Raw genomic sequence first — 248,831 nt, forward strand, 5'->3', positions numbered from 1 at the left:
TTTTTAGGTCTTCCCCTGCCGTGTTGGTCTCCCCCATGTTTTGTGGGTTCTCTATAGTTTGTGATGGTGGTGTTGCCGTTCTCACTGGTGAGAAACCTGTTCTCCGTATCTCCTGTAGTTCTGCGATTAAGTCGCTGATCTGCTTTCTTAGCTGCCTATTCTCCTTTCTTATGTTGTTGATTTCTGCTCTTAGGCTTTCGTTTTCTGCCTTGGTGTCTGTTGTGTTGTTTTCCTCGTGCGGAGCAAAAAGTATTTTGGGAGAGCCGCCTCCCCAGCTTACCTTAACTCCGCCGCTTTTCTTCTGCTGCGTTTGCTGCTGGCTGGCCGTGGTCTGGCTCGCCTCGCCTCGTCCCCGGCTCCGGTCCCGGCTGCGGCTGTTGCTGCGTCCCCTGGACTCGCTTCCGTAGTCAGGTTGTTTCTCCTGGTCCTCGTTCCGGAACCAGCGTGGTCGTCGTCCTCCATTTCTGCCTTGGCTGCGGCCGCGTTGCTGCTGACCCCAGGCTCGTAGCTCTCCGAATGATTTTAGTCGCTGTGTGCATTCCCTTGCTCCTGTGACGTGGGAGCCCTTGCACACGAGGCACTTCGGTACGCATTGGTGTTGCGTCTCCGGATTTGCTTGGCCGCATTGCCTGCACGCCTTGCTTTCCGGGTTTGGGCATACATCTGCTCGATGCCCTTGCTGGTAGCAGTTGTAGCATATCTGCCTCGTTGGTCTATATGGGTGGCACCACATCTCTCCCCCGTAGAGCAGGACTTGCTTGGGAAGGATTGGGCCGCTGAAGGTAATGACTGCTGTGCTGGATCTCCCTAGCATTCGTGCCGCCAAAATCTTCACTCCGTGCGTTCTTGTCCTTAGGTTGGCCTTTAATTCTTCTTCTGGGGTTCCCGGGTGTACCCCGTGGATGACTCCCCGTAGCGTTCCCTCCGGCGCCGCCACGTGTGCCGTGACTTGGTAGCTTCTTCCACCGAAGTTGAGCTGCGCTATGTTTCTGACTTGTTTGGCTGTCTCTTCCTTATTCGTGCTGACGATTATGATGTTTGAGCCGTTGCGCAGCCGGATTATAAGGTCTTCTGCCTTGCATCCATGCCCGGTGGCTGCAACCACCGCTCGCGCCACTTGGTGTGTTTGCAGCTCTCGCACTGCTAGTCCCTTTGGCCTCAGGATCACCTTTAAATCTTCTTTCGGTAGGGGAGGGAGTCTCCTCTTCGGCGCTCCTTCCCTCTCGCCTTGCTTGGTTGTGCTTTGTTAGTCGCCTGTGCTTTTCCCTCCGCTTGAGGGGCTCGGATCCCCCGTCACGTGGCCTGCCGTCGCTTCCTGGCTCTTCCGTATTTTCTTGTGCCGCCGTTGCGACATGGCTACTGTCCAGTCTGAGTCCGAATCGTATTTGCGACTCGCCTGCGCTGTTTTTGTTAGGGTGCTGCCTCCCGGGATTTGGGTGTTCACCGTCGGGCCCTGTACGTGGGATCCCCCGGCGGTGGCGTCTCGTTGGTCGTCCTCCATTCTTTCTTGGGTCTCCATAATTCGGTTTGCCAAAAATTCATGTCTGGCATGGATGTCTTGCGTCTGGGCCATCTTTCCGCTGCCTCCGTCGCCTGCCGAGGTCGAGGAGTCCGCGGAAGTCACCGCCCGTGAAGCCTAGTCGCTAGGCCTAGCGTTGGCTTAGCTCATGCATCCACGCGGTTGATCTTCAAGACCGGATAAATCCAAAAATATTAGAACATCCTTTCTATTAGGCGTTCAGTAGGTCCTGGGACAAGGCGACGAGGGCACGTTGCAGCTGCAGATCCAGGGAGGCGAGCCAGATGGGCCACGGTGGGGGTGGGGGGAAAAGGTAGGCGGGGGACTGGAAGGCTGCGTGGCATTGTGTAGGCAGCGTTCTATGTCTGCATTTGTGTGTGGACAGTTTGGGCACTGAGGTGTGGAAGTGTACCGGTATAAAGTCTGCTGGTGTATGTAGGAGATCAAGGACGAGAAAAAATGAAAATTGGTTTTGAGGAAAGGAAACGACGGAATAACTACTGTCTCACAGAACTCGGTGAACACCCGAACCGCGCCGTAAGGGAAGGAATAAAGGAAGGTGTGAGTGAAGGAGAAAAAATGGCTGAGGCTTATCTAAGGTTAAGCCTACTCAGATGCGAAGCATATTGATGGCTAGACTTCGTAATATATGGCTTTCCTTGGTTGAATACTTGGTCATTTTAATACAACCACTAGAAGTGTAGCAAGGATTGAGCACGCCGCTTAGCCAGGCGTTCATCCCGCTCTTCATCGGTCTCTGTGGCACGCTGAAGCTTCCGCTTCTCGTTCAAATCAGCCCTGCTTCTAGGCGGCATCCCAACACCTGGCCGCCTCGCAGTAGTAGTAGTAGTAGTAAAAACATCTATTTTTTTTTCAAAAGGAAGAGTTAGGGAGTAGGGGGATGGGGATAGATAGATGTGGAGCTACAGTGGTCGGTCTTCCCTAGTCCAGGATACCGTTGGCCTCCGCCGCTGCCTTGGCCCTCGTCACCAGCATAAGCTGAGTGCTCGGGTCGGAGTCAGCCAGGAGGGCCTCCCACTGCTCTAGACTAGGGCTATTTACCTTCGGTAGTAAAGGGCTTTTTTCGCAGCCCCAGGTGGCGTGGTACGTTGTGGCGTAGCCCCCACACCACACGCACTCTTTCGCGTATCTGTTCGGCCACATTTTGTGATACATGGCTCTGCTTGGGTAGGTGTCTGTTTGTAGTCGTCTGAGCGTGGTGGCCTGCTCTCTGTCGAGGATATCCGCCGGAGCCGAGTACTTCTTGCGCGCTCCCAACAACGCCTTCATTGCCTCCCCGTAAGATTCTGGCGTGCTGAAGGGTTCCACCGGCAAACCCGCCCTCCGGTTCGTGAACCCTCGGACAACGGTGTCTGCCATGAGATTTCCCTCAACCCCAGTGTCAGGGACCCAAATGATGGTGTGTTGAATGTTTGTGTTGTTTGATCCATGTCTGTGTTGGTTTTGTTCGAAGAGGATACTCGCGGCTTTTCGGCCGATCCTTCCATCTCTGTACGCCCTTGCTGCAGCCTGAGAATCCGTGGCTATCCAGTAACCCAGTCCCTGCCGGTTGGCTTCAGTCAGGGCTAGAGCTATGGCGATCTCTTCCGCTGCTTGTGTTGTCCTTGTGCGCACTGATGCACCAGTAACTATATTCCCATTGGCGTTCACTACTGCTACCGCCCTAGCGTTTTCCTTCGTTCTGTACTTGGACGCGTCAACATACAGAACCATCTGTTTCTTCTTTAGGAACCTGTCCAACTCCAATGATCTCGCCCCCCGTCTTCCTTCGTGGTTCTTCGGGTCCATGTTTCTGGGCACTGGTTTAACCAAGAAAGTGCTCCTAATTTGGCTGTCAATGTCTGTCTTGTCTTCGCCCTCGTCTTCTGCCGGGTATCCTAGCTTGATCAGTAGTGCTCGGCCAGCGGCTGTTCTTTTAAGTCTTTCCATTTGAAATCTGAGCATGGTTTCGCTGTGCTCCTCAGAGGTGCCGTACACCCCCATGTTCATCAGCTTCTCTGTCGAGGCGCAGGTCATGACGCCTAAGGCTTGCTTATACGCCCTTCTGATGCATGTTTCCATTTTGTTCTTTTCCCCTTTGTTAGGTTGTAGGTACGGAAGCGCGTACGTCATCCTCGGTATGATGAGCGCAGAAGTGATCCGTAACGCATCTCGCTCCTTCACCCCTTTTCTCTTTTTCGTAATCCGGCTTAACATCCTGCATATCTGTTTCGTGGAGTGTTCCAAGAGCTGGATGGTATGGTCCCGTTTGCCTTTCTCCTGCAGCCACATTCTCAAGATGCGAAGCTTATTTGTCCTTCTTACGGGTTGTCCATCTATCTCTAATTCTATCGTTCCCCTGTCCTCTTTATTTTTGTGAAGTCTAATAAATTCTGATTTTTCTGGGGAGCACTGCATCCCGCTAATTAAAGCAAATTGACCGATCTCATCCGCCGCTCTTTGCAGTATTTCTTGCTTGTTGACTGAGTTACTGGATAGCGACGGATTCTCAGGCTGCAGCAAGGGCATACAGAGATGGAAGGATCGGCCGAAAAGCCGCGAGTATCCTCTTCGAACAAAAACAACACAGACATGGATCAAACAACACAAGCATTCAACACACCATCATTTGGGTCCCTGACACTGGGGTTGAGGGAAATCTCATGGCAGACACCGTTGTCCGAGGGTTCACGAACCGGAGGGCGGGTTTGCCGGTCGAACCCTTCAGCACGCCAGAATCTTACGGGGAGGCAATGAAGGCGTTGTTGGGAGCGCGCAAGAAGTACTCGGCTCCGGCGGATATCCTCGACAGAGAGCAGGCCACCACGCTCAGACGACTACAAACAGACACCTACCCAAGCAGAGCCATGTATCACAAAATGTGGCCGAACAGATACGCGAAAGAGTGCGTGTGGTGTGGGGGCTACGCCACAACGTACCACGCCACCTGGGGCTGCGAAAAAAGCCCTTTACTACCAAAGGTAAATAGCCCTAGTCTAGAGCAGTGGGAGGCCCTCCTGGCTGACTCCGACCCGAGCACACAGCTTATGCTGGTGACGAGGGCCAAGGCAGCGGCGGAGGCCAACGGGATCCTGGACTAGGGAATACCGACCACTGAAGCTCCACATCTATCTATCCCCATCCCCCTACTCCCTAACTCTTCCTTTTGAAAAAAAAAAAAAAAATAAATGTTTTCACTACTACTACTCCCGTCGATCCTTTTGTCGTCCACACTGTGATGTCGTCCGCATAAACTGAATGTTCTACATCTTTGATGTTTTTCAGTCTCCTAGTTAATCCAATCATTGCTATGTTAAAGAGCAAAGGTGAGATGATGGATCCTTGTGGCGTCCCTCTGTTTGGCGTCGTCTTCTTTTCTGACCTAATGTTGTTGATGCCGATCGTTGCTGTTCTGTTAGACAGGAAGGCCTTTACGTATGCGAAGATCCTTTCCCCACAGTTTGTTGCCGAGAGTTCTGTGAGAATGGCATTGTGGCCGATGTTGTCGAAGGCCCCCTTGAGGTCTACGGCCAAGATTACGCCTTCTCGAGTGCCCGATATTTGTTTTAGTACCGTGTCTCTTAACTGGAGCATCACGTCTTGCGTGGAGAGCCCCGTTCTGAACCCGAACATGGTATCCGGAAACAGACCGTTGTCCTCCATGTAAATGCTCAATCTAGTCTTGACCACTTTCTCGTATAGTTTACCGAGGCATGAAGTTAGTGAAATGGGCCTAAGGTTCTCCAAACTGGGTGTTTTCCCTGGTTTAGGTATCACGATAATCTCAGCGTGTTTCCACTCCGCCGGGACTGTGCCCCTTTCCCAGTGCTCGTTGATTAGTCCAGTCAGGCTTTCGATTTGGTCATCACTGAGGTTTCTGATCATTGCATTTGTTACTTGATCTTTTCCCGGTGTTGTGTTCCTTGTGAATGACCTGGCAGCCGCGTATACCTCGTAGTCTTTTATCGGTTCATCCAGCTTCGAGTTCCTTGTCCCTGAATATACCATGGTGCAGGGTGGCACTTGCGTGCTTCCGACGTACCTGGACCAAAGAAAATCTGTAATCTGGGCGTCCGTTCCCTGAAAATTGTGCGTGATACGTTCTATCGTTTTGCTGTTTTCTCTTTTCGATTTTGTCGGGTCTATGAGGTGCCTGAGCAGCGCCCATGTTTTAGCGCTACCCAAGTTGCCGTTTAGTTCATTGCAAATTTGGTGCCAATTATCTCTAAGTAAGTTTGCAGTGTGGTCTTCTATCTCCTTATTGATCTGAGCTATTCTGAGTCTCAATTTCCTGTTATGTTTTTGTTTCTTCCATCTTTTCGTCAGTCCCCTACGAGCCTCCCAAAGATGTAGCAATCGTTTATCCGCACGTGGAAATTCATCGGTGACCTCTAGCTCTGTAGTATTGTCTCTGTGGGCCTCCCGTAGTCGTTTGGTCCACTTTTCGATGTCCGTTATCGCAGTTCGTCCGGCTTCATTCTCCAACTGTTCACGGAATTTTTTCCAATCTGTGATTTTTGTCTTTCTCTGGATTGTGCTGAACCTTGTAAGTTTAATTTGCGTTTGAATTACGTAGTGGTCACTTCCGAACTGCTCCCCGGTGTTAGACCATTCGTAGTCTAGGATATTTCCTATGATGGTCAAATCAGGGCTAGTGTCTCTTGAAACGCTGTTTCCGACCCTAGTAGGGTATCTGCTATCGGTAACGATTTCCAGCCCGTGCGTGTCCACTCCATCTAGGATGGTTTTTCCTTTCTTTGTATTCATCTTGTAGCCCCACTCTTTGTGCGGAGCATTGAAATCTCCTACAATCACAAGGTGGTTTTGTTTTACCAGGCCGATCACCGCTCTAATGATTTCTCTGAAGTCATGTCTCTTCTTGCGAGGTGGTGAATATATGTTAAGTACGAATAGGCTCTTCTCCCCGCGCTTCTTAGGTATTACCTCTATTAAAAGGTGTTCTATATCTTCTTCTGGTGTCGTGTGCTTGTGCGTAGTGACCCCCTTCTGACATAAAATGGCCACTTTTTTAAATCTTTCATCTACTATGGTGTCGTAGCCGACTATCTTCGGTGAAGTGTTAGTTTCTTGCAGCGCTATTACAGTGGGAGGGTGTTTATGCTGCATTACATGTATGTTGAAATCGGTTTTTTTTTCCGAAATCCTCTACAGTTCCATTGCCATATTGTAAATTTTTCTTCTGCGTTAGCCATGATGTGACACTACTGCTGCGCCGCGAAGATCTTCGCGCTTTCGTTTAGGTCGACCTGTTCCGGTGCTCTCTTGTTTTGTCTCTCGTAAGTGCCCGGAGAGCTGTTATTGTTGTTGTGACTGAGAGAAGGATGAAAAGGAAATTGCACGGGCCTGCTACTGGCTCGAGCCAAGCCACCACCGCTGCCACGTGCAGATAGAGGAGAGTTAAAAGATCAGAGGAAGGAGAGAGAGGAAAGGAAAGACGCGCGTCGCAGCAACAACTGCGTCCGCCGGAGCGGGCGCTGCTGAAAAAACAGATAAGCGGCCGAAGCCGCGCTCGCCGAAGCGAGAACAGATACATGCCCGGAGAGTGTTGTTGTTGTGACTGAGAGAAGGATGAAGAGGAAATTGCACGGGCCTGCTACTGGCTGAGACGCTGAGGGCGCGCGAAGGGAGAAGACGGGCGCACATCGGCTCCTATTCTGATCGCTCCTTATTGCGGTCTGTCAACTCGGACCCCACGAATCTTGGCACCATCGTCTCCGCGAAGATCAGCGGCACAAGTGGGCCCCACTTCCATCAAGGTGGGCCCATTTTTGACGAAATTCTGAGATTTTGAAGCTTTCGCCCACCGCCGCGGCGCTAAGCCTAACGGCGGCGGGGCGTTCGCCGGCGTTCGCCAGCCCCGGCTGGGGATTCCCCGGCGATGGCGGCTCCAAATACGGTGACCGGCTATGATCCGCTGTCCATGCAAGTCGTACGCATGGAAACCGTTCAACCCGAGGACCTTCCAACATCGGAAGATGACTATTTGGCAGATATGGTCAAAATCTGGAGACGCCGGCAGAAGACGAACGCTCCCAAGCCAACTGGAGCCGCCGCCCAGCACCAGGCGGCAGTTCGGTCCCCGCACGCTTCGCAAGGAAGTGTCGGTGGCGCGGCCTTGAAGGGTGCAACTTGCAAACCCCAGTGGCGGCCGCAGCAGACGCCGCGCATTGGACGCGACGACCTCATCGTGGTGCTCAAGCCACGCGAGACGCTGGATCTGAAGGCCACCTTCGCTCCAGGTGAAGCCGGAGTTGCCGTGCGCAACATCATACGGGACTGTGGAGAGGTGCAACTCTCTGTATGGCCCGTGTGGGACCAAAATGTGCTGGTGTGTGGCGTGAACTCTGTGCCAGCCGCTGAGAAGCTCCTCGGCGATGTCACGCTGACGGTCGGCGACCGCCAGCTTCTGTTTCGCGGGCACGCCAAGGCTTCTGGCGAGGTCTGCAAGGGAGTGATCAACGTTCACCCCGGCGAAACGTCGGCCTCCCTCAAGCAGAAGCTGGAGTGGAGACACGGAGAAATACTTTCTGTGCGCAAGCTGGGCGGCACCGCCATCGCAGTGGTCACCTTTCAAGGGAAGAAGGTACCCCGCCAAATCTTCTGCAGCGACCAGGGCATTCCTGTGCGACTGTACAAGAAGACGATCCCCGCCTGTCATCGATGCGGCACGGTGGGGCACCGGGCTGACATCTGCCCGCGGCCGCAGTCGGGACGCTGCGGCCTCTGCGGCTCTCAGGTGGCCACCACACCCGAGGGCATACCACAACATGAGTGCACCCCCCGATGTCTGCTGTGCGCGGGTGCCCACTTCACCGGTGCTGCCGGCTGCGTCGGCAAGTACCGGAAACCGATCAAGCCGGGACCATCACGGAGTCAAAGCAAGCGGAAGTCGGCTCAGAAGCAAGCTCCGCCCACCAATGCCAAGGACAGCAAGTCCACTTCTGCGCCGGGCAAGTCCGGTCATGTCAAGACGGCTGTGAAGTCCGGGACCCAGGCGAGGTCGCCGAACTTCAGCGCTGGGGATTTCCCGCCTCTAGCGACCGCCCAAAACAAGGTGAGCGATTGGGCTAGGGCTGCCTCCGGGCCTCTTTCTCCCTCCCTCTCCCCTACGGAAGCCGCCCTACAGAGGCAAAATGTTGAACTTAGGCGCCAAACAGAATTCCTAGTGCGGAAAATTCAGGAGCTGGAGGCTAAGTTAGAGGGACGTAAAGAACCTCACGCTGGTCCTTCCGAGCCTATAGAACTAGCCGAGCCGGAGGACCGAGATGAGAATGCCTCGGTCGCATCTGGGCTGACAAGCGTGTCGCAGCAGTCGGCCAGCACAGTGGTTGGTAGGCTGCCAATGGTGGAGAGCCGCCTGTACAACCTGGAGAGCGAAATTGATGCTCTGCCAGGTAAAATCATGGAAGCGGTCCGGGGCTCCATTCAGCAACTTCTTCAGGCCGAATTGGCAAAAATCATGCCTGCTATAGTGGCACAGGTTACTGAGACAGCTCTCTCTGTCGTTCAGGACCAAATTGAAGCTCAACTCAGTCAAAGCCGCTCCCGCTCGCGGTCTCCGCGACCAGACCTCCGCAGGCGGAAGGTGGTCCTTCGCCAGGCCACAGGCTCACTAGAAAACATTCCGGCCGCTCTCTCTCCGGACGTGCTGGTGCCTCTGCCTGAGGCCCCATCACCTTCGGGGGTGGGACCTGGCCCCCAAAATTAAATAATCACGTTCACGATGGCTAGCCGACCCCAGCGGAAAGCCAACAACAATTCGGAGCAATTCGAGATCATACAGTGGAACTGCAGGGGTCTACGGAGCTGGAAAAAACGGTCACACCTCCAGCTCTACCTGCAGTCTCTCGGTACCGCACCGGCGCTCCTAGCTCTTCAGGAACCCGGCGCAGATGCTAAATTCACAGGGTATAGCTCGTTTCAAGGCGGTCCTACAACGTGCATCCTGGTGAACAAAGCGTACACCGCAGTCCCAGTAGACCTCGAACTGGAGACTGAACAGGAATACAGTATGGTCAAGGTCCTGCCGCTCAAGCGCCGCGACCCATCAATACATGTCCTTAACATTTACTGCCCCCCGCATAAGCCGCGCGTGACCTTCAACGAAATCTTCTACCGCGCGCTCAAATCGGCTGACAAGGAACCTCTAGTGATCGTTGGGGACTTCAATGCTCCAAGCCTACATTGGGGCTACCACTTTGAGAAGGCCAGAGGACGCAAGCTGGCGGAGCTCATCTCCACACTTCGTCTTACACTCCTCACGGATCCGTGTTGTCCCACACGTGTGGGCAACTCGGTTACGCGAGACACATGCCCTGACCTGACTCTCGTTACGAACACCAGAGACGCTACCTGGGAGAACCTGGGAGAGACTCTTGGTAGCGATCACTGCCTTCTCCGGGTCACTCTTCTGGCGAAGGCGGCTCGCAAAAAGTGGGGCCACACTAAATTGACCGATTGGCATAAGTTTCGAACAAAAGAGATACCTCCCGTGCTCTTATCCGGCGGATATGCGGAGTGGGCAAAGCAATTAGACGCAATACAAAGACAACACGTCACGACACTTCAGACCACTGAAGAGATCCCTGCAGTGGACAATCACCTCCTGCACTTGTGGGAGGCTCGCCGGAGTCTTACCAAACGGTGGAAGAAGCAAAAGCTGAATCGCAAACTTAAAGCTCGCATTGTCGACCTCACGGAGCAGGCTGCGGCGTATGCTGCCCAGCTCACCGATTCAAACTGGATAGAGAAGTGTAATTCGGCAGCGCGTCAGATGAGCTCGAGAGGAACATGGCGCTTCTTTCGCAGTCTCATCGACCCCACTCAAACGAGAGGGGAGACGCAAAGACAGCTCCGGCGGGCTTTGCACGGGTACCAAGGTACGACGGCTCAACTCGCGGACACCCTGTGCGACAGATATCTCTGCCGCATAGAGGACCCAGTTGGGCCCGAGTACGAGTACGCGGGAAAGCCGAATCCCGACATTGATGCCCCTTTTGAGTTACACGACCTTAAGGCGGCTTTAGCTAAAATGCGGCGAGGTACGGCTCCGGGTCGGGATCGCATAACAGTCAATCTGTTGGCCAACCTCCCAGATTCGGCCTACCTCCACCTGCTAGGGTACATTAACCAGATTTGGGACGGGCGTCCACTCCCTCCCGAATGGAAGACCTCCTTGGTCACTTTCATCCCTAAGCCAGGCAAGCCAGTGAATACCGACAACCTGAGGCCCATCTCACTAACCTCTTGTGTGGGCAAGCTTATGGAGACGATGGTTAGGGATCGCCTCTCTCCACACATAGAGACCAAGGGCCTCTTTGCAGACACTATGTTCGGGTTCCGACCGCATATGTCTGCGCAGGACGTCCTCCTCCAGTTACACCGCTACATAATACGACCCACTGCCATGCGCCACAACGACAAGGCCATCCTTGCCCTTGATCTTAAGGGGGCCTTTGACAACGTTCGTCATAGCAGCATCTTGGCTAACTTGAGTACCACTGATTGTGGGCGCAAGGCATTCATATATGTAAGAGACTTTCTCTCCAAGCGTCAGGCCTTCCTCAAGATTGAGGATGACGAATACGGACCATACACGATGGGTACACGGGGTACACCCCAAGGGGCGGTCTTGTCGCCACTTCTTTTCAACATTGCCATGATGCAGCTTCCCCACCAATTGGCCCGGGTGGAAGGCATTCATCACGCACTATACGCGGACGACATAACAATTTGGACTACCGAAGGGAGCCTTGGGGAAATGGAGGACCGCCTTCAGCGGGCCGCCACCATAACCGACAGCTACGCTATCGGCTGTGGTCTCCAATGTGCTCCCGCAAAATCGGAACTTCTGCACATCAGATCCGATCCTAAGGACAACACGAGTTTGCAAATCTCTCTGACGGGAGGCCCCATCAAAGAGGTCGGGGAGCTCCGCATACTAGGTCTGTTCATCCATAACAGGCTCAGCCCGGAATCCACTATTGCAAAACTCAAGCGCGTAGGCGAACAGGTCGGACGCATGATCCATCGCGTTTCTAACAAGCGCGGCGGGTTGCGAGGCAGGGACGCGCTTCGGCTCGCCCATGCCTTCGTGACCAGCAGGATCCTCTACTCCGCTCCCTACCTTCGCACTACGAAACAACAAGAAATAAGAATCGACACCATCGTTAGAAAGGCTACAAAGCGAGCACTGGGCCTCCCAGTGGCCACCTCCAATGCTAAGTTGTCGGCGTTGGGGGTGATCAACTCCTACCAGGAGTTACGAGAGGCCCACCTCGTGAACCAATATACGCGACTCTCGCAGACGGCATCCGGGCGCCGCCTGCTAGACCGCTTGCACATCCAACACGAGTGCACTCCAGAGGAGACGTGTCGGATTCCGGAGCTATGGCGTCACAAGCTCTGGGTCCCTCCACTCCCGCGCAGCATGGACACACATACACACGAAGGCAGACGAGAGGCGCGCGCTCGGGCCCTCGAACACCAACACGGATCCAAACAGGGTGTATACTACGTTGACGTGGCAGGGCCGTCGCCCAATGGATTCTACACGGCCGCAGTAGTTCACCAGGATCAATGCGTTAACGGGCTCTCCTTTCGAGCTCGAAATTCAGCACAGGCTGAGGAAGTAGCCATTGCGCTTGCCGCCTCGGACTTGAATTCGAAGGTAATCGTGACAGATTCGCGTCGAGCCTGTCAACACTACCTGGCTGGCGAGATTTCACCTTTAGCCTGGAGTATATTAAAGCGCGCAGTGAGGGAATCGGACCCTTCGCCCAAACGCATAGTTTGGACTCCAGGCCATCAGGGCGTTAGAGGTAATGAGGCTGCGGACGCGGCTGCCCGAGCGCTTACCTACCGGGCACCTCACCCAGGCTCTTCCGGCTCGGAGATTGTGCAACCGCTTCTGCGGTTCAGAGAAATTCTGGACGACTATTGCGAACGCCATCGTCTTTTCCCGGTCCCTGCTAAGGGCCTGAGTAAAGCTGATGAGCGAACTCTGAGGCGCTTGCAGACCAACACTCTGTTGTGTCCTGCAATAGTGAAACATTTCGACCCCAAAATTGATGGGCGCTGCCCTCACTGTGGGGAAGTTTCCGATACCTTCCACATGGTTTGGGCCTGTCAAAAGAATCGTTCCCTTCCCCCCAATCCTTCCCCTTCCCGAGAGGCATGGGAGGCAGCCCTGCTCAACTGCTCGGGGCTGGAGTCTCAAAGGGCTCTAGTCCAACGGGCGCGAGTAGCGGCCTCGTCCAGCGGGGTCCCGGACTAAGGACTCCACCTATGTAAAGGGCCATTTTTGGCCTGCAAACTCTCCTGTTGTTTATTAAAAAGTTTTCACCACCTACTGGCTCTAGCCAACCCACCACCGCTGCCACGTGCAGATAGAGGAGAGTTAAAAGATCAGAGGAAAGAGAAAAAGGAAAGAAAAGACGCGCGTCGCAGCAACAACTGCGTCCGCCGGAGCGGACGCTGCTCAAAAAGAAGCGGCCGAAGCCGCGCTCGCCGAAGCGAGAACAGTTGTTGTTGTTGCTGTGACTGAGAGAAGGATGAAAAGGAAATTGCACGGGCCTGCTACTGGCTCTAGCCAAGCCACCACCGCTGCCAACGTGCAGATAGAGGAGAGGTAAGAGATCAGAGGAAAGAGAAAAAGGCAAGAAAAGACGCGCGTCGCAGCAACAACTGCGTCCGCCGGAGCGGACGCTGCTGAAAAAATCAGATAAGCGGCCGAAGCCGCGCTCGCCGAAGCGAGGTCAGATACTCATCCTTAGGTTGCGAGAACAGAGCGAGGCAAGCCAATACCTCCTAGAAAGACTTGAGGCCTGCGCGCTGCGCGAGTGACGTCACATCCTGTAGGCGGATGGCCGCGTCGCTCGCGCAACGCAGGACGTTTTCCGCGCGCCGCTTCCCGCACAAGCCGGTTTTTCTCCCGCGGACAGGCTGCTGTGCCGTCCCGCAGAGCGATGGGTCCGGGCGCTATTTTTCACGTGCCGCTGTCCAGAACAGCCAATGGGGTCCGACCGTTAGTCGCTCTCTATCAACCGCTGTATTAAGCGCGAGTGCGACCGCTTTACAAGCGTACAAAAAGATAGGCGTGCGCTCATTTATAAAGAAAGGAAGAGTCTGCTGTGAAATAACTAGGGGCCTGGTCAGCTGCAGTGCACTTTTTAGAGAAGTAAGATTGACAAACTACTCTAGGTGAGTGAATAACTGATACAAAACGCGAGGAGAATTCTGCAGTGCAGTTGTTTCGCTTCGCTGGCTTCGGCTTTAGCGGCGTGCGTCACGTGAATTCGGGATGATGGAGGCAACAGCAACTCGATCGTCACCTTCACGCAAACTGTGTAATGGTGCCTATTGCAGCTTTCTACAATTACTGCTCCCATGGGGATGTTTATTGTTTGCTGAATATTCAAGAATGAGGCAAAATTTAGTCGTCAACCAAAAGACAAATTTCGGTTTATTGGTCATGGGCATGCAAAGGCGCTATAAATAAATATAAGAGAACATAATATACATGTTGTTTAGAAGAATGTTTGCTGCTGAATGCAGCAATAGGTCCATGACTTGTTCAGGTCTGTGGCCATTTAGGCATGTGTCAAAGTCTTCACATTCTGGTAAAACCTCTGTTGTTAAGCATATCAGAGCCGTTCGCTGGTCTTCTAACTTGAAGAACTTAAGGCAGTGTTCTTTAGACAGAAGTTGTTCTATCACTGCATGCGCATACATCACAGCATTTACAACAACTGGTGCTGGAAAACAAAGGCCACCTCTATTAAGGGCGTCGATGAGGCTATTTTCTTCATGGGATTCCTCCATGTTCCTTGCCACTACAAGGTTTCTTTTGCATTCTTCACATTTCAGTGCCTTACAAGCAGCATGAGCGCAATACCCAGCTACATATGTAATCACTGGGATTTTTGAAGACAAAGCATCTAGGTCAGAATCTGTGACTTCAATGCTGAAGGCTTTATCAAAGTTCTGCTTTTGTCGTGTCCTCGGTTGAGGGAGCCTGAGTTCTTCAGTTGGTAGAACTGGCAGCGAATTTTGCAAACGAAGTTTTGCCTCGCACTCGTACACCTGTCGAATAGAAACATGGAGAGAGAGAGAGAGAAAACTTTTATTGCTCTTTCAAGAGATTCGCGGAGATGAAGACTTCTTGGTCGTCCTGCTTGGGCGCTGGCGACTTGAGTCTTCGAGCAAGGGTGGGCCCTCAGTCCAGGGCTCCACTGAGTCGTGCCGCTTCAACAGCGTGCTGTACCAAGGCCCTCTGGACCTCGAGCTCGCTGCTGGAGAGACAGCTCTCCCATTGCTCCTCACTCGGTGTTTGATAATTGTGGAATGCTATGTTTCTTTCGCACTCCCAGGTAATGTGATAGAGTGTAGGTGTACCGCCGCACCAGGGACAGTCTGATCTGAATTGCGTTGGTGACATTTTGCTGTATATGTACAGGTTAGGAAAAGTGTTCGTCTGTAGCCTACGCCATCCTACAGCCTCTTCCCTAGTCAGTGCTCTGTGTGGTGGTGGATACCTCAATCTAGTTCCCCTATAAAGTTGTAGGGTCTCTGCGTAGCCTCCCTCGCACGTGAGTAGCCGTAACTCCGGGGCGTCCGATAAGCCTGCTCGGTAAGTGAGCCCTCGAGCCAGGCTGTCCGCCCTTTCGTTTCCTGCTACGCCTGCGTGAGCTGGCACCCAGATGATATGCTGTATAGGCGTTTTTCCAGCGGAAGCTGCCGCCTCGCCGATGATCCTAAGGGCGATGCCGCTAATGTTGCCCTTCGTATAACTCTTGCATGTTTCTTTCGAGTCCGTTAGAATGTTCAGGGAGCGGCCTCTTCTATAGCCTTCGGCTACCGCCAGCGCGACGGCAATCTCTTCGGCCTCCGCTATCCCCGACACTCCCACTGAAGCGCAGGAGGTCATTTCCCCTGTACCATTGACTACCACTACAGCGGCTGTGCGCTTCTCTACGCTTGCGTACATAGAAGCGTCCGTATATAGTGTGTTTTCGGATCGGCCTAGCCTTTTGTCCATCTGCTCGGCCCTAGCCCTCCGCCTCTCCTCGTGTAAGTTGGGATCCATGTTTTTAGGCAATGGCCCTACATTGAAAGTCCTTCTGAGGTCGTCTGGTACTTCTGTGTATCTGTCAGCCAGACCACCGGTGTTCCGACCCAACCTCTTCAGGAGCGCCCTTCCTGTGGGGGAGCCTCTGAGTCTACATGGAACTGGCCGCCCGCAAGTTGTCTGTATTGACCGAACTTCGCCTCAAGTGGGTCGGTCTGAACCTTTCCTAGAAGCACGTAGTGCATCTTAAGCTCCTCAAGGCAGTAGCGAGAGAATTCCATAAGCCCACAGGACGTAAGACGCAAGGCACTAATCGTTTCACGAGTGAAAACGCCATTGTCAAAACGTAGTGCAATCCATATGTCTAACCAGTCCGCGAACTTCTCAAGAAATTGGATTCTTTCGTCATTTTCCATTCCTTTCACTGGCTCTTGAAAAGGGTCACGTTTTTGGAAGCCCTTCGAAGGTGTTTTGACATTGACCACTGACCACCAGCGAACGATAATGTTGATAAAGTTCGCAGTTTCTGCTGCTCTGTCAATTTCATTGGCATGTACCAGAAGCCCTTCTGCAGTAAATTGATTGAATACTTGCAGTGCGATCTTGACATTTTGCCGCTCTAACTTTGACGGATTCAGAGCTTTAGAGGTTAACTGGTGCCCATACTTCAGCAAACACCCTTCTTCCAGTTTGTGTAATCTTCGCAGAGCTTCAAACGAAGCCCACATGATGCGACCACTGTCAATTGTATAACTAGTGATCTCAAACTTCGGGTAATAGAAATTGGTGCCGTGATTTTTTTGGTTTATCCAGTTATTTCGCACACATTTCAAGAGGTGGACTGTGTCAATAATGTAAAACAGGGGTCTCGTAGGGTCACAGGGATGAGGATACACAAACTGCAGCTTTGGAGGACTACAGAAGATCGACATTGTCTTTCTATTAATAGCATTGTTGTCAGTAACAACACATACTACTTTGTATCCGTGCGACTCTAAACCAGTCACCACTTTTTGGGTGATGCTATGCAACATAGCAGCATCAATGGTTTTAACAGGAAGGATGTGAGCGACTTCTTTGAAAGACGAAGCCAAACTTTGTACCATAAAAACATGGGCCGTCGTGGCAGCGTCAGACGAGTTAAAGGCAGTTCCGCAAACATTGCCACCTTTATAATCGAAGAATGGTTTCAAGTGAATTTCATCAATCATCAAAGTCACTATGCGCTCGTAAGGCTGGAGACACTTCACACGCTTCTTCATGTAAGACAAAAAATTTTCATCTTCCTCTACTTGCGGCGACAGCTCACATGACGCACAAAGCTTTCTGATAGTTGCAGGGTGAGGAAGTGCAATAACACCTGCGTGTCGCAGGAATTTGTAAGCGTGTGGCGATATTGTAAAGAGCAGACTAGCAATAACCATCAAATGTGGTGAATACCTGGGCATTTTCGTAGTGATTATTTCCAGCTGTTCTTTCAGCGCTTTAAGGACACTTCGAGTTTCCACTGGTAGCTGCTGTTTCAAAACATGGAGGAGGGTTTCGATAGCTTTTACCACATCCTCAGAAATAATACACTGTGTTTCAAAACTTGACAAATTCTCTAGAATTTCTACGATGCATCTGATATCCGAAACTTTACTGGGGACAGGACAGTTATTTACTTTTGTAAGTTTGACCTTCTGATGGCACACAGTTATGTCCATACTGTCACTGATCACAACAGAAGCTTCAATGCTTGGCATGGTGCGTCCGGTTATCAACAGGAACATTACACTTGTTGAGGTATGCACTACTGACCACTTCTCTGGCAAAGAGGGTCCCTGCATACATGCCTTCAGCTCCGTTATTGTCTGGAACTGATATCTGCCAGCTTCCGTCGTATATGACGACAATGAGTCCGCCAATGCCTTTGCAAGGTGGGAGGACTCCAGTCGCTGCCGTCGATCGTGTGGCTCCTCTCTTGTTTTGGAACATTGTGGTGTGGACAGGTACGATGGGCAGTCCTTGAATATTGAAGGCACAGCGCTAGGGTCCAGTCGTGGCACCGGCAAAGTGGTCTCGATAACCTTTCCAGTCCTTGGGTCATGATAGACTGTTTTTTTTTTTAATAAAGCTCTCATGGAAGTGCAGCGCACAGACCTGCAAAAACGAAAACGGGACTGTACCACAAAAAGATATCACAGTATCTCCGAAAGGACATTAATTATGTATACGTGCTCAAGGTATTTTTGGTATTGGCAGATTCTTTCCTGATGCAAGCACAGGCTGAACGAACACTTTTCGCAGAAAACACATGGTATGACGCGTCTGTCGAAATTCCTGCCGACGCGTCTATCGACACTCCTGCCGACGCGTCTGTCGACACTTCTGCCGACGCGTCTGTCGAAATTCCTGCCGACGCGCCTGTCGACACTCCTGCCGATGCGTCTGCCGACGCGTCTGTCGAAATTCCTGCCGACGCGTCTGTCGAAATTACTGCCGACGCGTCTGTCGACACTCCTGCCGACGCGTCTGTCGAAATTCCTGCCGACGCGCCTGTCGACACTCCTGCCGATGCGTCTGCCGACGCGTCTGTCGAAATTCCTGCCGACGCGTCTGTCGACACTCCTGCCGACGCGTCTGTCGACACTTCTGCCGACGCGTCTGTCGAAATTCCTGCCGACGCGTCTGTCGACACTCCTGCCGACGCGTCTGTCGACACTTCTGCCGACGCGTCTGTCGAAATTCCTGCCGGCGCGTCTGTCGAAATTCCTGCCGACGCGTCTGTCGAAATTCCTGCAGACGCGTCTGTCGACATTTCTGCCGACGCGTCTGTCACAATTCCTGCCGACGCGTCTGTCGAAATTCCTGCCGATGCGTCTGTCGATACTCCTGCCGATGCGTCTGTCGACACTCCTGCAGACGCGCAACTAACGATAGTATGAGGTATTAAAGGCTTTCGCCTTAATATGAACACGAAAGAATTCTAGGCCTAACGCTCAATATGCTCGCACTGACAATGAACTTTGCGCAGCGTAAAAGCGGGCATGAAGGTACACAACAAGCTAATTAAAGCAGTTCTTACCCTTGAAGAAGCTGTAACTTGGTAGTCCTTGCGTGGTATTGCACGCAGCCACTTGTGCCGCTGGGCATCGTCCTTCGGAAATGAGAAGACTTGAATTTTCGAGTCTTCGTCGTAGTTTCCCCGGCATTTCGGCACACAGCACTTGTAAGGCATGCTGATAGCCGCACTTCACTCCTTGACAACCACCACGCGCGCCGATCATGCGCAGGAACGCGCACCCAGTGCCGAAACACAGAACAACACCAGAACGATGCACGCAACGGCAGGCTTCCTGCCGCTGGTCCGCGCGCCGACTGCGGGGTTCGTCGGTTCGTTTCGTGCGCGCGCGCCTCCCGACCCTCGAAGAGGCGATCGCCTACCGGAAATGACGTTGCTCACGTGACATTTGGGAGCGCGCAGGCCTCAAGTCTTTCTAGGAGGTATTGGGCAAGCTCAGCTTTATACCGCTGCTGTAGCGTCACGTGGTCAGCTGCAGCGCCTCTGATGTGGAGGAACGCTGGCTCCATGCCGCCAGAGCAGACGTGTTCACATCGGCTCTGTCACTGCTAACCAATTACGCAGTGCTAATTGCCTCGAAACAAAGTTTTCCTTGCACCAATGTGTCCGTGAAGGCGAGCGGCATCGACCGATACCAGCTGACCCTATACTCCTTTTCATACATCATGTGCAACGCTGTCAAGGCTACGGAAATAGTCCGCAAGAAAAAAATAATGAAATTGTATCCCTCCGCGCTCGTTTCGTGGCCGAGTTGTCTAAGGCGGCGCTTTGGGACGACTAGGAACTTCGGCGGCGTCGGTTCGAATCCACCTCGATACTTGTTTTTTTTTTTGCAGCATTTCACGTACGTAGGTTGCAATCCACCTCGCGACATTTTTTTAAATTAGGAATTTGTAGTTGACGCCAACTGATATCATTTTTTGCTCACAATATCTTCAATACCGCAAAGGCGCTCCGCCTTGTATTTTGCGACGGCACGCGGAGACACTCCCGTATCCTCGCTAACAACATTCACAATATCCCGGACGGATTTCTGCGGGAAACGGGCTCTATTCCGAGCATACACGTTTAAAATGACTTGCTTCGCGTGTCTGGACATCTTCGAAGTGCAAATCTTCGAAAAAAGCCGCTCCGGAGAGGTGGTCGAGGTCAATGCGTTGGACGCCATTTTCTGAAAACGAGATGCGCAGCACGGAGAGCACAGCTGGCAGGGTTGCGGGTCGGCGAAAACGCGACACGAACAAAAACGACAAACGAAACATATAAATCTACTGATTTCGATCTTTTCCCTCTAAAAAAAAGCTGTTCTTTACCAAATTGATGTCAAACGTAATATATATTAAGCTTGCAGACAAAGCAATTATTATTTCCGCTCGTCACGAGCATGCACTATTTTTTATCGCGGATGCAGGGAGCGTAAACAAGAGCTGTAGCTTTGACAGTGCTGCACCTGATGTATGAAACGGAGTATAGAGGTGCGTTTTTCTTTGCCAAATTTTGTGACTTTTTCTACCGCTGCCGCGTGATAGAGTGCTAGGCCTAAGCTTGTCCCGCGGACGCTAGGCCCAGCACCGTCGCACCGGTCGCCGCCTGCCGCACTCCTCGGCGGCGGCCGAGATGGAGGCGTCCGTTACGACAAGGGAGGCGTCCGCTACGTCTACAATGATCGTGGACAACCAAATGTGCGTTCAAGTTCAACCGTACTCATCGGCGGCGTCCGAGATGGAGGCGTCCGTTACGACGAGGGAGGCGTCCGCTACGTCTACAATGATCGTGGACAACCAAATGTGCGTTCAAGTTCAAGGCAAAGAGATATCACCAGAGGAATACCACAACGATGCCGGATGGACGCTCGCGGGGGAACGCATGTCGAGGCTGCGCCAGCGTACCCCCGACGGCGGCAAGCCTGACGGACCCGGCGGGAGTCAAACAAGCCCGAAATTTAAATTCCACAAGAACGTCAGAGCCTCGGCCATCAAGGCAGCACGCATGCCAGCCATGCCACTGGAAGAGAGCAAGATAGTCGTTAGACCCAGAGGGGGACTGGACATCGCCAAGACCGGCACCACCACCGTCGCTGCGGCCATACTCGCCGCGGCCAAGATCAAGAGCGAGGAAAGCGCCGCGGACACCATCTGCCCCAGCACGCAACAGAACATCATGGTCGTCAGTACACCGAACGAAGACAACGCGGCTAGGTACGCTAAAATCCAGGAAATCTATATTCAAGACAACTCCTACGAAGTCAGCGCATATCGCACGGCTCCTCACGACACCGTAAAGGGCGTCATCAGAGGCATCCCCATCGATGCGAGCGCCGACGAGATAGATAGGAACATCGTCAACGAGAGAAACCCGCTAGCAGTGGGCGCAAAGAGGATCGGCAGCACGACCACCGCGATCGTGGTGTTCCAGGGACCCAAGGTACCGAACTTCGTCCGATACGGAGTCACCCTGATACCGTGCCGCCTCTACAGGAAACAGATCGACGTTTGCAAGCAGTGCGGCCGAGTGGGACACCGAAAGGACGTGTGCCCGACCCTCAATATCAAGACGTGCCTGGCCTGCGGACTCGCCAACCCCAAAGAAGACCATCGCTGTACCCCTAAATGTAAGCTGTGCGGGGACGAACACCCGACCGGAGACCGAACATGCAAGGCGAAATACAAGATCCCCTACGTAGTGCGCAAGCGACAATGGGAGCGCCGACAGGCCGAACGCCAGCTGCTGTCGGAGAGCGATTTCCCGCCACTCGACAAGCCGCCAGCTGCGGGAAAGTCAAGGACTCCATCAGAGAACCGCGCGCCAAATTCCAGAGACAGCAGCTGCAAGAGAAGCCTCAGTAGGAAAAGGTCACTATCACGTGAGCGAGTCAGCTGGGCTGACGCAGCTAAAGGGAACAATATAAGGAACGCGCATAAAATCACCGAAGCCACGAAGAAAGACGATATAAACAAGATGCGAGAAGCCAACGAGACATTAAGACAAGAGAACGCGGCGCTGCGCACGACCATCAACAGCCTCACGAGAGAGATCGCCGAGATCCGTAAGTTGCTGCTATGCAACAACGAGCCTCCACAGAGACTCACGCCAAGCACAAGCACGACCGACGAAACAACCACGAACACCCAGGAGACAGCCGTAGAGGAACCGGCACCTAAGAAGCGAGCCGTCGAGGCCACGCGCAAGCAAACAGAGAACAATCGAATCGACAACCCCGAGGCCAAATTCGAAGCGGCGTTCACCAAACTCGAACAATTAATCACGGCGAACATCGCAGCAGTGACAGCAATGAAACAAACAATGGAGACCTACCAAGCCGAGAACACGAACAGATTCGCCTACATCGAAAGGACCCTACAGCCGATAGTGAGCCACCCGACGTTTGCGCCCCTCTTCGCGCACCATCCACCCAACCAGGGAACCGCGTACACACCAACGCAACCATGGCTGCCAATGCAACAACAGCAGCAGCCGTAACAGCGTGGCAGTGGAACTGTCGCGGCCACGGAAGGAAGAAGGCAGTCATCCAACAGCACATCGCACATGCCGCGCGCAAACCAGACGTGATCCTATTACAAGAAACACTCACCGACGCACCGTCCCTGCCCGGCTACAGAGTGCACAAGGGCCAGCCCGACGGGAGAGGCCTGTGCACCCTGGTCAGGAAAGGACTCACGTTCGTTGAGCACGAGCTGCAAAGCAATATCAAGATCGAGCACACACTCACCGAAATCATCCCGGGCAAGAAGAGAAAAGGAAGCATTTTTCTGCTCAACATATACAGCAACCCGTCGCAGAGAAAACAGGGATTCAAAACAATACTACACAGAGCCAGCACCGCGGCAGGCCGCAACACGCTAATCGTCTGCGGCGACTTCAACGCGATGAACCCAGCCTGGGGCTACAACAAGTACACAGCAAAGGGCCGCGACCTGTACCAAGACGCCATGGAACTCGACTTCACCCTCATCACGGACCCGGCGCACCCGACGAGAATCGGTAACTCTGTGTCCCGGGACACCACTCCGGACCTCACGTTCGTCAAGAACGACGTCCGGGGAGCGATCACCTGGCGAAACACGGGAACCGACCTCGGCAGCGACCACACCATCGTGGAAATCAGCATACCGGAACACAACGACACCAGCATCAAAACACACAGATGGGTAGACTGGGATGCCTTCCGAGACGCCAGAAGCCAGAAGACAGACGCTGACGGCGAGATCGAAGACATAGAGACGTGGACGGCCGAAATCACCAAGAGCGTACGCGACGCGACCAAAGAAATTGAAACGGACGCTGCGATTGATAAAGTAGACAGCCGGCTAGCGCATCTCATCGAAGCCAAGCAGTCAATACTCAGTCGCTGGAAGAACCAACGGCTCAACCGCAGACTCAGAAAGAAGGTGGCGGAGGTCAACCGAGCGATCGAGGAGCACTGCCGCGCTCTATGCACGCAACAGTGGATCGAGATCTGCAACGCGACAGACGGGCAGATGCATAGCGGGAAGACGTGGAACCTGCTGCGGCACCTGCTCGACGAAACCAAGACCAAGTCGCACCAAAGGGACAGACTCGCCAAGCTCATACATCGGGCTGTCTCGGTACAGGGCGCCGATGCAGTCACCAGGCGCATCAATGACAAATACCTGCCCACTACGCCCACCGAACAACACGCGCCGTACGGCGGCCTACCCAACGCGAAGCTCGATCGTGACATCGACGTCGAGGAGGTCCGCGCGGCCCTGCACGCCCTCAACAGCCGGTCGGCAGCTGGCCCGGACCTCGTCACGAACAAGGCGCTCAAGAACCTCGACGACAGCTCGATTGAGAACCTCGCAAAATACTTCAACAAGTGCTGGAGGGCGGCCGCGCTACCAAAGCAGTGGAAGACAGCCTAGACTATCCTGATACCCAAGCCGGGGAAGCCACCGGACACGGACAACCTTCGGCCCATCTCGCTCACGTCCTGCGTAGGCAAGGTGCTGGAGCACGTCCTGCTCAACAGGTGGCAAGACTACCTGGAACGAGAAGGGCTGTATCCGGCCACGGTGATCGGCTTTAGACAGCACCTCAGCACGCAGGACGCGATGCTGCAGCTCAAATACCAAATCATAGACAATGGCGGCAGCGCCCGCGACAACAAGGCAATCCTGGGTCTCGACCTAAAGAGCGCCTTTGATAATGTGAAACACTCGGCGATTCTGTCCCAAGTCTCTAAGCTCAACATGGGCGAAAGATCCTACAACTACATCAAGGACTTCCTCACGGACAGGACCGCCCAGCTACGAGCAGGCTACCTACAAACGCAAGAGAAGAAGCTCGGGAGCACCGGCACACCGCAGGGATCGGTCATTTCGCCGATGCTGTTCAACCTGGTAATGATCGGAGTGGCCGAGAAGCTCGCGGACATCGAAGACGTCAGGCACACCATCTACGCGGACGATATCACACTGTGGGTGACCGGCGGCAGCGACGCCCACATCGAGGGCGCTCTGCAAGCCGCCGTCGACGCGATAGAAGACCACCTGGAAGGCACCGGCTTGAGATGTTCGCCGAGCAAATCGGAGCTCCTCATACTCCCACCTACCAACAATGGCAGATGCAAGACCAGACAACGCGAATGCGAAAAAATCAGAATCGTAACCAAATCCGGCAACGTGATCCCCGAGGTCAGCAAAATCAGGATCCTAGGCATGGTCATCGAAAAGCATGGAAGAAACGGCGAAACCATCGCCCGTCTCACGGCAAAAGCGGCCAACGCTATGCGACTCCTCAAAAGAGTCACTTCCCGGAAGGCTGGCATAAGAGAGGAGAGCCTAATCAGGCTCGTCCAATCCTTCGTCATCAGCCACGTCGCGTACGTTGCAGCCTACCATAGATGGCTGCAACACGAACGCAACAAAATTAATGTAATCATCAGGAGAGCGTACAAGGCGGCGCTGGGCCTGTTCGAGTCCACGAGCACGACCCGCCTCCTACAACTCGGGATCCACAACACGCTCGAAGAAATAGCCGAAGCGCAACGGACCTCTCAACTGGAGCGGCTGTCCACGACCAAAGCCGGGAGGAAGATACTGGACGACCTGGGAATAGGACACTCGAACGACGCGGAGACAAAGCTCCCCGTCCCCGAAGAGGTCCGACGCCAGGCCAGAATCGACCCCATACCCAAGAACATGAACCCCGAGTAGAAGAGCGGCGAGGGCCAAGGCTCTCATCGACCTGCACGCCAACGACGAGCACGCGCGGTACGTGGACGCGGCCGAATACCAACGGAACGCCTTCGCAGCGGTCGTCATAGAGGCGTCGACCGGCGCCACGAGGACGGCAGCGAGCGTGAGAGGCGCCGGAGCGGAACAAGCGGAGGAGGTGGCCATCGCCCTGGCCATCGCCGACGCAGACTGCTACACGGTGCTGAGTGACTCGAGACAGGCGGTGCGAAACTTCGCCGAAGGCCAAGTCTGCAGGGAGGCCGAGCGCGTACTACGAGCGACTAAACTGCAAGACCGAAGAGTAAGAATCAAGTGGTTTCCGGCGCACGCGGGCGACGCGTCGGAACGCAGTGCGAACCACAATGAGACGGCACACGCAGCGGCGCGAGCGCTAACCAACCGCGCCCCGGCAACACACCGTCCGACGTGGTTCGGAGCCAAGGACCGCATGACCGACTACAGCGAAATCACGAAGGCCTACCGCCTGGCTCGCAGGACTCTCCCACCCCCGCACCCGAGGCTGAGTCGAGCGGAGGCGGTACTACTGAGACAGCTCCAGACCGGATCGCTACCGAGCCCGGGACTGATGCATCGCATGTACCCCGAGACCTACCCGACCGATACGTGTAGAGTCTGCCGGAGGGAGCCGGCAGATCAGACGCACATCTTGTGGGACTGCATCAGAAATCCAAAGGAAGCAAGATCAGGAACAATCCCGCCGCGGCTGGAGGCAGCAGCGAAGAGCAACGACCATGACCAACAGCTATGGGCCGTCCAGCAGGTCCTCGGGGCGCTCGAAAGGCAGGGACCCAGCGAGCCAGCAACGGCGAGCGGAGACCCGCGCCGAGTAACGGCAGCCTCGTAGACGACGTAGGCCCTCGTCGGGGCGCGCGAGCGCCCAACTGCAGGCACAAATAAAGTTTACTCCAATCCAATCCAATCTGATGTGGAGCCTCCACCGCCGCGGCCGACCGCGCGAGCCGGCAGCCCATCTCTCCTCTGCTGTGACGTCATGTTGTCACGTGTCAGCCGCCGCGCCTCTGATGTGGAGCCTCCACCGCCGCGGCCGACCGCGCGAGCCGGCAGCCCATCTCCTCTGCTGTGACGTCATGTTGTGACGTGGTGCGTGGTCACGCTAAAGATCAATGGTAGCTCCACCGCCGCGCTCGACGGGCTGTAGTGTAGCTTGTGGGGTTGAAAATGGGGGAGATAAATCCGTTCTCCCCGTTTAAGCGCGGCTGACACAGTTCAAAGCCGCGCGGACCCCACCCCGTGGTCGCGTACGCTACCGAGCGCACGGCGACCACGGCGGGCCTTGCTCTGCGGGAACAAAGGAACGACACACTGGCTGACACAAACAAGGCATTTATTGCTATAACAACAATAACGCCAGCTAGCAACAAAATACACTGAGGAATCGAGGATGTCCGACTCACCAGCAAGGTTACGAGCGAACGTTCGCCCACACTAGGGCAAAGGGATAAACTCCGAGGCCGAGCGCGACGGGCTCGGCGGGAGCAAGTTCCAACCAAGAGGCGCCCGTCGACGAAGAGCGGAGCGGCGCGCGGAAACGTCCGCTTGCGATCCCGATCCCAAGGAGAAGAGAGCCAGCTATCCCTCGCGCGCGCGCAGCAAAACTATGGTAGACACCATAGCAAAACGCCATCCGTGGCGCTGGTGTCGCTACGACGCGAGCGCCCTCCCCTGTTAGTTAAAGTAACCAAAACTGAGAAGAGCGCGTTTCGGAGGAGCTAGCTACAGTAGGGGGTGCAATGCGGGAAAGTGAACGCAGGGGACGAAGGCGTCCCCACAAGCTCTAGTAATATGCTTCGCATAAAAGAGGTGCCGTAGCAGCGGATGTCTCTGGAATAATTTCGACCACCTGGGGATCTTGAGGAGGAGGGCCAGGATGCGAATCTTGGAGACTAGGGGAATGGAGTGGTTCCCTAGCGTGAGTGAGATGGGAAGGTTGGCGGTGCCGCGCGGACTGGGGCGGTAGAGGAAGAGTTCAGATTTGGAAGGGGAGCAGGCTAGGCCGCGCGCGCGAACGTACGAGTCGACGATGTTGAGGGCCGACTGTAGGTTGTGTTCTATATCGGCATCACTGCCTCAATTGGCCCAGACAGTGATGTCGTCATCATAGGAGCTGAAATGTCAGGGACTTGGGCGAGTTGAAGAGGCTATGTTGAAGAGAGGAGACAGCACAGCACCCTAAGGCATTCCCCGCGCTCCAAGTGAGACACCGGGGAGCCGGTGGTCGCCCAGGGTGTGTGTGTCTGTGAGTTCGGAGAAATCGCGGTCGTATTGGCGTCGGCTCCAGACGCGAGCCTTCTTTAGCCCGTCGAGACTAGCACACATGTATCCAACACAATGCAACGCTACTTGCAAACAATGCGGCGAGATAGCCGGATATGACCGCATTTTATGAAGCTGCAAAAAGGCGCCGCCACCGGCGGACCTACTACCAGTCCCTTCTCTAGAGCGGTGGGAGGCTATACTGGCCAGCTCAGACCCGTTGACGCAAGTCCGGGCCACTGAGTGGGCTCACAAGGTCGCCAAGAGCCATGGGCTCGAAGCCTCCTAGTATAATGCCCACTAGGGCTCAGTGCTGACAATAAACGTTTTCCAATCCAAATGTATATCTGCGGGCCTACGCCGAGCGTGTGGAGGCCGTCTAGGACGGCTGTGGGAATAACGTTGCCGAAAGCTTTTGTTAGGTCCACGCCGAGGATGGCCTTGGTGTCGCCCGCGGGGGAGTCAAGGATGCGGTGTTTGAGTTGTAGAAAGACGTCCTGGGTGGATAAGCCCAGGTGGAAACCAAACATGCACGAAGGCATGAGGCTGTTCTCCAGATACCAGCTGAGCCGGGTCTGGAGATCGTGCTACATGAACTTGCTCACACACGACGTAAGGGAAATGGGACGGAGGTTAGCGAGGAGAAGTGGTTTGCCGGATTTGTGAATAAAGACTACCTTGGCGTCTTTACACAGAGGTGGGAGGGCGCCGCGCAGCCAGCCTGCAGTCGGTTAGGGCTTTGACGGAGGGGGAATCGAGATTGCGGAGTGCCTTGGTGTATACACACCGTCGGGGCCGGGAGCTGAGGACGTGTTGAGGCGCTGAAGTTCTGGCCTGACTTCCGCCTCGGTGATGGGTCTGGGTATACTCCCCTTCCTGTCAACAACGTGACCAACATGCCACTCTATTCCACATACTCTGGGCTTGCCCTCGGGACTCCCCTCGAGATTTGCAGCTCTCGAATCCAGACCAGTGAGAGGCCGCATTGCTCAGTTCCGACTCGGACACACAGATCCGGGTTGTGACAAGAGCCCTAGAAGTCGCCGAACGCAACGGGCTCATGGCCACTTGATGGGGCTATAACCCCAGCCATCCGCTACTTTTGTCGGCGGAAATAAAGTTTATCCTCCTCCTCCTGGTCGAGGAGGCCGCAGGGAGAGCCTGTGTAGTCAGGGTGGTCTACGGCGGGATATGCAGGGAAGTAGACCTATCACGAAGCTCCTCAAGGAGGCCTTGGATGTGTGTATACTCTTGCTCAGCAACCGAGCGCCCTAACCACTGAGCCACCGCGGCGAGTAAATCGCAAAGCGGCGTCCATTCTCCAAAGTACATGAAAAATGATAACTGGTCACCAGGAAAGGAAATACCCAGCAGCTGTCTCGCTTCTCGGTAGACACCTCAACCACACCGTGAGTGGTGAGAGTGAAAGAAATGCAAATTCTGGAATTTTACTTCTAGAAGGAACACGTGGGGTTTGATGGACGCCGTAGTGGAGAGCTCCGGATTAATTTAGGTCACCCGAGGTGCACTTAAAAACTGGTTTTAGAGGAAAAGAAATGGGGCAGTAATTGCCTCACAGCCACGACGTCGATTTTTCTAGAACGTCGGAGTCGTTTCTATGCGATGTTGACGGAGAGCGTAGCCTTGCGTGCGCTAAGACATGTCCCCCTCCTCTTCACTCGCACGTCGGCGGCGGCGCCAGAACCTTCGAGATGCTCATCGAGGCGACTCCCGGCTTTTGACCAATGAGGACGCGCGGCCGGCGCGAGAAGGAAAAGGAGACTGCATGGCCGACATTGCGTGTGTGTGCGCGCCTACTTTGGCGCGTAGAACAAACAGACGCGGACCAAGCCTATAAAAGAAGGGCGCTGACCGCTGTCAGTTTAGTCTGAAGCTTCGGGGAAGCGCGCCCCCATGACTCCTGGGAGAACACCACTCGCCCAGCCACGGACCAAGGAGGCAACGTGCGCCAGTCTGCGGGACGGTATCGCCGTGGACCTCTGGTCGTCGGACTGTCGCAGTGCCCGGTGAACAAATTGTGTTTTGTTTGTTTGCCTCTCACCTGTTAAGTACAATATGTCCTTTGTATTGTATTCTCTCTCAAGTTTAACTTTGCATGAGTTGCATCGTTTTGTTAATCACTTTGTATGTGTTTGTACTAGTGACTGTGAAATCCTCTGTATCGTCTCATTGCTGTATTAACTTTGTTTTGTTTGTGAACCTTTGGCTCGACCCATTCTCTGGCTTGCGACCGGCGAAAGTTGGGCACCAAACGACCAAAAACCTCTTGTCACTTGGTAGCTGGTCTCCGCTGAGCTTGCCACGTTGAGTCGAGGGCATCTCCTTTGAGTCCGAGACCCCTACCCCCACACGCTCTAAGGGTGTCTGGGAGCTCCACGCTGAAAGTGCGTCGAGTTGGGTGACAGCAGCCGCCAACCGTACAAACCCAAGCACCGTCGCAAGCAGGCAACGAGAATTTCGCCAAGTTTAAAGCAGAGATTCGGCAAACGATGCAGCAGATGATGCACCAAGTGCAGTTACAAGTCACAGAGCTCCGGAGCAGTATCCCCAAGCAGAAGTCTACCGAGAACATTAGAGAAAAGGAATACCAACACCCCGCGCTGGCAGCCCTCGCCAAGACATCCGCAAACAACACCGAAGCTTAAACATGGCCAGTAAAACTTTAAGCAAGCAATAAACCTTCGATATCTGGCAATGGAGCTGCAGTGGCTACCGTAAGAAGAAGGGCCTCCTCCAACAATACATTCACACACAACAAACACCGCCCGACATCATAGCGCTTCAAGAGACGGGCACCACAACGACGCTCGAAGGATACACGTGCTACGAGACTCAAGAGAAAGGAAGAACGGCAACCCTAGTCGGCAAGACACTCATCGCCATAGGCCACGACAGGATAGCCGACACCGACGTAGAGCACGTGATAGTAGAAATTATATCAAAGAGGAAAAGAGAGAGGGGCACTATCTTTATTGTGAATACATGCAGCCCCCCGAAACAGAGGAAGGCAAAATTCTACGAGCTTTTCCACGGCGCACGCAAACTTAGCGAAAGACAACACGCTAATCATACTAGGAGACTTTAACGCCATGGACAAGGGCTGGGGATACCAAACAGCACACCTAAAAGATAGAACGCTAACGGAGGCAGCAGAGAACACCGACTGCAACCTCCTCACAGACCCAGACACTCCAACCAGAATAGGAAACAGCGATAGTACCAACACCTGCCCTGACCTCACGTTCATACGAGGAGTGGAACAAGCAGCGTGGGAGAACATGTTAGAGAACCTGGGTAGTGACCATACTCAAGACGCAAGTAACCTCAGGCTCAAGCGTCACCTGGGATCGGCGAAAATCACGGACTGGAGCGCTTTTCGGGAGGCATGCGATGGGAATCTCGCCGAGAACGGGATCCAATCGGTAGAAGGGTGGGGAAACATGCTCAAGGAAAAACAGCGCAAGTACACCAAAGAAATCGCGCGAACGACGCAGACACCCGAGGTAGACGCCAGGCTGCCCAAGCTGTGGGAAGCTAGACGCGGGCTCACTAAGAGGTGGAAGCAACAAAAGTACAACAGGAAGCTAAAGCTTAAGATCGCAGAAGTCACAGCGAAAGCAGAGGAGTACGCGGCGCAAATGGCAAGGCAAAATTGGCAGCAATTCAGCGCCTCCGTCAGCAGAACTTTGAGCACAGCGAGGACGTGGCATATCCTCTAGGCTCTGATAGATCCGACCAAGACCAAGGCAGAAAACAACAAAGCCATCTACCGGTTAATCCACCAGTTAGAGGGACCAGACTCAGAACTCCTGGAGAAAGTACGCGTTAAGTGCTTCGGGGACACAAACCCAGCAGCTTACGCAGAGCGCTACCGGGGAAGAGAAAACGATACCGTGGACAGACCCAACACGCGAGAAGAGGTCTACGCAGCGATTCGAAACAGAACCAGAAACATGGCCGCGTGGGCAGATAAGATCAATAACGCACTCATCCGCAACCTCAGTGATGATAGTCGCAGAATTAACCGACTTTCCCAACAAACACTGGGAAGCGGAGACCGTCCCCGAGGAATCGAAGCATGCGGAGGTAGTCATGATTCCTAAACCGGGCAAGAAACTGCAAATTGAGAGCCTCAGACCGATCTCGCTCACATCGTGCCTGGGAAAACTGTACGAACGAGTGGTGACGCTGAGACTACAACAGTACATGGAGGACAACGAACTGTCCCCACAGCATGTTCGGCTTCAGAGCAAAACTACCGACCCAAGATGTACTGCTTCAAATCAAAGTAGTAGTACTCGGGAACGTCCCCAAGAACGGAGAGAACATAATAATGGCATTGGACATAAAGGGGGCTTTTGACAATGTAAGCCACGAGGCTATCCTCACGGGCATGAACGACCTGAACTGCGGGAGGAGAGTCTACGGCTACATCAAAGCCTTCCTCTCAGACAGAACGGCAACGATTGGCCTGGGAGAGCTCTGATCAGAGAAGTTCCTTACTCCAAACAAAGGGACGCCTCAAGAGTCGGTCATCTCCCCCACGCTTTTCAACATAGCCATGATTGGCTTGGCAAAACAGTTAAAAGAAATCGACGGCATACACCATGCCATGTATGCCGACGACATCACCATCTGGGTCAGCACAGGTTCGCTCAGAGAGAAAGAAGAGAAATTACGAGAGGGGGCCACCTGCGTAGAGGATTACGTCAGAGCAAGAGGGCTAGCATGCTCCACTGAGAAGTCCGAGCTCTTGAGAGTTTGGAGAGGAAAGCAAAACCGCGCAGTCCCCACTAGCGACGACTTAAAGCTCAACGTCTACTTCGAGGGGAAGCCGATACCAGAAAAGACGCTCATCGGTATCCTGGGGATGTGGATGCAGTCAAACTAATGCTGCACCCGCACCCTTGTCCTACTCAAGGCATCCACTCTACAAGTGGCCCTCATGATCACGCGCATCTCGCACAGACGCCACGGCATGCGAGAGAAGGACACACTCAAGCTGGTCAGAAGCCTGGTAGTCAGCCGAGTGGCATAAAGCCTCCCCTACTACAATCCCATCCAGAGTGAGGTACAGCAGGCGGACGCGATTCTATGCAAAGCTTACAAAACCGCACTCCACCTTCCCCACAACACTTCAACCGAAAAGCTCCTAGCCTTAGGACTACACAACACCTTCGAGGAATTGAGAGAGGCGCAACTAGTCTCCGCACTGCGCAGACTACAGCAGACCCCATCTGGCAGGGAGCTCCTGAATAAACTGGGCCACGCCGATCAACTTCAAGAGATACAGAGGACAGAAACAATTCCGGGCGAGTATCGCAACACACTAAAAGTAACACCCATACCCAGGAACATGGATCCCAACCTACACAAAGCACGCAGAGAGGCCAGGGCCGAATACCTCCAAAAGACACTAGCACCCCAAGGAACGACGGTATATGTGGACGCAGGCACATACACCAGATCAGCGGGGCAACGCGGTAACAACGGTGATTGATTCGACCCTACGCGAGATCACCAGCGCATCACTACAAGACTGTACGACAGTCGAGACTGAGGAAGCGGCCGTGGCTCTAGCGGCAGCGGAGGGCTATCGGTCTAAACGGTCTCTAACAATCCTTACAGACTCACAAACGCGTGCCGCAACTACCTAAGCGGCAGAATAGGGCACAGAGCGCTCCGCATACTTTGCTCCGGAGACCACATAACACAACGACAACCGAACGAAGAACCAATCGGGCATACGATAGTATGAACGCCGGGACATACGGGAGTAACAGGGAACCAAGAGGCGGACAGGATAGCTCGAAGGTACACTTATTACCGAGCATCCAACGTAGGCGACCTCGAGGGGACCGAACCTGTGCCCCAAGATTATTCGGCGATACTAGATTACTACAAGGGCTGCAGAAAGCGGTATCCACCACCGCACAACTCCCTTAGCAGAGAGAACTCTGTCGCGTGGAGGCAGCTACAAACGGGCTCGTACCCGAACCTAAATGTACCCAGCAAAATGTATCGCACACAATACAATGACAAATGTCCCTGGTGCCAACAAACACCCTCGCTGTACCACATAACGTGGGCATGCCAGAAGATAGACGTGGTACCCGTTGTACCAAACCCGAGTGCGGAGCAATGGGAGGTAGTGCTCTCCAGCGATCGCCGGGTCGACCAAGAAGGTCTGATTCGGCGAGCACAACTGGCAGCAGCATCCAGCGGAGCCCTGGACTAAGGGCAACCGACCGTTGTACAAGATGGACGAAGCCATCTGAAGACCGCAGAAGACCAGCGAATGCAGAGCTCAATAAAGTTTTTCATTCACTCACTCACTCTGTCACCTGAGGGTTCTTTAACTTGCACGGACATCGCACAGCAGAGACGTGTTTCAACGCGGTAGCGTTAGAGCGTAAGTTCGGAATAAAAGCTGAGCGCGTTGACACATTAATTCAGGATTGGTCGAGAGGGTTGTGACGTCACACGCTGTAGAATGCAAATGGTTTTGGGGGTTTAACGTTCCAAAGCGACTCGGGCTATGATGGACGCCGCAGTGAAGGGCTCCGGTAATTTCGACCACCTGGAGTTCTGTAGCGTGCACTGACATCGCGCAGTACACAGGCCTCTAGAACTTCGCCTCCATCGAAATTCGACCTCCGCGGCCGGGATCGATACCAGCGTCTTTCGGGTCAGCTGCCGAGTGCCATACCCACTGAGCCACAGCGGCGACTCAGATAGGATAGTGCTCTCGTCACTGGGCTTCGAAGCCACGACGGCGCGCACCGATCAGCTGGCCACTGCACGAGCACTATGCCATCGCGCAGTGGCCAGCTGATCGGTTCGCGGCGCCGCGGCTTCGAAACCCAGTCAGGTCAACATTTATTTGTGGACCCCCAAAGTAAGAGACGCCACAAGATTCTTGGTTGCGTTTGACCCCGTGAAGGGCTTCCGCACTAAAAAGCAGCAAATTTAACATTTCGCCTCCATCTAAACGCGCCCGGGATTTGATTCCGCGTCCTCTCGACGTTCGGCTCCCAAGACACAGGTGCAGACAGAATATAAAAGGTACCGTATTTTCCGGTGTACAAGACGCACCCTTGTATAAGACGCACCCGCCATATATGCAGGCTATCATTGAAAAAACTGGTATATAAGACGCACCCGTGTATAAGACGCACCCCAATTTACCCAGTTAGGCTAGTGAGGCTTATTTAAACATGCTTATGCGACCATCGCAAAATGCACCGTACGTGTGAGAAGTTCTTAAGCAACGCTAAGTGATCGAATAAGGCAACACTCACGCCATACCGGCCCACGTTATAGCACAAAAGAAAAAAAAGCGAAAGAACTCTCTTTATGTCCATAACAATTTCTTTTTACATAAAACCTTCAAAGTCTTCATCTTCGGACGCGCTATCGAAAAGGCAACACGGCTGAAGCATTCTCTTCGCACTACGTACTTGCAAAAGGCGACTAAAAAAAAAGTCGGCTTCTCTTCTCTTGTCTTGACAATGGCGAGAAGCGCGACTGTCGCCATCTTTTGGCATTTCACATCGCCTTTGCTTGGGGCCTCCGAAACGGCTGCGTGTTTAAGATCCCGGAAGTGGTCAACCCCGCCGTTTCATGATAAAGTTCACCTAAAAAAGTTGCGCACGGCGGTCCCCGTAATGAAGTATTAACCATGTTAAAACCGCGTTATTGGTAGTAATATTTTTTCGGTGAAAAAAGCTTGAACATGAACCTGAGTAATTTTTGAACTCGCAAAAAAAAAACGGAAAATTCGCATATAAGACGCACCCTTGTATAGGACGCACCAGCAAGATTTTTGAAAAAAACCCGCGTCTTATACACCGGAAAATACGGTACACATTATCCTTGTAACCGATTTTGCTAGATGGCTGTTGGCAGTTACGGGACGTGGCATATGGATGCTGACATAGTGATCACTGGTACGATACCTCATCCGCCGCGGTGGCTCAGTGGTTACGGCGCTCGGCTGCTGACCCGAAAGACGCGGGTTCGATCCCGGCCGCGGCGGCTGAATTTCGATGGAGGCGAAATTCCAGAGGCCCGTGTACTGTGCAATGTCAGTGCACGTTAAAGAACCCCAGGTGGTCGAAATTTCCGGAGCCCTCCACTACGGCGTCCCTCATAGCCTGAGTTGCTTCGGGACGTTAAACCCCGATAAACCAAACCAATACCTCATAAATACACAATATTTCCTTTCTGCTAGGACACACGTGACTGCGCTTAAAACAGACTAGCGTGCTCCGTTAGCTTCTGTCCACAGCTGTACATGCGAGCAAGCGAGGTTCTCGGATATTTTTGAAAACGCCTTTCAGAAACTAATGTCCGACGAAATAGCAACGGTACGAGTATCCACAACCCCTCCCTGCACGTTCGGATAGGACAGCTTATTTAACGTTACCACGTCTTCCTTTCTACGGCAGTAGCTGCGCGAGCGACTTTCACCAGGGCTTACCGCACATCGTCGGCGCCTTCGTAGCCGCGACCTGAAATTCCAGTGTTCTCTTCCCAGCAGTGCGGTTAAGGTAGGGTTGCTGAGCGCAGCCAGGGATGAGGAGGGAATTCGTTTTATCTGTTGTTAAAGGGCAACTCCGGCGATTTTTCAGCCATTTTAAGTTAATGGCTGTTTTGTGTTCCTAAGAACCTCCTGTAATGTGTGCTATAGAAGGTTTTCAAAAGCAACCGTAAAATAATTTTTAAACAGCAAAAAACGCAAAACTCGAAACCGAAACCGCGAAACCGAAACCGAGGAGGTGCCTTCGTGCGGTATTGACTGTGACGTCACGAGCGGGTTCGCCGCGCTGTGATGGATGGATGGAAAAACTTTATTTTCGTCAGAGAGCATGTGTGGACGATTCCGTGTTAGATGGCCATCAACCCGTGGCTGACGGCGACCTGGGTGGCCCACTCCACGGCCCTGGTCTGGACGACCGGGTCAGAGCTGGCCAGCACGGCCTCCCACTGCTCGAGGGAAGGATCACGCATAATGTCCGCCGGTGGCGGTGCTATGCTACAGCTCCATAATACGTGGTCATAGGTTGCCAATTCGTGACACCATTTGCACTCCGGCTGAATGTCCGGGTAGATTTTGCTCAACACGTATGGGTTGAAGAAACATCTGGTCTGCAATCGGCGCCAGACGCATTCCTGCGCCTTCACCAATTGCTTGTCCGGGGGTGGGTAAATCCTCCGGTTAAGTCTGAAATGAGTAGTAATGTCATGAAAGGATACCAGCCCATCTCTCGTGGACCTTCCCGGGACGTCCGGCTCACCTACTCGGCTGACGAAACCTCGAGCATTCATGTGAGCCGTCTCGTTCCCAGGGTTCCCAGAGTGTGCAGGTACCCAGACAATTTCCGCCTCTGTAATCCCTCGCTCCGTGGTCCGATTCAACAACCGCGCCGCTGTGACAGATATTCTGCCCCTCGCCAAATTTCGGATGGCTGTTTTTGAATCGCTGAAGATCAGGTCAGCATTACTACTAGTCATAGCTAGTGCTATTGCCGCTTCCTCTGCAGTTTCTGGGGAGCGGGTTTTGACTGATCCAGAGGCGATCAAGTGGCCCCGCCCGTCCACCACCGCAATTGCAAATGCATCCTTGTTCTTATACTCGGCGACATCTACATAGACTGCCCCGTTGTACTTCCCGTACTTAGCATGTAAAGCTTTGGCTCTTGCCTTCCTGCGGTCCTCGTGATGTATTGGATGCATGTTCTTGGGCAAAGGTTTTATGTACAAGCCCTTGTGCATTTCCCGCCTCACCTGAATTTTCGTGTCACCGGCTGGAACGTCAACTCCAATGCCGATCCTTTCCAATATGTCCCTCCCTGCTTTTGTTTTTGAAAGCCTACCGAGCTGCATAACCAAGTGCGCCTCCCGTAGTTCTTCTAGGGTGTTGTGCACCCCTAATCCCAGCAGCCTTTCGGTAGACGCATTCTGAGGCAACCCAAGGGCCGCTTTATACGCCTGCCTAATCATAGCCTCCACCTTTCCTTTTTCCGCCGCGTCCAGCTTCAAATAAGGCGTCGCATACACTATTCTACTGAGCACAAATGCCTGCACTAGCTTACACAAGTCTTTTTCCTTAACACCTCTCTTACGATTGGCGATTCTCCTGATTAGCCGCACGGTAGCATTGACCGTATTTTTAAGCCTTTGCAATGACTCGCTATTCTTCCTGTTAGTCTGCAGATACATACCCAGGATCCTGATCGTTTGGACCTCAGCGACCGGTACTCCCCCCACTCTCACCTCTAAAGGTGGTGGCGGCACATAGTGCCTCGCATGTATCCCTCTTGGTTTATCCCTCAGCACAAAAAGCTCGGACTTGGGCTGAGAACACGAGAGTCCTGCTTCCCCTGCTAGCTCCTCCACAATATCCACCGCCTGTTGTAGAGTTTCTTCCAACTGTGCGTCACTGCCTCTTGTTACCCATAGAGTAATGTCATCCGCATAAAATGTATGTTTAAGTCCCGATATCCCTTGCAGCCTGGGTGGTATCTTGATCAGGGCGAGATTAAATAGGAAGGGCGATAATACCGACCCTTGCGGTGTCCCCCTGCCCCCCAATGGGAAGGGATCCGATTTCATTTCTCCGACTACAATCTCCGCAGTCCTACCCTCCAGAAACGATCTGATGTACCGGAAGGTTCTACCCCCCGGTCCTATGTCCGATAGGTTCCTCAATATTGCCTCATGGGTAACATTGTCAAAGGCCTTAGTGAGGTCGAGCCCCAAGATAGCCTTGGTGCCCGTGCCGTACCCAGGATCAACCACGTCTGTTTTGAGCTGTAACATGACATCCTGCGTCGATAAATTAGCCCTGAAGCCAATCATTGTTTCAGGTATCAACTCATTGTCCTCTACATAACCCTGAAGCCTGTTCAGGACTACATGCTCCATCAATTTGGCCAAGCACGACGTTAGCGAGATGGGACGCAGATTCTCAATGCAGAGCTTCTTCCCTGCTTTAGGAATAAATGTAATCCTAGCATGCTTCCACTCTGGCGGAATCTCCCCGGCCGCCCAAAATTTATTCATTAAATTCGTGAGTGCCCCCACTGACTTGAAATCCAGGTTCCTCAGCATTTTATTAGTAACCCCGTCCGGACCCGCTGCTGACGTGGTACGAAGCTGGCCCATTTCCCCGAAGATATCACAACTACCCTGAGCCGCGCTGTCGACATGACTGAAAGCGCGGAGGACAGCTTTTCCGAGACCAGCGAGTCTTTAGAAGACGACTCATTCGACGATTTTGGACTGGACGAGTCGCTTTTCAGGTATGATCCACCGCCGCCCGAGCCAGCCGAGTCACACCACAGGCCGCGTCACCTGCAGCACGGAGGCGGTCTGAACTCGGAGAAGTGATTACTTGAGTCATTTCTCGTGCATGCATTTGTGACAGAGTCGTCAGAACAAAAGTTAATGAGATGCTCCCGCCGACAGCTGTTCGTGTGGCCAGCGCCGGCCGACCCAGCCTGACGAAAGAATCTGCTGCCGGAACTTTGCCGCGGTGCACAACGTCCTTACAGGGGCATGCATCACCAACAGTCCTCTCTTTGCGAAGCTTTGTCTCGACGGCGAGCTATTGGAAGTGAGTTCACGCCAACTACAGTTCTAAAATCCAACATACCGCTTTTGACTTCTTGACGGCCGCGCTTCGTTCAGCTGGCCGCTGCTATAGACGGTTGTACTAGAATAACGTTGGCACAGAATATGCCTTCAAGCGCCAGTTGAACGAAGCCTTAGCGAGTCCAAAGCTCTCTTTGAAGTACACGCTGTCTTCATAGCAATCTGGCACGAAATGTTCTGAGCACAAGCGGGAATGCTTCCTCGGAGACCAGTTTACACGGCGGACAGCTCTCACCAACTTGTCGCGAAGGTTCTTATCGCTAGGAAACCTACGCTAGATCACGCCCGTTGTCACAGATCAAGAATTTGTGCACCCCACAGCACAACAGAAGTTGCCGTGACCCATCACTCTGGCGTACACAACACATCAGGCACGTTGAGATGGCGCGAAATTGCACAGGTGGTCGAAATAATTCGGGAGAGCTCCACTACGGACCTCTTTCTTCCTTTCTTCTTTCACTCCTCCCTTACGTCTCGGTTCGGGTGTCCATTACTGCGTCATTTACTTTCCTCAAAACGAATTTTCAGTTTTCCCCTGCACTGCCAGCGCCAGCGCGCGCCCGACCAGCTTGACACGCCGCCCCGCCAGTGACGTCACAGAACAGGGTGGCCTGTAGAAGTTGCTCGATCAGTGGTTGCCGCTCGCGTCGAGGAGCGCTTTCTTTCAAAATTCGCTTGCGGAAAAACTACGCCGGTTTCAGATGCGAAATTTTACATGAGGCATCAGACTGTCATAAAGAATACATACTTAAAATTTCATTTCAATCGATGCTCATCGAAAAATCGCCGGAGTTGCCCTTTAAGGGGGGGGGGGGGGGGGGGGTATGTATGGTATCGGGGCAGAGGAAACATGAAGACGAACTGAAGCTCGCCTGCATTGATATTACCGCATTGCGACGGCAAATATGCTACTTCCACCGAAAACAGTTTTTATAAGCTAGAAAAGGTAAAAAAAATGAAATACACGTGTCGCCGAGCAAACCTGTGAGTCGAGGCAGTTTTTGTGATGATCCCAGAGCCTAAGCTACACCACCATTCGCTTCCAAACGGTGATCACAGAGTCACTGCGTTGCGGAAGCAACACTACGCTAGGTGTGAGCGATTTCGCGGAGCCCCGGAGGGCCCCAACTGCGCATGCGCGAGTGACGTCAGAGCGGCGCGCAGCCGCCGACTCATCCGCTGTACCTTCGCTACAGTGCTCTAGAACAGGGGTTCTCAAACTTTTTAGAGCGCAGCTCTTTGGCGTCCGTTCCTGGGTTTCGCGTCGTCGTCGACCTCGTAACCAGCTCCGCCCCCCTTTCATCCCCCCCGCGCTAGCAGCGACCGACTGATACCGCTGGATGCCGCCGCTAGAGAGTCAAGATAACGTGACTGCATAGAACACCGTCGCCGCCATGCAGAAAGAGGAAGAAAGGGTCCCCCCCCCCCCCCCCTGTCGGCCTCGTAACCAGCTCCGCCCCCCTTTCATCCCCCCAGCGCTAGCAGCGACCGACTGATACCGCTGGATGCCGCTGACGCCGCTAGAGAGTCAAGATAACGTGACTGCATAGAACACCGTCGCCGCCATGCAGAAAGAGGAGGAAAGGGTCCCCCCCCCCCCCCCCCCCTGTTCTTGTGTGGCGGATAGGGTGCTCTTCAGTTGCCGACGCGCCGGTTATTTCACGTAGGCCCCGGCACGTCGACGAATACGTGACCACCTTCCCAAGGCTAGACCTGGTTCTTAGCGCTGCGGAAGCGAGGGTATCATATTGTTTGTGTCGGCATCGGCGGCGTTGTCCCTGAAACCAACTCCGCAGCTGGGGTTGACTCACTATCGAAAAGGTGAAACAGCTTATTTGCTGCGCTCAAATTTCGCATTAGGAAGTAACGTAATCGTCGGTAATTTTTGCTTGGAGGAACCCCAAAAGCCTCCAATAAGTTCAATAAGTTCCCCCCCCCCCCCCCCCCCCGCTTTCACTTACCAGCAATGTTGTCGAGTGCATTTTTGCAAAGAGAGAGTTGCAAAAGTTAAATGTTTATTGCACCGATTAATACAAATACTAATGTGATGGGTGGTACTGCTTCCCTTTTGAGAGCAAGTCAAAGCGTGGCTCAGCAGCACTCAGAGCCAGTCTCATATCAGCTGCCGGGTCAGGGCCAGTGAGGGTTCTCGCGGAACACAAGAAGACAGCCCGCGGAACCCCCGTGTTCCGCGGAACCCAGTTTGAGAACCCCTGCTCTAGAATATTCTAGAGCACTGTACCTCCGCTACGCGGGTGACCGAGGTGCCGCCGCCGCTGCGATTGCCGCGCCGTTGCTTCCGCAATTCTACTCGGGATGGCCGCTGGTCAAACCACTGCCAATTTTTTTTTTTGGCCTGACGTCGGTAGCTTGAATCTTGCGGCCAGAATATTTTTAAATATTTCTCTCAGCAATAAATGCATCTTTTTTCTTCGCTATCGGACAAACGTCAGCTAAGCCAGAAAGAGGCCTGGTTTTGATTTCGATGCAGCTGTTCTGTCGACATTGGCTCTTTGCATCCAGGGGAGGCAGCAAAGGAGGCAAGCGTGCTCTTGTGTTATAGCCCCTTCTTTTATATCCCACCCCACATATCTGGTGGTCGTTGTTTGAATAAAATAACTCCACCACATAAAAAGGCCTCGGGACCCATTGTATTCGCCTCCTTATACACAACACCGTTACCTCTTTAAAGCACGACACTCCCACATTACACGAATGCCCCTTCAACTTTCTCCAAGAAAACCTACCATAACCCCCTCCTGTGGCAAAAATCCCTTCCCTCCCCACCCCATGATAGCCTCCTTCCAGAGCTCGCATAGGTGAGGCCCATGGTATCACATGACCACGCAGAGCACGCTCTGTCGACTGACCCGCTGCCTAGCATTATCTTCGCCTTGCAGGTCCGAGGTCTCGGTTCCAACATGCCACATTGTCGCCTTCTGCCCCCGGAAAGCTCTCATCCGCTACAGGTCGGGAATAGAAGTTTACCAGTATCCCTCAAGAGGAAAGTATATAGCAGGTGCATTTTGCCAGTACTTTCCTATGTAGCAGAAAAAGGGAGGTTAATGAAAGGGGTTCAACCTAAATTGAGGACAATGCAGCGAGCTGTGGTAAGGAAAATGATAGATCTAACACCAAGAGACAGGAAGAGAGTAAAGTGGTCAGGGAATAAATGTGGTTTAATGATATTCTAGTCGAAATCAAAAAGGAGAATTAGGTATCGGCAGGCATGTAATGCAAAGGAAAGATAACCGATCGTCGTTGAAGGCAACAAGGTGCATTCCAAGAGAAGGCAAGCATAGCATGATGCGGCAGAAGGTTAGGTGGGCAAGTGAGACTAGGAAGTTTGCAGGTGAAAGTGGCTGCAGCTGGCACAGGACAGTGTTAATTGGAGGGACATGGGAGAAAGGCATTTGTCCAGCAGTGAACATAGTGATGATCGTTATGACGCCCATTGCTGTCAAGAACCAGCTGCACACTTGTCACCTTCCCAGTCCGTCTTTGCGTCGTTTAGCAAGTAGCCAATAGAAGTAGTTCCCGCGGCACATGAGGAACAGGTAGCGTTACCCAAAGTAGATGGATTTGCAATTCACGACACGAATTTGGGCTAGCCGGTGTTGATTCTTCTTGAAGTAAGGGCGGGGAGAGATCTTCGATTTTTCGCCTGCTCCTTTTCCTTCTCTCTTCCCAGAGAGTGCGTTGTGTTGCATGAATGTTCATGACCATGGATGCGAGTATTCGTGAGCATGCATTTTACCAGCAAATTTTAGTCTTGAGGCAGTGGTACGCCCCCACTTCTCTTGCCTTGTCCCTCTTTCACGCATCTTGTTCACCATGCATGAGAAAGGTTGAACAAAGAGCAACTTGCTAAGAAACGCTGGTCATTGTTTCAATGGGGAGAGCTCATGTCGTCGGCCATGTCATCCTCAGCAGCCGTTTTGTTGGCAGGTTATGAAGATGCCACAAGGTCACATGATCTTAGTGACCCACCTGCCTCCTAGTCTGCTCTCCGGGCACCACTTGCCAGCTTCATGCTCGTGATTATTTCGCTCACAACACCGATGCTGGATTTTCTGCGTAACAGGGCCTTTAACGCTGCCGCGTTACAATCTATTACCACCATTAACTCAACAGGGCAGCACGGGCTACATGCAGGTGCTGTGTTAAGCCCTTACTGGCAGCCTACTGTGTTTAAGTTATCTTCAAAGAAACGAAAACCACAAAAACAATACCCTCAAGAATGTTTCAACCAATACGCGGTTCCACTAATACAACATAGTAAAGATGATGACCACAGCAAGACTTCTGAACAATCTGCGATGTCATCACGTTTATTTCAACTTCCTATAGAAACAAACCATCTACACTGTGTTACCATTGAAGTGCCTGACATGGACCCAACTGAGCACCAGCACAGCAAGTATCTACAACACAAGTGCCACATGGCTACAGCGTGTAACACCACCAAAACAGTCAGTCCTCATGTACAGGCCACCTGACTTACGCAACCCATGAGAACGTGCAGCGGGGTATAGTGGACAAGCACTTGAGCATGTATGCGTGCTGCAAGCACTCCATTATGCACCAGCATTACTCTGCTTATGCGTATGTGCACCAGTCAGTGCAACTAGGTGCAGCTCTGTCCATTGTCAGCTTCTGAAGAATCTGAATAGAAATATGCATAGAGAGCCATTGCCGTGAATTCAATGCGCCACTGATAAACTCATTAAAGACCACGCTAGTGGTGCTGTAGCTTGATACTGTTAGTGCAATTTGCCTATGGACACCAGTAAACCTTCCCGAGAACATTCCCATGGGTGTGAGAATGTTCTAAGCTGACAGCCGCTTAACAGTTAGTACATGTGCAGTTGGTGGGCTACCTCCAGCCTACGAGCTCACATACCTCATATCAAGAGGATTCATAGCTTTCATTGGAGGCAGATATACTTGTGCTAAGAGACAGCTGCCTTCCATTCAAATGCGCAGACTACGCATGACAAGCAACCACCAGAGAATGTCAACATAATAATAGAGCATGTTCCGGAGCAACCGTTGGCAGAGTGTAGAAGTGGTACAGAAAAACAGCATCTCCTTTATTCTCATGCACAATGTTCCGAATGTATGGCACACAAACGTTACACTCATAGCCGTGTAGAATACTGTTGCAAGCTTGTGTTTCACTTTCTTCAGAGTGGAGGTAGAAGTTACCTTGAACAACCTTAGACTACTGGCAAGATTGGAAGGCAGCAATCCTGCACCACAAACTGCATTAGCACACGCTGTTCATGCCTAGGTTACAAGTGCACTGTGAAGACTCGGCGCATGTGCTCTGAACGCTATTACCTCAAGCAGTTTGCATTTTCATTTGTGCCTGTGCTATTTCTTTCCTCCTGCATGTTGCTGCTTGTTCATACTCTCAGCATAATTAGAGCCTACTGTGATACACAATTATTCAGGCACCTGGGAGTCAAGTTTATGAAATGTGAATGTATCCCTGCCTTCTAGCACTTCAAAGGCAGTGAATGTACCATACTTACTCAAATGCAACATTACTTAACTGATCATAAATCTGAAGCCTTTTGTCACCTTCAACACGCCTTTAATCTGCTAGGTGCCCTCATGCATTTGAGCAACCCTGCTCTCCTGTCACTTTTGAGACCAAGTTATCATGCTTTCAACCACATGGACTTGAAGTGGATGGATAAAACAACTCTCCCTCTATGCTACAGCCCCCCAAAAAATACCCCTGCCCAAGTTCGAACTAACCAGGAAAAGCCAGTGGCACCCAAACAGCGAGTTTCACAAAAACAGTTTCATATGAACGATGGTGTTAACCAGCCTAAAAGGTGTATTTACATCTTGAACAGTTACAGCAGCTGCTGCTGCTGACCCATACTCTTGGTGCAACTGTGAGATGAACTAGAAGGGGACAAAGGTAAACAAAACAAACACATCCCTGCAGTCTGTCTATCAAACACACGAGAACATTAAAAAAAAAAAATGTGCGGACAATGTTGCATTCAAAAATGCCTCGATGACCGAAGCAGTGCGGGCAAATGTGTGGCGGCCAGTTCTTTTGAGATGCACACCTTCACCCTTGCACCTTCCGCGAAGAGCCGCTGTCATTCATTGCCGCTGCTATCCGCTTGCACGAGGCCTTTACCTACTGGAGTCACAAGGAGAACAAGCGAGGCCAGTAATTAGCATGCGCTGCGAGCTGTACCAATGTCACGCATGTGCTCTCAATGCTCACTCAAACTAACAATGTCTTTAAACCTCGAGCAGCAACAAAACACCGTAAAAACTCGTGTATAATACAAAGTTTTTTCCCCAAGATTTTAGCATGTCAAATTTCAACCTTGTATTATACAATCAAACCTCGATATAACGAACACGCATATAACAAATTATTGAATATATCGAACTCTTCCGAAATATTTTTATCAAACACATGTATTTTTAACTTCCTATAGCGAACGCGGTTCGGCATAAAACGGATATAACGAACTTCGCGACGCCAAGCACTACCTCAGGAGGCAAGCTTCGTTGCACTACAAGTGTGTTAGGCGGCGCAGCAACCGTTCCGGACTACCTCGCAGGCGCCGACAGCGCCACAGATGCCACGTTGGCAGTGAGAGTTGACAGCCAAAGAAATCGTTCGCATCTACCAAACGCTGACAGCGCCACTTCAGCAGCGGCGCGATGGAATGTTGCTTTTGTCCTTTTGCGTTTTAGTGTTAGCCGTGCGTGGTCGTCGTGGCGTTTTGTGGAGGCTGCGTCGGTGGCCATGTCGAGTGTGGCGCGCGGGCGTGCGTAGTGCTGTGATGGCGGTGAACGCGAAAAGAAGAGCAGCGCTGACGTTAAAGACCAAGCTCGAGATTATTCAGCGTGTGGAGAACGGCGAAAAGAAGTGCGTTCTTGCGGACTTATTTGGCATCCCAAGGAGCACTTTGAGTACAATTTTGAAGAAGAAAGATGCCATAAAGACACAAGCACAAAAGGCCACACGGACAAGTGCACAGCGTCTTTGGCCCCCTGCGTTCAGCGACGTGGAGAAGGTGCTCTACAAATGGTTTTTGGATATCAGAGCTCGAAACATACCGGTTTCGGGACCGATGCTTCAACAAAAAGCAAAAGACTTTGCCTGTATCCTTAATGCTGAAAACTTCGTCGCCAGCTCCGGATGGCTGCAAAGGTTCAAGGCACGCTATGACATCGTAGGCAAAACGATCTCTGGCGAAAGTGAGACGGTTAACTGCGAGAGCATCTAAAAGTGGTTGGAAGAGGAATGGCCACAAATCTTTGCAAAATATCAGCCCAAGGACATCTTTAATGCGGACGAAACGGGCCTATTGTGGCAAATGCTACCCAGGCATACCCTTGACGCGCGTGGAGAGCCGTGCCATGGCGGGAAGCAAGGAAAGGCCCGGATCACTGTTTTGCTTGCCGCCAACATGGACGGCACTGTGAAGCTGGGACCCTTCGTCATCGGAAGATTTAAAACCCCAAGATGCATGAAAGGGTGCCGCAAACTCCCCGTAGAGTATGCTTCCAACAAGAAATGTTGGATGACGCGTGAATTTTTCGCGAAGTGGCTACAAGCTTGGGACTGCGAGCTTGAGCGCGAGGGTCACAAAGTGTGCGTCCTGGTTGATGACTGTACCGCACACAACACAGATGTCGCATTCAATAACATTGAAGTCCGCTTTCTTCCGCCTAACTCTACGGCCAAGCTGCAGCCTTTAGATCAAGGCGTCATCAGGGCCTTCAAGGCAGTTTAAAAGAGGAGACTGATTGACACTCTTCTCGTGAGGCTTCGTATGAAGCAGGACTTAAAGATCGACTTGCTGGGAGCAATCCAGATGCTCAAAGCGGCATGGGACAACGTGAAAGGCGAAACGATTGCCAACTGCTTTCAGCACGCAGGTTTTGTTCCGGCGGAGGCCCGTGCATCAAGTGACGATGGTGACGATCCCGACAAAGCAGAAGTAGAGCTCCGCGAGCTCGATGAGGCCTGGAAAGATTTTTCGCGTCTTGTTGGTGACATGCCCGCAACAATGACTATTGATGACTTTGCAGGCGGCGACGATATCGCAGCGACCACGGCTGTACTGACGGATGTCGAAATCGCTGCGGAAGTCTCTGAACATCCCGCAGACAAAGCTCAGGCTGACCCCGCAGACGATGAGAACATTCCGAGTTCACAAGAAGCACTTGGTGCCTTGGTTTACTGCGCCACCACTGCAGTGCTACTGAGGGCAGTGCGTTTGCCCTTGTTGAGTGTTTGCAAACTGTGGAACAGGGCGTGATACGGAACGCGATCAACACAAAAAAGCAGGCCGCGATAACGCAGTTCTTTGCGCCTAAATAAATGGACATGACCCAAGTAAGCACCCTCCAAGTTGCTGTGTCTTCTTTGATTGAATTTTGCTGCTCTTGCATGTATTTTGTACGAAATTTTATATTACGAATTATTGATATAGCGAACTATTTTCCGATTTTTTTAACTGTTCGTTATAACGAGGTTTCACTGTATATGGATTCAAACAATTTTCAGCCAAAATCTGCACTTCTGGTTTTGTTATCAAGGGCCATCACCATTATGCTTCCAGCAAGAGGAGGTGCTATCTAGCAGTGGCGAAGGTCAGTAGGTTTGATTTCGATGTTCACTACACTTACCTGGCCTTTCAACACCCAGGACGATCGCATCTCACGTGGAATCGGGACCGCAAAAGCATAACTCGACTGCTTTTAAAAGGAAAGTAACCGTAGCTGCCGAAAGCATCCACACCGCATCAAGCGCTGCGACATGGTCTCGATTATGTTGGGAGAGCCTGCACTCACTACCGCCGGACATGGGCCTCTCTAGACATGCTGTGCAGCTGGATCGCAGACGCTTGGGCCAGCGTTACCTAGGAGCTCGCCGGTTGTGATTTCAAGAAATGTGCAATACTGAACGCACTTCACGGTACCGAAGACGTGTTTCTATGGAAAGATACCTCTCACAAGCACTGCTCGAAATACAATGCACCTGACAATGATCACTAAAACTTCGACTACAGACACTTCCGAAGCATGCATGCCTGCATGCCCACACATATTCCGGAACACAATGCCGGAACACAATGCAGTGACTGAGCAAGTTGATTTGCTCTCCTCGGAAAGAATTGCAGAGCCCCTTTAAGGAGTGCTGATTTAGAGCATCACGGTGCATTTTAGACCAGAGAAACTGAGCACAGCCAAATGGGACAAATACAAAGCCACGTCAGAACACTAACTTGCTTTGAAATAAGACTTATGAAAGAAGCCAACAGTGATAACTCTTGTTTGAAAGTGAACAGCTGTTCCGTTGTGTCCCTTTCTTTGGCGACAAAGCTGTGCTCAGTTGTCCTGGTCCAAAGTTGTGCTAGTTCTTAGCCTGGCTTGCAGCATTATGTAGATCTGCACCTCATACAGTTGCCAAAGGCAATAATGAAGCAGTGCATGCACGTGCTTTCTCTCCACACTACTGCCACTGAGTGGGCTTGGCTAGTCCTGCTGCCACACAGCTGCAGATTGTCGTTCATTAGCTACAACGCGGCACAACGAAGTCGCAGAAACTAAAGGCAACCGTACATCTTTGTGAGAGGCTGAGACTGTTTGGATGCAGCGAGCGAGAGAAGTACAGATACAGTTCTGAGCTCTGCACTCAAGAAGACTAACTATTCTGGCCAAGTGAACACCAAAGCCACTGCCAACCCCCGTCATACCCAGCTACAAGGTACAATTCGCGGCTGAACTGTTACATTCGTTCACAAAAGCTGGTTTACAGTAGGCACCAATCGGCAGTCAAAACATGCACTCAGTTTTGATCAAAAACAGCACTGTTTAAACCGTGAGAACAACCCAGATAAGGGTGCCCCCATTATACATGAAAAGAAAATGAAAGCTGGGTGCCCATTCCAACACATCAGTCCCCTTTGTAGCCTTCAGCACTGCTAAATACTACACATGTACAGCCTTTCGATGAAGGAGGTTAGTCAACAAAGACTGCATGGACTGACCTGAAATAAAGCAGTACAAACCTGATGCCCTGACAAAAGTTTTGCTCAAAGCGCATACCTCTTTTCTTCCCCATATTTACATGCACAGTGGCTGTCCTACGACATCGTAGCAGAAAGCTTCGCTACCAACGACCAGGTAACGGCTGCATGCTTCGCTTACCGTGGCGGCTGTCCTGGACTCATGGGTGGCATCATGCCAGGTGGCGCACCACCAGAGACTGCCGCACTTGGTCCCAGCAAAATCTGGTTGGCAAGAGAGATCACAACACTGTTGAGCCTACACACAGGCACACACAAATGCGATGAGGCACAGCCCATGTAAAAAGTTTAAGAGGCCTGGGAAGCTGTGTAGTGTGGCAATGTAATGTTCATTGAAGACCAAAACATCGAAGAGGGGAGAACCAGAGTTCTTCCCTTCAATAGATCTGGAACGCTGGGGATGCATAATGAGCCACACAGCATGGCTTAGAAGCACCTCCCCCCCTTACCTCAGGGCTCAAAACTTTTGACAAAGTAGAATGTGCAGATCTCAGAAATACAAAGGACACAGAGGAGAAATGGAAGTTGGCGTGTGTCGATAGCGTACCTTTGGCCACCATGGTGGCTTAATAGCTATGTCGCTTGGCTACTGACCCGAAAGAAAAAAATGGTTTCCAGGAAAGGAAATGACGCAGTAACTGTCTCACTTGTTGCTGTGGTTACCCGAGCCGCGCCATAAGGGAAGGGATAAAGGAGGGAGTGAAAAAAGAAAGAGATGCCCTAGTGGAGGAGGCACACCAGCATTCCTCTCTCTCTTCACATTACGATCCAAACTGTGCTACATTTAGCACAAGCTACTACCGTATTTACACGATTGTAAGTCGACTCGAATGTAAGTCGACCCCCCCACATCACAATTGTGAAAAAAAAAAAAAAACTTGAGGTCATTTAAACTTGGCCTTTATTAGTAGAACTAGAACGCGACAGTACTATCCTGTGGCCTCCGCCGATCACCAGCCGCTATCGGCTGCCGCACGCGGGAGTGCCCGTGGGCACATTTCAAAACAAAAATGTCTTAGTCACTGGGCTACTCGTCCACACTTGCGCCATCGTCCTCGCTATCGCTGCCGTCGTCATGTCGTCATCGCTGCTGCAGTCCCACAGCTCGTTGTTCTAACATCGTCATGCAGTGAAATCCTGCACTTCGCAAAAAGCCACATCATGACATCGCGAGGAACAGCTGAAAATTTTGCCTCGTTGTAGCTGCCACTCCTGTATCACTCAGTGCGAAGGTCGAACTTGCGGCCCGGCGCGCAGTTCGTTTCTTCGGCATAAAGAATGACAGACATCTTGAATGTAGCCGCGAACGAGCGCCTGTCGCTTATCAGACCTGGAGCACAAATAACGAATGACGAAGCACTACATTAAAAACTTGTGAAACGCGGCCGGCAGTAGTCGAATGCGTCAGAGCCAGAGAGAAATTACGCGCGAGCGGCGTCGGCTCTTCCGTCGGCTACCGACACTCCCTGCTGCCGCTGCGGTTCGGAGGGGGGTGCCGCCACAATTGGAACAGCAGCCCTTCCATCAACTACCGACGCTCCCTTCGGCGCCGAGTGCGCGGTTGAAAGTAAACAAAAAAAAAATAAGAGTAGAACTATAGAGGCTAGAAGGTTTGACTAGTGTCGTGAGCAGGCGCCCTCGCCAGCCGCCGCGCCGAAACCTGTTTCGATGCTAGCGTAGGTGGCGCTGTTCGCGGCAGGCGAGTTAGGCGAGCCGAGAAGACCGATGCCGCCGCCGCAGCTCCCCGTGTCGCTCGTCGAGTGAAAGGGCGTCTTTCTCGTGCGTTTCTGCTTCGCTCACTTCGCCCCTGATTGCCTGGCATGTTTGTGCGCAGCGATTCAACAATGACAACGCATTTAATGCGTGTCTACTTAGCCTTCCAGCAGTTCAGTGATGAGGTTTTGAAAGGACTTTTTTTTTTTACAAGGATAAGCTAGACAAAATTTTCCGTATTTGTGAAGCCCTTGGAACGCTTGATATTTGTCATGACATCAAGGGTGCCCTCCAAAGGGCTTCGCCCAGAGTCAGCAAGTGCGAGCTTTCTAGAAGAATTTCTAGCCTTTTTGAATGAATGGGAACGGCACGCCGCTCAGCACGGCGATGTATTTCTCAGTGCAGGGACTGCCCTCGTACTTCGTGTGACGCTGAAAAGCACACTGTCACTTGTGAATTATGCGACGTGTCATCACTATAAAATACAAATATCTCCTGACAGCTAATTTGAGCCAAGACAAATTAGAGAATTTATGGAATTGTAAGACAATCATGCTGGAATGACCACCCCTCTCCAGAGCAGTTTTTGCTTACAGTAAATAACCTTGCCTTCTACAACAAAGTCGCCAAGGGATGGAAATTCCCCAGCTGAGGTCGTGAGTTCTCTTCTGCAGCAGGAAAGAAAAGGTGGCAGAGATAAGCCTCTCTTGGACGGGGTAAATCTCGCACATGCTTCAGCAGTGCTGCAAGAGCAGGACAGCATGTTTGACCATAATGGCTGCAGTGTAGAAAAGAAAAGCGACAGCCGATTCATTTTTTATATGTCACTGGCTGCGTTGTCAGGAAATCACTGAAAATATTACTATATGCCCCGCGCATGTGCATCTGCCTTGGCTATTTTGCCCCTACAGGCTGATAAAAATGAGAATGCCTCACTGACGAGGCAGGCTGACCATGGAGGTCTCTTGAACGCTTCAAAACGCATTGAAGTGTTAATAACTACACTAGAAAATGCATTCAGTGCCTTTTTCAGCAGAAACGATCGAGCTGCATGCTTGTAGCATGATGTCTTTTTTCATTTTCTACAAGGGCATGAACTCCAAGAAGTTGGCTGCAGCGAGCACTCCCGCACTCTTACAAGGGATGTGATTAAGTTATATGTATTGACGAGGTGGCATTTTTTTTACTAAGGTAATGAGCAAAGATAAGGCGTCCAATCGCGAGAAGCAAAATCTGCTCAAACTGAGGCGGTGCCAGTGAAACTGCATCAGTGAAATGTTCCTGTAAACAAACATTGCGTTAATGTGTTCTGTTCCCTTATTTATGTGATTACATTATCGCATTTAGGGCTGTAACGACCATCCGCGAGTGGTGCCTTCCACACGTGAGGCTCGAATTTCGCTCGGTCGTTATACGAGACAAGCTCAATCTCTTAATTGGATGACGAGCCTTTCTTGCTTTTGCGCATGTCGTGTTGTGCTCGTTCCTTTCCCTTCGTCGCTGTCTTCTTGCGCAGCTTTTCTTTGTTTCTTTTTCCGCGAAAATGGGTCAACCAAAGCATAAAAAAACAAAAATATAACTGCTCGCGGCTTCAACACTCTGTGTCCACCTGAAGCAGTAGCTTCGAAAGTGGTTTGCTGAGAATACCGCTGCTGACCGACGCCGCATGCACCGCAGAACATATATCGACACTCGTATTATGTTTTATGCTTTCGCCGGACGAATATCGCAGCCGTTACAGCGAGATGCGCGCAGCGAAGCGCGTTTCCCGGCATTGCTGCCGAGCGCGCGCGCAACACACCTGCTAGCGGCAGCGCCATCTGTGAGCCGTCATTGCAAATCATTTCCTCTCCGCTGGCGCGTTCACGACACTAGTCAAACCTTCTAGCCTCTATAGTAGAACGTGAAGGCGTTATCGGGCTGCCGCCGCTTATCAGCATACGCAATCTGCGGCCACGTGTCGGGAGTGGGTTGGTGCTGGTTTGCTGCTTATCAACAGCCACCATCAGCGGGCCGCCTCGCGCGGGGCGGGGGTGCCGGTTCTGCGCGTTGACATAGCTGCTCAAGGCAAGAACGATGCGACGGAGCCGCGCAGCAAAAAATGCAACCACGCTTGTCTCGTTTGCCTCGCCTTTATTTATAGTGCGATGCTTTGGTTTCGATTGTAAGTCGACCCCCCCACTTCGGATTTTCAAATTTTGAAAAATGGGTCGACTTACAATCGTGTAAATACGGTATACAAACTGAGTCACATTTTAAACTGTTTCAATAGTAACACAGATGATGGAAAGCTGATTTACATTTACTGTACTGATTGGTCAGTGGAGTAATACAACACCCTAATAAGGGAGTAATTACTCCCTGACATCCACCCAAGTGCAGCCATATGGCTACAAAGGAAAGCTTTCCTCTGTAGCTAAGATATGCAGAGAACTTTTTCACTCCCTTAATACAAATCTACTCCACCTTAGGGTTCCCCTAAAACATTCGATCAACAGTGTCCCACTTCGAGTTGTTGATCAATTCGCTCTCGCCCTACCATAAGCTAGCCATCCCGGTTAGCTCAGTCGGTAGAGCGACTGCTCCGGTGAAGCGGTGGTCCCAGGTTCGAACCCCAAACCGGGATGAATTTTTCTTTGACTACGAAGTTTCTGAGAAAGCTGTTTAGCTTTCCTTTGTAGTCATATGGCTGAGCTCGGCTGACCCTAAACATTTGACCAATACAACACCCTTTCGGGCCCACTGTTACCAACTGCCACTTTTTGTTAAAACGTTGTATCCTATTATAGTAGAAAGCACACGGACAAACTGCAGGAATAGCACAACCAGTACAACAACGAGATGCCCTCTGGCTTGCATAACCCCAAATATGCAGATCCAAGCAAATCGGTCTGCATTCTTATGTCAGTGTTTACTATCTCCTCATCAGTTCATGTTCTCGTAGCTGCATGGTGCACCATTGTAGTTTCTGGTTGTCGCCCGGTCGTTTCAGGTTAGCTTGTCCCCAACAGTGCATTCCCAAGGCAGAGACTGCAATTCTTCCCAATCATGTTAAGTTACTCGTTTGTATTATGTAGCTTAGCAGCAGCATGCAAATGTTGCCTTGCTGCCAGCTTCACTCAGTGACTGCAGCACAACGGCTCTGAAGAGCGCCTGCGCTTGTAAATGTGCCTACTGCGTGCATAGACAACCGACACCCCCAGTAGCACCGACAGTTTTCTCAGCTATGTGCCATTCATCATATAAACGAAGGAGCTAAGAGGAAAGCCGTGTGTATCGCTGTAGTGTCACACTCCACAAACTGTGTAACACTCCCTTATATGAACCCCCCCCCCCCTCTGCTAAAGGTCAAATGAGAGTGTCCCCCCAGTGACAAGAGACAGCGGCGGGTGTCCTCACCTGTCGCTGTTGCTGCCGGTTCATCTCCTCCATTTGTAGCCGCTCCAGCTCGAAGATGACGGGCGCAAAGAGGATGGCCGACGAGGCGAAGATCACCCACAGGGCCGAGCGGCCAAAGCCGTACAGGCCCTGGACCGAGCCCATTGAGAAGTGGAGCAGGTCGCAGGCCCCCTTGCGCACCTTGGGGTGGAACATCTCGGTCAGACCCCACAGCCGCTCGGACAGCGTCTCGTCCAGGTCCTGTCAGTCGGGTGACGCAACGAGAAGGAAAATAAGTCAATGCATCCTTTGGTCAGGGTGGATGTTTAGGCGAGTTGGTTGCTCACGATGAAAAACTGTAGCCCTCGAGACAAGGACACAACGAAGACGACAACACATGCACTAGCTTTCAACTGAATCTTCATTCAATGCACAAACAGTTTTTAAGTACTGCAAGAGCATCAAAACTTCGTCCCACAAGCCTATCACACACATTTCACATTTTGTTCGAGCCATCAAGAAAAACCACCTCTTTCTCTGATAGAGATACAGACGGGATGCTTACACACTTACCTTCCAGGTTTTTTTTATTCATCTCGCTTCAATAATCTCCCATGTTAACTGTTTCCTGCTTTTGTTAATCACCTGGCATTCACCGAACTTCGGCATGTGTATATCTGGTTTACATTCCTCACAGTGTTCTGAAAGATTGCCTTTTCCAAGGCTATTCCCTGACACTCACATAACCTCACTCACACACGTGCTAATTTAAGTGAAGCAAAAAGGTTTGGTTTATGGGGGTTGAACGTCCCAAAGTGACTCAGGCTATGAGGGACGCCGTAGTGGAGGGCTCTGGAAATTTCGACCACCTGGTGTTCTTTAATGAGCACTGACATTGCACAGTAGACGGGCCTCCAGAATTTCACCTGCATAGAAATTCGATCGCCGTGGCCGGGATCGAACCAGCGTCTTTAAGGGTCAGCCGCCGGCCACCATAACCACTGAGCCACCGTGGCGGCTTTGAAGCAAAAAAGAGCGCACTCCTGAGTGAGGGCGCTGACCTGACTGTATGAAGGGTATGAAGCACACTACGTGGGAGACTCCCCAGAATTACTACGAGCACCTGAACTAAACCATGACATACAATGTAATCCTAGTATTAACTGAGACAGAAGCCTCCAGAACGCATGAGCCACAACTAAAAACTAACTTCCTTATACATTGGTGGAACTACACCACACTTTTGGGATGAAAGTCGCACTCTCGAGCTTTAATGTGTGGTAGCGAAATCAGCCAACCGTTGGAGAACTTAAATCCGATACTCCAAAATCACTTTTCGCACGTAATGGGGACTTTTGTCCCCGACAGTACACGGGCGTTTGTGAACATCACACCCACTGTCAGAGCTGCTCAAAACAAGCAAAACAAAGGAGGGAAGGGGGGGGGGGGGGGGGGGGTGATGCTTGTGTCAGTGAGACATCAGTTTCATTGCATCAGAACACCAAAGTTGGTCAACTGCATCCAGCAGATCAAGTAGTAAAAATAATGATTTTTACTAACTACACCTGAGCCTTGAGTTATCGAGGCCTGCTATGGTGGAGGGCTATGGGTTAATCCCAACTGCTTGGGGATGATTGATGCGCACCAAAATGTCACTACAACGAACAGGGCTTTCACATTTCACCATCACTCAAAATCCACAAGCCTGGACCAAACCTTCAGATTTCACACTAGTTAGAAATACCACAAGCACTGAACCATAGTTGGTAACACAGGTAAGTAGTCTTAAAGGTTTATTTATCTATAAAACAAGGTTCTGGCTTCAGAGTAACCGAGTGGACCGGATCTGGCCTGTTTATGCAGGACTAAGAAAGAAGCATGTACTCTGCACGCAAATGAAATGAAAGTGATAATATGCGCTGTTGAAGAAGGCAATCCAAAATGCTGAAGGAAGCCTGCTATTCATAACCAACACTAAACTACTAACTCTCCACAAGACAGTAGTTGACATCCAGGGTAGCAAAGTACCTACAGAAGCACACCTTCCTAGCTACAGGGCAGCTTACTCTATCTGTTGGCAGAAACTTGGTTTCAGTCTCCTTGCAGTTAGGGAACTTGTAACCTGAGACAGCCAGACATTTGTGAAATACATCAGACGCGTATATGGATGGTCGAGATGCCGATAGCCTGACAGGTGAAAGCCGCCGCGGTGGCTCAGTGGTTATCGTGCTCGGCTGCTGACCCAAAAGACATAGGTTGAATCCCGGCCACAGTGGTTGTATATCGATGGAGGCGAAATACTAGAGTCGTGTGTACTGTGCGATGTCTGTGAACGTTACAGAACATCAGGTGGTCCAAAATTATCCAGAGCCCTACAGCGTCGCTCTTAGCCAGGGTTACTTTGGGACACTGATCTCCACAATCCAATCCTTACTGATTAAATTTGTTTATTAGACATTCATTACACACTTTATCAGCACCAGGTGTAGTGAGGACTTTTTAACAGCAGTCAGTAATGTGAGCAATCATAGAAAACAGCACTTAAGACTCATAAGTGCTCTAATATGCAAAGTATTCCTATCTGGAAGCCGAAGCATACATTTAAAATGAGAAAAGCTTCCTAGGGTATCTTCCTATGCAAATTCACAGTTAAAACTGCGTACTTCACATCACATTAGTCAGCCGGATAGAATTACATTTCACTTAACAGATATGGCACATCAGGAAATATCAGTTCCATGCAGTATGCACAATTACCACATGCTCCTCGTTTTTCCAAGGCCACACACGAGCTATGAGCAGGCATCAAAGGAGAAGCTTGCATTCACAGCAGTGGCCGTTGCAATAAACTTTGAGGCCGCTCCATAATGCAGCCCCATGATAAGACTCATTAGGAAAACTGGCACGAACCAGATACTCATCTCGTAAAAACAAGCAAGTCAGTACAGTCTAGCGTAAACACTCTTTCTTGGCGCACCACCATGAAGCTCAGGTGCCAAATCTTGCGCCAATGAATTCACTAGCCGCCACTACAGATTATTCGTGATAAGAGCAGTCTACCTTATTGGCACGCACCCCTACCATCCGCGTACGCGTCCCCCGTGTTTCACAAATGCCAGGCGGTCTCAGGCTACAAGATAAAAGAACGTCAGTGTAATGCTGCTTTCGCATACAGACTTTCCGTATCTCCATCGAAGTGCTTTAACGTTGCGACTACTAATTCGTTCTACCTCCTTTGCTGTATTACGGAAAAATTACCTATTCGCTTTCGTCAGATTATCATGCTGAGACAGGCAAATGAGCTTGAGGACGCTTTTCCGCATGACGGTCACATAGCGGTTATGAAAGCCGGTCGGATATATGCGAGTCGCTCATGCATGCACCTGTTACAAAACTACCGGTCGTCACGGTGACATGTATGGTAGTGCTTCGTGAAGCCTTTAGATGACGCATTAGGTACGCGTCCAGTGATTTACAGAGACGGGCGTAAAATTTCTGGCAAGCGGGGTATTAACCACGGATAATGAGACCGTAGCACGTAGAAGCGGCGTGCCGCCAAAGGGTCGTAACTTACCAAATCGTCATCATCGACGCTGGGCCCGCCCTCAGTCGTGCTGCTCGTCGACGGCGCGGCGACATCCAGGTCCCGCTTGGACATTTTTGGCGACGTTTCGCGACTCTCCGGCAAACTCGTGGCGTCTATCCCGCTGTCCCCTTCGTCCGCTGGCATGCCCTCCGCCGACCCGGTCCGGCGAACGCACTGCGCTCTTTATGAGGGTCAAAGTTCGAGGACTGTCGAAGGTCGTGCAATCTGCCGGCTACGACCCGGTGTCCACAGGTCTAGCAACGGTCAGGAACTCGCAAACGGTGTTAGGACTACGCACACCGCCGCCAACACGCGTTTCGCTCTCGGTGTCCGCAGCAAGCACGCGGACCAAACGGAAAAGATGCAAGCCAAGCCAAGACGCGTCGAAGCCGAGCTGAGCCGGCCGAGTCGACGAAAACGAAACCATCAAAACCACGACACTCGCTACCTTTGCAATCAGTTGCAAATTAAGGAATTTGAAATAACGCACTCACAAACGGAACAATAAATGCAAGAGTACGGAACATCAGAGCCTCTACGCGTACGGGGCGATCTGGGTGACTGGACGCAACAATATTTTCTACGAAATCCAGGGAAGCAAATGTTTGGTGTCATTTTGGCAGCCGCACCGGCTTGACAAGTTTCTGAAATACTTTCTTAGCGCGGAAATCAAAGTATCGTTCACCAGACACAAGCGTGATCGAAGTGAACGTGAAACGCTCACGAGTAGCGGCCAAAATAAACAACGTCATAGTGAACAGCCCGACAAAAAACCGCATCAGCAGCTTCCCAGCTGGCCTGATCCCGCGCGCTTTTTACACCCTAAACCGTGCACGAACACGTGTGAATTATGCGAACGCCGGAATCGCGCCGAAACCACGCCGAGCGTAATGAGCGTTCGAAAATCCCGGCGCGGCGTCCTGACCGAGCTTCCGCAACACAGCTGGAATGCTGCAGCGCCGGAGACGGGCGCGAGCAAAGAAGAGAAACCTTGTCCCCTTTCGCAGGAGCGGTTGGCAGCTGCTCGTCACGGGGGTCCTGATATTGCTCCCCTCGAGTGGTGCGCGCGCATGTCTCAAGTGCTTCTCGCGAACGATCAGCGGGCGTAGATACGCGAAGACTGCTGTATAGGTTCCGCGCTTTGCTCTCAGGCTCTCGCGCTCCGAGCCCGTAGTCTCGATCATGGCGTCGGAAGCGGCGTCGGAGTATCCGAGCGTGTCCGAGCTCGCGGCGCGAGCGGCGGACAAGTTTCGCGAGGAGTTCGGCTGCCAGCCCACTCATTACGGATGCGCGCCGGGTCGCGTCAACCTGATCGGCGAGCACGTTGACTACTGCGACGGCTTGGTCCTGCCATGCGTGAGTGAATTAACACGCACGCACTTGCTGCTGAAAGGATTGCTCATTTTTATGTGCGTGCCTGTGTATGAGTTCAATAAATACTCTCTCTTCGGATGGGCGCGCACTGCGCGCGGTTTGGGTCAGTGCTCATCCTGAGACACAAATAATTAAAGCCAACTCATATGAGCTGTTAATGATATGTTTCTCATTACCTGTTTAACGTGGTTTTCGCTCCAAATCATGAGCACAATTAGTCCAAGGAATCTATTGGCTGTATTAACTTATGTGGTGTCATTCTTAAAGTGTGTATGTCTGCATATATAGTATATCACATATATTACCAGCTGCATTTTAGCTTTTTACTGCACGTACCTCTCATTCGGGCATAATTCTCTAGTACAACATGTGCCATGACCCAAAAGAGATAAACACTGTAGCATTGATATCAGTCAAACCTCGTCATAACAAAACGGTTTATAGTGAAATAAATTAATGGATATAATGAAAGAAGAATAATTCCCCTTGTAAGCTCGGTCAACACGAAAATACGGCTATAACAAATTAATCACCGGGCCCCTTCAACTTCGTTGTAACGAGGTTCAACTGTATTTCAGTTCTCTCATCCACAGTTCTCTCATCCAAGCTCTCTCATCCACAATATACTTCCATTACTATCAAGCACCAATGACAAATGGGCGTTTCACAATTTTGCTCTCAGTAAAGAGCGTATTGCTGCAATGAACTCTTTAAGTATGTAGTGATGTCATCCATGTGCTATGCTGATGGTAACTTCTATTTAATATCTTGCTTTCGCCCCTTGTAGAAATGTTATCTTTTATCATTCACAGGCGTTTTTGCTTCTGTCATAGCCTTAATACATTTAACTTCTGAAATACAAATAGTGACCAGCTCAGCTGCTCCATCACAAGTTGTCAAGTTTCTCTTTCATAGCTTTGTGAATGGTACTACTACAATGCTTTTTCTTTCAGTTGGTTTAATTTGGTTTGAGTTGATTGAATTGTGCTGTGCAAGGCAAATTCAGCCATCTTGAGTATGCATTATTCAAATACAATGTGCTCAATAGGTTGGAGCGGATTTCCTGCAATGAAATAATTGGAATTATTAGTAATTACAGTTATTATTAAAACTGTTGCTGCATGGCTGTGCTCGGGTGGATGTTGATTTCAGTCTTTTTTCTTTCTTGCCATGTGCTTTCACATTATCTGCAGACTCTGCCGATGTACACTGTGCTTGTTGGGTCCGCTGTTGAAGGAAGCACCATCTGCAACGTGCGCAGCCTAAACTACCCCGAGCCGGCGAGCTTTTCACTGCCGTCGGAAGGGCAACCCCTGAAGCCTGGCGAGCCGTCGTGGAGCAACTATGTCCGGGGTGTTGTTGCTCACTTTCCTGGTGCGTTGAAGGAACCCTGAAGACCATCTCTCACATCGCGTATTTGTTTCAGAGGCAGGAAAAGGCACAGCGCAAAAAAGACATGACTAAAGAAGCGGACAGACACAGGTGCTGACTTGCGACTGATGATTTTTATTGCTATGATGGCGCAATAAATAGAAGAACCTAGCTAAGCACAATAAACACGTGGCATTGCATCACTCATTGAGTGCATCAACAAAACAGGAAGAAAGAACGAAGGCAATAAAAATCATAGCAATAAGAATCATAAATCGTTAAAGTCAGTGCCTGTGTCTGTCCGCTTCTTAAGTCGTGTCTTTTTTGCGCTGTGCCTTTTTCTGCGAAATGTACCGACTAGCCCAGACAAGTACCCTCTTGGAATACGTTTCCAGAGGGTAGACTTCAAAGTGTCTGAACCACCTTCACTATGCTTCATGAGCATTGAGATGCATTCTTTCATAACAAATGTGCCTTAATTGAAGTCACTTGTGTTCCTTTTGCGCTCAACAAACTGCTGGTATCATGTATCAGAGTAGAAACCTTGGTGCCCGAGATTTTGGTGTAAGAGAAGTGGTTTGTTTGGTTCAGCGTGGTTATGTTAGCTTAGCTAAGGGTGAGGTCAGCTAGTCGTGCCGGTATACTACATCCGGCATAACGATTATGACATTATGCATATGGTTCATAAAAACAGTGATATGTTACTGCCAGATTTTTTTTTATTTCTTATTTTGTACTCAACTGCTTTGGGGCACAGCTCAGTGTCACCATGACTGAAATTCACCTTTATTAGCCCCCTTTTCACGACTAGTTCGACGAGATGCCAAAGATATGCCATAAATTTCGCGGCACTAACAGCTCACAGCAGCTCAGCTGGCATTGGTATCACTTTAGTTACAGCGTGGTTATACTCTGCACGGAGCACTTGTTTCTATGGCATTGGAAGGCCACAATCAGTACGCCCATTGAATGCTACACCTAGCAGCCAGCTGAAAGCCCCTTGAATTGAAAGAACATCTGCGGACAACGAAAGCAATGCCTGGAATAGAAGAGTCACTGAATCTTTTGCTCTTCATTGAGCTGAATTGTATATCTTTGTACCTGTTGTACGAGACTGAAACACATGCACTATGTTGTTCTGCGAGGAGAGACTTCCTAATATTTTTCTCTACATGGCCCAGTTCTGTTAGGGTTGTATGATGTTATATAGTGGTTGATATAATGGTATTTTTCATCATATACATTAGTTCGTATGGGATGGTAATGATGCAATGGTAAAAGAAGAAAAGCTGGATTGATCTAATATATTCATTGCCCGAACATTGTATGCTTCATGAACCAGCAGCATCAAATGAAATGCAACAGCACAAAAATATCATCTGCTGAAAAGGAAACACAGAAGTGACTTTTTAACAAACACTTCCAAAGTAAAGTCTTTACATGTTGAAGTGCAAATGAACTACGCTGCTATTCAGCCTCCCTCAACTAAGGTCTTCTCGTTTTTGTGGTTACATCTCAGTTTTCTTATTTGCGTTCCATTTGCTGCTGGCAGTTCATCGAAATGTGTGCCTCTGGTCCCCCTGTTGCCAGTGCCGCTTTGTGACGGTGTGTGTTGTGTCCAGGGCCGATACGGAGTGGCTTCAATGCGGTGGTGGTCAGCTCAGTGCCCCCGGGAGCAGGCCTGTCCAGCTCTGCTGCTCTGGAGGTGGCCACGTTCAGCTTTCTCAGGGCTCTGCTGGAACCACAGCAACTGGAGTAAGGAGGCAGCACATGTGTCTGCAGCTGTGCAAAGCATAATTTTTTATCCATGGCAATTGGATCAAAAAACGCTCCAGATTTATACAACTGGTACTATAGGACACTTTGTAAGTTGTCTGAGGTGGTGGTGTAGTTTTTGTGCAGGTGGGATTAGCCTTACAGTGGGTCCGTCAGTCATTGTTTCACCTGTGTCACTTAAGAAAATGGAAAAGTTCTGCCCACCATGGTCCCATAAGGCAAGAGTCCCCTAAAGGCTAATGGCTTAGGTGTCTTTGTTTTTTGGATATTTTAAAATAAAACTCTTGTAGCACATACTCAGAGAGACTAATTTACATAATCGGAGCACTAGTTGCATGCAGTATAAATAGCTGGTTGCAGGATGTGGAGTAGCTGCTCACTGCCCATTGTTATGAATAGCTGCACTATGTTTTATTGGTTAGTAAACTGGTAGAACTTTCAGCAGCCAACATCAAAGCCCTGTCATGAGGAAGAATGTTTCACAGTTAAGTCACAGTGTCCACAAGGGAAAGCCAAACCACACTGTGCACAAGGTTAAAGACAAGTGCTCGTTATCAGAATGAAGCAGCAAACTGTTCCAGTGTGATAAACACTGTTATCTGCCTTCATAGCATCATAATTTAATTTAGGTTATCATCATTTCTGAACACATATTCAGTACTGCAACAACTGCAGCTACTTCTGCTTTTTCTCATAACCAAGGTGCTTGCCGACTTTTCCTTGCAGCTTCTCTTCTTAAAGACTGGGGGTTTATATGCAAGTCTCGCATTCTTGAACATGCACCCAGAAGGGCTGCACTGAGCACACGTACGCATTTGTTGATAAAGACACTCGGCCACAAACTCATGTGCATGTACGACCAGGGGGGTTGTGTGACAAAACGTTATGGTTACCTGAGGTGTTCCAATTAACGGGGGTTTTTTATCTTAGTTTCATAGCTACATAAGCCTGGTCCCTGTTGCCCCTGTTGCTGTCCGATCATTGCAAATGGCACTGGACAAGGCTAATTGAAGATAAATGGAACAGGCCTCTGTCTTCTGGTGGGCATCAGTGGACATAAGCTTTAGGCAACTTCCAGAAACAGCTCTTTTATGGCAGCTTGTGGCAGCTTTTAATGCTGTTGCCTTAAAAGCTACCACAACGTTAAAAGCTGCCCCAGCTGTTAAAAGCCATTCCCCAGAAAATCTCTCGGCGTTGTGAGCAAAAAGTTGCGAGCATGGCTCGGGCAGGTGGTGCCCAGAGAGCAGCCTAGGAGGCAGGTGGGCCACCTAGGTCATGTGACCATGCGGTGTCATCACAACCTGCCGGACGGAAAATGAGTAAACTGCCCTCCGTGGCAGGTGACAGTTTATTTAGTGACTGATCCTGTGGAAGAGCAACCTGGGCCGCACAAGGCCCACCGCTGGGAGCACCTGCCACCCCAGGGTAGTGGAAGATCGCTAAACACCGGTGCAGCACTGCGCCAGAAGGGGTATGAGGACTCCCAGGGGTCTACGGATGTGAAGTAGAGGATGACCGTGCACATATCTTGGAATTAACCCATTACACTATTACATCATACCCTTAAGGCAAGGCTTAAGTGTCCCCTCAAATTTCTTCGCAACTTGTGACACCCTTTGGAGAATGTTAGAAAATTTGTCTGCTATACAGAAAACTGGTTGGGCGTCAACTGCTCATACAAAGTGGCATGCACATCCTTTGCCAGGTGCAGCTGTTACTTGCACCTGGCGCTGACACAAGCTGTGCATGCACAGCTGCCTTTCCGTAGATAAGCGGTGCAAGTGCTGGGAGTTTGTTTTCAGCCGATGGAGCACGGGAGAGGGCGGGAGAGGAGAGGTGCACGAGGCACTCATTTGCGGTGCAGCCCTGTGGAAAAAATTACAGCCGATTTAGCTTTCTAGGCTAAATGCAAAGTGTGTGCACTAGCATGCTGCGGTTCATTTCGCTTTCGGTTTGAATCTAGAGTTCCAAGGTCAGGCTTTCAGACAAAGATCGGTGAAGTCGGTGATTAGGGATCTTAGTGGCAGCAGACTATAAAATTTTGGACTGGGTAACACACCTTAGGAGGGCACGGCGATAGCGATGAGTTCTGGATCCATTGCACACAGATGGAAGTTGATGAAGATGATGACATGCAACGCAGAGCGTGAGAGAGTGGCAGTTAAACACGAGGGGTGATCGGCTGCAGCGATACCATAGTGGTCTCATGCAGTGGCCAGCAAAAATGTTCTCTTTGCTCCGTCTCAGGCTCAAAACCCAGGCGTGGTGCAGTCGCGTTCATATTTATTTTATTTTTTGCAAATCCAGCGTGCTTCGAAATTTTTTTTTTTTAAACTGGAAGCGCTAGGGCTAGCACACTAAAAAAAAGACGGCAGAATCCTGGAAATACTCTTGACAATCCGTATTTTTCTTCTATGAAAGAATATGTAATCAATATAGTTTGCTGTTAGGTCAGTTGTTGCATTGCCAGTACTCCAGAAGGTACCAGTGAAACATAAGAACCCGGACTCGTGCTCCGCATGCCTGCATCCTTGTGTGTCACAGCTGGCGCCTTCCGATGTTCCGATACGGAACCAAGAGAGTCGGATGCACAGGTTTTAGTACAAGGACGATTTTTTTATTTTGCTGAGTAACCATGTGTTTATTGCATATATGCGCTCTTCCGTCGCATTCAGCTATTTTCCCAGTGTTACACGAGTGATTAATTTCCCACACCTGCTTCCTTGGGTCACTGCTGGTCCAACCACAGACAGACCCTCTCGACACCAGCAGCTGCCTCGGGTGGTCCTGTATGAGAACAAAGTCATGGCTGCTTTACACAGATCTGTGCAGTTTTGTCAGCCTTGCTAATAGCTGTGATGATGTAATCACATATCTCTGTATATACACGTCAAAGACTAGCTTCGGCCACCCCCTTAGCGCATTTTGAGAGCAAGACACTCTCAGGGGCCCTTGAACTGGGTGCTTGGCTGGAGACCTGGAAAGCTCTCTAAGCAACATGGCCACTGCTTTCATTTCTTGCGCAACGCAGATCTCAACTCACGGTTGAGACCAGGCGCACTGCTGACGTGTCTGTATATATCCTCTTGTCTCTTCTGCTCACACGTCGCTCACTGTGACCCTCTTTCTTCTTTCCCTTCCTCAGTGCACAGTAGCATTGATGGTATTTTATGAAAAACACGTTCCTTTCCACCCCAAAAACTTCTTAGGAGAGAATGTAATGGTAGACTTATTGTGAGTTGTTAGATTTTTGAAAGAAGGAAATGTCATCAGCAAACTGTAAACCTTTAAAAAGTTGTCCGTCAGCACAAAAGTGAGACCTTTCCAACCCTGTGTTTGGCGCATGATAGCCTTCAGCTGCTTATGCTCCACAAAAGCTAATACACCAACCAACCAGAACAGCCCAAGTATACATAGTGTCTTGTTGTGCAACCCCTGGAGGTCCCTACATAGAATACACCAGGTCTGTATAATGCTGTACGACCTCTGTGGTCCCTATATGCACCTGAGAGAGTGGCCACAGATCTGTGGTGGCGACCATACTGCTACCACGTTTCCCTGCTCTTAACACCTGCGCACCATCTAAGTTGCAGTCACTAGATGGCGCCACAGTATGTTATGCTTCTCGGGCGCTACGCTAGCCACTCCCAACTAAAACTGCTGTTGTGAGGACGGGCAGCAGAGTGCGTAAGGTGCGCCTATAGCATGGGCAAAGCTTTTGCGGACCCACAGCTAATACTGTCTAATTTCACCATAGAGAGCATTTCACAAAGTGACGTCCGCCATTTGCCTGCCGCCGTTGGCTGAGCTTTGGCTTGGCTTGGACTCGTGGTGGATTGCAGTGATCAACACGTTATTGAAATGAGGATTAAGATTTTAAAATCGGTTTCCATTCGCAAAGCAATACTTCTGGCAACGTATTAAAGCATACATCGAAATTTTTGTAGCCTGTACTCTCTTTCCATTGCAACTGCCATCATTTGCAAATGACATTAGTTTTGGCCGTGTAGCAGTGCGTAGAAAAAATGACATTAAGTTGAACAAATGTCATTCGATGAGAATGACATTAAAATTGCCATGTGGCAGGGGTATTAATCACACTTCAACCTAAGTGGCACACTGTTCTTAACCTCACTGTCCCGTTTGAACCCCTGCCACCTGAACCCCATTTCCTTGCCCTCAGCATCCCCTCGGTCTCTCAGCAGCTCTATGCATTGCATGTTCTGCCGAACTCAGTTTCCTCCTCTTAAGTTTCATTCAGCTGGGATTCAATCTCGGTGTGCATTCTTCTCCAGTGATGAGCACCAGGCCCCGCTGTGCTGCCAGAAAGCGGAGCACGAGTTTGCTGGGGTGCCCTGTGGCATCATGGACCAGATGGCCGCCTACTGGAGCAAGCCAGGCCATGCCTTGCTCCTCGACTGCCGGTGAGTGTGCCGAACTGCTGAAAATTTCGAGGAGGCACTTTGGTGATCTAAAGTGCGGTGAGACATAAAGCCTTTCCCACAACGCTCTTCAACGTCCTTACGCTAGACAAAAATTAATGTGGGACCATAAAAAGAACGAAAAATAAAGTGTCCCTGCCCGTGCCACTAAGTATAACAGGCTTATCTCTTACGCTAGACAAAGAATAGGTTGGGGCAACCGAAAAGGAAATAAAAATAATAAGCCCCTTGCCTGCACCACGCTAGACAAAGAATAGGTTGGGGCAACCAAAAAGGAAATAAAGGAGAACTGCATATGCAGTGGCAGGAAATCAGCATAGCATAGTGGTTAGCACGCTCGGATGGGTGGCGCCATCTGTTCTAAACGCTACAAATAACAAATGTCTTATGTAACGGACGGACAAATGGATGGACAGAGTTATGGCCATGAGTATGAGCCATTAAAGGCTTTCGCGTTAATAGAGTCAGTAGTTTTACACACAGTTTTTGGATCATAAGCCCAAGTTGATAGGCCCTTTGTGCCTTCCTCGTCTTGCTCATAAGGAACAAGGGTGTGGGGGGATATGCAGAAGTTGCAACATACATGGGATGTGTGTCGGGTATGTGCCAACTAGTGTGCAGCCTCTCTTCGCACAGCTGTGAGTAGGTGCATGAACTGCAAAAACAAAAAAAAAACCAACTGTATGACTTGTCTTCTTTCCCCACAGTAACAGCTCTATCAAGGAGCTTACCATGCCATCATTGCCAGCTGAAGTACGTCTGTCATAGCCAAAAGTTCAGTGATACCACCTGGGACCATTGAATGTGACCACCATATGTTATATGCCCAGCGAGAATGTGTTCCACTCGCTCCAAAAGCTGTCAGAGGTGTGTGTGTGTGTGTGTGTTGGGGGGGGGGGGGGGGGGAGGAATTTATGTGCACACAACAGTCCAGCAATAGCATGTGCCTTGTGCCAGGGGTGCTTTTTGGATAGGTCTTTAGCGATCGTGAGGAAACTAAATAATGTTCTCAGGACTACAAAAGAGAGAACGAGAGGAATAGAGAAAAAAAACAAAGGGGCAGAATAAGTGCCATCATGTCAAGTATTTACAGCCAGTTGTTTTTTTTTTTTTTACAGCTGCAACACCTTCCTATACGCAGCTGAGAAACAGATCTTAGGCAGTTTGATGTACAGTGTTAATCTTTTAACATTAATTGATTAAAGAATGTGGTGGCACATCAGTACTTTTATTGGCTTCAACAAAAACAAAAATTTGGAATGCCCACATTGGGCTAATCCACCTTTTTCACATGGCTGCTCTGTGCATGACCGCCTCTTTTACTCCAGATTCACTGGTTGAGAACAAAACTGCCAGCTCTTACAGCGCATGCGCAGTTTATATCAGTGACAGGTGCATGCGACAGATGGCACCAGCCGTCAAGTACACAACTGTCACTTCACAGGCACAGTTGGCTCCTTGTGGAACTGCATCATGTCAGCTTCTCCCACGTGCGTTTGCTTTCAAGCAGTAGCGGACGAATTTTCACCACTCCCCAGAGGGCGCCACGTCTTGTGAAAAAGGTCGATTTACCTTAGTAACTTAAGATAAGTCAGATTTTGAAACGAAGTACCGTAATTTCTGGCATAAAGTCCATGGGCCATACGTTTTAAAGTTGAATGTTTGTGCTTTGTGGACTATATACCGGGTGTTTTTTTTTTTTTTTGAAGGTCCAAAAAAATTTAAAAAAAAAGGCAAATTGCTTTAGATTTATTTTAGCACTGGGCCTATACTGGAGGCTACGCCGCCGCGGTGGCTCAGTGGCTATGGTGCTCGGCTACTGACCCGAAAGACGTGGGTTCGATCCCGGCCGCGGCGGCTGGAATTTCTTTGGAGGAGAAATTCTAGAGGCCCGTGTACTGTGCGATGTCAGTGCACGTTAAAGAACCCCAGGTGGTCGAAATTTCCGGAGCCCTCCACTACGCCGTCTCTCATAGCCTTAGTCGCTTTGGGACGTTAAACCCCATAAACCAATACTGGAGGCTACGGCGGGCGCCAGGCAAGAGGAAAACTGCTTTAATTAGTTCGCTGATTAACTAAATATGTTAATTAATTTTTCTAATTTTTGTTTTAGGGGATATGTTGTATTCACAGAATTGGAGATCGTCCTTTAAGCAGTCCAACCGAGAAAAAACAATTTTAAATAAAAATTTTTCACGCACGTTACGAGGCGCGAAAGTCACCCTGGTAGGCATCTTCACACCGTAACGCAGCAGCGGGAGCGCCTCTGACGTAGTTCACTCCGCCCTGCGCTTTGCGTCACGCGTCCCGGACTGGCGGCCTGCGCTATCACTGCTTATCTCGCTTTGCTCCGCGGCCTCACGGAATGCCGCGCTGGAACAAAAACGCATTGACACAAAGTGCAGGGCGGAGCGAGCTACGTCACAGGCGCTCACAGACGCTGTGTTACAGTGTGAAGCTGCCCACCAGGGTGACTTTTTCTCGCTTCATTACGCGCGCAAAAAATTTTTTCATGAAAATCTTTTTTTCTTGGCTAGACTGTTTGGAAGACGATCTCCAATTCTGCTGATACAACATATCCCCTAAAATAAAAATTATAAAAGTTAATTAACATATTCAGTTAATCAGTGAACTAATTAAAGTAGTTTGCCTCTTATGTGGTGTCCGCCGTAGCCCTCCATGTCCGCCGTAGCCCTCCGTATAGCCCCAGTGCTAAAATAAATCTAAAGGAATGTACCTTCCGTTAAAAATTTTGGACCTTCTAAAAAAAACACCCGGTATAGGTGCAGACTATACAGCAATTTTCTTTTTAAATATCGCTGAACATGGCATGAAATTCCCAATGTATATTCTATTACGAGCTTTTGTGATACTTGCGCAGTGTGTGCACATATGTTTTTATACCCAGTTTGTTCCTGCAGGCTATATACCGGGCGCGGACTATCTCATAAAAAAAAAACAAGTTTTTAAATTTTCAGCCAAAATTGAGCTCTGTGGATTGCACATACCTGCCGCGGTGGCTCAGTGGTTAAAGCGCTCGTCTACTGAGCCGGAGTAACTGGATTCGAACCCAAACACGCCGGCCACGTTTCGATGGAAGCAAAACGCAAAAGGCGTCTGTGTGCTGTGCGATGTCAGTGCACATTAAAAATCCCAAAGTGGTCGAAAATTATTCCGGAGACCTCCACCTTAGTGCCGCTACAGCACCTTTCTTCTTTCACTCCCACCTTCCTCCCTTCCCTTGCCTGGTTCAGGTGTCCACCGAGATATGCAAGACAGATACTGCACCATTTCCTTTCCTCAAAAACCAATTTACCAATTGCACACCGGATGGGGACTGTACACCGAAAATTACATTAATTCAGGTGCTATTTCAGTCAGTAGAATTACTCATGAACCTGCCCAGCGCATTTCCTTAACAAATGTGTTTTTAAAGTGACATTTTTTCAGAGGGGGGGGAGAATGTTCTTTCATTCTTACTGCCATTTTGTACTCTTCCCTTTTCATGCAGGTCCCTAGCCTTTGAGCATGTGCCCCTCAACCTACCCTCTGTAGTGATCCTGGTGACTGACTCTCAAGTGAAACACGCCCTCACTGGCGGTGAATACGCCCAGCGCCGTGGGAACTGTCAGGCTGCCAGCACGATCCTTGGCAAGAGCCTGAGGGACGCTTCACTCGAAGATCTCCGCAGTAAGTTGAGCTGCTACTGCTGCCGGGAATTCTCAATGCCTTCTTTACCTGAGCAATTATTAGACCGCAAAAACAGGGCGCATGCCGATTTTCAGCATAAACTTAATCGATGAATCGATCTGTCCTGTTTCTTGAGATTATAAAAGGAATTCCAATGCTTCGAGTGGGAAGGAAACCCGAAGTTGAGAACCGCTTCAGAAATTTAGAGGAACTCTTAGGTTAAAATTTTTTTTGTAACGTCTCACTCTTGCACTTGTATAGGCCCCCAGAAGTATTTTTCCAAGCCTGTTTATGCTTAGTTGCAGCTTGATCGTGTAAAACTAGACTAGGGAGGTAGCTAGTAAAACTGGATCATGTAAAAATAGACTAGGGAAGTAGCTAGTAAAACTGAAGTGTTTGAATGCCTCTTCTCTTTCGTGTAAGTGTACGACAATGGAACAAGTTGCTGTCAGATGTCGCACTGATCCTGTCAAACGAGGTAGTTTCTAGGTCATTACGATACCTTGTATAAAATGATTACTGTTGTAATGTACAATAATGTACCAGTTATATGTTCCGATACATGCACCTGTTATGTTACTGGCATTGGCATCGTATTTTAATTCTATATCTGCCCCCTTCCCACTGTAATGCCTACACACTAATATATAAATAATACTAGTTAAACTAACATCACGGGCATTCATAAAGCCACATGGAGTTCACACATGCATGAGCACAAACAAAAGAAAAAACATTGAGCTTTGCGCCTACTGTCATCATATGCATATGCTGCGAACCGTCCAATTCGTGCAGTGTTTCCATCAAAATGTGGCCGACAAAAAGAAAAAAAAAACTAAATCTTGTGCATGGCAATAAGCGTGAAGCTGGTGGGGTCCACTGTGACATTGCATAATTACAGTGAACTCTTGCAATTCAAATTTGAAGAATCCCATAACCTGCTTGAATTATGCGGAGTTTGAATTATAGGGAGCCTTTTCGTCTACTCAGTGTCAGCGTAACCAAACTGGCAGTTCAAATAAATGGAGTTCATGTTAGGCAGGTTCAAATTAGCGACACTCTAGTGTAATTTATTTATTTATTCAATTCTATCCGTGGTCCTTTAGCACAGAGGTTCTCAACCTTTCTAGCCTCAGGGGAACCCCGCATCTTGACTGTATTCCCTTCCTGCTTTAAGATGCACGCAAAAAACTGCATCCACTTGCACACAGGCCCTCAGGAAGATGTACAGATTTGATAATAATCCCTAGCTGCATAATGAAACAGGGTAGCATAGGAAATTACAATATGATCAGCCAGTCGTTAGTCCCAAGATAAATTCCCTTAAGGGGGGACACTGGTCTTGAAAAAAAAATTGTTATTAATGAAGTCACAGTTACGAAGGAATGTGTATTTTTGTGTGCTGATTCTAAATATGTCATTTAATTTCTTGTAAAACAATTCCTTGAGCACTTATGCACTTTTTATGCTAGTATTTTGTGGAGAGTTTTGAAGAAAATTTGCTGCGGGAAATTCGCTGAAATGTATGCCATTGGGTTCTCTTGACACCAAGGAATACAATAAGGGTGAAATTGTCTTCCTGCCTATCATAGAACTTAAGTTATAGAGTTTTGAAGTTGTCGCTTCAGAAATGAGAAGGAAAGTGTGTATTCCTGTTTCTGAAGTGGCAGCTTCAGTACCCTATAACTCAAGTTCTATGAGAACCAGGATGATAATTTTACCCTTATTGTATTCCTTGGTATCAAGAGAATCAAATGGCATACATTTCAGCGAGTTTCCTGCAGCAAATTTTCTTCAGAACTCTCCACAAAATACTTGCATAAAAATTGCATAAGTGCTCAAGGAATTGTTTTACATGAAATTAAATGACATATCTAGAATCAACGCACAAAAATACCTGTGCCCTGAAAATTTCACAACTATGACTAAATTAATAAAAGTTTCTTTTCAAGACCTGTGTCCCCCCTTTATGGAGAGGAGGGGGTTGAGGCACGCACAAATCGAGGTGCTCAGTGAACCCATGGGTGTCACAAAGCTCAGTTTAAGAACCTTTGTGTCAGGACACATGCGGGGAAATGACGTTACATGTATGAGCAAGCATTTCAGTTCCCCTCTTGGCATAGCACGTGTTTGCGAGTGTTTTTTACAGCCCACCCTGTGCACCCTGTGCAGATCGCCGAGAGCTGCTGACGTCGGAGCAGTATCGGCGAGCGCGGCACGTGGTGTCGGAGATCCAGCGCACGGCCCAGGCAGCCGAGCTTCTCCACAGCGGAGACCTCCGAGGCCTGGGCGAACTCATGAACGCGAGCCACACATCTCTCAGGTGCCATTCCTTTTGCCGCCTAGCATCCGTGTCCACTATACAACAGCTGTATCTTACCGGTACTCACCTATGGGGCAGAAACGTGGAGAGCAACGAAAAGGGTTCAGCTGAAGTTAAGGACAACGCCGCGAACTACGGAAAGGAAAATGATAGGTGTAACGTTAAGAGATCGGAAGAGGACGGAGTGGGGGAGAGGACAAACGCGGGTTAATGACATCCTAGTCAAAATCAAGAGGAAGAAATGGGCCTGGGCAGGGCATGTAATGCGAAGGCAAGATAACCGCTGGTCCTCAAGGGTAACGGAGTGGATTCCAAGAGAAGGCTAGCGTAGCAGGGGGCGGCAGAAAGTTAGGTGGGCGGATGAGATTAAGAAGTTTGCGGGGATACGGTGGCCGCAGCTGGCGAAGGACAGGGTTAATTGGAAAGACATGGGAGAGGCCTTTGCCCTGCAGTGGACGTAGTCAAGCTGAAGATGATGATGATGATCCGTGTCCACTTTATTCTGGTCACTGCCATAACCATTAGCAGCAGGGTTGAAGGGAGATTCAGGACATCCTGAGAACACGACTTGCTATAGATAGATTATTTCCACAATTAATGACAAAGACGCTACTTTCCCCAAAAACAGAGCTTTTACAAGCTGGCAAAGGCCAACAAACGAAGCCAGCGGCAGCCATTTTCATGAGCAAACTACGGTGCGACGTTAATGCTTCTTTGCTTGTTGCGGATCTCTGAGGCCAGGCTATGCGGTCATTCTCTTCCAAATAGTGATCACGGAGTCCGTTTTGTTACTGATGTTCTCAACTTTAACTGAGTGGTGCAATAAATGCATTCTTTTCTGCCGGAGAAACTCCAGCATACCTGGCCAGAAACAACTGCAGAATTGAATTCTGCAATATACAAAAAATTAGATGGTGTTGCAATCAGTGTTGCTTTTCAAGTCCAATTCAGGATGTGGGCCTGTCCCAGTGAGCCCTTTGTTGTTCTTATGCTGCGCCGTAATTATTGTGTGTGCATTCAACCATTAAGCTTGCTCTGGAGTGGTCTATACTAGAGGTCGCCTGTCTTGATCGATTCATGCCTGCACTTCACCAAGTTTGTCACAGACCATAGTAGCCATCCTTTCAACAAACTTTACTTCTAAGAACTACGATAAAAATACAGACGTCTCAATTTTCGTCTTTCTTGGCAGCATGGTCATGCCAACTTTTCGCAGTAAGAATTATCTTTTAGGTACAGAATACCATTATCTCCAGCAGTAAGTCCATAACTACTGCAACTGGCAGAATGGCCATCATTACTGAGATGGCACCCCCAATGACTGATGGAAGCAATACAAAAAACACCTTCCACTGCTGCAAGAACAATATTATATGTACTACATACTCTAAGACAGGTCTTCATTGCTTTTTTCAAAAGATGGTTGATAGCCCCCTCCATCCTGTGAAGTTTGGTGAATCAAAAATCATGCCACTGATTTCTTTTAGTGCCATGGGCGCTCTAAGAAAAGCTTAGTCAGCGATAATTGCTCCTCTTGTCATTCGCATGTACTGTGTATTGTATCTCTTTTTGCTTATAAGCATTGCCGCTGTACTGTTACCAAGTGCATGGGGGCTTGCGGCTCTGTCATGCTGTCGTTTGTGACAGCTTTTACTGCCAGCCTCCAGTGTCGACCGTGTACTCTACAACACAAATAAAGGCATTATTATTATCATTATTATTATAACTGGTGAGTTTGCAAGTGAACAATAACACTGTGCCTAGCTCAGTCTGTAAGCTTTACAGAGACAAGAGGTGATGACAGTGCCTGCAAATGGAAAAAATTGAAAATTGGTTTTCGAAGGGAGTAAAATGGCGCAGCATCTGTCTCACATAGCTCGGTGGACACCCGAACCGCGCCATAAGGCAAGGGAGAAAGGAGAGCGTGAAAGGAGAAAGAGGTGCTGTAGTGGAGGTTGCCGGAATAATATCGACCACCTGGGGATCTTGAACGTGCACATACATCGCACAGCACACGGGCGCCTTTTGCATTTTTTTTTTCTGCAAATGCATGCAGGGATGACTTTGAGGTGTCCTGCCCCGAGCTGGATCAACTCGTGGAGCTGAGTCTCGGGTCGGGCGCGTATGGTTCTCGATTAACGGGAGCCGGATTTGGTGGATGCACTGTCACGTTGGTCGAGGAGCACAACCTGCCAGCTCTGATGGCCAACATTGAGGTATGTGAAGGCTTGCCACTAACCAGGACACAAGATTCCTTCAGCATGAACATGGTGTCAACAGGTTATCGGAGAGACTTCGAAAGGACACCGTGGACAAATTAAAGTTCGCCTGTGTCAATTACCATGTTCCGGACAGCAAGTATGCTACTTTCTCAAAATAAAACCTTTGAAGGATAGAAAAAGGCCAAAAAACAGTATAGGTAAGGTAAAGTAGGTAAAGCTCCTAGTTTTCTGTGCCAAAAAATTTCAAATTCCACGAACTGAGAATGAAATCGGATTTGGATTGGAAAACATTTATTCACCGGCAAAAAGTGGTTCATGGTGAGTTCTTGGTCGCGCTAGATGGCCGTCAGCCCGTGGCTTACGGCGACATCGTTGGCTCGCTCCACTGCCCACAGTTGGATCTCCGGGTCGGAGCTGAGCAGCACAGCTTCCCACTGCTCGGAAGTTAGGAGCTGAATTAGGTCCGGGGGAGGTGGATCCTCTGGACATTTCCACAGGATGTGGTCTAGTGTGGCTCTGTCGCCGCACTTGTTACATTGGGGGGAGTATTGACCGGGGTACATGAGCGAAAGTACCGCCAGGTTGGGGTGGGAATGGGTTCGCAAGCGATGCCAGGTGGTCTCCTGGGTCTTTGTGAGTGAGTTATGCGGTGGAGGGAAGATGCGTCTTTCGAGGCGAAAGTGGTGTGTTATGTCGTGAATGAAAAATCGCGAAATTCTATGGGAGGCACCAAATAATGCTTTGGAATGCACTTCATGTTATATTCAGAATGAAGCTATGGAGACGGTGGCTATGGATTAGGAAAGAAGGTGGTATGGATCGCTGAGAGAGAGAAGGCACTGAAAGAGTTGAGAGAAGTCGGGAATGCAAACAAGGGCAAATGAGCACAGGGTTGGGAAAACTCGAAACACCAAGTAGTGGCAGCAGATGATGCTCTGTGGCAGGCTGTGTGCATTGAAGTATTGGAGGCTTGGCTTCACTTGATTGTAGTGCTGGCTCATAAATAACTTCCTGCTGCCTCCTATTTCAGCATGTCGTCAAAGTTTGCTTTGGGGAGGGGGTCGTCCTCCATGGTTGGCCTGAACAGTTTGAGATTTGCATTGTATTTGTAACACTTCTGAAATTCTCCTGAGTTCTTAAACTGCCCCTTGCATTACATTTGTGCAAATAAGGCATATTAGCAATGTTGCTACCGTTACTACTGATGCATCAGTAGTAACTGATTTTGCCCTTAACAAAAATAGCACCAAGAAAGAAAAAGTGGCTGCGAACACACCATTCCGCAGTAAATGCTTAGATCCGCAATTGTGATTTTAAATCCTTAACAGGTGTCACCGTCAGTGGCCAATTTTGCAAGTAAACCACATGTACTTGGTTTTTTTTTGTCATGGATTTCACAGGCTAGGCGACACTATCATCCACTTAAAAGCCATGATCATGGAGTCCATTTCAGTGTAGGTGTCAGAAGCTTAAAGAGTGGTGGGAAAACTTTTAAACGCAATTTCCTCAGGAATAAATGCGTCTTCTACAGCCAGACAAACATCAACATTGTCAGAAAGCCACAGAATCAATTTTTGCTATTAACTTTTACTATTAACATTAAACTCCTGTGATTGGATGCAGTTGTCCTCATTGTCTCTTTAATGGGCTCGCAAGGTGCTTTTGAAAGTGGCCATACATCTGTGCATTGCATATAGTAAAAGCTATCAGCATTCGCGCCATGTTCCAAGTCCTCGGAGGTGAGCTGGCAATTTGCAAATAATTTTAAAAAATTCCCATTACCACACCTAGCGGCAACATTTGCTACCCATTTATCGCGTGAATCCTGCCATACAACGTCATATGGCTAGCGTGATGTCAGTCATGAAGGGGCTGTCATTGTGTCGCCATGAAATGTCCCGCCCTCTAACTGCAAAAAAAAAAAAGGAACTGCAACAACGCTGGTGGATGGAGACAAAGGAGGTATGTGGGGGGGTCACAGCCGGTTTGCACGTGGCGGCTTGTTGCTCCCCCCGTCTTGATGGGGGGTGACGGGTTTGTCGGTGGAGTGCAATCCAAGCCTGAGCTTTTTTTTTTTTTCTTCTCACTTGCTCCAGTGTACAAGTTGAGAGAGAAAAAGCCTGTGGGTCGGTTTTAATTGCCAACCTCCCTGGTGCTATACAAGCTGCATTGTGTGACCTGCCATGGTGCTGTCGTATAGCATAAGACAGCGGTTCTCGTACTGGATTCCTTGCAGTGCTTTCAGAGTTCACCAAGCACATAATCCATGCTTGCCACGGCCCTCGCCTTTCCTTTACCCACTCTTATTTTGGGACTGACCACACTGTAATCGCTTACACGCGGCCAGTCATTATTTATTGAGTTGGCCTTGTTTTTGTTTTTGAGGAACCGCGCATCTGCATATGGCTTCTTGCATGCATGTTGAGCTGAATTGGATGAAAGTCAACAAAGGCAAGGTTCCTCAGTACTTTTGAAAGCAATTGAGGTTCTCCAAGGCTACAAAGATTGAGAGAACACTTCGAGCTACAGACCACTGCCATTCTTTATTGATATTGCGTGATTCTAACATGGCCAAATCCCGGTAAGCCTTTTGGGATCACGAGTGTAGCTCACCTGACTGGCGTGATATTCTGTGGCTGCTTATGATTACCATCACAGCACTGGGAATTGGCCTTGACCTGCTGTCAAAATGCAATGCTTGGATGAAGCACCACCAAGGCATCTCCGATAAGCAACTATAATATATGAGTGAGGGTGTACATCATGCTCACACTCAGAATTTCAGACTCTTGACGTGCTATTTGCATTGCAGTGAAGGAGCAAGGTGCGCTTGCTACTCAAAAAACATATATGAGTGCACACGTCTCTCTTCTTTAGTTGCTAGCAGATTCCGTTGTTGCATAATGTTTTTTATATGCATTAAATCATCCATACGATTCTTTTCCGTCTAGTGGTGACTGTATACAGTAAAATCTAGTTAACTAAAAAATCCGGACAATTCAAACTGCCGGCACGGCCCCAGCCAATGCTTGTGACTGTACTCTGTTTCATACATAGCAGGCAACGCTGCCAAAGCTAGCGTGCCTGTACGCGCACGCTAAGTCCACATGCAAAAAGTAGTTCGCCACACAACCAAAGCGAACTCAACCATATTTAGTAGCCAGAAATCTTAAGTGCAGTGACTGGCACCTCCGGGACTTCTTTTTACCTCTTGCAACAGTTTCGTCCTGCAACTCGTCGAGATTACGAGAAGCAAAAGGTACACATGGCGGTGTGATACGCGGCTGGTAGGGCGAATCGCTCCTACTCAATCCTCGCCCAAAAAGTAGTTCACACTCCGTGAAAATTATGGCCAAAGAGCCCGAACACTGAGCGCCTCACTGCTTCGACCGTCATTTTCAGTGCTACCACATCCTTTTATACAGCTCTTTGTATTAGTCCAAACAATGACCGGAGTTTCGAGAAGAACGAATGATACGTGGCGGAGTAATATGGTTTTGCGGATGCACTACATTAGCAACCTCCGCAGCGTCACCTGGTATGTATGAAACAGAGTATAACTTCATTGTGAAGGGCTAACAGACCTTGCCATGCCAGACATGCCAGCATTTAATCTGATCTCTGTCCCCACTTCTCGCATTTTAAGCTTGCAAAAAAGAAAACTTTAAAAAATTGAAACTGAAATATGCATGAAAATTGCCATGCTGCCTGTGCATTGAAACACTAGCACCAATACTGTCCAACAATGTGTGTGACTGTGAGACGCGTTCTCGTGGAGTATCTTATAAGCATAAGCTGGCCCCGAAGTCTGCAATAGGTGTGCACAGGGTAGTTTCCACACTGAAGCAGCAATACTCAGTTTAATCCAGCATTGCTCCCATCTCTTTCTCTCATGCTTACATCGCGCCATCCTGCTCATATTCCAGAAAAACTACAAAGGACAAGCCCGGTTTTACATCTGCAAACCATCGGGCGGTGCATCCTACGGTGCCATGGAGAGTTTGACGAAGCTCATGGATAAATGAAACACATGGGGCATCCTCACGACAGGTCAGCCCATCTGTTCAGCTGTTCCGAAAAAGACGACAGACTCCGGCTGTTTTGATACCTGCTTCTGCGCTACACTTCGGTGCATGAATAAAATTATTTGTACAGTGCGGCAAACACTGCATTCTCGCTTCTCACCATGCAGCTTGCACTACGCATCAAGCCGATGCAAGATATTTAGATTGGTCTTCTCGATTCTAATACCCATGCCATACGGACAGATTTAATGCCATTAAGTGCTTACTGCCTTAAGTTTTAATGGCATTCGTGCAGTGCCACACGCATAAATTTAATGCCATTTAGCCTTACTGCTATTCGCGACCTACTGAGTTCGCCACAACTCATTTGCCCGTGCACCCTCGTTCCCACTCCACACGCAGAAAAGCATGAGTAAGAACTTCCTAACGAGCAGCAAATGGTTAATTCGTAACTTTGCCAGATGAAGCATCTAATCTATGCCGTGTTTTCAATGCGAAGAGCGCCATTTTAACCAGCCTTTTTGACAGGTACTACTCAACTTGTGTGCTGACATGCAAGTTTATGGCTACTTTTTCGACTTGTAAAGCAAGAACAGCTGTATTTTCTGGAAAATCGTTTTTACATTACATTTGAACAACAACAACAACATTGCTCATCAGCAATGTTTATATTCAGATGAAACTTTTGACTACATTGCAAGCGTTATCGTCATCGTCACTTTCGATAATGGCATTAAATGTGGATGTGTAGCACCAACTCCGAAAATAATGGCATTAACAAACTTAAGGCCTTAAAGGGATACTGAACCAAACTTTTGGAGCTGCTCTTTTGCATGTAAACAAGAACTTGACTGCTAAAATTGATAAATATGACAAGCATTTTAGCGAAAAAGGCGGATAACACGCTTTTTTTCGCGATTTATTGCCATATCGTTGCACCTGGTGGCCGCTTGTGGAAGCTGCGACTAGACGTCATAACACCCGCGCGCCCACCGTTCCCGCAGAAGCACGATTGCCATCGCTACTAGCGGCTTTTCCATGTCTGTCGTCTGCTCACGGCGTACACAGATATGTCAAAATGTTAATCGATGCTGTCTACATATCATAACCATATGCACGCTTACGTCCGCTAAATGCAGGTACTTTTTCCTGACCTTGTGCCATTTCTAGCATTCTCGCTTTTAAAACAGAAGCGCGACGATGTTCAGACTAGTGGCGCCATCCGGTGGTTAGGAGGGGAAGCATTGTTGTCAACAAACCGACACCCCTCTTAGCCTAAAGGGGGCAGAATCGTCGCTCTAAATAAAAAATAAAGCAAATTTATTACTCGTAAGTTTTCTTATGTGCAACAGGAGATGAAGCGAAAGACTGGTGGCCCATTTATGGCCAGTGAACGCGCTGAAGAAGCCAGTAACAACGACGCAACCAGTCCGAAGCGACGTTTCATGCATCGAAGGGCGCCGCCATATTTGTCGCCGCGGGAGGGTGCCATGACGTCACGCTTTCCACCTCGCGCCGAGCGGGAGGGCTTGACGCGCGCTCATGAAACATCGAAAATAAAACCATCGGCTGAAAAATATGCACAGTGACGACTAGATTTCAGTGTAATCACATTCCGAGAATCTATATTCAGCCTTTTTGTTCAATTTTCAGATTTTGCTTCAGTATCCCTTTAAGCATTTACTGCCATTTCTTGTGCGCGTTGGCACGGGTATAAGAAGTTCACTTGGCAGTTCAGAATCACAGTAACACAATTATAAAACGTCAAGCCCAGTATTCCACAGTAAAAGGACGAACATGCCAACAATCCCATTCGAAACTCTCAGCACAAGCCACTCAGCGCTCTTTCTTCTAAGCATGGCATTTAAAAAATGAAAACCATCACTTGTTTATAATACTGACCCCTCATAGATGCTATAGGTAAGAAATTGATCTGGTTATTCATCCCAATCTCCTGCACGGTTTGAATTAGTTACACACTTCTGAGCAGCTTTTAAATTGTTGGAGAAGACATTGGAGAAGGGCCCCAAAAGTTAACCTGTCACCAAGAAGCAAAGGCAAGCACGGAATGGACAATTAGTAATGACCTCTTTACATTGTGGTGGGAAAACTTTCATGGCTTTGTGCAATATCTTCCACTTGTGCAACACAATTTGTATCGATGAAACATCATGCTAAACTCCCACGCAGCAGCGTACAAGCTGTGTTTTGCCTAGTCACACTACTGCCCAATAAAGTTACTTGCTTTTCTAACAAGCTTCTGTGTTCCTGGCAGATGCCTTAACCAAACTCCTACTTTATTCCAACATTTTCAACACTGCTGTCCTTTTCCACGTTCTCTTCCAATTGCACTTTTATTAATGAATGAAAGCCAAGAACACAGCTCACAGTTGTTCATAGCAAAAAAAAATTCCGCTTCCTGTAAATGAAAGGAGTCAACAAGCACTGATTGAAATTGCAATGCACAGGCAAAGCACAGCTGAATTACTACACCTTAACAAAAGTGCCTTCCAATGGGCTGACGGCGTTTGTCTACGCATCTAGATACCCACTCTGCAATAAAAGTGCCTTTATACTTCACTTCCAGCAAGATGAAGTCTCTCTTGGAGACTTCTGTGACCTCCTCTTGAAACCGTTTTCCAGTCTGGTGCACATTACTTCAGACACAAAACATGCACTCTATGCAGCTCATGCTCAGCAAGGCAAAGCCTTCAGCAAGAGATTGCTACATGCACATGAAACTAAGTTACAAAGTGACGAAGCATTATGTAAGGGGGTAGAGAAGGCAAATTTTTTTTGTACCACTTTTTTTTTGTAATGAATTACGATGTAGAATCCAAGAGTACCCTGTAATGATTTGACCAGTTGATTTAAGGGGGGGAAGCTGGTCTTAGAAAAAAAAAATTTTTGTTAACGAAGTCACAATAATGGAATTATCAAGAAACATGTATTTTTGCGTGCTGATTCCAAATATATAATTTAATTTTATGTAAAACAAGTCCTTGTGCACTTGTATAATATGGTATGTAACTTTTTGCCGAGAGCTTTCGATAAATTTTGCTGCAGGAAACTTGCTAGGACACATGCCATTGCTCGTCCTGACATCAAAATATGCAATATGGGCAAAATGATTATCCTGCCTATCACAGAAGTTGAGTTTACAGGCTTTTGAATTTGCCACTACACAAACGGAAAGAAAGTGATGATTTCAAAATCCTATAACTCACCTTCTATAACAGACAGGATGATAGCTTTACCCTTATTGCATAGCTTGGTGTCAAGAGAAACCAATGGCATGCAATCTAACAAGTTCCTCGTTGTAGAATTTCTTTCAAACTCCCGGCAAAAGTTACCTAACATATTGCATAAGTGCACAAGGACTTGTTATACATTAAATTAAACTACATATTTGGAATCAGTATGCAAAAATGCATGTTCCCTGAAGATTTCATTGCTGTGACTTCATTAGTAAAAATTTATTTCTATAAAGACCCTCTTCCCCCCTTAAGAACCAGAATAGTGGCCACATCACACGTAACACTGAGGTCACGCAAGGTATACAGAAGCGAATACAACATACTGATGCTTACTCTTTCAACTAAACCCATTGTTTCCAGTGTACTACAAGCAGTTGTCCTATGATGATGACATCATCATCAGCAGCAGCCAAACAGCACCCACAGCAGTTAAAAAAGGGTCTGTCCCATATCCCTGCAATTAACCATGTCCTATGATAGGTGCAGTCACCTTGTTCCCTCAAACTTCTCAATCCCATCTGCCTGCCAGACTCCGACAGCCTCTATGCTATGCTTCAACTTCCCTCTACGCAATGTGATGAGAAAATTTTGATGTTTCAAAAACGGAATATTCGGATTAAATAGACTCTAGAGCACCTACCTGCAAAGTTTCAAGTTCTCAGCCAACCTCTAACTACTACAAAATAGATATATTTGACACCTCCAAAGTGCCAAGTTCAGAGCGAAATGCGGCAGCACTTTGTGCCCTTTGCTTCCCGCAACCACATGCCCAATGGCTGCCATCATGTTCTTATCAGAAAGCTGGATCCCTTCCATACATCCTGGTATTATTACCTATTGAGAAATCCTCCTGTAATGTCCGCATTTCGCAGTTTTCTGAGGCCTCTGCCTTCCAATGGCTGGCGCGTGCATTTAAAATGAGATTCTCTCAGCTTTGCTTTGTTGCCAACATGACTAGCCTGACGGACGTTTTCGTTAAATTTTTATACGATGATAAATCTCAATAAGAACATAAATAGCATAGCTCTGCATGGCAGCTCCTTGGCTACAGCTCCATTTCTATCGGAACCAAAAAAAGATTGCTGGAAAGTGCCTTAAGGACCCGTAAGAAATTGGCTAACTAGGCTTGTTATTTTTCCATAATATGAGAACTAATTGAAATATACCAAAACTAATTATAGTTTTGAAAACAGGAGGAAAGGATACACACACACGTCTAATATAATTAAAACGTCTCTAATGAAAAATATTTCAAGACCCGCGTCTCCCCTAAAATGGTAGCTCCGCGGCTTTTTCAAGGCTACCATATTCTAAAGAAACTTTTTGTAATCTAGGTTCCTTTCTCATTCCCGATTACTTTCAGGAAGTTTGGCAGCCATGCGACGCTTCATTCTGACACGTACAGAATTCAGTTTGCAGTTTCCACGCTCTTACTTAAGAGTTCTACATGTGGCATTGGAATTCTGGCGCCGCGAACTCCTCCTCCATGCTGCACTAACAGAATTTTGAGGCTTGTATTGGGTCATCTGTTATTTTACGATAGGACTCATTGTTCTCAGTGGCTACTTAACCATTCAACGCACATACATGTACAATGTTTGCAACGTCATCCCATGAGATCGTTGCTTGTCGTGGACAGCTTTGGTTCATCGTTTTTGCCGTTTTCAAATGGTTCCACTCAGTACTTAGAAAAACAGATTACTGTGGTGGAGAGAGGGGACTCTACGCACTGTGACGCGTCGATAAAAGGAAAATGTTCAAAGAACCATAAGATTTGCCTACTTCAATGACCAGCGGTTATCTTGCCTTCGCATTACCTGCCCTGCCCAAGCCCATTTCTACTTCTTGATTTCAACTAGGGTGCCATAAACATGCATTTGTTCTCTGACCCACTCTGCCCTCTTCTCTAAATGTTGCACCTATAGGTTTCCTTTCCACAGCTTGCCAAGAGTCAACTTAAGCTGAACACCTCTTTGTTAGCCTCCATGTTTCTGCCCCATAGGCGAGTACCTGTAACATACAGCTGTTACATACTTTTTTCTCAAGAGTAAAGTGCCATCCATGATCTGAGAGAACCTTCCAAATGTGCTCCACATTCTCGTTTTTCTAGTTGTCACATTCATGGCCCGGATCGGCGGCCACTGCCTGCCCCATGCAGTACATGTATTCCCGTGCATCTGCAAACACTACCATCCCATTTACAACCTTACCCATAACCTAGCTTGGCTAATGACAGTGTTAACAAAACATCCAGAAATTCTTTCTATACATGCAAGTACTACTATCAGTACTACTCGCATATCTGCATGCTGAATGGCACAACTCTCTCCTGCCTTCTCTTTGAAATATTTGGGTGTCCACACTTCCAGTGATCTCAATAGGCTTTCACACCTTAGAGACTTCTCGCTAAGCTAACCATACGCGGTGACAGTGGTTATGGTGCTTGGCTGCTGACCTGAAAGACGCAGGTTCGATCCCGGCCGCGGCGGTTGAATTTCTTTGGAGGAGAAATTCTAGAGGCCCGTGTACTGTGCGATGTCAGTGCACGTTGAAGAACCAGGTGGTCGAAATTTCCAGAGACCTTCACTACGGCATCTCTCATAGCCTCAGTCGCTTTGGGACGTTAAACCCCAATAAACCAAACCAAACCATACCCTTTGCTTCCTTCATTTCAACCTAGCTACCGTACCTTCCATAAACCAACCATACTCCATCTTACAAGTCATTTGCAATGCTGCAAGGGCTGTGGTAATCTTAGCCAATCAGAATGGTGTGAGCTGCAGAACATGTTCCTCCGTTTCCCCACACACCATGACTGGTGGCTCCATCTCTGGGAATGAAAGAGCTGCTGCGCGCAGGAGACTCTGCCGACACTACGTTTAAGAATGGAGGCTCACCATTTATCAGCAAGCCTCTGCATGCTATGTTTGTGCACTTTCTCTGCCAATTTAACCAATGAACAAAATGCTCGCTATACTTTACGAACACCATCCTTAAAGGGCAACTCTGGTGTTTTTTTGTACCCCCATGGATTTTACTGAAACTTTCGGGGCAAGTTGATCGCAGCTTCCTGGCCATTTGCGCCAAATTTCGTAGCCACGAGACGTCTTGATGGAACGGAAAGTAATTTTAAAAGTTTACGATTCCATGGCTTCATGGCTTATTGGAGTTTTATTAACGTCCCAAAGCAACTCAGGCTATGAGAGACGCCGTAGTGTCGGGCTCCGGAATAATTTCGACCACCTGGGGTTCTTTAACGTGCACTGACATCGCACAGTACACGGGCCTCTAGAATTTCTTCATCAGAATTTGGCCGCCGCGGCAGGGATCGAACCAGTGTCTTTCAGGCCAGCAGCTGAGTGCCGTAACCACTGAGCCACCGCGGCCGGTCAATTCCGTGGCTTCAATCAGCGCAATTTCTACGGGCAAACTTGCATGTGCGATGTCACAGGGTGGAAAGCTCATTCACATTTGCTGAAGGATAAAACTTTGCGCTTGATTTTAGTTTAGTTCAGACAAAAAAAAAACGACTAAAGCTGTCGCTCCCTGTCGCCAGTTTAACCAATCAACATGCACATGTTAAGTTTTGGGAACCTACCCGCAATGTCATAGGATGGTAATGTAACGATGTGATAGTTTGGAGGAAACGCAGTTTCAGTTTGCCTCCTAGTTTTGCCGTTTTACTGGAATGATCTATCCTCAAATGTCATTCTTCACCATAATCTCAGTCTCCTCAAAACCACAACTAAAGAACTTTTCTGTCAATTCCACCTCCTCATGAAAAACAACGCACTTTGGGTTTTTGAGATGTAAGTAAATAAACGGCTGTTTGTCCACTCGACATTCTGGCTAGCTCCTGGGACACGCAAGCGCAAGAACTGGAGCCAATTAAAACGACGGAACAGCAATTATATAGCAGTTTCCGTATGCTTCACAAGATCTCAATTCTACTGGCGACATATCTGCCATTTGGCAGCTGAAAAAAGAAGACATAGGATAGAAAAAATTTAACTATATTACATGCTGACCTGGGTGAATTTCACACAACGTTTAAGTGTTTACTAATCTCCTGCACAACATTCCAAAAAAAAGCAACAACAGACGTTTGGTGCCTCTGCCCTTTAAGCCAAGTGCAGTGCATATTCCCGCTCCCAGCACACCCGCCAGAAAGAACAACACTGCTTGAAAGTTGTTCTATACCTTTAATGCACACCACAAATGGGCCGACGCTTACAGAGTCCCGCAGCAGAAAGTGAAGAGACCGGGTGGCAACGGCAGCCGCCGAAGAACTTGGGAGGGTTTCCTCACATGCCGTTGATGGCCAATATCTGGATCTCAAACTGCAGGTCTGCATTGGGTGGGATCGTGGGGAAGCCGAGTTAAGGACAAACAAACAACCTGAACGCATGTCACACATCTTCACTGGAAAACATCAACACCAACCGTTCACGAGTGCCTTCAACAGCAGATGAGCCACCGATTTGAACAAATTCTGTACCATTTCTCGGGTGCACACCTCCGAATATAAGTTCTGGCAGCATTAAACCAAGAAGTTTGCACTGCTCCACATAACACGTCTGCTGACAGTTGCTGACAGCTAAAAGGTAACGCAAGAAGGCATGTGAAAATGTGTTTCTGCGAGCCCAATGTGTATGACGACTCGCCTATAAAAACAAAAAAAAAACAAGGAACCCATTTTGCTGTTCTACTGACACAAACTGGGTGAGGCAAGCTGCCCCCACAGGCTACTGCAGTTACAATAAATATAGCTAAAAGTCTACCCTGAACTTGTCTGCTTTTCCAGGAACTCACTGCCCTACCAACATTCCGCAAATCAATGCAGGATTGAAACTGCCAGATAATGGCACTGCACTCATTACCTTGCCACGCCACTAAGTCCCGCGCCGCTAAGTCCCGCGCCGCTAAGTCCCGCGCCGCTAAGTCCCGCGCCGCTAAGTCCCGCGCCGCTAAGTCCCGCGCCGCTAAGTCCCGCGCCGCTAAGTCCCGCGCCGCTAAGTCCCGCGCCGCTAAGTCCCGCGCCGCTAAGTCCCGCACCGCTAAGTCCCGCACCGCTAAGTCCCGCACCGCTAAGTCCCGCACCGCTAAGTCCCGCACCGCTAAGTCCCGCACCGCTAAGTCCCGCACCGCTAAGTCCCGCACCGCTAAGTCCCGCACCGCTAAGTCCCGCACCACTAAGTCCCGCACCACTAAGTCCCGCACCACTAAGTCCCGCACCACTAAGTCAGCAAACAAGACAGCAAGTGCACATGCGCTTTCATCCACAACCTCCCACGATGACGCCACTGTTTAGCCCGCAAAAAGCCGTCCACGCAGTCACTGCCGTATATAAAGGATATCCCCATGCTGGGAATCCCTGTGCGCCGTACGCCTTGAGACCGCAGATGGTGAGGCGGGACAGCTCGTGCTTCTGCATGGACAGGCAGCCCTCGTCCCAGCCACGGATCACCTCGCCAACGCCAACACGGAACGAGAAGGGCTGCTGGCCAGGGTCACGGGTGCTGCAAGGCGCCACAGAGGGACTACAGACACCACACGGGCGCATGGAGGGCGGCGGCAGTGCTGCCACAAACAAAGGTGGTGCGCATGCACCCTGGAACCCACACACACACACAGCATAAGCACACCAGCAGCTACTCCATTTAACATACCCAGCTTTGACTACCTAGGTAGGAAGGCTTCCAATATAGTTGTGGACTACAGCACATGCCTCTGTACCTAAGCAACACCTGCAACCCCCTTTAATACAATAAAGTAAACCCAATATCTGCCTAAGCTGCCCTGTTTCGATGCAGGCAACATTCAGAAGCCCCTGTCCTGTGTAATCTTGGTGCACGCTAAAGAACACAATGTGATTAAAATAACGACGCAGCCCTCCACTACAGCACCTCAGGTGGGTGTGCTGTCGGGCTAGTTGGTGTTGCATCATGTAAAGAAAATCAGCGCAAAATAGACAAAGGACAAGGAAGGAAACACATATGACAACAAGTGCTTGCTAATCTTCGTGTCTCCTCCCTTGCCCCACTTCTTCCCTTTTAGGGTTTGTTTCACTGCGGTATCCTCTGTAGTTAACAAGGAAGGCCACCAGCGTCACAGCACCACGGTCGGTGTGATTGATGCACACGCCCTGACGCTCCGGCATGCGGCACTCCGCCAGTGGGGTTTGGCGGGAGGGGAACGTTTTCCGCTCACTCGTAATTATTCACTCGTAATCTTGCTGGTGAGTCGGACGACCTCGATTCCTTAGGGCATTTTGTTGCTAGCTGGCATTATTGTTGTTGCAGCAATAAATGCCTTGTTTGCATCAGCCAGTGTCGTTCCTTCATTCCCCCTCAGAGCAAGGCCCCTCCGTGGTCAGCGTGCGCTCGCGATCACGGGATGGGGCGGGCTGTCATGAACGGTGTCGGCCGCGGTTAAATGGGGAAAACGTATTTATCCCATTACCCCACATCTGGGAGCCCAGCGTGGGGTCTGCTCTTGGAACTCTGGACGACTGTCTGTTCGGTTCGAGGAACACTTAGTCCGGACTTGGCAGTGCTAGGCCTAGCGTGAATTCCAATCGCCAGAACCTGCGGCACGCTTTCTTGAGTGCGAGGTGCATTTCACTGCAGCGTGTTTGAAATGTCTGACATGCTCAGCACATTTTTCTCCGGAGATTATTCAGCATGAGAACCACTTGGTTCATATCGAGGGAGCGCAAGGCCTAGCGCCCGCGCAGCTGTCAAGCCTGAAGCGAATCAACTTTCTGTACATACTTTCTCTACCGTCTCTGTTTTGACTCTGGGAGCCGTGTGACCTGGGGCCATGGGTGCCACTACACGCTCGCTGGTATTGCAGCTCGGCACCGGGCGCTTCAGACACCATCCGATACGGTGGGCGTCGACCGCTCAGAACCTGCTTCGTGCAGCGAGCAACCCCACAGAGCTGATGTCTCCTCGCGACTGCGCGCATGTAATCCATCCCGAGTCTCTGCTTTGTTGACGGTTGCTGTCAGAGCGGTAGTTAGGCCTGAGGCTTTTCGGAGCTGCCTGCACCACGTCAGGAGAGACACGACCACCGGACCGTGGTTTTGTGAGGGGGCACAAATTACTGCCCACCTATTTTGTCATCCTGCACAAACTGAAGCCTTGTTCAACTCAAGAAAGGGCTTTGCTCACTCGAACGTTTTCACAGCCTTCCGACAAGTTTTGCTAGTGAGTAAGCATTGCGCCACGAGGTCCTTGTAGATGTTTCCCTCCACAGCATGTATACCTGTAGACGCCTCGGTCAATTTAAGGCTGGGGAAATGTGGGGACTGCCCCACTTCTTCCCCAAAGGCTAGTTCACATGCAAGCGACTGGTCGATGGAGCGGCGTGTCGCAGCGGATAATTTAGAACTTGTTGGAACTTTGTTGCTCTGGCCACTCGAGCCGCCGTGACGACTCAAAACAGGCGTCTGCACAGCAGTGGCAGGAATCTCTTGAGTTTTCGCTTGCATGTGAAACAGGCTATATGGTTTGAAACGAGGTGGTGGGGGTGCTTGCTCATCCCCCCTGCCCACTGAGTCCTGATGACCTCGATTCCTTAGCATTTTGTAGCCAGCTGGCATTACTGGTTTGGTTTGGTTTATGGGGTTTAACGTCCCAAAGCGACTAAGGCTATGAGAGACGCCGTAGTGGAGGGCTCCGGAAATTTCGACCACCTGGGGTTCTTTAACGTGCACTGACATCGCACAGTACACGGGCCTCGAATTTCTCCTCCAAAGAAATTCAGCCAACGCGGCCGGGATCGAACCCACGTCTTTCGGGCCAGCAGCCGAGCACCATAGCCACTGAGCCACCGCGGCGGCTCAGCTGGCATTACTGCTGCAGCAATTAATGCTGCTTGTGTCAGCCAGAGTGTTGCTTTTTTTCTCTCAGAGCAAGGCCCGCTGTGGCCGGCATGCGCTCGCGATCACACGGTGAGGTCGGCAGTTTTGAACTATCAGGCATAGTTAAGCAGGGAAAACGTAGTTACCCCCTATTTCAACCCCACAGCACATTTTTTCACCAATTTTCTTTACATCACTACAGCACCTCTTTCTTCCTCAAAGTGGCTCAATTAAAGCTGCGCTACACCTGAGATGTTGAAGGACGCCTCTTCACGAATATCCCCCAAGATTTTTTTTTCTCATGCACTTTGTAGAAGCTGACGTATCTGTAGACAAAATTTCAACTTCAATGTCTTTGTGCCTTTCCCTATCCTCTCATCACTTCATGCACGTTGAAAGGTCGGCGCTCCAACGCCGGGGGCGGAGCTTCCCGACCTGCCAGAGCTACACTGCTTGGTTGGCCGCGGCCGTGACAGCTGCCTGACGTCTGAAAGAATCTAACCAATAGCCATCTCTGAACTAGTATACTCAGCAGCGGTGCGACGAGGAGGGTGCGAGCATAAAAAATGTCGCCGGAAAGGGCTGTTGGTTCTCTGCTGCATGTAGAAGTGTATTTTTGGCTCAGATGTTCATGACAACAGAATGCGGAGAGTTGATGTGCTCTCCCCCGAAAGTGTTTCAGAGCCCCTTTAACCGGGTGAGATGTCTGAAAGTGGGACAGTTACTGAACCTTTCCTTTCCTTAAAACCAATTTTCAGATTCAATGTCACGAATTCGCACTGCAGCATCCCCTATACTCTTATCATTCCTTGCCAAGTGACTAAACGATGGCGTTGTAACGGACAAACTGCTCTACACTTTTTCAGGCCTAGGCCTCCATCGCTGTAGTCTTTGCCATTAGGGGACCGCCAAGAAATATGAATGAAACAAGGCACCCATAACTAGCCCCACCGTGCAATCTACCTACTCATGTCATGAAATGTGCCTATGTTGCCGCCCGCATGATGCAAAAGTTTCACTTTCAACCTGTGGGCCCTGGTTTTATGTAAAAGAGCGTTTCTGGTTATATTTCTGCTCCCTCTACAAGTTACAGGCTAGGAAAAGGTGCCCAAAGCTTACAGCAAAGAACCAGATGAGAGGTTACTAGCTGAAAAACAGAGGAGACATTACTGCGAGAATGATACCATGCATCTACAGTCACAGCTTAAACGGTACTGACGAACAGATCTGAAGGTGCACCGAAATTGCTTATATTTCTTCTACTGTCCTGCTGCATTAGGATGAAAACCCAGAGGACTCAGAAATAAAAGGTTGGGAGTTACTCATGCACCTTGAGCGAACCCCACTGTGAATTCCCCATGCACAAGCCACACCACAGGCAGCTCCAAGACTCGACTTTTTAAGGCTTTCAACCAGTAAAACAACTAGGTACAGCTAGGTATGGGCAGCAGAAGGACTTAAGCATACATACACATGCACCCAATACAAAACAGCACAAAGCTTGGGGGGGTCCTAGATGTTAATTCACAACGAAGGCTATTATAATAACTCATTCTAAGGAGATAATGGAGCTGCAGTGAAAACCCACAAGTCAACTACAGGTCTTCAATTCCCACTTATCTTCCCATGAGGCATACATGCAACATCTAATACTAACAGTAATTTGACTGTTCAGCTCTCCTGTCTGACATATTGTAAAACGTTCAAAGGACGTAAATAGAGCCCTTCAATTCTTGCAACTCTGACATATTTCTTAAAAATCAGGCTAAACCAAACTTCTCCTTGAAAATGAGCCTTCTAGATGATGCTGATTTTCCAGTTCACAAAGCTTGAAGACACTGCAAGAAAAATTTCTGGATATCTAGTGCTTATTCCAGCGGGGTGTCTTCAGTCAACTAGGTACTTTAAACCTCTTTTGGCGCTCGTTTTCTAGAGCCAGATGATGAATACGAGGACAAGTTTGAAAAGGGCCATTTACAAGCGAGAGGCCAAAGCATGGCTTCTGACCAGCCGTGTTATCCGAGTAACTGCATGAAGTGCTACCCATGCTAACAACATCCCGACCCAAGAACCTTGAGCGTTTGAAATTGTTGCTGTGATGCTGAATGCTTTCACACACTACAAATAAAGGCAGGTCTTTTTAGCTCACACGAGAAAGTGCTCCGCAAGAGATCGGTAACAAACTATTTGTAACAGGGTAGGTAAAAAAAAAAAAATCAACTGGTAAAAATTTTTTCAGCGGTACCCACAATTTCAAGGATTCAAAATAATAAGCAAATATAGGAAGTTCTACGCACAGCAGGAAAACAAAACTATTTCAGTAAATATCTTGCACTGCAAAAGAAATCCCCCCACCCCCAAAATGCACAAATTCTCTTCTGAATAACCCAAATTTAACCCGACCCTGAGCTAGAAAAATAACAGACTTTTACCCCTGAATTCTGGGAACCCATCCCCCAAAGGGCCCTAGATAGGCAATTTATACTTAACATAAGATCTGCAATACCCAAACACCGAGGGCCAACGAGAGCTTAATCTTTACTCACGGATCCCAAAATAATAGCTGCTGGTCATTTCCCGACTGCGCTGTTGACAGTTTACACTGACTGGCTGCTGACCCAATATTCACTGCAGCCGCCGCGGTGGCTCAGCGGTTATGGTGCTCGGCTGCTGACCCGAAAGACGCGGGTTCGATCCCAGCTGCGGCAGTTGAATTTCTTTGGAGGAGAAATTCCGGAGGGCCGTGTACTGTGCGATGTCAGTGCACGTTACCCCAGGTGGTCGAAATTTCCGGAGCCCTCCACTACGACGTCTCTCATAGTCTTAGTTGCTTTGGGACGTTAAACCCCATAAACCAACCAACATTCACTGCAGTGCACAGGCACTTGCTGCACAACAGAGTATGTAAAAGGGATTGAACCCATGTCTTTAAGGTCAGCAGCCGGGCACCGTAATCACTGAGCCACCACAGTGGCCAAGATACCACCACCAATACACGCCACACTTTCTCCTCAGTGTCCCTTTAAGACGTTTACGACAGTTTCTGCAATGACAGGAACAGCAGCAGTGGCTTGAGGGAGAGAATAATAAATCCGAAGCAAACGCTGGCAATCCGCAAGACAGTGAAAGTGCACGCAAGCGTTGTTAGCGGCAAGCGTGTCAAAGGCGGCCAGCTGAAGTCCGACATTTCCAAGCGCCAACCTAAGAGGAGAGAGAGTGGCAAACAAAGCAGCCAAAGGCCATGCAAGGCAGCAACGATACTTACCCGCTCCCCCAACACCATAGACCACTAGCAACATTCACAGTCGTCACAGGGAACGGGCCACTTAACCTTCACACAACCCTCTGAAGGGAGGAGAGAAAAAAAGGAGGAGAAAAAAGGGAGAAAAACAGAAAAAAAGGCCATTGAAGGGCAGCTCTGCACGAACTCGAGAAGGAGGCACTGATGAGGCTGCGTGTGTGTGCACATAAAGGGACTAGGATCCAGTGGCAACGGCACTGGGAGAGCAAAGGCATAGTCTATGCACAAATGCATCCACAGTTGGTACGTGTCAATTGGCACAATCACGTCCAGGCAAACGGGCACAATTCCGTGGAAGAGTGCAGACTTTTTTTGCAATTACGTGCAGTTTGCTCACACGGCCACTGATGCATGCGTACTACACATTTGCTTCGGACCACCCCAGTTGAAAACCATTGCCACTGGGTGGGAATTTTTTCCCTTAAAACAGCGCTGAAATGAATGACTTCCCGAATTGCGATGAACACTGTTTAACACAGAGTGCGCATGTAAGACTGCACAAGACAAGTATTTACAGTTCGCAAGCTGGCTTACCACCCCTATTGACTTGCATGTGTTACTTACAAAACTCCTACTGCTCGCGTTTGCATGGTCACTCGTATGCGTCTGGCTAAGCTTTGGCTATTCAGGGACAAGGTGCAGAATGGGTTAAAAAAAAAAAGAATACATAAAACGAAGACACGACACACACCACCCTCTTGTTTTTGTGAAACCTGCACTTTAGCTCTGATCATTCATTCATCCTGTTGAATGGTTTAATGGGATCCAACTCGCACAGAGCTCGATATTGCTGGGAGCAAGAATAAAACGAACTGTACTAGTCATCCACAGTAATTCTCTCCGTACGGTGGGCGGAGTCGACCGACGTGTGGAGTGCCTTTTAGCCAGCTCCGTGGAGGCTTTGCTTTATTTTGTTTTTTAGGTTTCCGTGAATAAATAGTTTCATTCGCAGATAATATAGCTGCAAAATAAGCCCGCAGAAATAAAAATGCGAGCGGACTATTTGCTTCTATGGATTACTACGTATTACTCCGCCGATGGCAGAGTGGCAAGCCGCCGCGGGACTGGGCGAAAGGCACTCCACGCATTGGTCGACTCCGCCCACCGTACGGGGAAAATTAAAAAAAAAAAAAGGCGGGAGCCGGAAGTTAATTCGATTTAATTAGGGAAGCAGGCCGCACAGGACAATAAATCGAAGTTTCCAAGAATGCTCGGAACGTGTAGATTGAAAACCCGCGGCAGAAAGACGAGTTCAGATTCCTCTTCACTGCACCTTTAAGATAGGCCTGGCTGTGGCCACCACCAAACAAACATCTTGCCAAAGATCTCGAAGTGCCCTGTTCTGCACCCCACCCCCATCCAACAAATTTTCCAATCTCATCCCCTGCTGCTGTGTCCAGCCATGTTTGCCTTGGTAACCCGTGCCCACTTGGTAACCCGTGCCCACTTGGTAACCCGTGCCCACTTGGTAACCCGTGCCCACTTGGTAACCCGTGCCCACTTGGTAACCCGTGCCCACTTGGTAACCCGTGCCCACTTGGTAACCCGTGCCCACTTGGTAACCCGTGCCCACTTGGTAACCCGTGCCCACTTGGTAACCCGTGCCCACTTGGTAACCCGTGCCCACTTGCCATGCGCAGCAAAGAGCCTGCATCGAAGGAATGTTCACGCACCGAGGTCAGTGCTACTAAATCTCTTACAGGGCACTAGTGAATTGGCAAAATCTCAACTGTGTCCCATTTTGCCATTTTCTGCACCTTCCTGAAAGCCCTGTTCTTTATTTACGTTAAGTGCACTGCCAAGTCAGCATAAAAACTCATTCCACTCTCATCAGGCCCCTCATTATTCAGGCTCAACACAGCTTCAATAATTTAGATACACTAAGTTATGGCGGTAGTCTGGCTGTTGTCATATACAGGAATTCTGTGCACGAAGGCTGAATGTGGGCGGAGCCCTTCAGTTGTATCAGACTATAGTGTGTTAACAATGCATCTTTAGACAAACATGTACACAAGGAAATAAAACAAAGCGCGGTTAAAACAAGTCACTACCTATAGCAAAACAGCTGGTATCTCATTAATTCAACACGCTGATTTGACTTAAATACATTCATTTTGGCTAGCAATAAAATATGCATGACTGAATTAGTGGATTAGCTCAAAGAAATCTTTTACTTCACAGAAGCGTGTGTGTATGTGGCCAAGTGAAAAATATAAAACACCAGAAAGAGACGACTAGTAACCAAATTACTGAAGTAAAATGCATGCCACTGTGCCAACAATATTCATGTGCAGTCATGCATACTAAGGCAATGCCCATGCATGAGAAAGGACTGCCTCAAAGGCTTCAGGTAGTTCCTATTACACATCCTTGTGGCTCCCTCCCGTACTACCAGGCTGGAATCAAATGCAAACACTGCCTGCAAAATAGAATACAATCTTTTGGAGTTATGTGCAGTTTCATCATTTCATGAAAGGGACCTGTGAAGTCTTATCTTCACCAACAGTTTAACTGCCAATTCTGCACTACGCACTGGAAAAAGTAGACAGGTATTTTTTCACATACTGGAGCAGGCTGCTATATTAACTTTTACAGCCCTTTCTCAAACACTGTTTCCAAATGTAAAGAGATTCAACTGGTACGAAAAGAATCCCCATGAAAATGCATAAAAAAATTTTCACATACACGCAAAAAAAGTTAATGCTAAGGCTACTGACTGTGTACTATACTTTTTGCAAAACAACACAAGATATTCAATTAGAATAGAGCCCCTCATATGGAGTCTGGCCCCTAAAGGTCCAAAATAACACCACTGCAACCCATGCACCGTCGCACTTGGGTGTGTGGTTCGAGGACTCAGATATCGTGGTAAACAACTTTTTTTATTTTTTTTACGCACTGCGCGTTCGGTAGAAAGGCCGTCGGCGTCGTATTAGTGAGCACCGCGTGCCGAAAAAAAATCGTATGTCAACCGTTTGCCGCAGAATGCGCCAGATGGTGTCATACGACTAAGCGTTTCGTGCAGCATAAACGGGGCCTAGCTCGCGGCAGTGATTCGAACCGGCGACCTATAATCGGGAGCTGCGTACGCGCCGAACGGCCGATATTACGCCCCGTCGACTCCCTGGCAGCGCTGCAGGACGCCGTCGCGTTCCACTAAAGGCGAAGCTTACGCGTTCTCCAAATTCTTAAACCTTCCTGCTGATGCAAATCGACTCGGTTGTTATCTGCGCACCCATGCTGTTTATTTCCCCCCCCCCCCCCACCCACAATAACGTTAGTAAGGACGCTGAAGGTATCCGATTCGCGACATTAACGCACAGAAGTGATCCGCAAATCTGATTTCGCGAAGCGTTCTGCAAATTGCGCTCAGGGCAAAAGGCCGATCACCCCGTACCTCTGCATTGGTATGTGTTTGCGTGCTTCTTGGAAGCACGCCGGCTCAGATTGACCGCACTGATAACACTGACAGAAGGAAGAAAAACAGCGTTCAAACAAGATTTCGGAAAATCGCTCCGCCAAATGTAAACTGCGCGCTTTGTAAACGCGAATATAGAAACGAAGCCGCGGTCTCGTCATACAGGAAGGGAACAGCCCGGCCTATCGCGTAGGATAAAGAGCAAGTCACGTTTGACAAGAGGCCTAACATCAAGCCGGCGAGGATACTTCAGATGACGCCGAGTAGCACAGTAGCGGTATTCAGGTATCAAGCGTGAATTTATCGCCGAAATACCGCAACAACTCCGTGACTACGCGTTACATTTTTCCCAGAGGGGCAGGACGCAGTAGTTCCCGACAGTTCCCGCTAGTTATGACAGCCAACGATGCAGCCCTAGGCTACATACACGCTAACATTGAAAGAAGCTAGACGCATCCGAATACCGATTGTGTAATAAGCTCAGCAATGTCAACGCCCGCGAGCCAGTCGACTTTAAATTAACGGTCCGTGAAGCATAACAGGTTTTTCGTTTTTGTTTTTATCGCCGACCGCAAACTCGTGCGTAAACTGTAGGTAAAAGCCGCCCGATAGGTTTTTCCGTTCATGCCGCTTATCGTTTACCGTGTCGAAAAGAAAAGGTCGAAAAGAAAAGGTCCAGCGCACGCTAGAAGGTGAAAACTGCTCGCGGTTCACGGATCGAGGAAGACTTACCTCCAAAATTTCCTGGGCGGATTCGTCAGCAGGCCTGTGCAGTGGACGGTGATACTGTCGCCGACGTTTGGCCGCGGACCGATGCCCGGTTGTATTACCGTTTTTAGAACGCCGGGCGTGATCTGGTAAGACTGGGCCATCATGTTGGCGTACAGTTTCAAGCCGTGCGGGGTCTGGAACACGAAAGATAAGTTCCCGAGCGCGGGAACAAAAAGCAATGGACGCTGGTAGCAAGCTGCGCTGGCGTTTCGTTATGCGAGCGTCGGGGTGACTGCGGCTGGATTCGACCGAGACGCCGGCTATATAAGGTGGCGCTGGTAGCGATTTCGGTGGCGCTGGATTTGAATCGTTAGATAAGCTGCGCGCAGGTAAACAAGTGATCAGCAGGCAGCAAAGTGGCGACATTCGGCGTCTCGTTCGAGATAGATATTTTATCTAATACAGGCAGGTATTGCGTAGCGACGATGAATGCCAACTTAACTATTATTATTGTCCAATCTTGCCGGCGAGGCAACGGACCTTACGTCACGCAAGATATCGACCCTTCCACGGGCGAGGAGGGTGCCCACTATGCCCCTTTGCATCCCTTTGCCGCAGAACAAATCTGTATTAAGGCGAAAGCCTTTAATGGCTCATGCTCGCGGTGTCCGTCCGTGCGCTGGAATCGTGCCAACTGTGGCCTCTCCTCCGCGCAGCGGCGCAACATCCTCGCCTCCTTAGCAACCGGCGCGCCGGTGGGGGGCGTAGCTGCGCATAGCAACCGTGACGTCACACAAAACGGTAGAACGAGCGCGCGCGCGTCAGCAGTGGCAGCTGCACCACCGCTCCTTCGCCAGACGTCTCGTTGCAGTCGAGTGAGTGAAACGCATGGCTCTGAAGCGGCCCCGTGATTCAGACTTCCGTTGTATCCGACTATAATGTGCAAAATCATCCCTACCATGCATGCGGGCTGTGCCCTCACCTTCAAGACAGTCAGCTTTGAACTCTCCACCAATCCCTGTTGTCCATCACTAAAACACCAGCTGCTTGAAGAAGTGCCATTTGCAAGGCTAGTCTGATTTTTACCAATTAATGTTTAATCTGCTTGTTAATCTAATGTCTAGCATGTCCAAAACATTCATTACAAATAACCTATCACACCAATGTTGCTTCTTAATTAGTGCTGAACTGCGTCTACTGTGAGCATATTGGTTGCATACATCAATAGCAGCCAAGCTTCCCCACAGAATGCTTTTTTTTCTTGCTCAAATTTTGAATTTTCTGTTTAGCCAGCAATATCGCACCTGAGTCTAACGATAGAGGGCAAGCTACAACCTCATTATGGTGCTTGTGAGCGCGCTGATAAGGTACTCTGCGAAGTGCGCACGTGCCACCAAATGGTTAAAAGCGGAGCATCGCCTGCAAGTGGTGGTTATACCGTCCGAGCCACGAACCCATAAGCATGGGACAATAAACGTCGTTCTGTCTGGAACCTGTCTGCTCCTTGCCACGGCTGTCGGCCACATAACACTCATTACATTTTCTGGTCAGTTGTCAGTCCCTTGAAAACAGCCAGAGCTGATAGCTCCTCCAGCTGATATTAAAACCAAGAACTCGACAATTTGTCAGTCATAAGAAAAAAAGATGACAGCTGCAGTACGTCAAGTACAACGTGCACACCTTTATTGGCAACAGCTTTCACGACGCACAAATTCAGCCTTTTGAAGTGGCCAGCTAAGCCACAATGCTGCGCGCAACAAATATAATGAGCACAGTTCCTCCTTGTCCGGTTTAACTATTTCAGGGCAGTAAACATGGTGCAATCTGGACTTTCAGGGGTACATTCAACGTTTCCACTGCACGCAATGACTATCTTTTAACGGTACAAAAATACAAATCTGCTTTCTGCCTTGCGCCTGCGTTACAAAAAACACTGGCAGGCCTGCGAACTAGAGGCGGATTCCTGCAAACCATGGCAAACAACTGCTTCCATCCATTCTCACTTAACAAGTGCAATCACCTTCTGTACAGCACAGGCAGTGAACATTGTACATGTACAAGTGCATGTACATTGCAGTGAACGTATGCACTGAGAGATCTCTAAATACAGTTTTGGACCGGTACAGTCCAAAACTATGTGGATCCCGCTCACTTAAGCTTACCATGAGCACATGGCCGTGCACTGCAGCACCTCAGCCAACTTCACCGAACCAAGAAGAATTTGGTGGCGAACGCTGACATCAAAACAAATACGAAGTAGGCCACGAAGCTTGATGATTCCTCAAAGTAATCTCAATGGCTCGCCACTAACATGCATACACACCCAAAAGCAAGCGCACTTCTACTGGTTAGAGAGGAAACACAACACAGCTCATTAACAACAAAGCAAGCCAGCAAAAAGAAGCGGCGAGGACACAGAATACTGCGCCATCCATGTCAGCAAAAAAACTTGCTAAGTGCACCTCTGTTCTTTTCGGATTGCTGCAGTTTCTAGTTTACTTCCATGTCCATATTTTGCAAACATCGTGGGATGTTAGCAAATCTGCTTCTCACAAAGGACAAAAAAAGACTTTTCCATCTCAACAATAACAGTTTATTTTTATTCTACAAAAAATATCCTGTTATGTTCCAACCAATGTACAAGACGTTTGTGGACAGTCTATTCTCATCTAGTATATATAAAAGGTACGAGAAAAAACACTTCACGTATTATCAACAACCATGTCCTACGTGAAGTCTCGAGCTGACGGGCTTGACGTGGAGAAAGACTAGCTTTGCATCTTAAAATGGCTCCTAGTAGATTTGCTAGCACATCTCGGAACTCGGCCTTTTTATCTTGATTCAACGCTAAAAGTGCACACTTCATGCAACATAGTATGTACACTGTATTACAAGCAACAGTTAACACATACTTAAAAGTTTGTGCGTTAGTGAATTTGCACAGTGGAGACCACGGCAGAAAAGAACATTCGAGAACGCGATTTTTGCAAAACGGCAGCTGTAATCGGCGTTTGTCGTCTAGTTCCCTCTTACTCTGGTCGCCACAGTACACACAAAAAAAAAACGTAGGCAGTGAAAACGTGACACAAACACATGAAGTGCCAAGGAACGCATGGACCCGTAGTGCATACCCTGCAATTCAATTAACATAAAAAGCAACAGCAACAGAAGCACAGTTCATCCTGATGAAAGGACAGAATGCAAGCAATTGCACTCCGTATAGAATTACATATGCAAAATTACATCCGGCAGCAATTGTCCTATCGAGTTTTTCTCACAACACAAGTTTCACCTGATAACAAAATTGAAGCTACTGCAAATACGGCTTCATCTGATATGAAAAGATACTCATTGCTTTCATTCGAGGGCCAGTACTTTTCTTAGTTGCATCTAGAGCTTCAAAGGAGTACAGAGGGCAAATTTCAGTTGCATTCTTTATTCACTGTAATGATCCATAAACCACTAATCTACATCGATCACCATGTGGTATTCGTCTAAGACAAGTGGATAATATACACCTGAATGCCTTCGCCCATGCTGTTTCAGTTTTCGGAACAGCCGAACAATGGCTGTGACTTCAAAGATAATACAGCAGAGCCTCAAAGATACATTAATGACCAATAAGAATTTTGGCATGATACGAATTTGTAAAATTTGCCGGCCAAAGTGCATTGAGTACAATGGACAGAATTTTGGACGATGCAAATGCTCTTTCGTGCTATTACAGAATATACAAACGCTGGAGCCGCGACTGTACCTACAAGCACTAAGCACCAGTGGTGTAGCCAGAAATATTTTTCGGGGGGTGTTAAACTAAAAAACTAAAAAGGAAGAGGGCCTGCGCCCTAGCAATATCTTATTCATTTTTCTCCTGTAATAAAGCCGAAGAGTTAGTTGTTTCATTCACTGTAATATCTACATAATGTGAGTGCACACAGGACTCCGAGGACTTGATTCGTAAAGGACATTTATCTTTTCAAAAAAAAAAAGAATTGCATGAAAAAATTTGGATATTTACAGCATTTTCACATAATATACAATACAAAAGCTTGTGCTTTACAACAAAGTCAGCAACTGCGAACTAATGCCAATTGTCAAAACTTCTCCCCATGCATGTGAACTTGCACCCAGATGCAGAGCTGCTTTAAAAAAAAATGCTCTTTTTATTTTTGCGCCAGTTTATGATCCCTTGATGACAATGCAAAAAATGGAAAAGTAGGCTAACATGAGAAGGCATGTTTTATTGGGGTGAACTTATAATTAGGAGGAGTGCCATGTGCCATGCGATGACAAAGAGTGTTTTCTACACCAACTTCTGCTTCCTATAAGAACAGGAACTGTTTTGTGAACAAACCGATACTTTTCTTATTTTCGCTTTTACATTTGAATATATAGATGCGGTGTGAATAGCACAGTATGCACCACGAGCAGTTAACGGTGGTGCGCTTTTGTCAATAAACCCTGTCAGTCATAAACAGATCTGCTTCGACGCTTTTCCCGTGCTCTGGCATGTGGATGTTTGTTTTTCGAAGGTACGAATTTCAGATTATATGAACATTTTTCGCGACCCCGTGAGATTCGCATCATCGTGCATCTATTGTATACGTAAAGTGATACAAGAAAGAACCGAGATATAATCATTGCTTTGTCATTTTATTTCACTACAACGCTTAAGCCAGTCTGCCTAAAGTGCTGGAATGAAGAAGCCACAATTACATCATAGTTTTTTTTTTATGTTTCATGTGGCCTTATAAGGAACGTTTGACATCGCTGACATTGAAGAAATTATAATAATAAAGAATTAAATTGAATTGTTGAGCTGCTGAGAACAAATTTGAAACAGCATGAGAGAGGGCGTTCAATTATAAATTATTTACCAGTCGCAGATGAATACCATGCGGGGATATATGTGTACTAATGTCCTGCCTATCATCACAGGGATGTGCAACATGGAACCAAAATTTCGGTGTATATACTCCTTTAAGACTCCAATAGGAAAGCTGGGTTTGACAAACGAGGTCCCGACTTTTGCTTGTAAAGCAACGTTTGATTGAATACTAATTGGTCGTCTGCTCTCACTGCCTCCTTTAATATATCATACAGCCAGAAAGACGACGACGCCCATAATGATGTAATATATCCTGAAAACACCAGCTTGACCTAACCAGGCTGGCATAGTGAGGTAAGAATTTCCGGGTGACATCAACAGCTGAAATCTTTGGAGCCACTATGCTGCCGGATTGCATTCCTTGCATACTTCCAAAAATTTAACCGTAATTTCATGAAAAGTAATGCAAACTGGTTGGACGTCAATGCTGGCACATAATGATGCAAAGCGCTCTTGCCAGGCATTGCTATAAGCACAATCAGTGTAACAGTACTAATGGCACATCACCGTGTTTCAGGCACCCGAAAAAAAATCTAACGCCACACAATTCTAAGGGTACTGCTTTCTCAATTTATTTCGCAAAATATTCTACAAGAAAATCCCCTCCCAGGAGTTGAACACGAAGTGTTCAGTTGTCTCTAGCTTGCAGTATACAAAAAACAGTGAATGCCTCACAGGGCATGATGGCCTTTTTATTTTAACCGTGCTTAACCCTTCCCATGTACCTTGGTGAGGTTTGAAAAGAAAAAGACATATATTTGGCTGCTGATGTCACAAGCGTTTTCTTCACCTCTTGGAAAATGTCCTTCTCCATACTATCCCCAGACACACTTACATACGTACTAAAGCTAAAATTGTGCATTGTAAATTTTGGAGTTCAATGTCGAAGCGGCACATACGGGTTATGAGGGGTGCCACAGTCGAGAGCTCCGGATTAATCTACGCACCAGAACGCAATGACACCATCAGCCTGCATGCTTGCACCCTAGCCACCAGTTGTTCACATGTTACACACCAGGGGGACATCCGGCTACGCTAAGTCTCGACAAATGAGCCTTATTTTGCAACAATACTTTTTGCAGTTCATTCTTTCGCTTCCTTTGCATTTCATGCTGGTGTGGGCACTGGTCAAGAAGGGTAGAGTCACAGTAAAAGCGCAGGCACACGTTTCGGCGGTACACAAGCCTTACCATAGGCTGGTTTGCTGGGACTATTGGAGGTGGGGTGCTTTGCATATCAAGCATTGGCATCGCTGTGAGGTGTAGCTTTGTGGCTACGAGGGGCCATCGCTTTACCGGTTTGCGATGAAATCGGAGATTCCCGCGTAGCACATCTTCGAATTAATGGGGCTGATGCAGGCCGCCACTTCGAATATTTCGGTCTAATTGGCATTAGAAATTACGGGACCGCAAAAACTGTTCGAATTATCCGGGATTCGGAATTAACCAATGTTCGAATTACCAAGGTTTTTCTGTAGTCAGCAAAACGACTGCCATTCACGATGTCATAATTCGCAACACGAAATAATAGAAGGGCAAAGCAAAGAACTGGGGGAAGAAATGTCACAAAATAGAGGCCTTGATCGGTGTATTCTTGTTAATGCAAAATGCCAACATTTCGCAAGCCAGAGAAACTGTATTGGGGTGCACTGCGCTTGTCCAAGGTTCAAAGTACGGGGTCTGACATTGCATCCAATAAAGCAAAACCAGCCTCCATTTCAATAATCGCCACTGTGCCATTTATAAAAGACTCGTGCAAACTTAACACATTCAAGTTCAATGTTGGCTGAACAAAGTAGGACTCTGTGGCCTCAAGCAAAACGCACCTCTGAACTAAGTTAAATCCAGATAGGTCCTTTAACGTTCACGCAATGTTGGATACACCCAGTTGAGCCGGAAATATGCAATGTCAAAGCACCATGGCGTTGTCTAGTGCAACCGTAACTAGGTCCTTGAAATTCCAGCTTGAACTAGCAACTACAAAAATGTGGAAAGGTTAATGCAGAACCACCGCTTCTGTATGTTAGTATTCAAATTTCTTCTGATGTCATACATGCTTGTCAAGGGGCAAAACTATGAAGGCTGGTTCAGACAGGTCAGACACTTCGGATATCTGCTACTATGAATATTCTGTACCTGCAAAACACTGCTACTCGCACCATGAGTCTATGCTAGCATGAATATTTGTCATGCAGTGTTCAAAATGCCCTCTTGCCACCATGGAAGTTGCGTTCCATGTCTCACATAGTAAAATATATGCGTACCGCATTGGTCTATGACTACTTTGGTGAGCAAAGACTTCGTCAAAGTTTCTTCCTAATAAAATCTTTAAAGTGAGCCGTAACAAGTGCACCTAAATCGAAGACATGCACACAGTTCAAGGCCATTTAGGATGTTGCCGGTGCTGTCAGTGTTGAATGCAGCACTGCAACATGCTGAACACTACCTGCCAACACTCAACCTTTGGGTCCGCATGATGCACACAACTTTCTTGACCTGGCATAACAGGACATCCGTTTAGAAGTGCAGTGCAAAAATAAACACATCTCCCTCAAGGTCTCCACATGCAGAGTAAACTGTGCTGCCAAATCGTGCCAAAGAATCCATGCAGCAGTGCTTTGCTAACAAGAAGCTCAATCAACAGTGCAACTCTCTAGCCTCAAGGCATACCGTTTCCACTTAACCCATGACATAGAAGCGACATGTCAATCAAATGTTTGCATTCGAAGCACGCAAACTTGAGTAAGCAGGGCACATTCGAGAGGTTCACGAGTACAAGGAAATCAGCAAACACACTGCTGACGTGAGGACGGCTACGGATGCAAACGCATGCAACACAAACAATACCATGCTGTGCAGATTCACACAATTCCTGCAGTACAAAAAAGAGCTAATAAACGTACATAAAAAAAGCCGGAATCGGCATCCTCACAAACAAATTCTACGCATAAACAAGCTAAACGAATCGGCATGCACTCAAGTCTACCGGTATGGAATTGAGCAATAAATTTGCGCTGAAAGAAGCAACGAACGAAGTGACAACTCCGAGCGAACATCTGAGTGCGCTCATTGCTGCTTGAATAGTTATTACCTATTGTTGGTAACAGTGTATGGAAGAAATTGAGGCAAGAAGCAAAAACTTTAGAGGAAACCACAATAGCATGTTTCAGCAGTTTGCAAATCAGTGTTGACCAATCACATCCAAGTTCATAGTTGAGGCATTTGAGGCTGCAACTCATACTGCGAATTGCATGATCAAGCAGCAGTTCCCAATCCCTTTTATATTTCTGATTAGTCAAGCATCAGATGATTGCAGCACACTAACAACATGCGCGGTAGAACGCAGTGCGTGCAACAGTAAGGAAACAGGGGACGTAATTGATTTCTTTATGCAAACTCCTCAGAATACTGTCGTCAAAGCTTCGGTAAACATCACCCTGCCACACATCACAGTCGAGATTTAATCCCACACATTTTTAGGTAAGACAGCACGACAAAGACTTCGACTGAAAGACCACACCAGCAACAATCTGTGTTGCGCAAGATTTTGTCACTTTTCGCGACCGAATAATTCCCTCCAGGTTCATGACACTCGCCAATGTTGTGGGAGCACCTCTGTGTAATGACCGAAAGGAACATGGCTTTCGAGACAGATGTAAAACGGGCAAATTCGGTATTATTTTGACTACTGTGCCACACAGTTAAAAAGGGAGAACAATTTGCTTCAGCGCTAAACGAGCTGAGTAAGTGCCCTTGTCACAAAGATGATGCCCAGCGACAATTCTATTCCACAGGCATGATAGAGTTGTACTCTGGTCATCACTCGGTTTAAATCCATTTCCCCAAACATACCTATAGACTGTGCCATTAAACGGCAGGACAGATCTCTGAATGTCCGCCAGTGAAATTCAATGTGCACAGACTGGCTTTCAGAGCTTGCCACAGCCATAGACATCTTGCATGAGGTGTCTTGGCCCAAAGGCTACGACGAGTTCCCAGCTCCAGCCAATGATGCAGAAGCCGAGTGATCAAACACAACTGCATCACAGTAGTCCTCTTCAACCACAGGCACTACTACCACTCAACATTCCTGTCAGCAGCTTTCCTAATGAGGCTGAGTGACTGTTCTTGGCAAGATGTCTCATGCCAGATCGTTCAGGCAGATTCTTTAGCCTTGGAAAACAGCTTCAGTGCAGTTCTCTGGATCTTCACAGGCCTGTGGAGTATGGCTCAGACCAGCTTGACGCACAGCGTTTCAGGCCAACTAGCTGCGTTTCCTCGCGTGGAGCACCGCACAACGATGGTCTTGCCGGCCACAGAGCCGTCAGTTTTTGCACAGCACTATGATGGTACCACCATGATGGTACCAGTATGATGGTATGATGGTATGAGCAGCATGACGGTACCACGTGGGTTCCACAACTGCTGCTAGTCGTCGTGTTGCATCATACAAATCGTCGCAGTAGATTCAAACACTTCCGCCATCAACATGCAAACAGCACTCGCAGCCTAACGCTCAAAGATCGCGCTCATTTACACGGCATTTACAGTGTGGCACAGGAAAAGAGGCATGGAGCACAAACGTGCTACGACACCGACTTGGCAACAGGGATGCCATTTTCAAGGATTGTCACCCGTTGTCTGGCACACCAACGACGGAACTTCACACCACGTCGGGGACTTTGGATTGTCGCTAAACTTCAGACGCGTACGGGTCCCGTGAGTGGAGGCGTGCTCGAAGCACGCTGCCGGAAGCGGCTGCTGCGGAGTCCCTCCAGCGCGGCCGACACGGCCGTCTTGGCGTCGAAGAAGTGCACCAGCGGTTCCTCCTTGTGCATGCAGGCGCGGAACTGCTGGAAGCTGATGCACCAGTGCTGGTCCCACATGGCCGACGAGACACTCGCCGTCGCACCGCCGTTGTCCCGTGGCCCCTCCTGACGAAAACGGAGAGGACGGCGGTCGAATAAAACCAAGTTTACTGAACAGGCACTGAAAATGGGAATCATGCATGTTAAAGGTGCATTGAAGAGGAATCTGAACTCGTCTTTATGCCGCGGGAACTCCATCTACACGTTCCCAGCATTCTTAGGAACTTCGATTTATTGCCCTGTGTGGCCGATTACCCTAATTAAATCGAATTAACGTCCGGCTCCCGCTTTTTTTTTAAATTCTACCCGTACGGTGGGCGGAGTTGACCAACGCGTGGAGTGCCTTTCAGCCAGCTCCGTGGAGGCTTTGCTTTCACTTTATTTCGTTTTTTAGGTTTCTGTGAATAAATAGTTTTATTCACAGATAATATAGCTGGAAAATAAGCCCGAAGAAATAAAAATACGCGCGGACTATTTGCTTCTACGGACTACTACGTACTACTCCGCCGATGGCAGAGCGGCAAGCCGCCACGGGACTGGGTGAAAGGCACTCCACGCGTTGGTCGACTCCGCCCACCGTACGAGGGAGAATGAAAAAAATAAAGGCGGGAGCCGGACGTTAATTCGATTTAATTAGGGAAATTGGCCACACAGGGCAATAAGTCGAAGTTTCTAAGAATGCTTGGAACGTGTAGATCGAGTTCCCACGCCAAAAACACGAATTCAGATTCCTCTTCACTGCATGTTTAAGGGGGTATGTGGGGATCAGATCGGAAAAATCGCGAAAAAAGTCGATTTTTGAGAAGTACACTTTCTGGCATCTCCAACACTGTATCTACGTTGTACTGAAATATTTCGCCCAGATATAAACTTCAAGCGCTCCAAATAAATATTTTTGTCGGCATCTACACACAGACAGTGTGTGCTAGCTTAAAACTTTTAGGCTTGTTTTCTCGAAAGTTTGTTTTGAGCTTGATTCCTTGCTTGTGGAAAGCATAGCACAGGAATGGGTGCATGGATTTTTACCCAGTTTGTTTTGTTGTGATCACTGAAATGTGGTCTGCATTGAGACAGCCTCAGATTTACCATTTAGGCTCGCACGTTTCTATTACATGGTAATTAGAGCATGATACATTCTAAACATAAAGAGAAAATGCATACTGTGTCCCTTAAAAAAAAAAGAGCAGAGAAACTAAAAAAAAAATTAAGAGAGTCTTGATTTACACCATACTTCTTAGAAAACATTAAAAGCATTTACAAGCCTGTTTTTTTGTCATGCTAGGCTTTCCACAAGCAAGCAACATGGGGACAGCATATAAACAATGACTAAAGAGAACTTACTGAAGCTGTCATCGTGAAATTTTATATATCTGATTGTTTGATACTGTTTTAAGCCAATCTGCAAGATTTCATTGCTCTAAGTTGAAAAATAGAGGATCCCATCGACCCCCTCATCCCCCCTTAATTAATACCGCATTTACTTGATTCTAATGCACACCTTTTTTTTTTTCAGGAAAACAAATCGCCTAAAAATGACAGCACTATTTCACTAATTTGTGAAGAATAGTCCCCAAAGGAGATGGATTTTTTGTGTTTCGCGAACAACTTGGCGGCGCTTGGTTTACTGGCACTGCATACTGAGAGCACTGCTCCCAATCGGTTAGCTTTACAAAAAACTAACTAATGCTACAACCTCAAGTGATTTTGTTTATTTGTCATTAAGGAGTTCCGTTTTGTGTTCTTTGAACAGTTCTGTGCAACTATTGCTATGTCAAAGACAATTAAGCAGCATGAAAAATGAGGACAGAAAGGAGCGGCACAAATGACAGGACATGTGCGATTTCTCAATCTGCTTAATGATTCAGGACGTGTAACAAACTAGTCCAGACACAGATAGATATTAATCTACTGCTGTGTCTTTATGCATTTCTGATTTTAAACCTATTTTTTTTGTGTGCAAACGTAGCTGGCCTTCCTGCCTTCTAAGTTGCTCTCTGGGCACCACCTGGAGCAATCACACTCATGATTCTGGAGCAAAAGCTCCACTCCTCGCGTACAAACCTTGAAGGTCACGCTACAGTGCAGATATGACTTGAAGAGGGCCTCAATTAATAAAAAACAAAAACGTTGTGGTGTAGGTGGGGATCGAACCCAGGCCTCCGGCATGCAAGACAGCGACCCTTCCACTCTGCCACGACTGTTCGACTCTAGGAAGTGAATGAAGGCGTGTCTAGTGAAAGCACAGATGTCTAAGAAACGTATCTTTGAGATACGTACTGAGGAGTGCATGAATAATTTAGTGATGAGCTCGTAAATTACAGATATCCCAATTAAGCTAGTAGCCAAGTACGTTTCCAGGAAATTTCCTTCGCGCATGGCGTGCAGTCGTGGCGCCATCATGCGGCACCCACTGAAACTCCAACACGGATTGTACGGCGATGGTCCAGCAGATGGCGCACATCTAGTGAATGCACAGATGTCTTAGAAACGTATCTATGAGTTAGGTACTGAGGCGTTCATGAATACTTTAATTATGAGCATGTAGATTACAGATGTTCCAATTAAGTGAGTAGTGAAGTTATCCGGAACACACTCAACATTACAGATGCCAAGCCGTGTCTAGTTGCTCGATACACCACAGAAAAGCTTTTGCTCTCTGACCAGGTTCAACAGTACTTAAACCACAGCTAATTTTTTTGCTCGCGATGCCAATGCCCGATTTCCTGGACAATGGGCCCTTTAACACTGGCGTGTTAAAATAAATAAAACAACAGTGCCAAGCATGTCAACACCTTCAAGTTAAGTACAAGCCACGTAGGCAGTGCAACAGCAGCTGCAATGGTACCACCTTTGCCTAGTGTAACCCAGCAAAGGGGTGTGCTTCTCAGCCATACAGTGGAGCCCTTACGGTACCCCCCAAAAGAGCCAAACACGCCGAAAGGTTACTTTTGGCAATGACTTGAGACGCGATCAGTCTCACCGTCTGCTGGGTCCCGTCCCCTGCTGACTGCTGACGCAATAAGTCATCCTGTTGTTTGGGCTTCGCCTCGTGGTTCAGCGCCCCCATCTGAAGCAGCTCTGTTCCTGTTGACACAACGACAGGAGTTAAAAATAAACAAACAAATAAACAAAACCAATGCAGAACGCATGCAACAGTAGAATTGCTCTCTTCTTAGTCTGCAGGCCTACAGTTGACTTAAAGATAGGAAAAATGAATGCAGGTGTTGGGAATTTCGAGCAGCTAACAAGCAAGCCACACTATTATAGCAGTACAGACACTAATTCTCTTGAATGTCACAAACTTCGGGGATGCTTGTTTTCTTCTTCCATTTTTTTGCTTTTCATAGCACTGTCACCCATTCCGTAGAGCAAACTTATGATAACCAGTGAAGTTTTGGACTTGATTCAACTCACAGGATCAATCCTTCGGGCACCATCTGTGTTTGCACAAACACCACAGCAGAGTCTTATTGGGTCAAACTTTAAAAGGGCAGAAAATCCGTTTCACTGAGGCACTGTTCACATTAATGAAAGGCACTCAGAAAGGTGGAACTGACACACTGCACTGGCTGGCAAATAGTGACCGCACTCTGCACACGTGGTCAAGCACTTGAACTGCTGGTGGGCGCTCTTCATTCCTCCACCACGCGTAATTCAATTAGATAGTTACAATTCATGACACTTGTTTCGAGATGGGCCATTTTTTCCCAAAGATTCGATGAGGTAGAATAAATATGCCCAGGAGACAAGCAAACGGGTGTGTTTGCTTGCCTCCCCCCTTAACCACTGCTCACAACTCGAAGAAAACTGTGAACCTCTCCTTTCAGTCACTTGGCTATTAGAAGATGAAACACAGTAGGATCTCTATGTATGACGTACAGGAGGACGTACGAGGTCGCACCACTGCATTCATAGTCCCCACCTGCTACACCCTACACCAGGATCGTCCATGTCTTATGCCTCACGCCCTACTACTTAAACTCTACCTTGCTTGTGTAGTACGCACCGGGACCATGCTTTTGCCAAGGGTGGCAGCGCTATGTACGCTCAGAAGATGACAAAAGTGTCTAGAACGACGACGACACTGTGGTGCGTGCTTGAGAGCTGTTCAGCCGTCTCAGTCAGGCCACTGGCCCTTGGTCTCGTAGAATACCTCTGCCATCACGTAACAGTATGAACACAGTTGACACAAATTTGCAAAGTTCCCCAACAAGAGTACATTGTGTACATTGTGCAGAATTTCGAGTGTTCCAAACACCGTCCCATGCAACTATGGATGACATAAATGCACGAGCTGCAAGCGCACCATCGTGTGCCAAGCACACTGATGCACAAGTGCCCGTGGCGTGGTTTGCACCACCAGCAGCAAGTGATGGTGCGCAGCCCGTACATCGCCGAAGTCGCTGAGTGACTGGTGAATGGTGGCATGCAGCGTATGGACTGCACATTGCCAAAGTCACTAGTGAGTGATGATGCACGGTCCATACATCACCGACATCGCAACTGCGAGTCACGGGGTAGGCAATGCGATTAGTGAGCGGCGCAGTGCAGCCGTAAATAAATCGCGTCAGCCATAAAGAAACCTGCATGAATGCATTCTGCGTGCTTCTGAACACTGATTTCATTCATGCACGACACAAATATTTTTTGTGAACCCACGAGATTCGTAATCAGTGAAATTCCACTGCACCAACTTTTCTCAGTGGAATTAATTTTTTTCAGAATCTGAGAGAAACTGATCAACCACAGGCTCATGTGGAGCTCTGAGCTCCACTGCGGACAAAAAATAGATGAGGTGTGCACTGCAGTGGCACGTGAGAGAGTACCTGTGCATGCAAGGGCATGGTAGAAGTCCTGCTCTTCTGGGTGGCCCACAAAGAGGTTGTACACACTCTGCCACATCTGGACAAACTGTTGCTGCACAGGTCAATCAGAAAGGGGTAGAAAAATTCAGGGATGAAAGCTTTGCCTCTTTTTTCCATAGGCATGAAGCCTATGCAGCGGCCACACACACATATACCAAAGAACATGAAAAGTACAATTTGTTACGTTGTTGTGACGGCAGTCCAGCGGTCAGGAAGACAGCAACAAGCCTTGCAAACGAAGCTCTTTATTTGGGCTGACTTGCGCCCGCAAAAGAACTGATTCACTCGGTGGCGGCGTAAGCAACAGACGTGCTCGCCAGTCATCGAACTACGAATGGCCGCCGCTCGCGGCATTGCTCCATTTAAAGCAGGCAAGGAAACTTCGAGATAGCAGGTCAAGATCATCTACAGTAATCTGGAAAAACGTAGATGCAGCTCTTCATGGCTATGATCAATCAAGATTAGTTTGGTCGCTTCTCGCGTCATGAACAAAAATGATAACACCCCTTTCCTGTGGCCTTGAGCGCGAACGAATGGACACTACAATGATATGTGGCAATATACACAGCAGTGCCCCTAGCATATCTTACATGTATTGTACGCTTACTATACTGGTAAATGCTGACAAGATACGTATCACTGAAACGTATCTTGCAGCTTGCCACTGTACTCCTTTTACACCACGGCATACATAACGCCATACCTGGTTCATGTCGGGAAGAGTCATATCTGGCGGTTTGCTTGAACACCGGGAAGGGTCCCCGCTGCTTCCGTCTAATGGTAACAGAAAAATAAAAATAAAATTACAGGTGACCACCACAGCCAAGTCTTCTAAACAGAGTAAGTAGGCAACAGAATACTCACACCAATGTACTGTGCCACTGATCTCAGGAACACATACAGTAACCAAATATTAGACGCAACTGCTGAAGTTTTGTTCACAGTTTGCTGTAATTACGACTTAAATTGGCAAAAAGGAATGCTCAAAGCATCAAAATTGGATTCAATAAAGACAGGATCATGGCTGTTCAATGGCAGTGAATGACACGATGAGTGTGGTGCCGCTACAGTGTGCTAGTTAAAACCCTTGCAGTGGACATGCACTAAGCGGCCTTGGCTTTGCACTCAATCTAGCATTACTCATGGTGCGGAAACAGCGCAGGTACGAGACACAAGAAACACTGAAAGACACGCACAGGCACTGACTATAAACTTATTGTTTATTGATTGGGTTTTAACGTCCCAAAGCGACTCAGGCTATGAGGGACGCCGTAGCGAAGGGCTCCGGAAATTTTGACCACCCGGGGTTCTTGAACGTGCACTGACATCGCACAGTACACGGGCCTCTACAATTTCGCCTCCATCGAATTTCGACCGCCGCGGCCGGGATCGAACCCACGTCTTTCGGGCCAGCAGCCGAGCGCCGTAACCACTGAGCCACCGCGGCGGGGTTGACTATAAACTGATTCGTATTTAGAAGTACAGAGAATATATAGCGAAAAGAAAAAGGGGCGTTGCATCGCGTGTGTCACCCGTGTGTCTTTCAGTGTTCCTTGCGTCTCGTTTCTGCGCTATTCCCCCACCATGCAAAAGGAACAACTAGTCCGCCAACTCACTCTTCTAGCATGACTGCCTGACGTGACTGCTCTGTCCTTCCAGCTACAATAGAAAACACAGCACACCGACACTCCCAATTTGCAATCCATGAAATGGCAGTTGAATAGACAATTTCTTTTTTTCTGCATGAAAAATTATTCTGAGAAAACAAATAGCTTTTTTGTGTTCTCAAGTACCATCAATTTTTAAGCAGGTAAATCCACTGACCTTGAACACGCCTTACTGCCGAGGTTCTTAAACGGCGTTTCTACACGCAAATTTACGAATTAACACACTCATCCTGTGAAGGGCGTAGCAGAGGGGGGTTTCGGTGTCAGAACACCTCCCCCAAATTTTCTGAGCACTGCATCCCCCCCTACCCCCTTCCTTTCAGTCATTTTAGGCACATGCTATTTACACATCGCATGGATACACCAAAAGTGTAAAAATGCAGACAAGAGTGTCGGCTTGTTGGCAAAAAGGGTTCCTGTTCTAAAACCAGATGGCGCCACTAAGCTGAAGTTATCTTCGTGTCTCCGTTTGCATGTGCTGAACTGAAAGTGCCGATGTAGCGGTGTAAATTTCCGCAAAACGCAAATGAATAACACATTATTTGGACGCAGGCTCTTTTTTTTTTTTTTAATTTTTTACCGGTGGCACATAACACCCCCCCCCGAAGGATATTTCTGGCTATGCCACTGCACCAAGTCCTAATGCTGGCACCACTTTTTCTAGAACAATAAAAGCCCCTAGAATTTGCACGCTGGGTTGAGTGGACGACAGTGAACCTGCTTAAGGGGGGAGCCTGGTCTTGAAAAAAAAAATTTCATTAATGAAGTGATAGTTAAGAAATCTTCAGGCAATATGTATCTTTGTGTGCCGATTCTAAATACAGTCAAGCCCACTTATAACAATATTCAAGTGCCATGGAAATACCATTGTTATAACAGGGCTGTGCCGAAAAAAAAGAAAAGATGACAAACTTCACCGCATTTATTGACAGTAAATACCCAGGAGGGGTATGATTGTTCTAATGCCTGTAAAAGCTCGTTCATTCAATCTTCAGGGGACTGGAAAAACGTTCACCGTTCACTGATAACCAAACCACCACCATCGTTGCACCAGCGGGAGCTTCGCACACCTCCACGTCACAGGAATCAAGCCAGCCTTCCAGAAGCGATTCTTACGGGAAATTCAAGAAGCATGCAGAACCAAGGGTGCAGTGGCAGCTGACAAGAGAAAAACCGCACTGGCTGCACGTGAGTGTGCACTGCACCGACTGATTGGGAGTACACATGGCGCTCGTAGCCAATGCAGCTATGCAGCAGCTCGCCTGACACGATGACTCCTGTCCCTGGGACACCGGAAATTTGTGAAGTGGGGACCGTGGAGAAGTTAGCGAAGAACAGGGGAAGACGGTTTAACATACGCGCTGCTGGTGCCAGCTGTAGCTCAGAGTGTAAAAACAAAGAAAAATGTGTCTGCATTTCTTTCTGCGAGCGGCGCAGCCTTCAGAAACGTTAATAATGGACTGCTCCGCAAAGGCTCCCTGCCATGCTCCCTACTTTCTTCTCTGCATGGGCCTTTTGCTCAGGGGAGCGCATCCGTCGTTTCTCCTGCCTGTGTCATTGCAACACGCAAGCATCCTCGGAGCGGCTGGTGGCAGCATTTCCGAGTGTGTGGTCATGGGTTCTTTCGGTTTTGTGGAGTCGCTGTACCGGCTCAGTCCGTTGGTCGGCCCCACACACACGCGCTTTTGTGCTGTAAGCATGGTTTTGCTGGTGTGGTTGTAGCATTTCCTTGTTTTTTTTTTTCTACTATGGTTGACGCTCAATTACCAGACTTAATTGCTACAACCAATAATGTGCCTTGACAGCATTGCTATAAGCAGTTTATTTTACCACAGAACACATGGCAAAGCTGATGGTGCCATGACTGACCATTGTTATATCTCCAGACGCATTGTCCCTCGAGGTCCTCGCCATTGCGCATGCCCTCCAGTCATTTTCCCTTCTTCCCTCTCTCCAAGAGTACACAGTCTATTCGGACTCACAAGCCGCTATACACCACATACAGAAACGCACCCTGACCCCTTCTCTCCAACAGGAGGTCGAACGAGCGGTCTCCGCACTGCAGCCTTCCATCGTTTTCCTCCGCTGGGTCCCTGGGCATTCAGGGATTGACGGCAATGAGCTGGCCCATCAGCTCACCCGCGACACACTTTTCCGGGCACCGTTGATCCCCTGGCCCAAGCCCTCGGAGGACGGTGGGAGACTCACCCTTCGCCGCACCATAAAAGAGGTCTACCTTGAGCTCCGCCTCGACAAACGCCTTTACCCTCCCCCTCATCCATCACTCACGGTGCCGGAGTCTCGCCTTCTTCGGCACATTCAGATGAATGCAGTTATCACCCCGTCCCGCCTCTTCCTCTATCGCTATCGATCGGACCCTTCCTGTCCCAACTGCCCCTGTATCTATGCGGACCTGGCCCATTGCCTCTTCTATTGCCCGGCTGCTCAGCAGTCGGGTTCCTTCCCCCCACCCTCTCTATCCATCACCACCTGGATCGACTGGCTTGGCGCTGAAGGGGAAAAGAACAGCGGCTTCTGGTTGCCCAGGCGGTCGAAATGCTCGGCCTGTAAATTATGGTCGATTAAAAGTCTTTTACTACTACTACTACTACTATCTGATATATTGTTATGACCAGTATTGTTATAAGTGGGCCTGACTGTATGTAATTTAATTTCATGTAAAGCAATTCCTTGAGCACTTATGTAATTTTTATGCATATATTTTTTGAAGAGCTTTGAAAAAAATTTCTTGCCGGAAACTTGCTCAAAAGTATGCGTTTGGGTTCTCTTCACAGCAAGGAATGCAACAAGGGTAAGATTGTTTCTTCCTGCCTATTATAGAACTTAAGTTATAGGGTGTTGTCGCTTCAGAAATAAGAAGAAAAGTGTGCATTCCTGTTTCTGAAGTGGCAGCTTCAGTACCCTATTACTCAAGTTCTATGATAGACAGGATGATAATTTTACCCTTATTGCATTCCCTGGTGTCAAGAGAACCCAATGGCATGCATTTCAGCGAGTTTCCCGCAGCAAATTTTCTCCAAAACTCTTCTCAAAATACTTGCATAAAATGTGCATAAGTGCTCAAGGAATTGTTTCACATGAAATTAAATGACATATCTGGAATCAGAGCACAAAAATGCATGTGCCCTGAAGGTTTCATAACTATGACTAGATTAATAAAGTTTTCTTTTCAAGACCAGGCTCTCCCCCTTAACTCTGGTCTTCCTTTCTCTCAGCATCAAGAGCGAGACACAAATGAGAATAGCACAAGTTCTAGAATCTGGCAAGCCCGACAGCAGGAATCAAGAAGCCCTTACAGCTGCTGCTGAGCGAGGTTGAGCCGAAGACCGAGTCACAGTCCCGGACCCGCTGGAGGACTGTGTCGAGAAGCTCCATGCGTTGTTGAATTTGCTGCTGCTGCTGCGGACCCTGTGCGCCGCTGCTGGCAGATGACAGGACCTGATCAACGGAGGTGGACTCCTCCAGGGAGCTGAAGTACTCCTCGGCCTCTGTGGCCACTTCTGTGCTCTCTGCGGTGGGGACAGCGACAGGGTTACAAACAGCGTCGGCAATAGGCATTACTAGTAGCTACCGCAAAAACCGGAATATAGTTCGTCGAACTTCTTTTCAAAAAACCATGGCAAAAAGTCGACCCCCGTCTTATATATCGGTCATTGGTGGAAAAACTACGGAAGTCTTGCAACAATGGGCGGCTGAAGTCAACAGCCTCCATCACCACTGCCATCAGCAGCAGCGCGGTATAGCCATAGAGGGAAAAAAAATGGTATGGCAACTTTGTGGCACTGCCAGCTTGCGTTTCCGTTGTCACAGTTTTGGTTTGTGGCTGGGTGTTGTCGGTGTGGAAATCTCTCCCCACAGAGATGGTGCGCAAGTCTTATAGAAAATGCAGCATAAGCAATGCGCTGGATGGCACAGAGGATGACGCTCTATGGTGCACGTGGGCAGCGAGAAGCAATTGTCATACGACTCAAGTTCGGACGACTCTGATGACTCGGAGTAACGCTTGCGCATTTCGTGCCCTTCTCTGTACTGTACACCCAGCCAATTTTTTAAGAGTATCGCGCAACCATTGCCTTGAGTGTTTGTCAGCACCTTATCGCCGAGCGGCGAAAGAAGTGAGAGTAAGCGCATGTGTACACATGTGCATATCTCGCTTGTTTCGCCGCTCAGCGTCGTTAATAAGGCACTGACAAGCACACGGGTCGATGGTCGCGTGATAGTGTTAAAGAATTGGCCGGGTGTACATACGAGCAGCATCTAAATGAAAATATATACTGTCACCATTGTGCAGCCGGTCGAGTCACATTTGTTTCAATGTAAGGGTGTCTTTCGGTACTTTTGCCGTCGAAAAAGATTTTTTTTTATTTTTAGAATTGGTTAGTTGGGGGGGGTCGACCTATACCGCATTTACTCGCATAATGATCGCACTTTAAAAAAAAAAAATTGAAGCAAATTTAGGGGTGCGATTATTACGCGGGGTAAATTTTTAACAAAAAATTTTTGAGCCCCGAAAACGCGAACAAGTTGCAGGTCAGACTACCCTTCTCACTCGGGTAACTCGGGCGCGCTACCCGCGACGCCGCCATACGCGGTTATCGCGAACCGAGATCGGCGATCTCGGCTTACGTCGTTAACCGATAAGATAAGAGTGCGAAGAGCGCACGAGCTGGCCCGCTTCAAGAACGTACTTTCTTCACACTAAATCACGTTCCAAGAGCAACGCATCAAAATAGGCAGTGTGTATAGTGCTGCGCGACGGCGCTTTTATGCAGCCTTCGATCTCGTCCGATGGCGCAGCAACAGTGTAACGGCAACGTCCCGCGGCGCTCAAGTCACGCATTTTAGCGCCGTTACCCCCAAAAATGTCCGGTCCCTACCGCATCGTTAAACTAGGCGACAAATTCGAAACGTCCGATGGCACTTTGGTGCAGCCTCAGAGTGCCGTCCAACGGCGCAGCAACAGTGTACTGCAGCACCGTCCCGCGATGCTCAAGCTACACATTCTAGCGCTGTAATATCAAAAAAGACCGCTCCCTGCACCGCATCTTTAAAGTAGGCGACAAGTGCGCAACGCTCGCTGCACCGGATTTCGCGAGCTGACTGCGGTGGTGCCACCTGCGAGCGCAGCAGACAACGGCGCTCTGACAGTGTGCTACTGCCTAGTTGTCGCCAGGCCTAACTTGTTTTGCATCAAAGCCACAGTGGGCTGCGCTTTTGAACTGACCAGCGCAACAGTAAATGGTCTACTAATTGCACTGCCTTACTGACTACCCCATTGTGTCATGCTAAAAGAAAGATTTATGACCGATTTCAGCGACGGCTTAGCGGCGGAGCTAGCGTGCAAGAGATCGGGTGAGCCGCGGTGCACCAGCAGCAGCTGCTACACCCTAGCTTGTATCGCAGTTATTACTCCTACCGTCAACTCGGTACAGATCAGCGATCCTCGAAGAGGAATCATTTTTGACATTCCCGTATCCCAGGGATTATTATTTACAACAGCATGAAAGCTTAGCACGGTTTTCAGATGCTGGCGCCATGGCTCCGTCGCAGAGGCGTTGCATTGGTGCGGACGGCTTGCAGGAGGTGCGCCGATGTATGCACTACGGCACTGGAGGAAGTGCTGCCACCGGATGGCACTCTAGACACTGTGTTGTAAGGTATTTGCATATGCTGCTATGCTCTGCCGATCATCGTGTCACTTCGTTCGTTGCACCCGGCCGGTGGATGCCGAAACCGAGAACGGTAGCGAGCCGTGTGACCACGGCCAACCGTGATTCGCGATAATCGCAGTTAAGTTCGGTAACTGCAGTTATGCTTAACCGCGGTTAGACGGCCCGTGTGACCAGGGTATAAGTTTCGTACTGGAGTCCATTTGTCCAACAGTACATACAAAACCAATTGTCACTGTGACTGTCGTTGCGACAACCAATGTCGACAGCCGATGCCGACAGCCGTTGCGACAGCCGTAGCGACAGCCGTAGCGACAGCCGTTGCGACAGCCGTAGCGACAGCCGTAGCGACAGCCGTAGCGACAGCCGTAGCGACAGCCGTAGCGACAGCCGTTGCGACAGCCGTTGCGACAGCCGTAGCGACTGTCATTGTGACTGTCATTGTGACTGTCATTGTGACTGTTTAGTTGGTGGCACTGCTGCTAGGCTAACATTAATCACAACTGAGGCCTTGACCTAGGCACTCAACCATGATGGATGAAAAGCTACCTGCTGTAACCACTACTCAACTACGCCTACTTCTGGCAACACAAAGGACAAGCCCTTTCATGCGCAATGATGCCATGCCGACCTTGCTCGGGAGTGTCATCAGCGGAGTCCCGCTGTGGGTCCTCGACGTCGCCCGGCTGGCAGACGACCAGGTGGGCGCCATAGAGCAGCCGCAGCCGGTCATCCATGTCCCCGCGCGAGGACATGGCCAGGATGCGGCAGAAGTCGGCCAGGCTCACCCAGCCGTCGCAGTCAGCATCGGCCATCCGGAACAGGCGCACGCCCAGACGACGCGGATGCTCCCCTTGACTCCATGGCCCTGATGTGGAGAAGAAAAGGACGTCACCACCCTGATCTCTAATGATGCTGTGAATAAACTCTGTACGCTGAAGTGAAAGGTACCTAAACGGGTGATGACGCCCTTAGTTTGCTGCAAACACGAAGATATATCCCATTTCACATCACAACAGTCATTTTTCTGTTGCATAACGAGACTTTCCTGCTGTTTCTTTGTACGTCTAATCCTGTCTAAAAAGCACCTGTGCCCATTTCTTTGTTGTGCTGCTATTGCATTATCATCAAAATGTTTCTATTGGTTACTGCTAAATTTCCAACACACACTACACAAACTTTGACCCAATGAAACTTTTGATCCTTTGGTCTCAAAGGGTATCCAATCTGCTTGGTAGATGTCAAGTAATGTGACAATTCAAATACTTATTTGTGCCTACTACACCTTCCCTACGCCTTTTTTGATCCTTTGGTCTCAAAGGGTATCCAATCTGCTTGGCAGATGGCAAGTAATGTGACAATTCAAATACTTTTTTGTGCCTACTACACCTTCCCTACACCGAGCTCAAGTGGCCCAGGAAGTTGCGTATCTAAACTGAAAAGCTTCCTTCGCCCCCCACCCCCCTCGCTCTCATGGACTCACCCATGGCTCCTAGGAAACTCAGGAACTGGTCCATGTCCAGGTGGAACAGCTGCTCGCCGTAGGGGGCGCCACTGTCAACGTTCGGAGGCGCCACACCCGGAGGCCCCGTGCCCCAGCTGTGCTGGCTCAGCTGCTGCTCCTGCATGCAGTCGATGGAGAGGAGGACTACGTGAGCTTCCACTTGCGCTCGCCAGCTCTCTCTCGCAACAAGTTCAGCACAGTGGACGCCGCCACATGCTTTATATAGAGATCTGTCATGCTTTCTGAAGCAAATTATGAAGTGGAGTGGCAACTAGAGAAGATTCTGAACTGGCAACTTCCACAATCCTTTCACAGGCAGGATGGCAATTTTATCCTCACTGAACTCCCTCAGGTCAAGAAAAGCCAATGGCATGCATTTTAGCAAGTTTCCTGCAGCAAAATTTCTTAGGATCGCATGATGAAAAGCTTTGTTTTACATGAAATTACACGGCACATTTGGAACTGGTACACAAAAAAACATGCTTCCTGAAGCTTCCACATTTGTGACTTCGTTAATGAAAATTTTCCATCTAAGACCCTCTATCCCTCTTGACTTGAACTTTCAGCCTAGTACCATATTTACTCGCACAATTGGCGAACTCGCATAATAGGCGCACCCCTAGTTTAGTCACGAAAAATCATATTTTTTTATTTCCGTGCATAAGAGGCGCACCCCGAACTTGGCACTGTGATCCATACTGTATTTACACGATTGCAAGCCTACACCTCGCCGCCCACCGCCTCCCAGTCTTTATTTTAACAAAGTTTTGGCTGAACTGACTACTAGTCCTCACTAGTGCTGCTGCCGTCGCAGCTGCTGCGGACCCACAGCACGTACAACGACATTGCGTAGAACAGCCGCACACAGTTTCCAGGGATGCTCACTTTAAACGCCCGTTTGGAAAGCTTCATCTCCAGCCGGAAATGTTCCCGACTTAGGCCCGCGAAAACCTCGGCGCTTGGAGTCGCGTACGAAAATTTAGGCACGCCGCAGTCGCAACTGCCGCACTTCTCGGCCATGTCGAATTTCCGACCTGCCGCATGCTTGCCATGTTCGAAAGCAAACTTCCAGCCGTGTAGCTGTTAAAATGCTTGCCCGTTGAGCTAAAACAGCAACGCTCGGCGGCAAAGCCACAAACCACGACGAACTAACGCGCTACCGCAGATCCCAGCACTTGACAGCAACAAAAACAAAAAACAGGAGCTGATGATGCTGATGGCGATATGGATAGCGAAAGCTCGCGGTGGAGAAAAATGTTGATGATGATGTTGAGCTTGGCCTTGGGCGCCCTCCGTGGGCGGCGTCTGGAAGCTCCTGTGCGCGTGTGGCCTCCGCGATCAAGCGCCCGTTGCGCGCAGCTGGAGCTGATCGCGGAGGCCTCGGCGCGTGCATTTCGAAGGCTATTCCCGCATGGGTCGTGGAAAGTTTCGTGCAGCCCTTACACGGACCTTTTTTTTTAAAATATTTTCTTCGGGAAAACGGGGTGTGGCCCATACACGAGTGCGTTTATGCGGTGTGTTCAACTTTGAGAGTCGAAAAATTTCCGGAAATTTTACCCCGCGTAATAGGCGCGCCTCGAACTTTGAACCAGATTTTCTGGAAAAAAAGTGCACCTATTATGCGAATAAATAAGGTATTTGAACTGAGGCACTGGCCCCATCAATATCAAGGGCATTAAAAAAGGCTCCCATTAATTTGAACTCCGCACGCTTTGAACAACTTTTCGGTCCCCTATGAGTGCGAATTGAATTACTGGCATCCCACTGAAAGCACCCGGCATGCAAGACCCACCCTGATGAGAGCAACCAGATCGCTGAGCTCCTCGGGCGTGAGCAGGGCTGAGATGCGGGGGTCCAGGCTCAAGCTGCGCAGCACATTCTTCACACTGGCGTCTTGCAGGCCCTGCGCACACACACACGCACAATTTCACTACCTGACTCCTTCCCGATCGCAGAGTACTGCACACTCTGTTCACTTTCACGTCGGCGCCACCGCGGAGTTCAAATTAACAAGCTTTTGCTGTACATGAACTGCAAGCATAATCCCAGAAGTGGCCTTTTTCAACATATTTATCGCGGCAAGGTGAGAATGTCAGCAGCCAGAAATGTAGGAGGCCTGCTGAAAGATAAGATTCACGTAGAAAGGTAACCCTAAGGACAAAAAGAGCTCAAATTCCTGGGTTCATGAAGCTGCTGTAACAGGTGATGCAGCAGTTTTGAACATTGCTACTGATTTACAGAAGACTCTATCTTGCACAACTGAGCCCAGATTTGTCGTCTGTAGGCATTTTGATCATCAAAATTATCTACATTCAATTCTGTAATGCTTTCATCATATTATATTGTTAATATATCTCTTAGTTTATGCGATGAAGAACTACTCTGTGCAATGTCATTCTGAGCTGTGAATTTCCACACTGCGACTCTTGCTTGCTTCCCGAATTCTTGGAGAATTCCAATGATTTTCACAATGGAACATAGATTAGTGCGCTCGTAGTGGAGTGTACCAATGCTAGTGGGAACCGTGTGGAAAAGGGAAGTGCATCTTTCAGTTTCAACGCTTAACCCAGTGACATCTAGCATAAGCACAAAAATGTGAACGATTTTCATATGTGCTCACGCAACTGCGTGAAATGCTAGCATACTTGCAGTAACAATCTTGCCCAACAAATTTATCAATGCAAGGCAAAAGGGTAAGCTGCCAGAGATGAAGGAGGCATGCTGCTAAGAAATAAATTCGTGCAGCACGTAACCCTAACAGCTCAACAAACAAAAATTCCTGTGGTCGCAATGCTACATCCACAGCGCACTTAATTTACTGTACACCCCTGCATATTTGCACACCCTTTTTGTGGTCCTTAGACATTCCGAAATTATCAGATTCACACTGCAACTACTGTTTCCTTAATGAATCTCCCAGCTTTATACATTTCTGCCCTGACTTTGAGGGGCCACCAGTGATGAAATCCCGGAAGTTCGTAACACTTATCCGACTTTTTCAATGCCTGGCTGCTACAGAATTAACAAAGCAGTCATAGCCCAGGAAACAGACCATATGAACACCCCTCGGAGCAAAAACAGCAATTCGGAGTATCTGACATTACGCTGGACATTCCAGCTGAACAGGCACCAATCCGGACATCTGGGCTAGGTGGTAATCTTGCATGATTGAGAAACAGCCTTGCCTCCTCCAACAACAACAACGACGATGCCAACGACGATGCCAACGACGATGCCAACGACGATGACGACAACGACAACGACGACAACAAAAATGTGGAAAATCAGAAAGAGGAACAAACAATACAGGCGCATGTGATGTTTCTGGTCTGCCATGTTTTTCTTTGCTGTTTGCCATTCTGCAATGCAGACAGCTCCAGAGAAACACATATGCTCATGCATGTGCTATGCTCTCAACGTAGAATTAGCAACGTGTTGGAAGAAAGAAAAAAAAAAAGCATTCGCAGACTTGCCTGCACCACTCTAAGCCTGTGCTTGAGGCGTAGCTTCTCAATCATGCTGGAAGTGAGGAAGCCGTACTTGCTGTACGACTCGTAGACCAACGTTGAAATCTCCACGGTCACCTGCAGGGAAGACGCCAAACGGTTGAGAGGACGGACAGGCATTGTACAACCAAAGAAGCAAATCTGTAGGCGGAACACTTGACGGAAAGACTGGAATACACAGTTTTCATCAACTGGCCTCTTTACAATGCAAACAGCACGTGGCCAGGTTAGTGTTGGTTCAAAGTGAACAACCGTGCTGAATGAACTGTAGCATACTACAGTTGCGATGAATGACGCAGGTGACGGTGAAACAAAGTACAAATTAAATGATTTTATTCATGATTGGACAAGGGTTTTTCTTGGCTTTTTTTTTTTTTTGCAACAATGGAGGAGATTAAAAAATTAAATGCCCGCCGTAGTGTCAGGAATAAAAGTGAGTGTGCTCCGTCCTGTCTGTGTCGTTTGTCACAACTTCAGTGCTCTAATAGTTTTCTTGTACTATATTCAAGCCATGCAACTATCTCCTGTCACCTCTTCAAAGTGCATACAAATTTCAGCACACAGTCATTTCATGCACTGAAAAGTTCAGTCAACAAAGTTCAGCTCGTCAAAAAAAAAAAAAAATCGCAGAGCCAAGCTTACTGGCTTAGCACTTTAATCAGCGAAAGCTGCTGTACCTTTGGTTCAGCCACTTAGTCCTGAATTTGGCAGTGGAATTTACGCCCTCAGCAGTGAGAGAACGCCTCCCGTCTGTGCTCATGTGAATCATCAAAACCTGATCTGGCCACCCGTCGCCTCTTTCACAACTCTCTCGCACTTGCCCTCTCCCTCCCTAAATGCAGAGAGGGAAATTTCTCTCCATTGTGCCACCTGCCACGGTTGGAAGGTGATGGCCATTAAGTTGATTTTTTTTACTGACTTCAACTAAAATAAATCCTACCAATTATTCTATCAACATAGGTTCACTATATAATTAGGGTCTTACACCTGACACTGTAGATTCCATGGTAGAATAGCTTTCACTGTAAAAAGGAGAAAAAAAAAATTGGCAGTGGTTTAGCTTTGTTAAGCCCGGAAGGCTGCGAAAGCAAATTACGAGCAACTTTAGCGACTAAAGTAGTGAAAGGCGAAAGCCTGAGTGCTGCACGGAACACCGGAATTAGCTTAAAGTGTTATTGAGGTGTCCACTAAACCACAGAGTTCCTTTTCTCGAAATGAACGCAGTCCCCTCTCTTACTGCCTGGGATCTGCGGCGCTCCGTGGCTACCGCTGGGACCGCGCCGACAAACCGACTTGGTAGCTCAGATTTCACCTCGGTATGACGTCACAGACGCGAGCCCCTCCACGTGTCATCAAAGTGGAGGCCGTCTCAAGGCCAAACGTGACTACCGCCGGGACCACGCTGAAGGCTCAAAACCTAACGTAGTATTGCTTTCACAATAAAAAAAAGCACACCAGCAGAATGCAGCCTTTCGCTCAACATGTGGAACATTACCAATGGGGATTATTAAATGACAGCATCACCGCACCTTGGAGGGTGTGGTGGATGCGGACCGGGAGCAGACGGCCGCCTGGGGGTTGTGCACGTTCTCGAGGTAGCCGCCCAGCACCACCATGGCCTCCCCATCGTCCTTGCAGCTCATGAGCTGCTCCTGGTTGGCCTCGAGCACCGCCAGCGCCACCTGGAACACCACCTGGGCAGAGGAGGGGGGGGAGGAAAAGCCTTAATGTCACGGACCACGGAAAGTTCTTTTGTTTGTTTGTTTACCAGGGTTTAACGTCCCAAAGCGACCGAGGCTATGAGGGACGCCGTAGCGAAGGGCTCCGGAAACTTCGACCACCTGGGGTTCTTTAACGTGCACTGACATCGCACAGTACACGGGCCTCTAGAATTTCACCTCTATCGAAATTCAGCCGCCGCAGTCGGGATCGAACCCGCGTCTTTCGGGCCAGCAGCCGAGCACCATAACCACTGAGCCACCGCGACCGTGGAAAGGTAAAAAAGAAAGAAAAAAAAAAAAACTAATCGAGATGGGAAGCTTGAGCATAAAGCGAGAATGCGAAATTTTCACAACTTAATCAGGCATTGTTGCTTAGCAACAATTTGCACCTTTTAACTGAACATCTGCAGTAGCGTTTGATCCCAGACTTAACCGGTGCTTCTTTTAACGTGCGTTGACATCGCATGGCACATGGGTGCCCTTTGTGTTTTGCCTCCATTGAAACGCGGCCGCTGCGTTCAGGACTCCACATGGATCTTGATGGAAAACGACAGCCGAGTAGGGAGAAAAGCAAGTTAGCTTAAAAAGACACATAGGTAAAAATGATAAGTGACACATCTAATTTCGAGCATGAAACCAACTTGTTGCATGCAGAAGGAGCTTGTGGCGCAAACTGCATATCTCTGCCTCGCTACTCCATCCATAAACTTGGAATAAAATCCCCTGTGCAGTCTTTGCAATGTCTAATCCTTATATTTCACTGAAGACCTTTTTTCTGTCACAAATAATTACCTGATTTACAATGCAAATCGCTTTGTGATTGTTTCTTATTATTCTCTGTAGTGTCTATGTTGGGTTTGCCATTTTATATGTCATTGAATAATCACTTCTAAGGCAACTGCGTTTATTTTGTATAAAGAATGCTGTTCCTGCCTTCATGTTTTTTTGCACACTCTTCTATTTTTTTGTAGTGAGCCCTCTTGTATTTCTGTAATTTGAACCCTCTTGCTTGTACGCTTTGCATTTTTCCACCATTCTTATGTTTATTATTTTGGCATGCATGTAGAAAGCATTTGTCCTCACTAATATCTTTGCTTTTATTGCATGGATCCATAACTAGCCCTTGGCTAAGGATCCAGACAGTGATGTCATGTACTGTGCTGAAGAAACTATAATAAAAAGAATTGAATTGAATTGAATTGAATGTTACTGGCCACCAGCCAGGCAATTCTGAACCTGAGGGGTTGACATGCACAGTTCCAGACGCTGCACGATGCAACACTGCACAGAAACTGTTCTTAGCGCAGCATGCGAGATGCAAACAAATAGGCTGAAAGTATGACACAGTAAAAGCTTGTTAATTCGAATTTCAACGGGCGAAAAAATGTCTGAATAAACCAAAATCTGAATTACTGAATGACTTCAAAAAAACTGACAAGAACCGCTTGCATCATGGCAAATCGGCAAATTTATTTAGTGAAATACTGGGACAGGGTCGCCTGCTTTTGAAATGAGAACAGCGTGACAATGACTATTTTTCACATTTCCATCAATGCCTCAGTGTGCACACAGTTGGGAGCATCAAAGAAGAACTGCTTCAATATGGCAACGGCCTCCCCGGCATCCTTCATACCTTCATCCTTCTTCAGATGTGCTGCTATAGCTGCAGTCAGTGTGGGCTGGCACGAAGATCAGAAAAGCCAAACCAAAACTATGCGGTCGGACAATGCTTGGAGACGGGCACATTCGTTTTTCGTCACACCTGCCTTGGCGTGCATGTACGGGGTGTGCGAGTGACTATTATGCTGCATGTAATTCAGGTTTGAGTAGGTCTATTTCGACAACTGCTTGCCGTGCTCGTCACACCTAGATGCCACCTCCCTTCGGGAGTCCATTTGAATTAAGTGGTGCGAGAGCCATAGCGTTCAAATTAGCGAGCATCCGACACCATAGACTTGCACGGGCATTGGCCTGGACCGAGCCGGGAGTTTGAATCAGCCGGATTTTCTAATTAACGGCGGCTGAATTAACCAGTTTTCTTACTGTATGTGCAAAACTGCATGCAAAAGTGACACTTCAAACTTCCAAGTCAGAACCATTGGTTTCAAATAAATGGGCAGGCAGTGTACATAAAAAAACAAAGAAACTTACGATCAGAAGAAAGAGATCGTAGTCATGCTGTTTCTGCAATGACAACTAAGCATAAAGAACTGAGGCTTGCACAAATACAGTGCATGGTCCAATGTTGTAGGAGAATCCCCCAAGGTGGAATAGATTTGTAATAAAGGATAATTACTCAGAGACATCCACCCGAGCGCAGCCATACGGCTACAAAGCTGAGAAAACTGTATAGCTCTCCTTTGTAGCCGTATGGCTGCGCTCGGGTAGATGTGAAAGAGCAATTACTCCCTTATTACAAGTATAGGGCATGCCTGGCTAGTGGCGTCACATGAGCAATGGACAGGTGCACCAATTCATGAAGCCACATGTGGATTTTCAGTCAAGAGAAAAACATCCCAGTACGCACACGGTTTGGTGGTTCTTGCAACAGGAAGCTGCTTTGTGTCATGTCTTTGTGTCATGAAGGTCTTTGTGTCATGTCTTCACATTGCAATGCAACAAGAGCACCTGAACTCATAAACTTCAACTCATTGCACAGTTTTGTATGTAGTTGTGCAACCGACCACGTAAATTGCAACGCTTGCAAAAATACAATCAGCATCAGTGTTGCAGAGCTACAGAGAAGTACCTAACAGTTTGCATGACAAGACAGTCAAGTTTTTCATGCTCGAATCATGCATCAAAACAGCTCAAAACATTCTTTATGTGGGCCTTCGGCAAAATGACGTTCATCACACAGTTAAAGAGCAAGAACTATAAATTCATAGTGATTACACAGTCCTTTTTTGGGTACCTATAGCATTCTGCCCCATCTGAATACAATATAACATCTGAATCCACGCACCACTGCTGGCTTCTGCCACTAAAGGTGGCTCACTGAGCGAGAAATGAAGAAGCTCACCTTGGCACCATCGTAGAAGAAGCAGTCCACAATGTTGACAGCCGACTCAAACGGGATCACACTGCACAAGAAAGAAAGGAAGCCAAAAGAACGGTGAGTAATACCCCTGTCACACTAGCAAATTTAATGTCATTCGAACCTAATGGCATTCGATGCATCGAATGTCATTCGGTCTCTGTGGGTGCTACACGCAAAAAAATAATGTCATTCGAAAATGATGGCATCGACGATCAGTGAAAAAAAAAATAGCCCAACTGAACGACATCAGCGCACATAAAATATGTTTGAAATTGTTGTGCACTGTTTCAAAAGCGGCTGAGAACATTTGTGTGGTGTATTATAAGCTTAAAATATTATTTGCGGCCATTCTGCACCACTTTAGCCATCAAAAGCCAAGCCAATTACAAAGTCAACCATAAATCCGACAAATGTAAACAAACAAAATGGCTGACATGGCGGTGCACGGACACGCGCGGAGCTTGGAAACGACTTCCAAAAGGTGAACTGCTCAGTTACGTCTTTAAGTACCTTCGAGCTTAACGAACATGGCACGCCAACCACCAAGAATCACGCATCCCAAAATGACCGACGGTCGCGGGAAAGACGCTGCTTCACGCTCGGCCGCTGCGGTAGACTGCTGAGAGCGAGAGTAACAGCTATCCACGACAGCCTCTAGTGTGAACAGATTCGCACAAACAATAACTTTTTTTAGCAGAACTAAATAAATGCACTTTCTAAGTTTGGCAGTGTGCACATTATTTTTTTCGCGTCGCTTGTTCCTGCTGCGTATCTGGTGTCCAGAGTACGCATTCGGTTCGAGATCGAATGCGAATGAGTTCCCCTAACTCATTCGATGGCGAATGTCATTCGAACCTAATGACATTACATGTTCCCGTGTAGCAGTCGATTAATGACATTAGGTGCTAATGTCATTTGATTCGAATGACATTAAATTTGCTAGTGTGACAGGGGTATAAGCCCCTCTTCTCTGAAAGCAATGGACATTTGTACAAGGAATGAATGGTCTGCTCTATGCTCACAGTCGCATCTAAACAGGTGCAGAAGCTCTGGTAGATAAACTACCGGAAGCCCGTGGCTTTAGACAAAGCATTAGTCCTACCAACTGATGGCTCTCAGATGAAACGGGAAGAGATCTCTCACTTTCTCACCACAACACATCATCCGAAAATAAGCTGTGGGCTGCACAAGCTGATTTGCACGGCTTCCTAACCACCTAACTTTAGTTTCGTACCTACAGTGGAACCTTGTTAATGAAAAGACCATAAAATCTTCATATTAAGCAGGTACTATTCGAATTGCATGAAATGAAAGCAAAATGAAGAAGAGAAGCATGAAATGTTCTTCAATCGCTTGGAGCAGTTGGGTCCCTAGGACTGCATGCAAAAAAGTGGCAGACTCTTACGCTGGGAACTCATCGGCACTCGTCACGGTCACTGCGTCGCTGCCGGCTGCTTAAAACTTGGTCACGCCAGTTTCAACATCCACAGAACACAATCATGAACCTTTCTCTAGTAATTCGATTTTTGGCAAAGCTACTGGCCGTTCGCCGGTGCTTTCATACTCTGATGTCACACTCTGTCAATCAATCCAAATGTGCCGTGCTGAATTTTAAATTGACAAGTTCAGCATAGCATGTGGCATGCACAAAATAGAAACTGCGCTCTCTACTGGCGCTGGTGTGGTCCGAGCATTTCTAGCGCCCCCGAGTGGTGGCCTGGCAGCAATGAACTGCAGGAGGTCGTTTTAGTCCCCAAGAGGGTACCTTACTGTGCGTTTGGACTGTCGCTATTGTTTGTGCGATGATGTGTGAAACACTGAAGAATCCGATTAAGCATTGCACTGCTTGTGTGCCTGTTTTAAGCGGCGTGACACTGCGTTGCCAGTCAGGGTCGGGGGGCACTTCCAACTTTGCTGAGATCTCAGGTGATCACCCATAACACCCTGGCTCTTTCAATTAACCGAGCCAGAGCAGGCTCTTGGCTTGAATTATCCAGTAAAATTTACACTGCAAATTATGACACTGCAGAAGTTCTACTAATTATCTGGGAGTTCGAACGAACCGACACAGAATTATCGTGGTTTCGCTGCGAATAGCTCTTTGCAACTTTTAGGCAGAGTCATGAAGTCTAGCTGCAATTCATGCACAAAATGGCTGAGATACCGTGATAGACACGCTGCACTAGAAGTGTGTCAACTCCCCACCAGAAGGAACTACTAAGCCCAATTACTCGACAGTCCAGAGGGAAATGCAAAGCAGCCATAGCACTTTAATGATGGGTTCATCACCGCTTCACTGCATTCATAGGAATCTAGTTGCTATAGTGCATAGCTCAGAACAAGGAGAATACTACACAATCGATCAAGCGCTTGACAGCTGCAGTGGGCCATGAGTGCAAAATTTTTTTTGCAGACATACACAGAAAGCCTGATGGGACTCTTAGAATGCTATGCCCCTATTTTTCATAACATGATAGATGTGGCCACTGTTCTGTAGCGCAGCAGTATTTCCAAAGCACATATGTCAGTGGGGTACGAGCTGTCAGATGCACCCTGCATGGAGAGCCCCACCTGAGGAAGATGGTGAGGAACCAGGAGAGGGAGATCATGGAGAGCACGGCCAGCGAGCCCAGCTTGCTGGACAGCTCCGGAATGTGGTCCTTGGCCAGGTCCTCCAGCACACCTGCGTTCACAGTCAGTCACTCAACTGCGACACGTCAGGCCACCCCGAGAGCTCAACACAAATAAAAGAGATCCGACGAAGATCCACCACAGGATTCCTCACGTGTGTACAGCAGTATTGAGCTGCTGCCAGAGCGATAGGAAAGTGTGGGAAAAATTCCTTTTTTCCGAAGAACCGTCCATCAGTGGAACGCTCTGCCTTCTGACGCTGTGGAACGCCCGACTGCCGAATCTTTCTCATCAAAATTGAAGTGCATAAGTTAACCCAACCTAAGCGTTTTGGTTCGCATTGGGCTTCATTTGATATCACTGCACTGATCAATCTTTGTGGTTGGCATCTTGTGTCTGCTGACAGAACAGCGTGTGTCTTCCATTAGTGTTTAATCTGCCAAAGCGTGCTATTGATGCCAGTGTTCTTTTGTTATGTGTCAGTCTGGCTTCTAATGTGCCTCAAGAGTGCAAGCTTGTACAAAGCATATTTCTCTCTTTTTTTCTCATCAGTGTATATAGGCTCAAGCAGGCAGATGACACCACTGTTGTCACCATCATGTCTTGTCGCGCTTCTTTGTACTTTCTTCACAATGTATGCTCACTCCTGCCAAAGGCCTTCTGCGAAGGCTGGCAGTACCTCTGAAATCAATAATCCATGGAAACCCTTTCCTGTCTTCTCAAGCAAGGAGCAGCCTATAGCATCGCAATTTCACCGATGCACCAAACAAAAGCAGAAGAGTGTGGAGAGAGAGCGAATGTTGGGGATCGAGGCACGGAGGTGAGCGCGCTCACTTTGGTCGATGAGGGCGCCCACCACCTTGGTGTTGTAGTAGTCGGGCAGGAGCCGCTCGCACAGGGCCACCAGCAGCCAGAAGGCCTCCTCCTCCGACGCATACAGCAGCAGCACCGAGGCCACAATGTTCATCGCCTGTGGTTACAGGGGGGATAAGGAGGGGGTACACACAGGGCGAAACCATTCATCACCATCATCAGCCTCACTACGCCCACTGCAGGGCAAATGCCTCTACCATGCCTCTCCCCAATTAACCCTGTCCTCTGCCAGCTGCGGACACCGCATCCCCGCAAACTTCTTGATCTCACCCGCACCACCTAACTTTCTGCAGTCCCCTGCTATTGCAATCTACTCCGTTACCCTTAAGGGGGAAGCCTGGTCTTGAAAAGAAAATTTTATTAATCTAGTCATAGCCTTCGCCGCACGCTGCTGCACTACTGTATATGCTGGGAGGTCAGGACTCCTCAAGCTGTTTTTTCAGCTTTTTACCTGCCCTCCTCGCAACATTCCTTTTCTGTTGCGGAATAAAATTTCAATTTCAATTTCAATTCAATAGTTATGAAATTTTCAGGGCATATGTATTTTTGTGCGCTGATTCTAGATATTCCATTTAATTTCATGTAAAAGCAAATCCTTGAGCACTTGTGCACTTTTCAAGTATTTTGCCAAGTTTGGAGGAAAATTTGCTGCAGGAAACTCGCTGAAATATATGGCATTGAGTTCTCTTGACACCAAGGAATGCAGTAAGGGTAAAATTATCATCCTGGCTATCACAGAACTTGAGTTACAGGGTACTCAAGCTACCACTTCAGAAAGAGGAATACAGTGTAGTCCGCTTATAACAATACCAGATACAATGATATATCGGTTATAACGATCAAATTATTTAGATTTATCAATTTTCTCATTGCCCCTATGTAAATATAAACCACATATAACGATACAATTATAGGCGATATATCGGATACAATGATAGAATTTTGACCATCTGGAAAATATTTACTAGGAAATTTTGTATGAATGTTTGCGAAAAAAAATAAAATTAATTGAAGAGAATGACGGGAAAAGTGCTGCAAATAGACCGTTGTGGAGAAGTCCACAAGGAGGCGATGGATGCGGCCTTTGGAAGTAAGCGCCATCATCATCGCAACCGCTGGAGAGAGAAGGCGGGGAGAAGGGGAGCGCTTGCTTGGCCGCCAGTCCGTTAGCCATCGCCGTGCGAAGGGTGCGGCCTTTTCACTATCGCCACGATCGCACGATTGTACGTGGAAGATGGCGACCTCTCTCGAGGTGAAGCACCAGATTAACCACGATTTCCGGCAGGGCTTCAAGGCAGGAAGCCTGACTAAAAAAATATGGGCTTTCGCAGTCGACGATTTCGACAATAATCAAGGCTGCAGATGTCCTCGAGAAGGCCGGCTCCAGCGGCCACGATGACCAGCGAAAGAGGGTTAGAGACCCTTTGTACAGCGATGGCGAAGAGAGTCTCTACCAGTCAAGTCAAGTCAGTTTTATTTACATCATTATGATGTGGGCAGGCTCAGGCAAAAAGCGAACGATTTTCGCTTGAGGGAGCCCGAGCCCCCCTACATGGCGTACAGCAAGGGCAAAAAAATTAAAAAAAATACAAAATCCACACACGCTACCGAACAGAATATAATACAGGAATTTTAAAACAATCGATATAAACTCTTGGTACATGCTCATTAATACTGTCACCGACAAACGGGTGAAGAAATAGCCCAGGTTCTAATTAGACGAGGTGGGCGTGCCAGCCAGCAGGCAGCTCGAGCGAGGAAGACGACGATCTTCGATCACCTCGAATGCCCAAGGCTTGGCAAGTCCCTGCTTAAACAGTTCGGCCGCGGTACGGCGCCACTGATTGGTAGGACGGTGGCATTGCTCCCCCTCTCTGAAGGGCACCGACTCGGTGCCGCAGCAATGGGCAGCACGAAGAGAAGGGACGCTGCATGTGTCCGGCGGCAGGTGTAGACATGCCTGTAGCGCTAGCGGGCGTGGTATGGCTTCATCCGTGCGACATGGACAACTTCGGAGGTCGGCCGTCTGGAGGAGCGAACTGTTCCTTGGGGAAGGACCTCATAGTGCACCTCACTTACTTGGCGGAGTACTTCGTAGGGGCCGAAATATCGGCGCAGGAGCTTTTCGGAGCGTCCACGCATGCGGATTGGGCTCCAAACCCAGACTTCTTCGCCGGGCTGGTAACTAACAGCTCTGTGGCGGAGGTTATAGCGGCGAGCGTCGTGGGCTTGCTGGTGCCGGATGCGCTGTCGAGCGAGTTGGCGGGCGGCCTCGGCGTGACGAACGAAGTGGTCAGCACCCACAACAGTTGAGGTAGTACTAGTTGGAAGCAACATTGCATCCAGCATGGTGGTGGCTTCGCGACCATGCACTAAACGAAACGGAGTGAAACGTGTCGTTTCCTGTAGTGCAGTGTTATAGGCGAAAGTGACGTAAGGGAGTATGGCATCCCAGTTCCGGTGGTCTGCGTCAACATACATGGAGATCATGTCGGCGATCGTCTTGTTGAGCCGTTCGGTGAGTCCGTTCGTTTGAGGGTGGTAAGAGGTTGTTTTTCGGTGACTCGTGCCGCTAAGGCGCATAACCTCCTGTGTGAGGGCCGAGGTGAACGCCGTTCCCCTGTCAGTTATAACGACGAGGGGGGCACCATGACGAAGCACAATGTTTTGAACGAAAAAGTTCGCAATTTCGTCAGCGGTACTACGGGGAAGAGCTTTAGTTTCACAGTACCGGCTGAGGTAGTCGGTGGCCACCACAATGTAGCGGTTACCCAGCGAGGACTGCGGAAAGGGGCCGAGTAAGTCCATGCCGATAGGAAGGATTGGTAGGACGGTGGCAATACGCAATATTGGTGTTAACATAGATGCAAAAGTCATTCGTGTCACACTTTTCACACAAAGGGAATACAGCGGCTTACAAAAAAATGATTTCTTAGAGTTTGTGTACTAGATGTTTCAAGAGAGATGTTTCAGTGGTTCCTGAATGCTCGCAGCAACCGGAATGCTCCAATCACAGGACCGATTCTTTCTGCAAAGGCGAAGACATTCGCTTTGCTTCTGGGAAGTGAAAACTTCGAGCCCTGCAAAGGATGGATCCAGAGATTCAAAGATCGCCATGGCATCGTTTATAAAAACGTGGTCGGGGAGGCTGCCTCGCTAGAAGTGTCAGCAAAAGACGAGTGGCTGGCGACAAAACTGCCGAAGCTGTTGGAGTGCTATGAAGAAAAGAACATTTTCAATGGGGACGAGACAGCGCTGTTCTTTGAAATGCTGCCTTCAAGGATGCGCGCTCCCAAAGCGGACCCGTGCATCGGTGGAAAGCACAGCAAGGCCCGAGTGACTGTGTTTTTGTGCGCCAGCATGGACAGTAGCGAGCGTCTCAAGCCGTTTGTGATTGGGAAATCCAAGAGGCCCCACTGCTTCAGAAACCAACACATTCCAGTCCGCTATCGGAATAACAAAAGCGCGGATGACTCGCGACCTGTTTCAGGAATGGCTTCTTGAGTTTGATGGCACAGTGGAACAAAAGAAGGGGAAAGTGGTCCTACTCCTCGACAACTGCACTGCACACAGCGTCAGTGTGAAGCTGACGTCTGTTGAGTTGCTCTTCCTGCCCCCGAACACCACGGCAGGTCTGCAGCCCATGGACGCAGGCGTAATTGCTAATTTCAAGGCCCTCTACAGACGTCGCATGCTCGAATGGCTGATCCTAAATATAGACCGCTCGATATCGCCAGAGGATGCTTCCGGGACTCCTCACCTGAAGGTGAGCTTGATCAAAGCGGTGCAGTTTGTGTATGGTGCGTGGTACGAGGTGAAGCAGTCCGCAATCAAGAACTGCTTTAGAAAAGCAGGCTTCGTGCATCACAACTGTGCGGTCTCAGAAAGGACAGATGACTTGCTCCCCGAAACTGCTGATGTGGGTGCACTTTGGGATCATGTTGCTGCTTCTGACAACGCCAGCGGAGCGCTCTCAGACGACTTTTTGAACGCTGACAACGTTACTGCTTCGTGTGAGGAATTCACTGATGAGGCCATTGCCGAAGAGCAGCTATTGCGACAAAAAGCGGCGTCGAGCACTGGTGAAAATAGTGACGCCGATGACGGCAGCATTGACAACGATGGCAGTGACACCACCACGCCAGCTCCAATGTCTTCACGAAGTGCCTTACAGTCCACCGAGTCGCTGATAGGCTTTATGCATGCTACAGGACTGCCGCACATGTACGCGCAACAACTAGAGACTATGCATACTGAAATAATCAAGCTTCAGCTGCCACTCAAGCAAGTGCGGATTTCCGACTTCTTTAAGCGTGATTAAGCTATTTATTCTCTTTATATATACAGCAAACCTTGCTCTTTATATATACAGTGTTCAGTGTTCTTTAGTGACTAGCTTTGTTCTATCCAATAGACGATATGCGAAATTGCTTGGTGGTCTGGCAACACCGCGCCCACAACTTCCGGTTTCCATCCTGGCTTGGGCGAGCTCGTCGAGCTGGTGCATCGTTTGCTATGCGTACATTCTTGATATCGGTATAGCTGTCATGAATCTTGCGTGTGAAATTTCAACAGGCAAGCTTCAGCTGCTGCGTTCTTTTCACTGCTGATCTCTTACCAAATGTAGGTGCTTTCACCAAGCGCCAACTTCCTCCTACCGCGTCCTGAGCTTCGCTTGAAGTCTGGCGCTGATGATCGGCACTGGGAAGCGTGTTGGCAAGTCGAACTCTGCGCCACTCTCATTTTAATTCGTGCATTAAGGCACCGGTTCAAGCATCACGCATTATCATCGCTATTTTATTCTCAGGTGGACGTGATTTCATCTGGTGGGGTAGCGAGCGGTTATTTTGCGCTGAGTGCACAGATGTTCTGACAAACTTCTGTGACAGTGTGAACTGTCGTTCGCGCCGACGCCAGGAGCTTCGTGCATTGCAGTATATTCACACAGGATCCTCAAGCAGCTGCGTAATGTGATTCCTTTAGTGCAATGTACAATGCACATCCGCGGTTTTCAACGTCACCGTTTCAGAGCCCGGCGCCGGCTGGTTTTCGCCGCAATTCGCTGAAACCGCGTCTTGCTTAAGACGCAGTTGAAGCGAGTATTGCGATGTTGTCAGTCGATATTAACAAGAGGAAAGTGGGCACATATAATTCAAAATATCGTAAGCAAAGACGCAGTTTTTTTTTGTCAGATAAGCACTGAGCTACCGCGGCGGCTTGACTAGAGAAAGAGCGTACAGCTGTAGGTGCCTGCACGGACTCGATACGCTGGTCAAGCTGTGTATGCGGGGGTGAAATTCGTATGTTCGGTTGCCTCCGACATTTAATTCGCTTCCTCCCAAACCTACACAAATTTCTTTGTTGCGAAGCAATTAAACTGTTGCAGCTTGCCACAACGATAATATAATCTGATGGCCTGAAGCGTTTTCAGAACAATGTTGCACGTACTTTCTAGCTTGGAAATGCGTCCCACCTTCACAATAAAGTAGCTATATTTTTTTTCAGACTTTCGCCGGCGGAGATATCGAATGTATAGGAATCCTCAAGAAATAAAGTATTCGCACCTCAGTTTTTATACGTAGGATGTATTGCTTCACAAAGACGCCTTAACGCGCATAACATATGCGGGCACGATCACGTACGACATTATAAGAAAACAATTGTGTGGGATCTTGCAACAACCCCATGGTCCAGAGAGATCTCTAGCCCTTCCAAAACTAATCGAACACGGGAAAAACTTAACTGAACACGTAGCAAAAGCAGTAATGTGCGTGTGGTTCTTCGAGTGCGCTTAGTACGCCACGGCATGAGCAATCGAGGATTTTAGATGGAGCGCACTGAGTGCCCATGGCCGTGATTTACCTGCACATTAATGAACGTGCTTCTTCGCGACTGGAATACACGCTTGAACACAGGCATAAGCTCGGTCAAAAAATTTACCTTCTCTATTACGTGGCTCAAGTATGCGTCTACATATATTCACGCCCGACCGGAGAGTTAATAAATGCACTAAATCGTCTTCTAATTTTGATCAGAGGCAACAAAGGCTGTGGTCCGTATCTTAATGTAAACGCAAATCACCTAGAAAGCTTTGTGAAAAATCAGCGCAGAAAGCGCAAGCTGTGCACTGAGTGGCTTGCTGACACACGATACCTCACATGGCATTTGCTGTTACTAAAACGTTGGGACAGAGTAAAGAAAAAATAGAAAAGCGAAAAGCTGGAACGCACCTAGTTCTGGCACACATCGTAGTTTCTTTGCATAGTGGACAGCACAGCGTAAGAGCGCATCGTCATTTCACTTTTCAAACGAAGCGCAGCCATTTTAACCCAACGCAGGGCAGCGGTTTCGTTTTCTGTACCGTACCAACATGGAGGACTTAGTTCTCGGAGCGCCGAGAGATGGCACCGCGCATTTCGCATATCGTCTATTGAATCAACACCAGCAAGTAGGTAAGTCTGCATGCACGAGAAAATGCATGTGTGCTCTCTTGTGCTTCTATTTCTTTTTTTCTTTTTGGTGGTCCAGATATAACGATAATCGGCTATAACAATCAGATTTTCCCTTTTTCTCAATATCGTTATAAGTGGATAGCACTGTACACGCTTTTCTTCTCATTTCTGAAGCGACAACTTCAAAACCCTATAACTTAAGCTCTATGATAGGCAGGAAGACAGTTTTACCCTTATTGCATTCCTTAGTGTCAAGAGAACCCAATGGCATACATTTCATCGCGCTTCCTACAATAAATATTTTTCAAAGCTCTTCACAAAATACATGCATAAAAATTACATAAGTGCGCAAGGAATTGTTTTACATGAAATTAAATGACATATTTAGAATCAGCACACAAAAATACATATTCCATGAAGATTTCTTAACTGTGACTTCATTAATAAATTTTTTTTTTCAGGACCAGGATCCCCCCTTAAGGACCAGCAGTTATCTTGCCTTCGCATTACATGCCCTGCCCAAGCCCATTTCTTCTTCCCAATTTCAACTAGGATGTCAGAAATCATTCAAGAGGTCCGTTTTTCTAGACTACAAACCAAAGACTGACGCAGGACGGGACGATTAAAAAAAAGTTCTCAATAAAAACAATGTGTGTATTCACGCTGTTCAGTTCACCTTTTATGAGCCAGTGAAACACACACGACATCCAGGGAGCAGCTGATAGTAAGACCGAATTTCCCCCAGCTCTCAGCATAACTTTCACATCCAAGTTTTGAGGGGCTACCTTTTAAAAAAAACGACATCATAGACGTTCCCTGGAAGTGCCTACCTGATGCATTTCAACTGAGAAATTTTGTCAACAACTGATAAAAAAAAAAGACACACAACGTATCATGCAACCTTGTGAAACGTGAGAACACATGTACTACCCGGATGCCTGCACAGCCTTTTCTTGCAATTGGTAAATGGGTAAAGTTTCAATAATAGTGAGTGTAGAATACTCCCTTATTTCTACACAAACGTTACTGATAAAGTTTATTTCATGTTACGTAAACGAAACCAACATGAAAAGCTACGCACGCCTCCAAGACTTCAGATCTAGTTTAACTGAGGTTGTATTTGCAAAGTCATGCGTGCCCTTGCTCGCTTCATGCCTCAAGGCTTTCTAGCAGTGCGTGCCAAAGGGTCCATTGGCATTGTAGAACAAGAGCTTCTCCAGACACCAGAGGGGCAGCTCCATTACACTCCATTGCATGTGTACCTGGCAGTATCCGATGGCTGGGTTGCGCCAGGCATAGGCGTTGAGTAGCCGCCTCAGGGCCCCGATGCCCTGGGGGCTCTGGAAGGCCGGATGCTCCGGTAGCGACCGGTGGAGGTCGCGCTCAATCTCATCGCTCGTGACGTTACGCTTGCCCAAGCTCTCCGACACCGCTCGCCGGTAGTAGCCGGGGTGGGTCTCCAGCTGCACGGGGAAGTGACAGCGAGTGCGTGCGTGTTAGTGCGGAACAAGACACATCAGTGACACAGGTGTGACAGTACACGCTGCACTCATGGAACAAGCATCCAGTCTGGTAACGCCTCCATGAGGGTCGCACATCAACCACCCCACAAAAAACAAGAAACTGTGTGCTTTGGGCCAAGGTGGTCATAACTGAAGTTTTAAGCACCCAAGCCGAATTTCTGTAACTGAGCTTAACTGCACGGCTCATCTTGAAGAATCTGAAGAAATAAAATGGTGAGCATTTCGTGCCGTCCAAATATGTCACACACAGATCTTCGCCACGCAAAGTTCACGCACGACGAGAACCATTTTGTTCGAACAAAAAAAATGTGTCAAAACTTTTTTCTTTTTCCCCATATAATAAACCCTTCCCCCAAATTGATGTCAACTTCTGATAAAAAAAAATTACGTGGGCACTTTAACACCATTACATGCTATCAATGTGAAAGCATCCTTACACCTAAAGATATTTACACTCAAGGCCTTAACTACAAAGGCCTTTGACCTAAAGGCGTTTGACTTAATAACCTTTACCATAAACGCCTTTACCAGGAAAGCATTTACCCTAAAGGCCTTTGACATAAAGACCTTTACCATGAAGGTGTTCACTTTGAAGGCTTTCACCCTAAAGACCGTTCACCAAAATGTCTTTACCATAAAGGCCTTCAGCCTAAAGACATTAATCATTGCCATTATCATTAATGACCCCAACCCAAACCAGCATAGCCATCGCCAAACATTCAAAGTCTCGTCTATTTCCCACCATTTCCTGCATCCCGTGACCTAACTTCAGAGGCTTCACCATACCTCGGCATTTTCCAGGTTAGAAGGCCAACTGCTTTTGCACCAAAGAGTGGGTTCTTTACTCGAGTAAATATGGTATGTTCCCTGCTGTAATGCTTGAAGGCTTTCTGGGGAAACGAGGGAGGGAGGAAGGGAGGGGGGGGACGACAGAGCGGAGGTGCGCGCTCACCTCGTGGATGGCCCCTGAGTACAGCATCCACAGCTCGCCCCGCAGGCTGTCCGGAATGCCCGCCAGCACCAGTTCCTGGGCACTGCTGGTGCGGTACGTGCACATGCCCCTGCACATGTGGTGCACGGAGAGGAACCGTAAGAATGACATCATCATCATCACCAGCTTGACTGCGCCCACTGCAGGCCAAAGGCCTCTCCCATGTCTCTCCAATCAACGCTGTCCTTCGCCAGTAGCGGCCACCCTATCCCCGCAAACTTCTTAAAGGGACACTGAGCAGAGCACTATTAATATTTTTTTTATAGTAAAATCCGATAGTTCAGCATGTCATGGCTTTGTTGCCACTTGGCCGGCAGCGAAAGATGCATTTATTTCTAAGAAATTTGGATTCGAACTTGAAAAAGTTTTTCCCGCCGCTCTGATTCAAACTTGGGGTTCTCCTATGACGACACAGGGCTAAGAGACGTGAAACATGATGTGCGCATGATGTAGCGCAGACTCCGTGATTTCTGCCGGCCAGCAGAGCGGCCTAGCAGCAGCCGAAAAGAAAGCTACCGCCGGCCGCACGTTGAAGGCATCTATCGGCTATTGCGGCCGTCGCTACAGTCGCTTCGATTACGTTTGCACTGGCGTTTTGTCAGCGTTACGATGGATCTCGTTCTCGAAGTCGTCAACGAAGTTCTCGCAAATAGACACCTTTAGCATACCGTGTACCTTGTTACCGCTAGCGGAATACCGGGAGCCCGCCTACCGCCGGAAAACAGGCACTGATTTGTCCCGATGCTTCAGGAGCGCGCGTAGCTGCCGGGCACGTGGCGCCATCTGGCGACGTCAAGGAGATTTGCGCATGCATTGGCTGCGCCTCAATGATTCATGGCTTCTCGGTTCCTGGTGTTGCTAGAACCATTCGTTCTAGCAACACTGTTTTGTCCTATGACCTCATCACACTTGTACTTGCGAGTTTGGCCTGTGGCGGCGATACCTGTATTTTGGTTCTTGCTCTTTTCTACGTTACAAGAGCTTTGTTGTCAGTATGAGTGGCGTTTTTGTAATCAGGAGCTGGTATTCTGTCGATACAAGCCAGCTTCAATTTCTCCTCAGTGTCCCTTTAATCTCATCCGCCCACCTAACTTTCTGCCACCCCCTGCTACGCTTGCCTTCTCTTGGAATCCACTCCGTTACCCTTAAGGACCAGCGGTTATCTTGCCTTTGCATTGCATGCCCTGCCCAAGCCCATTTCTTCCTCTTGATTTCAACTAGGATGTCATTAACCCGCGTCTGTTCCCTCACCCACTCCACCCGCTTCCAATCTCTTAACGTTACAGCTATCATTTCTCTTTCCATAGCTCGCTGCACTGTCCTTAACTTAAGCTGAACCCTCTTTGTTAGCCTCCATGTTTCTACCCCATAGGTGAGTACTGGTAAGATAGATATAGTATGCTTTTCGCTTGAGGGGATATTGGACATGCGAGACTCTTACTAGCCGACAAGTTTAGAGATCTTTGTTAAGAAGCCGCCATTTTCAGATGTGCACAGCTTTCTAGCTTACATTCGTGGCACTGCTTGGATGCCGCTGTTTGATAGCGGTGGATTGTGCTCCACTCACAACAGGAAATGAAATATGAGAAGCTGCTGCCAGCGGTAGCATGGTGATGAAGTATATATGATACTGCAAGTGAAACAAATGCAGATTTCTCTCAACGCAAGCCAAGAATGACTTCTCGCCACGAAAAAACACGAAATAACATACAAGCCACCATTAGAAAACTTCCTCCTTTATCACGTCAGCTCCAGCAAAAAGACACCTTTGATCATTTCACATCATGTACATAGTACAGTGGAACCTCGATTATACGTCCCCCGGTCATGCGACGACCCGCATTTTACGACGAATTTGTGCGGTCCCGGCAAAACCCCCATAGAGACAATGCATTAAAAACCTCAGTTATACGACGCAAATTTTAGAAGGACCCCGCTTCGTACGACGTCTGGCTCGTATCGTCCATCAAAAAAGGTCGTCAGCAAATGCAGGCCGGGATGTACCGTATTTTCGCGATTCTAAGCACCCCCCGAATCTAAGCACGCCCCCTATTTTCGGAAAAAAATTTCTGAAGAAAAACTTTGCGTGCGAATCTAAGCACCCCCTTTTTTGCGCGGAAGAGAGCGTTGCCGAGGCCGCCAAGTGCACTTGCTCTCTTTTTCGTCGAGCCTGTCAGTCGGAGTCCCGAGGAGGCACGGCCTGCGCGTTGTTGTTGTTGTGACTGAGAGAAGGATGAAAAGGAAATTGCACTGGCCTGCCTACTGGCTCGAGCCAAGCCACCACCGCTGCCATGGCAGTGGTGGAACTGGCAACTGGCTTCTTGTAGCAGCTTTTGTAGCAGAAGAAATCGCAGTTTGTAGCAGCAAGTTTTGTAGCAGGAAAAATGGCATTTTGTAGCAGAATTCGAGCTTTTGTAGCACAAAAAAAAAGCTTCGTACCAAAATTACATGCCAAAAAACAGTTATTTTAAATAAAGAAGCTTTGTTGTATTTCTGGAACAGGCATTTGCTCAGACGTTTTTAGCAACCACAGCCATGCAAGAGCAAGCTTCAATCCCAAATGCAGTTTAAAGTGCTTGGTTCCTTAAAAAGAGCCGAAAATAAGCAAAACAGGAGGTTCTCCTAAAAACACTGCCGTTTTTATTCAGAAGAGCGACATAACGAAATGCTCAACAGAACTATAAAAAATGATACCGTTCTTAAAACAAACTTTCAGGTACTATTTCTTCCCTTTTCTTGATCACTCCAGCTTAGACAGTGCCGCTGCGAGCTTTTCCTGTCCATTCTTCAGAAGGGCTTGTCCACTCTCAACGTCTGCAAAATGTTTAGACTTGACACCTTTTGTGAAAAGCAGCTCAGCATTGGTGATCATATTCCTGGCCAGACTGATCTCTACTTGTACCTTTTCATTCTGACCTCTTTTCTGGGTGTCTTTGTCCTGTACAGTGGTGAGCAGCCTTGTCTGGAGCGCTTGAGCAGTGCGCACTTGGTAACAAACACCGAAATTAGAGAGCAGCCCCTCATTACAGGGCAAAGTTTTCGTGCCTGCTTTGTTTACGAGGCTATCTGGCGCTACTTCCGTGCAAGCATTGCAGCTGGACCCTAGAGGCTGCCACAAAATCTGGATTTGTTTGCAAGGAAGTGCACCGCCCGAGCGCTCTAGACAAGGCTGCTCACCACTGTACATCACAGTCTTGTTTCGCTTGTTTTGCACGGGTCTCTTCTCCTGCATCCGCCTCCAACCGTTGCAGCTGACGCTTCCGCGATCCTTTCACAGCTCTGATTAATCCTTGGTCATAGGAATGGCAGCTGGATTTTCTGCCCGATATAAGTTAGTCATAAGTTTTGTTGCCTTTCAGCTTTGACAAAGACATCGAAGACGTGAAGTATCCATCCACAAAGGCAGTGCGCTGACAGTGGTCCCTTTGTTCACCTTCGGTTGCAAAGCAGCGATGGCGATGTGGCTCCCGGCAGATGCGTTGCCGGAAGTGTTGCCAGCAGACATCAGTTTTGGTTTCACGGAAATGTGTTTCGGTTTCGTTCTCGGCAGAGTTATTGGAGTTATTCAGAGATATTTCGGCGCAGGCGTGGCGCAAAAGTAGGCAAAAAACCGATTTTGTAGCAGCATGTAGCAGGATTTCCCATTTGGCGCAATTTGGCGCAATTGGCGCAGCAGTTCCACCACTGCCATGGGCAGATAGAGGAGATTTAAGAGATCAGAGGAAAGATAAAGAGAAGAGATAAGACGAGCGTCGCAGCAACAAATGCGTCCGCCGGAGCCGACGCTGCTGAAAAAACAGATAAGCGGGCGAGGCCACGCTCGCCGAAGTGAGGACAGCGGCGTCCACGGCGCTTTTTGTGTTGCTGCGTTCCATGGCGGCACAGAACTGTCTGCAGCTATTTTTCTTTTGAATGTTTCCTAAATAAAATGTTTTTTCTCGCGCCCGTTTCATCGAGATTTCGCCGCGAAAAGAGGGGCCCGGGGGGGGAAGGGGGGGGGAAGGGGGGGGGGTCAGTTTAGATTTTTCGAATCTAAACACCCCCTCTCACTTTGGGCATCGCGATCGTGAAAAAAAAGGGGGTGCTTAGAATCGAGTAAATATGGTGGGCACACTTTAGCCAGTCGATAACAGGTGCGCCTTAATCTTTCCACCTATCAAGAAAACCGCGCGAGCCGCTGCCCCACTGCTCACGGCAGCCTCAACGGCCATTTTATCTTGTTTGTTGAAGACTAGCCCTCTGCCGGCAAAAATGTGCTGATTTGTGTTCCGGAAAAAAAAAAAAGAAAAGATGACGAAGTTCAGATGTTAAAAAATATCACGCTTGATTTTCGATTATACGACACCCGGATTATACGACGGTTTCGCGGTCCCCTGAACGTCGTATAATCGAGGTTCCACTTATATGTTCTGTAGATGCAAATGTTTGAGGGCACATGTGCACAGCACTAATAACACGCATGAAAGGCCACTACCAGGCTTACCGAAACCACGCAATCACATACGGCACAGCCTTAGACAGCTCTCGCTGTGGAGTTCCATTTCCACTGCAGCCCACAGTTTTCGCGACGCCACGCAACCTGGCAGTGAGGTTCCCGCCTTCTCCTCTATCACAAACTTCGCTTTTGTTAAAATCTCTGACTGCATCAACATCCTTGTCTCTGAAGACACTGCCCTTGCTGCAACCTGCCGACAATTGGACCATCGTCACCTGCTTGGTCCTCCACAACCATTCCTGCAATCATTTATCCTGAAGATGGTTTGGTTTGGTTTATGGGGTTTAACGTCCCAAAGCGACTAAGGCTATGAGAGACGCCGTAGTGGAGGGCTCCGGATAATTTCGACCACCTGGGGTTCTCTAACGTGGACTGACATTGCACACTACACGGGCCAAGTCCCCCAGTCAGCTTCAACGCTGGCTCCTCCTTTCATAGTATTGTGGCTGACACCAAAGTTTGGAAGTCAACGGGTCTACATATGAACTGCAACCAACTGAAATTGTTTTCCCTCTCTTCAGGCTTTCCAGACATGAGCTGCTTCTAAGAGCATCCATTCAGAAACACTGTCATGACTTTCTCTGAGGCCCCGCTTCAAGCTATCCAAGGGCACTCCTGTTACATTTGTACAGAACATCTTTCATAACTCATCTGAATTATGCAAATTGAGAATTGTAAATTGTGGGGGGTTTAACGTCCCAAAACGACACACGGGCTATGAGGGACACCACAACGGAGGGCTCCGGATTAATTTATGCCACCCGGGGTTCTTTAAATGCACTGACATCGCAGAGAACAAGGGTGCCTTTAGCGATTCGCCTCTACCAAAACACAGCTGCAGTGGTCACGACTGAACCCGGGTCTTCCCGCTCAGTAGCCGAGTGGAAGAACCATTGAGCTACCATGTTGGATTCACCTGAACAGTGTTCAGAGCAGAAATAAGCCAATGAGAGGAGCTTACCATGCCTGAGGTGAGACTGAAGGTCTCACAATCCCACCCTGCAGATGCACGCACGCGCAGAAATGTGTGGCGAAAGGCCACAAGTGTGTGAAACAAGGAACCCAGTGCTTCCCACCTCCCGTATTCGGTGAAGTGCTCCTCCCAGAGCTTCTCCTTTTTAGCCTCCGCTTCCTGCGCTTCGGGCGACCGTGGAAGCTCGAAGCGGGCGGCCAACGATGACTCTGGCTCCCACGATGCCGAGGAATCTGCAGAGACATTGAATACTAGCGAAACCAGGATGTGGTTTTTACGTAGCACTGGCTGTGTAGACCCCGATATGATTGAGTGTCCAAATATTATCAGAACATCGACTCAGAGTTAGCTAATTCGACTAAGCACATTATTAGCAAAGCACCACAGTACAACCAACCACTTTGTAGACGGGAGAGCATTAGGGAAAAGTGACTGAGAGCTCAGAATTAGCGAAGCAAGTCAGCTCACTATGCGCTGCACCAGCAAAAACCTTCAGCCAGGAGTAAACTACCACACACAATGGCAGAGAAAGGAAAACTGTAAGATGTTGCAAAGCGACCAACGCTGCGAAGCTTACTTGATGATGCGAGGGAAGCGTTGTCGTCCTCTGGACATAGAATTCTGGATATGAAAAGAAAAACAAAAAGCAAGGAAAGTAAGACAATTTCCTTACTAGTTAGCCCTACAAAAAGCTCCGTAGCATCTATCTGCTGCAAGTATTTTACTATACTCTCAATGGCAGAAATTACCACTAGGCGCACTACTACAAATAAACTGATTGATACTAACTACAGTCGCCGACCGTTTTTTCGGACTTGAAGGGACCCGAAAAATGGTCCGAATAATCGAACAGTCCGAAAAATCCGTGAAGCACAAAAAATCACTTTATTCAGAGGAAATCGGCTTAAAAAAGTCGCTGATTTTACCCTGCGGCAAATTTCTTTTGCTGGCGACGATTTGCGCTTGTATTTGCGCCAAAGTTGTCGTTTCGCTGTACACGCTGGACAGCAAGTTCACAGCGTTCGTAATTTGTGCAAGCGATGGCTGTGGTAGGCCGCCCGAGTCGTCGTCGGAGTCCTACTCGTCTTCAGGTTGAAGAACCTGGCGTACAAGTTCGTCGTCCGTGAGGTCCGCACACATATCGAGGCCGTCGTCCACTTCAACAAACTCGCGGAACGTGGAGCCCGTTGGAATGTCCATTCCGTTCCCGCGAAGGTCAACGATGAGGTCTTCGCCACTGTCTGCAGTCAAATCCTCAGAATCGTTGCAGTCTTCTACGTCATCGACTTCATCGGCGGAGAATCCAGCGTGCCTGAAGCAATTAGCAATTGTTTCCGCTCTCACTGCCTTCCACGCGTCAGCCAGCATGCTAACCGCCGCAAAAAGATCCGTGGCGTACTTTTTCCCGTTGTCAAAACAAAGGACTGTGCGCCGCAGAAGACGGGTCCGATAATGCACCTTCAGGTTTTTGATCACCCCCTGGTCCATTGGTTGGAGCACGCTGGTGGTGTTTGGTGGCAGGTATTCGAGCCGAATGGCTTTCAGGTTGTCGATGGTGCCGTGAGCCGCACAGTTATCAACAAAAATAATTTGTCGCCCCTGCCGCTCGAAACTTCGGTCGAGTCGACGCACGTAATCTTCAAACAAAGCATGAGTGATCCATGCCTTGGAGTTGCTGCAGTACCACACGGGAAGGTTCTTCGCGCCCTTAAAACACCTAGGATTTTTTGATTTGCCTATCACAAGAAGTGGCAGCTTCTCAGTGCCAGTGGCATTTGCACCTACCATTACTGTTATCCTTTCCTTGCTGTGGCGGCCCCCTGAACAGGAGTCACCCGAAAAAGAGAGGGTGCGGTCAGGCAACATCTTGAAGAAGAGGCCGGTCTCGTCACAGTTGAAGGTGTCCTCCGGGCTGTACTGGCTCAACAAGGGCTTCAACTTCGTCTGACGGTAGTCTGCTACCGTGGCTGGGTTGGCGGCTCCGCTCTCCCCGCACATCTTCTTAAAAGACACACCGTGTCTCTTCTTGAAACCGCGGAGCCATCCGTCCGTGAACTTGAATTTTTCAATTCTCATTCTCACGGCCAGGGTCTCTGCCTTTTCCTTCAACGTGTCGCCCGACACTGGAAGGTTTTTCGCTAAAGCAGCTTTAAGCCAGAGTAGCAAGGCCTTCTCCAATTCGGGGTGGTCGCCTTTCCTGTTGTTCTTCTGGCTGCTGCTGTGGGATTCCTCAAAGGCGGAAAAAATCTTCTCCTTATTTTTCACGTAATCCGAAATAGTTTGCTTCGACAGTGCGAACTCCTTGGCCACGTCAGCTTGCGTTCGCCCACTCAGCACTAGCTTTATGATCGCTGCCTTTTTCTCAAGGGTCATGGTAGAATAGCTCCCACGCTTCTTTGACGGACCCGGCAGCACCGGCGGGGCCATGTCCACAGCCCGAGTGCGCACCACACCGCTCGTCAAACACGCAAAAATGAGGCACTTTTCGTTCAGAGCGGTGGAACCGCCGGACGCAAGGAACCGCCGGACGCAAGGAACCGCCGGACGCAATCACAAAACGGCCAAAGGATTGACGGCGCGCCACTCGGTTGACGCGGTCGGAGAAACTCGTGTGACAACACGGCGAATGGCGAACGTATGAGACAAAGCACAAAGGGATAGCTACCCGCGTCAGCGTTGGCGACAAAAGCAGGTTGACGGCGATGACAATCCGACTGCCACCTCGAAGTGGCAGAAATTGCAGGGACCTCTACTGGCAAAAATGGGGCACCGAAACCATGTCAAGCCAATCCTCCTCAATCCAAGATGGCGCCTGTTGTGCCGGCGAAAAGCCGATAAGATGGCAGATTTTGGCTTGCAGGCGACTGAAATTAGTCCGAAAAATCGAACTTTCGGACTTTTAAAGTCCGAAATATCCGTCGCGAATATGTATGCGCTTCTATGGGGTGACTGACGGTGCCTCACTGAAGTCCGAAATATCCTACAAGTCCGAATTATTGGAGTCCGAATTACCCGTCGGCTACTGTACTAACACAGCTCTATACAGAACCAAAACAATGAATAAGTAACTTAATAGGACAGTAATGATAGTTTGAATGAAACCTCACAGTCAAAAAACATACAGCGTTCACCACAGCAACTGATAATCAACATGAAGGGCGCTAATAATACATTCAAACAACCTTAACTGTCACTGAAGCTCAATACATCCACTAAAATGAACAGTAAAAACAAAAGCAACTGTTAAGCCTAAAAGCATGCACTAATGCATACAGGTTTTGCTTTCACAACATTCATTCGTTGTTTTCTTTTTATTTGTTTCCTAAAAAGCCGAGGAGAGGTGTATGAACATTAAAAATTATTAAGGCCCCTAGTTTCCAGTGATTCTGAGAAAAATCGGGGATTTTAGTACCTTTCGCGAAACTACGTGTTAGCAACCACACCTTTTTTTTGATTATTTTGTGCTTTGTTGAAGTCAGCAGGAATGGGAAATGACACAATGATGGGAATGTGATTAATTCAAGTGTTTGAGTTCTCTAGACACACACAATGTGATAACGAACGAAGTTGTGCTGATGTCTTCCGCTCAAGCAAGCTAGCATGTCAAGCACTATGGCTCTTACAAGAACACACCCAGGCTAGCTTGTGTGCGGGTCAAGTCACAATAATGGTGCCTGCCAGAAGCCACATTGTCGCATGTGCACGAAGATACGAATATAAAGCAAGTTCTCTGAATTATCTGCTCCTGAAAGCACCTCACGTTATATTTGTAGACAAGCTAGAAATATAACGCGAAGCGCTTTCAGAAGCAGCAATCTATAAATCTAGTGCAACTTTTTAGTGCGTAAGCACTAATCCGATGGGAACCAGCCCTGAGCAAAATCGTCCGTTGTCTGCTCGCACTGTCTGTCTGCACTGTATGTCTGTTCGCACTGTATGTCTGTTCCCCTAGCCTGAGCACTCCGTCCCGCGGCACTGCCCGCTCTTCGTTGCCTTCTACATAGCAAAAATCCTAGCTTACGCACTGATTCGAACGTAGTAAACATTCTATGTAGTTTTTCTTTTTTTTCCCTGTTCTTTGAGCTGCTCACAGCAGCCTCACCCACCAGGCTAGCGAGCTGCGAGTAAAAACAAACTTCTCGATGACCACAGCCACCGAGGCAAAGAGCGCGACATGCACTAGCGAGAAAGAGCTGCTACAAAAAAAAGCTAGGATTGCAGTAAAGCAGATATTCGCAGAAAAAAAGAAAGCACAGAGTGCTGCGAGAGCGTACTCTTTGGGTTGGGGAATCTTGGCGAGGAGCTCGGAAATCTTCTCGATGAGGAAGTCCCGCCCCTCAACTTGGGCAAAGAGAAAGTTCACCTGGAACAACACAAGGAAGGCATCCTCCATTAGAAGGCAAGACGGTAAGGACAGAGACTGCAGGTTTGCAACAAAAGTAGCAGACAGAACTGCATCATACTCTTTCCCATGTCATCATCTACACTTTTTATTCATGGCAATACTAATTCCATGCCTGTAGTATCTATAGAGCAACCCTGGAAATTCACAAGCTGGGGCTGCAATCAGACGTCTCTGCTGCCAGTGTGTGAATAGCTGTAGTTACTAATTAGAACTGCCTTGACCCGAAAAGGAATCCTCAATGCTTCCAGAGTACAGTCATCCATGATCATGGTGTGAGTGTGTGTGTGTGTGTGTGTGTGTGTGCGTGCGCATGCGTGCGTGCGTGGAGGAGATGCGCATCACAGTCCAAGCAGAAATTCAAATGCGACTCACAGAGAAAGCAGGCTTCCAGTGCCAGGACTGACGCGTCAAACACACACCACAAGTCCATTGACTGGCAGCATAATGCAGTCATCCATGATCATGGTCTGAGTGTGTGTGTGCACGCACGTGCGTGCATGTGTGGAGGAATTGCGCATCACAGTCCAAGCAGAAATTGAAATGCGATTCACAGAGAAAGCAGGCTTACGGTGCCAGGACTGACATGTTACACACACCACTAGTCCATTGACTGGCAGTGTAATGCAACATGGCTGAATGGTAGTGCATACCACCTACAGAGACATCTCTTTCGAAGACACACTGGACATACCATCTATAGAGACATCTCTATTGAAGATACACCGGACATGAGACATATCCTTCATGAAAGTGCCGAGTGTTGGCATTTGAATTGTAATCTATACAATATTTCTTAACGTTTAATTTTCCCTTCTTTCTGTCCTCTGTCACTATTGGTGTCTGCTAGGAAGTACGTCACTTGGAAGCCGCGACTAACAGCAGAGGATGAGAACGAAGGGGAGGCGAGATGTTAAAAAATACAGCCTCTGATTTGTCTCGGGGCTAGCAGCACATGACCAAAACTTTTACCAAGCAAGCTGCAGAGAACTGCCTCGCTCATTTGAGCTCACCAGTGTGCCAGATCAGGCAAAAAATGCTACAGCAAAATCGAAAGCCCTTAACAAGCCCGCAAAGAAACTAACCCACCCTTGTTTTTTCGCCCAAATTCCCATTCTTGTAACAATTAGAGAGAGTCAAGCCACAGGCATTTCTGTACGCCCCTCAGAGTGGAAGCGATGGTGGTGATTTGCAAGTGGAATTTGAAGTTTAACTCATAGGGAAATGTGTTTAACTCTGTGGCAAAGCGGCGACAGAAGAATTTGCAGTCCTGCTCTAAAAGTAATGTGGGACATCTCTGGCACCCTACGCACACCCAACAATGCGCACAGTGAGCAAATCAAAATTTTAATCACAGTGATGACCACTTTTCGCTCGAAGGTATTGGTCAAAGCGAAAAGGACTATCAAAACAAGCTTATCAGAGGCTGTGTTTCTTGACTGGAAACAATATTTTTTTTTTTTCGAATAATATATTTTTTGGCCACGTGCTCATAGTAAGCCTATTCTTTATTTTGGGACAGATACCTCTTGACGCTTTGTGGCAGTCTCAAATTTTACTTCATACCTCGGAAGAAAACCTCTGACGCACCACTTACCATTGATGCTAGAATATGGCTCAAGTATGGGTGTTACTATGTGGCAATTGGGAATAAAAGAAATTGAAATAATCTCGCAGAGGGCCATGTTTCCAATGCCAGCTGTTAGCACTATTTTACCAAATCAGATCAGTTCACTGCTGAAATGTTAGTATACTACAGCTGACTCATGACACCTTGAAATCAAAGCCAACTGAAAATTTGTTCACACTATGGATTAATTAAGAGAAGCCTTATTAATACACTCAATGTTAATGAGACCAAACAATAAGTTTTGAATAACCGTACTGAGCGCCCAGCGTAATTTATGATGACCTATAATACAAACTCACCTATGGGGCAGAAACGTGGAGGCTAACAAAGAGGGTTCAGCCTAAGTTAAGGACAACGCAGCGAGCTATGGAAAGAAAAAATGATAGGTGTAACATTAAGAGATCGGAAGAGGGCGGAGTGGGTGAGGGAACAAACGCGGGTTAATGACATCCTAGTTGAAATCAAGAGGAAGAAGTGGGCTTGGGCAGGGCATGTAATGCGGAGGCAAGATAACCGCTGGTCCTTAAGGGTAACGGAGTGGACTCCAAGGGAAGGCAAGCGTAGCAGGGGGTGGCAGAAAGTTAGGTGGGTGGATGAGATTAAGAAATTTGTGAAGCTACGGTGACTGCAGCTGGCAAAGGACAGGGTTGATGGGAGAGGCATGGGAGGGGGCCTTTGCCCTGCAGTGGGTGTAGTCCGGCTGATGGTGATGGAAAAGAACAGCCATTAGGAACAGCGGCATCAGGGCAACCCGGTACGCACCTTGTTCCTGGTGGTGAGCAGCAGAGCGTTGGAGAGCGAGTGGTGGCTGTCCACCTTCTCGGTCACCTGGAGCAGGCGCAGCGGAATCACCAGGCACACCAGGTTCTTCACCTGCGCCACCCGCAGCCCCATGTGGACACTCAGTTCAAATCCAAATGGCTTCTATGCTCCATGCTTTTACACCAGCAGCAATCAGTGAACTGTTGCCGAGAACTGATCCTAGCGGCAAAGTAACAAGCTCGTTTCAGCAGATCTTCTGCCCACTCCCGAGCTCACACTTACCCTCAATGGCTTGGAACAACCTGCACAACATTCCCTCAGTCAAGTACGCACTTCTCTACATCTATTGTCATGCCCTTTTTGCAGCTTTCTCCAGTATAAAAGGCATCACTGTTGGCAAAGCATGCTGCAACCAAAAGCAAATGTACAAACGACACCAACAGTGAATGTACAAACGACACCAACAGCAAACGTACAAACGGCACCAACAGCAAACATACAAATGACACCAACAGCAAACGTACAAACGACACCAACAGCTGCAGCTGTTGCACCTCATTTCCATGTATCCTTGCAGCTCTCCTTCGACATCCAGAGTAGCATTCTGCTGCAGTTGCTGATTATGAAAAACTAACTAGACCCTGCCACAGTAGTTATAACGTTAACGACTTTGACTTGGGCCAATGCCATTTTAACGTCAGAAAAAGTGACAACATTTATGCTGCACTGCGTAATGCGCAATCTTCAGCGATAGCTGTTAGCCACATGTCCGAGCGTGTGCGCCGTAATGTAGCGCACCCAGAAGCACCACACATGTGCACGCGGACCAAACAGCTATAGCTTGAGTGTCGTGCACTACGCAGCCCAGCATTCAACACAGCAGAGCGCCATGGCGAGTAAAGCACTGCAAAGGCTACCAGTGGGAGGGAAGTGCACCACCACCTGCTGTGCACACAGCACGGCGATGGCTTTGACAGAAGAAGCACAGTAGAGGGAAGTGGGAAGTGGGAGAAGGTTGCTCGATGAGTGGCATTACTGGCCAGTCAATAATGCATTATTGCAATGCACAACAAGCATTACTGATATAGAGTCTCGCGCCTCCAATTTGTCAAAGGTGCTGGGTGAGAAATGGTTTCCTCAGAGTTCTCTCCTCAGTTATGTGAAACAGCTCAAACGGGCATCACTGCCAGTGCAGTCGCAAGCAAGAAAGATTAGCACAATGACGTCACCGGAGCAATGAGAGTCGCAATGTATGGCTGCTGCGACGCTGTGCTTTGTGAACACACTTGGCACTTTTGTTATCGGCGCGCTCGTAACTGCAGTGGTAAGCGTTGCTATCTGCCACTCCAGTGACATTTCACTACACAAATGCAAATCTTTTCTCACTAGGCATTGTATTCCGTCTCAATATGCCTGACTAGGGTCACTCTGTCAGGGACCTTCCAGCACCGATTTCAGAGTAGTAGTCAGTGGAAACCTTAATTATGCGCTGAAAACAGAGAGGTCGCTTACCCTGCTCTCGAAGCAGATGTAGTTTGGCGAGAGGTAGAGCTTGCCCCGGACGGTGTGCTTGTTGTAGGGCGTCCACAGGCAGCACTCCATGCTGCCGTCAAGTCGCTCGTCCAGGGGCAGACGAAACGTGGTACTGCGTGCAGATATCAGAGTTGGAATAAGACACTGCACACTAATGGCAAACCGTAGCCAGCTGTAGTTTTGCTACGTTCTACAGCCTCTACACATTGCTGCTTCACAGAGCAGAAGCTGTCTGGAGCAGCAATTTGTTAGATTAGAATCCCCAACAGCTGCCTCGAACACTAGCGAAAATGTGTAACTTCTTTCTCAGTTTGTTCAGCGCCAAACTTTTGAGAGCACCTTTCATTCATTGCACTGCCCTGGCGGTATTCTATAACATGGTGAAAATTAACGGAGCAACTTAACCATGTGCTTTAACAATGACATCACAAATGAAGAAACTTAGCTAATCCTATTCTTTGAAAAACGCAGCATGGAAACCATACAGTAGGCACTTTATAAAGTGACAGATTAGCCGCTGTCTACTTAGTTTCCCATGTGCACATGACACGAACAATCCACTTCTCGAGACCCATGCCACAATGCATTCTTGCAAAAGAGAACAGCAGCGGAACCCATAATGAGGCTACCCTCAAATCTCAGTGAAATCAAGGTAGGCACACTTCCAAGCATTGTTTTAAAGCAGTGGGAACCACAAGCCAGCACTGAAAAACACTAGCCCACTGAATGCCAACTTTTATTTATTTATTTACCTATTTCAAAATACTGCAGGCCTATGTGGCGCAAGCAGGAGGGGCAAACAATATAACAATCACACACAAAGAAACAAAAAACAACACACAGCATCATTCGGCGATAACAAAGGGCAGATAAAAAGAACAGCATTAAAAAATACAAAATGAGACAACTTAACCAAAGAAATATTCATCCAATGCGTTGCTAAAATTACTATTTTGAAAAAGGGATTCTGGGAGCAAGTTCCAACCGGCGGAGATGGTTCGGGGGAAGAAGCTATACTTGAATGCATTTGTTTGTGCAAAGATAGGCTGCAGTGTGTGTTCGTCGTAGTGCGTCGTGTTCGTCTGGTGGTAGAAGGTTGAACATAGTTAGGTACTGGAATGTTTACCACGTATGAAAGAATCTTATGAAGGAACAAAATTCAATTTATTTTGCGGCGGTCTGAAAGAAATGGGATATTATTAACTCTTAACATGCACCAAGTGAAACATAAATGACTGCAGTCAAAGAGCAATCAGAATGCAATCAGAATGGATGGGATGAAATATCATGCAGAGATGAAATCAATGCCAATTACAAAGCCAACAAAAACAAAAGAAAGGCGGGAGGAAGTGCTCCCTTACCGGTAGGCCTCGCTCTGGGCCCTGGCGTCCAGGTCCCTCTTGAGCAGCGGCAGCTTCTTGGGTGCATTGCGGCTGAGCTTCCTCGAGAGCTGCTTGTCCGCCTCGAACGTCTCCTCCGAGATGAGTCTGCAGAGAGACAGCCAGAGGACTCAAATAGGGACACCACTGTGACACTGTTCATGAGCTAGGAGCCGCTCGTAACATGCCCACAGTGGACTGCCTTGTGTAAGAAGCCGGAATAACCCCTAGGCCAGACCTCTCCTTTATTCGTTAAAGTTTTTTTTTTCTCTCTCTCTCTCTCTCTAGGCCAGTGGCCAGAGGTGTACACCCTGTCAGAGAAGGTTTGGTTAACAGACAGAGCCAACAGCCAACCAGGTTTAGTGCCAATGCCACAGGCCATTTCTAGCCGACACACCCGGAACTTGCCTCGGCAAATAAGACAGCGCAGTGCACCTGAAAAACCTCCTACTGGGAAAAATATTAACAAACGAGGTGCGTAATAACAAAGGTCACCTCCGCATCATAAAGGCAGCCTAACCGGGACAGGTTCTGCTCATGTAAGAGGCAGAAATGTACCAGAGCCACATAATACAAGAAGCTGCACGGAGAAAGAACCTCTGCGTCGTTAGTTCCTCATGCAGCAGTTGCCAAACTGTTGTTGGCAAGATCAAGACAGTTCCAAGCTCTCCCAAAGAGGACATACGACAGCTCTGCCAGTACCAGTAGCCACTCGGAAAGATGCACATTTTGCTCCAATAGGCCAGCTTGAATGATTGGACACGGAGTACAGAGAGGTAGACCGGACACATTACTCAGGCCGGCCTACCCAAATGGAATCGAAACAACTTGCCCAGAATCATACTACTCTACACAATCCCCACAGCAGCTTGTGAGCCAATTTACTCCAGCATGCATATTATGCAAGTACTGCAGTACTTGTGTGCCACATAAAGCATGAAGACATTCGAGAAGGCTGTGTACCGGACCCACTGCCACACAGCTGTTGCCTTGGAGGGAGCTGCTGAGGTGATCAGTCTGTTGATATTAATGGACAACTACAAAATTTGAATAAAACTTCCACTGACTTTCAACCAAAGACAACATGCTCTCTTGAGTGGAGTGCACTCAAGATGAAGTATTGAAATCTGACAGTAGGTAACAGTAGGATGGTTACAATGGCAAGCAGTTTCGGTTTTCACGTCTTCTTCAGGTTGTTCAACCGCAGTCAGTGTAAAAATGCATGAATTTTAAGCTGTAGCATCTATATCACAAAACGAACCTTGAAACACAGTAGGAGAACAAACGAGCTGCTTTTCAGATTAATTTAGCCGGTTAAATACGAGAGGGATGACTAATCCAATAACAGCAACAATATTGTCAAACCTTTTCACAACCTTGAGGTTCACAATTTTGCCAAAGCTTGGACGGAGACAACCTCCCTCATGAAAACGTTAGTAAGTGACCTGAGGCGTTCCTCGTTCCCAAAGTTTCAATTGCTGTTTCAGCTGATGGGACTACAGCACAACTTCTCTCTGGAATGCATCAACACTTCGAACAATTCATGTTCTCTTGCATTTACTAAACGAGCTCCAACGAACGTGCAAACTTACTGTCTCATGGCGAGGTTCGCCAGCTGTTCCATGAGTGCAAAGGTCTCCACAATGTTGGTGAACATGGAAAAATAGTGCTGCAACCAAAAGAGAGAAGGCCAAACTGCATCAGTCTCATAACAAACCCATGCTATCCTCTCAGTTCGTATGCCAGCGCCTCCCAATACATTACACTGCTCACAATTGATTGCGTTACCCACTAAAAATGGGAGAGGATAAACAGAAATGCCAAGCACACTTTCCCATCACTCGATGATTGGAAACTGGACAAATCACTACTAAAATGCTAGAGCTCTCTCTTGACTTGATAAAGAGAGTAATGCTATCGGTTGCCGAGTGAAACAGGACAGCATCTTCAAAAAGCAACTTCAGTGGTGCCTTTAGTATGGGTATTGGCTCTGTGTATGGTGGTGAATGACAAAGTTACGAAATGCACACTGATATTCACACCACAGCTACAGTACAGTCTTGCGCTACTATGTAGACACACTGCAGCACAGTTAGAAAGTACTGAAAAGTCTGCATCTTTAAGTTTTCCCTGAAGCCTCAGAATTCTTACCACAATCAGGAATCCCTGACGATCACATTCACCAAACTTCCCTGGAAAAATAGAAATAAAATAAAACTGGTCTTGTGGCTTATGAGGGTTTAACATCCCAAAGCGACTCAGGCTGTGAGGGACACCGTAGTGGAGGGCTCCGAATAAATTCGGCCGCCTGGGGTTCTTTAACGTGCACTGACATCGCACAGTACACGGGCCTCCAGAATTTCGCCACCATCGAAATTCGACCGCCGCGGCTGGGACAACTGCATGCAATCCCATGAAAAAGTTCAATTTTTGAAAATTAGATTTTTTTAATGGTTAGTATTAATTTATTGCATCAGTAGATTTAAAGGCGCAAAAACTGCGCTGTGGGATAATCTAGATCTGGCATCCTTGCATTTTGCATTTTGGCGACCATGGCCAGATTTGATATCACGGCCTTTGTAGCAGGACACCTCAACCACACTACAGAGGGAAATTCCAGTGAACGAAATAAAAGAAATGTCCCATGACCAAGCTTTCACACGTGTGTCTGGCCAAGTCTGATGCCACTGTGCAGAAAAAAAAAATTCTTTCATTTTGCCTAAGTAACCCTCACAGAAACATAACACATCCTTAAGGGTATTGGTGAGCTCGCTAGCAAAATACAGAGAGGGACAAACACACAGGACGAAGCGCTTTCTAACAACCGCTTATTGTCTGAAGCGCTTCGTCCTGTGTGTTTGTCCCTCTCTGTATTTTGCTAGAGCTCACCAATACCCTCAAGGATGCATTTCCAACTAGCCCCAGCAGTAGCTCTTTCCACATAATACTTCTTTTCGCCCTGTGCAAATATGCCCTTGAACAATATCTTGTTTTTTCTTTTTCCCTCCTCTTCTAGGTTCATGTTCCTTCCCTTTAGGTATGGTTATGGAACAGTCCAGCAAACAAGAAGGCAGGGAGGTGACAAAGATTGCAGCTGGTGCCTGGGCCAGTTAGTGTTCGGCTGTCTTGTCTTCGCTGAGCAACATAATGTTCCATTGTAAAAAATTGGCAGTGGCTTAGCTCTGGTTGAGCCTGGATGTACAAGCGAACAGCTGCAGCGATGCTTGGTTTGACGTCATGGCTGTCGCAGTTCGCGCACCATGCACTGGGAGCACCACGATAACTGCGTAGGCAAGCGCGTTATACATAGCCCTCCTTGCGCATGCGTAGTAACTGTGGTAAACACGCGGCTGCAACGAAAGGTCAAACGGTGGCGAGGAGGCGATCGCGCAGTAGTAGCGGCGGTGAAGAGGCGGCGCACATGCGCAGCTGCGCGCAGCTGCGCGCAGCTGCGTCGAAAGGTCAGGCGGCGGTTGCGGTGGCGGCCGCTCCGACCACCTGCGCCTCTTCTGTGACGTCCCTCGGTTCTGCGCACGCGCAGCTGTGGCTGATTCTGATCACGGAGCATACGCCAGACCCGGTGTTGACTAGCCTGGTGAAGCTTTTCGCTTCAAAACAAAAAGAAACCATCACAACACCTAATTCAATTATGTGATGGCAATGCAAATGCATTCGAAGGTCTTCATGCCTTTGGCGGAAATTATAGGTGGGGCTTGTGAGACACAGATTGCTCTTCCCGAGCAATGGTCTTCCTGAACACCACCTGCCATGGGTCGGCAGGCAGAGCTTCACAGAGACGAACCTGCTCTGGTGATGTCACCTTTTGTCTAGTGACGTGACGCCTGACCAGCTAACGGGATTTCTCCGCTCTGGTGACGTCACTGATGATGTCACTGCCCACCAGCCAATCGGGATTTTTCTGGACGATGCTGGATGGTGCCAGCATTTTTGCTCCGGTGAGATTTCTATGCTACCACATAATAATGTGAACTTATACTCTAAGTTTTGTGCCCACAACATATCAGAGGAGGTAATAGATACAGACCCCAAGTACATCTTTCAACGAATGCAGTATGTTGCAGAGAAGCAAGCACCCACGATTACAGTCGCAGGGTTCATGCCAGTTTTCAGCCATGAAATTCAAGGATTTTCAAGGACTTCCAAGGACCCCTGACTTTTTCTTTCAAGGACTTAGCTACACAGCATTTTATTAAAGAAACATTTCTTACATCCCACGTATCTAGCATTTATTGCACAAGAGACTTTTAATGTAAAAAATAAACCTCTCTTGAGGGCCGTTTACCAGCAACGAGTTGCTAGTAAGAGCGGTAACTGCGATACCAACAAATTTTTGCCGTTTCTACCCTCAGCTGCACCTCACATCTGTCCTGCGTCTGCAAGCTTCGCTGTTGAAAGCGTCGTGGAACTTGACCACATCTTTATTTTATTATAAGCTGATGGATCTGACATCTAGCCGTACCAAAAGCAGACCTTTCAGTCAGCTTTGGCCGCTTTAGAGGCACCGTCGGCTGCGGTTTCGGTGCGAAACAGGCTAGGCCTAGCCAAGCAGCAGCGTCGCCAGACGTGCCTGCGCGCTGCATCATTTCAAAAAGATTGGCACCTGAGCCAGCATGCTCAGTCTTTGCTCAACAAAGCTGTTTTGACTTTTCTGGTGCAAACTTTATGTATGTATAGCGGGCCAAGCGGTGCTTGATCACTGTTGCCCGCATGAAGGAAAATTTCCTGCATGGCGGCACAGCTGTGGGTGACGCTGAAGCCCCTATAAATTCGCTTTTTTATGGTGGACAGAAAATTTTACAGAATCACTTTAGGTGAATCCTGCGTTGCATTAGTGTTGCTGTATATGCTCCCTGCGGGAGCATATACAGCAACTGCATCGCAACTGCATAGACTTCCTACGCTTACGGCACACCAGGTTCCGTGCCCAAACCGCGTTAACACTCTGTCTCTTTTCGCTTCACACCCAAACCTTGCTCTTGGGGCAGGTTACGAGGTAATGGAAACCATGTGCGGCATCGGGCGGAGACAGTGGGGCTTCGTGTGCGTTTACGCAGAGCTCTTGCCAAAGGGACGGCGACCAAAGCTGCAGAGGTGGAGTTCCAGTGAACTCATTTCCAACAAGATAATTTGTGAAAAAAAAGAAAATTTAAAAGATACTAGCATTTTTCCACGGCCGTCTCCCTCATCACACCAGAATTCAAGGGTTTTCAAGGACCCCACTAAAATTCCCTGACTCTCAAGGCCCTTGAAAACACTTGTTCCAAATTCAAGGGTTTTCAAGGTTTTCAAGGGCCCGCATGGACCTTGCAGTCGTAAGCCACTTTTCACTCTTTGAGTTGTGGTTTATGGTTTAGTTTGGTTTACGGGGTTTTAACGTCCCAAAGCAACTGAGGCTATGAGAGACGCCGCAGTGAAGGGCAGCGGAAATTTCGACCACCTGGGGTTCTTCAACGTGAACTGGCATCTCACAGAACGCGGGCCTCTAGAATTCTCGCCTCCAAAGAAATTCGACTGCCACGGCCGGGATCGATTCCGCGTCTTTCAGCCGGGCACCATAACCGCAAAGCCATGAGTGTACAATGAGTGTGCATTGTCCACTCTTTGAGTGTACAATTCTTTGAGAAGCAAAAAAAAAAAAATGGTGAGTCACCTTCTTCTGCCGGCTGGCAACCATGATGGTCTCTGGGAACAGGAAGTTGTTGCTCCTCTCCAGTGTCTGGAAGTGAAAGAAAGGCGTAGTTCTTGACAGGTATGATCAAATAAACAACTATAATGTTCAAGGTAAGTGCAATGGCCACGACCCATGCGAAAAAGAAACAGCTCATTTAGTTAAATGCCATGACATAGGAAAGGGTGCACCTAATCCGCAAGTGGGAGCATATATTCAAGCTATACAGTCTCGAGCACTGTGCACATTTCTTACAGGCGAACTGCCAACATCTGGTTGTTAAAACACTTGAGGTGATGAACAGGTCAAAAACAGAAACCCTCTCCAGACGTCGTTCCCTCTCTTCAGTCTACCCGCTCTTCCCTCTACCCAACCCGTCACCTACCACCCTCGTCTTCACTATCCCTTGAAAGTGGAGAACGTGATTTCCACCCATCCACTTTGCCACCACTTGCCAACCGAGGCTTCAGACAGACTGACATGCTCAGATCTCGGCATCGCACGTGCTCATGTGCCAGTTGCCTTTCCGAGATAAAAAGGTGTGCACGTGCGAAGCGCACCCGTGTGTTGACTTTGAGTTCGTTGCACCATGCGTTATCACGGTGCGGAGATAGCCAGATATCGACGCCATACGTATCGCCTGCAGCGTACGGAAAGGCACGTGGTGTGCCTGCTCGTGGGTTTGATAACAGCTATGCTGCAGAAGGAGCAAGATGATAAAAAAAAAAGAATTCTGGGCAAGATAGAAAGCAAAATCAGTTAAAACACACACAAACAGTGGCCACTCTAGGATACAGCAAGAAAAAACAAAAGAAGGTTGAAAGCAGAACACTAGACCAGAGCCATTTTCGAGAGGAATAACGTGAGCTTGTTTTACACTCTGTCTTCATCTCACTTCATGCATAGTGCCACAAATGCTGTGTTTGCAATTACGGTGTCCTCTCTGAAATGCTATTTTATTCATCCATTGTTTTCATGTAACACATATGTAATGCAAAGACGAGACAGCAGCTGGTCCTCAAGGGTAACGCAGCGGATTCCAAGAGAAGGCAAGCGTAGCAGGGGGCGGCAGAACGTTAGGTGGGCGGATGAGATTAAGAAATTTTCGGGGATACAGTGGCCGCAACTGGCAAAGAAGGACAGGGTTAACGGGAGAGACATGGGAGAGGCCTTTGCCCTGCAGTGGGCGTAGTCAGGCTGATGGCGATGATGTTAACAGGGCACTTCTGTTAAGGTGTGCTTCTGATAAGAAACAAATTTTCTGGGTTCATCTTAAAAGGAGTCTACAGTAAGAAGAAATAACCGAACGAAGGTGGCATTTCAGAGTAGCACCATGTGTGCGCGACTGCCCTCCGACTGACCGTGATGTCGGTCCACCGCAGCAGCAGCCGAGTGGTCTGGCCAAAGAGGAACGAGTGGAAGGCCAGGTGCTGCATGCTCAGGTAGAGCCACCCTTGCTGGGGAAGCTTGCCCTTCCAGAAGCTGCACGAGTAGTCTGGAACAGGAATACGTACCCCTCAATCTGAACACTCTGCTGCGTGACTACACATGTTTGCATTTTGCCCCTGCAGCAGAAAATCTTACTACAGGCCACAACTGCTCAATTTCTAGCCGCAAAACTCCCTGCGAGACTCATGTTTAGAAATCCGACAAATCCCATTTTGAAAATCTCGTTAGTCCAAGACATGAAATTGTAGCAACTGTGAATTCACCCTCAGAACAGCTGCAGCAGACACAGGAAATGGCTAGGTACTGAAGCTCAGTTCTGAAACGTGCAAATCAATAACAATGGCTATGGTCGCCTTGATGTATACGAGGGCAAGGCTATCTTTTCTGACAGAGGGCTAGGTCGGGGTGGTTGGTTCATGTTGAAGGAAATGATGAAAGAGCGCTGACAAATGGAACGGGAGAAAAGAAGAGACATACATAAGTGCTGTTTAGGAACGACAAAACAGCGTTGACAAACAGGATGAGAGAAAAGAAGAGACACTCACAAGCGCTGTCTAGCAACCATGGTTGCTAGACAGTGCTTGTGAATGTCTCTTCTTTTCTCTCATCTCGTTTGTCAGTGTTTTTCGTTGTTTTGTTTTCTTTTATACTTCGAGGTCATTACAACCTCGTAGAATCTTGCCACAACTGCTGGAACCACACCCATTTTTTTGGACTATTCTAGCAATACTGTGACCTCAGTTTAGTTTGTAGGCTGCGTTAGTTACTGATATTTAAAACAGATACGACTCGGGGTTAAGCATCTATGTATTCGTATTTTGCAGAAGCCATTTACTGCGTTCACTCTGGAAAGGCATGCAGGTTAGAGATAATTACACCAGTCTATGCATATCCACACAGGAACTGCTTTTTAGAACTAGATGCGGCTTCTCCCAATGCTTGCCAAGTAAGTGCTTTTCACATTCAACAGTGGAAATACAAGTGAGTTCATTTCTTAAAGGTGAGAGAGTTTGCTTAGAGGCTCTCCCTGAGGCAGCAAGGTCAGCAAGACAGCAGCTACGAAGCCCCCGTGAGAGGCCCCACTCACAGTTGACCAGCTTCTCCTGGGGGGGCAGGTTGAAGACGGTGGCGAAGCGGTTGGCGTTCACCCGGAACTGGGCATTGTCCTGGTCCACCTCCGGCAGGGTGACCTCCCGCTGGGCCACCAGGCTGCGGATCTTGCAGCACACAAACTCCGTCGCCTCGTCCTCCGAGTCAAAGGACTCTGCGCACGGCAGGGGGGGAGCGGCCACGCAGGTATAGGTCCCACCCCATTGGCTCGCATTTCCCACGACACGACAAAGCGTCTTCGTACGGTATGTTACGGTTCCCCGCGGTATGACCTCCTGAAGCTGGACACTAGCTAAAAGGAACGGCACCAGGTGGTTCCTTATCACATAGCAGCGCGACACTGTGCAGTCATCATCGTCCGTGCAAGCTGCAAACCTACACATCCCCTTCCCCATGAATCCTAACTGCACCCAGCTACTCCATTCAACACTGTCAATGCCACGCCCCCACACCCCTAACACCAACTCCTCCCCCCCCCCTCGACTGCATACTCCACCCGTCTTCTCAAGTACTCACACGAAAACGCTCTCAGAACTAGCGCGAGTGAAATGGCAGAAACACAACCCACATCCAACAACCATGCTCGGAGCTGCTGAACACTCGGTAGCCGGGATTTGTATTACCACAGGAGTAAATTTCCTGCCCCTTTTTTACATTTTACACCCATCCGAATGTAGCAGCCGTGGCTGGGATTTGAAATCATAACCTTGAGTTCGGCAGCCAAACGTCAAAGCCAACTGGGCGACCATGGCGAGTAGAATGTGTCTTGGATATGTAGTGTTGCAACATACTCTTATATTTGCAGTTATTTTTTAAAGAGGTATTTCCTTCAAGCACTACCGGTTTTGATTTTAATGTTGCATACATAACACTTGCATAGTTGTTAAGTAGACAGGGTGTATCATTTCATTCAATACACAATAATTAGAAAAAGATAATCAGAAAGCTACTTCAAACGAGTAAAATAATAAGGCAATGTTTACAAATAAGACTGCCTAAGTACCTGTCCAGCCGGACAAACCAATACAAAAACAATGCTCCACATAAATTATGGATGTTTATAAAAATCTACTACACAAAATTAAATGACTAGTATATACTGTATTATTTATTTATTTATTACATACTACCAGTCCTTTCCATGACTAAGGTAGGAGTGGAAACATTACATTGTATAGTGACAGAAATACCATGACAACTGGCACAAACAAACAAACCCGTAACAAAATATGCTTACTAAGTACTACACAAATGGTCATAAAGCAGAGACGAAAACTCATCACGAGATTCCACAGACACCACGTCATCAGGTAGCCGATTCCAGTCATGTGCGGTCAGCGGAAAGAAGGAATATTTAAAGCAATCTTTAGCAGCACGGAATTCTTTGACATATCGAGTGTGTTTATTACGGGTTATGAGAGATGTGCACTCCTTTATATAACATTGCTTATCAATCCCAACAGTTTCATTCATAATGTTATAAAAGAGACACAGTCGTTTATGTTTTCGTCGAACAGAAAGGAGCGGTAAGTTGGCTTCGCGGTACAAAGGAGATACTGAATCTTTCCTCTGAAAGCAGGAGAATATGAAACGTTAATGCGCGCCTCTGCACTAACATTTTGCTTTTCGGGTCCCACACCTCGCATGCGTACTCCAGCAAAGCATGATGCACGCTTTTGCCTCTCACTACTAGGCGTCTAGAAGTCAATGTTAACTGAACTGCAAAGAAATGCACGGAGTACTGGCAATGAAGTTGCATGGTCTCCTCTGTTTTCTGACAGTAATAACCTTGGATAAAATGCGACTGCGCCTTATCACAACCTGGCAACTCCGATGTAGCAAGAAAATGGCCAAGCAGTGTCCCTAGATGCCCACTGCTTGACTGCGTTTCAATCTATATGAGAGCATGCAACATGCTTTGAACTTTACCTTCGCTCACAATTGAGTGGCAAGAATGCAGCTACATAGCTGGGCAGCACTTGTCTAGTATGCTTAGCTGCCTGTTGCACGGTCAGCGACAGTGATGAAGGGCCAGTACACTGCAAGTGCACTGTGCAACCTTCTCTGCAACGCATGAAAGCACTCTCTCTACTTCATCCTTACTCAAGGAGTCTAAACCACTGCACCCACTCACTGAGTGTCTCGAGGAGGTTCTCTTCGATCCAGGTCCAGTTCTGGAAGATTTCCTCTCGCGACAACGACGTGGCCACCACTGGAAGCAACGAGGAGAGCCATATTTTGCGTTCTGGCCCTTGTGGATTCATTGTAATCATGGATTTATAATGCCTCAGGACAGTGAAATAGAGTTAACACATAAATCCATGCCACAGGTTTGGAATAAGCTCAGTGAATCATACAGCCAAAATGCTTTTAATGCAGAGTGCCACAAGAGCATGAAAACACACATACAGACCCATGTGTACATGCATTATTAGGTCATAACATATTAAGGTGCTCTATCACACAACACACCACATTTTTCCCCAGGAATGGTCATCAGCACAAATTATTACTCAAGACGTCCTAATGTTGCAACAATGTCACAGTTTTATGAAGAGAAATGAAGGTCTCCGTAAAAAAAATATCGACAGAAATATGTCACTCTGCATGAATCAGGCTCAATGTTCTGAACATCTTATCCGCGAGTCTGTACACTGCGGCCGCAATTCAGTGAAAAAACTTGACATCCGTACAAAACACCTTTGTCTAGTAATTTACGTTACTTTGTCACATGTGAGGTTAGGAAAATATGCGCCATGATATTAACAGAGGTTCTATTTTTCGATTTAAGATGGAAAAAAAAATATGACAAATTTACTTACTGGACAAATTTGCAAATTTACACAGACCAGGTGATCCACAGCCCTCTGGCTTCTTTTAGATTTCTGCTGCGGTCTCCCTTTCTTTATCTGCTATCTGAAACTTTGCTCTTGTGGAGCTTTTGCTGCTTTCATAGTTTTATCAGTGAAACAGTGAGCAACGCGTCACAAGCAAGAAACGCACCTACATTTATCATGACCAGCATCTGCATGCAGCTTGCATGCTGCTTTCGAGTGTTTTTTGTTCATTTCATTTCTGCACAATCCATTCTGTAGAAATAAACCTCCACTTCAGTTTTTGTCACACAACCTGATCATTTAACTCCCACACTGTTACTTTTCTAATGGCAATAACACCTCGTCCTATAAGCCCTGCTCTAAATACAACTGTATGAGCATTAATACAGAAACACTGAACTGCTCGTACTAAGAGACAAGTGAAAGTGATGTTATGAGATTAACATTGCAAAAAGTCAACCAATTTAAAAAAAATAAAAACCAGCAAGTCCAACCCCTATCTATGATAGATCTCTATGATAAAATTTAGAAGAACGTCAATTTGGGCTAGATGGTGCATTATTTGAGACAGAAAAGGAAAATAGCGCTGCAAAAAGACGTACACAGTCAGTCAGTCTTTCTTGTGTACGTCTTTTTGCAGCGCTATTTTCCTTTTCCATCTCTATGACAGTTCTTATCTTAAGATTTACTTTGCGCTACACAATTATATTTCGATAAAGCCATGAGCAATTTCTAATCTAATATGTAATTTTGCAAAAAAAAAAAAAAAAGAAAGGCTTGTTCCCCTTCGTGCATGTCACAGTACTTTTCATTATGAATTGTTAAAAGCTTACATACTGATCCTATTAATGAAAAAAAAAAAAATAGATACAGCAAAACATCCCTCAAGACCAAAGATTTGAACAATCTGCCAGGCGACAAAACAAAGATTCCTAACTCGTGCACGACCAGACAGCAGCCAGTACGCAGAGACACCCTCACTGTGCAATCATGCGGTGCGAGAGGGCCACTCTACGCTGTTAAGGACATTATCAAACAAAACACCATGAATACACTAACCCAGAAGGCGTTTACTAGCTATCACCAGCTGGCCAGAAATGGCTGAACGTATCTCACCATAGCTGACTTCTGAGAGAGGCGTCCGGTGCAATATCCGATATGGGGCAGGCTGCAAAGGGACGGTCGGCATTCGCAATTTATTTACAGAAGTAGTCAAACAGCAATGGCTCAACAAACTTAACTTAATCTGCTTGGTCATGACAAGCAGACAAATAGCATCCTTGACTAAGCACCTGCAATGCACTTCTTCATTACCCTGTTAACCATTTAAATGAAGGAAATCGGCCGCACAGTGCAGTAATTCAAAGTTTCTAAGAATGCTCGGAACGTGTAGATCGAGTTCCCAAGGTAAAAAGGAGAGTTCAGACTCCTCTTCAGAGCACCTTCAAGGCATAGTTCGGGTGCGCGCCAAGATGCAACATTCGCTGCGCCATTTCCTTTCCTCAAAAACCAAACTAAACAAAACAAGTGGGCTGTCGGTGTTCAGTGGGTCCATTACAAACTATTTTCTCCTTCACATTACCATAGATACCATCCAGAGAACAGCAGCACACATAAAGCATGCAAGAGCTTACTCATTACTATCTTCAGATGGTTGTCCCAAGACACTATACTTGAGCAATTCGCACAGCTCAGAAATAACCTCCAGCACACGGATTGTGGTCGAACTATACAAGAAGAAACATTTGCATTGAAATGCTTATTGCACCCACAAAGAACGAGTGTTTTTTTTTTTTCGTTCTTAAAAACTAACACTTAGCCATTGACAGCGAGAACAGAGAAAGATTCAAAAAAGTGCAAGACAAGAGATGCCGCGGTAAATGCTATCACGAACAAATAAAACTGTGGGGCTTTAACGCCCCAAAGCAAAACATGGACTATGAGCGACGCCGCAACGAAGGATTTTGAATAAGTTTAGAACATGCGAGGTTCTTTAACATGCGCTGACATTGCACCGTACACGGACACCTCTTGCATATTTCAGTCCTCCATCGAAACACGGCAGTAGTGGCTGGGATGGAACCCGATCCTCCTGACTCGCCCTAACCACCAAGCTACCGCTGTAGGTGTACTATCTGCAACAAACAACATCCATCACTCCTCTGCCCTCAGTACTTTCATCTGATCAAGTCTTGTTTAACATAAGAGCTAAATTGCTGCAACCAAATCTGCAAGGCCCAAGGTACCATTTCCACCAGTCCAAATACTGAATGCAGCTACTGGTGTATTAGTATGAGCAAGTACAAAGTATTATATGTCCAAAGTAAAGTGTTAATGCACAGCTTATAATACAGAAATATTTAAAACGCTTCACTATCAAGGCCTAAGCATGAGTAGCCAAAGCGTGGCTTGTGTTAGAGCAGAAGCTAGACTTTGAAATAGTTTTTTTCAGTGTGAAAAAGTACATCAATGGACCGCATCATTTCACGACTACCTGTGTCGTTACTGTTTCTTGCCCTATTCATGCTAAGTGAGCAAGAGAGAGAGAGATTTTAATGAATACAGGAGAGGTGTGCCTGGTTGTTAACCTGGCATACTACTCCAGATGAGGACAAAGGAAGAGGGTAGAAAAGTGAGGAAAAAAAGAAAGAAAAGAAAGGCTAAAAGGTGAAATCAAGTATACACAATGGTTACTAGGGACACGAGCTTGATAGGCACTCTTTGATGATCCTGTTTCTTTGTGAGTGTGAGCAAGCTAAACTCAGAGGGGTTAGGGAAAAAATGGAAAAGGTAGCGACAAATGTTCACACCTTGCTGTCAAACACTGAGTCGAGGGTTCCTACGAGGACGGACGATAGACCCTTGGTGCCATGTCCTTTCCGCCTCTGCAGGGCAAAGAAGGTGTTCGACTGCTCCGTCACCCTGCAAACACAAAGACACAAGGAAAACGGGTGTGACCATAAAGATGCAAAAAAAAAAAAAACCTCATGAGCCAGAAAGCCCCATCATTCACAGTAGGGGCTACCAACAGAGCTGGATTCTGAAGGATTGCTGCTGACTGCTGGTAGGACTAGCCGTGCATTTCACATCCAGCAAGTGCTTTGATTTCGTACAAGCAGTCCCAAGTGTCTAGTTGTCCCGCACTTAGGTCTCGTCAGTGAGACTCTCGTGCACGCAGACTGCACTACGTGTGTACACATGACACTGAATAACGGGCTGCCATCATTGTTACGACTAAATCTACTTGTGAGAGTCTTCAGTCAGTTTCGCATGGAAGCCAGATGGAACCCAACTCATCACGTATTACAAGCACAAAGAAAAAATAGAGATGCAGTCATTGAAAAGAAGTTTGTCGGATGTGGGAGCACGGAAAAACATTTTGTAGTGACACCTGTTAGAGGACCATTCCTTGGGTTCAGGGTTGGTGTAGTAGTAGTTGGCTAAACAAACGGACGGTGGTTACCATGATTAGTTTGGTTTACTGGGGTTTAACGTCCCAAAGCAACTCAGGCTATGAGGGACGCCGTAGTGAGGGGCTCCGGAAATTTCGACCACCTGGGGTTCTTTAACGTGCACTGACATCGCACAGTAAGGTGGTTACCATGAAAGGAGAAGGTTACGGAGATAGTGCAGATCAAATGTTTTAGGAGAATCCCCCAAGGTTGAGTAGATTTGTAATAAGGGAGTAATTACTCATTGACATCCACTCGAGTGCAGTCGTACGGCTGCAAAGGAAAGCTATACAGCTTTCTCAGAAACTTCACAGTTAAAGAAAAATTCATCCTGGTCCGGGGTTCAAACCCAGGACCACCACTAAACCGGAGCAGTCACTCTACCAATTGAGGTAACCGGGACGGCAAGCTTAAGGTAGGGCGAGAGCGAATTGATCAATAACTCAAAGTGGAGCAGTGTTGGTTGAATGTTTTAGGGGAATCCCCCAAGGTAGAGTAGATTTGTAGCAATGTAGCACTCTCTGTCGTGCGCGGCTGAAGCAAAATGCACCGCTGTTAGGAAAGGCTCCACAAGTGGTGGACTGAAGAGGAGTGTTATCGGAAGACTGAGTATGTGCGGAAAAATAAAAAGAGTTGTCTATCACACTACATATCTGCACATTCCTCTCAAATTCTTTAGCTCAACATACCACGAAATGAAAGTACCTGAACAGCTATCACTGACTGTCACGTTGTGCAATCGTAATTATCCTGTGAGATTTATTTCTGCTTTCCCTCGCTACGCAGCAACCTACTACTTGTTCCAATGGCAGAAGCAGGCAAGTCACAGCATGTTGTCTTGCCTAACCATGCAGAAATAAAATGCTTTCCCAAAGTCGACGATGATTGATGGTGTTTACAGGCACAATGGTATCAGAGGCCAAAGGCGGCAGAATCTAGCATGGAAAGAGTTCCAGACAATATAGAAACATACGGTAAGTGATGAGAATTACGCGGCCATAAGTGATACTGGTAAAATATTACAAGCAGGCCTACAATGCCTTCGAAACAATGTAAAAAATTACGTATCGTGAAGAAAGCATAAAAATTCAGAACTCATGTTAGCTGTTCACTTTGGCAAGACAGACTGTAAGAAATTAGATTTCTTCAAAAAGCTCAACATTTTTGTCAACGAAATCAATGAGCCGGATGCAAGAAAAAGAAAGAATCCACATCGCGTAAACTTTCGTCCACGAATGTGTTTTATGGGCTCAGCAGTCTCGTTTTTTTTACGCTTTTATGTTTACTTACTTTGTTATCGTCAACTTTGCATCACAACAGTAACAAGGCAACACCAGGCACAACACAATACAAGTTGAGTTGTTGTATGCTACAGGCACACGACAACAAAACCATAACAAGAGAACAGTTGTCACAATGTACGAACAGCAACTGTGAGGAGAACCAAGGAAACACCAATCACTCCAGTGCACCCAAATGCACAACTTAAACACACAACATGAGCCTAAATAAACAACACAATACGCAAACACACAACTAAAAATGAAACCGCAGAATGCTTTGTGAAGCGGTCCGTGATCCAGGGAAGCATTCTCTTCCGAGCATGGCTGCACACGCCCCAACGCAGTGCAAAGCACAAAGGCCAGTATTGCCGCAGAGTAACGCTCTCAGTGATACACACGGCCCTCTGAGTATTCATAACCCGTTTCACTTCCGTTCCTTCTTGTCGTGTTAATCAGTGCATCACCCCTTGCGCAGTCATAGTTCGTCTTCCTGGGTTCGATTGTCCACTATCACTCAGTATTATTATTGTTTCCATCATATACGCATCTTGTCTTGAGCGCCAAGGTTTTTTCTTTCATTTTTTGTTTTCGCTTCTACGTGCATGTTTGTTAGCCGTGTTTGATGACTTCACATGATAACCTCGTCTTGAGCCGATTGTACATCGTTTGTCCTCATCTAGCGTTCTACAAGAACATTTAGCGGACACTGTTCTACAAGATTTATCTTGGCATGTGTCCTTGCCGCATTGTGAAATTTCCTTGTGTTGTGTGATGTAGTTCTTGCCTCAGTGTAACTGTTCTGTATGCCCACCTGCTAGGGCCCCGTAAAGGGGCCTGCAGTATTGAAAATAAATAAAAACAACGGCCTGGAATTCTACATAACTACGGTATTTTGGTAGGCATATCATTAGGAAAACAGAATGCCCCAGAAAGTTTTTTATTTGCTAATGCAACAAGAGCTAGTGAAATACATCAGTCTTCCAACAAAAGTACAACATGAAATCAGCCCATCTGCCCTTCAGAGCATTCTTACAGAACTGCTCCTCTTGAGCAAGAAAAGGTGGCAGCCAATATATTTCACGCGAGTGTGCAACATGACGCATTAAATTCAGCACTGGACAACCTGAAACTGTCAGGTGTATAAGCTATAACTGACAATATATCTATAACTGAGTTGGTTCCACTAATTACAAGATCAGCTGCACCCTTTCCATTCAAAAAAGACAAGCAGAACTGGCACTATGCTCAGTCATTCGAGCCCCAGACACTTTCAAGAGACAATCAAGGCCGCTGTAACATGCACGCTCAAAGGAAGAAGGCAAAGACAAAGCCCACAAAATTCCAAACCACATTTCACGAAAAACCTGGAGGAGACTTAAGCTCCGTATTAAGGGTATGATGTACTAGTGTTAATCGGTTAATTAATTCTCATATATGTGGATTTGGTCATTCTCAACTTTACATTCATAGATCCCTGGGAGTCCTTGTACAACTCCTGGCGCAGTAGTGCAGCGCTCAAGCGTTGCACCACTGCCCTTCTATGGCAGGTGCTGCCACCGGCGGGGGATTGTGCAAGCCAGGTAACTCTTCCCAAACAGCCTCTCGCGACCAGTTATTAATTGAACTGCCACCTCCCATGGTGCTCAGTTTACTCACAATCTCGGCCGCGGCAGTCGAACTTCGACGGAGGCGAAATTCTAGAGGCCCGTGTGCTGTGCGATATGTCGGTGCACGTTAAAGAACCCCAGGTGGTCGAAATTTCCGGAGCCCTTCACTACGGCGTCCCTCATGGCCTGAGTTTCCTCGGGACGTTAAACCCCATAAACCATAATGTAGTGGCAGGTTGTGATGACGCCACAAGGTAACATGACCTAGGTGGCCCACCCAGATTGCTGGAGCGGCCGGTCGCTCCGGCTGCGAAGCTTCAAACGGTTGCTGACGCCAGACAATTTTTTTCCCTGACATGAAGGTACTAATGCTCTCCTGTTAAAAACTGAAAAGAAGTATTGAAAGAAAATCCCTCTACAGAAATTCCATACACTTCTCTCTTTAGTCATATAAGCTAGTGATATGTATGTATATATATGGATATAGTGATATATATATGAAAGAAGCCAACAGCCACAGAAACCAAGGGGCACAGGGTTTTTTTTAATTTATTTATTTATTTTGTGGTGTTGATCAATTTAGAATATTACTGAATATGTTATCGCTTAAAGAAAATTGATTAGAAAAGCAGAAGAAAAAACAACCACTGCCGCCGGTGGGATCCGAACCCACGACCTCCGAATTACGCGTCCGGTGCTCTACCTCTGAGCTACGGCGACGGCTGTCAATTCTTCTGCTTTCGGGGGTATTTATGTTTACAAGTAACCTAACCTTGAGAGTGTTCATCAGCGCCACCCACGTTCATAAGCGGCGGACGTAGAACGTCCTGAGTTCCCGCAGGTGTGACGTAGAACGTCATCGAACGGAGAGGGTGGAAGCTGCGTGAGAACCCTCTTATGCTTCCTAAGGCGTCAAGGCTGCCAGAACCGAGGCCCTCGCTAAGCAATTAAGCAAACAAGGGAAGGGGTATGAGGGGCTCGTTATAAATATGAAAGAAGCCAACAGCCACAGAAACCAAGGGGCACAGGGTTTTTTTTAATTAATTTATTTATTTTGTGGTGTTGATCAATTTACTTAAATCTAATTGATTAGAAAACCAGAAGAAAAAACAACCACTGCCGCCGGTATATATATATATATATATATATATATTGGTGATATATATGGATTCACTTCGTTTTTAGTTTAGTTTTGTGTTTTACTGCAAAACCACATGCTTACCAATACACTGCTGCGCTACTATAACATAAACATGTTCTATCCAAATAATGCGTGCAATATGTAAAATAAGCGAAATAAGGAATATGCAAAATAAGTAGACAGCTGCATGGAAGGTCATGCACCCCTTAGTTTTTTTCAGTGACTTGCCTAGCTGGACATGACTAACCAGTACTATTCGAGAAAATTTAGCCATCATAGACAGATAACCTGAACAGAACAGAAAAAAAATACCTGTCTTGATCTAACCTAGACTTACAACTGGGCGAGTGCTTGTGACATAAGAGTAGCGCAAAACCAGGACGACGGACAAAAGGGGAGAGAACACACACCAACAACACTTTTGTCCGTCGTCCTGGTTTTGCGCTACTCTTATGTTATGGATCAGTACCGACTTGCCCAAATTTCCACCCGAGTGCTTGTGGATTTACAAAAAAGATATAAAAAAATGGAAATAGATTTTTCCTGAAGACTGTACACATTCCAAGGTACATTGAAAAAAGGAGGGCTTCAAATGAGGAATGCAAGAAGAGGAGCAAAGTTTTAAAAGCTAACATGTTTGTTTTGTTTATTTACTTTGTTATTTAATACTGAGGTATTGAACACAAGATCATGGAATCGTGACCATGGCAGATGGGTCAAGTGGGCAGGGACGGCAGTACATTAAAACAAGAAGACAGAAAAAAAAAGAAGCAGACAAGGTGTCGCTAACAACAAAGGTAGACATTCGGGAATAACGAATCAGAGATGTCATCGTGCAGAAGAGCATAACAAACTATATTTAAGTAATTTAAACAAATCAATACAAATGACCGAGTAGATCAGCACTCAATCACCAGTTATTGCATAAGTGCCTTAAAGGGGTCCAGAAACACAATCTTAGTTAACTGTTTTGCCTGTTGATTGCATACAGTGAGTTATAATGGTGCTATTAGCGTCGGTAATACCGCGTACATTCCGGTTTTTAATATTTTAATGTCCTCCCAAAAACAACTTCATGGCTCTGATGGTGTCGCCACACAGAGGCGGGTTTTTAGCAGCGGATACGACATCACCTGGCGCGAGCTTGATGACCGGACGAACAGTAAATATACTGCAAATTGTGTGAATAAATAGAAACACATTTTGTCACCTGTCTGCGTTTTATATTAGATCAACAAAAACAATTTGTTTGTCTTAGATAAAAGCCCTGCAAAGCAAGTAAAATAAAAAATACACCACCAGGGGCGCTCTGGCATGGAAACAACGCTGCCAGTCTCAGCAAGAACGAGTTACAGAGAGCAGGCAACCATGGAGTACAAACTTCCGCGACGTGCTCTGGCTGGCTGTTTTGATTGGTTGCGCCAGGCGCCGTCATTGGGAGAGCGAAATAGGAGTGGGAAGCCCCGCCAAAATCGAGTATAGGGTAGCGTTTTGTTTGCTTGTATTTTGAAATTTCTTCATTGAATAACTCCCGTTCCTGTGCATCAATTCCTGTAATTCTTTTTAAGTCAGCATCTGTGTGACATAAAGAATCCACCTGAAGTATAGCTGGTATTCCCCCAGGCAGTGTTTTGCAGCCCCTTTAAACAATGACAAGGAATTCTACATAACCACATTATCAGCACGGTTGTTCCATTCAATAATGCTTTTAAGAAAAACAATGTTTGTAGCAGTTCATTATTGTGAACAATGACTTTACTGAGAGAGAATATAACATGCGTGCAGCACAGCCACTATAGTAGGATACAACTTATAAAAAACAGTAGTTGCTGACACTGGGCCGTGGTCCGCAGCGTCCTGTATCACTCCACTGGCCAATCGCAACAGTAAACGAAATCAGCTTTTTAACGTTTGACTATATCAAACAATCCACATATCAAAATTCTATAGCTCATAATTTTTTTCTAGAGATAAGCTTCTTCTTTAGGTAACCAGCAACGTTTAAGCAGCGGACTACTTTTTTGTCGTGGAGGAATTCTGTGCGCGGAGGCTGAATGTGGGCGGAGCTTCACTGCAGACTTAAGTTGTATCCGACTTTAGAGCAATTGATTATTTGCGAGGTGTCAGTACTGTAACACCTATTGATCAAGTGGAAATAGAATTTCCAGTGAAAAATATGATTATGATTAGTAAGAGGTGGAAAGGCACTTTTCTAAAGAGGTCAGTAATAGACGCACGGCGATAGGAATTATAGATAAATCTCACTGCTTTGTTTTTAACTTTCTAATTTGTGAGCACTGATCCTAATAGGGATCTGCGACAATTACAGCATATTCTAAGGTTGGTTGGAAAACAATGTTATAGGCAAGGAAACGTGTTTCAGTAGTAGCGAATATATGTGCACTTTGAGAAGAACAGTTTACAAAAAGCATTAGCCAAGACATTATAAATACGTTATTGGAAACCCAGAGACCGAAATGCTTGTGAGATGTTACCTCAGAAAATGCATTATTAGTTGTAGCATACTGGCGGGGAAGGGTTCTCATACTGGAGGGTTCTCTTTAGGCGCTATTCTTATACATACACTGATATCAAAATTTACCACCATTTGCCGCATATCACACAACCTTATTTCCCTCTGAAAGTCATCATTTAACCTAAGCTATTCTTCAATGGAACTATTATTTCCATAGAGGATACAATCATCAGCATATAATTTAATGCACACATCATTATCATCATCATTATTATTATTATCATTACTATCATCAATAATAGCATTAATAAATACAATAAACAAAAGCGATGTGAGCATGTGAACTAGAATATGTGTGGGCACGGCTTAGAGAATCAATTTGGTGTTGGATTGACAAGTAAGCCTTCATCCAGGCTACTAGGTCATTTTTTTATTACAGAACTTAATTTATAAATTATCACTATGCAAAACCATGTTGAAAATAATTTTGAAAATCTGAAAATATTGCATCAGTTTATTTGCTTTCCTTAACTATCTGAGAAATCATGTACTGCCTCATATCGAACATCCTGTTCTGAAACCATGCTGACCTTTTGACATTACGTTATGTTTGCGGGCCTCTAGCACTTCGCCTCCATCGAAATGCGACCGCCGTGGCCGGAATCGAACCCGTGTCAGCAGCCGAGCACCACAATGATGTGTCGAGAATGTGCATGCATAAACACCTGTAATCCAAAGCGGAGTAAACTACGTGGTTGAAAACCCAGGTCTAGTAATAGTCACCGGTAACACCTGCGTTTGTTTTTAATGCAAATGTTGGAGTACCTGAATCCTATTGGTTTCCGATCCCCAGCTTCTCAACTGTCTACACAATGACTGCTTGAAAAAATACATGAGAATGCATATAACCGCGTGAAAACAGTGCTTCCAACAATGTAAAAGAAAGGCTTAACAGATCTTATTTTCCACTTATGTCACCTGTCTGCACTAGTTTCCACTGTTTATTGCACCAAAGCAAATGCTGGGCCACCAGCTAGCTCAACTGTGAAAGTTTTTATCATTAACTGAAATATCAACATTGATTTGATGACAATTTTTTTTTATTAAAGAAAACGACTTGCACCCATGACCATCATTGTCGATCCCGCATGACCACAGATTACTCAAATTTCTGTGCTGTTCCCTAAATTGCAAACGAGACCTATTTCATCTAATAGAGCATTGCTCATCCTTTGATCAAGGCCGGGACACCCTGGCTACCAAACAAAACACTCCCGAAGACGCTAATGCCTTCAATAAAACGCTTTATTTCGGCCTCCACAATATTAAGCAGGGTCCTGCTGCCTAATGATACACAAAGTGGCCTTATACGAACAGTGTGGTGGGCCTTCCCACTCCATTTACTGGGTAACTCCTACATGCTTTCTGAATTGTACTCCTCTGACTTGGAACTAGCCTTTTCCCCATCCCCTGACTGTGGTCACGGCCCTTCCTCGGCCAATGACAGTTTATATGTTCGTTCCTTCATTACAGAAAAATAATTCTGCACCTCCACCTTTTAGGCACACATGCAATTTTTTTTTTTCTGATGTGAACTGTAGCTTTCCTTGCTGTGAAGTGCACCGCAGAAATCCCCATTCCAATTACCCTCTGTGAGTGAGCTCTTCTCACCGCCTTGATACCAAGATAACCAGAAATGCCCCTATGCACTTTTTCAGTCTGCTCTTCTGCTCTATGTTATCTTACACTTTCACAGTTTTCTTCTTTTTTGTTTCTTATCTTGCCCTCCTTTCATACCAGCAGTAACCCCATACAAAGATACTGATGTATGCCAGTGCAGATACTTGATTTTCTGAAGGCAAAACAGACAATGGAATGCCCCCATGCGGGCATGAGCAAACTGCGAATGGTTGGTTTGGTTTGGTTTATGGGGTTTAACGTCCCAAAGCTACTAAGCTATGAGGGACGCCGTAGTGGAGGGCTCCGGAAATTTCGACCGCCTGGGGTTCGAAATTTCCGGAGCCCTTCACTACGGCGTCGAATGTTCTGGAATGAGTGTATCTCAGCGTGAAGCAAGCTTCCTCGACCACTTCATAGAAGCTTTCTTGGCACATGCAAGTTTTCTTGCTTGCATTTAGCAATACAGTTCTTCAAGACACTAGCACACCATACAGTTACATCTCAATTCAAGTTCAGTGAATTCAAAGCCCCGCCGATATTTCAATACTCTGCCTAGCTAGTACATTGCAGCATGATTCCCAGGCGCTATCAGCGCTGCGGCAAAGTTAGTGCCAATTTTTTTAACTCAGATCGTAACTTGTCAAGGTCCATACGTGCACAGCCTACAAGATGCAAAGTCGTCATTTATGAGAAACAAGACAGCGCAGCTCGGAATCAAAACAGGAGATGTGCCCCACAGCTCGCTGAAACCAAGCAGTGCTTTATCGCCAGTTCGACTTCAGCCTCTACCATGTGCACTGCCGGTTACTTTCGCATATCAGCTGCGTTCGCGCAAGATACTATAGCACGCGTCACGAGTCACAGATAGACAAGACGCGCGATATTGCGAAAGGGTATGCATATCTAGCTGCAGGAAATTATCAGGCTTATCGAAAAGACAAGCACGCGTTCTCTGTATACCTGTAGCCACTGTTGCACTGCGTCTACAAAGGACTGCGGGTCCATTCAGCAGCATCTAGTTTCGAGCAGCTGTGAACATACAATTCTTTAATTCTGAACGAAACCCATTTGAAATTAAAAACGTCGCTGGCATCACGGAGTAAAACAGTTGCCAGGTAACATTCAGCAGATGCCAGCGTGCCGACGAAAGTTGTTTCCACGAGGGGAGGGATTCGCACGGCCTTGGCTAGTTCATAACCACCAAACTAAACCTTGCGCAACGTTGGCTGCACATAGCAGCACGCGCCGAATGTGCGCCAGGGTAACAGAAAAAAAACTGCGCGAGGGCCTTCGGAGACAACGCAAGCAACGCAGCAGCCCTACAGAATGATTAATCGGCTCGTTATTCGTCGCAGCGCGCAGTGACGGCAGCAAATGCCAGCTGAGTTGAGTCAGGCTCCGAGCTTACCAAAGAGCGTTCGCTAGAAGGATCTCTTCCGGTTTCATCCACATCGTGCAGCCTTGGACGCATCGGTCACGCGGTCGGCACTGACATGACGGGCTTGCGGAGACGAGAAAAATGTAACCCAAGAAATGAGGCTGCCTTCACATCGTGCTGTGGTGTCAACTGCTGCTGCGCTAGCTTCTCGACGCCAGTGTTTACAAAAATCACCTGTGGCTTCGTGGGCAGCCGATAGACAGATGAGCGCATGTAGGTCTGATGCATGAACGTCATAGAGGTAGCGTAGCTATGACCCCACAAAAGATTTGTGTGCGACAGCGCCACACTTGTAAAAGTGTCATAATAAATATTAGCAAACTGTTGCGAAAAATCTTAAACTTATGCTTTAAATTACTTAATTAAGACTATTTAAAATAAATATAAAATATTTTTGTTAAATTTACAAGCAAAATAAAGTTAATTAGAAAAAAAATGTTGGCATGAAGCCGGAGAGAGGTGAATCCACTGTACGAAACATCACGGCGCATCAATGTTTAAGCTAATTGTCTTTTTTTAAAAGAATGACTCAAATTTTCGGCACAATTTTTTTCAAGGGTACGCTAAGTACTTGCGGTGATGATGACTATAAAAGCGCTTATTTCAAAACGGTGAAAGTCATGTCAGTCATCCGAAACGAAATTGATATAGAATTTGACCAAAGCCTCACCGTTCGCGCCACAGTTTGTGTGTCAGATATAATCTTGTAACCTTCAACAAAACTGGCAACGTGATCAATTCGGAAGCAGTCCAAGATGTTACATTTGGTAGTGAGACGCTTCACTAAGGCATATGGTACTTGCACAGCACTTATTGGCATCTTGATTGGCTATGCCCAGCAAAAAACCTACAGGAAACCAGCAGCATATTAGATTATTTACACCTATCGGTGTGTCAGTGTAATGGTCGTATAGGCCTGCTGGTATATTGGCCTTAACAGTGTATTTGTCCACACCAACAGGCCTATAAGACCAGTGCGCTGGCGCAGCAATAGGTGTCAGTAATCAGATAGGCTATTATAGTTCCGTATAGGTTTTTGCTAGGAAGATCCTCTTGTTTAAAATACATACTCCACCTTAAGAATGTATTCACAAGTACATTAAATTATTGAATCAGCCATCCAGCAGTGGCCTACTTAATTTACGTATATCACAGAGGCAACTGCGCAGAATAGACTACCACATTTTGTGCATCTGCATGAATGCATATCGGCCTTCTGAGTCCAAGTGGGTAGACTTGTGGAAAATATTCTTGGGCCTCAGTTTTCATTTTATGAAACAATTCTGTGCCCTCAAAAAGACACTCCTGTAAGGGCTTAAATCATAACTCTCACAAGGAATGCTTGGGATGAATGGCAGATATTATACTAGACATTCTTATATATTCTGCCATGGCTTTTTTTTTTCTCCAGTGAAGGGTGTACATGTTATTTTTACGATGTATAAGAATAAATTTTTTCAACAGACAATGCACAGTTTGGATTTTTCTACTCCCGAGGCCCTGTCCAAAAATGTGGATGCAAGCAAAAGCAATATACTTTAAAAATCTTGGTTGTACGTTTCTAACACCATGCATGAAATTAAAAATGAGTTCAAAATATTTGTCCACGAAAAAGTTTTACTGTGAATTTGAAGAAGCATCTCTACCCACACAGATTTAGCCTGAAGTTGGGGAAGCATTCTGGCACACAAAAATTTTTGCGAACCTTTCATCTTTAGGACCAGGGTCAACTGCAGTTTCCTGTTACCTTCACTGCCCTTCTCCCAGACGTTAAAATTAAGACCACTCTACACCGCACTTTCAAGCACGCATGTATGGACTTGTTACTCTCTTTGGCTGCAACGTCTCCACGCCTTAGAAGTACTTTAAATAAATGAACGAATAATCAAATGAAAACATCAAAGACAACAATAAAACACTTTATTTCATAGAACAACAAGAAACAGCCACACAATACAAGTGGAAATGTGCTAGCTAAAGTAGAACCGGGAAAAATGCCAGTGAACTTTATGCCGCAAGCAAGGGTTGGCAACATAATCAACAGCTACTCTTCAACACTGGACACTTCAAAGCCGCACTGAATTAACTGTCAGGTTGGGTGGGTGCAATGAATAACTCCTTCACGCCTTGTTGTTTAAAACAAAGGCAAGAAACAAATCAAATGTTTTATCCCCCAATAAAAGGTGGAGAAGACATCTTCCAGCTGAGCAAATAAGTCACAAGCTATCATCAGTGAGCGAGACGGTAGACTTTTTACGATTGCCTTGCTCAGTTCTGTGAGCCAGCTGGCAGAAATGCAAGCACACATGGCCAGTGAAAGCTGGAAAAATGAAAATTCAGCGCACCTTTAAGAAAAAGCCTGCGAGACAATAGAACAACAAAAACAAGCAAAGCAAAAAGTCTTTCATGAACACAAAATGATTAAGGCTACTGAGCATGTATCTGCCCCCTCCCTTTCAAATAACAAAGGGCGAATGTTTTTTGTGCAAACTATACCATTCAATGAAGAGAAAGTGGCATGGATGGTCGCAGTTATTTTTCATGTTCATCTGTTCTTTTGACTTTCTATTGAGTTCCTAATGAGTCCTCCGTATTTTGCACCCTTCTTTAAAGAAAATTCGGCCGATTTCTGTTTTCACAAACAGAAACTTCAAATTTGTTTCTTTTCTGTTCTGCAACACAGATAACTGGTACATTTTTGCTTGTTGAATATTCTGCGATTAAAAGGCTTTCATACTCGGTGGGAAGACAGCGCAAAAAACGACAACCACAGGGGAGGACCCTTTCAATAGGCTTTCAATACACTGTTTCGATAACCAGGCCGTGCTAATCCAACAATGCGACTTCCCTCCCATTGAGATGCCTACGGGCCTTTACAGTGAATATGACTGAACTAAAAAAATCAGAGTGAAGCTAGCCTAATTAAAAAGTGAGGAACAAAAATATCCTTCGGAAATAACATCTGCTATCAACAATGACAATCCACTCTAGACAATCTTGCGCTGGACAACAGCTCACTACAGCACACCATCTTGTAACCGGCCCAGTACAGCACTTCTGGCATCTCGGATGACTTCAAGAGTGGTTAAGACATTTCAGGTGTCTGTCGGTTAAGCCTGACAGAAAAGAACTGCAGAAAAAATCTTCCCTATCCACAGGAAAGTTCTGCAATGTTTTCAATTTTTTGAAGCTGCAATGACTTCACTAACGACACTTCGCTCAACCCTTTCACAGGAAAAAATGCTTCCCCTCAATTGTTTGCCTTTGCAAGCATTACAGGAAGCCCAGTTCAAACATGTGGTGCTGACTTCTACCTTGCGGGAGCTATACACAGAATTCACAAAATGCATTGCCTAGTAATGCAAAAACAATGCTTTACACTCTTAAACTTCCCCATGTAATGCTAATTTTCGGAGCTACGCCAGCAAGTCTGTTTCTGACTAATATGAAGTGTGGAAAAGTGTATAACAATATTTTTGAGATCGCTTTTTTGATCAGCTTAATAAGCTACTAGGCTTACAATTTGGAAATGACTTTTCATGGCACTTTCATTAGATTTTGTAGCAAAGCCTGGCATCGATATTGATGTTTCAGTCATCACTTTTGGAAGTGAAGCTGTTTTTTTTTGTGTGTGTTCCTTTAGTTGAGTTGGAAAAGATTCGCTAACATTTGTACACATTTATGATGTGAAACTGCAAAAATATTTTGCAGTCTGGTTTGAAAATTAAATTTCTGACAGAGGACAATTGAATATATTTCTAAACATTACAGCAAAAAAGTAGTTCTCCATCTTTACTTAAAATGATGCCTTGTGAATGGGGTGAAGCTTCCAGAGGACAGCAGCAGAGTGTTTTAATTTTAACATGCCGTGTACCGTGATGTGCTAGCGTCACCTGGCACGCACATGAAGCACATTGTGGATCAAGAGCATTTCAGAGAACATGCGATATTAACACATATCAGTAAAGAACACTGATATTTTCATGCTGGCTATCTTGGTTATGGCCACGCCTCCTATTCTACGCTTCTCCTTTGTCCTTATTTCCAGTCAATTATGTATTTTCAACACGGAAGAAATCTTTCAACTCACAGGGGTAACAAAAAAAGCAAAAGAAAATTGCTGACTAGCAAGAACTTGTGCTGTTTGTACGAAGTATTGTGCAAAGAACATAGAAAAGCTTGCACATGCAATTTTTGCACAAACAGCTGCTGACAAGACATTTTATTCATGGTGAGCAAATGTTTTGGACGTGCCTCTCCGGACTCTCAAAAGCCACATTTCCAGGTCACGAAAGGTATGGTATGGTATGGTACAGTGTAATAAAACGTGGGGTTTAACGTTCGCAAGCTGCGTGTGCGACTAAAAGGGACAACATAGCGAGGGCTCTGGACTATTCTGATCGCCTGAAGTTCTTAAACAAGCCCCGACACCGCACTCCACAAGGGCGCATTTTACGCTTTGCTCCAATGAAATATGACCACCGCGACTGGGACTCTATCCCACAACCTTTGGCTCGGCGGCTGAACGACAAAGCTGCTGAGCGCCGAAGCAGCGCATAGGTCTCGACAGGCATTCCAATCAAAAACGCAACACAAAATGTTGAACACGAGCCAAAACAACAAAGTGAGCAAAATAAAACGTAACACAACTACACAGCCAAAATGTACTAACGCGTTAAAATGAGCAAAGTGCAAAAACTCTATCGATACAGGGTGTACATGTGAACTCAAGGTACCTAAGTGAGCACAAACAATGTAAACAGGCCTTGCTCACCATGACGTTAGCTCTTTTCGCTGACATAGTCGAAAGAATAAAAACCGCAATACGCGACATACTTGTTATCCACACAAAATAATGCAATGCATCTGTTTTCGCTTCGTGCGGCTAACCTGTAACCAAAACAAGCTTTGAAGCCATACACAGTATCAGCTACTTCGACAAAGTGAACACGTTCTGCAAAATTGGCTCTTCCATATAACTGAAATTGTTAAGCGTGGCATTCTAAAACCCTTGTCAGAAAAGCAGCGTGTTGATTCCAACAACAAAATATATGCGCAGTACATGTAACAGCTTGCATGCGTAATGTGTCTGGCGGGGAACTACGTATCACAAGGCCAGTTTCATACAATGCATGCAGCAAACAGGCTCTCGACACTCAACATGTTCGCACATTACACATGTCGTACCTCCTACAATTCTATACAATGAAAAAACTCATGCCTACCAAGTATGAACAATGCCGTGATATAAGCTTTGAGCAGACAAATAAAGGGTGTATTCAGAGCTCACTAGGATATCAGTCTTTTAAAACCAAGGAAAACGCCTTGGTACTATTCGAGAAGAAACGTAACAGCATACTTTTTTTTAAAAGACAATAATATAAGAGAACAGAGAAGAAAAGACAGCCCACGGCAGTTGTTTTCTAACACGTGACTGAGACAATGAGGTGGTGATGAAATAAGTACAAAAAATAAAAATTCCTCAAAATACCCCTCAACGTTAAGTGTATCTGCCTCTTTTGCAAAAAAAATGTAACTTGAAGCATTGTTTTTCTATCACAAAACAATGGTAATTCAGTTTGCCAATGAAGCATTGAATCACTGAGGCGAACTGTGGGACTTGGTACAATCTGCCTCACAACACAAACACATAAAAGCAGCCTGTCATCATATGCTCCTCTCGTATAAACAACACATTATATTACAACAGCAACACATCATTTTTTTTTTCTTTCATGTCGAACATACGTTACCCAAAGCAAGACAGCACATGCCCTGAATTCTGTGAATGGCACAACGAAACCTCCATTCTTTAACGAAGCAAAAAAAATTACACCCTGCAAAGCAACCTCCCTAGTGAAGGAACGGGTCTTGTTTCAGCCCTCTGTTTCAACATTCAGTAAGCAATGCGAACAGAATGTTTTAACCTGCTGCTAACATTTAACTACCACTACTGCCGTTAATGCCACAAATGCACCAGAAGCTGCATATATACTCACTGTGCAGTGAGCATGGATTCCAACCCCAAACATATGCAGCTGCAAAAGCGGCAATGCAGTAATTCCATGCCAAAATGGCAAAAACATTCGTTAGCTATACAGCTGGCAGTCACACATCACTGGTGTCCAGCATAAAAAACATGGCACAGGGTATGCTTGACAAGCCCTGGATTCCTTGGGATATGAATGCCACTATCTGTACGACAACTGTTTCCCAAACACTATGAGGTCACAGCACAGTTGGGTGAGGCTAGTTTTCTTCGTAGCCAGGCAGTCTGGCTGTGAACGAAGTCTTCTATACGCAAACCTCATTCGAGTAGAAGACAAGACGTGCAAAAGTCCACCAGGTCAGTTCCACAGTCAGCGCCTACAAGTCCCTTTGCTTTGCCGTGGCACGCAGACGTGTTCAAAACAACTCGGATACATTGAGATGCAGACACCCCAGCTATGGAAACAAGGTTGTATGTCATAGTCATGCTGCCCTTAGTCGACTCTGTTGAATTCACAACGTTTCTAGTACTCAACGCGTTTCGACGAGTTGCAAAGTGCAGATGGGGGACCACTCTTACATAAGTGTGTTGAGGAAAGCCGGTTCCATCACAGAGCACACCACCAAAAAAGCACTGAAATTGGTTACACGGTCACATGGTTGAAACTGGTTGCACTCAAGCAATATTGCGTGTCATGCAGTCACATCTCTTGGATCGTGAAGCATTATAACAAAAACTGAGCAAGCTGAGCCATAATATAAAGAAAACACTGAAGAAGTGTTTGACACCTTGAAGATAAAAATCTTTTCGGAAGAAATCTACCTGGCCAGGTAAAACAGCAATGACCAGGATAAGTCTACGCAGCTTCTTTAGGAAAGGGAATCTTATCACTTCAAGACCGGCTCGGTCTCTTCTCCAGCGGTGACTGGAATGGCCCGCAGCAGCCCCTTTTTAAACGGGCGGTCCATTGTGTTGATTAGTTATGTGGCATAAGCCGCAGGCATGACCTGTTGGTGGTTTCAAGAGCAACTTGAATGACAGTTGGCTGGAGTTGCCCTTGTCAATACTGTCGTGCATCTTCTTTTACCGTCTGCCTGTGCAAGGCTTGAGCTTTGTCCTAACAAATGAACTTGCCCAATCATTTGGGCTTCTGACATTCTGGTGTGCAAATGCACGCTAGAGCATCGAGATGGTCCGCAACCATCCTGAAAGCTGCGACAAATGCCAAGACGAGCACTTCATTCATCGGTTCGGTGCTGCGCCAAGAGTCCAGAATGTTCGAACGCAGCGGCACGGTTCAAAGTTTCCAAGCGGTAGATAGCGCAAGTACCGGATCTCGTGTCGTGTCAGCGTGTCAGGCATTCCAGTCCGTCACGTCCTCCTTTGGCAGCGAGATGGAGTCTGCACTTTCGAGCTGCCCTCACACGAAGCTGAAGAAAGTGGGCAGCTTCCCTGTGCGTTTCTGGCGCCAGTAGTCCCTGGACAGCTTGGCCAGGATGGCGACAATGGCCATGGCCATGAGGATGCTGAGAGCATCGAGCAGGCCCTGAGTCCAGTTGGTGGGCTGTGGGCACAGGTCGGGCTTGCGCAGGGCGTAGATCGCCTTGCCCGCCAGGCTGTTAGCACTGCCGTCCGAGCAGCGGATCTCCTCCACATCCTTGACCTGGACACAAGGAAAAAAAAAAGGTCGCATCACTGCCTGCCGTTTTCGAAAATTCAGTGCTCAATTTTCAAGAACTGCAGCAAGCTGGCACATTTTGTACTGTACCAGATGGTCACATGCGGATACTGGACGCAACTACTGGACTGGACGGCCAATCGTAGAGTATGCAAGTGCAGTGTGGAGTCCACATCAAAAGGGTTTAAAACGAAAACTGGAGAGATTGCAAAGGATGCCAGCACGTTTTATATGCTCTAAATACTGCCACACTGATTCAGTCACAGCAATGCTAAAACAGTGTCAGTTAGAATCAGTAGAAATAAGAAGAACAAAGCAGAAATTGAAGCTTTTTTTTCTGATAACGAATGATAAAGAAAATGTTAATAAACAATACTACTATGTCACACCTCCCCTGAAGCGTTGCCCACGAAAAAATCACAGTAAGGTATTACAACCTATTATTACACGTACTGATGTCTTTCGCTACTCCTTTTTTCCCGATGCCGTACAAATATGGAATCAACTAGCAAGCGACGTTGTGGACCGAACAGATGTAGAAAACTCTTGAGATAGGTGTGAACACGTTCCTGGAGGATTGCTGAGCAAATCTTAGATTCTGTGTTATTGAGTGTACTTTGGCGAAGGGAATTGCACTTTTATTTGTATATGTTTCCCTCCCTGTAATGACCTTCATACAGAGGGTTAACAGTATGAATAAATAAAAAAAACATAAAAATACACGACAGGAGACTTCCCACTGGCACAACCAAGAAGCCAAATAACGTCACACATGCACAAGAAGAGAATGGGTGCATGCAACTGCGGCACCTGGTGGCATAGAGTGCTAACTATTAGGAACATATTTTTCAAGGCACTGTACAGCAGAGTCTGTCCCCTCCTACCTAAATGTCCTAAGAAATGACCGGACCTCATCAAGTTGCACTTAGAACAGAAGTCTATTTGAAGTCAGCGTACGCACACTCCAAGAGGGAGGTCATACGGCGCAATTTGACAAGGGCTTTCGTTTCTATAATATACATGAAGCATTTGGAAGGGAAAAAGAAAAGGGGGAAAAAAATGATAACAAAATGTCCCAGAAGATCAGTGCGATTCATGCGACAGAGTATTAGTGTTCTCTCCTGATGGCGGCGGGTGCCGTGAACCAGACTATCAATAACGGTGTGAAATGCAGAACACCGTTTCCACTCGCCCAATCATTGGGCCAATCATAGTGTGCCATGCCGTGCTCCCTAGCCACTCTCCCCACCCCTTGAATTTGCCTGGCGACCGCTGGTTAAGGCGCGTTTATACTCCGATGTCCACAGCGCACGGGCGAGCATCGGTGGTGATCAGTTATGTCAGGCTGATCATGCTGTTCATCATTAAAATCAAAGGCGCCAAACCATACACACACACACACAGGAGAAGAAAGAAAGACGAGACAGAGCGCCTTTTCTCCTGTGTGTGTGTGTGTGTGTGTGTGTGTGTGTGTATGGTTTGGCGCCTTTGATTTTAATGATGAATAACTACCAACTAGCCCAACAACAAGTTCTTCTATGATCATGCTGCAAAGGAGCAAGTCCGACCCTTTGCAGTCCAACTGCTCCGACGTGCTGCAATGGTCCCCTTCCACCATAGTGCCTTTGGCATATTCTAATATGAAATAAACGTGATTTCAATCAACCAATCAATCGCGCTGCAACGGCTGAGCCTGAAGAAACACATGCGCAGATGATGCGCAGTACATTCGACGCCATGTGTTGTAGATCCGTGAAGCAGAGCAGCCCCGACGAGAGGAGAAACTGGTCCGGTCACGCCGGTGACGGCAAGTGCACTTGGCGTGACATAGAGACATGCTCCATGTCTCCGCCACTGCGGTCAAGCGCAGTTGGAGTGTAGAAGGTGCCGCTTTGACCAACATGACATCGCCGTGCCAGGCGCCCGCGTTACGGCGGAGTACAAACGCGCCTTCACTCTCATCACCCGTTTCCTCTCACCCTCTCTCCACTTTTCCCTGCGCTCTCCCTCCTTTTCCCTCTCACCATTTCACTCTTTCCATTTTGCTTCCTCTCTACGAGGCTCCACACGCCAATGCCAGATGCGTGTTAATGAGTGTTTAATGAGCTAATGCATTAAAAATAAAACAAAACAGTGCAGCATAGGTGACCACATTCTTGTTGGCATAAAACTTAACCACAGATTACATTAGGCTCAGAATAATGCCCAGATACAAAATGAGAATGGAAAAAAAAAGCTTAAGAAAAGGTAGTGAGGATTTTCTCCACCGCAGACGGAATGGAACTAAGTCTGATTTGGTGTGAGACCTTCTTGTTGTCCTGCAGCCAGGAGACGAAGCTGGCGGTCTCGCAGGTGCAGAGCCAGGGGTTTCCGCTGAGGCGCAGGTCGTCCATCGAGTGGTTCCTCAGGTGCTGGAGCACGTGCGAGGCCAGCCGGCTCAGCCGGTTGTTGGTCAGGTTGAGCCCCACCAGCGAGCGCAGGGCACGCGTGTCCACAACCTGCGATAAAGGAAGGAGCTCCCGCTTGCTGATGCGTTCCGTGCAGCACGACACAAACACCGACGCAGAGGAGAAAGAGTTTCAAGCGCCCTACGCTGTGAGTCCCTGGCTCGTTTTCAGACTAATCAGCCCCAAACCAAATTGTCCAGCGTTTCCCATTTCCCTCATCATCATCATCAACCTGACTACACCCACTGCAGGGCAAATGCTTCTCCCATATCTCTCCAATTAACCCTGTCCTTTGTCAGTTGCCGCCACCGTATCCCCGCAAACTTCTTAATCTCATCCGCCCACCTAACTTTCTGCCGCCCCCTGCTACGCTTGCCTTCTCTTGGAATCCATTCCGTTACCCTTAAGGACCATCGGTTATCTTTCCTTCGCATTACATGCCTTGCCCGAGCCCATTCCTTCCTCTTGATTTCAACTAGGATGTCATTAACCGGCGTTTGCTCCCTCACCCACTCTGCCCACTTCCAATCTCTTAACGTTACACCTATCATTTTCCTTTCCATGGCTCGCTGCGTTGTCCTTAACTTAAGCTGAACCCTCTTTGTTAGCCTCCATGTTTCTGCCCCATAGGTGATTACCGTTAAGATACAGCTGTTGTATACTTTTCTCTTGAGGGATATTGGTATACTGCCATTCATGATTTCCCTACTTGACCCTAAATCCCCCCCCCCCCCCATATTCCCCTTGCTTGCTTACCGCAAGCAGCTTCATTCACTGAAAGACTGAGCCTGCAGAACTGTTACACAGAAATTTGTAAGGATATTTCAAACCCAATTTCCTTGTGTGCATGTGGCTAGCTACACAACGTGGTACTTTGGGACTGCCAGTCTGAACGGTGAGGCCATGCATTAGCTTATGCTGCCTAGCATAGAGCTAGGCCGGTTCAGGAACCACATAGCCCAAGTCCTAACAGTCTGTAATACCATTAATGGTGCTGCCGGTACCACATGGGGGGCTCTAAGGTGCAGGGCACCGCGTCTCAATTGCGACATGATACAGGGCTGTGCACACTGCTGGTTTGTTTTTGCCTAATGCAACACAACCTCCTTACAACATGCACTGAGCTGACAAATCAGCGGATGCAACCAAATAAAGGTAAGGTTTGGCTCACCATGCCTTTTTCAAGTGCCCTACCAATGAAGATTGGTTGGTTTATTAGGGTTTAACACCCCAAAGCGACTCAGGCTATGAGAGACGCCGTAGTGAAGGGCTCCGGAAATTTCCACCACCTGGGGTTCTTCAACGTGCACTGACATCGCACAGCACATGGGCCTCTAGGATTTCGTCTCCATCGAAATTCGGCTGTCGTGGCCGGGATCGAACCTGCGCCTTTCGGACCAGCAGCCGAGCACCGTAACCACTGAGCCACCGCGGCGGGGCAACCAATGAAGAGTAAACCATAAAACAAAGGCACCAAACCTTGCACTTTTGGTTCTTGTGCAGCAGAATAATGTAGTTGCAGTCCAGCAAAATACTGGTATGGAAGCATTAGCTGCGCTGTTTTCATTAGTTTCTACATCATGCTTTGTTCCACAGCGGTGGCTTAGTGGTCTGAGCGTCTGCCTCGTATGTGAGAGGTGTGGGGTTTGATACCCAGCGCCATCGGGTATACCCACCAGCGATACAATGGGTACAACCTTTCTCCTGGCCTGATGCTTGGCTCATTTAGGGAAAAAAGCCTAGGAAGTGGGTCTTGGACCCCACACGGTGCAGATGAAAATACCTTGCGCCATGGAGCTCTTTCATTGAAAAGCTGCCCTCAGGCATAAAAATTTACGATCATCATCACTTAGCGCCTTTCTGCACATAACAATGCGCCTATTCCTCCCGCATGTCCTGACTGTTACTGTGAAAGTTCTCTGCAGTAACTACAGTGCACGGTCAATTATTTCGGTCTACAAAATTCAGAGCTGACTAAATTTGCTTTTCTCATGTCCCATGCCTATTTACAAACAGCTGCCAGGCCTGTTTATCGGTTCCATATCATTACAACGCCCAGTACTGATCCACATTTGCGATGCAACCATCAGTGTGAAAAACTATGAGACCTCTGACGCAGAAGAAACAAGATGCTAGCATGTAACTGTTACAAGGCAGCCGAGATCAAGGAAGACATGGTTGAACAATTAGTGCAGCTATGACCAGCTATGGTCCAGGCAATTATTTCATCTGCGCCCCAGCCAAGACATCTTCGTCACATCAATGGTCTCTCCCGCAGCGTGATTCTTGTTCCCATCAATCACCATGCAGGCGTCCTCCGAGCAAACAGCCCCAACTACCATGGAAGGCACTAACAGTCAGGCTCATATTGTGCAACGTAAGCTAGGTGATGCATTGAAATTGTATTACAAATCTTCATGCGAGCCCACTCGTTGGCAGGCCTTGTAAAGCTGCCAAACTTATATGAGTAATAGTCAGCTAAACTGAGGCTGAAGTTCTCAGTGCGGCACAGATGTGCATGCGAGTCTCACTTGATCGATGGATGAGATCTCGTTGCCATGGACGTCGAGCATCAGCAGACTGTCCCAGCCATGCCTGGGCAAGAAAAAAAAAAGAGCAGTGCTACAGGCCACTTGGTTTAACGTGCATGGATAAGTGTATCACAACAATGCATAACCTAGCATGCAGCTTGCTTGATGCAGGTCAATTATCAGCAATGCCCACTTCATTTGCCTACTAACTACAAGTCGCACTAAAAGCTTTTGAACAATTAGTGAACAATGAGGCGATACCTTAGTGAACAATGAGGCGACACTTTAATGAACAATGGGGTGACATCTTAGTGAACATTGAGGCGACACATTAGTGAACAATGAGGCGACACCTTAGTGAACAATTAGGCGACACATAGGGATCCCTTGTTAGCGCAAGGTGAAAAAAGCAGTCCAGCAAGCAACGTGGTGGACATCAGGTTGGAAAAGTCTATACAAGGCCAAACACAGTAGATTCTTTTTTGCCAGATGAAAACGCTATACTTCCGCCATGTGTGGCCTTGAGAAATAAATGCGAAAGTCTGATGGTATGTGTCTGATTTTTTTCGCGCAGTTAAAACCAAGCACTGAAATGACCCAACTCGCCCGTCAATTCCTAATGAGTTTCGTGACCTCTCCCATCAGAGTGAAAGCATGTGGGGACACGACAGCGGGGCTCTTCTTACCCATTGGTTGGCGGCATGAGCGACTTGATGCGGTTGTTGGCCAGCCGCAACACACGTGTCCGTAGGGGCAGTTCGGGCGGGAGTTCGTCCAGGCCATGACCCGTGCAGTTCACATCCACCACAAGGGACGAGGACACGTTGCATACGCACCGATCACACAGATCAAATCCAAACAGGAACAGGCTGCGGCCCTGCACAAGATACGGTATGGGTTTGGGTGGGGGAGGGGGGTGATGCCAATGCCTGGGGTTGTTAGGCGTCAGTTCGATAATTACCCATTGTCTCAACCTTGCCTTTAAGAGTGTTAGCTCTTACTCATCACGTTTCGAGATTTCGTGGGGTCTGCTACCACCCTGAGATCACAGCGCCACCTGTGGCAGCAACTAGAAAACAGCACATCTCGCATTGAGACTTGTAGCGCCATCTACAATAGCATTGTAGAAACAACCACTTAAACTATGGGGAACTGCGTTGGACTTGGTTTTCTCTGACTTAGTTGGAAGGAGAGTGGAATTCATCGTGGACTGAATAAGTTACGTAGCTAACTACTTCACTTACCGCAAGACTGTGTTAGGGCTAATTAAGAAGAGCCGTGAAGAAGAATGTGAATCCATGGATGACGACGAAAGTGTAATGGAAGAAGACAGTTCGTCCAACCAATCAAGTGAAGAATTTGATGCAGGTGCCAGTGAAGATGATAAGCAGCGATTTGTGTGGTAGTTGGTTGCAATATGTACGAGTGAAATGTTTGTGAGTGTGTTCATCATATGGGGAAATAAACGTACAAATTCATATTTCCATTGGTGTGCCGCCCTTTAATCTCATTCATATCAATTCTAGTAAACCACACAGCTAACGCCCGTTACTTCAATGTCTTCCAGATGGTGGAGGCATTGTTTTTCACACAGCCAGGCATCCCTTTCTCTGCTCCCTCCCACACTTCAATAGTTCAAAACAAACTGCCATTCTGTACTGGCTGAATGTGTTGACAGCCCATTCAACCGGAACAACTTCTTTGCCGGTGGCCCATTAGCAGTGCAATTTAACTTTCAACGATGCAAAACTGCAGCAGCTGCAATGACCACAGCAGCACTTACTTGCAAGTTGTATATCCTGTCAACTTTTGTGAACTGCCCAGAGGGCGTCTAACCCTGTGGAGAAGGTGGATTCACACCACCATCTCCCCCCTGTCTGCATGCAAAACCCAGACATACACTCTTTAGATAGCAGCAAACGAGTGCAGAACACTTCATGCTGACACTTGTGTCTGCTTGCTGGCCAGTGCACACTCAAAGGTCAAGGGTTCACCCTGGTGACAACACACATGTAGTAGCCCACCCCAATGCACAGTAGCATGCCAGTGGTCTTAACGTGTCAGGAGAAATTCCTTCTCTTTATTAAACACCCTTCCTATACTTTGCAATTGAAAAGGTAAAAAAAACTGGTGGTTCCCAGCCAAGAATCTGTGTCTGTGGCCCTATACTGTAACCACAAGCTTCTAAACAATTGGCACTAAACCATATAGTAGCCATATAAGGGATGTATTGGGGTATAATATAGTATAGTCATTGTCCCACTGTTTTCACATCAAAAGTAAGCAACCACTGCCCAGTCTTTCAAAGAAAAAATTTACCGGGATGCAAGCGGTTCTCGTTGGCTTTTTCAAGGTTATCGAACTTTGGATAATTCGAAAAATTTTTTTCCAGTAGCTAGATGTATGAATTAATGAGGTTTTACTGTACTCAGGTAACCCTGTCACATGGGCATGTCTAGTTATTTCTCTCTCATGAATAAGAATGAGGTGGAGCGCATATGGCAGGTTCTCTCAGATCACGAATGGCACTTTACCAGTATCCCTCAAGAGAAAAGTATACAACAGCTGTATCTTACTGGTACTCACCTATGGGGCAGAAACGTGGAGGCTGACAAAGAGGGTTCAGCTTAAGTTAAGGACACAGCAGCGACCCATGGAAAGAAAAATGATAGGTGTAACGTTGAGAGATCGGAAGCAGGCAGAGTTGGTGAGGGAACAAATGCAGGTTAATGATATCCTAGTCGCAATCAAGAGGAAGAAGTGGGCTTGGGCAGGGCATGTAATGCGAAGGCAAGATAACCTCTGGTCCTTAAGGGTAACTGAGTGGATTCCAAGATAGAGCATAGCAGGGGGTGGCAGAAAGGTGGGCGGATAAGATTAAGAAATTTGCGGGAATACGGTGGCCGCCACTGGCAAAAGACAGGGTTCGTTAGAGAGACATCGGAGAGGCGTTTGCCCCCTCTCTATGTTGAAGGGAGAGAAACCCAGCCCATGAGCTTCCCGAAGCCAGTTATTGGCTTGGCCACTGCGGCTAAGGTACGGCTCACCGCAAGCTGCAGGAACTGAATGGTCGTCTTGCTGCCCACAGGGAAGCTCCCAACTGCAAAGAAGCGACGTGTGCAAAACACTTTCGCTTCCGGTGGCAGCATCGTCTACCCCTTCATCCCCACCTCCTCTTCGATATCAGCCCAAGCAGCAGAAGTCGGCCCAATACTCCAAATGGATGGTTTCACTCCAGTCCTTTGTGGAGTGGCCTTTGCCAATACATTCCCAATATTGGGCCCATTAGCTGTGGCGCCTGGGGGTATGCAGCCTGCGCACGACAGCCTTCTTCCACCTGAAGCGTTGCCGAAGATCTTCCTTGTGCAGAACGAAGGCATCGTCTCGTTCCTCATGCCACCGCACGAAAAGAAAAGGGGCAAACGTATTGCCCTCTTCACAAACAGAAGCAGAAAGCGGTTCCATGCATGCAGCCGCTGCTCGAAACCCTCACAACCTCGACAGATTTCCACACTGCTCTGCTGATTTGATAGGTTATTGACTGATAGGTTATTGACTGATAGGTTATTGGTTGATTGATAGGTGGCAATCGGAGCTGCCTGCGTCGCAGCGTTCAACTGGCCTTTTGAGTCGGTACACCGTCGGTTCGAAGGAATTCGAAATGAACGTGTGATGACAGGGGTATAAAAGTCACGCAAACACACGGCCGAGGAATTCTGTTACTAAATTCAGACGAATGAAAAGAGTGATCGCTCACCTCCAACAGTGGCGGTGAGGCACACCGGGTAACGTTGACGTCGTGCAGCTCGGGGCCCTCCCGGTGCTTGTCCAGTTCTCGCAGAGATGACAGCCAGCTGTGCCGGCGCTGTGCAAAGTGCTTATCACAGTGCCATGGATTTTCTGAGGGGAGAGAGCCAGAACAATCGCGCCATCATCCTTGGCCACACTGGTCGCTGCATTCAGTGTCGCATTCAGCTAATTTGAACTACTGAGAACTGTAGCGCAAAGAAGAAGCGGACGGAAAAAAGACGCATATGCATACGCAGCACTAATTTCCAGAAAAAAATTATTACAAGAAAGACCAGGCAGTCCCATCGTCATACACATGGTATTAGAGAGACCGTTAGCATGAACTGTCAACCAGGTGCACAAGTTCATACTAGCGGTTTCAAAGAAAGAAACTATTCCTATACCATGCAAGTCATCAAGCAGTCCCACTGTCACGCACATAGAATTTGAAACCGCTAGTATGAACTTGTGCACCTGGCTGACAGCTCATGCTAACGGTCTCTCTAATACCATGTGCGTGACAGTGGGACTGCTTGATGACTTGCATGGTATAGGAATTGCTTCTTTCTTGTAATGAACTCTTCTGGAAGTTAGCGCTGTGTATGCGTCTTCTTTCCACACACGTCTTCGACCACAGTTTTACGCTCAGCATGCACTGCGCTAGTACACACAGTTCTACCCAGTTCTAGGAACTGTGCAAGCCACTGCAAGAAACGCCGATCGACAATCTGGTTGCTCATGTGCAGTACGAAGCTCAAGATGTATGGTGAGCGGTAGCTTAGTGCCATCTGGTGGTACACAAAGAAATTAAGCAGCCCTGCAGATCCACCGTTGCATGCTGGAGCCATGTATGAAATTGACGTCTACCAAATGGCAATGGAATGAAAACTTTGCGCCCTAACTAGCCTCACCAGATATTGCCTTAGGCGACCCTCTCTAGGCATCACTGATGCTGCAACAATGGGTGAGGTGCGTTTCCAGATTCAGCGCAGAGTCTCATGGGAAAGTCGTCTGCTACCGCTACTTCCGGTTCCAAATTTCTCCCCCTGCTCACTTGCTTCACGGCAGTCGCTGTGTTAATTCGCTTCTTACACTAATTTATTTCCACTGCAACACCACTGATCGTATTGCATCGTTGCAAGACCAACTCAACGTCGACACTGCTCTGCTTCGTAGCGTGTTTTGCATGAAGTACAACCAAAATGATGTAAACGGTAGGAGGATTTCTATGCGTATGCAGTGCGATGTGTTGAGATGTTCTGTGCACACAGCTGCAGGTATGGATAGTCTGCTAGCTAGCCCACTGGCAGCTTTTACACGCTGTGAGGAAAATACATCTATAGTTTGCTAAATTGCGCAAGCTCAGCACTTCATTGCCTTCGTGGTGCAGCAAAAAAAAAAAAAAAAACAATAATGACCAATGCGTTAAATTATAGTTCAACTGCACACACAACTGACCACCGCACACACAACCGACTGCCATGCCTACACAGAACAGCCAACCTACCCTGATATATTAAGGCGAAAGCCTTTAATGGCTCATACTGTCATGACCAAGACCTGTTAGCCTGCATGAGAATTTTGACGGGTGTCCATCGAAATATGTGAGACAGTTACTGCGCAATTTCCTTTAATTTTCCACTGGTGTCCACAGAGATATGTGAGACAGTTAGTGCGTAATTTCCTTTCCTCAAATACAATTTTCATTTTCTTTATTACAGCCCCTCTTTCTTCTTTCACTCCACTTCCTCCCTTCCTGTACAGTGCGGTTCAGGTTCAGGTGTCCATCGAGATGATGACAGAGAATTACTGCACCATTTCTTTTCCTCAAAAAGCATTGCCTTCAAAGGGCAACGCTGTGTTCCATGGACTCCCTGGCAGCGCTACAACACGCTGTCGCGTTCCACTCCTAAAGGCAAAGATTAAGCGTCATTAACTGGCAGTTAATTAATGCACCAACAGAATATGAAGTGAACAATCGCGTAGCAGAATGCAGCACTCAGGCTTTTGCCTTTCACCACTTTAGCCGCTAAAGTTCCTTGTAATTTTTATAACCACGAAAAAACACTCGTACCTTTCGTTAATGCCATTTTCTGCGCTCAGGACGCGTTCATACGCAGCACGCGCTGATCTTACGGTGATGCTGTGCAATACGCAACGTTGCAGCACGAATAGATTAGCGAATAAATGGTGCATGAATGCACGGCAAAGGCAGTGCGTGGGAGAAATTTGGAACCGGAAGTAGCTGGCAGACGATTTTCCCATGGTTCTTTGCGTTCACTTCGGAAACGCACCTCACCTATTCTGGTGGAGCACCAACCCCGAGGCTCACCAGCAAGGTGGTAGTGAACCATCCATGTGTTGTTGGCAAAAGGAGGCAGCTCGGTGAGGAGGTTGTGGTCGAGCCGCAGTGTATTCAGTTCCCGCAACAGCTCCAGACCCTTGGTTGACCGCAGCTGCGCACGAGAGGGAGAGAGCAAGGGCACCATCTCCTTTGCAAAGCCAGATCAGCTCGAGAAGAAGGATTCATGCAGGCTACATTGCTCATTTACATTTAGGTCACCTTTCTTATGCGCACAGGCTGCCACATGCACATCCTTCTCTTTTTTTTTTTTCCACTTTTAGTTTCTGTACGAGCAGCGCAAGAACAAATGTTCTTACTTCAGCATTGAAATGTACATTCAAGAAAACTATCCGTCCAGAGAAGATCTATTTAGAACACAGGAAAAAGTTTTGGTTTGGTTAAAGCAATTTGAGTAAAGCAAAAAGGTTCGGTTTATGAGGGTTTAACGTCCAAAAGCGACTCAGGCTATGAGGGATGCCGTAGTGGAGGGCTCCGGAAATTTTGACCCCCTGGGGTTCCTTAACATGCACTGATATCGCACAGCACACGGGCCTCTAGAATTCACACATGTGCAAGTTTGAGTAAAGCAAAAAGGTTCGGGTTATGAGGGTTTAACGTCCAAAAGCGACTCAGGCTATGAGGGATGCCGTAGTGGAGGGCTCCGGAAATTTTGACCCCCTGGGGTTCTTTAAAGCGCACTGATATCGCACAGCACACGGGCCTCTAGAATTCACACATGTGCTAATTTGAGTAAAGCAAAAAGGTTCGGTTTATGAGGGTTTAACGTCCAAAAGTGACTCAGGCTATGAGGGATGCCGTAGTGGAGGGCTCCAGAAATTTTGACCACCTGGGGTTCTTTAAAGTGCACTGATATCGCATAGCACACGAGCCTCTAGAATTCACACATGTGCTAATTTGAGTAAAGCAAAAAGGTTCGGTTTATGAGGGTTTAACGTCCAAAAGCGACTCAGGCTATGAGGGATGCCGTAGTGGAGGGCTCCAGAAATTTTGACCACCTGGGGTGGTCGGAAGGAAACAGTGTTCTTCTCACTCGCACTTACGAATTACCTAATCGGTGGTCAAATGTGGCTAATGTGTTCCCTTTAATACTAGAGCTAACTGTACTTGTCATAGTGCTGAAACCTTGTTTTTTCCTTGTACAGTCAAACCCACTGATAACGATACTGAAGTGCCAAGGAAATATTGTTAAAACTGATAATTGTTAAAACAACGTTATGCCAAGAAGAATAAAACATGACAAACTTCAGAGCCATTAACGGCAGGAATATCCCAGAGGGACATTCCAAGGCCTTGATCGTTCCAGACCTCTTTATGTGACACTGCTTGGATATCCTGGTGCCGGCAAAAGGCGCGATGATCACCTCATCGGTGAGGTCTTCATTTGTCATGACTGCATCACCAGCATGCAAGCATTCTTCAAGACCCGACCTGCCGCCATCACCACTGCATATCGATGATCAAAGGACCATCACCACTGCATTGGCAGGAGCTTCTCAAGCTTCTGCGTCACTGACATCCCGAATGAAGCCCACTTTACATGAGTAATTCGACAGGAAATCCAAGGTTCTTGCAGGCCTGAGGGAGTGGTGATGGTAGACGAGAGAAAAACCTCGCTGGCGACACGTGTGCTCCGCACTGACTGAGAGTGAGTGTGGCACACGTGGCCAGCACAGCGACGCAGCAGCTTGCCTGCCCTCAGGACCCATGCAACCAGTGAAACAAGGGACAATGGCCATGTTAATGAAGATTACGAAAGGATGCGGCAGCACACGTGCTCTTGCTACCAGCCACCATGCAGAATAAATAAATAAAAAAAACGCTCTGGCACGTCTTCTTCGACCAGCAAACCCTCAGAAACGTTAACAATGGACTGCTCCTCCCAGAAGGACTCACTACCTTTGCTCCTCTGCCTTGGTGCAGGGGAAAGTATCCATCTTTTCTCCTCTGCACTGTCATGCAACACGCAAGCATCCTCGACACGGCTGGTGCCTCAGAGTACGTGGTGACGTGCTCTTTTCACTTTCACTTTGCCAGTTCAATCTGCCGGTCGGCACTTTACACGCATGCATGCATGTTTCTACGTTGTAAGCATGGTTTGGCTGGTGTGGGAGTAGTGTTTTCATGTTTTTTTTTTAAAGATGGCTCCCAGAGACCAGATTTAATTGTTATAAGCGATAATGTGGTATGAAAGAATTGTTATAATTAACACCTTAAACAAAGTGAAGCACTGACGGTGCCACCGTTGTACACTGTCATATCCGATATATTGTTCTAACCAGAACTGTTATCGGTGGGTTTGACTGCAGTTTGTAGTTATCGAAGTTTTTCTCTGCAGTATGTCAGAAAGTGAGGGCATGTAGAATAACAACGAACGAAAGAATCAGAGCGAGGCATGCACCGAAAACCAGCACTTGGCGTTTCACCCAAGCCCCGCACGGTCTTGGGTGAAACGCCCTGTACACACTGCCCTGTGTCATAGTGATTCTTTGCTTTTAACCATGCAATAATGACAGCGTGACCTCCAGACCTGGTTATGTGACAGGAAGAGCGTCTGCAGTGCGTTGAGGTGCCCGCCCCAGAGCACCGCGGCTTCTTCCTCCGACTTGGACATGTTTCTCAGTTGGTTGTCCGACACGTTGAGGTGTCGCAAATGTGGGGACGGGCCAAACCAGGATGCCCTGAGCTCCGTGAAGAGGTTGTGCGAGAGGTCTAGAGAGGTCAGCATCGTGATGCCGTGGGTCAGGTCGGGTGGCAGTAAGGTGAGCTTGTTGCAGGAGATATTCAGCCGCTCCAGTTTGGCGAGAGGCATGAACCAGGCCTGCGACAAAAGTGGGCAAAGCATGAGTTTTGCGTCCCCGTATGCTTTAAGACATTTTCTAACGGCAACAAGAAAGCAACTATGATAGTGCGCATGTATCAAGGGTTTCATAAATACTTCTGACATTGAGCAGTGACCGCGCAGGTCACCTGCATACAGTAGAATGCCACCATTACATTTTTAATAAGACTGCGGGAAAAAGAAGTACCAGCCGGGAAACTTTGTAGCCAGGAAGCATCCGTGGAAAAAATGCACACTGTTGTCTGTTTTTTTTCTTGCTTTCTTTTTGCTAATAACAAGCGCAGCATGTTTCAACTGGAAGGTTAAGTTGGAAAAGGCACAGAGAATGGCCGTCCGTTTTATTTGCAACTGTTACAGACGAACAGATAGCGTAACACAGGTGGTTAATCTCTTGGATCTTCAGACCCTCCAATCCAGATGCACAGAATACAGGCTTAAGTTCTTGTACCTCCTGTACAATAATAAGACGCAGATAAACAAGACTCTCTACCTTACCCCTGTACCTCGAGCTAACACACGCATTAACCACGGGAAAATCTTACAAGAATACCGGGCTTGTATCGATTCATTTAAATATTCCTATTTTCTTACAACTGTGTCCGACTGGAATACGCTGCCTCAGAATGTTGTTGATTCTCCTGACGAAGTGGAATTCATTGCCGCTTTGAAAAGTACGAATGTATGACTTTTTTCTTTGACTTTGTTTTGCATTTTTGGTATTATTCATGTGTTTCCCACTCCTGCTTGGACTCCAGAAGGAGTCTGCAGTATTCCTAAATAAATAAATAAAATAAATAAACTGGAATTTGCAAGGCTTTGTGGCTCTCACGATCGTTCGCATGCATGGGAAGCCCTAAATGCCCCGCAATAGCTCTCCATCTGCATGAGCTGCTATTGGTGGAATCAAGGCTGTAGCGAAAAAGGCAGGCGCACAAAAGAGGCAGAACTTTGGGCATGTGTGCATGCTTCTTTACTATTTTCGCGGTAGCCGCTTTAACCCTTCACAATCCTCATCCGTTAAAAACCTCGAAATTACATGTTCAAGCTGCAGGTAACAGGGAAAGCGCAGATGATAGAAACATGAACCTGAATCGACTTGCGCAGCTGCATCTCGCACAGTGCTTGCCGCGGCACAGTTTCGTTTTTGCACTTTCGGTTGTTTCCACTCGCACCACAGCTCCGATAAAACTTCACCGACAGTCGCAGCAAGATTCACGCTGCCCGTAAGAGTACGCCGCTTCTCCATGGGTGCAACACACGGGAAGCTGAAGAACATGTGGCGGCCAAGTGCCGATATGGAGTCCAGATTTGACTTGTCTGTCATTGCCATTCAGCGCATGTGCCATACGTAGGCTGTCCAATTGCCGGCACGGGGTAAAGCACTATCATGAAGTGACATTCGCGACGTAGCATGCGGGAACATTGCCCCAGTTGCGACGTGATAGCTGAGTTTGTTTTGCATGGGTTTCTAGGGGAGCATGGACGGGACTGGCTTGCGAAAATATAGCACCCAGGAGCATAACAGTGGGATTCTACTGCACTGAAGTTCTGAAATCTGTGAACAAATCTTTGCTTTGTGAAGACGGAATGAGAACTTTGGCCGGAGCCAAACTAATGACCTGGTGCATCAAAACATGCCACAAGTCTGGCATGCGAAAATGTGCATGAGGATATAATTTGTAACAAAATCAAAGCTATATTTGGTCAGAGTGATAATTGCTTGCTGGAATTTATAATGGACATGGCATAGGCAGCTAAATCACAAATTCTAGAAAACTGCTTCCCGCTAAAAACCAATATTTTAATATTTTGTTTCTTCAGATAAAAAGGATGTAAATTGCTGGTTTTTGCACATTTATTCCAACACTTGTTTTTTTTTTTTCTTTTCTGCCAAAAAAGAAGAGTCTCTCATTAAAAAGCAGTTCTTTTTTCTTTCTCGGGCAGAAGACATTTCTGTTCTTATATCTATATCTTCATATATCATATATCTATACGTATATCTATATATATCTGCTTTATCTACATCTGTTCTTATATCTAGGTACATCTGACATTGTGTTAAAACTGGGGGTAAACCTTTGCCCCTTGAGAAGGCAATCAGCAGCTGGCAATCTGCCATATCACCAGCCTTAACAGAAGACAAACAGATTAACTCGGGAAGAGAGAAAATAACACAGTGAGATAAGCTTGGTTCCTTGTGTGAGCACAACACAATGTGCAGCGCCCAACCAACTAGAAGCGAGTGGATTTTATTCCATGCTTTATCAGTAGAAGTCCAGAATACAAGATATGCCCTCTTAGTATACGTTTTTTTTTTACATCCGAAAATGCGTCCTTCTTTCGCAAAACTGAGGTCGTCTCTTTCCTTGTTAACCGTAGCCTGATAACCAGTTGTTGCCCCCCCCCCTTTCTAAGAAAAAAAAACGTTGCTTTTCCCCTCTGTATGACAGCATCTCGTAACATAAACATGTTTCACTGCTGCATTCTATTATGGATGTGTTAAATAAAGTTCACAATTCCAGTCATTTTTTTCTTTCACAGCAATCTGACATCTAAATTCATATTTCTATATGATAATGACTGAAGTCAGGTTAGCCACTGAAACCAAGAAGAACAGAGGAATGTTTTGCTTTAATTTTGAATTTTTTGTTGATCAGTTGGAGACTAACAGTGTAAGGAACAAAGCAAGCGTTTAATCAATTAAAAATAATTGATAAGAAAGCAGAAGAAAAAACAACCACATGCCGCCCGTGGGATCCGAACCAACGACCTCTAGCAACTTATGTTCTACATGTTCAGATTACCAAGTTGCACATATGTACCACCAAGGAAATGTCAATCTGCAAGTTCTTGTTTCTTCTTCTTTTTTTTTTTTTTACAGTGTTCAAGCTTGTGTGACAACATCTCACTGCCTTGGCCTTCCTGCAAGAGGTTAGCAAGCCTTGAAGTGATGATAAGAATAGAGACTGCTTCTAAACCTTTGAGCTGTGCTGTCAAGTGTGCTTTGAACTGCTTGAAGTGAACCTCTGAGATGTGCTTCTAAACGTTTGAATATATCCCTCATATAATACCTCATATCTAGGGCCTATGAGATGCATCTTGAGACAAATAATCAGTAATACTGAATCAAATAACCTGGAGCACAGTAAGGCTCAAACATGGGTGTCATTAAGTCAGGCTGATATGTGGTAGCCTTCTCAAATTTAGTATCACCTCCAAAATTGACAAATACAAATTAAAAACACTATAATTTAAAACTACAAAGGGCAAAAAAATTAGGAGATGCAGCAGCTTTAAATTCTGTTTCAATGATGAAGCATGCTTATATGATATTACATCATGACGGTTATCTAAGCACAGGAAAATCCATAAGCTGCTAGTCTGAAGGAGGCATGCGCTGAACATGGTCAATGAACCTTCACAGAGGCTGCCACAAGCAGGCATGTTTTGAAAAATGTTCACAGCACAATTCAGAAACAGCTCGGTCAGATACAGCCTGCAAAAGTATTTGGTCCCCAAGAAGTATACACAGCTAAAGCGCTCGCATTACAAAGTGCGTCAATGAACAGCAGCTGAAGTCACAATCAGCTCAGATTTTAGGGTGAAAGCCTCCAATGCCACATACTGTCGTGACCAAGGAATTTTAGCAAGTTTGGCCGCGTTTCGGCGTCAATACTTAAAAAAACACTGTGCCGAGGCTGGGAATAGAACCAGGGCCTTTGGCATTTTAAGTGGAGACGCTACCATTCTGCCATGAAGGCTCAGGGCCTGAGCATGAATAAAGGCACATCTAGTGAATGCATGGGTTTAATAAATAAAATATAAGAAATAAATAAAAATAAGAAAAGAAACAGAAATAAAAATAAAATAAACAAAACATGAAGAAAAAAAGTGTGACAAGAAACGCTTTCTCCTCGCAGCACTTTAAAGAGCCAAAGTGCCCGCTGAATTTTTTATTTTTTTTCACTACAAACGTGTATCACAGTTCAGCTGCTTCTTTTGGACTTGATCCCATATTTGAAAGGTTCTCACCTTGTCTACATCTTGCAGCTGATTGGACGCCAGGTCGAGTGAAACAAGGCTGCTGGCACCCTCTAGGTTCAACTCCTTGAACTCGCAGTTCTTCAGCGACAGGTGCTCGAGCTCAGCTGTGAAATCGGCAGACCCCAGCGTGAGCACGCGATCCGCGGTGAAGTTTCGAAGCGTCAGCCTGTGGGGCGCAGTGTCCCGTGTTTTGACAAAGCACGCATGCAGCTGTGTCAGTTCCTCGCTTCCTGTGCAGGTCCAGCTGTGTTGGCCTTCGGGCGTTACTTCCTCAAGGAGGCATCCGCAGGGTCGCGTCTTGTCGAGCTCGTCTGCCGTGCCAAAAGCACTGGCAAGCACGCACGAAGACAGGAGAAGGAGCAGCCATGGCTGGCATCTTAGAGGTGCCAAGAGGCTGTCCATGTTTTGAGAGCTCAACTGTAGGCCACGAAGCGAAGGAACCGCAAGTCAGAGGTGGTGCCTGCGACAGCACGAGGCAGCTAATGTGACTTATTCAAATACCTAAAGGCCTGAGCAGACATTAAACAGTAAACAGGCGGGGGGGGGGGGGGGGGGTCAACAGTAAAAAACAAAGCAACTAAAAAATTGCGATAAGTACAAAAGTCGTTAGTGGGGAACACCACGTTGAAAAGCACATCAAACACTCAAAATATGAAGACACATGACAATAAACGCAGTCGAGGGTTTGATGGTGTACCGTCTGGTCAGGTATCATGGTGACGAGGAGTGCTGGTCACTGGGCAAGGTCAATAACGATAGAAATCTTGATGTTTTGGGAGCACTACGGCTCCCTTGTTCACTATCTAGGTAGTGATTTTGACGTTTCGGAAGCACTATGGCATCCTTGTTCACTATCCGTGTTCACTACCTAGATAGTGAATAAGGGAACCGTAGTGCTCCCGAAACGTCAAAATTTCCATCTTTATTGACCTTGGCCAGTGACCAGTACTACTCATCATCATGACAATAAAGATTCAAGTTTTTTGTAAAGCAGTGTTTCCACAAGAATACCAGGAAAAAAAAAAAATGAATGGGAGGATGAAGGTTCCAGCTCGAAGTGGCGTTTTAGGTCAGTTACAAGCGCTTCGTAAGCATTGGTAGATGCAAAGGTGCCAGGAAGTAGATTCCATTGATGAATGGCGAGGAGGAAAGGCGAATGAAAGAAAGGGTGGTTCTAGCAAAGACGGGTTCGACTTTTAGTTGGTGATCAATGCGTGGGAATACGCAGTGAGCCGGCTTGATATAGTACAAGGGAGAATGATTGTGATATAGCCTGTAGAAAAATGACAGTATGCAAAGCATTCTCCGTTTTTTGAGAAGAGGTAAACTGAGAGCTTTTTTTAATTCAGTTACACTCGTTAATCGCAAGTAGTTCTTAGATATGAACCGGGCGGCTTTATTTTGCAGAGACTCCAATTTTGTTACTAGGTATGCTTGATGAGGGTTCCAGATCAAAGAGACGTAATCCAATTTCGAGCGCAATAATATAGTATATGCTAACAGCTTTAAAGGGACTTAAGGGCACACTGAGTAGAACTCAGCTGAATTTTCGTCCTAAGCAAAAATCTTTGTAAAAATCTATTCTACGGCCCTTTCTGGTGATGCTTGTCTGGTAAGAAAACATGTTTTTATTACAGAGAAAACTGCATTTAAAAATTTTCCTGCAACGCGATTCTAACCTGTCACATCTGCACTGAAAAAGACTTTGTGATCACCGTTTTGAAGTGAATCCCAGAGTAACCAAGCCTCTAACATCAGCACACATAAAGCTGTGTCAGCGCAGTCTAGTTTACTTGCAAAATCCACCGGTGGTGGTGACAGCTGTATTTCATTTTGTGGCCTTTTTTTCTGGCTTACGAAAGCTCCAGTTTCAGTTAAAGGTGCGGCTCTGAACCCTGGTTGCTGCCATGGTTGTTACAGTATGCAACACTGAGGGCACTCACGGCATAAACTGCCCTCTCTCCACATCTCATGTTTGCAAGATTTATACCCGTTGTTATTTCTAACAAAAAACACACTATTTAATCACTGGTACAAGCCAGACAACCTAGACACGCTACCTGAGACACCCTCTGCTTCTGACTGCATATGAGTTTCACATGAATTTATGCTTGAAAACTATTTAACAATACCGGTACAACTATGCAGTGATAAATGGTACCTTGTTAATGACACCACCACACAACCAATGAACTTGCTGATTCCATGCATTGTCACAGTTACTGCAGGGATGTTCAAGGAAGTGTCTCTTCAGCGATGCATAAAAGATGCAAGAACTGTGTTTGCAAAAACGCTGAGCGAATAATAGCATGTCGTGAGTTGAACAAAGCCGGGGGGGGGGGGGGGGGGGGGGGGGGGCAGTGTAGCATTTCTACTATTGCACCCATTCCTCAGAAGGAAGGTGGTTATACCTGTTGCCTTGTTTTAGCTGCCATGTGACTACAAAAAATTCTGAGATGTGATGGCTGGCTTGCATGCAAAGCAGGAACAATTTCAAATGCGTTTTCAAGTACTTTGCCGGTAGACAAGTTTACAAAAAGAAAAACAGACACAGAAAGACAACTGAGGCATCAAATACGATAAATCAAACCTTCGAACAATGCAAAGTGTCCAGATATTCACTGTGGCTCTAAATATACCGCCCGAAGCGTGACTACAGTCAGTCCGCAAAGATACGATTGCCAGGGGTTCAGATTTCGCCTGAAAGCGCCTCGACCAATTAGTTTCGTTTTCTGATTGGCTATTTATCAGCCAGTGCATAATGATTGGCAGCTTGGCTTGTCTCAGTAAAAGACCCAGCACTGAAACAAAATAATATTCGTAAGCATGCAGTCAAAAATAACCCCAACAGAAAGGGAAGTACAAACAGACAGCACTTTCCAACCCCGTAAAGCCCGCTTCACATCAGTGTCGTGTTTTTAAACTTGGCAGATGAAAACAGCACCTTGAGGACGTTCGATTAAAACGAAGAAAAATATATTCGGCAGGGATTATTATTTTCTGCTTTTAATAACAGAGAGTTGACGGGTAACGACAGCATTTCAAAAGCGAACCAAGCTGCCAATGTGCCCGCAGGTTGATATGCGCTTCATCTCACGCGTGCGATTAATCGGAAAGTTTTGCGGATGCCCGGCTATTCACGAGCGACAGCCCTTATGGTTCGGATTTGCTTAAATGACAGGCGGCGCCCGCATGATACGGCGCCATCGGAATGTTCTTCGGGAGGCAGCGGTCCATGAAACACCTGTTGCGTGACATGTCGCCAAGGTTCCGACGCACGTATTTGATGTCAGCGTTTCATCCGCGGCAGGCATGCAGAGTAAAGCGATATGTAACCGTCGGTGTTACCTCACCTCGAAGAATTCCTCGGCGATCCCCCATCGCGACGACGAATCACGATAAGAAGGGCCATCGGTAGTTCGTAAACAAAGTTGTTGACCTTAACCGACCGAAGTTTCAACGGTGATAATTGAACAAAAACTAAAGTTAGCAGATTTAAGGTGCACTCTGCTTCTCGGATATGACGCGAGTAGGATGCAGTTAGAGGCTGGGCCAAAAATTGCGCATTCTAAATAATTAAAAAGCCAGTTTTCCAAGTCGACAGTGAGGCGACATCAACGCAAGAGCGGGCGCGGCCATATTGAACGACCATTGCCAATGGCGATGAGACACCTGAAAAGCGCCTCGACCAATTAGTTTCGTTTTCTAACTGACCATTTATCAGCCGGTGTACAACGATCGCCATATTTTTTTACTGGTTCTTTGCGGAATTCAAAAGGCACTAGACTTGCGCATGTGCAACAAATCACTTCACAGTGAACGCAATGTGTGCTCAGCACAAAGAAGACGCAACTAAATGTTAACTGTTGAGCCTTTTGTAACATGTATGCATACGTACCAAAATTCAGTAATCGGAGCTGCTCGAATTTAGACAAAGCAGCACTATATACTATTTTTTGTTCACTACATACCTACAACGCAAAAACTAGCTTATCATGCTTTCTAAAATGCCTAAAGAGTCTCTCCACCCCCTGTCAGGTGACCATAAGCCCTTGGCGCTCGGCGTTCGTTCAAAAAACTAATTTACAGTTTGTCTCAATAATAAAATTAGCCCAGCCTCGATGGCATACGTCGGTACATCATAGTAGCATCTAGAAATTTCCGTGCTCTACGGACACACCACTCAACAGTGTATGCAACACAGACTTTATTCAACACTTAAAGCAGCATATTTGTAGATAAATGGAGACCAACTCCTACAGAAAGGTAAGGTGCCCAGAGAGATTCTGTTGTGTATATGCACAACAACAACAACATACATGCCTTCTTCCTTTTAGAGTTCTGGTTGAATAATGGAGTGCCTGTGAAGGCTCAGTGCTCTCATGACAATCACAGATCTATCAAGTTCATGACATGCTCATCAGTTCATGAAATATGGACTCTTGTACAACATTTTATCACAGCAGGTCACACCACAGCACAAGACTACAAAGACATACAAGGTAGAAACAAAAGTTTCTCTTGATGAGTATGATCAAAAAAGATTTACAAACAAGTTGTCTACAAGATGCACACAGAGACCATGCTCTGTTGCTTTTTTTTTTACATACACCACGCAATAAACAATGATCAGACCCCTGAACTAGCCAGGACACTGTACTCTTCACGCAGTACAAAAACAATTTGGGTTTGGTCATTGTTCGTTTTGGTTTCAATATGAACATGAATCCACTCCCTTATCCTTAAGGACCAGCGGTTATCTTGCCTTCGCATTACATGCCCTGCCCAAGCCAATTTCTTCCTCTTGATTACAATTAGGATGTCATTAACCCATGCTTGTTCTCTCACCCACTCTGCCCGTTTCCGGTCTATTAATAATACATCTACCATTTTCCTTTCCGTAGCTTGATTCATTGTCCTTAACTTAAGATGAACCCTTTTCGTTAGCCTCCACGTTTCTGCCCCATAGGTGTGAGTACTGGTAAGATACAGCTGTTGTAGACTTTTCTCTTGAGGGATATTGGCAAACTGCCATTCACGATCTGAGTTATAGGGGGCCTAACAACTAACTCCCGCACCTTTCGGCTGGGAAGCCAAACGCCATCGCCACTAAGTCATTGCGGCACACCCAATTCTTATCTTTTCTTCACCCTTTCAGATGTTCACATCCCTATTTTATCAGAGTTCGAGTTGTGACAGCATCCTCATTGTTTTGATAACAAAATGTGGACTGGGAAGGTTGACTATAATGAGAATGATGAGAATGAAAAATTTCGAAAAAGTCACTGTAGTTGCAATGCACATACAAGTAAATTCGAAATGGACAACTCACCAGTTTTGTGCGATTAAGCAAGGTTACACTGCAGTATATATAGAGGTTCAGGCACAGTTTACAAACAAATGTGTGAGCACACTTGACATTCTGGTACCACTTATAATCCTCAACCAAGCTGCGTCAGTCACCTGTTCCTCTACCTTAAAAGGGTACACCTGCTGTTACAAGTTTATGGAACGCATGTAAACATCTTTGCATCCTGGGCATACTGCTCGGAATATCATAGCACTTCGTGTAATTCACCCACTCTGAAACAAACCGCATATACTGCTTGGAGACTGCATGCAAGGACAGCAGTGAAATTAGCTTTGTTCACTGATGCAATGTTCCATAAACTTCTGACTGCAGGTGTACATAATCATCATTATCAGCCTGATTACACACACTGCAGGACAGATTGATTCCTCTGGAAAGGTTACAATGTTGAAAAGAGTGTGCTAAAATATTACCGTGCAATGATAGAAATAACAACTGGAATGGCTCCAGTGCTTTCAATGCCTGCAATGTGCTAGCAGAAAAGCTTTGGATGGCTAAGTCTGTACAATCGGACACAAACATTTCGACCATCTTGTTTATGAGTTACAGAGCCCCAATAAAATATCTTTTTTTTTCTCGCCTGTCCAGTAAAAAACTCGTACGATGAAAAGAAAGCCTACCCATTGCTAACCAGTGGCTATAGACACCTCTCAAGCAATTCGAAGGAAATGATCCTCCACCAATTGGTACAATGAAGATGTGGTCGTCTTTGCGAGGTGGCTGTAAATAGAGATTCCAATAGAGTTAAGTTGCACAAAACAAGTGTAGTAGAAACAGGTTATATTCATAAAAGTGGTGCGAATCAGATGGCTATGTACAGGGCACATTTTGCCAGTCACATGCAGCCTATAGGTTATGCATGCCGCAACAAAATGCAGTAGTACCCATGAGAGAAAGCCTCAAAATGGACAATGTTCAGATGGAACGAGATAGAATGTTAGCTAGAAATGCCAAGGAAGGTCCACAGACTGGCAACGTGAGGAAGAAATTGATAACTTTGCTTTCAAGGGCCTGCAGAACAGGCAAAGCAGAATAAAGATTTACGAGCACCAAAGTGTGGTGCTCACTCTCCGCTGAAGTTGCTCAGTTGCTTGTCAGCCAGATATAAGCTATGCCTAGCAATTAGCACGACACGAAATTCTAGAGGTCTGTGTACTGCGCGATGTCAGCGCACGTTAAAGAACCCCAGGTGGTCGAAATTTCCGCAGCCCTCCACTACGGCTGTGCCCAATAAACCAAATTTACTAGTACAATACTAGCACAATCACTTTTCCTCTAAGAATACTTTACGAAAATTTGAGTAGCCAAAATTAGCAAAAATTTACACACTGATGATGAAATCTGCGGGTGCATTAACTTTGTAAGTAAAAAAAGCTACCATCCAAGTAAACAACACTGAAAAGTGCACCACTCGTAAAAATTGGTAGAAACATTTTTGGTGCCTAAATTGCCCCCTAAAGTGCACTCAAGGTCAACATGAAGGTGAAAACTGCCCCCTACAGTGCACTCATGGTCAACATGAAGGTGAAAACTGCTCAGTGGCGTTCCTCCTACAACTACTGCATTCATTGGAATAAAATGTGAAATTATTTTTCCCAATAATATGAGTGAAAACTCATCCCTTGCAGTTAAAGTGAATCAATATCAGTTAGCTTATTTAAAAAAAAAAACCTTTGGTCTCTTCATTCCCTTGCAGAGCCAACAAGCGTCACCAGAAGCTGTACCACTAACCTTGCAAAATTGTTGTTGTGGTGTTAGGCGGCTGCAATCTCCCAAAGCTGCAAAAGGGCTATCAGGGATGCTGTAGTGGAGGACTCTGCATTGATTCTGACCAGCAGGGGTTCCTAAAAAGTGCGCGTTCACACTGATAAAAGTTTCAAGTGGCATTCCTTGTGCTGTGCGGGTGGATGACAACTTTGCTGATGCTGTCACATTGCTGCAAGGACACAAGTGTACATAACTGAAAGCGTGAAAACAAAAATACTCTGCATGACGGTGCACAAGACCGCTCTTATTTCTGTGTTGAGCTCCCGTGTCGGACAAAGTGCGATTATGTGAACTGGCTTTGCGGTCTCAGCCTCAGTTTCTGCTGTCCACTCTTTCTCCTTTCCTTACAGTATAAAACAGGCACCTTACAGATGCTAAGAGATAAAAACTGATAAAAAAGATGAAAACAAAAACTCCACGAGGCGCACACATTCCCGCATGCATAGCGACTACGCCCTCTTCGCTATTATTCACTGATCCACATTAGTTGTGCGTAGCTTTGCAATTCTCCCTCGTGATGGTCCAAAATGACACGCACAAATTTAATTGCAGCGTGTGTAGCCATTCACTTTGTCTACTGGTGGCTTCGCTGAGGCATAAATGTCAATATCCAGTTGAATCAGTTTGGAACCAGTATAATATAACAATTCTGGAACCGATTTCATTCTGTTTTTTTACATTTTCTACTAATCGTCATCAGCAAAAGCAAAGCCACGCCTCAATCGCTTTGTGCTACTGGCTCAATCTCAGCGATAGTGGAGGCGTGCTGTCACCTCAGCTAATGACGAAAGGTGGGAAACAGAAAAATGGAGGGACACCTAATCTCCGTCTTCAGGGTATGACGCAATAGCGTAGTGGGTTAATTCCCATATATGCAGAATTGGTCATTCTCTACATTCGTAGACCCCTGGGAGTCCTCATATGCCACTCCTGGCGCAGTGGTGCAGCGGTTAAGCGATGCGCCACTGCCCTGCGATGGCAAGTGCTGCCACCGGTGGGCCTTGTGCGACCCAGGTTGCTCTTCCCGAGCCCCCAATCATTAATTTAAATGCCACCTGCCACGGTGGGCAGGTTGTGATGAATCCGCAAGGTCACGTGACCCAGGTGGCACCACCTGCCTCCTAGGTTGCTCTCCGGGGACCACCTGTCCGTGCCATGCTTGTGATTTTTCGCTCACAACGATGCCGCCGACAATGCCAACACCGATGCTGACACCGGATTTTCTGAAGAATGGGGTATGCTGTTAACACTGAAATTGTTCCCAGAATCGTTCTGCATTATACCGACCCTGGCATCAAACTTAATGATGTATAGGATGCCACGCTGCGCTTCGTACACGATCCATGCGAATACAGTAGCTATGTCAAAATCAGCAGGTCACAATGTCCACCAGCTGGTACTCTTTTCGGCAGATCTCCCGTCGCGGTGGCTCAGTGGTTATGGTGCTAGGCTGCTGACCCAAAAGACGCGGGTTCGATCCCGGCCGCGGCAGTTGAATTTCTTTGGAGGAGAAATTCTAGAGGCCCGTGTGCTGTGCGATGTCAGTGCACGTTAAAGAACCCCAGGTGGTCGAAATTTCCGCAGCCCTTCACTACGGCGTCCCTCATAGCCTGAGTCGCTTTGGGATGTTAAACCCCAATAAACCAACCAACCAACCTTTTTGGCAGATCCAATCAGGCTGATCAGGAACACAGCGGCATGCAGATGTCACCGTTAATACAGTAGAATCTCAATGATACAATCACAGTTAATGAGTTTTGGGATGATACGAATTCGAAAAATTCCCTGGTCAGAGAGCATTGTGTATTGTGGGTACAATATCGGATGTTCCGAACACTCTCCCCCACCACTGCAGATTGATAAGAATGCCTCAGCTACGATTGCATCCTCCAGCACTATAATGCTGCCTGCACGTCGTCAACGTCGCAATCGCCAATCGTGCAGTACGTACCGCAAGCAGTGAGCAACGGCACTTCGCCCACACATGTCGACATCATAAGTGGTGGCGCGTGTTTGGTATATTGATGATTCAGAGATCGCCACTCGTAAAATAAATCCATAAATAAATCCGTCAGCTGTAAACAGATCTGCGTAAATGCATTTTCAGTGCTTCTGCATATAGAATTTGTTAGCTTTGGACAATTTGAAATTCGGATGACACGTATCACTGGAATTGAACACTATTTTGCATGCACTTTAGGTGCGTGCTGGCAATCAATCTGACAAGCAAAGAACAACTTCGCTGACCTGACGAGGCCATGCTCACACCAAGTGAACTGGTAATCAACAATTGCGAGTTCAGATAAATGGCAACTTAATAGCAAAAATTACACAATTTTCGAACATTCTGAAAACTCCAATACTTACAACAGTGTAAGCATGATGTGAATGACATCAAATACTGAATACTATTCGTAAATGAACCGAATTTTTGAATATTTGCACACCATACATTGTCAACGATCTTTCTTTTCCTTCTACAAAAATGCATAACAAAGGCAGCAACTAAATGAGCCTACCACAAGTCAACTGTAAAAAGACAATAGCCCTAGCAGAGTCACCTTTCAAAAGGCAGAAGTTGTGCACCATAGGGAAGGGGAGATGTACGAAACAAACGACAAAAGATTAGCAGTCAATCAGTTCCGTCCCAGGCAGATATCTGCCATACCCTTGTAACTAGGGTTAGCACTCCTCAAATCATAGTTGCTTCATCCTGAAAGAGCCATTTCTCACTGCACCGATCCCCGCTGAATCAAGAACACAGCACGACGCAAGTTTCGAGAACGTCACGTCCAAGCAAGGAAAGGAAACCACATTTGCGTCGCAAAATAAGGGGTGCTCGAGTGGACCAGCCCGATGAAATACCAGCGAGGTAAATGGGAAAGGCCAACAAGCAAAAACGGGAAACATCAGCCGTGCAAGATGGCGGGCGCAGTCAGCTCCCACAGCCGCAGGGATCCAAGCCAAGTCGAGTCACTCCCAAGCCGGATCAGGTGAGCTTGTCAGTCTCGGCTGTGTCGTGTGCATCACCGGGTGAGGTGCAGCTCATGGCTTGCACCGGGTAGAGTCCCGGTTGAGACGGGAAGCGCTGGATGTGCCCCGGTTCACCCTGCGGAGAGAAAGAAGCCGTGTGCACACTGGTTGCAGTCATATTGATCAAAAAGCACCTCGAAACCTTTCGCATGGTATGGTAAGTGGGTTCAATGTTCCGAAAGAGCACACGAGCTATGAGAAGTGCTTGAGAAAAAGGCTCCATATTGATTAGAACCACCTTGAGTTCTTTACCATGCACAGGCATCAAACAGCACATGGGCACATTTTGATTCAATCCTGCACTCCTTGTCTCACAAGCAAAATGACATTGCCATTAAGCCACTGTGGCAAGTTCCCACAGAAAAATAACCATTATAGTTATAACCATAATAACCACAATAGTTATTGCACACAGTGATGGCAACGAGGACATTGTTACAGAGATGAGTATTTGGCCTGCTGGTAGTCAGAGAGACTGATGCCGTCCCTGTTTTTACATCACATCCAAGCTTCGATGGGTCAGCATAGAGGACAAGGAGGTATGGCTCTCAGAAAGGAAGCGAGAGAGAGCTTTCATTTGTATTTCAGAGTGAGAGTTCCACTCCTCGAGGTACAACTTCCGGTTTCGATGTGGATGAGACAATGACCTTCAATGTCTCACAAGGTCAAACAGAAATTAACTGCATGGTGGTGTGACCCAAGCTGTGGTAGTATGACCATGCGATCATATGACTGTGACCATTTGGTACCTGACGTTGACCTTTGACCCTAGACCATGACCCCTAACATTTGATTTGAGAAGTGCTGACCATGCTTAAAAGAGCTTTCGCTTGTATACCTAGGTTCAAGCCATGCTGGACCCCAGCCATTTTTCTGGCTGCTTTCCAGCACACGCACCGCTGTAGTATTTTGCATAGACTATCGCTGATGCCTAATCGAAGCACTGGGCTTGTTTGCTTAAAATGTTTAGACCTGGGCCAGTGACTTTTTAAGCAAGTATGCTTTAACGAGGTTTTATAGGGCACAGGATTGATATGCCATGAAAACAAACACAAAGATGACAAAAAAAAAAAGAGCAGACATGACACGACAGAGTAAAGGCACGTGCCCAGACCGGCTGCTGAGAAGGAAACCGCAAGAGAAAAACTCATGGACACATAATTACATTGTAGAAGCTGTTGAAGCCTCCATGGGAAGTGATGCTCCCTCCAGCCTGGTGACATCATTACGATGTCACACCTCCCTGTCACATGGTCTGATGACGTAATTGTGACATTACACCTTCTCAACCAATCAGCGCTTTTTATAACATATGAAGCCGCTCTTTTTTTTTCTCCGGTGGGGCTCCTAACACTATCGCATTAAAGGGCAAAGAACCAACAGGTTCTCTGCCTGTTGTTGAAGGCATCTAACGACAAGTTGTGGGAGCATGCCAACTCACTAGAATTGACCACAGGTTCTAACGACAAGTACAGCGCCTGTGTACGTCCTTCCTTGTTTCTTGTGTCCCGTCCCGCTGCTCCACCACGATGCACAGGTTCTAACCTTAGCCATTGCAAGGGTTGCTATCGCCTGTTAAATTAAACACGCATCGTACAGATGCACTGTGATCAGCGTGTGTGCAGGACTGGGACAGGATTGGGAAGCATACATTACGAAAAAGAAAGAACAGCATTGTGTGAGCACACCAACAGTCAGTCTATTTCCAGTTCATCTGGTTTCTGACGTGCATCTTGCTACCAGTTTTCAGCTGTTTTGTACACCTGTTATGAGTTTTTTTGCCGCTTGTTTACACACGTTTTGTTGTTTTACGCGGTTTTGTTGATTCTTTGTCTTATTACTATGCAGTTCCCCTTAAGAAGCTGGACAAAGCATGTTTTACTCTGCCATGCTGCGTGTGCACCTTTTCCTCGCCATTGCTTTTGCTTTCATGAAGTGTCGAGACTATATAAGTTCTGCCTTCTTGAAATAAAAACCACAAGTTAATAGCCATCGCTAATGGTGTCTGCTTTTTTCTGTTCCGTCCATCATGCTGTTTTCAAGTACAAGTTACATAGAGCATTCTCATTAAAACTGTGTGACCCAGGTGGAGCAATCACCGACATGTCAAATGCAAGGCTAACCCTGCCTGCTCCTTAATGCCACTACCACCACCACCACCTGAGCCAGTCAAGCACATTGACATTTCTGGCATCCCTGAGAGTCTGTCGCAGAATGAACACACAAAGTAAAATGGGTTGGCACTGAATAGATGCTGAAACACATGAGCAGCACCATCATTGTTCACCTATTATTTCTGTCTGATTCCACTTTGTGGGGGCACATTTCCTAGTCCTGGTGCTGCTGTCTCATCTTCTTGGCATCGTGAAGTCACGTGTAGGGATCTCCGTGCCACAGATGTTTTTCTACAATTACAGGCACACAACTCCTTCAAGAAATGCTTCGGCGCGGCAGAAAAGGTCAAGACGTAAAAAACACACCGCAGAGCACCAACTAACAACTGATTTTATTGAAACCCGCGTCAACGAATCTATGCTTTGCGCTCATCAACGACAAAAAAAGGATAAAATAAAATGCAGTGAAGAGCGCACTATAGTACAAAATGATTAGCAAACACGGCACGTGTGACACAAGCGAACATCGTCTTGCACCAAATCTAATCATTTTGATAGAAATTCTAACTCTTTCTTGAGCAGCATCACAGATGGATTGCTCACGCATGTGTTTGTCCCCAAACGAATGAGCAATCCATCTGTGACTCTGCTCAAGAAAGAGTTAGAATTTCTATCAAAATGATTAGATTTGGTGCAAGACGATGTTCGCTTGTGTCACACGTGCCGTGTTTGCTAATCCTTTTGTACCTAGTGCTCTCTTCACTGTATTTTATCTTTTTTGTCATTGATGAGCGCAAAGCATGTATTCATTGACGTGGGTTCCAATAAAATCAGTTGTTAGTTGGCGCTCTGTGGTGTTTTCTACATCTTGTCCTTGTCTGCCACACTGAAGCATTTCTTGAACACTGGCCTACAAAACAACCCTTCTCAACACAACTCCTGGTCTTCACACAGTCATTACCAATTTTCCCGGCAATGCTGGTACAGTAGCTCTGCCAACAGGAGCGTTAACCACATAACTGAAGCGTATCAAAGCAAACACTGAGATACTGCGAACACTAGTATCTCAGTGTCTCGGTATGAACACCAGTCTGAGGTGGGCTATGGCTGCATGCCTCACACAGCTGTGGTTTATCCTGTACAAATCTAGGTTCCCAGGCAACAGGATGCCTTGATGTGTAGGAATTCAGACAAGGAGGATAACCTGCCATGCAAGGACCAGAATAAACGGCCCACAACCAAACAAAAAGAGTAGCTTCAACACTGACTGCTGGCTTCCCAAATGCATGCACTGAATGGCTCCTGGACTCCAAAAATGCAGATATATGGCAACTATTATACACACAAGAATTTCTGCCCGTCCCAATAAAGATGAGCGGCAATTACTGGTGTCCAAATTCTGTTCATAGCATGGCTTGAAACCTGAAAAAATCATAAAATCTCTGTAATTAGACTTGAAGAGGACCAAAAATCTGTTGCAGTTATGTGCAGTTTAAATTAACAGGATCTTTTTTAAAACGGATACTGCAGAAACTGACTCTATGGCTCCATCTGGGTATGTGATGTTTATCGGGTAGCAAAAGCTGCATTTGTTGCTAGCAAAATTGCATTTAAGTCTCCTGCCCTCAATTCAATCTTGTGACATCTATACCGAGGAGGACTTCATGATCCCCCATCTTGAAGTGAAAGGTGACGCAGCCCAGCCTCTGGAATTTGATTTAAAAAAAAAAAGCCTGTGTTGAAAACCTGCAGTTCGAACGAAAAATTTGCTACCAATGGCGACATCTGCATTTCATTTTTTTTACTATTTCTAGTATATATAGTAGGGTAAAACTAAAGAAAACGGCATTTGGTAACACTGAGCCACTCCTCTAGTCAGTCACAACAGGAAATGAAATCAGGTTTTTAATGTTTCACTTTATTAAGCAAGCCAGGTGTCAAAATTCTAGAGCTTACAATTTTTTTTTCTTGTGATTAGCTTCTTGTATAGGTAACAAGAAAAGTTTTTAATGGATTACTTTTCTGTCGTGGAGGATATCGTGCGGTGGTCCCAAATGGGGGCGGTGCTTCACTGCAAACTTAGTTACGTCTGACTATAGAAGCTCCGCCTCCAGTGAAAGTAGCATCTTTGTTTTTGGATTTCAATGACCTGTCGACGCAGGCCAACTTTGTCCAATTTGTCCTTAGTGGTCACAGGACAAAAGCGGCAGTTCAAATAAACAGACAGTTTAAATTAAGTGAGTATGAATAAATGATTTTCCGCTGCACACCCTAATACACGGCTCGCAGTGAGAAAGAGGGAAGGACTAGCTAGGCATGATGACTCACATCTCTGGCCGCCTGCTGGTTGAACAGCTTGCACAGCAGGATGGTCAGCGTGACTCCGACAAAGAGGAACATGATGCCGCTGCCCGTGGCGATGATGCCGATCCACGTGGGTATCCTGCCCATGGGGACACCATACGGGTGCTCAAACACACGAGCCGAACACTCTAGCGCCTCTGTAATCGCTCAAAAATAAGTCCAGGTGATGGAATACTAACACAAGCACAACTGAGGAAAAACTGCATTCAGCTTACTAACGCTACTCAAGTAAAATAAAAATTGCGCGGACACTTTGACAACTAAAGTGTTGAGAGGCGAAAGACGAGGACACTTTGCCGTGACGACTTCCGGTGGATGTGACGTCACACCGTTCCCGTGGCTGTATCGACATCCAAATTATACATCTTTCGGGGATCTTAAGTATTTATTACGCTTAACTACACATTCTTCCATCTAATTTGACACAAATCTGATGTTTTTCTGACCAATCTTTGACAACTTTCACTATGCTGCGATGACTTCCGGTGGATGTGACGTCACAACGTTCCCGTGGCTATATCGATATCCATGCTATTTCTACGTGATTTCGACATTTTTGCCTATAATTAATTAACTAATTAATATACAGTCATCAAACCTGGCTTCTAGGTTCATTTTTTCCTCCTCTATCTGAAGCAACCATTGCTTTTCTATCTTTTTTAATTCCCGAGTTAAACACGTGTGACATGCTTTGTGAACAGATGACAGTATGAGCCATTAAAGGCTTTCACCTTAATATGTTGGGCTAGTTGGTTCATAGGATCCGCTAATACAGAACTGCTCGAAGAATACGGGAGTGGATGAGAACACAAAGATGCACACACAAAGCACGTCTGCATCTTTGAGTTCTCTTCCCGTTATGTCTTTTTCACGTGGTTTTATATTTGCTAATGCTACTGCCATCAGTGCAAGTAGGAACACGATGGCTGCTGCAATGTAAGCACCAGCTTGAACGCAGTCAGTTGCTAGGCCATTGCAGAACACGGAAGTTGCGGGGGGAAAAAAAAAAAGAAAAATTTTCCTGAAGATTAGGCATGCAACCCAGTGATGAATGGGGCACTCTTTGCATTTGCGGGCTCAACCGTCAAAGTGGACCTGTCCGACCTGGACCCTGTGCCAGTAATAACCAAACTTATTGCCTCGAGAATTGGTCGAGGATTTTCACGAAAAAAAAAAAAAGCAGATGCCTTCATCAGCTGCCCTTCAGTGTCTGTACACGAGGCAGAGGTGTCACTGAAAGAGCTTGTGATAACAGTGAGGACATGGACTTGTGTTTTCACATTGTTCCCTCTTGTTCCTTTTTTTTAAGGTTTTTTTCTTTAAAACAATGCTTGCCACAAAGACTGTAATGATGGTGGGATATATCAACCAGTTTGGTGCAGGTTATGTAGAAGTAAGGTGGAAAGTTGGGCGAGTTGAATCTCATTCATGATGCAGTTAGTGCCAAAAACGAGGACCAAGGTGGGAGAAAGACACAACACGAACAGAAGCGCTCGTGTTGTGTCGTTCTCCCACCTTGGTCCTCGTTTTTGGCCCTAACTTCGTGACGAAGCTTACATAGAACGCTAAGCATTTCTTTGAAGGAGCGAACAAATGATCAAAATGAGTTGCGAGATTATGGTGGGAACGAAAAAAGCTTGGTTCTATTGATGGAATCTGGCATTTATTCTCCAAAAAAGAAAATGAGAATTTGTAATTTTTGTTTGGCACTAAGTTCACACAAAACAAGCTAAAGTGATGAGCTACAGTGAAACTTTTGTACTTGCAGTATGTACCACCATGCAATCCCATTTTCGCTAAATATGATTTATATTTTTCAAGGCAAAGTGTTCTTTCTTCTTTCCAAAGGATTCGTTATATTTTATTATGGCTTACTCTATATGAAATAAATCTTATAAAATAAGGTGAGGTGGCACTCCTTCTACACTGCCAAGTGAAGCGCTTAGTTCATAATGGATGGCGCGAGAGTGCTTTGCATTTATCAGTTCATTAAAACAACTCTGAGGATTACTCCATCAAGTTCTTGTTCTCAGTAAAAATAGATTCTGTAGCTCTTTCTGACTATGCTGTTTGTACAACAGCCCAAAAGGCTGAGAATATTGCTGAGAATATTGGATTTTAAAATTTTCCCGCAACTTGGTTCAAACTTTTAGTGTGAACAACAAAAAGGACCCTGGAATCACTGTTTGGAAGTGAACGTCAGTGTACCCTTGCCTCTGGGATCCACGCCCAAAAAATCGAGTTGCCATAATGAAGATTACTTGTAAAAACTGCCAGAGGTGGCGATTCCTGTATGCAATTTTTCCGTCTTTTATAGCTTACAGAAGCACCGTCCTACATGAAAGCAACATTTTTTTCTTTAGAAAGAGGTAGCCGATCGATACAGGCAGCCTTCAGTTTATCCTCAAAGTTTATCCTCGGAGTTTATCCTCCGAGCTCATCCTCGGAGTACATCCTCGGAGTACATCCTAAGAGTACACCCTAAGAGTACATCCTAAGAGTACATCCTAAGAGTACATCCTCAGAGTACATCCTCAGAGTACATCCTCAGAGTACATCCTAAGAGTACATCCTAAGAGTACATCCTAAGAGTTCACCCTCAGAGTTCCCCCTCAGAGTTCACCCTCAGAGTTCACCCTCAGAGTTCACCCTCAGAGTTCACCCTCAGAGTTCACCCTCAGAGTTCATCCTCAGAGTTCATCCTCAGAGTTCATCCTCAGAGTTCATCCTCAGAGTTCATCCTCAGAGTTCATCCTCAGAGTTCATCCTCAGAGTTCATCCTCAGAGTTCATTCTCAGAGTTCATTCTCAGAGTTCATTCTCAGAGTTCATTCTCAGAGTTTACCCTCAGAGTTTGCGCCCAGGGTCCAGAGTTGACGAAGTGCACACTAGTGTGCCGCAGTGGCTTGGTGTAAGACAGGTGCACACTAAGCTACACTAAACCTCCCTACTTTCCGTATGGCAGGTCCGTACATATTCGTTTCTGGTTCCCCATTTTTGGCGGCACGCAACCGCTACCATGCTCCCTAATCAAGGCTCCCACCAGCATTAGGATATATAAAAACGTCCGCATCCAAATATTGAAAAATTCTCTGTAAAAATCTTACACAAAATTTTTTAAAAAATCTTAGTAAAATCAGGCACCCTGGACACTAAGCTTTCTGTAGCACCAAAATACAAGGGCCGCTGAAATTCAGTTGTTTGTGCCTTTTAGCCCTTTCAGGTGCCACTGTTCGTTTTGATCGAAAACAATTATTTTTCCACCTAAATAGTATATTCAGGCCTCAAGAAAGGGAATTTTTTGGTTTCCCAGAGAGAAAGACCAGTGTGTAAGTTTTTACAGGGATGTGCAAAATTCCATAGAAATAATCAGATTGGTAACAAACAATTGCATCAAAATGCCCGGATTTGGCAAGTAAGCACCCGAGGGATCGTTCATAAACTCTGCGTCTTGAAGCTGCATGTAACATTTAACATTAAGCAAAAACAATTGATGTGATCACTGAGGGTTGGTCAAATGTTTAGGGGAATCCCCCAAGGTGGAGTAGATTTGTAATAAGGCAGTAATTACTCATTGGCATCCACCCAAGCGCAGCCATACGGCTACAAAGGAAAGCTATACAGCTTTCTCAGAAACTTCGTAGTTAAAGAAAAATTCGTCCTGGTCCGGGGTTCGAACCCGGAACCACCGCCACACCGGAGCAGTCGCTCTACCAATTGAGCTAACCGGGACGGCAAGCTTATGGTAGGGCGAGAGCGAATTGATCAGTAACTCGAAGTGGGAAGAGTGTTGGTCAAATGGTCAAATGTTGGTCAAATGTAGCCGTATGGCTGCGCTTGGGTGGATGCCAATGAGTAATTACTGCCTTATGATCACTGAGGGCAAAACTGTGTGCATAAAAATATCGGATGACGTGCTACCCGGCTCACTGTTTTGTGAATTGCTGTGCTCGTTCGCTACATAGCACACACCCAAAAAAAACTTTTTGCTACAAGAATGATGCTAAATTGAGCTAGAATAATGAAATCACTGCTGGGTGCATTACACTATAAGAAAAAGCTGCGAGTATGCTGTGTACACAATTGCGTACAGAGTGCTTAAAGGATTTATTACCTTCATTTGCTCTCCATGCTTAAGCTTCGCTTGATAGCACCTTGGAACAGTTTTAAGTTGAGATGCTGTTCTAATTGAAGCTGGTACAAGTTGCTGCCTTGCTACAAATCAGTACAAATGACAGAAAAACTGCCATCACTGCACCAAACCATCGGTGTGATTACAGCCTGCATTCAAGGTGGACTTCTGCTATTTAAAACAGAGCCAATGAATGTCTTGCTGAGAAAAATGACTTGCCGTGCTCTTTCAAGCATTATGAAAAATAATGAAACGCTAGGCCCCTTATTGTCAGAACAACTAGGGCCTTTTCTTTTTTTTTGATGTCCACACATTTTACTGCTTTCACAGTAGGTCCTCTGCAGTTTTTTATCCTTTGTGCCAGGTTTTGCAGCTAGGCAGCATTTTGTTTCAGTGCAAATTACTTTAAATTTTTCCCAATAAACGGCCTTAATAGGGAAATTTCTACAGGCAACCTTGGATAAGTGATGTCATGAGCTGCACGCCCGTCAGTATTCAATGTGTGTCTGCCATAGGTTTGTGGTTCATGGTTTACAGGATCCAATGTCCCAAAGCTACTCAGGCTATAAGGGATGCCACAGTGGAGGGCTCTGTATATTTTTGACCTCATTGGGTTCTTTAACGTGCACTGACATTGCACAGTACACGGGCCTCTAGCATTTCACCTCCATCGAAATGTGACCACCGCGGCCGGGACTGAATCCATCTATTTTGGGTCAGCAGTCGTTTGCTAAAGGATTAAATTTTGTCTTGTTTTTTGGTCCTTTCAAACAAAAAATATCACAGCTTTAGCTTAGATTCAGCAGTATTGCCATTCAATGAGCACGCAACAGGTTTTGTGACAATAATCAAAACGTCATTTGTTGGACAATCATGAGGACGAAATCCAGTTTGGGTTTCAGTTTCCTGGTTTGTGCTATTTTTTACAATTATTTTCCTCATTATCCTAAAAAAAAAAAAATACTCCTTGCAACTTAGGTTTGGTTTGGTTTATGGGGTTTAACGTCCCAAAGCGACTCAGGCTATGAGAGACGCTGTAGTGGAGGGCTCCGGAAATTTCGACCACCTGGGGTTCTTTAACGTGCACTGACATCGCACAGCACACAGGCCTCTAGAATTTTGGCTCCATCGAAATTCGACCGCCGCGGCCAGGATCGAACCCACGTCTTTCTGGTCAGCAGCCGAGCACCACAACCACTGAGCCACTGCGGCGGCTCCTTGCAACTTAGAGAGCAAGGTTGAGGAAATATAATGCGACAGTCATCTGAAAATGTTTGAAAATCCTCTGGAGTTGCAGTTTAAGCAACTGTTGCCTATCATTACAAATGGGACTGTGCTCTCGTCAACAGCTCCACAATAGTCCCACCACAGGCCCAAGGAAGAACTCAGAGCAAAGGTGCAAAGGTGTGGGACAAATGACTGCTGTAGAAGAGCCCCGTGACATCTGTGGCCAAAGGTCACGCAACTCAGCAGCCTTGCACGTGAGTGTCCCAGCTGCCCAATAAATGCTCCTCTAGCCTCCTGATACAGGCTCCCACAACACCCACTACTAATCTCAGAGCACAATAAATTGCGCACTTGCAAAGAGTCCTTGCAAACACAAGGCAGCACAGGATATAACTGTGGCGCTGTCAGACTGGATGGCATTAGTCCGACCAGAGCTAAGTAAAAATAGCTTGCAACTGGCTTTGAAGGTTGGCTAATTGTTGAGCTAGCTGCTTTTGATTTCATTAATTCATCAACACGCATGTCACTGAGCTGTAGCAGCAAAAAACAAAAAACTGCAACAATGCTACACAGTTCGTGCGTATATAGATAAGACTTTACAAGAATAACGAGCTGTTTTATTTTAACTTCCTCCATTCTTTTGTGTCTTCATCACACAGGAAATGTAAGGCTCTAGGTTGTGAACAGTTCATGTCTAATTAAAGCAACACTTTCACAGACAGCATCAAGGTTATTTGACCTCAGGTTCGTAGCTCTCAAGAAACTTGATCTTACATTTCCTTCCACCCTACCGTAAAACTATAGTAGGCCTTGATCAAGTCAAACTGTGGCGAAATCTTTTAACTCTTTTATTTTTACAGTACCTGCTTTTTTAATTTCACAGTATAACAATGGGCCATCATGAAGGACGGCACAAGACTTCAAAAAAAAAAAAAAGTCAGGCTTTCAGGGCTACCGTATTTTCTGCGAACAGGATCTTTTTACAGAAAAATTTACCTGGAAAACTAATAATACATCTCACAGAGATCCACTCAGCCAAACTTTCATTTTGTGGTATGACAATTCCCGAAAGGGGAGCCACGGCAGCAAAATTACGGAGCTGTGAATCACGTTGACAGTCAATTACAACTGTTATTTTCATCATTTCAATGTTGAGGATTAAAAGCTCAAAAATTCACTACCATGAGCCAAAATTAAAAAACGAAAGGGTTTTGGGGCCCATCTGAATAGCCCATCCCTTTTTCTTTAATCTGAAAATCGCCTCAATGCAACTGAAACAAGAGGGTCAAAGATAGGGCAATCATAATGCACTCAAAATGACGCATAGTGACACTGCTAATGATGCACTTACATGTCACGTTTGTCACGTTGCCTAAAATCAGCTATGCTCAGTTTTTTCATGTAGGCATCTTTTGAAATTGGCTCATTTGCTGGTCTACTATCTCTCTTCCAATCACAACAAAAGGTCTGCAAAAGCAATAGACACAAAGACACATTCTTGCACATGTTTCATCGTAGTGTCTTTCATATGTTTAGAGGCCAGCCATCTGTTGTGGATAAACTCCAAGTGGTTCAATATCGTCTTTTTTTTTCTGATGCACTAAATTGCTTATTTTCACACGCTTGGCACTAGTGTCATTACATAATAGCAGTTTTTTGCTTTGCCCCTAACCGTACATACGCGAAGGCAAACATCAGAACCTTCGTCAACTAACGACAGTGGCTCGATTACGACATGCTTAAAGTTTTCGCGGTGGCTCAGTAGTTATGGCACCCGGCTGCTGACCCAAAATACACGGGTTCGATCTCGGCCGCGACGGTCGAATTTCGATGGAGGCGAAATTCTAGAGGCCCGTGTACTGTGCGATGTCAGTGCACGTTAAAGAACGCCGGATGGTTGAAATTTCCGGAGCCCTTCACTACGGCGTCCCTCATTGCGTCAGTCGCTTTGGGACGTTAAACACCCATGAAGAGATAAACCTTAAAGTTTCGATATGTTGAATTGCGCACAGCTGAGCTCTGCTTCAGTTCATGTTTCACTGTTTTCTTGATCTCACCACAATGACTAACATGTGGTGTTGACCTCTAACCAAACCGATCGACCTTCTAGCCTTCGTCGTCGTCATCTGGTTATGCGGCTTCCGGCTGCTGTCTCCTCACAAAAATTTGCCCCCAATTCTTCGCAAAGCGTTCCATTTTTTCACATAGTTTGTTTTGCGTCTAGCTTTTGGCAGGCTATTGCAGCTAGGCTGGTGCGTACTCCCTTTCGATTTTAACGAGTAGGTCACAGTTCACGCTGTCAATGAGAGACTGTCATTCGGGGGCACTTCTGACCACACGTCCTGTAACTGCGGACCTACGGGCTGGACGAATGCCATCCCTTCAGAGGAAACGACGACGACGACGACGACTGCGAAGCTTTCGAGCTTGGCGCGCCGCTTTACAACTTTCGCAAGCTTGCCGCGCGGAGCTAGCGTGCCGAAGAAGCCCCACTTGTGGAGCGGCGAAAACAATCGCACGCGTCACACTCAGGACAACGGCGACGATCGGCTGGGTTTCGTGAGACGTACCCGCCGTCTGCTATCCCAGTGTTGCCATACTATAGTGTTGCCAGACTTGCGCGACTTCCAGTGTTGCCAGGCTATAAGGTTGCCAGATTGTGAACTAAAACCCAGTGTGGCCAGACTATTTGTTCCCTCTCCCTTTTACATTCTCCTCCGCCTACAGCTACGCTGTCGCGCCGCAACCGCCCAGCTCGTTAGAGCAGCCTTGCCCGGAGTGGCCGCCGCCTGTTCGCCAAGGGAAAGAGCACGCCCGCGGCGGTTACGAAATTGTTTTTTTAGTGACTTGTGGAGCAGACGGGTACGACAGACGAAATCTGCCGATGCGTGGCCCCAGTGAGCGTATTAAGACGAGAGAAACGCGTGATTTTGTTGAAATAAGCGTGCTGTGCTCAAATTCACTTGTGGAGCAGACGGGTACGACAGACGAAATCTGCTGATGCGTGGCCCCAGTGAGCGTATTAAGACGAGAGAAACGCGTGATTTTGTTGAAATAAGCGTGCTATGCTCAAATTCACTTGTGGAGCAGACGGGTACGACAGACGAAATCTGCCGATGCGTGGCCCCAGTGAGCGTATTAAGACGAGAGAAACGCGTGATTTTGTTGAAATAAGCGTGCTATGCTCAAATTCACTTGTGGAGCAGACGGGTACGACAGACGAAATCTGCCGATGCGTGGCCCCAGTGAGCGTATTAAGACGAGAGAAACGCGTGATTTTGTTGAAATAAGCGTGCTATGCTCAAATTCACTTGTGGAGCAGACGGGTACGACAGACGAAATCTGCCGATGCGTGGCCCCAGTGAGTGTATTAAGACGAGAGAAACGCGTGATTTTGTTGAAATAAGCGTGCTGTGCTCAAATTCACTTGTCGAGCAGACGGGTACGACAGACGAAATCTGCCGATGCGTGGCCCCAGTGAGCGTATTAAGACGAGAGAAACGCGTGATTTTGTTGAAATAAGCGTGCTGTGCTCAAATTCACTTGTCGAGCAGACGGGTACGACAGACGAAATCTGCCGATGCGTGGCCCCAGTGAGCGTATTAAGACGAGAGAAACGCGTGATTTTGTTGAAATAAGCGTGCTGTGCTCAAATTCACTTGTCGAGCAGACGGGTACACCAGACGAAATCTGCCGATGCGTGGCCCCAGTGATCGTATTTAGACGAGAGAAACGCGTGATTTTGTTGAAATCAACTTCTCTGTTTTTCCGCATCTTTCCTTGCTAATAGCAATAACACTAGATTCTCTGAACAAAACAGTATTCTTCTACCAAAAGTGAGTACAAATTATGGAAAACAAACTGCTTTTTTCTCCGCCATCAAAACCTGGAATTCATTACCACTAGCAATCAAATCCGCACGTTCGCAGCCCGCTTTCTACACTTTACTAAAAAAACATCTCTCATCAACCCATTAAGCCTCATTCCATGCTTAAGGTTGCCTTAATCTCATTTTCTGTTCCCCACTCTGACAGCAAACGGTCATTTGTTACTCATCTAGAACCTCTTGGTTTTTCCTCCGCCTATGTTTTATATCTGCATTTATTCAATGCCCATTGCTATCCGATGTCTTTTTGTGTTCTTTCTCTTGCTCTTATGCTTTGCTGTTTTATGCCTTTTTTGTTAAATTATGCCCGCTAACTATTGTCTGACTTATTCATTGGCGCAAATTACACCAATCGGTTTTAACTTAACTGTATACTTTTGTTCCAGCTCCCCTGCCAAACTTGTGCACTTTTCTTATGTATTCCTGATGGGAGGTCCCCCAGACAGTTTCCACTTTGGGACCTCCTACTCTACTAACTTTTTTATGAAACTTACAGCTCATTTATATTTCGTTTTAATAAACCTTTTAAATCTGCGCAAAAAAAAAAAAAAACCGTTCAAGAGGCGACATGTGGAGTCATGACACATCCGGTTCACAAAGGCGGCGATTAATAGGACTCCAGGAACGCTTCCCTCCTCGTGCGTTAGTGCACTGCGCCACGGGCTAACAAAGGCAGAGCGAAGGCAGCACCCACCCCTGAAGAAGGGACCAAGTTGGTCCCGAAACGGTGGGCAAAAAAATGAAAATATTGGTTGGCGTCAGTTTCCTCTCAAGTATCTCAAAAACCCATAAAGACGGATTTCGGTCGAAGATGTTTTCGTTCCTACAATTGCTGCTCTGAATGCGGCTTTCAACGCAGCACGAGCTCCAGAGCATTCTTAACTGCCAGAAGAAAAAAATATCCAGCCACTACGAAGTGCCTGGGCAATAATTGGATGCACGCACATGAAGTAATTATTTCTGCAAGGCTGCTTCTGAAACGCCCGAATTTCGCACTTTTTTCGAAGCTCACCAAGCACAGCCTACAATTTCGTTATCAGTTATTCAGTTCAACACTGCCTACCCCAAATTAAAAGTGTCAATGTTGCGTGAATCTGAGCATAACACGCTTATTTCCAGAAAAGCATGCGTCTGTCTCGTCTTAATACGCTCGCTGGCTGGGGCCACGCAGCGGCAGATTTCGTCTGTGGTACCTGTTAAGCTAGACGCCTACGGCGCCAGTAGGTTCCTTCCCCCTTTTGACGGTAACTACCGTGTCCATCAGAAGTCTAGAGGGGTTAGGAATGGTGACAGCGCGTCGCGCGCTTCGGACGCTCTCCAAGGCCGCGGGAAACGGGGACCAAGGGGCCAACGACCGTTTCCTATTGAAAAGAGATTAGCTCTCAAGTGGGTGGGGTCAGTAAGGTCGGCGACTTCTGAAAATCCGCACTGTCTAGCTAAGCAGCGGACATACTGGCGCCTCTAGAGTCGGGCTCTGGCGAGCACTGGGCGCCGCCCACTTGTGCCTACAGTGCCACTGCAGCAGTATTGATTGAAATTGCGCGAGAGCAGATTTAATAAAGCTCCGCCCAATTATCGAAGGTATTAAAACCAGCTGCAAACAAAGAAGAGGAGCGCGCCGAGTCCCAATCTCGGCCGCTTTTCTACAGACCTTTTTCAAACCGCATTTTTTTTTACCGCCTTTTTCTCCTGTTGCCTTTATTTTTGTTTCCGTCTTCAAGAAAATAGTTTTGCTTCTCAAGAAGTTTGGAGTTGCTGCCCCAACCGGCAACGTGCCGCCGGACGAGTGGACGAAGGCAGTGTGCCACGCGCGCGATTAGTTCGAGACAGGACGCTACGTACAATTTGTCGTTTTCTGTAAATGATTGTGCACAGTGGCCGCTCGCGCGCTCTTGCTTTCGGACAGAGCCCGGACATTTGCGCGCGAGCGGCGCGAACTTGATTACTTTTTGTATTTTATAAATAGCATACAAAGCTCTTCCCTGTCCTTTCTTGCCATCGCTCCCCTCTATACTTCTCCTCGCTATATTTTCCCTTTCACCTCCGCCGGCTGCAGCTCGCGTGCTACAGATGGCAATTCACGCGGCCGGCAACATTCCTTTCGTTCGCCTTTTTTTATTTTTTCTTTAAAATACCTATCCCACCATGAGACGCAGCGACGCCAGCGTGGGGATCATCCCTTAGCATAGCATAGCACGCTTATTTCAACAAATCACGCGTTTCTCTCGTCTTAATACGCTCACTGGGGCCACGCATCGGCAGATTTCGTCTGTCGTACCCGTCTGCTCGACAAGTGAATTTGAGCACAGCACGCTTACTTCAACAAAATCACGCGTTTCTCTCGTCTTAATACGCTCACTGGGGCCACGCATCGGCAGATTTCGTCTGTCGTACCCGTCTGCTCGACAAGTGAATTTGAGCACAGCACGCTTACTTCAACAAAATCACGCGTTTCTCTCGTCTTAATACGCTCACTGGGGCCACGCATCGGCAGATTTCGTCTGTCGTACCCGTCTGCTCGACAAGTGAATTTGAGCACAGCACGCTTATTTCAACAAAATCACGCGTTTCTCTCGTCTTAATACGCTCACTGGGGCCACGCAGCGGCAGATTTTGTCTGTCGTACCCGTCTGCTCGACAAGTGAATTTGAGCACAGCACGCTTACTTCAACAAAATCACGCGTTTCTCTCGTCTTAATACGCTCACTGGGGCCACGCATCGGCAGATTTCGTCTGTCGTACCCGTCTGCTCGACAAGTGAATTTGAGCACAGCACGCTTACTTCAACAAAATCACGCGTTTCTCTCGTCTTAATACGCTCACTGGGGCCACGCAGCGGCAGATTTCGTCTGTTGTACCCGTCTGCTCGACAAGCGAATTTGAGCACAGCACGCTTACTTCAACAAAATCACGCGTTTCTCTCGTCTTAATACGCTCACTGGGGCCACGCATCGGCAGATTTCGTCTGTCGTACCCGTCTGCTCGACAAGTGAATTTGAGCACAGCACGCTTACTTCAACAAAATCACGCGTTTCTCTCGTCTTAATACGCTCACTGGGGCCACGCATCGGCAGATTTCGTCTGTTGTACCCGTCTGCTCGACAAGTCACTAAAAAAACAATTTCACAACCGCCGCGGACGTGCTCTTTCGCTTGGCGAACAGGCGGCGGCCACTCCGGGCAAGGCTGCTCTAACGAGCTGGGCGGTTGCGGCGCGACAGCGTAGCTGTAGGCGGAGGAGAATGTAAAAGGGAGAGGGAACAAATAGTCTGGCCACACTGGGTTTTAGTTCACAATTTGGCAACCTTATAGCCTGGCAACACTGGAAGTCGCGCAAGTCTGGCAACACTATAGTATGGCAACACTGGGATAGCAGACGGCGGGTACGTCTCACGAAACTCTGCCGCGACGATCCCGACTCACCGCTTGATCGCCTCATCCTCGCGAATGTTGGACCCGAAGAAAGCCAAGAGAAGAATGCCGATGAGCACGCAAAAGAAGCCGCTGACGTAGCCGCATAGCGACAGGTGGGCCAGGAAACGAAACGGCTGCTTCAGCTTGGTGACAGCCCGGTACAGCTTGGCGAGGACCATTTTTGTCGCGCTGCTAGCTGCTACAGCTTCTCAACTTCGCTGAAAGCGTCACCGCTACAGCAGCATCGTTCGCTACTGCTCGCACTGCACTTCTGTCGAGGCGACGCCGGAGAAGAAAAAGGCACCCTCAGACGCTGGTGAAAGCGTTTCTACGCAGGCAAGAGACGCGACCTGCCTCAATGCAAGCGTAGTCCACTGCGGCACAACGCTGACCCTCGGGTGCCGCTACTTGACGCTCCAGGTGGAGGGGCATAGAGAGGGGGGCGTGGGGGAGCGCATTAAGCCGAAGGCAGACAGCGCCCCAAGCCAAGCTACCCAAACAAAACAAAGCAACGCCGCCAGTGGATCGAACCGGCTAGGCTTGGACGTAGGTTGACTTGTGCCGCTTGTAGTGTGCTTCACGAGAAGATTTGGTTTATGGAGGTTTAGCGTCCAAAAGCGACTCTGGCGACTCTGGCTGTGAGGGACGCCGTGGTGAAGGTCTACGGAAATTTCGACCACCGGGGATTCTTTATCATGCACTGACATCGTAGAGTACTACACGGACCTCAAGAATTTCGTCTCCATCGAAATTCGACCCCCGTGGCCGGGATCGAACTCGCGTCTAGCTTTCGGGTCAGCAGCTGAGCGCCATAACTACTAAGCCACCGCGGCGGCACGAGGAGAAGGGGACCCTGAAAAAAGACATGTAGCGGTAAAGCAACCGTTAACGGTTTTTAATGGGCCCCGAAAAGGAATCGTGGCGCCGAAAGTAGTTACACTACGGCGAAGCGGAGCTCTGCTTTGCGGTCGCACACAAAGCGCTCACCACGGCTATCAGTCTCGAGCTTGGTCTCCGCGGCCTCCTCGACTGTAGCTCATGACTTTTGCTGTATTGGCTCACATCTTGAAGGTTAAACACAGCTGAATCTGCGAAAGTTTTTGCAGTCCGAACCTGGTCCGAACGATGCAGCTCATGCTCGCCTGACGCTCGTTTGCAAGGAAAAGGTGTACATGTCTTCAAGGATCGTGTTGCACGTGCCAACATGTCTTTCAACTCATAATTCATAACGTTAAACTGTGAACATTTAGGCAAGGAACTCTTTTTTTTTTCTGAACGTCAATTACGCGTGCTTTGAAACAAGCGAGAGGAAACCAGGCAACGTCCAGGGAATAGCGACAAACCCACACATAGAAGTCATAATGAGGCCCGTATTCAGAGTCGCTCGAGAGAATAAAAATATGCCTGCGCATCGAGGTTGCTGCGTCAAGTACTTGACGTCTGCGGCTAACACACAAAAAAACGAGGCTGAAGTGGACGCGCAGAATATCATGACTACCGCACACATTCCACTAGCTGCCACGTGCTGCGCGCCACATGCCTCGCTTTTGTTTGTTTTAGGCACGTGCTGCTTCTAAAATCCTGCGCGATTTTCGTTGGGCCTAATATAAGCAGGAAATACATTAGAAGCGCAAAATTAGAACACGGACGTAGTTTCAACAAGCTTTACTGGACAAAAAGCTTCTTTACCGATGCGCCAAGGCGCGGACCGCACACATTCACGTGTTTATAGATAGAGACCAAGACAAACCATTTCTCTACGGCAAAGAGCCACTGACGTGTCACTAATGCAATCACATCCTCGTTACTTAATATCAAAGGCTTCTACAAGTTGACGTTCTGTTTCGTCACGGCTTTTCATTAACACTTCACGATCCGATAGGCGAGGTTCGCAGGCGACAAGATTATTCACCGAGCAGGCTTGGCAGTGATCTGGAAGATGGGAAACTTTTTTTGATAATGAACGTTTGTGGTCACGCAGGTCCTCATTAAGACACTGTCCGGTTTGACCAACGCAGACCTTGCCGCACGTAAGTGGGAACTCATATACGACTCCTAAGTTTTTTTTTGCAGTGTACAGTACGTACAGCGTTGGGTGTCTTACAACGCACTCTTGCACTTTTATTCCCCCCCAATGCGCGAACACAGGCCGGCGAGCTTTCGTGGAGAAGAAAATACCGCGCCTACCCCGTACTTATTGGCCACCTATTTCAAGTTACGGGAGGTGTTACAGTTTCGTTTTCATGTTTGTGTTGTGGCGCCACCCGGTGCCGACGGTTTAGAACTTGCGAGGCAGCAAGGCAATAAAAAGGACACAGCTCTAGGGTGGAAGTTGAGTATCTGTTCTCGCTTCTTTTTGAGCAGCGTCCGGTGAACACATTTCGGGAGCTTCGAGAGGCCCACTTAGTCAACCAATACACGCGTCTTGCACAGACCACGTCCGGTCGCCGCCTCTTGGACCGGCTACACATCAAACATGACTACCATATTGAGGAAAGGGAGAGAGTGCCAGCACCCTGGAGACGCGCCCTCCGGGTCCGACCCCTTCCCCGCAACATGTCCAGAGAAGACCATAGCGGTCGTCGCCAGGCGCGCGCGGAAGCGTTGGCGCGATACTATGGTAACCAACAACATGTGTATTACGTGGACGTTGCCGGCCCACACCACGGGGTGTGGTACACGGCCGCAGTCGTACACAACACAAACACAGTCAACGGGCTCACTTTCAAAGCCTACAGCGCAACACACGCGGAGGAGATTGCCATTGCTCTTGCTCTCACTACTCCCAAGTCGAAACACATCATTACCGACTCGCGAGGGGCCTGTCGGAACTACGAGTTGGGCTGGACTCCCCCGCTTGCCTGGCGCATACTGGAATATAGCTGTCGATCTGAAGATCCAACTCCACGCAACCTGATTTGGGCCCCCGGTCACCAGGGACTCCAGGGAAACGAACAGGCCGATCAGGCCGCCCGCGCACTCTCTCCCCGGGCTATCTCCCTGTCCTTGGAAGGGTACTCCCAATCAGACAATCTGGCCATTACATTCAAACAAATCACCGATTACTACAAGGAGGAGCACCGGCGCTACCCGGCCCCTTGTAAGGGTCTGGATCGCGCTGACGAGCGCCTCCTCATCAAAATTCTTACTAACACTGTACTCTGCCCGGCGGTGCTTAAACACAAGGGCGTCCGCAGAATTTTTTGCAGGGGGGGCCCCGTTGGTGCCCCGGGGGGGGGGGGGGGGGGGGTATGTTCGTAGCAAAAAGGCGCTATTTGCGGAGTAAATTTATTTATTTATATATAAATAAAAATTAAACAAAATGCACACATGAAAGAAAAATTACAAACAGCAAATTAAAGCGCGGCTAGGAGAGGTACATTGGAGTTTATCAACGAAGAAACAACTAAAATTAATAAAAAATGCAAAAAGATGCTATATCACTTCGTGGAGAAGAGTGCTCAGTCTTCCTGCATACGGGTTCTCGACTCACCCGGATTGATGACCAGCACACAGCACAATATGTTCGCAAACACGCAACTACAGTCACTCAGTCAGTCTTCCTTGAACAGCAACTGTAGGCGCCTCGGATTTTTCTGGGCGAATTGCGTAATTACACGTGTGATAAATTCACTTCTGTGCTTCATTACACGCTCTCGGTGCACACTCATCATACACATTGATTGGAAAAACTGTTGAACGCGTACGTTGAAAACAAAAGATGACTATATATACAACGAAAACTTATTTACGAGATAAATGCACGCTCGCAGCTTCATACACCTCGTTCCATCTTGCTTGCGCATCCGCACAGTCGAGCAACCCCACACACACTGCTCGCCGCTCGTCGTTTTCTCGTCCGCTGTCTTGGTTGTTCTCAGCTTCGCTGACAACCGGCCACTAAAAACACCCAAGCACAAACACAGAGGCGCGCACACGTGCGAGGGCTTACTTGCCGCAGTATCCCCGAATGCGCACTTTGGGGGTGAAAGGAACGCCGCGCAACTTCCGAGGGGAAGGGACACTCGCCACTCCGGTCGGAAAATTTGTTTTTGTGTTTTTATGGGGTTCAGAGCCCCAAAACGACTCAGGCTATGAGGGATGGAGTAGTACAGAGTTCCGGGTAATGTCGACCACCTGGGTCTCTTTACCATGCACTGACACGCACAGTACATGGGCGCTGTTGTGATTTGAGGCCCAGCCAGAGGTGACAGGCGAGCCAGGCAGGCGCCATCGGGCTGCGTTGACCAAAGGCGCTGGTTTTCACAGAAGACGCAAAGAACGCTGGTGTGGGGGCGCCTCGGGAGACTGCGTCGCCGTGAACAAAAGCAGCTAATCCCCTTTGCCGGAGATTCTGAAAGCGGCGCTTCTACCGAACTGCGCTACACGTGGATCGGAGGAGACAGCGAGCGGCGGCGGCGCCAACTCATCGCCCGCTTGCCCCTGAGCAGCCCGACAAAGCGGGGGTGGACACGGCTGATTTGTCCTTCCCTCCTTAAGAATTCATCGGTGACCGGCGTAACGACATAGGCGAAAACAAGATGCCCCGTGCACTGTCTGCCTCCGTGTCGCTATCTCTCTAGAGATCAAAGAAACAGACACCCATCTCAAGGCGGCTCGAAACACATGCTCGCCGGTGTCGCTGTATGTCTGGAACAGGTCGCCCTTCAGTAGAGCTAACGATGGCGTGGTTTGAAAACGGCGGAACGACGCACGCCCGGACGCGGCATTTCGCAGATGTGACCATGCGGGGCTGCTTTTACCCTTTTGACTGAGCGCACCACCGCCCCTGGTGTGCGGCCATCACTCACGGTTCGAGTGAGTGATTTTCCAGGGGGGTGCAACCGCCCCCCCTTGCCCCCCCCCCCCCCCCCCCCCTCCGGACGCCCATGCTTAAACATTTCAATACATCCTTTGATGGCGCGTGCCAGTTCTGTGGGGAGGTGGCTGACACCTTCCACATGGTTTGGGCGTGTCAGTCAAACCCATCTATCCCCCCCAACCCCAACCCCACCAGAGAGGACTGGGAGGCGGCCCTGCTCGGCTGTCAGGACCTAAAGACCCAAAAGGCCTTGGTTCACCGGACGCGGGCGGCGTTGCTTGCCAATGGGGCTCCGGAATAGGGGCTCCACCTAGTATTGTTAGGGGAAAGGGCCAATAGGGCCTACCCCAATCACCTCTCTGTAAATATTTATTACATTATAAATGTTTTTCACCACCACCACCTCCGGCGGACGCAGTTGTTGCTGCGACGCGCGTCTTTTTCTTTCCTTTTTCTCTTTCCTCTGATCTTTTAACTCTCCTCTATCTGCACGTGGCAGCGGTGGTGGCTTGGCTCGAGCCAGTAGCAGGCCCGTGCAATTTCCTCTTCCTCCTTCTCTCAGTCACAACAACAACAACAGTTGTTCATTGCGCAGTGGAGCGCGTGCATCATCGTCCGTTTCTTCGAGCCTAGCCGTTGACGGCGACCGCCGAGCCGGTCCGCCTCTCGGCATTGCTCGGTCCACCAACTCGTTACAAGTGGCGACGAGGATGGGATAACAACTCGGGAACCCCACAGCAAGCAACCTTCGTGGAGGCTGAGTTCGCTGCTCCTTGCTGTGAATGGATTTCCTTCTGGTCCTGCTGGAAGTTTTTCCCCTCGCAGGACAGCAAGAGCTACATGGCTCAGGAATGGATCCTTTTTTGTAGCTTGTGCCACAATGGCAGGTGACAACAGTCCTGGGTATGCTTGTTCAAGCATGAACATTTCAGCAGGTGCAGGTAGATCCACGTTGTTTGCAGGCAACGGCAACCTACTGAGAGCATCCGCATGACCTAAGTCCAGACCAGGCTTGTACACAAGCTTGTACTTGTATGCAGAAAGTTTCAATGCCCATCTGACTAGTCGTGGTGATGCTTGCACTGGAATGGGTTTGTCATCATTCAGTAATCTTAGTAGAGGCTTGTGATCCGTATAAGCAGTGAAAGGATTGCCCCACAAGTACTGGTGGAACTTTTCCACACCAAATACAAAGGCTAATGCCTCTTTGTCGAGTTGGCTGTAGTTTTGCTCTGCACGAGACAAACATCTGGAGGCAAAAGCAATGGGCAGTTCTCGACCATAAGATTCTCTGTGTGCCAAAACTGCGCCGATCCCATACGGTGAGGCATCGCAGCTGAGACACAGTGGCTTCCCTGGGTCGAAATGTACTAGGACTGGGGCGGATGTTATTAACTGCTTCACTACATTGAATGCATTTTCTTGCTCTTTTCCCCACACCAGTCATGGGCAGTATCGAAGATACATGTATCTTCGATACTATCTTTCGATACATTTTGTGTATCGGTATTAGGTATCGCGTGCTGAAAACTAGAGTATCGGAGTATTGGTATCGAAAATACATTTTTAGTGTATCGTGTATTTTACGATACTCGATACAAAAAAAAACCGTAAAAGCGCTCGCACAGGCAGTAGTACAAGATGGGCGGCAGCACCTTCGCTGCTTTTTAGCTAACTCCCAAGCTACCACTTCTGGATCAGCGTTTCTTGGAGTTAGGAATGGATCCACACGCAGGTTTGACCACCTTTTGAAGATGAAACCGAGTGCAGAAGAGACAACAGTTGCTGCTGTTCTACACCCCTATTTCAAGTTGCGGTGGTTGCCAGCAGAAATGGAAGACTTCCGCCGTCATGCTCAGAAACTTACAGAAGAAGCTGTTGTCGACTATGTCAGCACAACACAAGCCGCGCATTCTTCCGCACGCGAGGCAGTGGGATCATCGGCGCCACCAGCATCAAATGCGTCAGCTGACGCATTCTTTTCATTCGAAGAGACAAGCGGTATAACCAGCCGTAGCTCTCAGAAGGCGTTAGTGAAGCTTCAGTTTCTCAATTATTTACAAGATCCTCGAGTTGATGTGGCCATGCTTCATTCTTATCCACTGATAAGAGGCGCCTTCGTCAAGTATAATACTGCGACGTGCTCGTCTGCTCCTGTAGAGAGGCTTTTTTCATTTGCCTCCCTTATAGCGCGCCCACATCGCGGGGCTCTTTCGGACCGGCGTTTCGAGCAAATGTTGTTACTTAAGACCTTCAAGTAAACATAACGAATACCTTTAGCCTAATAAAAAAGTTCAGCCATTTTACTTGTTGTTGTTTTAATTCCAGCTTTTCAAGAATAGTTTCAGCTTTAGAAGTTTGTTATCGCAGTACTGGCAAACTAACTGTTCGGTTCCCAAGCGCACGGAGCTTGCATCATTTAGTTTGATCAAAGGCACAGGCCACCGGGTAAGTACTCTATAGCATCGAACCGAAAACAGAAAACGTTTCAGGTTTATTCACATAGCCAAGTGCTCCCAGATTGGTTCGTATGAGGAACTTTGGGTTAAATGATTTTTCGCTAGGCTGCTTACGGAAGCGATCACTTCAACATATACCGGGTGTCCCAGCTAAAAGTAACCAAACTTTTAAAAAAGGCGAAGTGTCCTAGTCATGCAGTGAAACCAACTCAGGGTTGTTCATAGTCACGTGACCCAGTCTTGAGTACTTTTTCGCGCTTAAAAGTTAATTAATTAGTTCAGTTTAATTAGCTAACTTTTTAATTATTACCTTCAGGAAGAAAATGTCAATGCAAAAGTTTTAGATCGCCTCAAAAACCGCTAGTAGTGCCGTTTTCGTCAAGTTACGATTTACGTAGCTTCATTTATTGGCCTTAAAAGAAAGTCACGTGACCAGCTGCTCGCTCACTTCTCTGCCCCAATGCGCACCCAAAGTCTCATCGAGGAGAGGACTTCAGAAAAAATGGATTTTATTCTTTAAGGCCGTCGTGGGACGTTGAAGTGGCAGAGTTGTCATGTGGAAGCTTTTTCTTATTGTGTGGGTTATGGTTAAAGGGCGGTAAAAAAACTACCTTACGTAAATATTACTTTGCTGCAAATGTCTCAGTAAGCTGTTTCTCGAAGCGATCTACAACTTTTCCATTGACACTTTGTTCCTACAACTTTTCCATTGAGACTTTGTTCCTGAAGTCAATAAATAAAAAGTTAGTTAATTAAGCTTAACTAATTAGTTAACCTTGAAGAATGAAAAAAATACTGCGGACTAGGTCACGCGACTCTAAACAACCCTCATTTGGTTTCAGACGGCTAGGACACCCCGTGTTTTTTAAAAGCTTGGTTACATTTAGCTGGGACACCTGGTATATGGCTTTAGTCCAAATTAAAGTTCTAACAAGGCCAACTGCGCAGACAGCGGAAATTCAACAGATCCATGCGGTCGGATTCATTTATAAGTCCTTTCAGGAAGAGTGCTCCATAGAAATACACTAAAGGTTACAGAAACCACGCGTACATTTCCTAAGTTCTCCAATTATATTACCGGAATTATTAGACAGTGATTTCAGTTATGTAAACTTTGTTGTCGTAATATAACCTGCATTATATTTGATATTTTAGTGATGTATCGAAGTATCGAAGATACAGTATCGAGTATCTGTATCGAAAATTGATTTCGGTACTGTATCTTGTATCTGTATCGGAGATACAATTTTCAAAGGTATCGAGTATCGTATCGAAGATACTATTTTGAAGTATCTTGCCCAGCCCTGCCCCACACCCATTTCTTCTCGTTCATGAGAAGTAAATGCAAAGGGCGGAGGCGTCCGGAAAGGTTTGGTAGAAAACGCCTGTAGAAGTTCACAAGTCCCAAAAAACTTTGAAGCTCCTTGACGCCCCGGGGTGCAGGTGCATGAAGGATGGCAGATACCTTGCTCAAACTTGGAGACAGGCCTTGTTTGCTTATGATGTGCCCGAGGTATTCAACTTGTCGGACGAAAAAATGACACTTGTTGAACTTCAACTTAAGTCCAACATCACGAAGTCTAGATAGGACAGCACTGAGGTTGCGAAGATGCTCCGAGTCATTCGAGCCAGTGACAAGGATGTCATCGAAATATACTGCAACATGTGGCAGGCCTCGGAAAAGGTTCTCCATCCCAAAATCTTTGCAAGCCAAAATCCTAATGATACTTCATGCAGGGCATCCTGGCATTGAGAAAAGCAAGACAATTGCCAGAAGCCACATCTGGTGGCCGGGAATTGATGGAGACATCACTAAGAGTGTAAAGAGCTGTGAAACCTGCCAAGCTTACCTGCGTGCACCGCAACGCATCCAGCACACGCCATGGCCGTTTCCACAGAGGCCCTGGTCAAGACTTCACGTTGACTTTGGGGGCCCATTCATGGGTCATACATTCCTGGTCATTGTTGACGCCTATTCAAAGTGGGTTGAAGTTTTTCCAGTGACGTCAACATCAGCGGATGCTGTTATCAATGCTTTGCGAACAACATTTGCGCAGCATGGACTGCCGGATCTCATAGTTTCCGACAATGGGCCTGCCTTTGCAAGTGAACAGTACTTGGAATTCTTGGCACGTAATGGAATACGTCGCATGCTTGTGCCTCCCTACCATCCAGCTTCGAATGGTGCGGCAGAGCGCGTCGTACAGACTGTCAAGAACAAGATCAAGAAGAGTGGATCTGGATCTTTCCAAACCCAGATTTCGCGGTTCTTATTTCATTACAGAACCACGCCACATGAAGTCACAGGCAGAGCATCGTGTGAAGTGCTCATGGGAAGGATGTTCAAGACACCTTTGGATGTTCTTCGCCCAAATCTACACACTTCAGTGCTGCTGAGACAGTTGAAGCAGAAACTACAGGCCGATAAAGGGTGTCGTTCTTCTCCATTGCCGAATGTGGGAGACAACGTACTCGCAAAGAACTTTCGTCGAGGACCACCGTGGGTACCCGCACGTGTCACGAGCACTACAGGTCAGTCAGCAGCTACAGTCCGTCTCAGTGACGGTACTCTCTGGCATAGGCACGGCGACCACCTACGTCCTCAAGTCGAAGAAATCGTTGAGCCTACCACTGAACTATGGAGGCCTGAACCTACTGGAACACAGGGCGTTTCCAGCCACCCATCAACAGAGTGTGACACCAGCTTGGCTGTTTCTGTGGACTCTGACCTCACCGTGAGTGCTACTGGTGGCACAGAAGAGACTGCTATGAACTCTCCCAAGTCAGCGTGCAGCACGCCTCAGTTGCGAAGAAGCACGAGAAGCCGCAAGCCAGTGCAGCGCTACTCTCCATAATGTTCTTCTCTTCTTGAACAAACTAATGGGGGAGGACTGTTACAGTTTCGTTTTCATGTTTGTGTTGTGGCGCCACCCGGTGCCGACGGTTTAGAACTTGCGAGGCAGCAAGGCAATAAAAAGGACACAGCTCTAGGAGCAGTTGTTCATTGCGCAGTGGAGCGCGTGCATCATCGTCCGTTTCTTCGAGCCTAGCCGTTGACGGCGACCGCCGAGCCGGTCCGCCTCTCGGCATTGCTCGGTCCACCAACTCGTTACAGGAGGTTTGACGCACCTAAGGCACGAACTCCGACCTTGAAAGTTTATTTGCATATTGTGGAGGGTTGTTTCGCTTGCTGCCCTTCAACGTTTTCAGCAACGATTGCCGCACGGCGAGAACGAGTGAAATAGGGAAACCTGCCTTATGCAGCCTGGACACTTGTGACGTAAAGCTTGCGTGCATCGCGTGGTGACAAGACTTCGTCATTGCGAACAAATGCACTGAGATGAGATAGCCCTCTTGACAGTCTTAGATTGATATGACAGAAAATCTTCCTTTGCGCTTGGACAATATCTTCAACAAACATGTGAAGGGTGAAAGGTTAAGATGCCGAAAAATTGAAGTTGGTTATCGCGGCTAGGCAGTTCGTGAGTAAAGGTGAGCCCCGTGCCATTTCGACCCAACGAATCTAAAACATCAGCTACAACTTCGCCATAACTAAAATCACTTCCCGTTAAAAGAAAGAGGTAATCATCTGCATATCTGCACAAGTGAACTGCACAGTCGGTGTCTAAGAGCGGTAAATTTCTAATAAAAAGATATTCGAAATTGCCAAGGCTACGCAGGATCCTATGCACATTCATTGTCTCTGTAGACACGTTTGGCTGTTAAAATTAATAAAAGTGGCTTTCAGATAAAACTCAAGTAATGACAGGAAGTTGTCCACATTCAAACCGTTAGCATTTTGAAAGGTTGTGAACCAATTTTTCTCTATGCAACCACGTATGTAAAAGGTGCCGATGTGGTACAGAGTAGACAAGATCTTGAACATCAATTGAAAAGACAGACCTATAATGTTCCTGTCCGACTTAAGCAAGGCTGTTACCTCATCAGAGTTCTTAGCGGCAAAGAGGTCTTCAATGTGCATTCAGTCTCTTCAGATGCTTGAGTATGAACTGATTGACTTCTCGTTGACAGGTGTCTCTTTCGCTTACGATTGTCCGGAATGGCATTTCGCTCTTGTGCATTTTCGCGGCGAAAATAAAAATACCGAAAGTCTCTTCCTTTCATACTTGCTAATGGCGCTGGCTAGTCTGTGCAGTTGCAGTTCCTTGCAAAGAGACTCTGCACTGTTCTACACACGCAAAAGGATTTGCCGGGCTAGTTGGTTAATTTCTAAAATAAAGATTTAACTGGTGTTGAGTTCGAAGATGGCATAATCTCGAAATTATCTTGTGCAATGTACCGGATTGTCACATAGAGCGCTTAAATACGGCTTGCGTGTTCCTGGAAAATAAAGTTGTCAGTCTGCGCTTTTAAGTGTCGTGAATGTGTCTCCCTTGCGTCCTAACCCTTTCGCGCAGTTAAATCTCTATTACTACACACGCGTCGTTATCACTTTCACTAACTTGAACTTCTTGGCTACAGCTTCGGCTGCTTTTTTCGTTAAAGAGGCCTGACGGTATTATGACAAAACATTCTTTGTCTGCCTGCTCTGTCCTTTCTACTATCCCCTCACCTCTTTCTTTTCACTTCTACACAGTGCCTGCTATATCGTTTATTTCTGCTGCCCCAGCTCAGGTGCTTCCAGCAGCGACGGCAGATGCCGGGACTAGCGACAATCTTTTTCCTTTCATTTGCCATGTATAATTAAAACCACTTACTACTACTACTGCCTGCATGAGCTGGAGATCATTCGCTTGTGAACGGCGTTGACGTACTCACAAGGTCAGTCAAGAAATCTAGCCCTTCCGGCTACCGAGCTGATCCCACGGCGAAGGTCGTCGCTTTTCGCAGCGAAGATGGCATTCCCGCGGTGGCTCAGTGGTTACGACGCTCGGCTGCTGAACCGAAAGGCACCTGTTCGATCCCGGCCGCGGCGGTTGAATTTCTTTGAAGGAGAAATTCTAGAGGCCCGTGTACTGTGCCATGTCAGTGCACGTTAAAGAACCCCAGGTGGTCGAAATTTCCGGAGCCCTCCACTACGGCGTCTCTCATAGCCTTAGTCGCTTTGGGACGTTAAGCCCCATAAACCAAACCAAACCAAACCGATGGCATCCCATTGGAATGCACGTAAAGCAGTTTTATGATAAATTATACATATTTTTCCTGATGTCGGTTAACATGGAGAAAATCAAGCATGCTCTAAAGAGCGGAGGTAGCCTAAAAGCAGTGAAGAGAAAACTAGGTAAAAACCAGATGTATACGATAAGAGACAAAGAGGGCAATGTCATTAGCAATATGGATAAGATAGCTAAAGTAGCCGAAGAGTTGTACACAAATCTCTACAGTAGCAATTGTAATCGGAATGTTACTGAGAGAGGCAGTAGAGCGCGCGAATGGGACATCCCACCAGTAACGAAAGAGGAAGTAAAGAAAGCCTTAGGAGCAATGCAAAGGGGGAAATAAGCTGGTGAGGATCAGGTAACAGCAGATTTGTTGAAGGACGGAGGAGAGAAATTGTGTGACAAAAACTAGTCACCCTGTATACGCAATGCCTTGTGACCTCGAGAGTACCAGAAGCTTGGAAGAACGCTAACATTATCTTAACTCATAATAACGGAGACGTCAAGGACTTGAAGAATTACAGACCGATCAGCTTATTGTCTGTCGCCTACAAGGTATTTACAAAGGTAATCGCTAATAGGGTCAGGACAACCTTAGACTTCAATCAACCAAATGATCAGGCAGGCTTTCGTAAAGGATACTCGACAATAGACCATATTCACGCTATCAATCAGGTGATAGAGAAATGGGCAGAAAATAACCAGCCCCTATATATGGCGTTCATTGATTACGAGAAAGCATTCGACTCAGTAGAAACCTCAGCAGTCATGCAGGCATTGCAGAATCGGAGTGTAGAAGAGGGTTTGTGAAAATATTAGGAGATATTTATAACTATTACACAGCTACCTTAGTTCCCCATAAAGTCAGCAATAAAATTCTACCAAGAAAAGGTGTCAAGCAGGGAGACGCGATCTCGTCAATGCTATTCACCGCCTGTTTACAGGAGGTATTCCGGGGCCTGAAATGCGAACAGTTGGGGATAGGAGTTAATGGAGAATACCTAAGTAATCTGCTATTCGCTGATGACATTGCCTTGCTAAGTCACACAGGACATGAACTGCAAAGCATGATCAATGAGTTAGACAGGTAGAGCAGAACGGTAGGGCTAAAAATTAACATGCAGAAAACCAAATATTCAACAGTCTAGCAAGAGAACAGCAGTTGGCACTTGGTAGCGAGGTGCTGGAAGTAGTAAGAGAATATGTCTACTTCGGGCAGGTAGTGACCGCTGATCAGAATCATGAGAGGGAAATAACTAGAAGAATAAGAATGCGGTGGTGCGCATATGGCAGGTTCTCTGAGATCATGAATGGAAGTTTACCATTATCCCTCAAGAGAAAGGTATACAACAGATGTATCTTACCGGTACTCACCTATGGGGCAGAAACGTGGAGGCTAACAAAGAGGGTGGCTGCAACTGGCGAAGGACAGGGTTAATTGGAGAGACGTGGGAGAGGCCTTTGCCCTGCATTGGGTGTAGTCAGGCTGACGATGATGATGATGCAGTTCATAACCCTGTTCTACTCTTAATTTTAAAAAAAAATTTGATCGTCTAGCGCACCATGAACAAGGGCAATGTACTTGTCTACTAAAGTCCCTGAGCGGAAGGTTTTACGGAAAGCTTCTTTTCAGTAGAATAAGTAGTTTATTTACGCATTCAAAATGACTTTTCGTTTTTTCACTTTTTCAGCTCGTTTTTCTTTTCGCCCTTTCAGGAAGAAACAGGACAACGAGGAATAAAGAATGAACTTCACCGCCTCCAAGTTGTCATTAGGCCTCGCAGTGAGCTCCTTTCGCATCGGTCCCTTTATTAGACACCTTTAGCATACCGTGTACCGTGTTACCGGTACCGGAGTACCGGAAGCCCGCCCACGCCCGGTGAGCACGCGCTGATTGGTCCCGATGCTGCAGGCGCGCGCGCAGATACCTACAGCTACATAGGGTGCCTAAATTGAGGGGCTTTACAGCTACCGAGTACCTGGCGCCATCTGGCGCCATCAAGGCGATTTGCGCATGCGCACTGGCTGCGCTTGGGAGCTTGGGATCCCGGTACTCCGGTGCCGGTAACGGTAACACGGTATGCTAAAGGTGTCTATTGAGTCCGCACGCTTCATTTCGCGAAGCCAGTTCGACGTTCAGAGCCGCGAGTTCGTCTTCGTCGAGGTACCCGCGGTACTCTTTCTTTCCGTCTTCTGCTGTCGACTCTCCAATCTGTATCGGAGAAAGAGACGAAAATGTGTGTTTTGTAAGATGCTCATGATTTACTGTACAATGAGCCGGAAAAGCAAAGACTCCATCCACAAGCATTCACAGTCACACCGAGCTAGCACACACAGAAGCGCGACTCTACAAACTATGCCATGACATCGTTCATGTGAATATCATCACCGGTACACTTACTTCCACTGGACGACAAAGACCACTCCGCACAGGAAAAATTCAGGGGGGCACTTTGTTGACCTAAAGTGCGGTGAGGCGAAAGCCTTA

General features: G+C 47.5%; 6 protein-coding genes and 1 long non-coding RNA gene across 15 annotated transcripts; 1 reads left to right on the plus strand and 6 right to left on the minus strand.

Moving 5' to 3' along the window:
- Positions 1-16,740: 16,740 nt before the first annotated feature.
- On the minus strand, positions 16,741-19,929 carry LOC149347115 (uncharacterized). Its single transcript, XR_016292502.1, has 2 exons — positions 18,676-19,929; positions 16,741-17,750 (listed from the first exon to the last, which is right to left on the minus strand). It is a non-coding gene; the product is annotated as an uncharacterized LOC149347115 (long non-coding RNA).
- A 23,250-nt stretch (positions 19,930-43,179) lies between these two features.
- Positions 43,180-60,350, minus strand: mge (translocase of outer mitochondrial membrane 22 homolog mge). Of its 2 annotated transcripts, none has more exons than XM_089586882.1 (4): positions 57,612-60,350; positions 54,059-54,298; positions 49,068-49,150; positions 43,180-45,027 (listed from the first exon to the last, which is right to left on the minus strand). In XM_089586882.1, exons 1-4 carry the CDS (start codon positions 57,765-57,767, stop codon positions 45,024-45,026), a joined length of 483 nt encoding a protein of 160 aa, XP_089443008.1. In that variant the 5' UTR covers positions 57,768-60,350; the 3' UTR covers positions 43,180-45,023. The 2 variants fall into 2 exon arrangements, with proteins under 2 accessions (XP_089443008.1, XP_089443007.1); XM_089586881.1 differs by having other exon boundaries at positions 43,180-45,030; positions 57,612-59,592.
- Positions 58,667-78,985, plus strand: LOC149347117 (galactokinase-like). Of its 2 annotated transcripts, XM_089586880.1 has the most exons (8): positions 58,667-58,979; positions 60,191-60,371; positions 61,991-62,123; positions 66,440-66,568; positions 70,098-70,276; positions 72,449-72,599; positions 74,656-74,815; positions 78,748-78,985. In XM_089586880.1, exons 1-8 carry the CDS (start codon positions 58,806-58,808, stop codon positions 78,844-78,846), a joined length of 1,206 nt encoding a protein of 401 aa, XP_089443006.1. In that variant the 5' UTR covers positions 58,667-58,805; the 3' UTR covers positions 78,847-78,985. The 2 variants fall into 2 exon arrangements, with proteins under 2 accessions (XP_089443006.1, XP_089443005.1); XM_089586879.1 differs by lacking the exon at positions 78,748-78,985 and having other exon boundaries at positions 74,656-75,113.
- On the minus strand, positions 61,663-97,707 carry LOC149347118 (uncharacterized). Of its 4 annotated transcripts, none has more exons than XM_089586886.1 (4): positions 97,422-97,707; positions 87,461-87,622; positions 86,338-86,468; positions 61,663-62,118 (listed from the first exon to the last, which is right to left on the minus strand). In XM_089586886.1, exons 1-3 carry the CDS (start codon positions 97,562-97,564, stop codon positions 86,408-86,410), a joined length of 366 nt encoding a protein of 121 aa, XP_089443012.1. In that variant the 5' UTR covers positions 97,565-97,707; the 3' UTR covers positions 61,663-62,118; positions 86,338-86,407. The 4 variants fall into 4 exon arrangements, with proteins under 4 accessions (XP_089443012.1, XP_089443010.1, XP_089443011.1 ...); XM_089586884.1 differs by having other exon boundaries at positions 86,304-86,468; positions 97,422-97,706; XM_089586885.1 differs by lacking the exon at positions 61,663-62,118 and adding an exon at positions 64,732-64,931.
- Positions 97,708-99,061: 1,354 nt separating this feature from the next.
- Tbc1d8-9 (TBC1 domain family member 8/9) lies at positions 99,062-181,162 on the minus strand. The gene is made up of 29 exons (XM_089586887.1): positions 180,925-181,162; positions 170,688-170,799; positions 168,994-169,045; positions 167,175-167,252; positions 165,018-165,194; positions 163,843-163,976; positions 162,464-162,529; positions 158,385-158,461; positions 156,775-156,900; positions 155,393-155,525; positions 153,881-153,991; positions 151,361-151,449; positions 147,664-147,707; positions 147,190-147,319; positions 141,580-141,688; positions 140,367-140,567; positions 132,614-132,749; positions 131,720-131,831; positions 129,131-129,191; positions 125,917-126,081; positions 124,355-124,465; positions 122,674-122,784; positions 120,861-120,999; positions 120,009-120,245; positions 117,005-117,217; positions 112,724-112,794; positions 111,982-112,072; positions 110,136-110,239; positions 99,062-107,221 (listed from the first exon to the last, which is right to left on the minus strand). The coding sequence occupies exons 1-29, from the start codon at positions 180,966-180,968 to the stop codon at positions 106,988-106,990; spliced, it is 3,468 nt and encodes a 1,155-aa protein (XP_089443013.1). The 5' UTR covers positions 180,969-181,162; the 3' UTR covers positions 99,062-106,987.
- A 1,690-nt stretch (positions 181,163-182,852) lies between these two features.
- Positions 182,853-210,276, minus strand: LOC149347120 (protein singed wings 2-like). 4 transcript variants are annotated; one of them, XR_016292505.1, is made up of 10 exons: positions 209,990-210,276; positions 206,625-207,053; positions 202,281-202,571; positions 199,721-199,844; positions 197,357-197,499; positions 194,286-194,476; positions 193,600-193,663; positions 190,928-191,119; positions 184,071-188,606; positions 182,853-184,018 (listed from the first exon to the last, which is right to left on the minus strand). XR_016292505.1 is itself a non-coding variant. In XM_089586889.1 (9 exons), the coding sequence occupies exons 2-9, from the start codon at positions 207,036-207,038 to the stop codon at positions 188,364-188,366; spliced, it is 1,662 nt and encodes a 553-aa protein (XP_089443015.1). In that variant the 5' UTR covers positions 207,039-207,096; positions 209,990-210,276; the 3' UTR covers positions 182,853-188,363. The 4 variants fall into 4 exon arrangements, 1 of the variants encoding a protein (XP_089443015.1); XR_016292503.1 differs by having other exon boundaries at positions 206,625-207,096; XR_016292504.1 differs by having other exon boundaries at positions 206,625-207,096; positions 209,985-210,276.
- A 550-nt stretch (positions 210,277-210,826) lies between these two features.
- Positions 210,827-234,456, minus strand: LOC149347121 (uncharacterized). Its single transcript, XM_089586890.1, has 3 exons — positions 233,952-234,456; positions 221,250-221,364; positions 210,827-216,883 (listed from the first exon to the last, which is right to left on the minus strand). The coding sequence occupies exons 1-3, from the start codon at positions 234,119-234,121 to the stop codon at positions 216,764-216,766; spliced, it is 405 nt and encodes a 134-aa protein (XP_089443016.1). The 5' UTR covers positions 234,122-234,456; the 3' UTR covers positions 210,827-216,763.
- Between the last annotated feature and the right edge of the window lie 14,375 nt (positions 234,457-248,831).

Source organism: Amblyomma mixtum, chromosome 4 (genome assembly GCF_055824585.1).
Source record: "Amblyomma mixtum isolate Tamu chromosome 4, ASM5582458v1, whole genome shotgun sequence".
Taxonomy (NCBI): Eukaryota; Metazoa; Arthropoda; class Arachnida; order Ixodida; family Ixodidae; genus Amblyomma; species Amblyomma mixtum.

Bases quoted from the DNA above. Each gene is read 5' to 3' on its own strand.
- mge (XM_089586881.1), bottom strand. From the start codon at position 57,767: ATGCCAGCGGACGAAGGGGACAGCGGGATAGACGCCACGAGTTTGCCG. The intron at 54,299-57,611 runs GTAAGTTACGAC...CCCGACTGACAG, and splicing joins GCGTCGATGATGACGATTTG to GACCTGGACGAGACGCTGTC. The intron at 49,151-54,058 runs GTGAGGACACCC...CTTGCCAACCAG, and splicing joins ACCGGCAGCAACAGCGACAG to ATTTTGCTGGGACCAAGTGC.
- LOC149347117 (XM_089586879.1), top strand. From the start codon at position 58,806: ATGGCGTCGGAAGCGGCGTCGGAGTATCCGAGCGTGTCCGAGCTCGCG. The intron at 60,372-61,990 runs GTGCGTTGAAGG...TGTTGTGTCCAG, and splicing joins TGTTGTTGCTCACTTTCCTG to GGCCGATACGGAGTGGCTTC. The intron at 62,124-66,439 runs GTAAGGAGGCAG...ATTCTTCTCCAG, and splicing joins CTGGAACCACAGCAACTGGA to TGATGAGCACCAGGCCCCGC.
- LOC149347118 (XM_089586886.1), bottom strand. From the start codon at position 97,564: ATGATGGCCCAGTCTTACCAGATCACGCCCGGCGTTCTAAAAACGGTA. The intron at 87,623-97,421 runs GTAAGTCTTCCT...GGCGCCTTGCAG, and splicing joins CCGCCCAGGAAATTTTGGAG to CACCCGTGACCCTGGCCAGC. The intron at 86,469-87,460 runs ATATCCTTTATA...CGGCTTCCCCAC, and splicing joins CAGGGATTCCCAGCATGGGG to GATCCCACCCAATGCAGACC.
- Tbc1d8-9 (XM_089586887.1), bottom strand. From the start codon at position 180,968: ATGTGGATGAAACCGGAAGAGATCCTTCTAGCGAACGCTCTTTG. The intron at 147,320-147,663 runs GTAAGCTTCGCA...ATGTCTCTGCAG, and splicing joins CGCTTCCCTCGCATCATCAA to ATTCCTCGGCATCGTGGGAG. The intron at 120,246-120,860 runs GTGAGTCCATGA...TCTCCACATCAG, and splicing joins GAGTTTCCTAGGAGCCATGG to GGCCATGGAGTCAAGGGGAG.
- LOC149347120 (XM_089586889.1), bottom strand. From the start codon at position 207,038: ATGGACAGCCTCTTGGCACCTCTAAGATGCCAGCCATGGCTGCTCCTT. The intron at 197,500-199,720 runs GTGAGCCTCGGG...CTCTCCCCTCAG, and splicing joins GGTTCACTACCACCTTGCTG to AAAATCCATGGCACTGTGAT. The intron at 188,607-190,927 runs GTCTCACACCAA...CCTTGTGTCCAG, and splicing joins GGCTGCAGGACAACAAGAAG to GTCAAGGATGTGGAGGAGAT.
- LOC149347121 (XM_089586890.1), bottom strand. From the start codon at position 234,121: ATGGTCCTCGCCAAGCTGTACCGGGCTGTCACCAAGCTGAAGCAGCCG. The intron at 221,365-233,951 runs GTGAGTCGGGAT...CCCCATGGGCAG, and splicing joins GAGGATGAGGCGATCAAGCG to GATACCCACGTGGATCGGCA. The intron at 216,884-221,249 runs GTGAGTCATCAT...TTCTCTCCGCAG, and splicing joins ACCAGCAGGCGGCCAGAGAT to GGTGAACCGGGGCACATCCA.